The sequence below is a fragment of the Lytechinus variegatus genome, chromosome 4 (assembly GCF_018143015.1).
Source record: "Lytechinus variegatus isolate NC3 chromosome 4, Lvar_3.0, whole genome shotgun sequence".
Taxonomy (NCBI): Eukaryota; Metazoa; Echinodermata; class Echinoidea; order Temnopleuroida; family Toxopneustidae; genus Lytechinus; species Lytechinus variegatus.
This window is the reverse complement of record NC_054743.1, coordinates 54,743,210-55,031,567: the sequence shown is the minus strand read 5'-3', so window position 1 is coordinate 55,031,567 and position 288,358 is coordinate 54,743,210. Positions and strand designations below refer to the sequence as shown.

The 288,358-nt window shown below is 35.4% G+C and overlaps 4 protein-coding genes and 2 long non-coding RNA genes across 11 annotated transcripts in view; 1 reads left to right on the top strand and 5 right to left on the bottom strand.

Moving 5' to 3' along the window:
• Positions 1-33,258: 33,258 nt before the first annotated feature.
• On the bottom strand, positions 33,259-34,137 carry LOC121413071. The gene has a single exon (XM_041605832.1). It carries the CDS (start codon positions 34,135-34,137, stop codon positions 33,259-33,261), a length of 879 nt encoding a protein of 292 aa, XP_041461766.1.
• A 30,219-nt stretch (positions 34,138-64,356) lies between these two features.
• LOC121414349 lies at positions 64,357-93,913 on the bottom strand. Of its 5 annotated transcripts, XM_041607499.1 has the most exons (9): positions 81,014-81,275; positions 80,077-80,265; positions 77,285-77,467; positions 73,934-74,098; positions 73,022-73,186; positions 72,189-72,353; positions 69,398-69,774; positions 68,550-68,651; positions 64,357-64,751 (listed from the first exon to the last, which is right to left on the bottom strand). In XM_041607499.1, exons 1-9 carry the CDS (start codon positions 81,218-81,220, stop codon positions 64,733-64,735), a joined length of 1,572 nt encoding a protein of 523 aa, XP_041463433.1. In that variant the 5' UTR covers positions 81,221-81,275; the 3' UTR covers positions 64,357-64,732. The 5 variants fall into 5 exon arrangements, with proteins under 5 accessions (XP_041463433.1, XP_041463437.1, XP_041463436.1 ...); XM_041607503.1 differs by lacking the exons at positions 77,285-77,467; positions 80,077-80,265; positions 81,014-81,275 and adding exons at positions 92,592-92,756; positions 93,716-93,913; XM_041607502.1 differs by lacking the exon at positions 80,077-80,265 and having other exon boundaries at positions 81,014-81,287.
• A 17,802-nt stretch (positions 93,914-111,715) lies between these two features.
• Positions 111,716-166,182, bottom strand: LOC121414347. Of its 2 annotated transcripts, XM_041607498.1 has the most exons (8): positions 165,884-166,182; positions 144,037-144,756; positions 143,959-144,006; positions 143,283-143,446; positions 142,558-142,823; positions 140,200-141,752; positions 121,095-121,271; positions 111,716-112,047 (listed from the first exon to the last, which is right to left on the bottom strand). In XM_041607498.1, exons 2-8 carry the CDS (start codon positions 144,739-144,741, stop codon positions 111,847-111,849), a joined length of 3,114 nt encoding a protein of 1,037 aa, XP_041463432.1. In that variant the 5' UTR covers positions 144,742-144,756; positions 165,884-166,182; the 3' UTR covers positions 111,716-111,846. The 2 variants fall into 2 exon arrangements, with proteins under 2 accessions (XP_041463432.1, XP_041463430.1); XM_041607496.1 differs by having other exon boundaries at positions 111,717-112,047; positions 143,959-144,756.
• Positions 130,241-134,633, bottom strand: LOC121414348. Its single transcript, XR_005969840.1, has 5 exons — positions 134,602-134,633; positions 133,258-133,356; positions 132,359-132,520; positions 131,031-131,304; positions 130,241-130,645 (listed from the first exon to the last, which is right to left on the bottom strand). It is a non-coding gene; the product is annotated as an uncharacterized LOC121414348 (long non-coding RNA).
• A 17,856-nt stretch (positions 166,183-184,038) lies between the features above and the next one.
• Positions 184,039-253,007, bottom strand: LOC121414346. The gene is made up of 14 exons (XM_041607495.1): positions 252,939-253,007; positions 252,191-252,456; positions 246,993-248,575; positions 242,421-242,597; positions 230,833-231,015; positions 227,416-227,598; positions 208,883-209,047; positions 206,031-206,195; positions 193,089-193,253; positions 192,293-192,457; positions 191,459-191,623; positions 188,918-189,291; positions 188,052-188,153; positions 184,039-184,236 (listed from the first exon to the last, which is right to left on the bottom strand). Exons 1-12 carry the CDS (start codon positions 252,998-253,000, stop codon positions 189,175-189,177), a joined length of 3,396 nt encoding a protein of 1,131 aa, XP_041463429.1. The 5' UTR covers positions 253,001-253,007; the 3' UTR covers positions 184,039-184,236; positions 188,052-188,153; positions 188,918-189,174.
• A 31,194-nt stretch (positions 253,008-284,201) lies between these two features.
• LOC121412753 overlaps positions 284,202-288,358 on the top strand; it is a 4,198-nt gene continuing 41 nt past the window's right edge. The window contains exons 1-3 of the long non-coding RNA XR_005969663.1: positions 284,202-284,326; positions 287,095-287,245; positions 288,086-288,358. The exon at positions 288,086-288,358 is cut by the window's right edge and continues 41 nt beyond it. This is a non-coding gene — a long non-coding RNA (uncharacterized LOC121412753). The remainder of the gene's footprint in view (positions 284,327-287,094; positions 287,246-288,085) is intronic.

The following is a 288,358-nucleotide window of genomic DNA, read 5'->3' as shown; positions in this document are numbered from 1 at the left end:
GATTGCTAGTTTAGGGTATGTAACAGAACCTTAGTTGGTGTATATCTAGCGACATTCAAAATCCTTCTAGCGTGCTATTTTGAACTCGTTGTAGTTTGGTAATGTTATACGTCATTGAGGTTCCCAAAATAATACTGCAATAATCAAAGTGTGGTACAAACAGAATAATATCAGTTACTGTTTTCTGTGTTAGATAAATCTTTATTCGACGTAAACATGCAGCGAAACGAGAGAGTTTGCTTATAAGTGCATCAATATGTACGATGACACGTTGTTAAATAGGATTGGAGCCAGTTATATTCAGTGCATTGTATACCATACAATAACAATTTTTTTTTAGTTTATCACGCAGAATCACATCGAAAGCTTTCCGAAGGTCTACAAATACATCGCCCGTTAGGAAGCCAGAGCTCATATTTTGTAAAATATATTCAGTGATGTCAAGGAGGCAAGAATTTGTGGAATGAAATGGTCGAAATCCCGATCGATTATCAGTAAGCAATGAATGGTCGTTTAAATATTTATACAACTGTTTATGAATTCCCTTCTCTAGAATTTACCAAAAAAAAATACAGACAGAATAGATATAGCTCTGTAGTTCATTGGTTGTGACGTATCACAACTTTTATGTATTGGTATTATTTTGGCTGATTTAAAATCAATTGGAACACAAGCAGTTCTAAGTAAAAAAAAAAAAATATGTAGGTTAGAGGTCCTGCAATAAAATCTGCAGCATCTTTGATTAATCGATGCTGTAGGTCATCAAGACCATAAACTTTAGTCGTATCAATAATTTTAAGCTCTTTCAATACATGGAGCATGATTATTTTTTTTTTCTCATACTAATATAAAGCGCGTGTTTGTCACCCAGTTCAATGAACTTATTATTAAAAGTTAACCACATATTAACGTTTTCTTTGTCTTAAAGGATACACACAAAGAAAATTCACGAAAGTGATGATTATAGACAAATTATATATGAATGGAAAGGTCTTGTCTTTTTATACACAAATATGTCACTAAAAAGTCTTACAGATGTTGTGGAAATGCAAGAAATGAAATTAATAGAGACCCTTCTCAGCCCCCCAGCCGCCCCCAGGCAGACATTCACGCGATCGAAAACAGTCGAGAATAATGACGTCACATGATCGACTACACACTATCTCTCTGTGCATAATACACTGATACACCTTCCTGGGGCCCGTTTCTCAACACATGGACAAGTTAGTCATATCTTTATCCACAAACCACGGAGTTAGTTCCAATCTTACTAAACATGTTTCACGAAAGGCTTCCTAACTAAAATACCTTGATATCGATACTATCGGTAAAAAGAGCAGACGAGACGTAGCCTTAGTCACAAAATAGCATAATTTTCAAAAAGAAAGATTATGACGAAATTGCAAATATTGTGATGAATTGGGAATTACATCTTTTCAAAATAATAGCACAGGTAAATTATGCATCATACATACTTATACCATGAAGACTGGGGCATTCAATTGCTGAAAAATGGAATTATGAATAATTTATTTCATGACTAAAAAATCACATGTTTACGTTGAGATGGGTACCCCCGGGATATCCAATTTTGATAGTTTACGAAAGTAAACCAAAACGGTTTTATTCGTAAAATTATGATAATTATACAATGTTTTACGATTCCAAACATCATCGAAATATAGTTTAACATTCTTTTTTTTTATAAATCCTTGATACCGATCTTACGATTTGACAAATTCTATGCATAAATTAGAGATTAGAATTTATCCAAATGTCAATGGGTCTGAAAACGACAAATACAAGTCCAGTTATGGATGGCCTGACGTGGTAGAATTTTTATCGATTAGATTATTTTACTATTTCAAATGAATGGTTTTGTGGCGTTTTACCAACAGTTTTCATAGTTACTTTGTATTACAATGATCATTGAATGCATTATCCCACTTATTTTGGGATGTAATTTCAGCCTCTATGATTGATTACGTAAGATTATAATTTTCAAATTTCTCGGCACTTTTGCATGTCATAGTCTACCCACGTGATGCCACTGCGTCATTAAGAAAGAAGTTATGACAGGTTCGGAGGTGTCATAAATATTTAGTGAGGTTGTTGTACCCGATCTTGGTAAAGAGGGCTTCGTGAAACGGTTAGCGGACAAGTAGCTCACTATCTCCGATTTAGTCAAGAAGTTAGACTTATGACGGTGTTGAGAAACGGGCCCCTGGTCTCTATTTTTCTTCGAATTGACCGTTTTCTTCATATGTGTTGTGATATCCGATTTCGACATCTTCAGACTATAAGAGAACCAGAACTGTGTTACTTTATCCATTTTTATTGAATTATGAACTGGAAAGACTGATTTTGTCCACTCGACAGTCTTCGTTGTGTTGCTCTGATTCCACCAAGCTGTACGGTCCCATTCACTTGCTGCCGATGCAGGTTACGCTGCACTGTTTGATCCAGTCAAAAGTCAAGGTAAGCATGTTTGGAAACTGTAGTCTGTACTTGTTCTGACGATGCATTCAGGTCAGATGACAGATACAGATCTGATATAATTTTAGAATCATGCATTTTGGCATGACTACTATTAAAATTAAAAAGTCTTTATTTTAGAAATAATGTTTTTGCACAATTCCAGCAGATTTTTCTTCACAAAGACTTCAGTCAGATTTCTAAATAAACTAGTCAGGACTCAGGCGATTAAATTATTTAGGAGCATGAGCACTGGCATGGACCATGGCTGAATATATGCTGTTTCAGAGGAATGTTTGGCATTATCGTAGTTTTTGTCACCAGTCCATTCACTGCCGTTTATTTCGTCAACGGCGGTGATCCACTCCCATTGACTTTGTACACAACGAGCGCACAAACACCAAATTTCACGATAAGGCCGAATGTTTTCACGATAAGGCCAAATGTTTAAGTTTTTATTATACGCAGGTCTAGTACCCAATGCGTTTATGCTCAGGAGGGCCCTGTATCGTATACATCCAGATACACAGAATTATATCGCCATAATGCCGATGTCATGAAGCAAGACAAATTTTCAGCAGTGGTTACCCTGATCATGCTGATTCCTGGCCAAAACTAGAGTCTGGTGTATCTTTCTGATTAGAGTGCTTCTACATATGAATGCGTAGTGCCTTCAACATAAAACAATGAAGATAAATGCACTCTTTGTAATGACACAGAGTACCGTACCTCAAGTGATTCACTACCGCTAAGCGGTAAGTAGAGTGGGGCCTACACAAACATCACTTGAGCGTTGAGGTAGAGCACCAGTGTTCTGAATGGAATTTTTCAGGTGTCTAAACCTATTATTTGTTGTTGACCGGGAATTACATGCCACCGCACGTCGTCAATCATCAAGATAATGAAATTCATACTTTGATTTGATTATTTAAATTATTTCTTTATTTTTTCTCTCTTCTACACACAGATCTGCACACTTGCTGACTCTGGTGACTTCTGGTCTCTGCTCGCTACTTCAATCTGGGAGATTCCATCATGTCCTCTTACTGATTTGGATATCGCCATTTTTTCTTTACTCTTTCCAGGAGCTACGGTGCAAGTTTTGGACTGATAATGATGCAACAGAAAATTTATCTTTATCGATCTTGGAAACGATTTTGAGCACAGTTTTGGAGAGAACTAAAAAAATTGACTTGGACAGGAATACAGCTTGTCGAAAATAAGAACACACAACTTAAAACGAAAAAAACAATTTTAATGTTATTAGGGCATTTTGCAAGAAATTTTCTAATCAATCACACGTCCCAAATCAAGGGTAAGTCCTTTGATTAAAGACAAACATGTACATGTAGTTGAACTGCTATTGCAACTCGACCTTATTACGCTTGAATTTGAATTTAAAACTTACGCTTGATTTGCAATGGAACATAAGTTTCTTGCAGTGCCCCATATTTGTGTTTTGTTATCAGATATCTAACGTGCTGATTTTTCTCGAAAGGTATAATATATTTGTCCTTTTAAACGGTATTTGAATATGGGTACGCCTTTTATTTGTTTTCCACAATATTTATTGCATGTACATGTATGAACAGAAGTGAAATATTTATTGTGAAGCACTGAATGTTGTGTGCTGTTGTGTGATGGTTCATCATTTTTTTTGTTCTAAGACTGTAAGCCTGGTGGGTGTGAGGAAGTGGCCTGGATGAAAGAAAAGTGAACATGTGCCCAATTACAGATTTGCATATCTTAAGACAATTTTGTTTCTGGATCAATATTGCTATGCATTCCCTACATTAAGAGTAAAGGAGAAGTCCACACAATCAAAAATTCATTTGAATTTAAAGAAAAATAAGATATTGCAGGAAATTTCATAAAAACTTTGATTCAAATTTATATAATTACTACTCTAACATTGACAAATTTTGCCTAATTTATAAAACGATGATATGTTCATCTGTGTCGATGTGCAAATTACACTAACCGTTATGTCACACGCACTAAGTTCTTTTGTATTTTGTTGTTTGATATATTTACATGACATGTAGATTTGATATTTAATTTTCTATTTATTTTCTGAAAAATTTTCAGAGGGATTTTAATTCCTCCAAATAACATTTAGAGTTACAGTTCCGTAAATGTAACCTATTGTGTTCGGATGAAGAATGCCTATACTCAAATCTGCAAAGAATTAAAAAACAAAATGCCACAAAAAATTAGAAACGAATGTGATGTGAGTGACAACACTAATTTGCATATCATTGTTTTGTGACTGTTTTGAGTAAAAACAGCAAGGGAAATTACTCTATTCAAATAATTTTTAGTTGATGTGGACTTGACTTTTAACTCATCCTGTACCCCTCCCATCCCAAATAAGAGTAGAATCTAATCAAGAACTTGAAAATCAAAAGCAGCAATTAAATAAGATTTGATAAATACAGGTCTGAATGGGATTTCACAAGAAAAAAAAGCTGGGTAGGGACGAGAAGGAATAAAAAAAAATACCCAATTTAATCCGAGTTTTGAACCAGGGTCCTCGCACACGACAAAACGATGGCCAACACGTTTGGCCACAGACCATTCCCTACATTAAAGTGGACTTTTAAGATATATGAAACAAAGTCCGCTCGCCGCTGTGGGCTAATCATGTTTCGGCAATTCAACTGCAATTTCAATCATTTCGCGATGGATATTGCCATGTTATTTTGTGGTTCCTGACTTTGTTACGTAATGAAATTTCATAATTTTTTTTAGTCGTGACGAAGAATGTCTATGCTTTATATTGATTATAATATCAATTTGTCGCAAGTGTGATTTCTAAGTGAAAATATGCTTTGTTTATTCAAATATATTTCTTGAAAAAAAATCATTTTTTCTAAGCTAAATATCGGTTACCAAAATACGTTAAATGTGCACTTTATTTCACTGTTCAGTAAATTCAAACTTTTATCTATATAACAAGACAAATCTTGTGAGGAATAAACAATTCTAAGAGCAAAAAACGCTGATTGGAAAGATCGTCTTCAATGGGCTGCTGTCAGCTAAGCTGCTCACGCTCATTGTTTGACGTCACTCAGCTGGAGCTCGCAAGAGGACCGATGGAAGGCAGAAATATGGCATGAAAATAAATCATTTTTGAGAGCTGATTTCTGCAAACTCTAATGACTATTTTGAAAAGTGAAGTTATATATCTGATTAGTAATACTTCCCCTTTACAATGATGACCACAAAAAGGCATTATAAAATACTTTGGATTCTTCGAGTGTCTCCTTTAAAATAGTTCATCCCAGTTTAATAAAGTAAGGTCACCTTTCAAGTTTTCTGTATCATAGTTACGAAAATATCTCATAATGGTTATCTTTGGATAGGATTCCAATTTCTTTTCTTTGAGATTTATATGAATTTATATCAAGGAATGATTGCTTATACCGAACGATTGAACACCAAACGGCAATGTACCCAGGCTATCAGATATAAGAAAAAGATCAAGAGTGTTTCACTGTATGGAGTAATGCAAGTTGGCTTTGTGATCACTTGTCTAAACTGAAGAGAGTAACACAAGTATGTGATTTTTCCGAAACAAGAGGTTGTTTGTTAACATATTACAATTCATGTCTCGTGTGATTAGTATTTTATTACTTATATTACAAATGTTTTCAATGTTATATTCTAATTCTTCAAACACATCTATTGTTGCCTTGGGAGAACAATACACAATACCTACATGTAGTAGATATGATTTCTGGTTGCTTATTTGGATTTCTATCCACATTAATTTCAAAGAAATATTTTCAAGTACATTTCTCATTTTGTGTGTCATATTTGATTAACATGTAATATAGCAGCCAACACCACCACCAGCTCCACAAATTCTATCGTTTTCTTTCTAAGTTATATCCATTTATGTGTAAGCTTCCAGGGGGAAAATCATTGTCCAACCAGGTTTCAGACATTGAAAAATATCATATGGATTAAATTCTAAAAACAACTCTATTTCATCCTTTTTATTCCTTAAACTGTGAGCATTAAGGTGGGATATTTTTATTCTTCTTTCTGTTCGAAATTTATGTTTTTGAAATTTTGAGTTCACGATAGAACTATCTTGGGAATCTCTTGTTAGAGGTACATTCGTATCTTTTTGAGGTGAGTTTTCAACGTAAAAGGAAGTTCATTCATTAAACACTTACTACAAAAATGAAAATATTATCTGAAACATTTCAAATGAGATCAATTCGAACATTTAACACAAAGGATAGATTTCTGATTGCTTTTTTAACGGACTTATTACAAAAAAAAATGCATGGGACAGCTAGGTTCATAATCTGAGCGTTGCGTTCATATTTGCCCTAGTGTAGTTTTCATGAGTCTACAGTTTTTCTATTCATTGGTTTTCAGAAGTGATAGTTACCCATCTTTGCGTTGACTTCACAAGGGCTTTGACTCTACCATCAGTTGTGTATACCTTCGATATCAGATCGTATTTGTTAGCAGCGTTGACTAGGGACTGACGATGTCTTGTAAGGTCTTCATGGATGAAAATCCTAGTTCCTTTCAACTTTGCTCTGTTACTGTAGATCATTTTCCTGACGTTGTAACGAGCGAACTTCATGATGATGACACGAGGCTTGGCACCTTTTGACATTCCTGATCGCGACGTGAGACGATGACTCCGATCGATATCGGTTGATGTTAGATTGATGCCCAGCTTCTCGTTGACCACTTGTCGTCTGACTTCGTCCGTGTTTTCGTCGTCCTTCTCTGGAATGCCGTGGAACCGGATACAGCTTCGACGACTATTGTTCCTGGATTTCACTTAAAGATTTGAGACTCGTGATTTCTTCCTAAGTGCATTGACCTTTTTGCTCAGAGATGTTATTTCACCCTATTGATTTTCAAGATCGAATTTAACAGCGTCGTAGACTAATTGCGTAACATTGTCTACGATCACGTCAACAATAGCATCCACGAGCCTTTTATGAGTCTCCTCGGCACAACCAGCTTCAACAATAGATTTCTGAAGAAGATTTCAACTAGTCTGAATCCCTTTCTCCGATGCTCCTGACTCAGTTGAGTGCCCAGCATCTCTATCACTCGGTATGTTGGATTCTGCAGCGTCCGACTCCGACCCACAAGGGTTTTGGGCAGATCCCGTTTAACCTGGGTTACTCCTCGTAACCGGACGAACCATTTTCTTTTCAGCTTGAAAATATCAATTTAGACGATATCAGTGTGAATCGTGTTGCTGATACAAGTGACTGTAATAATCCAGACCAGATTTAGTTAACTGGTAGCCTCATTAAAACTTTCACAACTTCAAAAATGTCTAGCGTAAAATAAAATGTGAAATGTGAAATGAAATTACTTTGTGAAGTAAAACATAATACACAGTGGCGGACCGTGACCCCGAGGAGACAAAGCATTGGGGGGGGGGCACGGCATTGTTCACAAACAATGCAGTGCCCCCCATGCTTTGTCTTCTCTGGGTCACGGTCCGCTACTGATAATACATTTTAGGTTAGAAAATCATTTTTTTTGGGGGGGGGGGTTGGGCTTGTTTGTTAAGGTACTCATTTTGACCTTGGTTATAAAAATGCTCAGAACGTCAAATTTTCCCGTCAGAATATCATAAATTATGGCCTCACGTTTTCCGCTTGCATTAGTTATTGTCATAAGGTACTCTCTTTGGTCTTGGTTAAAAGAATTGTTTACAATGTCCAGTTTTCAGGTTGGCGTATTAAAAATATTATATACAGTCCTTAGCAGCTCCCTTTTCTGGTCAGTATATAAAAAATGTCAGCTCGCGCTTCGCGCTCCAGTCAATTCTCTACTTTTTTAATGATAAGAAACTGCATGGAATATTTAATTTTCATGTATTTTTAAAGAGTAAAATGAATGTCCAAAAGTTCGAGCTTTCGTTTGGCGCTCGCAACATCTTGCGAGGATGTTCTATTGATAGTATAATGAGCGCCATATTAACCAAAAAACACAAACTCAGATATGATTTTTTTTCCAAACTGCTCGCACGCAGAAAAAAGAGAAGGACTAGATATATAATTTATCAGTCACAAATCGCGTCAAAAAAGCTTAGCTCAACTTAATTACTACACAGCACAAAACTAATTTACGCAGATGATACTCTGATCTTGGTGAAAAAAAAATCCGTTTGCACCAAAATGCCAATTTCGGCATAGAAGTGGTTTGGGGGGCTTCCCCCCCCCCCCCACAAAAATACATTCCGCAACCCCTGGACTAATACCCTTCCATCCATCACGATTTCGTCTAACAACCATTTGGTTCAACAGCCATTTAGTCAAATAATCACTTCGTCCAATCACTAATCTGAAAACCTGTTGGTGTACATGTAATACCCAATTTCTTTTAATTCATGTCACTCAATCAGCACCAAGTATCATCAGGCCAAATGGTAAATTGCCATCGGACCGAATGGTTATTGGGCAAAATAGTGAGTGGATGAAAAGGCAAATAGACCATGAGGATAGTGGGCCCACTAATGGTATGCCAATTGATAGTACATGAGTTGGTAATTGGATGAATTGAATTAGACAACAGGAACCCCCCCCCCCCCATCACATAACACACGTTTGTTTATAAATACAGTAGGTAGAGAAAAAATATTAGGAATATATATATATACATGTATATATATATATATATATATATAATGATATGAATATGTCGAGTCACACATACACACATAAATAGCTAACGTGTTCGAAGACAAATGTGAGTAAAGCTTTAATATAGTTTCCTAATTCACCGTTCTTGGAGACTATATATCGTCACTCGAAAATGCTAAGGGCATGCCAGTGTTCACATTGAACTCTATTTTTAGTCATATTGTAGTTTATTATCCATTGATAGATCCAGACATATTGTGAGTTCCCTTGTCTGATACAAGTCAAATAATTCAATTTAAAATGAAAACAAATCAGGCGTGTATATTCAAATATCTTTGAAAGACTGCATGAAGCTTCGTACACAACCATTGGCATGGGGCAATATTGGAATATCGTGAGAACATTCCGGTCCGAATACATCATACGACTTTATTTACCGATTCTTTATGAAAAATATGTTTCATTTGATTGCACTCGGTATTGTTGTACACTTTTTGTAATTTTCTACATAAAGGTGAAGCTTGTGACTAGGAAAATTTCAATCTTCAATGCTTGAAGAGGATTAGTATTGTCAAGGGCGATAATTCAAATATACACTCTGAAAAATAATTGCTCAATATTAAGTAAAAAAAAGATAACCCTTTTCCTTCGTAAAAAGGGAATATGTTTTTTGCCATATTTTACTTAACTACATGTAATGTGCGGAACATTTGACACAATGGAGAATGTAAGATCTTGAGTATTTACGTTGTGTAAAAGGGAACACGGTTGTTGGGTAAAACACGGAACCACACAGGTTGAGTAAACTATTTTACAGTAAATGCGCAGTATTTTACTCAACAAATGTGCAGAATATGTTTTACAGAACGAGGAATGTAACATTTTAAGTATTTATGTTGGGTAAAAGGGGAACATGGTTGTTGTTGGGTAAAAAGCGACACGGTACAGGTTGTGTAAAATGTTTTACTATTTAAAAAGTGTGCATAATATCTGGCACAATAGGGAATATGAAACTCTTCCGTATTATGTTGGTTAAAAGGGAACGTGGCTGGAGTTGTTGCTGTATTTGAAAGAATGATTATTTATTCAATTTTATTCCAATGTCGTTTTTTTAGGCATGTTAGATTTACAAGAGTTTAAGTTGTAGCTGTACGAACAGGCTGACTAAATAACACCTTTAGAAAATAAATTATTTTATTTTGTTAAAGGGTTAAATCTGTATTATGTTACTCAAATTGGCAACATCAATATTTCAATTTTAATGCTACATGCTTCTAATTGAGTGTGATGTGTTTGAAACCAACACACATATTTAGGAACTTCGATTTTTTTTTAATTCAAATTTAAATGAAAAATGGTGATCTTCAACTTTCAATGTGTTGCCATCTTAAGGAATTTAATGATTGTTCTGATTGCAAATAAAATCCTGCCCTTAAATACATTATATTATTTACCAACATTGGGAAGAATGTATGTTAACATTCATACTATTTCTACCATAGGAGTCGATTGTTCTCGCAAGTTACATTTCTCAAACAAATTACAAAAGGTAAAATCCAACTCAGGAGCTACATGGAAAGTTATAAAAGAAATTATGGGAACAAAAACGAGACTATACTTAAAGATAACCTTACTTTCAATGGTAGCAAAATCACAGATTCTAACGACTATGCCGATAGCTTTAATTCTTTCTTTACTAATATTGGTCCTCAACTTGCCACCCAAATTGCTTCTCCGAATAATGCTCATTTTACTGAATTCTTTTCATAACCGATTCAAGACTCTTTATTTTTAAGACCGACAAACCCGAATGAAATCATTAATATTGCTAAATCGTTAAATTCTTCGAAATCCAAAGGTCATGATAAAATAAATACTTCATTTTTAAAGGAAACAATCCATTTCATTGCTGATCCACTAACACACATATTTAACCAGTCTTTACAATCCGGTATTTTCCCAGACTTGTTAAAAATAGCCAATGTAACCCCAATTTTCAAAAAAGATGACCAACATGAAATCACTAATTACCGTCCTATTTCCATTCTCCCTAGTATATCAAAAATTTTAGAAAAAATTGTTTATAATAGATTATATAATTTTCTAAACTTCCATAAAATATTAAATCCAAACCAGTATGGTTTTCGAAAAAATCATTCCACGGATCGAGCTCTGGTTCAGATATATGATAAAATTACAGAAGCCATGGCCAAAAAAGAACACATTATTGGTATTTTCTTAGACCTTAGTAAAGCGTTCGACACTCTTAATCATGATATATTGTTTTCGAAATTGTATTCCTTTGGTGTTCGGGGCTCAGCGCTCGTATGGTTTAAAAGTTATTTAAGCAATCGAAAACAGTATGTGACTTTTAATGGTATTAATTCACAGCCTCTTCCAATCAAATGTGGTGTCCCCCAGGGATCTATCCTGGGTCCACTTCTGTTTTTATTATACGTCAATGACATAATCAATACATCATCACTGTTATCTTTTGTCCTATTTGCAGATGACACTAACATATTTTATTCTCATAAGAGCCTTAAGTCTCTAGAAAATATCTTGAATGCCGAATTAATAAAAATTTCGAAATGGTTAAAATGCAATAAACTTTCTCTCAATATTCAGAAAACCCATTTTATACATTTTAAACATAACAATATCCATGTGAATAATAATCCGATTAACATTGACAACAATACGATCGAAGAAAAGAAGAGTTCTATTCCTGGGTGTCATTATTGACGAGAATTTAACTTGGAATAATCACATAAATCATGTTACACTATGTATTTCTCGAGGCGTGGGAATTATTAATAAGTTAAAGTTTATGTTACCGCGAGTAACTCTGTTTTTACTATACAATACACTAATACTTCCTTACATAACATACTGTAATATTGTTTGGGCCAATTGTGGAACTACCAAACTCAACTCTATTCTCACCTTACAAAAGCGGGCTTTTCGTATCTGTACATGATCGTCTTATTTTTCTCATTCTGATCCACTATTCTGTAAGCTCAAAACATTGAAGGTTTCTGATTTGAATGTCATGCAAGTTGCAGTTTTTATGTTCAAATACAAAAACCACCAACTTCCCTCATTTCAAAATTTATTTAATCTAAACAGTACAATTCACACATACCCTACCCGTATTTCTGGACATTTTCACCTAACAAATCCAATGTTATTAATAACTCATAAATCAATTAGACACCATGGCCCCACTTATGGAACAATTTACCCGAAACTACAAAAATGTGTTCCTCACTTTATTCCTTTAAAGCCACTATGAAGGGCAACCTAATATCGTTGTATTCAAATCCGCCACATTGACTAAACTTGTACTTTTTTAATGATGAATTTTGACCCCTCTTCTTCCAATGTACTTGCACTACACTTGCACTTGCACTACACCCTCATGACCTCTTGTTAAAAATGTGTAAGTTTTACATGTCGCTTTTTTTACCTTGAGGCCATCGTCAACATCAAGCAGGTCGCTCATGACGACGGTCTCCTGCGTTCTGAAATTTAGTTAACTAATATTTTTCATATACTTTTTTGTATTCAGAAAGAGATTGTAAATGATACGTGTGTCTAAAATGTATATATATGTAAAATCTATGTAATTGATTATGTTGTATTATGGTGAACATGTGGAACGCAGAAATAAATTTCAAGCAAACAAACAAGCAAACAAATTTCTTGTGATGATTGGAGGTTGATCGGCGTGGGAGCAAAGCAGCCGAGCGGGGAATGGTGTTGGAGGGAGACCTGCGTAAATTGATATGTATGCGAAAATCACATTGTTAAGGACTAGAGCAGAACCAAATGGGATTTTTACCAAAGGACTTGTTGACTTTGGAAGGGCTGGTCACAAAAGACTTGCGACCGTCATTCCCAATAAAAAAAAATCCGTTCTGTGAGCACATAGTTTGTTTTCCTTTGAATATAGTACTGATCTTTATTTGCTATATTTAATAAAGTACTCTTTTAGGGTATGTTTTATGCAATATTTATTGGGGTTTGCAAAGTTCGATTCTTGTACAAAACAATAACCCTTTTCTGCTGTTTGTTACGTATATTTTTTTTCTCACCAAAAGTGCGACTATTGCTGCAAATTGTTTGACACGATAGCGGAAGAAAATATTTTTGACAAAAAACAAATTAGGGAAAACCAGACTCATCCGAAAGAAACAAAAAGGAAGTTACTCGCGCAAAAACACTAATTGTCCATAAGTTGGTGATACGCCGTTTGAACTTCCTCTTTCGTTTAAGTTATGAATATGAAGGGGTTTTTTTAAGATTAATGCGTTTGAAAATCAAATTTTCTATCAGATTTTTGACGAAATGTAAAATTTTGCCCATCTCCCCTCTTCATCTCTGTCCCTGTTTCCTTTTCTTTCCTTTTTTCTTGGTCTTGAAAAAATAAGTGGGGTGGTAGGCAGCCCCCCCCCCCCCTATCTGTACGCCAGTGCTAATGATCTACTAATAATAAAATGTTGTTATTGGTTAATGAATAATTGTCATAGAACGAACTGGTTCGGAAAGCTAATAGCCTTTCGGGAAAAGCTCCCCGGTTTTCCGTAAAGCGTGCGTTAATTTGACTCCCCTTCCTCAACCCACCCTTTCGAGAAAATCTCCCGGTTTTTCTCGAAATGGTGGGGTCATCCCCGGATCCCCGCTCTGCGAACGCGGATGATTGTAACAAACCCTATGAATTGTAGTAAGAGTAGCACTAGCAGTATTCGTGATAATGATGGCGGCAATCATAACCATAAAATTGATAATAATAATATAATCATTATTATTATCGTTGGCAATCTTGGCATGACAGAATGGTCATGAATCAATATATTCAATACATTTACAGATATTTGTTTTGAAACGTTTTTATTTAGTATAACCATCTCATACACATATTACAAAGAGGTTTAATAACAATATAAAATAACAGTGTGCAGTATGGATAGGTTACATTTCGATAAAAAAATATATACAAAAACAACAAAGGGAAAATATTAGAAACACAGAGAAGCAATACAGGTCTGTTCGTCTACATTACCCAAAATCTAATAGATTCCATTTTCTAAAAAATCTATACATTGTAGAGTCCCTATAAGCAATACACTTTTTTAATTTACTGGTAAAAAAGTCAAAACAAGGAAGGATATATTAATATATCTACACAGATATAAAGTTTCCTTTGCTACAATAAGGCAATGATTCAATAACACATCTTGCTTGTTTTTAATTCCGAATAAAATCTCTTCATCCTTTACTTGGATAATTTCTTTTTTAAATTTATTATGCCACCATCTTAAAGTTCATTCACAAAATCTCGAGTATGCGAGCATTCTACCAACAGGTGTTCAATTGTTTCCTGACTTGTTTACAAAAAGAACACATCTCATTATCTACAACTTTCATTTTCTTTAACTTTGCATTTACTAGTATGCATCTTGTATTTATTTTATAATGAAATATTCTTGTTCTTGTATCTGGAATAACTTTAAAAGGCAGCTCGTAAATAAAACTAAAATCATCTTCACTTATATCATACCTTGATCTCCAATATATTTCAGAAATAAGGGTTAGGTATTTATCTTCTTTTAATATCATATTTATGATCTTGGTTGACAATTTTGATATAAATATTTTTTATTTCCAAAAACTATAAAAATTTCTAACTTTTAAATGTCGCCTCTCGGAACAACAAGCTTTAACTGTTTGTGGAATAGCAGAAACAATTGAACGCCAAAGAAGAATTCTTTGTCACTTTATAAAAGGGATTAATTGACCATTGTCATCAAATAAATCTTGTATAAACCAAATACCGATATTGAACAATTTCTTCACAAAACAACTGACACCAGCCATTTTTATTTGTCTATTATTCCAAATAATACTTTCATGAGAAAATGCATCATGGTTACTCAGATCTCTTAACTCAAAATAGGCATATAAGACGTCTTTATAAAAAGAGGGTACAAATCTTAGTTTTAAGCAATCTTTTTTTTTCAAAATTACAATATAGTAAAAAGCGCCCACCATATTCTCTTATAAAATGATTAAAATACATTTTACATGAAGAAAACCGTTCATCAAAAATCTTACTATAGGGGGTATCTCACTGGGCTTGAAACTAGTTCGCGACTAGTTCGCGACTACAAATTTTGCTAGTTGCAGAGACGTCTCCGCGACATTCTCTGAGACGTCTCATGAAAATTACAGAGTCTCCGAGGAGTCGCAAGAAGATTAAACATGTTTAATATTTTTGGAGACTGTTTCTAGTCTCCGCGACGTCTCCGAGAAGTCTCCATCAGTTGCTGCGACGTCTCGGAGACTAATGATATCCGCGACTGCTGAGACGTCGCCGCGATGTCTCCGCGATGTCTCAGAGACGTCTCAGAGACATCGCGAAGACCTGCTGGAGACCAAAAAAATTATAATACATTGCGGAGACGTCTCCGCGACACTTCTTCACACTGTTTGACCCACTTCAGAAACCACGTGACTGAACGCGTGCTGATATCCCTCCTCCTGCTCCAAGTCAGGTGTATGATCTTTCAAACGTTCCATCGAGACGTCTCCTTGGTGAGAGCGCAAGCCATTTTTGTCTCCGAGACGTCTCCGCGACTGCAGCGACTGATAAGTTGGAGACTGTCGCGGCGACGTCTCCGTTGGTTGTATTTTTTGAGTATTTAATTGTAAATGATTTAATTTGATACTTTATCCAGTCCATTTTAGTTTTGAATCCATATGCATAAAGTCTATTTTCCATTCTTTAATACTTTCTGATAGTGCTTTTACATAATTGTCATCCTGCAATAGGGATGAATTTAGCTTCCGGTATCCGTTTCCTCTGGATATTTCACTCAACTTTATGTACATACTGCAGAATGATGTGTTCGTAGGGCATAAGTTATATCAACTTTCTTAATTTCCTGCCTTAGATCACAATCTATTAAAAAATAATCTAGCCTACACTGGACAAAAGGCCTTTTTTGTCTCCAAGTAAAGCAGGATTTATTTACATTTATACTTCGCCAGATATCCATCAAATTTAAATTAATCATAATATCTTTGATCCGTTCAACATCATTTTTTTACTAGATTTTGTTCCACCCATTTTATCTATGTGGGGGTTTAAGACGCAATTAAAATCTCCTCCAATTACTCTGTGTTCTTCACCATTCCATTCCTTTCTAATAACATTCGACGAATCGTTATAGAACTGTATTTGCATAGTTTCTATATTTAGTGCATATACATGTATAATAACTATAAGGAAATGTAACTTTCCACAATCTGCATGGATACATAAAATTCTTCCACAATAGTCTTTGTATATTTGTCTAATATTTATATCTAATCCATTTTTAAAAAGGAAGGCGACTCCTTTGCTATGCGTCGTTCCATGACAAAATAGTATATTGCCACCACATTCACGTGCCCAGTAGCTTTTATCCTTTTGGCAACTATGGGTCTCCTGCAACATTACAATATCTATGTGTTGGTTTTGCGCCCAATGAAAAATACTCCTCCTTTTAATTACGTTTTGCATACATCTCACATTTAACGATAACATATTAAGGACATTATCATTCGTCTCAAAAAGAGATCTGCTTTTTGACATATTTCATAACCTGAAAGTTCAAACACGACAAGTAAAAATTACAACAAGAAAAAAGAAAGAAGAAAAAAAGATCATAGAGTTCGGGCTGTGTGTCTGTTTATATCAGCCTATCCCTTGTCTTGAATAAAACTGCATGCATTCTTAAGGCCCAGTAAAGAATAAATCATCCAATTTAAGGCCAAAATGATATCCTGCTGGATCAATCAAAATTCAGCTCACTTGTATTTATCGATGTCTGTGACGAATAATTTCCTAATGAGACCTTCTTCAGTTTTGAAAAGTACGTATGCTGGTACATTGAAGGGTATAATTGCGAAGAAACCTTGCTCTCTCAGTTTTCTCTTTACTGGAAGTAGCTTCTTTCTATCATCTCTCACTGATCTTGCAACATCATTTGTAATGAATGTTAGTTTACCCTTCATTCTTTTTTTTCTTTCAGACATGACGCAGCAAATTTCAGAACTCTTTCACGATCTCGGAATCTCAAATATGAGTTGGTATAGTTGGGCCTTGTCCAAATTCTTGTCCACGTCATTAATTTGTATTTCTCATTACTATTTTTTTCTAAACATTATTTTCCCCCTCCTAAATAAACAACCATATCACCAGGAAATACATTGCAAAACTGAAATATACTCTTCAAAGTTTAAGAACTCATTGCTTAGATTTTATTTTACAGTTTGAAGTACAATCTGACGATTCTTTATCATTGCTATATATGATTTTACTTTGAAACCTAAAAGTAGTGAGATGTGCGAGATGTGCTTGATTCGTTCATCTATCATTTATATTTAATCCATGTATCACATCGAATAGATTTGTCTGGCCGATAATACATTATTTGCCCCAGACTAACATGACTAACACAACGAACTGTGCAGTAAGGTATGAAAAGTGCCTGGACATTTTCAGTAAGTCTTATAACCATAATTGTGATAGAAAATAGGTTCATAATGCTGAATAACTGGCGATTTGACAGTCCAACGAATATTGAATCCCAATCAGAATCATGTTTTGATGAAACATGGTAAAATATCAAGATTAACAAAAAATGACTAGTCTATCAGAACCATTTTTCGCACTCTGATACGAGGTCTTTATTCTGTCGCCGTGCAAGTGACCATTCCATCATGAAAACTTAATTATTTATAATGGTAGCAAAATATCGATGTACATTGATCACATACAGTGTATAGAAAATAAGAAAGAAATGTATAATGATATCGAAACGAAAGAGAGTGTAAGTCAGTTTTAATCACAAAACATTACACGAATATCCATAGGCTTATTGTAAAAAAAAACATGATTATGTTGTGGAAAAAAAAGTTTGTAGTGTTTTTCTTTTCAATAATTTCAGTTGATTTAATGAATGAAAATAAACTTTGAAAGAAAAATAGATATTTCAAAATAGCTGACTCGAATTTTTTCACGAATAGAACACGGTCAGATAGCTCTACATAAAGTGTGGAAATTTAATTTCGATTGCACACAATATTATAAATATGTTGGTGAGTTGCTTTGTTCATTATTCTATAACTCCATATTGTAAATCATTACTGCACTCTGTCTAAAAGGTATTACCAATTAGGTTAATATACTAGGACAATACCACATATTCAGGTTGTCTTGTTTAGCAAAGATAATATTCAAACGTGAGAAAAAGTGACGGGTCATTTCACCCTATGAGCTTGGTATAAATGATTAAAAAATAACCAAAGAGCAAATGCACAGTAGAGTATTTTGAAGAAACTAAATGAAAGTCTTGATTTTCACATGGATCTCTGTCCATTCGAGGTATCCTAGACTTCAATGATGAATGGTTTTATGATATAAAAGGTGAAAGAATTCTGACGCAAATGGTCGATGTAATCTCATGCTGATAAAAGATGAAGAAAACCCGTTTGTTGTGTATACATGAACATGCTCATGTGTATACGGCAAACATTATTACATAGCACACAGAAACATTATAAAGTACTGAGAACATCCAGGAAATGTGATGAAAGTTTGTACGACGAGATCCCAATAGCATATACAAAAAAGCGCAGAATATTACCTCTGTTTTCTGTCTGTGACCATTAAGTGGTCGGCGTATTGCATCACTGACAAAAATATCCTGAATCTAAGATATTTAAATGAATAAAGGAACGATTTTTAAATTCAGAATACATCTTAAAAAAAGTGTTTGTATTTGTAAAAGATGCTGACATTATTCCATATGTAGCCATGGAACATTCGACGATATATTGTACCTTATTTCTTTTAAGAGAGATAAATTTTATCTACGCAATGTTCAGATAATAAAAAATAAGCTAGGTATCGTTTTTCAATGATCTTTTCTGAATACACAGGAGGAAATGATATTGCTATAAAAAGGAAGGGATTCTCTCCATCAATGGGAATTGAATCATGCTCTAGCATTGTTTTACCTTGAACCGTTACTGAGCACTGGAATACTTTTCTCAAATGCATCGCTTAGTGCTTCAATTAGGTTACAAATTAAAAACACGCTCCTAAAACGAAATAATTTGCCCGCCCAAAAAGTTGGTGTGTGTAGTTTTGTCTGGGTCAAAATTGAATATACGTGGTCATGGACGTTTGTAATGCGCTTACCTTCAACAGGGTTTTCCAATATCAACGATGAAAAGAATTTCCTGCATGGTGCATCATATTACCATTCATGATGACTCGATTGCACTTTATCTTCCACATTCAAGCACATTCAAGATAGATGTAGGCGTAGGTGACGTCACTTGGTATCCTTCCTCTGAGAGGTAGGCCTATCATAAAAGTTAGGACAACCCTTCGAGTCCTGTCATTCGGTTCCCGGTGAATTATTGCAACTTAGTTCATGTACTGCAAAATGCCAAAACCGACTACCAACTTCATCAACGCCCGCAAGCAAAGTTTGTAAATTGTATAAAGGAGTTTTAACCACGAATATGACATTGAAATCTGTGTTCGATCACGCGGGACGAGGTTTTGTGCAGCTTGATAGTCATGATAGTGTTGGTGCGAATGTATTGTGGATGTTTAGGGAACTCTAGTTTGCACAAGGGGGAGTGGGTGTTCATATTATTTATTTCGCATTTTCTTGTTTTCATTGACATGATAGAGATACTGTAGATGGAAATAATAGATAAAATGGGGACGGAATTAGAGGGAGAGAAGAAAAGAGAGAGAAATAAATACTGTGTAATACGTAGTAATGTCTATCGTTCGTAACGAATGATATATGTTGTCTACATAAAAGAGGAATTCGTTTTCTGATCCTCAGGGTGTCGTGTCATGGGCGTTTATGGAGTGTGTATAAGTTGAGAGTGGATTCATTCATTTTATTTATTTATTATGAAAAATTCATACAGGATAAGCTCTCTGAAAGGGACCCCTGTTGTTATTGTTTTTCCGCGTATTTAATTTATTATATGACAAAGCTTAAATGCGACTTTCATTAGGGAGAATTCAGCTTGGAAAAAAATAACGCACTCGTATACCGGTGATTTTTTCGTGAGATATTACACAAGGAATGTTGTATGTCAAGTGATAATATAGGAAATACAAGAGATGAAGTCTGAAGGGTAAAAGTTGTCAAATCTTATCGTACCGTGCCTTACTGCTGTTCCTTCTCCTTAAAGAGGTTGGAGGTCATGGTTTTCTATCTGTCTCTGTCCAGCGCTAGCATACATATATATTTTAGCCTGTCATCTCCTCCCTTTTCGCCCCTCCCTCCTGTTTTCCTCAAATTTACCCTGTATTATTTGGCAAAAATTCGTGTCTTATGGTATGGCCATTGTATGAGAGTTGTTGTTCCTTGCCCAATATTAATCGTTCTTTACGTGTGAGATCCATGAGTTTCGGGACATCATCGTTCGATTTCCTTTCTTTCCATAATATTCGTTCACGAAGTTGGACCAAACGTAGCATTTGAGGCGTAATCGTGTGCTAACTGATACAGCTTGTAATGCGGTTGATGAGAAAGCGTTCTTTGCAAGGCAGATCCTTTTTTAATTTATCGTTCAAATTTGCCATCCTCTGTTCTTTGCTGACCAAAGTATATAAAACTAATGACTTTTTTTCACAAACTTTCCCTCTTTAAGACTACCTGTATTAGGAAATTCCTTTTTTTTTACATAACCGTCATTTTTTGTCTTCTAAATGTTTATTTTCTGGTGTAATTGTTCATTTCTATATTTGAAATTGGTTACAAGTGACTGTATATCTTCTCTGCATTCAGCAAAAAGGACTGTGTCATCTGCCTAGCGGAGGTAATATAAAAATTAAATCTAGTGCTTGAAATTGACAGATATTCAACATATTCAACGCTGAAAGACCGAGAGAAACAGATATAATGGTTAGTCAGAAGTAATCAATTGGTAATTTAAGATTTTAAGTCATGAAAAATGATGGCAATTCAGTGGAACAAAATTGGCGATGAAATTACATCAGAAGCTTTGCCGTTCCTTAACAGAAGAAAACTGAATAAAACTCTGATATTGATATCCGAGGACCTTACCGCTATAAACTAAAAGTATGGAATCTTGAACACAGAACGGGAATAAAAAGAATGTTTCGTTTTTTGGTAAAATCGGTTTTGAAATAAGCAAGTTATGGAAATTGGAAAGTCTTGTTGTTCTTACTATGTGGATCCTAAAATTGGCAAACGTGCTTCAAAATTGCTAATTTTGTGGACAACTCTCCATTTATTTTGTACACATATTTTCAGATTTCCCATTTATTTTACATATTTCACATTATCTCCTCCTGACCTTGACATATAAAGGTGTGGAATATATTTTCCCATGACATATGCTGTGCTCAGAAGGAGGCAAGATGCAATTTGAAAGATAATGAGGAAAATATGAAAATTTGTGTACAAAACAAACGGAGAGTTATCCACAAAATTAGCCATTTTGAAGCACGTTTGCCAATTTGAGGATGCCCATAGAAAGTACAACAAGAGTTTTCAAACTCCCGATACTTGCTTATTTCATAACAGATTTTTGTGATTTTTTTTTATTGTTCCTCTCAATTTACTCTTTCCAATAAGATTACTTCTTCTCTTGGGTTTTGGTTTCCTTTAAAAAAGCATCAGACCTACATGTATATGGCAAAGTAAGCTATATGTTGGGACGGATCTGAGTATTTTGGAGAATTTGGTGGAGAAAATGCTGTTTCTTTCTAAAAAAGCAAAGACAAATCAAACACACCAATCAATCAGACTAGGAAAAAAAGGGTAAAAAACTAAACAAGCAACAACAAGCACGGCGACTCAAACATCCCAACTTTTTAGCTATACGTGATCATTCAAGAAAAATAAGCACTTGACAAAATAATTACGGTTCGATGACTTCAATTTATAATTAAAGTGATTCGAATGCTTTCTTTGACAATTTTACAGAGTGTTTACAACTCAAAAAATGCCTGTATGGTTTATCCAATAAACTGAAGACAGTACAAGCTATGTCGAATATTCAAAGAAATGTATAGGATCTCTATCAGTTTAAAACTAGGCCAAAGCGTTGAGAAGTTGACTTGTCTACAAAAGTTGGTGTCTACTTGGCGAATTGAGTTGTGCGACCTGAACTTGGAATGATGAAATACGTAGCTATAGGCCTGCCATGTACATCGGAGAGTGGAAACGAGATGAATCGTCGATATCAAGACTCGTCAATGGTGAGGGTCTCAGTGGAACCTGACAATTATCAAAATAAAACAAACGGTGTCCTAATACACTTCGTCGTCGAATAGAGATAAACGACCTCAAAACGTGTAACAAGATATAATTTAACATCTCATAATAATGACAATGAGAATTGTCTATTTAGCAATAATTCTAAGAAAAGTACAAGTACATCATGTAAAAGTAGGCTATATGCCTTTAAGAAATTCGACAAGAATGACTTTCATAATGTCAAGGTCGAATAACAATGTTCACTAGTACATTGGAAAACTCTCCATAACATCGACAAGTGAGGATCGCTTAAGGGATGAGAGCAAAAATATCACAGCATTCCCCCTGCAGGCTATCCGTAAAGCACGCCCCAATTAAGAACCCCATGCCCCCTGCAGGCGGTCATCACTCGCTCTTAAACATAATCCGTCATGCCCACTGCGTGCTGCCGCTATTAATCTCTATAAATTAATCCACCATTCCCCCTGCAGCCTACCACCGGTCGTTCCAAAAAATAATCCGCCATGCCCCCTGCGTGCTGCCGCGCAAAATTTTTCCAAATTAATCCACCATTCCGCCTGCAGCTTGTCACCTATTGCTCTAATCCGTCATGCCTCCCGCGTCCTGCCGTATAGATCTACCTTTCCACCTGCATGCTACAAATATATCCTTGGGCCCGTTTCTCAACTAAATCGGAGATAGTGACGTAATAAATCACCATCTTCAGCGTCCACATGCGATTTTTTTGTTATTAAATTAATTATCCATAACTTCCTTTTCTCGGGAATTGAATGTTTCATGTTATAAGCATATAAGATGCATATTTTACCTTTATTAGTTTTCTTAGATGTGTTTTTCAATTCAAATCACAATAATTACAGTCTTATGTTAATTTTAGATTTGACAATTATAACGTAGCCTTAGTCACAAAATAGTATAATTATTATACTATTTTGTGACTAAGGCTACGTCTGAGTTGCTCTTTCTATCGATAGTATCGTTATTAATGGGTTAAAGTTTGAAATTCTTTTAATGCTCTCCACGGAGTGGAGAAGGTGCATACATCGTATGCGAGCATGGCAGGATCCGATGACCGGGGTAAAGATATCATTATGTTTAAAGCGCTAAGAGACGTCGTTCCGACGTGATAAGTTCCAGATAAAAGCGGATTGTTATTATTATTGGTTCATTTCTTTCTGTATAGATTTGATTTCTGTTCATTTATTTCCGACGTTGAAATTTTATGTAAAAAATGATATCATGTCCATCTCACAATTTTCCTACAAAGTGCTTGAAATATAGGGCTTAAATTTTCCATTTTCAGGTCGGAATATCCAATATCTTAAGATTATGGTTCTCGTTCGCCTCATCGATTTCATAATAAAAATGTATAAAAAATGCCCAGATTCTAGGTGTAATCTGAAACACACGCCCTCATGTCTATTGAGATACGCAGCATGTTCTGTGTTAAAAATATTGTCAAGTTTTAGATCCGAACATCAAAAATTTCGTACTTGCGTTTTGGACACGCATTATTACTGTAGGAAGGCTACCAAGCACTCATCCTCTTCATGATTTGCAAAACATAATAGATTATCCAGTTTTTAGGTCTAAATCTCGATGTTTTACCCGCTTGCTTTGCGCTCGCATCAATTACCTATCCTGTTTACGATTACAATAAGTGCTTAGCATTTCCATTCTTCGGGGAGAAACGTTAAAAAAAATCAGCTCGCGCTTTGCGCTCACATTATTTGATTGTTGAAATATGTAACGCTCTGATCTGAAAATTTTGTTCAGGATCACAAACAAATTTTGGGACAAAATAGATAAAATTTGAAAAATAGCTCGCGCTCGCAATATTTGAAATATGAGATTATATACTTATGTTGATTTATATTATAAAGCTAAGAAGTGACTAACAGGACTAACCCTTCAAATAAACAAAAAAAGTCAGTTTAGATCGGCCAATCCGATATGGCTAGAACCCCCCCCCCCCCCACTCCTGATGGAGAAGGCTGGATCCGGTGCTGGTATTGGCATGACAATTTCTTTTATCATTTTCTTTTTCTCTCCACTATTGTAAGATTGTCTTGACTTATTCATTCGTCGGACTTACGGCTTGATGTTTTATGTTAACTGTCACAAAAAAACAAACATATGTAAACAATTAATACATCGCAATATCGACAATTTCGATTGCAAAAACTGATTTTTTTAGGCAAATACAAAAACATAATAAAATACTATGAGGCATTGCATCCTCAAAGCACCATATCGGTGCAATAATAATTTGGGGTTTTTTTTTGTTCATAAAGGATTCATAATCATGATAATTTGAATAAAACGGTGTAATGCTGGTTCTTGAAAGGCCTTCGCTCACGTTGCGATCGACTGGTATACGAACGGATGGAAAAATTGCTTTTTGCTCATTTCCTGACAGTTTGCTAATTGAGGTTCAAAATTATTGTTCAATTACTCATAATGAAATTTTAAATAATTGCACGCAATTATTTCGGATTAAAGGTAAAATCGTCATCGATTGTACGATTGCTACGGCGTTATAACGATTATATTCTGGATTTAATTTCATTATTAATGGATTTAAAAAACTGTATGGTTTAGATAATAGTGCCTTACTACGTTTTACTTGAAAAATCTGGTCACATAAAACAGCCGTAAAGTGCATGGGCGGTGGCCTTTACAAACATTTGATCATCCTTGTTCTCCGTTCAGTTTGTTCCCTTTTTCTGCCCATCGCCCCCCCCCCCTCCCCACTTCAGTTCTTCGATCAACTCCGTTCTCAGTGCCTGTCCGTTCTCTATTCAGTTTTGATCCTTCCTATCTTCCCATCGCCCCTCCCCCTCTTGCCTTCAGTGTCTCTTTCTTATAATAGAAAATAATCTGAAGCAATTAGGCCTGACAAACAAAAGTGCTGCCATTAAAGTCGAAATAGAATTAACCTTTGATTGACCGAAGTGAAAGGTGCATGTATTAACAGTGAAAAGACAGTCCATTGTTTTCGAGATAACGCGCCCAGGGTCAGAAGGGTGTCTCATTCTATTCAACAGAGACTTAAGTAATCATTCTTTTGAATACACGGTGGTCATTGATGCCAGCAATGTATTCAAACGTTAAACGGCGTGTTGAGAACATAATCAAAGCATTATCGATTTTTTTTGGCTTTCTCATAAATAACTCTGTGTAATGTGAACTTCGTCGCACTCAGGGTTCATTCACGCGTGTACATTCTCCCCCTTATATATACCCCCTCCCCTCTCTCTCTCTACCAACATTTTATTTAGGTGATTTCGTAGAGGTTTTAAAAATGCAAACCAACTACATATAAAAGAAAATGGACGGTCTTAAACAGGTTGAAGCTAGGAAATGATATCACCCGATGTCGTATTAAAGAGATCGAATGCTATATCATTGGTACATTAAAAAATGCCTTGGTATTTACTGAATTGATTTATGTTATAACGACTTCCTTAATTTTCTCAAGTATTCAGTTTGTAACTTTTTTTCAGTTTTAAGTAAAATCACTTATTTTCTTTGCAGCGATTTTCTTTAAGTAAATTTATGCAAAACAATTACAGCAATCGATATGATCTTTGTAGGTACGTCATCGGTGTATTTTCCTACAAATAAAAGGTTCCCAGAACCTAAACAACATTTGAATTCAGATATGAGTGACTACTTAATATTTCTCTTTCAACAAAATATTTATATATTTTGCAAGCTTTAATCCAAAGGAAAATAGATTTGGTGACTGTACATGCCACTCCCGTCCTCTTCGTGGGGACTACCCCTGGGATTTACCCCCTTGTGCATATCAACGATTAAGAAACACCACCCCAACATATACGGCATTTCATCGGGGGTGTGTGTTAAAATGGCATGTAGGCAAATATATATTTTAATTATTTTGTCCCCGTGTTGGTAATTTTAGTTGAGAAAAATGTTTTTAAAGAGGATTTCTAAAATCATATAGGCTATAATAAGCTAGCAGGAAGAAAATATTTGTAAAACTGGTCTATTCAAATAATATTATTTTTTAAGAGGGTATACTTGGCCCAATAAGACAAACATATTTTATGTATATTTATACATCAACTCAAAATGCCTAAATAAATAATGCAATCGTCTTCGTCCAACCCCTTCCCCTCGATGTTAATATTTCCTACAGGAAACTCTGAGAGCAATAATATAGACCTATCTATTGACAGGAGGTGGGGCGGCGAATAACCGAAACATAAGCGATAACCCTTGCTTAAACGACGCGGAGTGTGATTTATTCAACAGTGAAAAGACACTGTTGTGTTATAAACCAGTGGTCAATTTAGGATAAGAAGTCGCTCGCATTCTATTCAATAAAAGCGGCAACTTGAAGACACGACCAACCCAACAAAACGTTGATTTGAATAAAAAAAGCAAAATCCAACAAGCCTAACATTGAAATGTTCATCGAAATTGGATGCGAAATAAGAAATTTTGACAAATTCACTTAATTTCTCTAAACAGTGATCCCGGTTGGTGTATACAAATGCAGAGACTGATGACGTAATACACTATTTCTTGTTTTATCGGCCTGTATATGAAATAAAAAATATTATATTTTCTATTCTATATTCTATTCATTTTTTTTTCATTAAAAGTATGTTGTTTCTCAAAGTGGTAAGGGGGGGGGGGCACGGGCCGGCCGGATTATGAAAGTGAAATGAATATAATCGAAATTAGCTGTAACAGCTATTGAATACTGGAGAGAGAAATTTGTGATTTCCACTTTTAATACATACTTAATTCGTTTAGCACGTTTTGGGCGCTACCCACCGATCAATGAGTAGATAAGAACAATTTTGTTTAGAAGTAAGAAAAAATGAATGGAAGTGTATTTAAGAGCGTTGCTTTCTTTTTCTTTGCGAATGAAAGGGGTCGTAAGACATGCTAAGTATCCGAAATTAAGTTCAAATTGGAACCCATTTGTTTCTTATTTGGAACCCTCAAGAAATAGCTCAGAAATCTAGTTTTTTTCATGACTCGAGAACCTTAAAGGGTTTTCAATTGGCTGCTTAGGGCAATTTAGAACCCCTATAGGGAGCCTTTAAACATTTCAAATACTGACAAGCATACCCCTCCCCCCCCCCCCTCCTCCTTAAGAGAGTTATTGTACGACTTCCCTCCATAAAAAACAGCAATAAAACATCATAAGATTTAGAGTCTGATTCGGCCTCCAAAATAGCTATGTCCACGAATATAGACGGAGATAATTGCTTGGCAACTGCTGGCGAAGCGTAAGGGGGGAGGGGGACTTAAGGGTAATTGCATAGACTGCAGTGTACTTTACTCCCCGCCCCCCCCCCCCTCCGACAACGTTCATATGACCCACTGAAACTTTTGGAACATGTTGCTTGTATTAAAAAGCGATGAGGTCATCATCACGGTATCTAAGTCCTCTTACAAACGAGCATTGGTGTTTTGCGTTTTTAAGTTTTTGTAAAGGACTCGGAGTGTCCATTATTGGCAGTACTGCCGCTTTGAAGTATTGATTTTTTTAGAAGTTCCAGGATTTTCGACAGGACACAACCATGATAACAGCGTCTCAAACAACCCCCAAAACAATGAAAATGTTTACTAAAGTCTTACGAATTGCATAAGAGGGTGCCGTGAGCTGCACTAAAGACCATCTTTCGACTACAAAAACTATTGTTAGATGGTAACGTTGGACGAAAAAAAAATCAGGGCAAAAATCCCGAGAATTCTTGGGCCTTTCCATATCTGAAAATCATTTTGTTTCTCTCGAACGTCTTTAGTTTTTATGAACCTTTGTGACCATGGCATTTAATCAGTGGTTACTTTTGCACCATCTGATTTCAAATTGGAAGTAATTGAGTTCTAAACGTACGCCATTATGACAAAAATGGGGAAAACCGAGTCTATCTTTCTCTCTTTCTACTTAAAGAAGACTCGAAATATCATGCGTCTCTTTGTGGAAGTAACCGGGGAACAAATGTCCTCTAGAGCGACATATTTACTCAAGGTTGCATTCACTCATTTTCATTAGCTAAAGGATGTATTTTGATATGCGTTTCCACATGTCTGAATGTATTCATTCCATCCATGATTTATTTAGTTTATAGAGCGAACAAGAACCCCCAGACCTATCCACTTTTCGATTTAGGCTTATGAAGGCGACATAACATAATATTCATTTTTAGTTATTTCGAAGCATGCGGCGCAAGCCGTGGTCAGCTGGCAGTGCAGTGGCCAGGGAACGGGCGTGCATGGAGCTGAAGGGCGTGTCACGGGCGTGAAATGAACCTGCACTACTAGTACTGTTAATATGGCGGGAGAGCTGCGTAAAAGCTAGCATTGAATGTATTTTTACTTTGACACCATGCCGACTGCGTGCTGAACGGGTAATTACCTAGTAGTTAGCTGGCTGCGTCCGGCATAGGGGATTAATTTGAAAATGCACCGCGATCTTACCCCATGCCGCCTGCGTGCTGAATGAGGTTGTCGTAAGGCCCATGCAGGCTGCATCCGGCATGGGGGATTAAACTGAATTTCGCCTTGCTTTGACCCCATGCCGCCTGCGCGCTGAATGGGGCAATTACTTGGTAACGACCAATCATGCTGGCTGCATCCGGCATGGGGGATTAATTTGGATTACCCCATGCCTCTAGCGTTCCCCCCATGCCCCCTGCAGGCTTCACGCTATAATATTTTTGCTCTCTTCCCTAAATACTAAGCTGTCTACAATGACCTATGAATCAACCTAAATAATTTCAAAGATCTGTTTTTTGTGCTAATATTCGACATTTCATGTGGATGACACTTTATTGATACAAAAAATAAAGTCGTCTACAAACGTACTCGGTATAATTTCTTCAGTACAAATACTTTGTCAAGAAATTAGTTATATCAAATATCTCTTCTCTTTTTACTACAAACGTTATTATAAATATCAGAGTACATACCCGATAAATATCAGGAAAAAGACGTAGGTAAAAAGTCAGCTATAACAGGAGTCCATTTCTCCTCTACAAAAAGAGCAGCCCAGACAGCATCGGTGAGGTACGCTGTTGGGAGCTAAGCCGACGATCTCGGGGAAATATTGGTTCAAATCCCCATAGAGAAAGATGTAACCAAAATTACACACAGACGACTCTGCTGAAGTATCAGCAACCGGGCTTTTTTTAAGAGTCCCGTATCGTCAATTAAGAACGCACGAAACGCCCTTACAGGGCGAGATCTAATTGGTCATTTTGCGTAACCAAGAAAAACATTATTTACATATTATTACTAAGTTCGTGTCTCCTAGGGTTCAACACGTATTGGGAATGCTTTCTTTTGAAAATTCACCTGCTGTTCGGGAAATACTGTCTTTAAAATTAACAGGTGGATATTTCTTTGCGTCCAACTAAAAAAACTAAATTGCTTTTGATTCTTTTTTTACACAGTATCACATAAACGAGATAAACGTATTTTTTACACAGTATCCCAAGAACGTATTTCAGGCTTCATTGATATCCTAAAATAAACTCAGAAATTGTCACTACATAAAATCCCCTCCTAGTAAGGAAGTCATGAATATGTCTTGCTTACGACATTCTATTTACAATAAACAGAACCACAAAGTATGATGAGTCATACATAATTATGATAATTAACAAACTGCAATATAACGTTCTGGAAATCGAACATGTCGTCCAGATCGAGTTTTTCGGATAGGTGTCGTGGATGTACTCGTGCGCGAACTCTGCACTGCACTCTTTTCCACAGAGCTTGGAATTCTGCCTTTAACGATAATTTTAGATTTTGATAGGCTTTCTTCCAGACTTTCTTGATTTTCAACATGTGCAACTTTCAAACGATCTATGCAAATCTGATCGCGTTTGCCATCAATGTCAAGCGTGAAAAAGCGGTCTTTGCGCTTTAGCACCTTATACGGTCCTTTGTATGGCTGTTGTAGCGGTTTGCGAACGGAATCTACCCTAACAAACACATGCGAGCACGAGAAAAGATCTCTAGGAACATGCGTCGATCCTTGCTTCGCTCTAGTGGGGGTAAGTGTACATGACGCCATGTGTCTACGCAACCGGGAAATGTAGTCACTCGGATCTACATCAGTTCGCTCAGCCGTAACGAACTGTCCGGGTAATCTCAGAGTTGTCCCGAAAACTAGCTCTGCTGATGAGCATGACAAATCTGCTTTAATGGTAGAACGGATACCTAGGAGTGTCAAAGGTAATTGTTCACTCCATCGAGAAGGATCCTCGTAAGCCTTCAAAGCAGCCTTAAGTTGACGGTGAAATCTTTCAACCATCCCATTTGCCGCAGGGTGATAGGCGGTTGTTCGGATGCGGGTTGTACCTAACAACTTAGTAAGTTCCGCGAATAGGCGTGATTCGAACTGCCTGCCACGATCGGTGGTGACAGAGCTGGGTGCACCAAACATGGCAACCCACCTTTCTACGAAGGTTTTGGCAACCGTTTCCGCGGTGATATCGGTTATCGGGATGGCTTCCGGCCATCTGGTAAAACGGTCTATACACGTAAGTAGGTATGTATAACCATTCGAATGGGGCAATGGACCAACGAGATCCAGATGAACGTGTGCGAAACGCGCGTCTGGGGTACTAAAAGTCCCTTGTGGGGCTTTGACATGTCTATTAGTCTTTGACCTCTGACACGGTAGGCATTCTCGGGCCCACTTACGTACGTCCTTATTAATCCCGGGCCATACGTAACGAGCGGTAATCGCATGCTGTGTTGCTCGGACTCCTGGATGAGAGAGTCCATGGATAGCATTGAAAACTGCCCTCCTATGAGACTTCGGGACGAAAGGACGGGTGAGTCCGTGAGAAGTATCGCATACGATCGAGCCACCAGTGGTGAGCCTTGGTACTTTTTGAGCACCATGCTAGAATTGATCTCGGAATTGAGATACGCTTGCAATTCTGAATCGGTTTCTTGCGCTTCCGCAATATCCGTGAAATCAACCCGAGATTCGGTATGCAAGGCGCTGATATCGGGTCGAGATAGGGTGTCAGCCACCACATTGTCTTGACCTTTGACATATCTGATGTCTGTGGTGAATTGCGATATGAAATCCAACTGCCGAATTTCGCGGGGGCTATGGCGATCTGGCTTGGCATTTAATGCGTATGTTAAAGGTTTATGGTCGGTATAAACGCAGAAAGGACGACCTTCTAGCATGTATCGAAAATGCTTAATTGCCAAGTAAATGGCCAGCAACTCTCGCCCAAAGGCGCTATACCTTGTTTCAGCAGGTAGCAATTTCCGCGAGAAGAATGCAATTGGCTCGTATGCATTATCGTGAAGTTGCTGAATAACTCCACCAATAGCACGGTCTGATGCGTCGACCATCAAGTTCAGAGGATAATCTGAATTTGGATAGGCCAATAACGTACTCTGCGCTAGTTTCTCTTTGACTTCAACGAAAGCAGCCGTACACGCAGGCGACCAATCTAGCGGTTTCTTAGATCGCTTCTTACGATTGCGCAGGAGGTCTGTGAGAGGCATGAGGATATGTGCGCAGTTAGGTATAAATCTACGGTAAAAGTTCACTAACCCGAGAAATCCTCGCAACTGCTTCACCGTCGTGGGGACATCGCAGTTCCGAATCGCATCCACTTTGTCCGGGAGTGGACTGACTCCATCGCGGTTGATACGGTGACCTAGAAATTCTAGCTCCGATCGGCCAAAAACGCACTTGTTTGGGTTGACGACAACACCAAACTCCCTAAGTCTTTCAAAGAGCAGACGTAGGTGGCGTTCATGCTCTTCCTCGCTATCGCTAGCTACGAGTAAGTCATCTATATAAGCATATACGAACGGTAGTCCACGAATGACCTGATCTATGAACCTCTGAAAAGATTGCGCAGCATTACGCAAACCGAACGGCATTCGTTCGAATTCATAAAGGCCAAAAGGTGTACATATAGCCGTCTTGCAAATATCGTCTGACGCGACGGGTATCTGGTGATACGCACGAATTAAATCTATCTTGGAAAATATGCGCTTTCCATTCAAGTTCGCGGTGAAGTCCTGAATATGGGGCACGGGGTAGCGGTCGGGTACGGTAGCCTTGTTAAGTGCCCTGTAATCACCGCAAGGTCTCCAATCACCGGCAGTCTTTTTCGGCACCATATGCAACGGTGATGCCCATTGGCTACTAGACGGCCTAATTATGCCTAAATCAAGCATATGCTGGAATTCATTACGAGCTATGTCTAACTTGTCTCCGGTAAGTCTACGCGGCCTAGCCGTAACGGGCTGTCCTCGCGTTTCAATGTGGTGTACCACATTGTGCTTAACGTCCTGCGAACGGTATACGGGTATCGTGATATCAGCGTATTCATCACGCAACATCTTCGTGTACGCATCAATAGCTTCAGGCGTGTCAAATACGGGGCTAAGTGACACGGTTTCCGTATGTCTACCTGATACTTGCATGTTCGTTAGGGGATCAATAAGCCTCGGCTTTGCCATATCAACGAGAAATTGAAAATGGTGCAGAAAGTCCGCACCTAAAATAGGCATGGTTACGTCAGCTATGATGAATATCCAACGGCAGCTGCGACGTAGACCTAAATCTAGCGTTAGCGACTGTTGTCCGTAAGTTGTGATGCGCGAGCCATTAGCTGCGCGTAGTTTCAAGGTAGAAGGTTTAACCGTCTGTTGCTTTGTCGGGAGGATTACCGACACTGCCGCGCCTGTGTCAACCAGAAATTTCTTTCGCGAATTGATATCATTAATGTAAAATAGGCGACTATCCGGTTGACCAGTGGGGTTTGTCGCCCCAACCCTCTGGTCTATGCGTTTCCCTGACTATTCCAATTGCAAGGTGCCTTGCAGCGATGCGCGTTCTCAGCATATTGAGAATGATACCAACAATATCCTCTATCTTCGGGCGATTCACTGACGGGCGTAGAATCACGTTTGTCACGCGTCTTGCTTTTACTACGATTTCGACTACGACTACGGTCGTGTTTCAATTGCCCTACGGTTGTGGCTAACTCACGAACGAGCTTTGTCAAATCCGCAATTTGCCTTACAAGGTTTGAATTCGCACCCTGTGTATCTCCGGATTGGGCTGGCTTAACCGTGATAGCGTGTGACCCTGCATCAGTCACCGGCGCCACGGTGTTCACGACAGGCACGTGCGCTTCGAGAATTCGGTCTGCCAACGCGGCCAGATCCGCTATGGCTAGCGACTCACTCGTGGAGGCTAAGATCAGTCTAACATTATGCGGCAAGCGTTGTAAGAATAACTGCCTAAGTATACCACTTTCTAATTTTTGATCTCCGACGAGTTGTTCCATGCGGCGCAATAATTGCGAAGGTTTTCGGTCTCCGAGTTCTTCTTCTGTGAGTAACATTTGTACTCTTCTCTGTTCCGATTCCGTCGTTCGCGCTATGATCTTTTTCTTTAGCGTCGTGTATGGCTCACTAACAGGGGGGTTTATCAGGACGTCGCGAATGTCCTGTGCTACCTCGGGTGGTAGTGTCGCGATCACGTAAGAGTATTTTGTACTCTCAACTACGATATTGCGCGTGGCAAATTGGGCTTCCGCTTGCGCGAACCATACCTCCGGATCGTTTCGCCAGAATGGCGGCAGCTTTAAGGCAACTGCTCCAAGTATGCTCTCAGAGTCAGCAGTAGATTTCGCTGCGGCATCTTCTTGTGACATTGTGAAATAGCGCGAGCGCGGTACAACCACTGCACTTACCCTGTTCCTATGTTATTAAGAATATGACAGTCTTATTTTAATTCCTTCAATGCTCATGTGCGTTATCTATCCTGAAAGATCACGTCTTTAAATGTACTATGTATATTATACAAAATCTGTTTCGCCGCTATAAGGGTTAAGTGTTACTATTTGTAGCTCCCTTTCAGATCACGTCGGGATCACCATTTTGTTGGGACGGATCTGAGTATTTTGGAGAATTGTGGAGAAAATGCTGTTTCTTTCTAAAAGCAAAGACAAATCAAACACACCAATCAATCAGACTAGGAAAAAAAAGGGGAAAAAACTAAACAAGCAACAACAAGCACGGCGACTCAAACATCCCAACTTTTTAGCTATAGGTGATCATTCAAGAAAAATAAGCACTTGACAAAATAATTACGGTTCGATGACTTCAATTTATAATTAAAGTGATTCGAATGCTTTCTTTGACAATTTTACAGAGTGTTTACAACTCAAGAAATGCCTGTATGGTTTATCCAATAAACTGAAGACAGTACAAGTTATGTCGAATATTCAAAGAAATGTATAGGATCTCTATCAGTTTAAAACTAGGCCAAAGCGTTGAGAAGTTGACTTGTCTACAAAAGTTGGTGTCTACTTGGCGAATTGAGTTGTGCGACCTGAACTTGGAATGATGAAATACGTAGCTATAGGCCTGCCATGTACATCGGAGAGTGGAAACGAGATGAATCGTCGATATCAAGACTCGTCAATGGTGAGGGTCTCAGTGGAACCTGACAATTATCAAAATAAAACAAACGGTGTCCTAATACACTTCGTCGTCGAATAGAGATAAACGACCTCAAAACGTGTAACAAGATATAATTTAACATCTCATAATAATGACAATGAGAATTGTCTATTTAGCAATAATTCTAAGAAAAGTACAAGTACATCATGTAAAAGTAGGCTATATGCCTTTAAGAAATTCGACAAGAATGACTTTCATAATGTCAAGGTCGAATAACAATGTTCACTAGTACAATGGAAAACTCTCCATAACATCGACAAGTGAGGATCGCTTAAATACTAAGCTGTCTACAATGACCTATAAATCAACCTAAATAATTTCAAAGATCTGTTTTTTGTGCTAATATTCGACATTTCATGTGGATGACACTTTATTGATACAAAAAATAAAGTCGTCTACAAACGTACTCGGTATAATTTCTTCAGTACAAATACTTTGTCAAGAAATTAGTTATATCAAATATCTCTTCTCGTTTTACTACAAACGTTATTATAAATATCAGAGTACATACCCGATAAATATCAGGAAAAAGATGTAGGTAAAAAGTCAGCTATAACAGGAGTCCATTTCTCCTCTACAAAAAGAGCAGCCCAGACAGCATCGGTGAGGTACGCTGTTGGGAGCTAAGCCGACGATCTCGGGGAAATATTGGTTCAAATCCCCATAGAGAAAGATGTAACCAAAATTACACACAGACGACTCTGCTGAAGTATCAGCAACCGGGCTTTTTTTAAGAGTCCCGTATCGTCAATTAAGAACGCACGAAACGCCCTTACAGGGCGAGATCTAATTGGTCATTTTGCGTAACCAAGAAAAACATTATTTACATATTATTACTAAGTTCGTGTCTCCTAGGGTTCAACACGTATTGGGAATGCTTTCTTTTGAAAATTCACCTGCTGTTCGGGAAATACTGTCTTTAAAATTAACAGGTGGATATTTCTTTGCGTCCAACTAAAAAAACTAAATTGCTTTTGATTCTTTTTTTTACACAGTATCACATAAACGAGATAAACGTATTTTTTTACACAGTATCCCAAGAACGTATTTCAGGCTTCATTGATATCCTAAAATAAACTCAGAAATTGTCACTACATAAAATCCCCTCCTAGTAAGGAAGTCATGAATATGTCTTGCTTACGACATTCTATTTACAATAAACAGAACCACAAAGTATGATGAGTCATACATAATTATGATAATTAACAAACTGCAATATAACGTTCTGGAAATCGAACATGTCGTCCAGATCGAGTTTTTCGGATAGGTGTCGTGGATGTACTCGTGCGCGAACTCTGCACTGCACTCTTTTCCACAGAGCTTGGAATTCTGCCTTTAACGATAATTTTAGATTTTGATAGGCTTTCTTCCAGACTTTCTTGATTTTCAACATGTGCAACTTTCAAACGATCTATGCAAACCTGATCGCGTTTGCCATCAATGTCAAGCGTGAAAAAGTGGTCTTTGCGCTTTAGCACCTTATACGGTCCTTTGTATGGCTGTTGTAGCGGTTTGCGAACGGAATCTACCCTAACAAACACATGCGAGCACGAGAAAAGATCTCTAGGAACATGCGTCGATCCTTGCTTCGCTCTAGTGGGGGTAAGTGTACATGACGCCATGTGTCTACGCAACCGGGAAATGTAGTCACTCGGATCTACATCAGTTCGCTCAGCCGTAACGAACTGTCCGGGTAATCTCAGAGTTGTCCCGAAAACTAGCTCTGCTGATGAGCATGACAAATCTGCTTTAATGGTAGAACGGATACCTAGGAGTGTCAAAGGTAATTGTTCACTCCATCGAGAAGGATCCTCGTAAGCCTTCAAAGCAGCCTTAAGTTGACGGTGAAATCTTTCAACCATCCCATTTGCCGCAGGGTGATAGGCGGTTGTTCGGATGCAGGTTGTACCTAACAACTTAGTAAGTTCCGCGAATAGGCGTGATTCGAACTGCCTGCCACGATCGGTGGTGACAGAGCTGGGTGCACCAAACATGGCAACCCACCTTTCTACGAAGGTTTTGTCAACCGTTTCCGCGGTGATATAGGTTATCGGGATGGCTTCCGTCCATCTGGTAAAACGGTCTATACACGTAAGTAGGTATGTATAACCATTCGAATGGGGCAATGGACCAACGAGATCCAGATGAACGTGTGCGAAACGCGCGTCTGGGGTACTAAAAGTCCCTTGTGGGGCTTTGACATGTCTATTAGTCTTTGACCTCTGACACGGTAGGCATTCTCGGGCCCACTTACGTACGTCCTTATTAATCCCGGGCCATACGTAACGAGCGGTAATCGCATGCTGTGTTGCTCGGACTCCTGGATGAGAGAGTCAATGGATAGCATTGAAAACTGCCCTCCTATGAGACTTCGGGACGAAAGGACGGGTGAGTCCGTGAGAAGTATCGCATACGATCGAGCCACCAGTGGTGAGCCTTGGTACTTTTTGAGCACCATGCTAGAATTGATCTCGGAATTGAGATACGCTTGCAATTCTGAATCGGTTTCTTGCGCTTCCGCAATAACCGTGAAATCAACCCGAGATTCGGTATGCAAGGCGCTGATATCGGGTCGAGATAGGGTGTCAGCCACCACATTGTCTTGACCTTTGACATATCTGATGTCTGTGGTGAATTGCGATATGAAATCCAACTGCCGAATTTCGCGGGGGCTATGGCGATCTGGCTTGGCATTTAATGCGTATGTTAAAGGTTTATGGTCGGTATAAACGCAGAAAGGACGACCTTCTAGCATGTATCGAAAATGCTTAATTGCCAAGTAAATGGCCAGCAACTCTCGCCCAAAGGCGCTATACCTTGTTTCAGCAGGTAGCAATTTCCGCGAGAAGAATGCAATTGGCTCGTATGCATTATCGTGAAGTTGCTGAATAACTCCACCAATAGCACGGTCTGATGCGTCGACCATCAAGTTCAGAGGATAATCTGAATTTGGATAGGCCAATAACGTACTCTGCGCTAGTTTCTCTTTGACTTCAACGAAAGCAGCCGTACACGCAGGCGACCAATCTAGCGGTTTCTTAGATCGCTTCTTACGATTGCGCAGGAGGTCTGTGAGAGGCATGAGGATATGTGCGCAGTTAGGTATAAATCTACGGTAAAAGTTCACTAACCCGAGAAATCCTCGCAACTGCTTCACTGTCGTGGGGACATCGCAGTTCCGAATCGCATCCACTTTGTCCGGGAGTGGACTGACTCCATCGCGGTTGATACGGTGACCTAGAAATTCTAGCTCCGATCGGCCAAAAACGCACTTGTTTGGGTTGACGACAACACCAAACTCCCTAAGTCTTTCAAAGAGCAGACGTAGGTGGCGTTCATGCTCTTCCTCGCTATCGCTAGCTACGAGTAAGTCATCTATATAAGCATATACGAACGGTAGTCCACGAATGACCTGATCTATGAACCTCTGAAAAGATTGCGCAGCATTACGCAAACCGAACGGCATTCGTTCGAATTCATAAAGGCCAAAAGGTGTACATATAGCCGTCTTGCAAATATCGTCTGACGCGACGGGTATCTGGTGATACGCACGAATTAAATCTATCTTGGAAAATATGCGCTTTCCATTCAAGTTCGCGGTGAAGTCCTGAATATGGGGCACGGGGTAGCGGTCGGGTACGGTAGCCTTGTTAAGTGCCCTGTAATCACCGCAAGGTCTCCAATCACCGGCAGTCTTTTTCGGCACCATATGCAACGGTGATGCCCATTGGCTACTAGACGGCCTAATTATGCCTAAATCAAGCATATGCTGGAATTCATTACGAGCTATGTCTAACTTGTCTCCGGTAAGTCTACGCGGCCTAGCCGTAACGGGCTGTCCTCGCGTTTCAATGTGGTGTACCACATTGTGCTTAACGTCCTGCGAACGGTATACCGGTATCGTGATATCAGCGTCTGTTGACCATTAGAGAATTTGATATCTTGTAAAGATCTAATTTAACGAATTATCATCGATGAAAGCTTTGGAAAAAAGAATGGTCGTTAAGTAAAACTCACAAAAGATTGCTACCGGTGTGCAGTGAACATGAGTGTGTACTGAGTAACAAGTAATCGTTTAAGTTTGCGGATTCATTAAACATTGGTGTGTTTTTTTCCGCATATTCTGATTATAGAAACATAGAAAGTTTTTTTTTTTTTTTTATATTACAGATCTTCAAGGTAATTTCATATCAAAACAATGTGGTCGGTTATCCTTGAAAAAAAACAGAACGGCTAAGTTTTAGAATCCCATATTTATTGCATGCACGGGATTGTATGTAAATCGATTCATGAACACGCTGGAAATGAATATTGACAAACTCTGAATGTTGGGGAGGGTTGACATGCCCTATTTTTTTTTCTCTTTGATATGCAAAGTACATATGAATGAGAGGTGGAGTCAAACTTTTTTTTCTCTCTTTAACCAAGTTAAAAGAAACAATTTATTCTTTGACATGATGGGGTTTTGTTACGCTTGCTATGCATATAGTTCAACTTCGCCATCATTCATTATTTAACGAGCCATGGAAATGTCTTAAACGTTCACTGAATTAATTTGAATTTTCAATTAGCATGTAAAGGAGGCATTGGTGAGAATCAACCTTGCAAGGGTAACGTTGACTTAATTTGCATGTCTCCAGTAATGAAAGCTGCGTTGAAATTTTAACGTTTAATAACTGGGCGTGGCAACATTTCTCAGAATAGATTTAGACATATGCTCTACGTCTATTAAGGATAATTACCACTCTTTTTCCCTCTCTAAGAACCTTTTTTTTTCTGTGTGTATGTCTATTGTTAAATCCATACAAGAATATGTGGATGCTCGGTTATAATTCAAATACTGAGATGCAAAAATCCAATAAGAAATCGATGGTTCTAAAGTAAGAAGCTGAAACTATTTAAAATCTACGTCATTATATTTCACTGCTCAACCAGTTATAGAAATGTTTTAAACGTTCACTGACTCCTACTTTAATTGATGTGATGGTATGCAAGGTAGTTGTTGTAACTTGCCTCAGTAAACTTGCAATTTGACATACCAAGTTATTTGTTTCAATCAAATGTTTTTGGAATGTATTGTAATGGTTCACTGGACAAGCTTTTGTACATGGAATCAATCAATGCTCTATATTTGTAAGAATCAACATTACTATTGTAATCTCGATGTTATTTCGCACGTCACATGCTGGCTTTCAAGTGGTTTGCATAATGCTAAACAAACGAGCGGGGTTGTTTTTTTTTCTTCCCTTTAACTTAACAAGAAGGTATAATTAGATAATGTAGCACATTCATTTCTTTGAAAAAAAAAGTTATTGTGTGTGCTTGCATCTATTGCAAAATACTGAACGGAATATTTCGTTTGTGTACAACCAAAGTTATACGTCAATACTAAGATACAAATATTCAAATCCTTTGTGAAATAGTTGAATCTATTTTAGACAAGAATCCATTTCATTCAGTTTCGTTTAAATCATTATGTTTCACTGCTCAACCAGTAATAGAAAGGTTTTAAACGTTCACTGACTCCCACTTTAATTGATCTGATGGAATGCAAAGTAGTTGTTGTAACTTGCCTCAGTAAACTTGCTACTTGACATACCAAGTTATTTGTTTCAATCAAATCTTTTTGGTATGAATTGTAATGGTTTTTAGTACAATTCACCGTACAAGCTTTTGTACATGGAATCAATAAGAGGTGGAAACCCCTTAAATTGTTGTACAATAACTCCAAATGCTAACTTGGGAAAAGAAAGAGGAATAGATAGAGAGACGGAATTTGACATATTGTCGTGCAGCTTGGAACTTTTTTTTTAATTTTATTTTATTTGTTTTTTCCCTTTTTTTTCTAAAAAAAAAGAAAAGGAATTTTGCGCATTCAAGATTACGTAAAACAACAAAATATTGCGCCTTGATGGTCTGTGCAGGAGCCTTATTGATAGTTAATCTCTCTTTTCCTCTGTTGATTTCAACAGCTCAAGTTAGTTTAGGTGCTATTTTTCGTCTTCCTCTTGTTGATTTGTAGATCTTTTTTTTTTTTCTTTCCTTTCATATCAGATTATGCCTTTTTTGTTAGGCTGATAAGAATGAATCTGGTGTATTGTTTAAGTATTTACGATAAATAACCAAGAGCATCGGGTGTTAAGGTATAGGGAGGGGAGGGCGTTACACAACTTAGAGTGTCCTATGTTTGAGTTAGGTACGTCTTTTCGTGGTCAGTTTTCGTTTGTGTCGTTTGTCTTTTTTGTTGCTTGTTTCTTTTCTTTCTCTTTCTTCTTAAGGTCAGTTTGCAGTGACACTTTGATCATGATCGACTTCGGGTGGGGTAGGCCGTGGAGGGAGCCATCCATTTCTCATCCTGTGTAGTATCTTTTCAACATATCCTTAAATGAATAAGTTTGTTTGTAATTTCATTTCTTTAAATGTGAGGGGGATTCGGGAGAAAAATAAGCGACAAAGTATTTTCAAATGGTGTAAGGACAAAAATGGGCATATAATCTTTTTACAGGAAACTTTTAGTACTCAAGAAATAGTTAGGAACTGGAGCTCATCGTGGGATGGGAATTGCATTTATAGCCATGGTACAAATCATGGTAAAGGAGTCATGATACTTATTGCTAGAGGGGTCAACATAAAGATAAAACATACAATTATTGACCCAAATGGCAGATATATTTTCATAATCGGTCTATTACAGAATCAGCAGGTTGTACTGGGAAATGTTTATTTTCCTGTAGGAAGTAAAGAACAGGAGCAACTAGATTTTTTGCAAAATATTTCCCAGATTTTGAAGGAGAAAGAATTTAAAAATAAACCTTTTATTATAGGAGGGGATTTTAATATGATGAGGAATGTACTTTTAGATTACAAAGGAAGTAGCATTAATAAAAGACAATCTAGGCTTAGTATTGATTTTGAAAGTTTTTTGGATAATCATAAGGCAATAGATATATGGCGATTTAGAAATATCGATAAGATGCAGTATACTTATCATCAACAAAATCCTTACATGCAGAGCAGATTAGATTATTGGGTGATATCAGACATTTTTGTTGAAAAAGTATCAAAATGTGAAATAATACCGGCTCTGTCGCCTGATCATTCTGCAATAGAATTAAATGTTAATTTTGCCGTTACTCATCCTGTTATAAAGACAGGATACTGGAAATTCAACAATAGCCTATGTTACGATGAAGAATATGTTAAAGGAATGAAAGAGGAAATAACTCGTCTAAAACTTCGGTTGTCTGAAGAAATTATGGATAATAGAATACTGTGGGATTATGTTAAGATGGAAATTCGAAATTTTACAAGAAAATATTCTAAGAAAAAAGCTAAAGAAAGAAAAGAGAAGGTTGAGAAGTTAGAAAAGGATATTATGAAACTGGAAGAGGAGGTTCAATTACAGCAAACACCATCGAACACAAATGATATTTTGATTGATCTTTTGGCAAGAAAAAGAAGTGAGCTAAAAACAATTTATGCGTACTTAAATGACGGTATAAAAATCAGATCTCGAGCCCCATGGTTTGAAAGTGGAGAACGAGAAACTGCGTATTTTAAACAACTGGTAGATTATAATGGTCGGAAGGGTTTTATTAAAGAACTTAAAGTTAATGGAAATGTAATTAAGGACGAAACTAGTATTTTAAAAGAAATCAAAGAATTTTATTCTTCTTTATATTCTAAAGGAGAGGTAGAACCTGGTGATTATTTTTTTCCTAGTAACTTACCAAAATTAAGCGAAAACCAAAAGAATCATTGCGAAGTGAAAATAAACCAGGGGGATTGTATTGAAATTTTAAAAGAAATGCAACTAAATAAATCACCAGGAAATGACGGTTTAAATGTCGAGTTTTATATTACATTTTGGCAGGTAATAGGTGACCTAGTCTTAAATGCTTTTAATGATGCTATGAAATATAAAGAATTGTCACCGTCACAAAAACAAGCAATAATTACAATTATACATAAGGAAGGTAAAGATCCGATGTTTATTAGCAATTATAGACCAATTTCCTTGCTGAATGTTGATTATAAAATCCTAACCAAAATACTTTCGAAAAGAATTAAGACCATTTTGGATAATATTGTGTCTGGCGACCAAGTAGGTTATTTAAATAATAGGAATATTGGCGATGCTGTAAGAATAATAAACGATATGATTTTTCATACATCAAATTTTAATAAACCAGGATACTTAGTTGCAATCGATTTTGAAAAGGCGTTCGACTCAATTTCACATTCCTTCCTCCAAAGGGTGCTTAAATCGTTTGGTTTTGGGCCAATTTTTAGTAACTGGGTTAACGTTCTTTACACCAACTCGCTGAGTTGTGTCTTTAATGGGGGGAAATCGACCGGTTATTTTGCAATCGAGAGGGGGCTAAGACAAGGGGATCCCCTCTCCCCTTACCTTTTTATACTTTGTATAGAATGTTTAACGCACTGTATTCGTAATGATAATCAAGTAAAGGGTATTCGATTTGGTGAAACGGAAATTAAACAAATACTCTATGCTGATGATATGACTATATTCGTAGAAGACTTGGATTCAGTATATAGATTAGAATTAATTCTTGAAAAATTTAGGAAGACATCTGGACTTAGGATGAACAAAAATAAAACGTTTATTTTGCCTCTAGGACCCTCTGTTAGCCTTACTCACCCTTTCCCTTTTGGGAGACAAGTTGATATGGTTAAAATTCTAGGTATTGTCTTTTCATTAAATCCTGACGTTGCTGAAGAAATGAATTATAAAGAAATATTAAGCAAAATTAAAAAGTTATTAAATTGGTGGAAACAAAGAGATCTAACTTTGTTTGGAAAGATTCATCTGCTTAAAACTTATGCTTTTTCTAAATTGATTTATGTAAGTTCTTTAACGCCTATGCCGGAATGGGCTTTTAAAGAAATTGAAGAAATTTGTTTCGACTTTTTATGGCGAGGAAAAGATAAAATTAAAAGAAACACATTGTATCTGGGATATAAACAAGGGGGAATGAAAATGCTTAATTTCAAACTCTTTGTAATGGTACAGAGAGTGATGTGGGTCAAAAGATTGGTAAACGGTGATCAGAAAGTGAAATGGAAAAAATATTTCAAATTTCTGCTAAGACCATTAGGTGGTAATTTAATATTTTACTGTAATTTTACACCTGACATGATTAATATAAAAATTCCAAAGTACTACCGGGAAATGTTAAGTATTTGGTTTGATATAACTGTTTTCATCAAAAAGGACATAAGTAATAAAAGAAATGAAATTTTTTTCAATAACAGGTATATTAAAAATGCAGGAAAAGCGTATTTTCATGAAAATATTTTCTTAAAAAACACATACAAATTACACCATATTGTAAATGAACATGGTGATCTTAAATCAAATACTTACTTTAGATCTATGGGTTTAAATGACGACGAAATAGTATCAATTAATGAAATATTTGCACATGTTCCTGTGGAATGGAAAGACGAATTAAAAAATAATACATTAGTTGATGGTTTGAAGATTGAATTTATTTTCTCTAAAAATGTTTTCCAGTTTGAGTCAGTTTGTTCAAAACAGCTGTATAGATCCTGTATAAGCAAAATTGCCGACACTCCTGTCAGTTTTTACAATCTCGAATCATCATATAACATGTCTGAAAAAGAAATCGAGAAAGTATTTTATCGTCCAAGATTTTGCACATTAGATAATAAGCTAAGAGAGTTTCAATATAAATTATTATACAATATTGTCTTTGTTAACCACCATTTATATAGGTTTCGATTTACATCGAGTAATGAATGTTCTTTTTGCGGTAAAGATGAAGAAACTTATAGACATATTTTTTATGAATGTGAAATGGTTAAAGTATTATGGAGATTGTGTAGCAATATATTAAAATTTCCGATTCTTAAAAGCTTACAGTGGAAGGATATCCATGTTGGATTAGACGAGACATCAGAAAATAGACAATTATTAAATCATATCATTTTACTTATCAAATTTTTAATATATCACGGTAGGGGGAATCATAAACTACCAACTGCCGAAGAGATTCAAGTAAAGCTTTTTAAAAGTAAAGAAGAAGAAAAGAAAATTGCTATAGAGAGAAAAACATTAACACAGCATTATAAAAAGTGGGAACACTTAAAAAACAATTAAGAAGGATGAGAGAGGGATGGTTTTTGCCCGGTTTCCACACGTGCGGGGTGGGCTGGTCTGTCTGTCACTGTAGACTGTCCTTTTTTTATTACTTTGCTTGTTACTTCTTTCCTTTCTTTCTTTTTTTCTCATTTTTTTCTCTCTTTATTTTCCTTCCTTCTGCTTTTCTTAATTTGTTTTTGTATTTTTTGTTATTGTACTGTCTAATTGTTTAATGTCTCTTCTGTGTGTGTCTGTGGGGGGGGGGGGGGGTTCACTCAAACCCTTTTTCCATTTTTTTATTTTTTTTTATTGTAAATTTCATTCAGTTTAATCAATGTTGAGTAATAAATTTTCTACATAACTATTGTATGATTTTGTGAATTTATATTGGTTATAAAATAATGGTTAATTTTTGTTATTGAATTTATCCATTGTATATGATTATGTTAATACCATGAGTATTTGTACGATCATTTGTATTGAACTGAATGATTAATAAATACTATTACAAAACAAAAAAGTATTCATCACGCAACATCTTCGTGTACGCATCAATAGCTTCAGGCGTGTCAAATACGGGGCTAAGTGACACGGTTTCCGTATGTCTACCTGATACTTGCATGTTCGTTAGGGGATCAATAAGCCTCGGCTTTGCCATATCAACGAGAAATTGAAAATGGTGCAGAAAGTCCGCACCTAAAATAGGCATGGTTACGTCTGTTAAGGCCCTAAACCGCAAATTGCACCTAAACCGCAAATCGCCGCCTAAGCTTGTAGAAAAAAAGTATTTTTGAAACGAAGGACCTTGGATGAGTGGTTTCACTCCCCTGGTAACATTTAGTATTAAAGTTTGAAAATTTTTGAAAATAAGCTACTATTACTACTACTACTACCACTACTACTACTCCTATACTACTACTACTACTACTACTACTACTACTACTACTACTACTACTCCTACTACTCCTACTCCTACTACTACTAAAACTACTACTACTACTACTCTTACTGCTACTACTACTACTCTTACTGCTACTACTACTTCTACTACTGCTACTACTACTACTCCTACTCCTACTCCTACTACTACTACTACTCCTACTACTACTACTACTACTACTACTACTACTACTACTACTACTACTACTACTAAAACTACTACTACTACTCTTACTGCTACTACTACTTCTACTACTGCTACTCCTACTCTACTACTACTACTACTACTACTACTCCTACTCCTACTACTACTCCTACTACTACTACTACTACTACTACTACTACTACTAAAACTACTACTACTACTACTCTTACTGCTACTGCTACTACTACTACTACTCTTACTGCTGCTACTACTACTACTACTCTTACTGCTACTACTACTACTACTACTACTACTACTACTACTACTACTAAAACTACTACTACTACTTCTACTACTGCTACTCCTACTACTACTACTACTACTACTACTACTACTACTACTACTACTACTACTACTACTACTACTACTCCTACTACTCCTACTACTACTCCTACTACTACTACTACTACTACTACTACTAAAACTACTCTTACTGCTACTACTACTTCTACTACTGCTACTCCTACTACTACTACTACTATTTCGTACTGATTATGACTATAATAATATGAGTACATGGCTTCATTACCCTCGTAGCATTTTGTATTAAAGTTTTAAAAAGATTATAATAAATATTTAAAAAATTATTTATAGCGATTCTTTCTTTATTTTCCGCCTTTCATTTCTTCCCTTTTCCTTTTCCATTGCTTAAACCTACAGGCGTTAGATTATACTAGGGGAGAATTAGGGATACACAAAAAAAAACACCCCAAAGGGCGGCAAACATAAATCGCAGAAGGATAGAGGTTGAAGAGCGAGGAATTAGAACTAGGGCGCTGATCTCATTTTTATGAGAAATGTTGTTGTTGATCCCTTTGTTGATACACGTATTTATTTATTTGTTTATTTATTTAAATATTTTACCAGGGTGCTCATTCAACATAAAGTTGGTCTCCCATGGGGCCCTAAAAGGCTATCATTATTGTTCTTCTTGTTTGTTGGTTTTGGACTCTTGGTTATGGTGGGAGTTGGGCAACTTGGGCTGTACATAGTGCCGTTTTTTTGTGTGTTTTTTTTTGTGTATCCCTAATTCTCCCCTAGTATAATCTAACGCCTGTAGGTTTAAGCAAAGGAAAAGGAAAAGGGAAGAAATGAAAGGCGGAAAATAAAGAAAGAATCGCTATAAATAATTTTTTAAATATTTATTATAATCTTTTTAAAACTTTAATACAAAATGTTACGAGGGTAATGAAGCCATGTACTCATATTATTATAGTCATAATCAGTATACAAATAGCGAATAGGCATGAGTGCGATGGTGCGAGATTTCGCATGAGGTGAAAGAAAGTTGCTCTATTCAACGACGCGTTAGCCGAGTTGAATAGAGCGTTTCTTTCTTTCACCGAATGCGAAATCTCGCACCATTGCACGAATAAGAATATTCGCTATTTGTGTTGTACAACGCCTCGGAATCTACCGAAAATATGAAAAAAGAAGAGTTTTTCCCTCCAGTTATCTATGAAAAAGGAGCAAAAATATTGAAAGCGAAAAGCAAAATCCCACAAGCTGGGCCCACAAGCGCACATGATCTTGGACAGCATTGCGCATTTAGCCAGCGGGTTTTACGCGCATTGTCATCTTATTCAATGAAATCGCATTGTGACGTCACCTCCTAAAGCCGTACGTGCAATGGTACATTTTGGATGGTACGTCTTGTGTGCAACGGTACGAATGTGTGACATTCAGCCTCCCATTTGATCGCGTACAACAAGCTAAGTAGGCGTTGTACAATACGAAATAGTAGTAGTAGTAGTAGGAGTAGCAGTAGTAGAAGTAGTAGTAGCAGTAAGAGTAGTAGTAGTAGTAGTTTTAGTAGTAATAGTAGTAGTAGTAGTAGTAGCAGGAGTAGTAGTAGGAGTAGGAGTAGTAGTAGTAGTAGTAGTAGTAGTAGTAGTAGTAGTAGTAGTAGTAGTAGTAGTAGTAGTAGGAGTAGCAGTATAGTAGAAGTAGTAGTAGCAGTAAGAGTAGTAGTAGTAGTAGTAGTAGTTTTAGTAGTAGTAGTAGTAGTAGTAGTAGTAGTAGCAGTAAGAGTAGTAGTAGTAGTAGTTTTAGTAGTAGTAGTAGTAGTAGGAGTAGGAGTAGTAGTAGGAGTAGTAGTAGTAGTAGTAGGAGTAGTAGAAGTAGTAGTAGCAGTAAGAGTAGTAGTAGTAGTAGTTTTAGTAGTAGTAGTAGTAGTAGTAGTAGTAGTAGGAGTAGTAGTAGGAGTAGTAGTAGGAGTAGTAGTAGTAGTAGTAGTAGTAGTAGGAGTAGCAGTAGTAGAAGTAGTAGTAGCAGTAAGAGTAGTAGTAGTAGTAGTTTTAGTAGTAATAGTAGTAGTAGTAGTAGTAGTAGGAGTAGTAGTAGGAGTAGGAGTAGGAGTAGTAGTAGTATAGTAGCAGTAGTAGAAGTAGTAGTAGCAGTAATAGTAGTAGTAGTAGTAGTAGTTTTAGTAGTAGTAGTAGTAGTAGTAGTAGTAGTAGGAGGAGGAGTAGTAGTAGGAGTAGTAGTAGGAGTAGTAGTAGTAGTAGTAGTAGTAGTAGTAGTAGTAGTAGTAGTAGGAGTAGCAGTAGTAGAAGTAGTAGTAGCAGTAAGAGTAGTAGTAGTAGCAGTAAGAGTAGTAGTAGTAGTAGTAGTTTTAGTAGTAGTAGTAGTAGGAGTAGTAGGAGTAGGAGTAGTAGGAGTAGTAGTAGTAGTAGTAGTAGTAGTAGTAGTAGTAGTAGTAGTAGTAGTAGTAGTAGTATAGGAGTAGTAGTAGTGGTAGTAGTAGTAGTAGTAATAGTAGCTTATTTTCAAAAATTTTCAAACTTTAATACTAAATGTTACCAGGGGAGTGAAACCACTCATCCAAGGTCCTTCGTTTCAAAAATACTTTTTTTCTACAAGCTTAGGCGGCGATTTGCGGTTTAGGTGCAATTTGCGGTTTAGGGCCTTAACATACGTCAGCTATGATGAATATCCAACGGCAGCTGCGACGTAGACCTAAATCTAGCGTTAGCGACTGTTGTCCGTAAGTTGTGATGCGCGAGCCATTAGCTGCGCGTAGTTTCAAGGTAGAAGGTTTAACCCTCTGTTGCTTTGTCGGGAGGATTACCGACACTGCCGCGCCTGTGTCAACCAGAAATTTCTTTCGCGAATTAATATCATTAATGTAAAATAGGCGACTATCCGGTTGACCAGTGGGGTTTGTCGCCCCAACCCTCTGGTCTATGCGTTTCCCTGACTATTCCAATTGCAAGGTGCCTTGCAGCGATGCGCGTTCTCAGCATATTGAGAATGATACCAACAATATCCTCTATCTTCGGGCGATTCACTGACGGGCGTAGAATCACGTTTGTCACGCGTCTTGCTTTTACTACGATTTCGACTACGACTACGGTCGTGTTTCAATTGCCCTACGGTTGTGGCTAACTCACGAACGAGCTTTGTCAAATCCGCAATTTGCTTTACAAGGTTTGAATTCGCACCCTGTGTATCTCCGGATTGGGCTGGCTTAACCGTGATAGCGTGTGACCCTGCATCAGTAACCGGCGCCACGGTGTTCACGACAGGCACGTGCGCTTCGAGAATTCGGTCTGCCAACGCGGCCAGATCCGCTATGGCTAGCGACTCACTCGTGGAGGCTAAGATCAGTCTAACATTATGCGGCAAGCGTTGTAAGAATAACTGCCTAAGTATACCGCTTTCTAATTTTTGATCTCCGACTAGTTGTTCCATGCGCCGCAATAATTGCGAAGGTTTTCGGTCTCCGAGTTCTTCTTCTGTGAGTAACGTTTGTACTCTTCTCTGTTCCGATTCCGTCGTTCGCGCTATGATCTTTTTCTTTAGCGTCGTGTATGGCTCACTAACAGGGGGGTTTATCAGGACGTCGCGAATGTCCTGTGCTACCTCGGGTGGTAGTGTCGCGATCACGTAAGAGTATTTTGTACTCTCAACTACGATATTGCGCGTGGCAAATTGGGCTTCCGCTTGCGCGAACCATACCTCCGGATTGTTTCGCCAGAATGGCGGCAGCTTTAAGGCAACTGCTCCAAGTATGCTCTCAGAGTCAGCAGTAGATTTCGCTGCGGCATCTTCTTGTGGCATTGTGAAATAGCGCGAGCGCGGTACAACCACTGCACTTACCCTGTTCCTATGTTATTAAGAATATGACAGTCTTATTTTAATTCCTTCAATGCTCATGTGCGTTATCTATCCTGAAAGATCACGTCTTTAAATGTACTATGTATATTATACAAAATCTGTTTCGCCGCTATAAGGGTTAAGGGTTACTATTTGTAGCTCCCTTTCAGATCACGTCGGGATCACCATTTTGTTGGGACGGATCTGAGTATTTTGGAGAATTGTGGAGAAAATGCTGTTTCTTTCTAAAAGCAAAGACAAATCAAACACACCAATCAATCAGACTAGGAAAAAAAAGGGGAAAAAACTAAACAAGCAACAACAAGCACGGCGACTCAAACATCCCAACTTTTTAGCTATACGTGATCATTCAAGAAAAATAAGCACTTGACAAAATAATTACGGTTCGATGACTTCAATTTATAATTAAAGTGATTCGAATGCTTTCTTTGACAATTTTACAGAGTGTTTACAACTCAAAAAATGCCTGTATGGTTTATCCAATAAACTGAAGACAGTACAAGTTATGTCGAATATTCAAAGAAATGTATAGGATCTCTATCAGTTTAAAACTAGGCCAAAGCGTTGAGAAGTTGACTTGTCTACAAAAGTTGGTGTCTATTTGGCGAATTGAGTTGTGCGACCTGAACTTGGAATGATGAAATACGTAGCTATTAGTATCCCATAATTAGTAACCAACTGGAATAAAATTATTGGAAATGGTTTTTTGACTGATTTGAGTAGGTATGGGTGTCAACATTTACCAAAAAAAAGTTAGGAAGAATACGGGTTGGGGAAAGTGTTTTTTTTCAAGGTCAAAGGTCAATGACCTTTTTAAATATACTGTATCATGGTATCTCCCATATAAAATACTACAAGTATGTGATCATGGTGTCAAAATGCACAGATTCTTACAAGAAGATCAAATAAAATAAAATCAAGTACCTACAATGCTCATTCACCGATGAAATTCAAGGTCAAAGCCTTTCAAAGGTCAATGACCTTTTTTACACTATATACCATATACGGTATAGTGGTATCTCTGAGATGAAAAGGCACAGGTTGGTGATCTTGGTGTCAAAATGCACAGATTTTTACACGAAGATCAAATCAAGTACCCACAATGCTTATTCACCAATGAAATTCAAGGCCAAAGCCTTTCAAAGGTCAATGACCCTTTTACATTATATACCATATACGGTACAATGGTATCTCTGAGATGAAAAGGCGCAGGTTGGTGATCTTGGTGTCAAAAATTCACAGATTCTTACAAGAAGATCAAATAAAATCAAATAAGGTACCTACAATGCTCATTTACCAATGAAATTCAAGGTCAAAGCCTTTCAAAGGTCAATGACCTTTTTACATTATATATGGTATAATGGTATCTCTGAGGTGAAAAGTCGCAGGTTGGTGATTTGGTGTCAAAAAGCAATTTTTGCAAGAAGATGAAAAGGCACAAAATAATCATAAAGAATTAACCTTCACCTTTGATATCCAGAGTCAAAGGTCAAAAGTTAATAAATATTTATACATCCATGCATGATTTCCCCCCCCCACCCAAAAAAAAATAGTAATTCATAATTATTATATTCACATTTTATTTGTGAATTATAGAAAGAAAGATACCTATTCGTAATGAAAACTTGGATGTTTAATAATTTCACTCTGAAATAAGGATAAATAATGGCGGCCATGGAAAATATATTTAAGGGTTAGAAGTCAATCAACTATATCAATAACGTCAGGGAATTTAAGTAAATAGGTCGATAACTTGATAACTTCATTGTATATAGTGATTCTGATGGGAAAAAGACTGACCTGCATGGAAAATGAACACAAATTTAATAGTTGATTCCTTGACCAATGATGACGTCAAAATACAAGTTCGAGGTGAAATCGATATCAAATAGCACTTTTTAATATATATTGTAGTAATGCATTGCCAAAAGTGTAAAAAAAAATCATGTATGATGTAATCTAAAATGGTGAAGTTGTCTAAAGTAGGCATTTACATATGCATTTTATAAATCTAAATCAAGGTACTAATTTTTCTGTAGCAATAGGTCACTAACCTCAATTGCTACAATCAATACTATAAACTATAACTTAATCTGTAAATGGAAAGGATAGGCCTAACCCTAATGGCATGCATCATCTAAGAACATTTTCATATAGCCAGGGGCAATGATGAAGAATTGAAATAAGGCAATCATTAGAGCTGCAGCTTTTGTCATAGTAAATGAAGTTGTGTCTCAACTTCAGCAAAGAGTAATTAAACTTTTGAAAACCTTCTGACATTTTCAGGACTTTGATCTGGCCCATTCAATGAAAGCCTAATAACGTTCTGTCAAGGGATATCAGACCAGGGTCTATATTATTGCTGATATGTTGCATAGCTTGATTCTCAAGAACTGGACGTGGTGCTGTAGGAGTTTTGTTAGGTCAATGGATGTGTACTTTTAAGCTATTATCTCCTTTTGAATTTCATTATCATATCATATGCCTAATTTGTGCATGATAACACTCAGTTATTCTGGACCAAATAATGATCCTTGTACAAACTGACACCTTGTAGAAATAGCATCATGGGTGACGTACGGCAGAGAGCAGATATGAAGTTTTGTCCTGCAACATTAGCATCTCAAGAGATTCTGGCAGCTCGCAATGAGAGGTAATTAATAATAATACGGGAATTCATCTTTGTTGAAGTTGATATACATGCAGCTCTAATGATGGCCTTCACTTCATCATCATCCCTCTGCTGTTTGGAAATGCTCTCAGATGATGCTAGCTGTGACATGAGAGTTAGACCTATCCTACCCATTTTCAGAAGATTCTTGTACAAATCTTTGCATTTTGGCACCAAGATCACTAACCTGCGGTGTTTTATCTCAGAGATACCATTATTATTATCTAATGTCAAAAAGGACATTGACCTTTGTCTTTGAATTTTAAGGGTGAATGTGCATTGTCGATACTTAATTTCATTTTATTTGATCTTCCTGTAAGAATCTGTGTATTCTGACACCAAGAACACCAACCTTCGCCGTTTTATCTTCCAGATACCAGTATATAATATGGTATATAATGTATTAAAGGTCATTGACCTTTGGCCTTAAATTTTATGGGTGAATATGCATTCTATGTCCTTAATTTTATTTTATTTGATCTTCTGATCAGAATCTGTGCAGTTTGACACCATGATCACCAACCTGTGCCTTTTCATCTCAGAGATACCATTATACAGTATGATATATATAATGTAAAAAGGTCATTGACCTTTTGAAAGCTTTGACCTTGAATTTTATTGGTGAATGTCCATTCTAGGTACTCACATTCATTCTATTTTACCTTCTTGTAAGAATCTGTACATTTTGACACCATGATCACTAGCCTGTACCTTATCATCTCAGAGATACCATTATACAGTATGGTATATAATGAAAAAAAAGGTCATTGGCCTTTGAAAGGCTTTGACCTTGAATTTCATCGGTGAATGTGCATGCTAGGTACTTAATTTTATTTTACTTGATATTCTGGTAAAAATTTGTACATTTTGACACCATTATCACCAACCTGCGCCTTTCCATCTCAGAGATATCATTATACGGTATATATGAAAAGGTCATTGACCTTTGACCTTGAAAAAACCCACTTTCCCCAACCCATATTCCTCCTAACTTTTTTTTGGTAAATGTTGACACCCATACCTACTCAAATCAGTTGAAAAACCATTTCCAATAATTTTATTCCAGATTGGCTATTTTGAGGTCTAATTTAGGGATACTATATAGGCCTGCCATGTACATCGGAGAGTGGAAACGAGATGAATCGTCGATATCAAGACTCGTCAATGGTGAGGGTCTCAGTGGAACCTGACAATTATCAAAATAAAACAAACGGTGTCCTAATACACTTCGTCGTCGAATAGAGATAAACGACCTCAAAACGTGTAACAAGATATAATTTAACATCTCATAATAATGACAATGAGAATTGTCTATTTAGCAATAATTCTAAGAAAAGTACAAGTACATCATGTAAAAGTAGGCTATATGCCTTTAAGAAATTCGACAAGAATGACTTTCATAATGTCAAGGTCGAATAACAATGTTCACTAGTACATTGGAAAACTCTCCATAACATCGACAAGTGAGGATCGCTTAAATACTAAGCTGTCTACAATGACCTATAAATCAACCTAAATAATTTCAAAGATCTATTTTTTGTGCTAATATTCGACATTTCATGTGGATGACACTTTATTGATACAAAAAATAAAGTCGTCTACAAACGAACTCGGTATAATTTCTTCAGTACAAATACTTTGTCAAGAAATTAGTTATATCAAATATCTCTTTTCTCTTTTTACTACAAACGTTATTATAAATATCAGAGTACATACCCGATAAATATCAGGAAAAAGACGTAGGTAAAAAGTCAGCTATAACAGGAGTCCATTTCTCCTCTACAAAAAGAGCAGCCCAGACAGCATCGGTGAGGTACGCTGTTGGGAGCTAAGCCGACGATCTCGGGGAAATATTGGTTCAAATCCCCATAGAGAAAGATGTAACCAAAATTACACACAGACGACTCTGCTGAAGTATCAGCAACCGGGCTTTTTTTAAGAGTCCCGTATCGTCAATTAAGAACGCACGAAACGCCCTTACAGGGCGAGATCTAATTGGTCATTTTGCGTAACCAAGAAAAACATTATTTACATATTATTACTAAGTTCGTGTCTCCTAGGGTTCAACACGTATTGGGAATGCTTTCTTTTGAAAATTCACCTGCTGTTCGGGAAATACTGTCTTTAAAATTAACAGGTGGATATTTCTTTGCGTCCAACTAAAAAAACTAAATTGCTTTTGATTCTTTTTTTTACACAGTATCACATAAACGAGATAAACGTATTTTTTTACACAGTATCCCAAGAACGTATTTCAGGCTTCATTGATATCCTAAAATAAACTCAGAAATTGTCACTACATATATATTACTTATACATGTATTATGTTTTCTTCCTGCATTTTCCATCATTGCAAGTCAAGGCTCTGGGAACGATTTTTTTCACTGGGGATGCTGACGTAAATTTGGAAGAAATTGTTTGTATTCTTAACATCAAATATTCAAAACCTGTCTTTTCTTGTAAATTGGTAAAGTACTTCATTCCTATAAAAACTGATTTATTAAGGGAAGTCAACGTTCCAATGATATCGATGGGTGATTTGATTAATGATATTATGAATTATTATTTAGATGTAGGGTCTTACAACTATGCAAGCAGCAATGTGAATAATAAATGACCATTTATAAAGGCACATGAGTCGTTTTTCAGATTGGGTAAAGTCGAGCGAATGTTGTTGGTGAATTTTCGAGTGCTAATGTCGTTTTACTATCCATCATAGTATGTTCATGGTTGAGTGACCACAATTTTTGGTGACGTATCATTCTAGGGGTTCATGTTAATATCCTCTATCACTAAAAATGTTAAAAATGAGAAATGTTAATTATGTACTCCTCTCACAAATCCTCTGCCCCTATCTATAATTAAATTCTGGATCCATCACTGAATACTCCATAACTTTTGATCCTGAGAAATTGTTCTAAAACATAATGCATTTATGCAATATAAATAATATTCATTTCTAAGTTTTCAAGTGTGCTCGCTCAACCATGAAAGTGTATAAAGATCGGAGAGTGTGTGATGATAAAAAAGATGGATGATAAAAACAACAGCAATTAAGTCATATATAAAACTGAAAAAATCTATCTATGACATTCAACAATGCCATTTTCCCCTGTGATGTGTGTTTACTCATCCATAAATACATATATCGATTTCATTTTTGCACAGAATTCTGCCAATAGGTTAATCAACATTACCGCCAAATAACATTGCTAAAGAAAAAAGCTTCACCATATTGAATAATAGGTTACTTATTATCAAGATTATGCACTCATTGTTTATAAAATTCTATGGGAAAATTAATCAAACTTTTTTAACAAAAGTCTTCTCCTTGTTATCCTTGAATGTACTTCCATTAACACAGCGGCAAAATGCACATTCTTAGAAAAATCACTTTGAAGTTACAGCTTTTGTCTTTCTTCAAAAGAATATTTCCAAGTGTTGAATTTAGTTAGATTTATAAGAATGTCATTGAATTTATCTTTCTTAATAGTTTTTATAACATTTAACTTTTGTTTTTCATCAAAATAACTGTTTTTATGTAGATACACCATATAAGCAACATTATTCAACTGTCCACATTAGTCCTACGTTTATGGCAAAATGATATATCTGTAGATACATCATACAATTCATACAGCAATATCATGGCAAAAAGGTGTATCTGCACATACATACATCGATTAGTTTCTATGCTTGAATCATGGCAAAATGATGTACATGTATCTGACAACGGGAGAATCAACGCTAAATTTTCGGCAAGAATTCGATAATTTGATAGTTATTTTTCTAGATTTTTCTTTCAAATAAAGCAGAAATATTGTAAATTATCATGATTACTTTCATAAATTGAACTTAAAATGAATTAACTTACGTCTTACGTGTCGCATTTTGAACTTTTGTTGGTTTCTTCCCTTTTTCGAACGTCTTTCCGCAGTCATATCGCGTATTGTACTAATGCGTAAGATATGGACATCCCTGCAGTTTGGACTCACAACCATATCAATTTTATTTTGATTTTCATACAAAATCGAAAATGGAATTATTTAAAAACATATATATCTTTATTCATTATAATTCATATTATTTCAGGGGCACGGACATGTAGTAGGCTAGTAATATACGCCTTTAGATATTAGTCTAAGGCTTTGAACATGAATATACACTTTAAGTATTATTGAGGATATAGGTAGTATCTGAAATTTTACTCAGGCAAAATTTTACAGACATCTTCATTTAAGCACACGATAGGAGAAACAGTAAAAAATGTAAGAAACATACCACTCATTCAATCATGGAGAAGTGGTCTAAATGAATTGTCATGAAAATTAAGTAATTATTCCCTATTGAAATAAATATCCATTCACTCTTTTATACAAATTAACATTGTTGTACTTAATAGTCATATCCAAATGCACTTTCTGATTTTCATCTCATTTGCCATGTTTGCTCTCACGTGTAAACCATGGCACTGGGAAGCAGGGAGGTGAAGCATTGAAACACCCTCACAAATTTCCAGGGGCTGGTCTATGTGTTATTCCCCATAGGCAGCACCACATGGAATTCTGGTAGGTGTTGCAAAATGGAGAAATAAAAGCAAAGTGACCTTCATTTTGTCTTGAGACCTCTCTCTCTTAGTTTCTTTAATTCTGTTCTTGTATAATTTCTCGGGTCCAAAATGGACTTCATGTTTTTATTGACCCCTGCCCCTTTCTTTTCGTTTTTTACGGCTCTAAACTACATAAGCTCCCCCTTTAAAAAATGTTTCCAATGGCTCAGGTGTCAAACCATAAATGTCGCAACAGGTAGGCGGCGGCACTATCGAATTGCATCGAAACAAGCAGTTAGAAACTTAACAAGCCAAAGCGAGATAAGGTGGCGCTATGACGTAAATAACACAACCTTTATTTTATGGCGCTGTAGGTTTTCTTCGTTTATGATATATGTGTATTCGAGGCGAGATCTCATTACATAGAATATCTTTACAAACTCAATTAAAAAAATGTTGAACATTTATTTGTGTCTTTTATTCTTTATTCGGTAAATGAAGAATATACAATGAATATGTAACACATCGGTAATCATTTAATTTATGATATGTAGTAGAAAGACAGATTTTGATTGACGGGCACAAATTGATAATTAAGGCAATAAACCGTTTGTAGCACTGTGATATAACGCATAGAACGATCATGATCAATAAATGTATTTAGATATTAACTATTATAATATGCCTCCACAGAATGAATCATTTATGATTCTGACCTTGAATAGATCTAAAAAAAATCCACAATCTCTAATATAAATCGATCTTACCAAAGCATCATGTCTAGAAGTAGGCCTTCATGTTTAAATGAACATGAATTACAAATTCAGAGAATCACACAACATTAAACAATATGGAGTATTCAAGATTTCAGCGAGGCAAAATAAACCTGGACGATAACAGATACTAGTAGTGGTTCTGATTCTTCCTATTTAATCATCGGTCGTAGGATCGAATCTTACCTCATGCGTTATTTTCACTAAGCAATATAAACATGACTTACAAATTAAAAAGAATCAAAGGCATAAAGCAACATAGAGTATACAAAATTGAAATATTTCAGCGAGTCGACATAACCCTGGATGATAACAGAGACTAGTAGTGGTTTTGATTCTTACTTTTCAATCATCGGGTCGTAGGATCGAATCCTACCTCAGTCGTTATTTTCACTCAGCAATATAAACATCAATTACAAATAAAGGGAATCACAAGATATTAAGCAATATAGAGTATACAAAATTGAAAGGTTTCAACGAGTTAACATACATTTCATAAACCTGGATGATAACAGACTAGTATTCATGGCAGTGGTTCTGATTCTTCCTTGTCAATTATCAGGTCATAGGATCGAATCTAATTCCAGGGCTAAATCCAGGCGTTATTTACACTCATCAATTATTTATCAACAACACCCATGATGTTTGTTAGGGACAATAAGCACTTAGTAACCAGTATGTAACACACTTCATAAACACACTAATCTTGCAGCAACATTCTTCCCCTTTTTGCCCTTTAAAAAAATACATGACATTTTATATTTGTTAGAAAATACATGTACAGTATGTAAACAATGCGATCATGTCCAACTTTATAGTTGTTATTGGGCTTTTTCTTTCAAAGCATACTTGAATACAAATCTATTGATTAGATTTCTATGCAGTATGTTACATGTTGCCTCAACAGCAAAAATCTTTGTTTCTGTTGGCTAGAACTCGAGTATTCAACTAAACTAAACATAGGAACTGGGCCTCGGAATAGTAAAACATTTTTATATAAAAAAGTACATTAACTTTAGTGGTAGATTAATGTAACTTTTTGATGATCAATATATGATAATACCTGGAGCTGACAGAATCTTAAAAACACTTGTTAACAAACTATATACAAATTTAATAAACTTATACGCTGTAAGGTTATAACCATTGAAATATATATACGACATTTGTGTCATCTGCCTTTATTGACTTCAAACATAAGAACTAGAACTATCACTCTAGGTGATCAATGTCTCACCTGTATGTCGTTACCATGGCAACAGTTTCCAATACATGAACAAATATGTCTTGACTATTCTTATCCCAAGACTAATGTGTGAGATACATATCATGATAATTGTTTATAAACTGATGAAGTAGTACAATTTGTTGGCATGATTTTTGAGATATGTAGTTTTGCACGGCAACACGATTTGTTACGCATGGAAACATTATTTCCTGCACATTTTTACATCGAGACCGATGTGTGAGCCACATTTCATTTCATTTCAAACTTCGTTTGGCGGGGCATACTAAAAAACTACAGTAATGCAAAACAATGCACAAAAAGAACAATGACCAAATAATACAGCGACGTTATGTACTCTAGTAATTACACAATATACAGACATCACTTTTAAACTATTTACATCAGATATTATGTGATTTGATCCAAATACAGTAACAATCAATATTGAGAGTTTGTAGGGATTGTTGAACATAATCCGTTTTTTGATTCAACCTTATCGAACCATTTATGACTGATTACCCATCTTTTCCTGACACCAGTTTAATGTTTACCATGCATTTTTGTCACGTACTTCGCATTCATTTTACTGCCCTGTATTGACAAAAATGGTTATCCTGATCTGTTTTGTATCATTTTTTCTTTAATTTTGTGCAATTTGTAGGCAATAAAGTTTTTCCTTTTTCTGATTTTTTATTCATAATATTCACAACAATATTTTAAAAGAAAGATGCACTCTACAATAATAATAATAATAATAGGCATTTATATAGCGCCATCTATATAGATATATTCTATTCCGAAGCGCGATGTTATTATTATTACCCCGGCTTTAGCTCGAGCTGCCTTTAAGCGCTCATACATTTGATTTATCTACAAACTTTTTTGATAGCATCCTCCATTCATAACCAGTTTGTATGATTTTACTTATATACTTTTTATGTTGTATTTGCTTATTATTTCAAGATGAACAAACAAAACATTATAACATTAAAACATTATATATCGCGGGAAATTGGAAAGAGTGATATGAAAAATTGAATGAAATTATGAGATGATAGAAACTCATCGGATTTTGTTTTTGTTTGGTCATCCCATCAATCTATACAGTATATAAAATGCTACAAAACAAGAAAGACATCGAACCAATGATGCAATGACGATATAAAATTAGATTTCTTTTTTAATAAACATATTAGGAAGTTAGCATTTCTCTGCTTAGATTACGTTTGGTACAAATAATGTAGTTACCCTATTTACAGACGATTCAACTTCATATCACACATTAGAATGATTGCTTGTTTCTAAACAAGATTATAACAATGCAAAAGTTCAATAAAAAGTAATTCTGTTTACAAAAGAATTTAGAGTAATAACTATCGTATCAGGCATTATAAATTAATTGCGTACGAACGTTCATTGTTTTTTTAAAGGTTGTAACTGCTCAGTAGGAATGGAATATCTAATAGAACTGACAATATTCGATCAAATACAACCTTCCATGGTAGAGGACGGTCTTACAGCTGCAGTGGTTATGTTTGGGTATCTTTTTATCTTCGAGTCTTTGAATCGGTTGGTCACAAAATAATTTAAGGACCCGTCCACCACCAAGAAGATAAATTTGAATGAAATAGGGGACGCAAAACAAGTGTAACAAGCGAAATTTCTTCAAAATCGGATGTAAAATATGGACCGACGTTTTCAGTACCGAATTGTGACGTCACGGTGTCATGGCAATGAACTGGTTGGTTCTAAACAGAGTCGCTGCTGACAATCGTTTATACACATTCGAATTTTGAAAAATGATGATGTGTTTGTCCCTGGTTGTTACCATTATTGTGAGGTTGCAAGCGATGAAATTCCGATAGCAACCTTCTTTTCCTGAGAAACACGTGCTTTGTGATATGAGCAGTTTGCAATACTTCCGGGTTCACTTGTTTAGAACCAGGCCGCCATGGCAGCATGGCAACCGACGTCATCGCTTCAGTAAGCTAAATGAGTTTAATAAGTTATACACTTTTTAAAGAGTCTCGCTTATTTCCACGATACAGTTATAAATCCTTTTAATTCTTTTATCCAATGTATGGATTTTTTTACATAAGGAAATCAATTGTCACTGAATCACCATAGATTGCAAAAATGGCAAATAAAATATATAAATGCTTGCTAATGAAACACAACAGGAATAATGAGTCGGTTATTGTATTAATTCTTCATTTGCATAACGACCAGAATACCAGAATGCGCATACCCCTGTTCCACCCACAAATGTAATAACTCCCACAAATGTAATAACGCCCACAAATGTAATAACACTTTACCCACAAATGTAATAACGCCCACAAATGTAATAACACTTTACCCACAAATGTAATAATTTTTGATCGCCCACAAATGTAATAATGACTTTACCCACAAATGTAATAAATTTGAAGGGATTTTTGGCGAATCCGTTCTAAACTAAAATCCTATAGTAATGCGTTCATATAGCACAAAAGTGAAAAGTCTTTTTTTTCAGACCGGGTTAATAAAACATCAATATACAAGTCCAAAGTCTTTCTTCCGGACCCGGTTGTTTAAAAAATTATAATATCAATCCAAAGTCTTTTTTTCCAGACCCGGTTGTTTAAAAAATTGTGATATAAGTCCAAAGTTTTTTTTCCAGACACGGTTGTTTCAAAAATTATAATATAAGTTGGAAGTCTTTTTTCCAGACCCGGTTATTTCAAAAATTATAATATAAGTCCAAACTAAGATACGATAATGATATTCCTGTGGAAAAAATGGGAATCGAGCTTAGTCTTTTCTCCGGACCCAGTTAATTAAAACTGGTGGAATTAATGTATTTGTTGTTGTTTCAACTTATACGGTGTATATTGTGAATATATGCACTAAGAGTAAATTGAGAATCAAGCGTAGTCTTTTCTCCAGACCTGGTTACCTGTTATTTAAAAATTATGAATAACAGTTTAAAAACAGTATAAAGACCCCATAATCTTATTAATGCTGGATACAGCGTAGTCTTTCAGCCCTACCATTTCTTTCTTCAAAAAAACCGCTAATTGTAAGAATAAAAAAAAATCAAAGTCTAAGACCAAGCAAACCTTCAACCTAAGAACCTGTTTTAAAAGAGGTTTAGAGTGTTGTCTTTATTCCTGACCTAAAACAATTACGAAAAGTAATCTAACATAAGACCTCATATTCTTATTCTCGTGGAATAACACGAGTTTTAAAACGTACTCTTTCCTCCAGACCCGGCTATTAAAAAAAAGGAATTGAAAAACTTCGAATCTAAGACCAAATTTCCAAAGTTTTACCCAGTAAAAAAATAATACTACTACCCCTACAAAACATTGTAATAACGCGTGGATAAAGCAGACATCCTTTCTCCAGACTTGGTTACTATTTGAAAAATAAAATAGTTTTTACAAATATTCTAAAACGAATACCCAATAATCTTATTACTGTGGAACAACATGAAGACCGATTGTCGAAGATCGACTTTCCTCCAGACACAATTATTTCAGGAATAAAAAATCACTAAAACTCAACCCCCAACAACGAATCTAAGAACCAACAATCCTCCAAAATTAAGACCATGCATGTAGAAAAGCACATGTTTATAGCGTTGTCTTTATTCCAGACCCGGTGATTTAAAAATGATTTAAACAATCCTAAAAACAAAAGACTCATATTCTTATTCTTGTGGAATAACACGAGTATTATGCTTAGTCTTTCGTCTGGACCCGGTTATTTAAAAGATAAAGAAATATTGAAAAAAATGACAGCTGAGACCAATCTTCAAAATTAAACCCACTTAAAATGCTTGGGCTTAGAGAATTGTCTTTACCCCTCACCGACGTATATTATAACTTTTGAAACGACCGGGTCTGAAAAAAGACTTTGGACGTATATTATAATTTTGAAAAACCGGGTCTGGAAAAAGACTTGGACTTGTACTGTAATATTTCATTAACCGGGTCTGGAAAAAAGACTTTGAACTTTTGTGCTATATGAACGCATTACTATAGGATATTAGTTTAGAACGAATTCGCCAAAAATCACTTCAAATTTATTATATTTGTAGGTAAAGTCATTATTACATTTGTGGGTATAGTGCATTATTACATTTGTGGGTAAAGTGTTATTACATTTGTGGGCGTTATTACATTTGTGGGTAAAGTGTTATTACATTTGTGGGCGATCAAAAATTATTACATTTGTGGGTAAAGTGTTATTACATTTGTGGGCGTTATTACATTTGTGGGTGATTATTACATTTGTGGGTGTAACACCCCCCCCTCCCATGAGTATTATGCAGGGTCTGCGTAAGCGGGGGCAGTGAGGGAGGGGCGTTGCTTCAACCCCCTAAAAATCAGTCCGTGGCCAATGTTGCTGAATTTCATTCGGTTTATATGTTTTCTACTTTCATCCTACCATGTTCCGCCGTCAATTCGGCCTTGAGGTGAAAGAAGCAGTTCGTGATTAGACATTGATATTACACAAACTGCATGCGCAGAAGATGAAAAAATCACTTATATCCTAGAAAATAAATGTACAGTTCTGGTTTACCCTATGCATATTTCAAGATAGATGCAATATTGTGATTGATTGCCTTATATTTATAATCCCTTTTTTATTTTTTATTTTTTATCCTAATATTAAAGATATGCATGTCTCATATTATGTAGAGAGCGTTTATCTCTTAATTTGATTGAGGTCATTATGTGCCTACGGAAGTCAGCGGATAAAATGATAATTTATTCACAAAATCGGCTGCTTCCTAATTTTGCTGCTTCAAATCTAAAGCATGTTGACTGAAAAGCATTCTCTAACACAGGGCATCAGCCAACATAACTAAAACCAGTAAAGTTGTGCTTTGAAAATAATGAGATACGCCTTGGTATTCGCTATTGTCAAAATACCTGTATGTTCTCATTAAGATGCACATTATCATTGGGCGGCGGATCTCGTTCGATCAAAGAAATGATAGCGTTGATTGTCTAATAGGTCCATGATTTAACCGACTCATTAACAAGTGGTTGAGGTGTGGGATCTTCATTGTCAGTAAATATGTTCCAATTATGGTACTCCGAAATGAAATAACTAATGGCTTCTTGTTGGCTGCCATCCTTAAATATTAAGCTCGTCTGATTCATGACCTTGATGCCGCAACTTCAACTCCAAAAGTTCTCACTGTATAGTGGTGTGTGAGAGAAGAGAGAGAAATATGCACATATTAAAAAGTTTGTTGTGTATTGGGAATAAAAAAGACTGATAATAAAGTAAGAAAATGGAGAAAGAGAAGTAAACGAGTATACAAAGAGAGATTCGCATTTAAAAGAGTCTGGGGAGAAATTGAGGGGAGAGGGAAAGGAATAAATAGAAAGGGAGAGGGCGCGTTTGTTCAGGGTAGGGGGGGGGGGTTATTACACAGTGATAGGGTTGCAAAGGGCAGAAAACTTTCTGGAGATCTTGGAAAATTTCCATGGAAAGTTTTGCGAATTTTCAGCTGCCGGGAATTTTCATTTTTTTCACAAAAAGTGACAAATTATGTCTTTAAAAACAAAATTATAAATTGATATCCTCAAATATTATATTTTCCATTTGTATTTAAAATTTTCTTCATTCTTTAAATTGCCCAGGCTATATATTACTTATCAAACTGTAGATAAAAACATTATAGTCCATGTATCCATTACACGATGGAGCATTAATGCTTTTCAATTCAACATGGAAAAAAAATAAAACTTTGCATTACACTATTTTCTATTTATTTTTCACTTTTCTTTGAATGTCAATACTTTTTTATGCCATTTTATAACACATTAAAACAATATTGCCCCCCTACACTTAGTCTGCACGCACAGACCCTTATTAAAACTTTGATCCACAAGTGGGTCTTCACACAACCCTAGCACAAATACAACTTTCTGTTGAACAAAATGATCTTTTGGAGTCATTGGCCGAAACTTTAGGCTGCATATTCAGACCACTTTCCTCGAGGAAGGGTTTGCACTTGTCTACTGTGCAAAGCCTTCACTCGAGTTAAGGATCTGAATGTGCAGTCTAATCACGACTTGTGTACTGAAGGCCCTCACGCTCAAGCAAGTTTTGTATGTGTTAGTCTTTGTGTGGAGACCCACTTGTTGATCAAAGTTCCATCCATGGTCTGTGCCTGCAGACTAGGTATGCACAGCATACTAATCCCACGAGTGGCAATGGCACTGGCTTGCGTCTTCAAATGGGAAAACTCAGGTCCAGGAACAAAAATGTTACATTGCTAATTTATTTCTAAAATGCTCCCCTCCACCCACGAAAAAAAATTGGGGGGGGGGGCTAGAAATATTACAATAATGGTTGACTTTGAAAGCAATCAAGATGAATAGTTTTTCACAAATGGAGACAAATAGATGCACTAAGTTTGTTGACCTCAAATGAACTTTGACCTTCATTGATTGAGATTGAGAAACTTGTTATTAATTACATATCTTTTATGCTATTAAATGACAATCTCATATCAGTTTCATTATATTTGATCTACACTACTTGAACCAGCAATCTGTATTCATACTCATCAAATTAACGCCACAAACAGCAGAAAGTTCTCACTTCTGCGATGCAGAAATAAATAATGAATAACAATAATGTTATAATTATCATTAATAATGATTATCCTCATCTGCAAAAGGATTAGAATATCCAATAGGCATCATTGCATGAACAGTTTAAATATATCCCTTGTGTAAAGCATTTGCAGTGTACATGTACTGCCATCGCACGTAGCATTCAGCCACTCAAACAGTAATCAACTGTTACTTTATATTCATTGAAATTCTGCATTGTCTGACTATCTTAGCATAATATTTGACTTTAAACTTGCTGACAAAGCACAATCAAGCTTCGTCTGCCACCGTAACCCTTTCCATTCCTGTATATAAATATCAGAAAATGTATATTTTTTGAAAATTCCCAACATTCTTTAAAATTCCAGTAAATTGCCAAGAATTCCCCAAAGTCCCAATAATTTCCCATTATTCCCATGGAAAGTTTCCACTGCGAAAATTCCCGGGAATTTTGCAACCCGACACAGTGACCTTTATATTAAATTCGATTCAATAGGGCATAGGAATATGAAACAAGTCCTCAAAACGTCATTTCGAGAAAAACAAGGGAAAAATCCTGGATATTTTATTTTGGGCAATTCATGTAGGCCTATATTTGACGAAATTACAACACATCATAAAACAAATTTAAGTATCATAAGACAAATTAAGTGTATATTTTTGGGGGAACATTAATGTTCACGATATTTGTGGGTGGGTTCTTTTGTCTGGTGAATTTGGGTTGCTTTACGAATCATATGGACTTGGGACATTCCTACATTCATATACGTCATGTACGTGGTAGAATTCTGTAGTAAGTAGTAAAGGAATCAGAGAGTTCGCTATGACATGAATGTAAGAAAAGTCCATGTCCTGGACTTGGGCTTTTCTTATACTCATACCAGATTTTCCTACTTTAATAAGACATTTCTGAGATGATTTTAGATTTATCATTTATACACAAAATGAGTCATTGTAATAATTTCCCATATATAACTCAATTTCACCAAAAATCAGACTTGTGCTGTTTTTATATCCAGATACTATATTAAATTCCTTATTCTATTTCCATTCGAAAAATAATGCTAAGTAATATGAATCAGAAACAATGTTACAGATGAACATTCTTACTTTGCTAAAAAAAATGCAATTTAGCATATAAATGGAAATAAGAGGGGGGTGGTAGGTCCACTGAAAACAAAGCTTGTAAAGCGTGAATCCTCCTTGGAAATGGAAAAAAATATCGACTTATTTATGTATGCGTACACATTATAAAGGAAAAAAAGAGAAGGAACAGAAATATGGTAATCAGATTTATGTAAACATATTTTAAATCACTGACCAAATGCAAAGCTAGTCACACAAAGAGGTCTCCGCTGAGAAGGATATCTTGCGCAATTAGAGAGGAGAAAAAGAAGAGAGAGTGAATTACAAGACATAGAAGACAAGACATAACAAGATGCAGGACAAGACAGGATAAGAACATAATAAGTAAATAAGAAAAAAGGGAGGAACCCCGGTTGAGTGGGGATTATTTATTAGGACAGGTAATTTTCGATTTAGCGTGTGTATAGTGAGTTCAGTAAATCAGCGTGTACCATGCTGGGAATGTACTCATTAATAGGTTCACAACGTGATCAGATAAATATATTTCATCACTGACTTAAAAAAAAATCATGTTCGATTTCTAGGTACCGCATTGTAGGCTAACAATGTATTCTTTGCATCATCAGATGGTCTCGTTATCATTATGGTCAAGTAATCAAGTTCTTTGTTGAATAGTCATTTAGGTTCATGAAGATTTCAACTATGTCTAAATAACCATGATAATGTAAGAAAGTAGCAGTAGCCATGCCAGGGGTGAAAGAATTTGGTTACTTTAGCTCATTTCAGGTATTTGTTTTGCCATTGATTTTCAGTTCGTATTTTTATTCCTGTGTAAAAAAAAGTATGGGAGATCATCTGACTTTCAACTCTTTTAAACACTCTAAACTTTAGTCAGCTCGTGTTATTTCTGACTACCCCCCCCCCCTGAATGCAGATTTACAGTTTCATTTCTCTGCTTAAGACTAAGCGACCCAAACACATATATTGCTTCATTATAAATATTCGAGGGCATACTTTCTATCAAAATATTTAATATATATTATGAGACTAGATGGAAGAGCACAATGCAAGGATAAAATTCATTTTGCATACTATTTGGTAGTATATCTGAAAAAAAGACAATGATGCTCGCCATATATCATGGCCAATTGTAAATGAAGACAGAAAATTCGTACATGAGAAACAAACACGAAAAAAAGACACCTAGCTAATTCCTCTGTATAAGAAACTTGAATATGTTGAAAAAGTGAAATGTTTGATAAAACGAGGTCTTATGACTTACCCAACTGGTTTGCCATGTTCTATCTCCACCTTTACCTTATGTTCATCATCGGAATCAATACTAGAACAATCTAATCTCTCATCAGTCCCACATCGTATGAATCTAATAGTATTAACGTGGAGAGAAGAAGTATTTTGTGTATCTTATATCAGTTGGGGGAAGGCTGGTGTTTGGTGCGTCTGCTCTGGGGAACGCAAAGTAAAAACACCAGCAAAGGCGGAGACAAAACTGATTAGTTTAATCATTTGTTGCAGTGTTAAGGTATAAGAGATTAGATTGTAACTACAATGAAACTAGATTTACAACAAATGAAATCAAATCAAAATGAAATAAAATGTTAGAGCAAGGTATTGTCGTCCTTAACCAGAAGCGCGCTTCCCCATGCATGCCCATTGCCCATGAACATAAAGTGAAATGTAAGACAACAAATCATTACGGTAATTCAAGTATGGAAACATTTGGTAGGATCTAAACTATGTTACATTATAATAATCATGTCAATACGTGGGGTTGCACATTTTAGACAGACATGCCAAGGAGGGATTTAATTTTAAAGTATCATAGTTTTTATCTCTATATGGTAAAGAGCAGCATGGCATACCTATAACGCATTTCGTTTTTTTCTCTATGATGAACATTTATTTTACGTTATACATGCACGGTATATGCATAATGTATTATATTCAAAAGTACATGTTTAACATTGTCACGGAGTTCCAAAAAGAGGTTCTAATTTCAGCAAAACACCTATTCTCCACAATAAAGAACCACACCTTGAACAAAAAAATGGTGGACTTACCAACCTATAAATGCTCGTCATGAAACAAGAAAATATTAAAATGTATTACCTTAGGATCCTCAGATGTTTGAGATCGGGTGTTGATCTGAAAGCTTCAATGATGCGTTCGGTCTTGTCGTTACCTATGTTGAGATCTGTTAATGTGACCTTTACAAGCTGAGATGAGACCTTGTGGAGTGCATTGGGGAATAAAGTGGGATCATCGTGGAGAGAAGCCGGGTAATGCACACGCTCATGTGTTTGAATGGTGAGCTCTGTCGCTGCTGGTAGATGGATGCTCTGGATGACGTCACACCTGATCATGTACCGCACCTGTATGGCGATCGTCTTCACATTGGCAAACATCGAACCACAATCCTGCCAACCTTCCAGTGCATAATCAGGAACGGTCAGATCAGTCACAGTTGAGCTTGTGTTGCAGTCATCCTACATTAGATGAAAAAATATCAAATAAACCTAAGAGATGACAAGACATCATACTAGTGGAAACATTATATTTATCACCATCCACATCGGCTGACAATATATAAGCATACGTATATGAAAGTATAATTATTCATACATTGTCAGTAAATGGAAATTGTGTACATGTCGTGCAAATACATAATTAAAACAACAGATTAAATATTTATACACAAAGTAATGTAACATGAACAATATAATTTACACAATGGAGATAATGAAGAGAGAGAGAAATTATCTAAAACGCTAAAGAAGAAAAAGCATCCAAAACAAATCATCAATGAAGTGTTCTCTTTACTACGATTGTATTATTGACATTTTAATCATAATTTTTTTAAATGCATTAAGTTTGTTTCCTAGTAACTTTTCCTGCACCCCATATTCAGAACATGCTTTCGAATTTGAAGGCTAAACTCACTTATGAACTAACATGTTCTTGCAAATTATTTCATGAATAAGAACAGCGAACCTATAATAGCACAGAAAATAAAGCGAGACAAATAAAAGAAATAGCATAGCACTGATGATTTCATCAAAATTTGATTTAAAATGAGAAGCTTATGGCATAGATTTTTTGTTTTCACAAAACACACTATGCGTAGCATACCGATATGCAAACGAGATAGTCGATACTTGTAATTTACTATCCATTTTGTATTTTCTCGTTTTAATTCAACAATATTTTTATTTTTACAGTACAGAGACTCTACATCAAAACACAATGACGTTACAATAGTGACAATTTACACTGTAAAAACTGCGGTGTTAAAACTGACACCAATTGGTGTTAATAGAGGACCACACCCTGAGGTGTTAAAATTACACCCTAGAGATTAAGCATAACACCAAAGAGTGTAAATTTAACAAAAGGTGTTATAAAAACACCTATATGTGTAAAACTAACACCACCATTTTGACACCGGTGTAAAATAACTGGTGTGGTCCTCTAAGTACACCGGTTAACACCGCAGTTTTTGCCGTGTACTTGATTAGAGACAAATCAAATTTGTTTTACATGATGAGAAATATATCAAAATACAATTGTAAGTGGGTGACTTCTTCGGTTTCCTCATCTGCTTGATAATTAAAATGTGTACATAACTATTTTATGAATTTGAGCAAAATCTCATTTGACATCCGGTTTTTGAAACAAACTAGAAAGCTCGTTTGATTTTTATTTTCATTCAATGTAACCCTTCGAAGCGCAGCAAAATGGTATGCGGGCTCGGTATGGCTAGAAAACATAACGCATTTCTCTTCCACACCCTAGTACATTCATCAGTGCAATCACAATCTGTGGCTGAAAGAACTAAATATTTTGAGGGGGCCGAGCGTGGAAAGAGAGGCAAAAAAAAAAACAGCGATAGATTGAAAGCAGCGAATAAATTTGTTTGCCTTTGTAATAAAGGAACAATCATGTTGTGATTTTCATCTGTAATCCGATGTTCATTTATTGCTATGCCGACGAATACATCTACATCTCTTTTTGAGCCTGATATCCCCCTAGTGTATCAATATTGTAGTTTAATCATAACAGCTGAAATCAAAATTAGAATAAGAAAATAAACAAATCTAATTCACAGACCCCAATATAGAGGTAAGAAAACGAGAAACTGATTTATATAGAGAAGGGCAAGAACGAAAATGTCAGGCGCCACATTTTGGGAAAAATTATCCTGCTAAGATATCCCGCATAACACACCTTTATTTAATCTGCTAAGTGTTAAACCTTAAGATGCATTACGAAGTGTAAGTGTTATATATCTGAAAGTAAATTTAGATAACAACTTTGCGTAATTGGGTAAAACTTACAGGCCTATTCGTAATGTGATACATATTTATCATGACTATACTAGTAATGCAGACGAGGTTAATGGGTCAATCAGTTTTAATACTCGATATGTTTTCAAAAGAAATTTAGCTTTGATAAAATGCTGTCCAAACCTCCGAAATTGTAAGTTTTCCGTTGCATTAAAACGCCCTCATCAAAACACAATACAATTCGAAAATTAATAGGAAAAAACACATATATCTGATTGCATTATGCTTAAATCATCAGTTCATTATGGATCATTTGGTAGAGCTCAAGAATCAAATAAGGGGGCACTAATCCCTTACTCATTTGTTCTAGATTCTTTAACGAAAATGTAAACAATGGCCGAAAGACTTATACAATTGGTTCATGGCTACTGTTAACTATTAATTGACAATTCATATATTAACAATTCAGTATAGATATGAACAATATTGATTTGTACAGTTAATCATAGCCTCATTAGACATGATGTCAATAGAATGAGGATTATTAAAAAAGATTAAAACTTGTATGGCTTGTTTGTACTACTTTTTTTCATGTAAAACCTCCTAACAGATATTACCTTTATAGTTGATGCCATCGACGATGCTGTTGAGTAGAAGTCATCATGATACTGACCGCAGAGTTTGAGGTTCTTCAGGTGATTCATCTTACAGATGAACTGAGCGAGATCACGTGATGCAGACGGACGTTCACTGAGATCCTCATTGTGATGAAGAATCTCAATCTGATATAATAGTAACATAAAAAAGGGAAATCAAGGTTACTGTACATTAATCTGTAGACAGAAATGTGGATATAAAAATCAAATCTAGCATGAATATCATTCACGAAACCACACAACAATCTAGTATGGCTGCTATCATGTTAATAAACATTGTCATCATAATCATGATAATAAAAAAATCGTAATGGAAATCGCGTTTTGCATATCTGCTTACATTCCATCCTCCGTATTTTTGAAAGTATCGGCCTGATTATTAAATGAAAATACACCATAAAAACTTAAGGTGAAATATATAGTCGTTTTAGTTAGATTTTAGGTTTTGATAAATGGAATTATTCATTTAATATCAAGAATTGCAAGTGCTATATGAAACACAATAGCACCAATCAAACCAAGTTGCTGAATAAAATGTTCATAACACTCTATAATTAATTGAACTAAGAAAGGTGCTACTTTAATACCTGAAACATACTTGAAAGAATAAAATAAGATTTACAAGAATAACAATTCAGTAAAGATATGTACAATTCCACCTTATATGAGGCATCATAGCCCCATTAGACAAATTAATGGAAGCCGAATGAGGAGCATGAACAAAAATCAAAACTTGTATGGTTTGCTTGTAAGTGCTACTTTTTTACATGTAAAAACCTCCTAACAAATATTACCTTTGTAGTTGATGTCATCGACAATACTGTTGAGTAGAAGTCATCATGATACTGACCCAAGAGTTTGAGGTTTTTCAGATGATTCATCTTACAGATGAATTGAGCGAGATCACGTGATGCAGACGGACGTTGAATGAGAGTCTCTCCGAGAACAAGAATCTCAATCTGATATAATAGTAACATAAAGATGAAATCAAGGTTACAGTACATTAAGCGGTAGACAGAAATGTGAATATAAAAATCAAATTTATCATGAATATCATCAAGGAAACAATACACCAATCTAGTATGGCTGTAATCATGGTAATACAAAAAGATATCATAATATAAAATCTTAATCGAAATCGCGTTTTGCATATCTGCTAACATACCACACTCCGTATTTATGAAAGTATCGGCCCGATTATTAACTGAAAATACACAATAAATACTTAAGGTGAAATATATAGTCCTTTTAGTCAGATGAAACAAATGTTTGGTTATAGCACAATAACTTAGTGGGTTTATGAGTTAATAACATTCAAAATGATTTACAAATGATTTTAGGTTTTGATAAATAGATTTATTCATTTAATTTCAAGAATTGCAAGTAGTTTATTGACCACAAAAGCACCAATGAAACCAAAACATGATTTGATATCTAACTGTTGAATAAAATTTTCATGATACTCTATAATGAATTGGAATAAGTGTGCTACTTAGAAACCCTAAACATATTTGAAAGAATCAAATAAGATTTACAAGAATAACAGTTCAATATAGATATGTACAATTTCGCTTTATATGAGGCATCATAGCCCCATTAGAAAAATTAATGGCAACATAATGAGGAGCATGAATAAAAATCATAACCTGTATGGTTTACTTGTAAGTGCTACTTTTTTACACGTAAAAGAAACCTCCTAATATTACCTTTGCAGATGATGCCATCGATGATGATGTTGAGTAGAAGTCATCATGATACTGACCGTAGAGTGTGAGGTTCTTCAGATGATTCATCTTACAGATGAACTGAGCGAAATCACGTGATGCAGACGGACGTTCACTGAGATTCTCATTGTGATGAAGAATCTCAATCTGATATAATAGTAACATAAAGATGAAATCAAGATTACTGTACATTAATCCGTACACAGAAATGGGAATATAACAATCAAATTTAACATGAATACAATGCAATAAACAACACACCAATCTAGTATTGCTGTAATCATGGTAATACAAAAAGATATCATAATATAAAATCTTCATCGAAATCGCGTTTTGCATATCTGCTAACATACCACACTCCGTGTTTTTGATAGTATCGGCCCGATTATTAACTGAAAGAAAATAAACAATTAAAAAGGGTAAAATATATAGTCCTTTTAGTCAGATGAAACACATGTTTAGTTATAGCACAATAACTTGGAGGGTTCATGAATTACTAACATTTAAAATGCTTTTAAAAGGATTTTAGGTTTTGATAAATAGATTTATTAATTTAATTTCAAGAACTGCAGTGGTTTATTGAACACAATAGCACAAATGGAACCAAAACATGATTTGATATCTTAACTGATGAATAAAACTATCATAATAACTATATTGAATTCGAATAACGTAAGAAACAATGAATAATAAGGTTGGATTTTAAGTACTAATAATTGATATGTAGAGCATTGTTGCCCAGTGTATTAGTCTTGAAACAGAGGATCGTGAGTTCGATTTCCAGCCATGGCGTAATTTCCTTCAGCAAGCAATTTGTCGAAGCTGTGCTGCACCCAACCCAAGTGAGGAACATTTAATGGATACACGGCAGAATTAATTTTCTCAAACGCACTGAGCGCTGAAAGGCAGCTATAGCTGATAGCTAAAGTCGAGTAATAATAATAATTAGCAGTGCGCCTCGGATTAGATTACGTCTTGATAGATGGCGCTATATAAATACCTATCAATTTATTCATCATTATGTAGACGGGTTCTGTGCTCAAGATGTTTGTTTCATTTAAAGCATAAATCTAACAATCTTCATTTTGTACGCAATGAAAAATACCACATCAAAATCATACTGAAATTAATGATTTTCATACTACAGACTATCGTTAATGTTGGATGAGCCTATTAACTTAAGCAACTTCAGTTCTGGATGTGTTTATCACATTATGTTTTATTTCACAGAAATAAAGCACAGTGGCAAATTGATATAAACTCTAAGAAATAAAAGTTTTGACTGAACAGTAGACGCAAGTTTCAATTCTTGGGCCATTGTCTGAGGTACATTCATTACAAATCCTTATCCAAAAGATAATTAGACAACATCATAATTTCATGAGATACGAATGCATATACATGTAAAGTTTCATTGAAACAAATGGAAAGAAACGAACCAGAGAGAGAAAAAAAAATTGTGTTCATCTTCCGTGCTCATGAACAATTCAAATAAAATGAGCTTTTAACCCTATACAAATTTTGGTTCATATTGGTAATGTATAGAATGTGCCAAAAGAAATATTTTTTTCCGATCGTTTTTAATTATTATTGTTTTCTTACATCGATAGCACTAATCAAATATTTGCTGTTTTTTACATAATAAAAGACTGGACTAATTTTTGTCATTTCGAATATTGGATGCATCTTGATGGCTGTATATTAACTTTGAAATGACAAATTGCCTTTTTCGTAAACCTTGCAAAATGTAACTAGATTTATTTTTTTTTCAAAACACACACAAAAAAGAAAGCTTTATATCAAGATTATCATGATTAAAACGAAACCAAGGCGATCATGATTATATGTTTATCCCTAGACGCTTCAATAATTAGAAGGTAAAAATAGGTTTAAAGAGGCAAAAATATACCTTTCAGATAATGCTAAAGATTATTTGAACATAATATTATAGACATCACGTACATTACCAGACTGACGCGTCTGTCGTTATTTGTTCTTTCGTCGTTTGTTTCTATTATATACGTACTTGTCAACAGGGGAAAAGATTAACAAGTAATGGTTCATTTCAATAAAAAATCAAATAAACCCGTACCTCCTGACTTTTGACAAACCTAAAATAAAAATGTTAATGGTCTAATATCATTCAAAAAGGAAAATGTAAAGTACATTGCGTCACCGAAAATAGGGACACCGGAATAAATGTATTTTTTGCCATTAGAATCGTAACTTCTCCTCATAAAATTAATGGAAAAATAATTATGCTTAAATTCCTTTATTAAATACCTCAACATTTATAAAATGCATGCATGACTGAATTAAAACAATGGAAAATGGTGCTACGAATCTAATTTGCACGAGAAAAATTTGCAATTTTTAGTCAGTTTTTCTGGCTTTTACTATTTTAGAAAAAACAAATAATACATCGATCAGCCATCTTTTCCTCTTCCATATGAGACCAAAAGCGTAAAATATGATTGACGCAAGGTTAAGAAAAGGTTGGATAAAAACATGCTTGATTTTTACCTACTCAACGGATGGTTGGAAACATGGGCGGAAATCCAGGGGGACGTGTCCCCTCTACTCAAAATAGTAGGGGGACACAATATCAAATGTCCCCCTACTATTTTTGGTCTTTGGTGAGGCTAAGAGATATATCACTCAAAATGGGAATAAAACGTGCGTTTTGAGACGAGATGTCCTTTTTTTGCTTGCTTGTCAAATACATTTTCGTCGAAATGACCTTAAATTTTAGGTAATAGCCTTTTCTTTTTTTTTGCTTGTCAAATTTTCCAGACCCTTGTCCCCCCTACCTTTTGGGAGAGATTTCCGCCCCTGGTTGGAAACAAGCATCCCTCCCCTCCACAAACACACACACAACCGCAGACAATAGGCTAACGTTGAATGCTTCTCGGGCTGGGGAAGGAAAGGCCTTTTTTGTTGCATGCTGGGTTATGTCACTATAAGATGGTGAAATTAAGATTATCATGATTGATCGATAGATTGACTGAATTTATTCTACTTCTCTTTCAATTCAAACGCAAACTACAATACAAAGTTAAGTAAAATATAAAAGAAAAGGGAATCCACTTTGAGGTAATTATGTCTGCTCATTTCGGTTCCCTGGAATAGCGGATTATAATGAACTTAAAGAATGTTTAACAGAATAATATAATAATACAAACTGGGCCAAGCGCGTTATGTCTATACACAATGTTCGAACTACATATCGTTCCTCTGGTATATAACATTTGACAAATTTGAGTTGAAGAAATTGAATATCCTTATCACTTCATACTGCAATAATTGGAAGAAAATAAGAAACTGAAAATATACCTTTGCAGACGATGCTAAGGATGATAACGTTGAATAGAACTCGTCATGAAATGAGGGACTGTAGTATTCATCACCTAGACAAAGTTCCCTGAGATGGGGCATCTTACAAATGAACTGAGCCAGATCACGCGATGCAGACCGACGTTGACTGAGATCAGTGTAATTGATGTCAAGACACTCAATCTGGAATAATAGTGACATAATGTTAAAAAAATACGTCATCAAACAAGGGTCTAATTGAACCATTGAACTCTATTCTACATTCGGTTAAATGAACAAACCTGGATCATCGACTTATTGTGAATTACTCTTCGTCGATCACATAATGTTATGAAAATCACAGTAATTAGCTCTAACAACGATGAATGGAAACATAATTATTCTTAATCATGATAATGTTTATCTAATCAAAGGCTGTTTATTTGCCATATTTCCTTTAATGAAAAAACCTGTTGGTGTTACGTGAAGATTCATCATTCATTAAATAGGCATGGTTATCCGGGTATTATGTATTCGTTATGCAACATTTGAAATTTCTAAAAAGACATTGAAAAAGACATCAAAGTCATTTCATCTCGTAAAGAAATAATGGATATGTCGGCCTATATACTGCCTTCTTACAAATCGCTGATGTTTTTCAATATATTTATATTCATATTTCTATATCAGCTGGAAACTATTAAGATACCATCCTTTCCACCTTTGTCTCATCTTCTCTATGACTTTGCCAGTGTAAATATATATCCTTGCAGTTTAAATGGTACCCCGGGGTGAAATAATTATATCTAAGTAATGTTAAATTCAACGACCAAAAACTGTAAATTCCGGCAATATCTGATGTATAATTTAATCATTGAATTTCAATAATTATTATTTTGCGAAAACAGTCAATTACGCTGTCAGGAAGACTGCAAATGTTGTGCTGATGATTTCAGTTCCCGGCTTTCTTTTGTTTCGATATCAATACAGAATTAAACATTTTGATATGGTATGTCTCACTTGCAACGAAACCAGTCGGAAAAATACAACAGTGTTGTAATAAAAATCTTATTTTTGTTCATTCACTGTTGACAATGCTTGAATTAATGTAATTTCATACAATATAAAAATGATATTGAAATGTCATCATAAGCGTCTTCATCATGGTCATTGCATATTCATGAATACATGTATTAAACTGCTTTAGCAAATGTAAAGCAATCTTCCTTATTCCATGTAGATTAGATCAAATTATCAACATGTGATTTCTCTGAGTTTGCTTTATCAATTCAAATTATATTGCGTTCAGCATGAAACAAGGCCTTAATAAAGGAATAGAACATACAGGTTACCTTTATTGTGAGCCACTTAGGTTATATGTCATATTCATTTAAATTTCGATTAAATTCGAAGGTACAAGGATATTCAAATTGCTTCTTTTGAATTAGAAGAAACAGCCTCCGAATATATTTGATGAAACAATTAACATTCGAATGGCACCTACAGGTTCATAGTTTATCATTTGAACGTAATATTTTAGACATTATGTACATTACTAGACGGACGCGTCTGTCGTTATTTGTTCTATTATTATTTACGTACTTGTGAACAAGGGAAAAGACTAACAAATAATGGTTCATTTCAATAAAAAAATCAAATGAACCTCTCCTGACCTACATGTATGACAAATCTGAAATAAAAATTATAACGGTCTTTAATCATTCAGGAGAGAAAATGTTAAGTACAGAACGTCCCATGAAAGAGGGATTAAGTATAATTAGCGGACTGGAGTGTGTGACTATAAGGACTATAAGAAGGAGAAATCAAGAATATCATTATGGATTGATTGAATTCATTTTGCTGCTATTTCAATTCAAACACAAATTGAAATACAAACTTAAGTAAAATATAAAGAACAAACAAGTGGAATGCCTCTGGCCGTCTCACCTGCATCACGCGATTTAATATAGCAGCAGTGCTGATTTTTGATAACTACTATAACTCACACAAGATGTTCAGTGATAATTGGTTACTCTTATTTCCACGTTTTATAAAGTTGACCAATACACTTATAGAGATATGATGGCAATTCAACAGATACCTCTAACGTGGCCAAAGTTCATCGACCTTAAATGACCTTTGACCTTAATCATGTGACCTGAAACTCGCACGGGATGTTCAGTGATACTTGATTATTATTATTTCTAAGTTTCATGAATCAGATCCATAAATTTTCAGTTATGGTAATTCAACAGATAGCCCAAATTCGGCCAAAGTTCATTGACCCTAAATGACCTGTGGCCTTGATCATGTGGCGTGAAACCCATGCAAGATGTTCAGTGATACTTGATTAACCTTATGTATAAGTTTCATGAACTAAATCTATATATTTTCTAAGTTATGCTGTCATTTAAAAAAACTTAACCTCAGGTTAAGACTTGGTATTGACGCCGCCGCCATCGAAAAAAGCAGGTGAGACAAAAAGAAAAGGAAATCAACTTTGAAGCAAAGTCTGCTTATCTCGGTTTCCTGGAATAATTACCGGATTGAAATTAAAATTTCAAACTGTTAAAATGAAATCATGGTAATAGAAAAGAATGTTCAACAGAATAACAAAAATAATACAAATTGGGCAAAACGCTTTATGCCTTTACACAATGATGAAACTATAATAATATATCATTCCTCTGGTATAAAACATTAGACAAATTTCAGTTTGAGAATGTGAATATCCTCATCACTTCATAATGCACTAATTGGAAGAAAATGCTATAAAACATGAAGAGAACGAAACTAAGAAACTGAAAATATACCTTGGCAGACGATGCTAAGGATGATAACGTTGAATAGAACTCTTCATGAAGTGAGGGACTGGTGTTTCCATATCTATCCCCGAGATGAAGTTCCCTGATATGAGGCATCTTACAAATGAACTGAGCCAGATCACGTGATGTAGACTGACGTTGACTGAGATCAATGTACTTGATATTAAGACGCTCAATCTGCAATAATCGTGGCATAATGTTGAAATGAAAATACGTCATCAAACAAGGGTCTGACTAAACCATTGAACTCTATTGTACATTTGATTAAAGAACAATTAATTCTAACCACTATAAATAGGTACATTGTAAATAAATGAAAAGCATTAGAAAAGAAGACATGGGAAATGATAAAGACGGCAATGGGAGGTAGACAGAGAAAGGTGAGTAAAGGGAAAAGGGTCATCAAAAGGGGATATAGATAAAAAAAATACAGAGAGAAGATTGGGCCAGAGAGATGAAGAAATTTTAGCAAATATCAAAAACAAAAACAAATAAAAGCACGCGGAGACTGTATAAGTCTTTCTTGTAACAAAATAAGTTGCAAGTATACAGTGCGTATCAAAAAAGTTTACACTTGGAAACAAATCCTGTAAAATCACACATTTGTAATATTCTGAAGATTTTTCCACATCTTTACATTGGTAAAGATACATTTAAGCAAATAACGATATAACTGTCGAAAAAAATTCAGTGTCTTCTATGGGACAAACACGCTGGGAAAATACAAAATAATAAAATAATACAAATTTGGTCAAACGCTTTATGCCCATACACAATGTTCAAATCATAATGATACATCTTTCCTCTAGTATATAACATTAGAAAATTTTCAGTTTGAGAAAGTGAATGTCTTTATCACTTCATACTGCACTAAAAAAATGCTATAAAACACGAAGAGAACGAAACTAAGAAACTGAAAATATACCTTGGCAGACGATGCTAAGGATGATAACGTTGAATAGAACTCTTCATGAAGTGAGGGACTGGTGGTTCCATATCTATCCCCGAGATGAAGTTCCCTGAGATGAGGCATCTTACAAATGAACTGAGTCAGATCACGTGATGCAGACTGACGTTGACTGAGATCAATGTACTCGATATCAAGATGCTCAATCTGGAATAATAGTGACATAATGTTGAAATAAAAATACGTTATCAAACAAGGGTCTGACTAATTTTATTGAACTCTATTCTACATTCGATTAAAGAACAAACATGGATCATCGAATCATTGAAAATTACTCTTGGTCGTTCACATAATGTTATGAAAATCACATTAATTTTCTCTAAAGCCTCCAACAACTATATGATAAATGAAAGGGATTTTTTAATCATGCTATATTTGCTGGTGTGATCGAAGGCTGTTAATTTGCTCTTTATTCTTATTGATAAAAAGAAATATGGTTGAATTTCATAAGTAAAGCAGCCAAGCAGGCTGCCATAAATGCAGTATGCAATAGTTGTGGTGATGACTTCAGTTCCCAGCTTTCCTTTGACATAACATGATATCTAATCAATTCCAAATTGAAACATGTGGATTCAATTCAAACAATGGTTTATTAAACTTGCCCCGCATCCAAAGGCTGAATAAAAAACATGTGTCCAATTTACAATGACAGAATAATACTTACAGTACAAACATGAAGTGATATAACTTGAATGCAATTACTAGCATTTTTATCATAACACAAGGAAATAAATTGTTCAAAAAAAATCATACATTGTATTAAATATTTTAATGTTAAGAACGCACATTTAATTATAACCACTAGAAAGAGGCACATTGGACATAAATGGAAATTATTAGAAAAGAAAAAGATGGGAAATAATAAAGACGGCAAAGGGAGGCAGACAGAGAAAAGGTGAGTAAAGTGAAAGGGTAATTAAAAGGATATATAGATAGAACATAAAGAGAGAAGATTGGGCCAGAAAGACGAAGAAAATTGTGGCAAAGATTAAAAACAAAGCAAACAAAATCACGTGGATGCTGTATATGTCTTTCTTGTAACAAAATTAGTTGGAAATGTACAGTGCGTATAAAAAAATACTCTTAGAAAAAAATCCTGTAAAATTAGACATTTGTAATATCCTGAAGATTTTTGCCACATCTTAACATTGGTACAGATACATTTAAGCAAATTACGATATAACTGTCAGAAAATATTTCGGCTTGAGTAAGCACCACTTACCTTTAAAAAAGTTAGTGAAAAATTATTTGCACAAGACTTTAAAATAGTTAGGTGAATAAGTGTAGACCTTAATAATGAAGAATAAAAAAAATGATTTGAAGATATCTTTTACTATTTTTAACTTAACTTGTTTTATTGCCCAAAACACTTCAAAGGGCTTATACTATCACTCGGGTCGCGTGCGAAATCGCTTGGGTTTTGGATTTCTGGCGGTTTTTTTTTTTATTTCGACGCGATTTTTTTCCCATCGGTGTCTTCAATGGGACAAACACTCTGGGAAAAGAAAATGAAATTGAAATTCGAGTTTCGTTTTAAACCGGCAAGTGCCTTAAATGATATATTACATGATTTCTTTTTTTCTGTTTAACATATAGACGGGTCAATATACGACACAACCCGCCCTTACCCGGAACAAATTGCAACAAATGATTTTTCAACGGTGTTCTGTACTATTCGACCTCAGGAATAATATACTAAAAATCTACCAAAATCCGCATCCGGAAAAGTGGTTAGTTTTACAAGATGGCGTCCAGGATGGCCGCCATTCACTGAAAATGGATACAACTGACACATTATCCAACCTAGAATCCTATTTCGGTTCATATTCCATGGTCTGCGGGGGGGGGGGGGGTTAAATTGATTTAGGGTAGAATGAATAATAGATTTAGATTTTAGATTTATTCATTTTCCGTTCACAAAGCACAACAAAATCAAACAATACATAGTGAAATTTAAAGTACAACATCAATCGAAATAAGGTATAAACAATGAGAACTAATGCAAACTAAAGTAACTTTGAAAATAATAACTATATAAAACAGAACGGAGGGGCTTGCCAAGAAAAGCCAAGTTTGTATGGGAGGCAAGCCCCCGTAACCTAGTTTCAATACGTATATTACAAAAATATAGTATAAAGGAGAGACGGAAGACAGTTTAAAAGGAGGCTGTACAAAATATCGAAGGTAACAACGAAAGAGTGAACCAAATTAGAATAAATGATAATAGTAATAACAATAAAAATAATAAAAAATAACATGGTTACAATAATTGTGATTATGAGGGAAGAACAGAGAGGCAAATGTAGGGAGAGAGGGGGTGCAGGTACAATGGAGGTGCAAAGAGGAGCATGGCAGGTGCGGAAACAGGTCGGCAGGCAAGTTGTATGCTGGGAGGGGGAAAAATAATAATAAATAAATAAATGAAAAAATTGTATATGGTTTTCGTTATGTGGTAGATTGACTTGTTTGTGTAAAGTATTGGCAAATAAGCATCTTTTTAAGGTTATGTTTAAAAATTGTGATGCTTGGGGATTCCTTAAAGGCGTTGGGCAAGGAATTCCAATATACGGGACCAGAAAAAACAAAATAATTTTTTTGCAAGTAAAGTTCGGGTTGGAGGTAGGGGATAAGAGTTTCGTTGTCTTGTAGGATAATCGTGTACAGAGGAGTTTTTGCAGAACATAATTGAAAAAATTGCGGGGAGATCATCTTTATTTAGTTTATACATAAATTGGCCGAGTTGGAACAGATATACATCATTAACTTTAAGGATTTTGTTTTCAAAATCATTTATCTGTGTGACATCTGAAATGTGTATGAAATATTATCCTAAGTGCTTTTTTCTGTAACAAAAGTATCCTATGTAATTGTGTTTGAATTGCACAACCCCATGCCAAAATACCGTAATTAATGTACGGTAATATTAAGGTGTAATATAGTGTAAGTAGTGTACGAGATGGAAGAAAATATTTGAGTTTGTTGGTAATTCCACTATTTCTTGACATTGTTTTGCATATATTATCGATGTGTGGTTTCCATGACAATCTATTATCAATAAGTACACCCAAGAATTTTGTTTGAGAAACATTTTCAAGGACGGTGTTTTCAAAAATGAGATTGTCAGGCAAACTATTTACTCTATTACTAAATAACATGTAATTGGTCTTTTGTAAGTTAAGTGAGAGTTTATTTGCCTTGATCCATTCAGTAGGCCCTCCTGTGTACCAGGCAAATCCACGATGGCACCCGAAATGCTGCCGTAGGCTGAAAATCCACAATTCATCTAAATTATTTTATTTTATTCAGGGGTTTTAAGGGTTTTATGTACATTGAAACAAGTTACAAGGAAAGCTAGTGGTCTGGTGTGTCCAAAAATCCAAAATGGCTTCGAAAAATGGAGTTTAAAATGGTTGTTGATAATTAAAATGGACATAGTTCATTTGATATCCGCCTGGTAATGATTTCGGTGTCTAGACTCTAGACCATGATTTCAATGGTCAAAAAAGACATTGAGACAAGTTACAAGGACAGTCAGTGGTCCAGTATGTTAAAAAATCCAAGATGGCTTCCAAAAAGGGAGTCGAAAATGGCTGTTGCTACTTAAAAAAACCCTACATACTTTGCTAAAGGTCCAGAAATATGATTGTTTGTGTCTATACAATGGATAAATGGGTCAAATCATAAATTGGGACAAGTTACAAGCAAAGTCAGTGGTCTGGTATGTGCAAAAATCCCCGATCGACTCCCGGGGGGGGGGGGGCACTCGAACAAAAAAGGGGTAGGGGTGTGCCGCGGGCGAGACAAAAAACGGGGGCCTTGGAGCGGGCTTATTGTAAAAAGGAGGGTCCTCGGAACGGGCTTCGGAACTACAATTTTGTGAAAACGGGGGTCCTTGGAACGGGTCGCCAGCGTGCGAGTACGTGCGTATGCACCCCTATGGAACGGGTATGCGTGCATGAAGCAGCTAACGCGGCCTCCGCCGGGTGCGCTCGCCCAGAGACGATGGTCGGACAGCGATCGGCGGCCGCTTTTCACAAAAATTGCAGCAGATCAATGCGACCGGAGAGGCGTAACGAAAAATATGCGAAGCTTTGGAGCGGATTTCTTCCTTCTTTTTTTCTCGATAAAAACAAAATGCTATGCCTTGGAGCGGCTTTCTTTGTTTTATTTTCTCAATAAGACAAAAATGCTATGCCTTGGAACGGAAATTTGGGTGTAAAAATGGGGGTCCCCTCCGCGGCACATACCCACTATGCATTATATACTGAGTGCCCCCCCTCCCCCCGGATCGACTCCAAAAATTGATTCTGAAATGGCTACTAATACTTAAGCGGACATAGCTCATTTCATTTTGGCATGGGATATGTGATTTTGATGTCTAAACCACTGGTTTCAAGGGTCAAATAATATACAAGGATAAGTTTCATGAACAGTCAATGGTCTGGTATGTCCAAAAATGGAAGATGGAGTCCAAAATTGATCTGATCTTAAAAATAGGCTACTGATACTTAAAGCAGACGTAGTTTATTTCATATCGGCCTGGGAGATGTGATTTTGGTGTCTACACCACTAGTATCAAGGATCAATTAATACATTAGTGCAAGTTACGAGGACAGTCGGTGGCCTGGTCGGTAAATAAAATCTAAGTTGGCTTCCAAAAATTGATTCTAAATTGACTGCTGCTACTTAAAGCGGACATAGCTTATTTCATATTGGCCTGGGAGATGCGTTTTTGGTGTCTAAACCACTGGTTTAAGGGACAAAATAATACATTAGGACATGTTTTAAGGCCAGTCATTTATCTGGTATGACCAAAAATCCAATATGGCTTCCAAAACTTTTGCGTGCTGGAGTCTGTGACTTTAAGAAGGTGAATTAAGAATATCATGACAGATTGACTGAATTCGTTCTGCTTATCTTTCAATTCAAACATAAAATACAATACAAACTTAAGTAAAATATAACGGAAATAAAAGAAAATGCTTATCTCGGTTTCCTGGAATAACTAACGGATTAAAATATAACTTTAAAAGTAAATCAAGGTAATGGTTAAAAATGTTCCACAGAATAATAAAATAATATAAATTGGGCCAAACACTTTATGCCTATACACAATGTTCAAGCCATAATGATATATCATTCCTCTGGTATATAACATTAGACAAAATTCAGTTTTAAAAAGTGAAAATTCTCATCACCTTATACTGCATCAACTGGAGAAAAATGCTATGAAAGTTGAAGAGAACGAAAATAAAAAAAAAACTAAAAAGATACCTTAGCACACGATGCTAATGATGACATTGGCAATAACTCTTGTACGTTCACGTAATGAAATGAAAATCACAGTAATTTGCTCTAAAGCATCTAACAACTATAAATGAAAGGAAAATTATTGGCTGTATTTCCTTGTGTGATCGAAGGCTGTGAATTTGCCCTTTATATCTTATTAATATAAAGAAATATGGTTGAAATTCATAATTAAGCTTTATTTTGTGAAAACGGTCAAAAGCACGCTGCCATGAATGCAGTATGCAATAGTTGTGCTGATGACTTCAGTTCCCAGCTTTCCTTCGACATAACATGATATCCAATCAATTCCAAATTGAAACATGTGGATTTAATTCAATTAAAAACAAAATGGTTGATTAAAACATGCCTCGTAGCCAAAGGCGGAATTAGAAATAAACCTGTGTCCAATCTTCAATGAGAGAATAATACTTACAGTACAAACATGAAATGATATAATTTGAATACAATTACTAGTACTTCATATCAAAATACAAGGAAATGAATTGTTGGGGAAAAAATCATCTTTGGATTCAACATTTACATGTTAAGTACGCAAAAATGTTGTATAACCAATACAAAGAGGCACATTGTACATAAATGGAAAGTAAAAGAAAAGAAGAGATGGGAAACGATAGAGACGGCAAAGAGAGGCAGACAGAGAAAAGGTGAGTAAAGGGAAGGCTAATTAAAAGAAGATACAAAGAAAGGATTGGGCCAGAAAGATGAAAAAAGGTAGTGGAAAAGATTAAAAACAAAAACAAACAAAAGCACGTTGATGTTGTATATGTCTCCCTTGTAACGTAATCAGTTGCAATAATATTCATCTCACGATTACTGAAGTGCTGTTAAAAAAACAATTGTCCTTTCGCGGTTGACATTATTTTCACAAAACGTAATTTCAAACAACAAAAAATGATAAGTGAGGATTTGACATGAGCATACGCGTCATGTTTATTGCATATTCATTGAAGACATGCCTCAAACTGTTTCATCAAATATAATGCAGGCTTCGTCATTCCCAGTCTGGTTTTATATACTCAAATTGTGCTCTTTGTCTGAGTTTGCTTTATCTATATATTGCATTCAGCGCTAATAGACTGTGGGATGGTCGCTAAAATTGTGACTTTCCGTGGGGCGGCAAATACAACCACGGTTCTTGGACATGATAATTTGTAAAATATTATGAGTGAATACCTGCACAATGTTGCCATCGGTAAATTTTGCTCCTGACCTCAAAATTAAAATAATAATATGCAAAATCGTACCATTGATTCGACTGGAAATTCCGCCATTCGCCCCGTGTGTTAAGGACTTCCGTGAACGGGCGGCGCGTTTCCGTTTTACACCCTGGCGAAGGCATTTTCCGGAAAAGAAGCCAAAAAGCGACTAGTGAAGAGTCTACACACGTCGCTGGGTTGCATGCAGCGTGCGACACAGGCGAGTCCACCACCGCATGCAATTTGCACAGTTACTGATCAGAGCACAGAGTTCCTCGGCACTTCATGTACAGAGAGAGCGGCAGTCAGGAGTGAAATCCGAACATGCTTTTGCAGTCGCGTTGTTTATGATAGTTTTTTTTTCTAAAAATAAATTATTAACTAAATGAATAGAATGACAGACAAAATCAAAATAAACAGATACTTATAATGGAAAGACAAATTTAAGTTTGATGGATTGATACACTTAGAAGCTGCCGAAAGATAGATATAGAAGACTGATAAATAGATAGAGACAAGATAGACAGATAGATAGATAGAAATAGAGAGAGAGAGAGAGGTGGATAGATAGAAAGAGAGAGAAAGAGGGAGAGATGGATGGATAGATAGAGAGAGGGGGAGAGACAGAGAGGTCGATATATAGAGGGAGAGGGGGAGAGACAGAAAGAGAGAGAGAAGGATATAGAGAGAAGGAGAGATGTTGTAGATAGAAATATGGACGGACAAAGAGAAAGAGAGAAAAAAGACAGACAGATGCTAGAGGAGAGAGATAGAGAATTTGAGAGACAGATAGATAGATGTTAATAGATAGAAAGATAAAGAATGAGAGAGACAGATAATATAGACAAATTAACAGATAGATAGATACATAGATAGATATATAGATAGAGAAAAATAGAGAAAGACAGACAGATGGATAGATAGAGATAGATAGATGTTAGATAGATAAAGAGGGAGAGAGACAAAGAATATTAACAGATAGATAAGTTAAAAAATAGATAGATAGAGAGAATAAGAGAAAGACAGACAGATGGATAGAGAGATAGATAGAGAATTTGAGAGATAGATATATGTCAGATTGAAGAATGAGAGAGTAGAGCGACAAATTAACAGATATAGATACTGTAGTTACATAGGTAGGTAGAGAGAGAGAAATAGAGAAAGACAGACAGATGGATGGATAGATAGAGAGAGATATAGAATTTGAGATAGATAGATGTTAGATAAAGAATGAGATAGACAGAGAAGATTATTAGATAGATAGATAGATAGATACTGCAGTATTGAACCTGGAAAGTATAAGCTCAGCTGCGGATAACTTTGGTGCGGACTTTGGATCGCGCGCCCAGCTGATAATGTAAACAAACGTAGACGTAGACTCTTCACTAGTCGCTTTTTGGCTACTTTTCCGGAAAATGCCTTCGCCAGGGTGTAAAACGGAAACGCGCGAACGGGCGCAAGCGTGCACAATGCATGTAACCTCGTTCGCGTTTTATTTTTTTTTTATTCGCTGTACATGATATACGTTATAATACAGAATGTACGATGGCGGATAAGATGTCGTCGTCTTCGTCGTGTTTTGACAGCGAAAATGACGATTTATCACTAGCAAATATATGCTACATGCACGTCTTTCCCAAGGAAAGAGGGCCAGTAAATTCCTTTCAAGTAAAGAGCTAGAACAAATTTAAGCCTTTGCTGCATTCGTTGATGTAGACTACCTGGGACTTCAGAATAAAAATAGCTATTCGTGCAGCAGAGAAGTTTGCGATTGACTTGCATGCAGCCCGGCCCCGGGAGACCAGCCCGACGTCCGACCAGCTTTCAGCAAGATCCGAATGGATCAAAATAAATATAGATGTTCGATGTAGGCCTACCGCGTTTACATCTTGCCCAGAGCCAGGTCAAACATCTTTCGTATCACCAGCATTGAGCAATCAATCGATCGAAGGTATAATTTGTTTTCACTTTGTGCTCTTGCATTTCACTCTCTGCAAAAGTGAAGCGGTGCAAACTTTGATGATTTTTTTTGTATAGGTCTACATCTAGATTTCTTAATTGAGTCGATGAATAATGTGACTCATGACTTACTTCGTCTTCTATTCATAGGCTTGTAAATGTGGCGGTTAAGTAAGTCATGACATGAGTCACATTATGTATCGATTCAATTAAGAAATCTAGACCTATACAAAAATCATCAAAGCTTGTACTGCTTCACTTTTGCACAGAATGAAATGCAAAAGCACAAAGTGAAACAATTTTGGCATGGACAAAGATCGCTATAACAAGGATCACCATCTCAAAATCATCCTCTGTATCTTTTTCACCTTCGATAGTTTGATTGCTGGAATGCTGGTGATACGAACGATGTTTGACCTGGCTCCCGGCTCTGAGCAAGATGTAACGCGTTACATCTATAACGTTAGTTTGATCCATTCGGATCTTGCTGCAATGCTGGTCGGGCTGGGCAGGAGCGTAACGGGTCGGTGGCCATGCAGGACGGGCAAGAGCAAAAAAATCTCCGGTCTTATCAGGGGCAGATCCATGATTTTCCAAAGTTTTTCAACCAATTGACAAGCAAAAAAAATGAAAAAGGTTTTCACCCACAATGAAGTATATTTCGTACACGGAAAAAAAGGGTCTTCAATTTCAAAAGAGGGGGCACACCTTTGTTTTAATGGCATATTTACATTACAAATTTTAGTATTTTGCTTCTCAAAGGGGGAGGGGCAGGCAATGGCGTCATGAGGCAACATTTTGAGGGGCGATATGGTGTATCGGGAAAAAAAAATGCGAGTGAGCAAAAAATTATACATTTTTATTATATACAAAAATCCAATTTCAGATTTTGACATAATGTTAAAGAAGATAACATATTTTTCACCCTTCTCTCTTTCCTTTTCCTTTTTTTTCTTGGTCTGTACGCCACGGTAAACAAGATTTTGTTTATGATTTTGCATGCATGCTTATTTTTAAAAAAATAAAATCACCTTTTCATGACAATCTATCTGTTCTTCTTTCTTTCCTTTTCCAGTTCCTCTTTTTCCCCTTTCCCTTTCATTCTCCCCCTTTTCTTTTTTCCCCTTTCATTCTCCCCCTTTTCTTTTTCCCCTTTAAGTTCCCGGTGAACTCCCCCAGGGGGATAGCTTGCCCCCCCCCTTCACTGTTAAGCCACTGCTCCCTGGGATGGACCGGGTTGCATGCAAGTCATTCTCTGCTGCACGAATAGCTATTTTTATTCTGAAGTCCCAGGTAGTCTACATCAATTAACAAATGCAGCAAAGGCTTAAATTTGTTCTAGCTCTTTACTTGAAAGGAATTTACTGGCCCTCTTTCCTTGGGTAAGACGTGCATGTAGCATATATTTGCTAGTGATAAATCGTCATTTTCGCTGTCAAAACACGACGAAGACGACGAAATCTTATCCGCCATCGTATATTCTGTATCTAACGTATATCATGTACAGCGAATAAAAAAAATAAAACGCGAACGAGGTTACATGCATTGTGCACGCTTGCGCGCGTTCACGGAAGTCCTTAACACACGGGGTGAATGGCGGAATTTCCAGTCGAGTCAATGGTACGATTTTGCATATTATTATTTTAATTTTTAGGTCAGGAGCAGAATTTACCGATGGCAACATTATGCATGTATTCACTCATAATATTTTACATATTATCATGTCCAAGAACCGTGGTTGTATTTGCCGCCCCACGGAAATGAAAAACTAGAGACATTTTCCTTGTCCATCCCACAGTCTATAAGTACGACGACAATGAATGATCAGATTAAACAGGTTACCTAATCGGTCAGATTGTTTTCATGTCAATAAATGTCGATTTCATTTGAAGGTACAAACATGTTCAAATTGCTTTTTAAACCCCAAAAGAGACAGACTCCAAGTAGATTTGATGAAACAAATTCGAATGGTACTTCCATGTTCATAGTTTACTATTTCAATGAAGTATTAAAGCATTATGCACATTACTAGAGGGACACGTTTGTCATTGTTTGAATTGTCCTTGTTTGATAAAACAATATAAGAGGGGCACATATATGCACACTTTTCAACACAGGAAAAAGGACAGGGGCGGATCCAGCTTTCGCCAATAGGAGGGGGGGGGGGCGAAAAACATTTTGATCAACATTTTTCTCGATTGGCCGCTACAATCTGGCTTTTTTGTTGGTTTTTCAGGGGGTAGTCCTAACTAAAGACTGAAGTTTTAAGTATATGTTAGTTTGTATTGCTATAAACAATATATGGTAAATCTCACGTGATCTTAATATATAAAGCGAGCGTGAAGCGCGAGCTAAAAATCTTTGATATTTTATGTCCTTCGAACTGAAGATTCAGAGCACTTTTTATAATCATGAACAAAGATAAGTATCCAACTAATGAATGCGAGCCGAAATTCTATCACAATAAAGTAAAAAGTGACTCAATTAGGACTGTTTTAGTGATTAATGAAGAAGGTACAAGTATCACCAAATAAATAATGAGAGTGCGAAGCGCGAGCTCAAAATTTCTTCCGACCTGAAAGGACAGTCTAAGCGCGTTTTTATTTAAATAAACAAGCTGTGTGTCTCAAACAATTAAATGCGAGCGCGAAGCATGAGCTTAAGTTTTTGATATACGACATGATAAAGGAGCATTTTGAAAAAAAAAAATGGTAAGAATTTCCAAAAAGGATAGGTATCTCACACTTGAAACAATGCAAGCACGCAGCGCGAGCTGAACATTTTGATATACATAAACAATTTATGTAAATCCAACAAAATAATGAAAGCTTGATGTGCGAGCTGGAAACACTGTGCAAATTTATATCGGAACTGGATATATTTTATATATATTGGATAAATATTAGTGTCATTTAACCATCTTGAATAGGATTAATTACACAGGCAATGCGAGCGCGAAGCGCGAGCGAATTTTTTTATATAAAGTCTATTTTCCAATTCATACCCTCACCTTTTTTTGTTTCCTTTCGGAATCGGGCCGGCCGACGCTGTAAATTAAAATTGTCAATTACCTTTGAAGTTGATGCCATCGACGATGCTGTTGAGTAGAAGTCTTCACGATACTGACCGCAGAGTGTGAGGTTCTTCAGATGATTCATCTTGCAGATGAACTGAGCGAGATCACGTGATGCAGATGGACGTTCAATGAGATTCTCACTGAGATAAAGAATCTCAATCTGATATAATAGTAACATAAAGATGGAATCAAGGTTACTGTACATTAATACGTACACAGAAATAGGGATATATAGATCAAATCTAGCATGAATATTATTCACGAAACAATACACCAATCTAGTATGGCTGCAATCATGGTAATAAACATTGTTATCATAATCATGATAATAAAAAATCTTAATGGAAATCGCGTTTTGGATATCGGCTTACATTCCAAACTCCGTATTTTTGAAAGTATCGGCCCAATAATGAATTGAAAATACACGATAAAAACTTAAGGTGAAATATATAGTCGTTTTAGTCAGATTTTAGGTTTTGATAAATAGAATTAGTAATAATAATAATGATAGACATTTATATAGCGCCATCTATCTAGAAATATACTATTCCGAGGCGCGTTGTTATTATTATTATTATTACCCCAGCTTTAGCTCGAGCTGCCTCTCAGCGCTCATGCATTCAAGGAATTAATCCTGCCGGGTACCCATTCACCTCACCTGGGTCGAGTGCAGAACAATGTGGATAAGTTTCTTGCTGAAGGAAATTACGCCATGGCTGGGATTCGAACCCACGACCCTCTGTTTCAAAGTCAGAAGACTTATCCACTGGGCCACAACAAGCCACAATTCATTTAATATCAAGAATTGCAAGTGCTATATGAAACACAATAGCACCAATCAAACCAAGTTGTTGAATAAAATGTTCATAATACTCTATAATTAATTGAACTAAGAAAGGTGCTACTTTAATACCTGAAACATACTTGAAAAAATGAAATAAGATTTACAAGAATAACAATTCAGTAAAGATATGTACAATTTCACCTTATGAGGCATCATAGCCCCATTAGACAAATTAATGGCAGCCGAATGAGGAGCACGAACAAAAATCAGAACTTGTATGGTTTGCTTGTAAGTGCTACTCTTTTTACATGTAAAAACCTCTTGACATATATTACCTTTGAAGTTGATGCCATCGACGATGCTGTTGAGTAGAAGACATCACGATACTGACCGTAGAGTGTGAGGTTCTTCAGATGATTCATCTTACAGATGAACTGAGCGAGATCACGTGATGCAGATGGACGTTCACTGAGATTCTCTCTGAGATAAAGAATCTCAATCTGATAGAATGGTAACATGAAGATGGAATCAAGGTTACTGTAAATTAATACGTACACAGAAATGGGGATATAAAAATCAAATCTAGCATGAATATTATTCACGAAACAACACACCAATCTAGTATGGCTGCAATCATGGTAATAAACATTGTTATCATAATTATGATAATAAGAAATCTCAATAGAAATCGCGTTTTGCATATCTGCTTACATTCCACACTCCGTATTTTTTTAAAGTATCGGCCCGAATATTAATTGAAAATACACAATAAAAACTTAATGTGAAATGTATCATCCTTTTAGTCAGATAAAACAAAGGTTTGGTTATAGTACAGCTATTTAATGGGTTTTATGGGTTACTAATCTTCAAATGCATTGCAAGGTCTTAGGTCTTGATAGATTTATTTAATTTCAAAGTATTCAAAGAACTGCAAGTAGTTTATTGTACACAATAGCTCCAATGAAACCAAATTGTTTGATATCTTAACTGATGAATAAAACTATCATAACTATATTGAATTCGAATAACGTAAGAAACAATGAATAATAATGTTGAATTTTAAGTACTAATATTTTACATGTAGAACATTGTTGCCCAGTGTATTAGTCTTGAAACAGAGGATCGAGAGTTCGATTCCCAGCCATGGCGTAATTTCCTTCAGCAAGCAATTTATCCACGTTTTGCTGCACCCAACCAAAGTGAGGAACATTAATGGATACACGGCAGAATTAATTTTCTCAAAAGCACTGAGCACTGAAAGGCAGCTTTAGCTAAAGTCGAATGATAATAATAATTAACAGTGCGCCTCGGGTTAGTTTATGTCTTTATAGATGGCGCTATATAAATGCCTATCAATTTTTTTATAATTATGTTGACGGGTTCTGTGCTCAAGATGCTTGTTCCATTTAAAGTATAAATCTAAGAATCTTCATTTCGTACGGCCTGAAAAATACTACATCAAAAACATACTGAAATTAATGATTGCTAAACTAAAGATTATTGTTAATGTTGGACGAGTCTATCAACTAAAGCAACTTCAGTTCTGGATGTGTTTATCACATTTTGTTTTATTACACAGAAATAAACCATACTGGCAAATTAATATAACCTTTAAAAAATAAAAGTTTTGACTGAACAGTAAACGCAAATTTTACTTATTGGCCATTGTCTGAGGTACATTCATTTATAATACAAATCCTTATGCAAAAGATTATTAGACAACATCATAATTTCATGAGATACGAATGCATATACATGTAAAGTTTCAATGAAACAAATGCAAAGAAACGAACCAGAGAGAAAAAACGAATTTTGTTTTGATTTTCCATGCTCATGAACAATACAAATGAAACGAGCTTTTTACCATAAACAAGTGTTGGTTCACTATGGGTAATGTAGAGAATGCGCTAAAACAAATAATTTTTCTCATCGTTTTTTATTATTATTGTTTTTTTTTTACATTGATAGCACTAATCAATCATTTCCTGTTTTTACATAATAAATGACTGGACTAATGTTTGTCATTTCGAATATTGTAAGCATCTTGATGGCTATATAATAATTTTCAAATGACAATTGCCTTTGTCATGAACCTTGCAATATGCAACTAGATTTTTTTTTCAAAACACACACAAAAAAGAAAGCTTTAAATCAAGATTATCATGATTAAATCGAAACCAAGGCTATCTTGAATATATGCTTATCCCTAGCCGCTTCAATATTCAAAAGGTAAAAATAGATTTGAAAGGGTAAAAATATATACCTGTGCAGATGATGCTAAAGATTATTTGAACGTAATATTTTAGACATTATGTACATTACTAGATGGATGCGTCTGATGTTGTTTGTTCTATAATCGTTTGTTTCTATTTTATACGTAATTGTCAACAGGGGAAAAGAGTAACAAGTAATTGTCTTCAATTATTCAAGAAGGAAAATGTAAAGTACAGTGCGTCACCGAAAAGAGGGACACCGGAATCAAATGTAATTTTTGCCATTAGAATCATAAATTTTCCTCCTAAAATGAATGGAAAGATAATTATGCTTCGATTCTTGTATTTGATATTCACCTCAACATTTCTATAACGCATGCATGACTGAGTAAAAACAATGGAAAATGGTGCTACTAATCTAATTTGCACGAGAAAATTTGCAATTTTGAGTGAGTTTTTCTGGCTTTTACTGCTATCTGTTTGGATAAAAAGTCATACATCAATCAGCCATCTCTTTTTCTTCCATATGAGACACAAAGCGTAAAATATGATTGACGCAAGGTTAAGAAATGGTTGGATGAAAACATGCTTGATTTCTACCCATTCGACGGATGGTTGGAAACAACAAGCACCCCCCGCACGCACACACACAAAACCGCAGACAATAGACCAGTTCGTAGTTACTTCATGGACAATTTTGGTCAAATGACCTTTCATTTCTTTCATCATGATAGGCAAATTTCAAGGCAAGGTATTGCGTAAGCTTGCCTTACATAGCAGGATGAAGAAATTAAATAGACCAGGTGACTAGAATAGCACTCAAATGAACACATAATGAAGGCATTTGTTGCATCCCTTCTTTGAATGCATATCTTAGCATGTTGCACAATGTACTTTGCAAACTGTGAAATACCAGTCGTTCGTGGAAGCATTGTTGTTTTTTGTGGATGTAAATGAAAATGACAATTTAAAGGAATATATGAATAATCAAGACATCAAAGTTCGTGCTTATCTCGTTAGATTTTAAAGCACGTCACTTTCGTACAAATGACCTTCCTCTGATCATGCGTAGAATCTTTTGATCATGCGCAGAAAGGAACTACGAACTGGCTTATATGCTAACGTTGAATGCTTCTCGGGCTAGGGGAAGGAAAGCCCTTTATTGTTGCGGGCTGGGGTATGTCACTCTAAGATGGTGAAATTAAGATTATCATGATTGATTAAGGGGTTGACTGAATTTATTCTGCTTCTCTTTGAATTCAAACACAAACTCAAGTGAAATATAAAGGACATAAAAGAAAAGGGAATCCACTTTGAAGCAATGTCTGCTCATTTCGGTTTACCGGAATAAATAACGGATTATAATGAAATTATGATAACAATTAAGAATGTTTAACAGAATAATAAAATAATACAAACTGGGCCAAGCGCGTTATGGCTATACAAAATCTTCGAATTATAATGATATCGTTCCTCTGGTATACAACATTAGACAAATTTGAGTTGAAGAAAGTGAATATCCGAATCACTTCATACTGCACTAATTAGAAGAAAATAAGAAACTGAAAGTCTTTGCAGACGATGCCAAGGATGGTAATGTTGAATAGAACTCGTCATGAAATTTCAGACTGTTGTGATAAGAACCAAGATTAAGTTCCCTGAGATGAGGCATCTTACAAATGAACTGAGCCAGATCAAGTGATGCAGACTGACATTTACTGAGATTAATGTAATTGATAATAAGACGCTCAATCTGGAATAATAGTAACGTGATGAAGCAACAAAAATACATCATCAAACAAGGGCCTGACTAAACCATTGAACTCTATTCTACATTCGATTAAAGAACAAACATGGATCATCGAATCATTGGAAATAACTCTTGGTCGTTCACATAATGTTATGAAAATCACAGTAATTTGCTCTAAAGCCTCTACCAACTTTAAATGAAAGGAACATTATTGTTTTATTCATGCTATATTTGCTTATGCAATCGAATGCTGTTAATCTGCCTTTCATATTTTATTAATAAGAAGAAATATGACTGAATTTCATATTCAAGCTTTATTTTGTGAAAACGGAAAAGCACACTGCCATGAATGCAGTATGCAATAATTGTGCTGATGACTTCAGTTCCCAGCTTTCCTTGGACATAACATGATATCCAATCAATTCAAAATTGAAACATGTGGATTCAATTCAATTCAAACAATGGTTTATTAAACATGCCTCGCATCCAAAGACTGAATAAAAACATGTGTCCAATTTACAATGACAGAATAATACTTACAGTACAATTATGAAATGATATAAATCGAATGCAATTACTAGCATTTTTATCATAACACAAGGAAATAAATTGTTGAAAAAAAACATATATTGTATTAAATATTTTAATGTTCAGTACGCACATTTAATTATAACCACTAACAAAGAGGCACATTGCACATAAATGGAAATTATTAGAAAAGAAAAAGATGGGAAATAATAAAGACAGCAAAGGGAGGCAGACAGAGAAAAGGTGAGTAAAGTGAAAAGGGTAATTAAAAGGATATATAGATAGAACATAAAGAGAGAAGACTGGGCCAGAAAGACGAAGAAAATTGTGGCAAAGACTTAAAACAAAGCAAACAAAATCACGTGGATGCTGTATATGTCTTTCTTGTAACAAAATTAGTTGCAAATATACAGTGCGTATTAAAAAAATACTCTTAGAAAAAATCCTGTAAAATTAGACATTTGCAATATCCTGAAGATCTTTTGCCACATCTTAACATTGGTACAGATACATTTAATTAAATTACGATATAACTTTCAACAAATATTTCGGCTTGAGTAAGCACCACTTACCTTTGAAAAGTTAGTGAAAAATTATTTGCACAAGACTTTAACCCTATCTAGGCCGGGGTATTTTGGGAGTTCATGTGGCCGGGGGGGGGGGCCTCCCAGGCCCCCCCCTAAGATCTCGTCCGTTGACCGCGCGATCGGGCCGAAAATTGGCATGCTGGTTGCCTGGGATATAATCTCCAAGATTGTATAGTAATTTTTTTGTGCGAATCGCTATTAAGTGATTATGCTAATTTATGCGTAATTAGTATGCAAATCATACTTTTTCCTCTAACCCTCTAAATAAAGCTCCAAATGTACAAATTTTTGGCATTGAAACTCTTTGTGGTGTTCTTAGCAAGTGTACATGAAAAAAATTGCGATATCAAATCATTTTCTTATGTATTTTATTGTTTTTTGCATTTTCTTATGTATTTCTTTGTTTTTTGACCTTTTGTTTTTCATTGTTTTTTCAATGAAATTTGTTGAGGACTCTTCTGTGATCATAAAAAGCATAAAATAAATACATTTAGAGCAGCAAATCTAAAAATAATCATACATTTATGAATTTTGGTTGAAAATAAAATTTGCATTGACTTTGTACACGAAATCACGTTTTTGAGCAATTGTCGGTCTGACATGCACTTACATAATGTTGCGTAATTTCGGAACCACATACCCTGAGGACGCAAAGTTGGTCTCAAAAGTTGCGCAAGACTTGAAAGTAAAAAGTCAGCGAGTGGCGCGGTCAAAAAATTTTGCGCGGCCAAAATATTGCGCGATTTGTTGAGGGGGCGGGCCTCCGAGCCCCCCCCCCCCCCGGCCTAGATAGGGTTAAAATAGTTAGGCGAATAAGTGTAGACCGTAATAATGAAGAAGAAAAAAATTGATTTGAAGATATATTTTACTATTTTTAACTTAACTTGTTTTATTACCCAAAACACTTCAAGGGGCTTATACTAATCACTCGGGTCGCGTGCGAAATAGCTTGGGTTTTGGATTTCTGGCGGGTTTTTTTTATTTCGACGCGATTTTTTTTCCATCGGTGTCTTCAATGGGACAAACACTCTGGGAAAAGAAAATGAAATTCGAGTTTCGTTTTAAACCGGCAAGTGCCTTAAATGATATTACATGATTTCTGTTTTTTTCTGTTTAACATATAGACGGGTCAATATACGACCCAACGCGGCCTTACCCGGAACAAATTGCAACAAATGATTTTTCAACGGTGTTCTGTACTATTCGACCTCAGGAATAATATACTAAAAATCTACCAAAATCCGCATCCGGAAAAGTGGTTAGTTTTACAAGATGGCGTCCAGGATGGCCGCCATTCACTGAAAATGGATACAACTGACACATTATCCAACCTAGAATCCTATTTCGGTTCATATTCCATGGTCGGGGGGGGGGGGTTAAAATTGATTTAGGGTAGAATGAATAATAGATTTAGATTTTACATGTAGATTAGATTCATTTTCCGTTCACAAAGCACAACAAAATCAAACAATACACAGTGAAATTTAAAGTACAACATCAATCGAAATAAGGTATAAACAATGAGAACTAATGCAAACTAAAGGAACTTTGAAAATAATAACTATATAAAACAGAACGGAGGGGCTTGCCAAGAAAAGCCAAGTTTGTATGGGAGGCAAGCCCCCGTAACCTAGTTTCAATACGTATATTACAAAAATATAGTATAAAGGAGAGACGGAAGACAGTTTAAAAGGAGGCTGTACAAAATATCGAAGGTAACAACGAGAGAGTGAACCAAATTAGAATATATGATAATAGTAATAAAAATAATAAAAAATAACAACATGGCTACAATAATTTTGATTATGAGGGAAGAACAGAGAGGCAAATGTAGGGAGAGAGGGGGTGCAGGTACAATGGAGGTGCTAAGAGGAGCATGGCAGGTGCGGAAACAGGTCGGCAGGCAAGTTGTATGCTGGGAGGAAAAAAAAAATAAATAAATGAAGAAATTGTATATGGTTTTCGTTATGTGGTAGATTGACTTGTTTCTGTAAAGTATTGGCAAATAAGCATCTTTTTAAGGTTATGTTTAAAAATTGTGATGCTTGGGGATTCCTTAAAGGCGCTGGGCAAGGAATTCCAATATACGGGACCAGAAAAAACAAAAGAATTTTTTGCAAGTAAAGTTCGGGTTGGAGGTAGGTGATAGGAGTTTCGTTGTCTTGTAGGATAATCGTGTATATACAGATGAGTTTTTGCAGAACATAATTGAAAAAATTGCGGGGAGATCATCTTTATTTAGTTTATACATAAATTGGCCAAGTTGGAACAGATATACATCATTAACTTTAAGGATTTTGTTTTCAAAAAATAATTTATTTGTGTGACATCTGAAATGTGTATGAAATATTATCCTAAGTGCTTTTTTCTGTAACAAAAGTATCCTATGTAATTGTGTTTGAATTGCATAACCCCATGCTAAAATACCGTAATTAATGTATGATAATATTAAGGTGTAATATAGTGTAAGTAGTGTACGAGATGGAAGAAAAAATTGGAGTTTGTTGATAATTCCAATATTTCTTGACATTCTTTTGCATATATATTATCGTTGTGTGGTTTCCATTACAATTTATTATCAATAAGTACACCCAAGAATTTTGTTTGAGAAACATTTTCAAGGACGGTGTTTTCAAAAATGAGATTGTCAGGCAAACTATTTACTCTATTACTAAATAACATTTAATTGGTCTTTTGTAAGTTAAGTGAGAGTTTAATAATACTAAATATGTTCATTATTGCGGATTGAAATACTCATTAGAGGGTATTCATTTGTCTCGCAATCTACTATGGTCAACAAGGAAATTCGTGATCACTCTCGCAAAAAGTGTTCACTGGCTTTCTAGGAAATTCGTGATCACTCTCGCAAAAAGTGTTCACTAGCTTACAAGTTCACGAGCTTGACCAATCACACAACGGATCAGTGCCCACCTATTGTTCTCGCGTTTGTGCGTACGGTCTTGGAGGTTAGTATAAATAGAGTACGATATCGGACAATCCGTGTCACTTGATAAAGATTTGCAGCGGCACTCGAAAGCTCGTGAACTTGTAAGCTAGTGAACACTTTTTGCGAGAGGGATCACGAATTTCCTTGTTGACCATAGTAGATTGCGAGACAAATGAATACCCTCTAGCGATTAAGTGAGAGTTTATTTGCCTTGATCCATTCAGTAGGCCCTCCTGTGTACCAGGCAAATCCACGATGGCACCCGGAATGCTGCCGTAGGCTGAAAATCCACAATTCATCTAGATTATTTTCTTTTATTCAGGGTTTTAAGGGTTATATGTACATTGAAGCAAGTTACAAGGAAACTAGTGGTCTGGTGTGTCCAAAAATCCAAATATGGCTTCGAAAAATGGAGTTTAAAATGGCTGTTGATAATTAAAATGGACATAGTTCATTTGATATCCGCCTGGGATATAATGATTTTGGCGTCTAGACCATGATTTCAATGGTCAAAAAAGACATTGAGACAAGTTACAAGGACAGTCAGTGGTCCAGTATGTTAAAAAATCCAACATGGCTTCCAAAAAGGAAGTCGAAAATGGCTGTTGTTACTTAAAAAAAAACCTACATACTTTGCTAAAGGTCCAGAAATATGATTGTTTGTGTCTATACCATGGATAAATGGGTCAAATAATACATTGGGACAAGTTACAAGCAAAGTCAGTGGTCTGGTATGTGCAAAAATGGAAGATGGAGTCAAAAATTGATCTGATCTTAAAAATAGGCTACTGAAAGCAGACGTAGTTTATTTCATATCGGCCTGGGAGTGATTTTGGAGTCTAAACCACTAGTATCAAGGATCAATTAATACATTAGTGCAAGTTACGAGGACAGTCGATGGCCTGGTCGGTAAAAAAAAAATCTAAGTTGGCTTCCAAAAATTGATTCTAAATTGACTGCTGGTACTTAAAGCGGACATAGCTTATTTCATATTGGCCTGGGACAGTCAAGGAAACTCCCGCTTTTGCGAGAGCGACAGAATCTCGAATAACAGGGATTTGTGGTCGCATGACGTAATCGTTTAGGATCTCACCGAATAGCTCTCCTGTACAAAGTGAATGGGGTTTTCTGACATACCCTCACTAAAAAATTCATATAAAAAAAGCACCACGGTGGCGGATTTTTATTTTCAAATATGTTAAAGAAAACTAAATTTCTCATCTAAATTCGAAAAAAAGAGAATGCGCCACCGTGGTGCTTAGATGCTATTGAAGAAGGAAGACACATTTATGATGGGAAAATGCAAGCAAAAGTTCTCGTAAGAGGACGTTAGTCTCTGCGTTCAGCCTTTGTGCCGCGATACTCCGCTGCATGTTGTAGCCGAACGTGTGGTGTGTGTGTGAGTGTGCTGCGTGTACAAAGTGTGCATAGAGCTATGGTACTACCATGCATGGACCGTCCATGATCATGTTGAAAGTTATTTTGGGTACGGCATTACATAATATCTGATAAGAAAGACGTGGAAAATATATTCGTTCCCATGGTATAAACCTCTAACCAGCTCTCCGGCGGTTAGTGCTATCATGGGCTAAATGGAAAATGGACATGCAGTTATCGATAATGTTCATAATCTAAACCATTGATCTCACACCTGTTCACTGCTAGCATGGATCATGTCGAATGGAGAATGGTCATGATCATAATGACATGACATGACATCATGATATTGCTTTTAACTCATCTGGGCTGGACGTTTGGGGGAAGTTTGGAAATGGATCGAGCTGACAGGCAGACTTTTAAAATGCACTTTATTTGGTGACCGTTAGCCCCAATACTTTGCAGTGTGTTTGTTTTGAAGGTGAATACAGTATACTTTTTTCCAATTCGTTGGCTTCGTCAACCAGCCAATGATTTTTTTACGACGTACAGACCTGTAGGCATATTTGGCATGTTTTGAAATTGCATATCGACTTAATAATTTCCATGACTTCCGCCGGCACTAGTGGAAATAATATTATAATGTATTGATCATTGATTGTGCAGCAGATCATAAGCTTAAGATGAATGCTCAGGAGTTAACATGAAAGTTGGATATTACGGATATGCATGACGGTGGATCCAAAAATATGGTCTAATTACGGCACATTTAACGTCCGGATTAAGGGTAAGTGATGAACGAAGATCAAATTAAATGCTTGACAATAAATGAGAGAGAGGGAAAGGGAGAAGGGAAAAGAGAGCACCGAACAATGCACGGTTGTTAGCTCCATGGTTGTATGCACGCGTACACATTTTCAACGCTCTTACCGAGTGTGTCGCACACATACATAAGGGTCTGAAAACAGCCGAGAAAGACTACACATGGCGAAGGTTTTCAGTGGTGATTCACGCTTCGGTGAACGCAACTATCTCGAAAAAGGGACTTTTCAAACGATCTCGGAAACCGGGAGTTTCCCTGACTGTGGGAGATGCGTTTTTTTGTGGTTTAAGGGTCAAAATAATACATTAGGACATGTTTTAAGGCCAGTCATTTATCTGGTATGACCAAAAATCCAATATGGCTTCCAAAACTTTTGCGTGATGGAGTCTGTGACTTTAAGAAGGTGAATTAAATGCAAAATGGTTGATTAAAACATGTCTCGTAGCCAAAGGCGGAATTAAAAATAAACCTGTGTCCAATCTATAATGACAGAATAATACTAATTTGAATACAATTACTAGTACTTCATATCAAAATACAAGGAAATAAATTGTTGGGGAAAAATAATCTTTGGATTCAACATTTGTATGTTAAGTACGCAAAAATGTTGCATGACCAATACAAAGAGGCACATTGTACATAAATGGAAAGTAAAAGAAAAGAAGAGATGGGAAAGGATAGAGACGACAAAGAGAAAAGCTGAGTAAAAGGAAAGGCTAATTAAATGAAGATATAGAAAATACGAAGAGAGAATTGGGCCAGAAAGATGAAAAAAAAGGTAGTGGAAAAGATTAAAAACAAAAACAAACAAAAGCACGTGAATGTTGTATATGTCCCCCTTGTAACAAAATCAGTTGCAATAATATTCATCTCACGATTACTGAAGTGCTGTTAAAAAAACGATTGTCCTTTCGCGGTTGACATTATTTTCAAAAACGTAATTTCAAACAACAAAAAAGTGATAAGTGAGGATTTGACATGAACATACGCGTCATGTTTATTGCATATTTATTGAAGACATGCCTCAAACTGTTTCATCAAATATAATGCAGGCTTCGTCATTCCCGGTCTGGTTATATACTCAAATTGTGTTCTTTGTCTGAGTTTGCTTTATCTTTATATTCATTTAGCGCTAAGTACGACGACAATGAATGATCAGATTAAACATACCCTAATCGGTCAGTTTGTTTTCATGTCAATAAATGTCGATTTCATTTGAAGGTACAAACATGTTGAAATTGCTTTTTAAACCCCAAAAGAGACAGACTCCAAATAGATTTGATGAAACAATTCGAATGGTACTTCCATGTTCAAAGTTTACTATTTCAATGAAGTATTAAAGCATTATGCACATTACTAGAGTGACACGTTTGTCAATGTTTGAATTGTCCTTGTTTGATAAAACAATATCGGAGGGGCACATATATGCACAATTTTTAAAAACAGGAAAAAGGACAGGGGCGGATCCAGCTTTCGCTAATGGGGGGGGGGGGTCGAAAAATATTTGATCAACATTTTTCTTGATTGGCCGCTACAATTTGGCTTTTTTTGTTGGTTTTTCAGGAGGTAGTCCTTGCTAAAGACTGAAGCTTTAAGTATATGTTAGTTTGTATTGCTATAAACAATATAAGGTAAATCTCACGTGATCTTAATATATAAAGCGAGCGCGAAGCGCGAGTTAAAAATCTTTGATATTTTATGTCCTTAGAACTGAAGATTCAGAGCAGTTTTTATAATCATGAACAAAGATAAGTATCCAACTAAAGAATGCGAGCGCGAAGCGCGAGCCGAAATTTTGTCGCAATAACGTGAAAAGTGACTCAATTAGGACTGTTTTAGTGATTAATGAAGAAGATACAAGTATCACCAAATAAATAATGAGAGTGCGAAGCGCGAGCTCAAAATTTCTGATGTTCCGACCTGAAAAATGGACAGTCTAAGCGCGTTTTTATTTAAATAAACAAGCTGTGTGTCTCAAACAATTTAATGCCAGCGCGAAGCATGAGCGTACGTTTTTGATATACTGACATGATACCATTTTGACAATTGGTAAGAATTTCCAAAGAGGATAGGTATCTCACACGTCAAACAATGCAAGTGCGCAGCGCGAGCTGAACATTTTGATATACATAGACAATTTATGTAAATCAAACAAAATAATGAAAGCTTGATGTGCGAGCTGGAAACACTGTGTGCAAATTTATATCAGAACTGGATATATTTTATATAATATTGGATATACAGTGCGTCCCAGAAAAAACGAAACCGAGATTTAGCGACCATTTATCATTATTTAATCATAAATAAAATAGACAAATGACCTACCAATTTAAAGCTTAGAATCTCTTCTTTCATCTGATATTACTTAGATTATTTTTCATTCACGCATGAGTGAGCAAATACAATTTGAAGAAAGGATATCAAAAACTCATTTGGCGGGGGGTATTTGGGTTTCAAAAAGAAAACCACATTTTTGAAAAGTTCAATATCTCCTCTTTAATTTGATACCTAAATTACAGAAAATGGTCAAGAAATAACAAAGTTCTGGTCATTTGAAATAAGGCTTGAATTTCAATAATTTCATAAAATGAAGAGGTTCTCCAGGCTGGTTTTCAAACTCACTCGACACTCCGTTTTGTTGACGATCAGCCATGCATTAAATCTTTTGTTCACCATGCGAAAGCTTCTGTGGGAAACCGGTGAAAACACGTTTATCTCATGAAATTATGGAAATACAAGCCTTATTTCAAATGACCAGAACTTTTTTATTTCTTGACCATTTTCTGTAATTGAGGTACCAAATTAAAGAGCAGATATTGAACTTTTCAGAAATGTGGTTTTCTCTTTGAAACCCAGATACCCCCGCCAAATGAGTTTTTGGTATCCTTTCTTCAAATTGTTTTTGCTCACTCATGCGTGAATAAGAAATAACCTAAGTAATATCAGATGAAAGAGGAGATTCTAAGCTTTAAATTGGTAGGTCATTTGTCTATTCTATTTATGATTAAGTTATGATAAATGATCGCTAAATCTCGGTTTCGTTTATTCTGGGACGCACTGTATATTAGTGTCATTTAACCCTCTTGAATGGGATTCATTACACAGGCAATGCGAGTGCGAAGCGCGAGCAAATTTTTTTTAATATAAAGTCTATTTTCCAATTCTTCCCCTCACCTTTTTTTTGTTTCCTTTCGGGGTCGGGCCGGCCGAGGCTGTAAATTACACATCATGGTTATGATACATCTTTCTTACTTTTATTTCTGTTTTTCGTAGTTTCTATCACGGTAAAGAGTACACTTTTTTGCGCAGGTTGTCAAAAAATAGGGGGGGGGCGGGGCCGGCTCGGACCCCTCCTGAAACCGGGCCTGAAGGAAACAACGGTTCCTACATTTTGGGTTCGTTTCAATAAACAAATAAAGTAAAATAAAAACGGTATTCAGGGACGGAATGATCCAGATACGAAATGTAACATGTTTTATCGAAAAATGTGGTGCATGGGCGAAGTTTTATTACTGATTTTTATTTTCTACATTATTTTTTCGACGGATACATTCTGGATTTCAACATCTTAAATTTTTGTTTGTTTTTCCTCATCAAAGAAGTGTGCCAGTTGATTCTTTACCCTAAAGATATGGGAAGAAAATATATAGATATGCCAGAAACCTTTTTTCCTCATTTATATCTAAGGGGATATTAAACAGTTGATTGCGTACGAAGTAGCGCGTTTAAAGTTAATATGAATACGCACATTTAATTATAACCACTAGAAAGAGGCACATTGGACATAAATGGAAATTATTAGAAAAGAAAAAGATGGGAAATAATAAAGACGGCAAAAGGAGACAGACAGAGAAAAGGTGAGTAAAGTGAAAGGGTAATTAAAAGGATATATAGATAGAACATAAAGAGAGAAGATTGGGCCAGAAAGACGAAGAAAATTGTGGCAAAGGTTAAAAACAAAGCAAACAAAATCACGTGGATGCTGTATATGTCTTTCTTGTAACAACATTAGTTGCAAATATGCAGTGCGTATAAAAATACTTTTAGAAAATAATCCAGTAAAATTAGACATTTGCAATATCCTGAAGATTTTTTGCCACATCTTAACATTGGTACAGATAAATTTAAGCAAATTACGATATAACTGTCAAAAAATATTTCGGCTTGAGTAAGCACCACTTACCTTTGAAAAGTTAGTGAAAAATTATTTGCACAAGACTTTAAAATAGTTAGGCGAATAAGTGTACACCGTAATAATGAAGAAGAAAAAAATTGATTTGAAGATATCTTTTACTATTTTTAACTTAACTTGTTTTATTGCCCAAAACACTTCAAGGGGCTTATACTAATCACTCGGGTCGCGTGCGAAATCGCTTGGGGTTTTGGATTTCTGGCGGGTTTTTTTTTATTTCGACGCGATTTTTCTCCCATCGGTGTCTTCAATGGGACAAACACTCTGGGAAAAAAAATGAAATTGAAATTCGAGTTTCGTTTTAAACCGGCAAGTGCCTTAAATGATATTACATGATTTCTGTTTTTTTTCTGTTTAACATATAGACGGGTCAATATACGACCAAACGCAGCCTTACCCGGAACAAATTGCAACAAATGATTTTTCAACGATGTTCTGTACTATTCGACCTCAGGAATAATATACTAAAAATCTACTAAAATCCGCATCCGGGAAAGTGGTTAGTTTTACAAGATGGCGTCCAGGATGGCCGCCATTCACTGAAAATGGATACAACTGACACATTATCCAACCTAGAATCCTATTTCGGTTCATATTCCATGGTCTGGGGGGAGGGGTGTTAAACATTGATTTAGGGTAGAATGAATAATAGATTTAGATTTTAGATTTATTCATTTTCCGTTCACAAAGCACAACAAAATCAAACAATACATAGTGAAATTTAAAGTACAACATCAATCGAAATAAGGTATAAACAATGAGAACTAATGCAAACTAAAGTAACTTTGACTATAATAACTATATAAAACAGAACGGAGGGGCTTGCCAAGAAAAGCGAAGCTTGTATGGGAGGCAAGCTCCCGTAACTTAGTTTCAATACGTATATTACAAAAATATAGTATAAAGGAGAGGCGGAAGACAGTTTAAAAGGAGGCTATACAAAATTTTGAAGGTAACAACGAAAGAGTGAACCAAATTAGAATAAATAGTAATAGCAATAATAGAAATAATAAAAAAATAACAACATGGCTACAATAATTTTGATTATGAGGGAGGAACAGCGAGGCAAATGTAGGGAGAGAGGGGGTGCAGGTACAATGGAGGTGCAAAGAGGAGCATGGCAGGTGCGGAAACAGGTCGGCAGGCAAGTTGTATGCTGGGAGGAAAAAAAATAATAATAAATAAATAAATGAAAAAATTGTATATGGTTTTCGTTATGTGGTAGATTGACTTGTTTGTGTAAAGTATTGGCAAATAAGCATCTTTTTAAGGTTATGTTTAAAAATTGTGATGCTTGGGGATTCCTTAAAGGCGTTGGGCAAGGAATTCCAATATACGGGACCAGAAAAAACAAAAGAATTTTTTGCAAGTAAAGTTCGGGTTGGAGGTAGGTGATAAGAGTTTCGTTGTCTTGTAGGATAATCGTGTACAGAGGAGTTTTTGCAGAACATAATTGAAAAAATTGCGGGGAGATCATCTTTATTTAGTTTATACATAAATTGGCCGAGTTGGAACAGATATACATCATTAACTTTAAGGATTTTGTTTTCAAAAAATAATTTATCTGTGTGACATCTGAAATGTGTATGAAATATTATCCTAAGTGTTTTTTTCTGTAACAAAAGTATCCTATGTAATTGTGTTTGAATTGCACAACCCCATGCCAAAATACCGTAATTAATGTATGGTAATATTAAGGTGTAATATAGTGTAAGTAGTGTACAAGATGGAAGAAAAAAATTGAGTTTGTTGATAATTCCAATATTTCTTGACATTGTTTTGCATATATTATCGATGTGTGGTTTCCATGACAATTTATTATCAATAAGTACACCCAAGAATTTTGTTTGAGAAACATTTTCAAGGACGGTGTTTTCAAAAATGAGATTGTCAGGCAAACTATTTACTCTATTACTAAATAACATGTAATTGGTCTTTTGTAAGTTAAGTGAGAGTTTATTTGCCTTGATCCATTCAGTAGGCCCTCCTGTGTACCAGGCAAATCCACGATGGCACCCGAAATGCTGCCGTAGGCTGAAAATCCACAATTCATCTAAATTATTTTATTTTATTCAGGGGTTACATGTACATTGAAGCAAGTTACAAGGAAAGCTAGTGGTCTGGTGTGTCCAAAAATCCAAAATGGCTTCGAAAAATGGAGTTTAAAATGGCTGTTGATAATTAAAATGGACAAAGTTCATTTGATATCCGCCTGGGATATATTAATTTTGGTGTCTAGACCATGATTTCAATGGTCAAAAAAGACATTGAGACTAGTTACAAGGACAGTCAGTGGTCCAGTATGTTCAACAATCCAAGATGGCTTCCAAAAAGGGAGTCGAAAATGGCTGTTGCTGCTGAAAAAAAACCTACATACTTTGCTAAAGGTCCAGAAATATGATTGTTTGTGTCTATACCATGGATAAATGGGTCAAATAATACATTGGGCAAGTTACAAGCAAAGCAAGTGGTCTAGAATGTGCAAAAATCCCCGATGGACTCCAAAAATTGATTCTGAAATGGCCGTTGATAATTAAAATGGACATAGTTCATTTGATATCCGCCTGGGATATGATTATTTTGATGTGTAGACCATGATTTCAATTGTCAAATAATCTTCAAGGATAAGTTTCATGGACCGTCAATGGTCATGTATGTCCAAAAATCGAAGATGGATTCCAAAATTGATCCGATCTTAAAACAGGCTACTGATACTTAATGCAGACGTAGCTTATTTCATATCGGCCTGGGAGATGTGATTTTGGTGTCTAAACCTCTAGTTTCAAGGATCAATTAATACATTAGTGCAAGTTACGAGGACAGTCGGTCGCCTGGTCGGTAAAAAATAAATCTAAGTTGGCTTCCAAAAATTGATTCTAAATTGACTACTACTATTTAAAGCGGACATAGCTTATTTCATATTGGCCTGGGAGATGCGATTTTGGTGTCTAAACCACTGGGTTAAGGGCCAAAATAATACATTAGCACCCTTTTTATACACAGGCTAAAATTTCCTTCACCCCGTACTATAGGTGGGGCTAAATGGCAATTTAGCCCCACCTGTAGTACGGGGTTAAGCATAGCCCACTTTCTTTTTACACAGCATTTTTGCAAAGTGGGCTAACCCCACCTATAGTACGGGATTATTTGGCCCTGCAAAAAAGCAGGGTTATCCCACCAATTGCGGTGCTAAGAGCAATAGTACGGGGTTATGATCATGCACATGTGTAAAACAAAAGTGGGCTAAGCTTAACCCCGTACTATAGGTGGGGCTAAATGGCAATTTGGCCCCACCTATAGTACGGGGTTAAGGAAATTGTAGCGTGTGTAAAAAGTGTACGAGTGAAGTACTTGTACTACGAATCATCGACAAAAAACACTAGTCTGGGGTTAGCGAGTTTCGTGTGTGAAAAGCAAGCATTTCTTATCCGGGGTTAGCAATAACAATTTAGCATGCGTGAAAAGGAAAAAAATAGTACGAGGTTAAGGATAGTACGGGGTTAGCGATAGTCCGGGGCTAAGAAAATCCTGTGTAAAAAGGGCATTTCCTTTTAAGGCCAGTCATTTGTCTGGTATGACCAAAAATCCAATATGGCTTCCAAAACTTTTGCGTGCTGGAGTCTGTGACTATAAGAAGGTGAATTAAGAATATCATGATAGATTGACTGAATTCGTTCTGCTTCTCTTTCATTTCAAACCTAAAATACAATACAAACTTAGGTAAAATATAAAGGACATAAAAGAAAATGAAAGTCAATTTGAAGCAGAGTTTGCTTATCTCGGTTTCCTGGAATAACTAACGGATTAAAATATAACTTTAAAAGTAAATCAAGGTAAAGGTTAAAAATGTTCCATAGAATAATAAAATAATATAAATTGGGCAAAACACTTTATGCCTATACACAATGTTCAAGCCATAATGATATATCATTCCTCTGGTATATAACATTAGACAAAATTCAGTTTTAAAAAGTGAAAATTCTCATCACGTTATACTGCATCAACTGGAGAAAAATGCTATGAAACTTGAAGAGAACGAAAATAAAAAACTAAAAAGATACCTTTGCAGACGATGCTAATGATGACAACGTTGAATAGAACTCGTCATGAAGCGAGGGACCGGTGTTTCTGTATGCATCACCGAGATGAAGTTCCCTGAGATGAGGCATCTTACAAATGAACTGAGCAAGATCACGGGATGCAGACTGACGTTGACTGAGCTTAATGTCATTGATATCAAGACTCTCAATCTGGAATAATAGTGACATAATTTTGAAATAAAAAATACGTCATCAAACAAGGGTCTGACTAAACCATTGAACTCTATTCTACATTCGATTAAAGAACAAACATGGATCATCGAATCGTTGGCAATAACTCTTGGACGTTCACGTAATGTAATGAAGATCACAGTAATTTGCTCTAAAGCCTCTAACAACTATAAATGAAAGGAAATAATTGTTTTATTCATGCTATATTTGCTTATGTGATCGAAGGCTGTGAATTTGCCCTTTATATCTTATTAATAAAAAGAAATATGGAAAGTTGAAATTCATAATTAAGCTTTATTTTGTGAAAACGGTCAAAAGCACGCTGCCATGAATGCAGTATGCAATATTTGTGCTAATGACTTCAGTTCCCAGCTTTCCTTGGACATAACATGATATCCAATCAATTCCAAAATGAAACATGTGGATTTAATTCAATTAAATGCTTGATTAAAACATGCCTCGCAGCCAAAGGCGGAATTAAAAATAAACCTGTGTCCAATCTACAATGACAGAATAATACTTACAGTACAAACATGAAATGATATAATTTGAATACAATTACTAGTACTTCATATGAAAATACAAGGAAATAAACTGTTGGGGAAAAATATCATCTTTGGATTCAACATTTGCATGTTAAGTACGCAAAAATGTTGTATAACCAATACAAAGAGGCACATTGTACATAAATGGAAAGTAAAAGAAAAGAAGAGATGGGAAAGGATAGAGACGGCAAAGAGAAAAGGTGAGTAAAGGGAAAGGCTAATTAAAAGAAGATATAGAAAATACAAAGAGAGGATTGGGCCGGAAAGATGAAAAAGGGTAGTGGAAAAGATACAAACAAAAACAAACAAAAGCACGTGGATGTTGTATATGTCTCCCTTGTAACAAAATCAGTTGCAATAATATTCATCTCACGATCACTGAAGTGCTGTTAAAAAATAATTGTCCTTTCGCGGTTGACATTATTTTCGAAAACGTAATTTCAAACAACAAAAAATGATAAGTTAGGATTTGACATGAACATACGCGTCATGTTTATTGCATGTTCATTGAAGACATGCCTCAAACTGTTTCATCAAATATATTGCAGGCTTCGTCATTCCCGGTCTGGTTATATACTCAAATTGTGCTCTTTGTCTGAGTTTGCTTTATCTATATATTGCATTCAGCGCTAAGTACGACGACAATGAATGATCAGATTAAACAGGTTACACTAATCGGTCAGTTTGTTTTCATGTCAATAAATGTCGATTTCATTTTAAGGTACAAATATGTTCAAATTGCTTTTTAAACCCCAAAAGAGACCGACTCCTAATAGATTTGATGAAACAAATTCGAATGGCACTTCCATGTTCATAGTTTACTATTTCAATGAACTATTAAAGCATTATGCACATTACTAGAGGGACACGTTTGTCATTGTTTGAATTGTCCTTGTTTGATAAAACAATATCAGAGGGGCACATATATGCACACTTTTCAACACAGGAAAAAGGGCAGGGGCGGATCCAGCTTTCGCCAATAGGGGGGGAGAGCCGAAAAATATTTTGATCAACATTTTTCTCGATTGGCCGCTACAATCTGGCTTTTTTGTTGGTTTTTCAGGGGGTAGTCCTAACTAAAGACTGAAGTTTTAAGTATATGTTAGTTTGTATTGCTATAAACAATATAAGGTAAATCTCACGTGATCTTAATATAAAAAGCGAGCGCGAAGCACGAGCTAAAAATCTTTGATATTTTATGTCCTTAGAACTGAAGATTTAGAGCAGTTTTTATAATCATGAACAAAGATAAGTATCCAACTAAAGAATGCGAGCGCGAAGCGCTAGCCGAAATTCTATCACAATAAAGTAAAAAGTGACTCAATTAGGACTGTTTTAATAATTTAATGAAGAAGATACAAGTATCACCAAATAAATAATGAGAGTGCGAAGCGCGATCTCAAAATTTCTGATCTTCCGACCTGAAAAATGGACAGTCTAAGCGCGTTTTTATTTAAATAAACAAGCTGTGTGTCTCAAACAATTAAATGCGAGCGCGAAGGCTGTAAATTACACATCATGGGCATGATACCTCCTCCTTACTTTTATTTCTGTTTTTCGTAGTTTCTATGAAGGTAAAGAGTACACTTTTTTCTGCAGGTTGTCAAAAAATAGGGGGAGGGGCCGGCTCGGCCCCCTCTTGGATCCGCGCCTGAAGGAAACAACGGTTCCTACATTTTGGGTTCGTTTCACTAAACAATTAAAGTAAAATAGAAATGGTATTCAGGGACGGAATGATCCAGAGACGAAATGTAACATGTTTTATCGAAAAATGTGCTGCATGGGCGAAGTTTTATTACTGATTTTTATTTTCTACATTATTTTTTCTACGGATACATTCTGGATTTCAACATCTCAAAGATTTGTTTGTTTTTCCTCATCAAAGAAGTATGCCACTTGATTCTTTACCCTAAATATATGGGAAGAAAATATACAGATATGCCAGAAACCTTTTTCCTCATTTATATATAAGGGGATATTAAACAGTTGATTGTGTACGAAGTAGCGCGTTTAAAGTTAATATGAATACAGACCTTTCGAAACTAAACTTACCATTTAAAATATTCGGAAAATACACCGAACATTCATTTAATGCGTTTGATTATTTTGATTTCATTTAAAGTCGTAGAAAAAACATTAAACATGTTAAAGTTTTGGGTTGAATTTGTACAAGGCTTTTCTATCATGACTTGTACAAGGCTTTTCTATCATTCAATTTTCAATTCAATTTTATTTATTTCACTTCCATCAAACAAAAACAAGTTGTATACCATAAATAAACATAAGTATTTGTATCCGTTGCAGAGAAACAAAAATAATAATACACATGTTGTGAAAACACACAATTTGGGCAACACATTGGAGGTTTTAACTAAGCATACTATTTTTCAATAGAAATTAAATTAAGATGGAAATGGATGGACCCACTAAAAAGCAATGCTTGTACAATGTGGGCCCCTCAAAAAAGATAACACAACCAATAACAAAATACAAATACAGATATATGTAATCAAATGAGAAAAAAATAAATAAATGATAAATAATACTCACAAAATAAATACGAAGCTATCAAAAAAATATAGTTTGTATAGGACAAAACAACCCGTCCTAAAATATCCCCACCGTCCCCCTCGAAGAAAAAAAAGAAAAAGGGGATAATGCCCTGATAGGATGGATGGGTGCTGCTGAACGTAGATAAAGCACATGCAATCGTGGACTCAAGCAAACTGGATTCAATGATGTGTATAACAGGAGAAAAAATATATGAAATGACCTGGAAAGAATATAATGCGCAAAAAATGTGATTGATGCCGTAAGTAAATAAGTGGTATAAGAAGGCGGATAAGGACAGGAGAGAAAGAGAAAACAGAGGAGAGGATAGACACAATAATGTACGAGGTTCGACTCCGAGCACAACTGAGAACTTGTATCAGATTTGTTTTTCTATTTAAAAAAAGATGATAAATTTGTTTTAATTATAGTCTTTATAGTAATATTGATGACTTGACAGAGATGATGAATTAGATCTAATTTTAGGGTACATTACAAGATTTTAATAGAGATAGTTTGAATTTAGTCTTAAAAGAGTTCAAAGATTTAGCAGTTCTTAAATCATTATGAAATGAGTTCCATAACTTTGGTCCATCATATATAAATACATTCTGAGCCAGCAAAGTTCTTAAAAGTGGTAAATGAAATTCACCCAATCGCCTTGTTGGATAGTTATGAATGGATTGATTTTTTGGAAACATTGAATAGAATACATTTGGGAGGTTGTTGTTGTTGTTATAATTATACATAAACTGACCGAGATTAAACAAATATAAGTCTTTAATTTTCAATATTTTATGTTAAAAAATAATGGGTCCGTATGAGACAAATATGCTGTGTGGCATATGATACGAAGATACTTCTTTTGTAATAGGAGTAATTTGTCTAAGAGTGTTTGATGTGTGTTGCCCCACGCTAAAATTCCATAATTTAAATAAGGCAATATAAGGGATGAATATAATGTAAGCAGGGACGATAATGGTAAATAAAATTTAAGCTTGTTAATTATACCAATGTTGCGTGAAATAGTTTTACATCTGTTATCTATGTGGAATTTCCATGAGAGCTTATTATCGACTGTTATTCCAAGAAACTTAATATGGGATACATGTTCCAAGGGAGTTCCATCCAAAATAATCTCGACAGGAAGTGTATTAATAGAGTTGCTAAACAACATATATTTTGTTTTTTGAAGATTTATTGACAATTTATTTGCTCTTATCCATTGGGTGACATTTTTTAACTCTTCATGCGTCGCGTTCGCATTATTGCACATCCGTAGGCGTGTTTCGTTCGCATTTTTGCACAACCACACATTTCCCATAGACGTCCCCTGTCCCATTGTTTTTCGAACAATTGCATGCCCCAGAGCGTGGCTAGCTCCAATGTATAGCCTGGCATTTTTGTATACCGTACATGTGTACCAATCGATTGATCGCGCGTGCGACATTAGTTTAGCGTTCGAAGGATTATCGCACTTTACAAATTACAGAATCTTTGAGTTTTCCCAAAAAATCAATACATCCTGATCACAGCCGGAAGATCATTGAAAAAGGAGAGGATAAAATCAATAAAACCCTCCTCACAAACAATACCATGGCCAGGTTTATTGTTAGGAGTCTGTGACTCATGGCACGAATGTGAATGAGACCCTAAATTAATGCAACACAAAGGGGGTATACAGGTGAACGCATGAAGAGTTAATTCAGAGTTTATTATATTAGCAAGGTGAAGAGGATTTTTATGTGAAAAAAATAAGTTAGAGTCGTCCGCAAAGAGAATGAGAGAAAGAACATCTGATGATGTACAAAAATCATTAATATAAACTATAAACAAATCGGGCCTAAAAGACTACCCTGTGGAACTCCACAATTATTTTTTTCATTTGAGAATTGCATCCGTTTAAAAAGACATATTGCTTCCTATTCAAGAGGTAGCTCCAGAACCACTCCAAGGCCTTCCCACGCACTCCATAATGATGTATTTTTTTTCGTAAAATATCATGATTAATGGTGTCGAAGGCCTTGGAGAAGTCCAGGAACAAACCAATTAAATCATGACTCCAGCAATTGTTTTTTTTTACAATGTGAAAAGTGTTAAGAATATTTGCTTCATTCTGTTATATCTGATCCCTTAAGCTCTTTCATCGAAATTAAACAGATTGATTCTTCCAATAATTGTTGCATACAGTTTGTAAGCCTGGACATAAATTAGAGACAGTTTCGGGTATTTGACGCCCTCTACAGTGCGTATCAATGAAACATTTACAATTTGAAAAAGTCCTGGGAATTGAAAACTATACAACTTGGGGATATTTTATTTTTTGCACATACTTCTTGAGTTTGGGTCTCATCTATCAAATGAAAGTAAACATTTTGACAGAATGTTACACCTCAGTAAGCACTGTCCAATTTTTAAAGCTCGCAGAAACCGGTTTGCGCAGAAATGCCCGCTGACAATGAAATGAGGCGAAGACAAACTCCTCTGTGTTTGGAATTGTTAGCCAATTGAAATAAAACATAAGCATTTAATGATTTTGTAACGGCTTATGCCACCCAATTTTAATCCTAAGTAAGCACAACCTTTTCCTTTTTTGTGCCAGTCAGATCTGAGGACATAACTCAAAAGTTCATCTCAGACACCCCAGCATTTCTTCCCAAGCTTTTGTTTTCTAAAAAAGGGGGGGGTAAAATTTCTTTACACTTTCCCCAAGCTTGACAATAATTAACGTATAAATCAAGCCTAAGTCATTCCATGTGCATCACAGCTGTGTGTAAAGCAGATCATCATGATGGCCTTGGAATGTGGGGCTTGGTGCGCAATAAGCCAGTTCTTAGTTCCTTTCTGCGCATGATCAAAAGATTCTACGCATTATCAGAAGAAGGTCATTTGTACTAAAGTGACATGGTGCTTTAAAATCTAATGAGATAAGCACCAACTTTGATGTCTCGATTATTCATATATTCTTTTGAATTGTCGTTTTCATTTACATCCACAAAGAACAACAATGCTTCCACGAACGACTGGTATTTCACAGTTTGTCAAGTACATTGTGCAACATGCTAAGATATGTATTCAAAGTAGGAATGAAACAAATACCTTCATTAAGTGTTCATTGGTGTGCTATTCTAGTCACCTGGTCTATTCAATTTCTTCATCCTGCTGTGTAAGGCAAGCTTACGTAATATCTTGCTTTGAAATCTGCCTATCATTATGAAAGAAATGAAAGGTCATTTGACCTAAATTGCCCATGAAGTAACTACGAACTGGTCTATTGCGCTCTATCATGTCTATGAAGCGTTCTGGGTAAGGAAACACATTAAAACTAAAAATATATCTTCAATCTACCTAGCTAAACACCATGTGTTCTTCATGATTATCGTCTACTCGTATTCATATAATCATTTCAAAGTTATGTGCAAACCATTTTTACGAACCTTTCAAAAGTAAGCAGGCGGAAAACTTTTTGACAGTTATATCGTCATTTGCTTAAAGGAAACCAAAACCCAAGAAGAGAAGCAATCTTATTGGAAAGAGTAAAATGAGAGGAACAATTTATGGACGATTAAAAAGTCTTGTACTTACTATGTGGACCCTCAAATTAGCAAACGTGCTTCAAAATGGCTGATTTTGTGGACAACTCTCCATTTGTTTTGTACACATATTTTCAGATTTTCCCCTTTATTTTACATATTTCATATTATCTCCTCCTGACCTTAACATAAATGGTGTGGATTATATTTTCCCATGACATATGTTGTACTGAGAAGGCGGCAAGATGCAATTTGAAAGATAAATGAACAAATGGAATTTTGAAAAAGGGAAAATAATATATATTTCATTTCAAATCTACGACCGTCGACCAAGATTTTAAACAAGCGTTTTAAATGGTAAAGTGAAATGGCATAAAAATGTGATTATTTTTTGAACTATCAGGTTTATATGTTACAGTCATACTGTTTTTATATAGCTTTATGGCCAATTTCAGGCAACGGCAGTTTTTTATATCAATGAATTAATTGGTTGATCAATAATTTATTTCATTTGATATTTCAACAGAGAATGGTATCAAATGAAACCTACTGGAAGGCAAACCTTGTTGTTGAAAGCTCCCTTCAATGAATGAGTGATACATTAATACAGAAATGAATATGTATAACAAATCATCACATTTGATTTATATTCTGTCAAATATTAATGACTTTTAATTGTATGGATAATGTTTATTTTTTATATTCTCTCTGATATCAGGAAAATGAGAGTGGATATCAACATTATTTGACTTCTACACGAGAAAAGGGCCAACATTGAACAAAACGTTACACAAACAAAACAACAGAACGGTACAAGGACAAGATATATAAAGAAAACTATAAAATAAATAAAAGAATGACAGCATGGGGCAAGAGCGGGACATTTAACAAATCATACAACAGCGGACAAAACACAACAAGTACAATTAAGCACACAAATTAAGAACTGCACGAGATTAAAAGAAAATACCGAGAATAGAGCCAGGAAGGGACAGAGACAAGAAAAGCGAAATTAATCATATCATGTGAATAGAGGGAAAGGGAGGGAGAAGGGAGAGAGCAAGGGGGATGAATGCGGAATAACGAAAAATCACCGAAATATCTTAAGTAGCCTGAGCAAAAGGATAGTAATACTTTTGATAGTAAATAGCAATTAACATTCATCAGTAATGTTCTCCTCTTATTTCATACAGATAGACGCAGTAGTGATTGCCACCATTCCTGGTCATGATATATAATTATATATTACCAAAATGTTACAGTCAGTCGGCAAGCCCTGAAAAGTGATATTCATGACTATAGGGTTTTTGCATTATTAATGAGCTTGGTGCGAACCAAAACACCTCTTTTTATTCTGCCATTGCTGCTCTAAATATGAACCAAATTTCATGTTCTTGGTATCTTTGTAAAGAAAAAGAATCATTCTTTCAGGTCATGTGTTTGGAATTTTTAAAAAATGTTGTAATATAGGAAAAACTTTTGATATAAAACATGAAACAAAATGATTTTTTCATGCAACAAATGTTGTTGTTTTCACACTTGATTTCTGTTTGAGCACAAATGATTTTGAAATCATAATAAAGCTGAAGATCTACGCTTTAATATGATATAATTTGTATAAGAAGATGTATCTTAGATGGGTCAGCAGCCAGCTTTTCTTAGGCCAAGTACATTTAGCAGCTCAAAACAAGAATACTGCACTCTGATTAGTCACAGAGACCACACACCCACGCAAATTCCAATGTTCCCCACACTGGGCTTCTGCAAGGTCACACTCACCATGTGGTAATCTCTTCAAATGACCCGCGCCTTTGGTTGTGAAAACATTATTCAGCCAATCAGAACTCTGGATTTTATGTTACTCAGAAATTTTAGAAATCTCGTCTTGCATCTTGATGGAAAAAGCTGGCTGCTGACCCATGTAAAAGATGCCACATATCAAGAGTGACATTGTAAGAAAGTATAGAGTTTGAGCTTTCTGATGATATAAATAATGTTGGTACCTAAAACACAAAATGTTGCACAATTTGCAAGTGAAAACAGAGGAGGAAAATTCTGTTTGATGCATCTTTTCTTGTAAAAAAATCACTTATTTATCAAAATATTTTATTCAAAAGAAATAACCAATATGAAAGAGAAACATTTACTCTTCCCAGTGGTACAAAAATAATCAATTTTACACCAGAAGAAAGTGGTTAAATTCTTTGAGAAAAAAGTCTCACAATTCACGAGATTTTGCAGGGACATGAATTCAGCCACGAGAGGACTTGGATAAATCTTGCCTATTTGCTCATTAATACAGGGCCTTGCCGACTGACTGCTTACTAACAAAAATGACTTTAATTGACATTATATTACACAATTTGTTATATGGAAAAAAAATCATCGTTAAACGAACCTTTGTATCAGTGGCGTTCCGAGCAAGCACCGAGTAGAACACATCATGCATATGTGCATTCCCTTGGCGTCCAAGTATACGGATCGTCAAAGAACTCAGGGTGTTTGAGGAGCACATGAATTCAGCCAGGTCCTCTGAAGCAGTCCGTCCACATGGCTTTTCAATTACCAGTTCTTCCTATTATGTACAATATTTTTGAGAAAAAGATCAATTCATATTGAGACAACCAAACATCAGTTTCATCTGATAGTTTAATATCATTTATCGCCCAATCTATCTAATTTGTTTTTTGTCATTCATAAATATACTGTATACCAAACCAATGTGAATGAATATACACCAAAATGAAAGTGGCCAGAAACGCTAAATAATAATAATGATAACAATTATAGTAATATACTTCAAAGGTTTGCTTCGTCATTTTATGTCAACGAATGAGCTTGATAATTATCATTTCATGGCTGAGTTTACCAACAAACTGGAAGTAAGATCAGAATCATTTCTATTTTATCATAGATAAAAGTATTGCAACACATTGTAGTTTTGTTTAATTTATATTCAACATTTGTTACGAAATTTCATTGATTTGTCTGTATTATCGATTATATTGAATATGTATACTATTTGTGTTGGTCAGTGTTTTCAATATTCGATCGTTTGAATTGACGAATGAACAATTTATTTCCAGACATGCTTGAGAGAAAACGAGTATTCTTCATATTTTCAATATTACGACACAGTCACTTAACTTTACTATTTAAGAATCCTTAGACATATTAACTTCGAGATGATTGCAACTTTCCTTAACCGATATCGTAAATCCAATTCATGACATGTAGTAAATAAAAAATCTTTTCTGTTTTATTTCACAGTTCTTCTGATTAACTCGTGCAATGAGATACGTAGAAACGCAAATATTGACAACCTAGCAACGAACCTGTATTATTGATTACTAGTATTTTATTATTCTCATTATCCCTAGGTTTGGGGCCATTTTGCATTAGAATGGAGATGTGCCCTAATTGCAAGAAACGTTTTGATTACTTCATACACTCATCCGTTATTAGCCTCCTCTTTTTTTAAGATAGTACAAATATAGCAATAACTAAATACTAAATCCATTCACAGTCAGTAACTACTCTCCACTACTTACTTGACACACATATCAACACCTACATGATTCAAATTAGAGCATCCGTAACTCTTTGTCTCGACGGGATGGTGTGTTTTATTTTAGACAATTTTTAAGTTCCCAGTCTAGCAAGAATATTTACTCACAATCTGATAATGTTGATCATCCAAAGGGGCCATTATTTATATCACTCTCAATTGTAATCACTTTTGGTGATAGGCCCTACAATTTATTCTCCTCATGAATATTTGAGTTATTTGAGATTTGTTCACAAAGTAATTTATTGTTTGGAACCCCCCCCCCCCTCCAAAAATGTCCTTTTTACTTGAGAGAAACGCTGTGAACATAAAAAAAGTAAAAAGGACCTCGAGGTAGCATATCAAGTTGTTATTTTATTTTTTTATAAGTTGTTATTTTTTTATATGCTAAACAACTGCAAGAATATTTATTAGGAGGCTGCACTCTACAAGCTTCGCTTTTTAGCAGCCTCCTCCATTTCCAACCTGATTTGTAATAATCTTGAATATAATTTCTTGTACAGGAATATTTGAAATATGTTTTGTTATTTATATATGTCAACATGTACAGAAGAAACTGTAATTGTTGAAAATGGAAATAAACGAATGAATGAATATCCATGTTTAATTTACGGCCTCGTAACAGCAGGCCCGATCCCCACAGTTGTAAGCAAACTACGCTACCGCAACTACACGTGCATCAAGACATTCTCCTGCACATGGGTCTCCTGCATTCCATCAACAGCCGATTTGCTTGAGGATTACCATATGCGCACTAGTAGGCCGTATAGAAGAATATTTCAAAAATGCCTAAAATTTCGGTTTTCAGGCCTTATTATATCAACAGATTTCTAGCTCTCATTAATATTAGATTGATAAATAAAGCAACAGTTTCATTGATTCCTAATAATAAAATTGTCCTTTTTTCAGAATGGAATATCAATATCGACAAGATTCATTTTGCGCATAGGAAGAACAGGAAAATAGTAATTTTCATATGTTGAAAAAATAAATATACTTGCAATTTCCCCGTGTGCCTGGTCTAAAAAAATGTTTTAAATCAAATTGGCTCGCTCTTCGCGCTTGCATCATTTGTGAAGTGCGATATATATCCACTTCACGATTTTCCTACGATGCTTGAAATAGTGTTTAGATTGACCCTTTTCAAATCGCCATTATGGGTTTTTTTCCGCTCGCGCTCGCACATTATTGCTTTTCATAATAAACATGATAAAGGAATTTCGAATTCTAAAAAAGGTCTAAATCTCAAAAGCATGCGCACACAATTGATACGCAGTTTGTTCTTTATTCAAAATGTGCTTGAATTATCCAGTTTCACATCAGAATATCAAAACATTTCTTCTCGCTCTGCGCTTGCATTATTAATGAAGGAAGATTAGTCATCCTTTTTGTGATTAAAAAATCTGAATAGCGTGCCACATGTTTAGGTCTAATTCTAAATGTTTATTTGTACACCTATCCTGTTTGTGATGACAAAAGTGCTTAGATAGTCAAATTTTTAGGTCGAAATGTCATAAATTTTCAGCTCGCTCTTCGCGCTCGCATTATTTGATTGTTGAAATATGTATCGCTTTAAATGGTAACTGCAAACAGCAGTAGGTCTGTTTTCCCATCAAGCCAGAGCGGATATCAGAAATTTCTGCTCGTGATTCGTGCTCGCAGTAATTATTTAGGTACATTCACATCTTGTTCATGATCACAATTGTTGCTCAAAATATTGAATTGTCAGGACAAAATACATAAAATTTCCTTTCAAGATTTGCTCGCGCTTCCCGTTCGTACAATTCAATTAGGATAATAAAACCCCTCAAAAAAATTTGGAAATCTGAGTTTGGCCATTTTTTCTCCCGAATTCCAATTTTACACAATGCATATTTGACATTATTCAAAAGATCACTCAATTGATACCATGCTTGTTATGATCAAGCCAACCACAAAAAAGAGCAGGACTCAAAGGTATTGGATGAGGTCTGAACTGAAAAGCTACAAAACAAGCAGAAATGGTCATAAAAGGTCAATACAAACACGGTTCTTTTGTCTGTGTCAATAGAGATAAAAATCCACTCAAATCAAGCCCCTGCTCTTCATTTGCTATATTTTATTGTGGATTATGTAGTGATGGTTCTGTGAAATAAAATGGTTTGAGTGGTGGTTTGAAATACCCATGCATGTTGTTTGTTATATGTTTGCTTGTGCAGAGGTGTGTTTGACTCCATGTTAATGTTGATGTTTAGGTGCATGAAAACAATTAAAAGAAACTGCTGAGAAACTCACTCATCACCACGAAAAAAGAACAGCCACTGCACCTCCATGTGAACCATAATCATATTATATAGGGTATCGTTTTAAAGAGAGTTAAATGATCTATTCATTGATATTAATTACAAATTGATATTTATTAAAACAGGGGAGGGATTCTCGATCAAACTCAAAACAAACAGCAGAGTAACTCATTCATCACCATTGAAAAAAGCACAGTGACTTTCAATATTGTGTCATTTTGCAACTTTTGAATTTATACCTTGCCCCACATTTCAAGGCACTGCACCTCCAAGTGACCATAATCATATCATGTAGGGTATCATTTTAAAGAGAATGAATTATGTATTTTTTATGCTAATTCGATATCGATATTTACTAAAAAAAGAGGAGGGACTATCGATGAAAGTCAGATATCCAAACTTTTTTTAAGGAGTTTATATGAGATTATTATTTATTCATGTTTTTTGAGAATAAAGCGAGCAAGTGACTGTTAGGACTACCCCTTCAAAGAAGCAAATAAAAATCAACTTTGAGCTGCCGATCGGGGAAAACATGGGTAAATTTCTCCTTCATTGGCAAAAGCTGGATCCGCTCCTTAATATATTTGAGTCATATCTGCATACCCGAGGCTTAACTCTTGTACGTTTACGAATAACAATACAAAATACATAAGGAGAATCTAGTTTTGAGAAAAAGTCATGTCCCATAGAGATTACACGCAAAATGAGGAAAAATGACATGCCTCTTTTCATCGCTGTCTTACGCAATGATGCATTTCTCAAAACGAAAATTTATGTAACGTTGGAGAAAGAGTATATTCTAAACTAAATCATATCGAAATCTGGGCGAAAAATGATCTATATTCGAGAAGTTACAACCAAATTTGCATAAATTTGATGACGTCATTTTTGAAAAAATAATTTTTTTAGTTTAGGCGCCATTTTGATGACGTCATGATATAATTTACGGACAATGGTGACATGAAATCAAATCTACAACTCATACTCTATCGATATATGAAAAAAAAATTGGGGGTCAACGGACTATTTAAAGAGCTACAGTGAATTTTCAATTGGCATGTTTTTGCCCATATATGGCCTATAGTGAGAGCTCGCGCGCACACGTGCTGCAAACTTTGACGGGTGTAAATTTCGTTATTAATGGTCGTAGAAGGTTGATCAAGGTATTGAATTGTTTAGAATTTTATTACCAATGCAATGATGTAAAAAAAAACGGTGTTTCTGCGTTGCGTTAAGGTGTTACGCGCGGAAACGCGCACGCATGCGTGCGCGCAAATTTTTGAAATGCTTAGAATGACCTAAAACGTACTCTTGTTTGGTCAAAAAGTGATTTTGAGCATTTTTAAATTTTGACGCGCGCGTACGCGCGCGTCGTGACCTCCAGATGACCTTTGATGACATGACATGATGACCCTTGACCTGAAGTTGATGTGATGTAAATTTGATTGATTTTTGATAATTGATAATGGAGATGTGATTGATAATGTGATTTTACAAAATGGCGCCTAGATGACGTCCTCATGACCTGTTGACCTTGAAAAGCTTATTCTGACGTGTCCATGACAGATCCTATAAATGACATGAAATTCAATGAAATTGATCAAGTCGATTTTGAGATAACTTGGCGACAAAAAAAATCGTTAAAAATAAATAACTAGAATTTAATTCGTCATGCGGACGAATTAGGTGGTCTGTATTATTGCCATCATGATCACTATTACCATGTTCATGCAGATCAATGTGATCTTCATGATGACAACTGAATGTTGATTATGGATAGAATGCTTGTGAACGACGGGAGATGATAAAGCACTGTAAAAGGGTCTCTTTGAAGTATGACACCCGGGGGTGCCACTTCCATTCACGAGTGGATACCATGCGCGACCATGGGGTCTCGAAAAGCACCCTTAACACGTAATTTCCATATTCTGAAAATGCACCCCTTAACAAGTATTGGCGTGTGAAACCCTACCCTTAACAAGTATTGGAAACAAAACGATACTCTTGGCAAATATTTCCTGAAATAAACCCCTAAACAAGTAAAGGAATGTTTTATTGTTACGGATCCTTTGGTTGTCGGCTTTACCTTATTTGGTTTAGTACGACCCCACCTTCTACACCTCGCGCAAATAGGACTCTAAACACATAGGCCCGAATTCACAAAGGTGGACTAAATTTATACCGGGGTTAAATTTAGTCGGGGGTTAGCTAATACCGGGGTATAAAGTTAGTCCACCGCGCTATTCACAAACGGTGGACTTACTAATCCATGGACTAACTTTATACCCGGGTGCTAAAGTTAGTCCACGGCTGAGTTATACCCCGGGTATAACTTTAGTCCATGGATTAAATCATGAACTGAAGCTAGCATACTATTATAGCACTGCACTGAGCATGCTCAGTGTAATAAAGCAGTACTGAGCATGCTCAGAGCCGTATTTGAGAGTTTAGTCTGCTAGGGCCGTATGAAACGTCGCCATCACATGAATTAGGAGGCAGAACTCAACCAAAAAATCATGTATCAGCAGCATGCACTTGAATTTCTTAGCAATGCGGTGTTGAGAACGAACATTGTCATTACTTATTTGTTAACATTGGCCAACTTAGGTTCGGACTAGCGCTGCCTGCGTGCGAGCTAGCTAGGCTGCGCCTGCAGCATCGTACCGTATCTCTAGTATCGAGAAGTTCAAGCTCACCACAATGTATACGGTACACCGTACGGTAACGTGAACAAGTTATAACTTTTTTTAGACAGCTGCAGCAACCGGCTGTTTCGAGGGGGTGTAAACATTTTTTTTTCAATTTCTTATTTCTCAATTGGTGAGTGGAGGCAACGGAGTCCAGCGGAACAATCACAGAGACCAAAGTTGTTTTTAGTTTTGCCTTTTTGGTCTTATGTATGAAGTCCATATCGATCGGCATCGTAACACAGAAGTACGACGTGGATCTAGGCCTACCTAATCTATCTAATACTGTACTGCGTTTTTTTAGGCTTGAGGAAGTTAGATCTACGGAAGTTAAATCTAACGTTACACATCAATTAAATCTAAATGTTAGATTGAGTGCACATTATGATTTGTTTGAAATAAATCACAACCAATCTGATACTATTGTATAATCCTACCTACCTTATCGAAGTCCGGTGGAACTTTGCCCGGAGCTAGCTTTGATTGAAAATGGAAATATGGAATTGAATCTTTGTTTGGGTTTTGTCCCGGGTTAAGGTTGTGTACGTTAATTGGTACATGATGGGGCCAGCGTCGCGTGGGGCCAAGCGACATGACCTTGATCTGATCCCGCGTCCACAAGCGTGCCCCTTTTCCTTTCCCTCAGAATTGACTTTCCCATTTGAAGTATTTTTTCAATTCATTTATTTATTCTTGTCTTTTTATATGTATCTCGATAAATGGATTAAAAAAAATAATTTTAAGCGAGCAATTTTTTTTTACAAATCAACAAATATCCAAGTTTTTGTTAGATTTTCACATGATATATATAAAAGAATAATTCTATTTCACCCTAATTTCTTTTATCTTTCTTTTCTTGGTCATGAATTTATTATTATTTTTTTTTTTTTGGGGGAAGAGCCCCAATCCCCCCCCCCCACTCTGTAAGTCAGTTCTACCAACATCTCTAAAAGGAGCTGAGAAACTCATTGGTAGCTCCTCCACACTCAGTTCACTCTTGCAATCGCATTATTCCCAACCTTTACCTATTCTCCAGTTTGTGCTTGCAGTATTTTTTTTTTTGGGGGGGGGTTAAGCTATTCACCATGCTTGCAGTATTTTTTTTCTTTAAAACACAATTTCCTTATCAGAAAAATAAAGACTTATCAACCCTGGATAAGTGTAAAGGGTATTCCACCCAATCAATGATATATTTGAAATTGGGGAAATAACAGTGGTGTACGTATTAAGCCCAAAATTTTGAGGGGGCTAAATATGGCATATCAGGTAAAATAAAAATTGCAAGGAAAAATATTCAAAATTTTAATTGCAAATATCCAATTTTGTGATAGATTTGACATAATATTCAAAAAATATGTTTTACCCTTCTTTCTTTTTTTTCTTGGTAATAAAGATTTTTTTGGGGGAGGGGCTTTTTTCCATGGTCAGTGGTCCCCCTCTATACTTTCAAACTGAAGGGACTAAATTTCCCTAAAAGAAAATAACTTAACAAAGATTTATGCTATAACACCACTGGCCATTCTCTCAGTGACACATGTAGCAACCTTTACTCCTTTCATTTCTCATTTGCTTCCATCACATGTACATTATTGTGCATCTTAACGTGCCAAATACTTTTCTCTCAAAAGTTTTACTATAAATAATTTTGCAGTATACCCTACAAGTTTCTTGAAGTATATCCTCCTGCACAAGCAAGCAATCACTTGACTTTCTTCATACACAACCTTAACCAACATACCATTACCACCGCCCCTGCCTTACACATAACATTAATCTCTCCTTTGCAGTCTTTCTTATATAAATTTATTTTTTGCTTCCTGCAAGAACGATGAACCATGCAGCATATGGACAGAATTGATAAAAGAATTACATTTTTGTTTTCTCCTGACACAATTACTTGAAAACGATATCAAAATAAAAGGACAAGTCCACCCCCACAAAGTTGATTTGAATAAAAAGAGAAAAATCAAACAAGTGTAACACTGAAAATTTCATCAAAATCTGATGTAAAGATATTAAATTATGACATTTTTAAAGTTTCGCTTGACCACACATAACAGTTTATATGTACATCCAGGTCGGTATGCAAACTATTTCTTTTTATTCTACTAGATGAAATATTCGAATTTCTCTTCATTTTCAAGTGAACCCAAGATTAGTCACTCCCTGAGCATGTGGAATTTGCATTATTTTAATAATATAATTTGGTTTAGTCAAGTTGGCCCTCAATGTCAAATCTGTAAAAAAATGAAATGTTGTACAATTCATACAACAAAAACAAAAGAAATAGTGAAGGACATCATTGACTGTCTCATTTGCATGCCACTGATCTCCACATATAACTGTGTTGTGAAAAATAACCCAAACTTATAAATGTCATAACATTCCTATTTTACATCCATTTTTGATGAAATTTTCGGCATTATGCTAGGTTGATTTTTTTCTATTAATTCAAATCGAATTCTTTCTGGGGAGGACTTGACCTTTAAAATCAAAACTTATATGTACATGTGTAGTAGACAGAGCAGTTTATTTCGTACATAATATTTTTTTAAAGTAGATTGAAATTCTTTACATAATGATACGAAGATTGAATAGACTGTTTACATTTTCTTAACAATGCATCAGAAACTCTGAATAAAAATAGATAAACAATGGATAAAAAAAGTTTAGTCAAGATTTTAAACTCTACAGCTAAAGCATGAATATCACAGGTAATTAGGCAATTATATTTCTGAAAGAAATTAAAGGATGATTCTATCATAAAATAGTAATATCAAACAAATGATAATAGCTTGCAATGTATATATAGTGCTTTACAGAAATGTATCTTAGTGCCTATGAAAATAGGTGGGGAAAAAAAAGGATATTCAGCAAAAATGATATTATATAATTTAAATTTGATAAATTAGGAAGCTGCATATGCTTAGAAATATGACCATTTAATTAACAAAGAGGTTTTGATATTGAAATCATGAGGCTTCAAACATTGATTGTTGTTTAAAAAAAATGGTATAAAAATAGACTTGAATCATAAGAATGACCAAGACCATCTCATGCCAAACTTAGTTAAGCATGAGCAAAATGTTGCTTATACCTCTCACATCCCTGCTTATACATTAGCCCATCGTGTGTTTCATTTATTTCCTGGAATTCACATCCCAAACCTTTTGTCAAACAAGAAAAATGTTGTGAACTTGGGTTTTTAAAAGCAAGATGGTCATTTGATCACTAATGATAAATCGGAATGCATGAATACATCCTATCAACTAAGCTACCATTTTGTGATCACAAGTGTCCACTTTCATACACAGATAATCCAATGGAATGCTTAATACCCGAAGCACATGGTCCTTTTCTATTGACAACAGAATGCAGGCAGGAATTCATCAAAGAGAGGAGCAACGGATACCTGCAATAAGGATCAAAACAAAATGAATATTAAAAAATTTGCTCTTCGTTATTCTTTCTGGAAATATATCTTCATTGATCAAGCAATTAATACCCCCTTTACCTGAAGAGCAAAATGCATTTTTTTTTTTACTATTTTTCATTTCTCCTGCAATAGGAAAGTTAGCAGATTATCTATATATTTTTTTCTTCTGTGAAATCTTTAAAATTGTCTTATTTCACATATAAAGAGTATAAAATTACAAGAAAATTTGACCAACAAGATTGAAATTTGATTAAATACAGTATGTAGTAGGGGCCAATATATGTTTTCTTCATTATCACATACATCTAGTAGGTGTTGAATACAGAGAATATCAAATTGAAACCTGAGTGTGTATACCAACCTATACATTTACAAAAGACCTGTTCTTCCTGCTAAGTACAGGGCTTGTTCCCCATCAGGACTCCTGATGTAGACATGGCCCCAATCGATAGCACCTACGACTCTTGGAAACCTGTAGCAATCATCAAATTGTCGCTGGGTGGTTTGAATTTCTCGTCATCGGACACTTCATCAACTGTTACTCCTTGCCATTGCCTCAGAAAAATCTTTGATGATTCTGCACACGGATGACTATGATATAGTTGCTTTGTCTGCTTGCATCTTCTAAAAGGTACCTTTAGTTAATGAATGATAAGTGATGTTGTGTAATTGCTTTATTGATATGAAAGCCAATTGATACTTTACCATTTACATTTGCAAACATTGTGCTTCTGTTATGAGCTGATATTTATGATGCACTGGAACTGATTAAAGAGATTTTTCTTAGATTCACTAAAAAAAATCTACTGCAATAACAATCCATGCAAAATGGACAATATCTCTTAAGCTGGAATGACATACCAATATTTCTTTTTGGGTGATTATAAACCATCCTTCATGATAATTTCCCACTTGAATGACATATTTGTATTAAAAAATGTTGCTACATTGTAAAAAAATGAGAGAAAAATAAAATCCCCACCCATTTGCAACCCAAAGGGTTACATGTTTCATTTCCACAAAAACTTTTCTCTGAAATACCCCCAACACTCCCCCTCCCCTGTACTCCTGACTGAAAGCAGAAACAAAAATCATACAATTTGGATAATGAATTATATTAGGTTTTGCATTAATTATTTCTGTAAACCATGTGCATGTTATCATTAATATACAAGAAATGGCCTGATGATGTCACATCCACACATTTTCCATACATGAATGTACAAGGGTTCCACGATATTTGCTCTGGCGACAATTACTTAATGGAAAATCTGCATGCTATGCAAAACATAAAACTTAATTTTCATGACTAGATACTTCCAACCCTTGATCCTTACATTATTCTGAACTCGCAATAACTATCTTAAATATATAATCAGCAGTCAACGACATTTTTACATTCCTGGAGGAAAAAAATGAACGATTATAATTTCAAATCACTAGAGAACAAGTGGGGATGTGAATATTGCATATTCATGAGGATACACAGAACTGTTTCCCCCAAGTAATGTAAAACTTTAAAATTGAATCAATTCATAATTCTCCATCCAATATTGATGGTTTTTGCGAGCCGAATTTTTCTTTATAAAAATCTCATTATTTTTGGCCTGGAGAATCGCTTTCATAGAACATAATTTGACCCCCCCCCCCAATTACCTTCTGCTTTATAGTTCGCATATGCAAACTCACCAATGGCATAAAAACAAAGTCCTGTCAAAACATGTAACATGTCAGGCAATGTGTCGTTTCTCTCTGTTGGTAGCCCACTCTGAAAGGTTCATCCTTGTAGCATTCAAATGGATTCTTCCTGTCTCTTAATCCATGCTGTGGTCTTCCTATGTGTTGCTGAATCTGCATGGAAGTTGAAAGATTGTGTTGAAGAGTCATCATGAATGGGCAATTTACTCTTTGAATTTCATTTAATTCAAAAGTGTTTAAAGTGAGGAACAGAATGTCAAAGATTATACAGAAATCCATAAAAAAAGATAAAAATGTCTAGTCATGAGTAGCTTTTCTATTTACCTACATGTACTTGTAAATGTGAAGAAAGAAAACTGCCAATTGTTGCTGATCATCATCATTGATCAAACCATGCGCGTCTAAGAGATGCTGAATCACTTTCAATTGGCTTGAATAGTGAAGGCAAGGCACTAATTTTATAGAACATTGTTTACACAAAAAGAGGGTATTGCTTGCGAGTGACTTTCGAATAACATATTTTCATGAATCTTCATCAAAGTCTCATTAAACTTTTTTTTTCTACATCCACCCCCCCCCCTGGCATTCATAAGACTGACTATGCTTTTTTCTCTCTTTTAAATAAATATTCAACAAAATGTCAGGATTAATTGGAGATCAACAAGCCTTTAAAAAAAAGCTAGTGACCAGTACACATACGCTTATAACATACAAGCAAGGTCCCCCCCCCCTCTCTTCCTTTTTGTCAATTACTATGACAAGAATGAAAAAGTAACATACATGATACATTAACAATTACAAGATGAATTCAAATCACAGAAATAACATTTAATGCAAAATGCCATTTTAATGATATCTAATTTTTTTCAATATGAATTGATAAGACATACCTCACTCTGTTGCAAGAAGGCACAGCAGTTCAAAAATGTGAGCCATGTTTGTCGTCTTGATTGATCACAATCTCACAGTCTGCCGAGTATGGTCTGTTTCTGATATGGAAGAAAAAAAGAATGAAAAAATATTTATTCATCAATCATACTGCAATGTACTAGGCCCTATATCAAAGAAAAAAATAATAAGCAGGTACAATTGTAGAATGATAAAATCCGCTGTTTCAAAGGAGTCTTTCAACATTTTCTGATTTTTTTGTGAGAGGGGATGCTGCGGAGCCACATGAAGTCTCAGGGGAGCATATCTCTGACAGAAATAAACCTATTTATCGGTCTACTACAAATGTTTAGAACTAAAGATCAAATGCACTTGTAGTTATGTGCGGTCTCGTGTGGATTTAACATTGGAAGGACACCTTGTGAAAAAAAAATACTTGAAACAAAGAGAGTGGGGTAGAGAAAATAACCCCCAAAAGATAGAATTTTCAAAGTTAGACCTCAGTTAGAATTACTCAAATTATTCAATTAGGCCTAGGATTTCCATTATTTTTTGTTTTGACGACACCGTAAATCTAGAAGTGATCGCAAATGCGATGCCGAAGGTAAGTAAAACTTAGTTTTAGTAAAATCAAAGTCATATTAAAATTAAGTTCATATACAGCTGTTGGAGTAAACAGTGGTGAGTGGAACCCAATCTTTTTAAAACATTTTTTTCCAAAAATATTTAAATCAGGGCTTAGCCTTGCTTAGACTCGAGTTGACCCTTATTAATTTTTTTTTTACTCCAACGATGTTGTAGGACTAACTCTAACATGGCTACCAGGTAAGCCTGGCCATCTATCCAAGCCAAGGCAAAGCCAGCCCAGGGTAGAATGTCTAACGTTAGACCGGCTCTTGTATTTGTAACGTTAGAATTTTTTTTTTTTTTTATCGCTGCTCTCCTTGGTCTTGATTCACTTTTCAGACAAAATTCGATGCACAGTATTGTGTTGGAAGGGGTATCGTAGACAACAAAAATTCCATGAAAATCACACAAAATCGAAAATCACCCAAAATCACTGCCTGGCATAACTAGTATCGGCCTTTCAATCACGCCTACCTCGCCTGTGAGTGTGACTGCTAATTGCGTCTCGCACTGCACTGCTCATCTGATAACCAAGAACGCACACAAAAATACATGGCTGGGACTGAGCAGCTTAGAGACGCGACGATAACAATGATTAAGATACCATTTCAAGTTTTCGAGTACACTTTTTGGAAAGTTAAAGCTATCAATGATAGTTACAGATGGAACTGAAGGCTCCGTCATGATTTAAGCTCCAATTAATTATGTAATTTACTTACAATCTCGGTCGAAGTCGTGAAATTTTAAGCTTTTTTTAAGTTTAGATAAGCCGATCACACCGAATCTTGTCTCCGTCCAAAAAACTTTTTTTTTGCAGCAAACTTTTCTGCAACCGCAATGCTGCTCTCTGATTGGTTAAAACCGTGGAGTAACTTTAATCCACCGATTTAGTCCACCCCGGCCCAAAGAGCTGACTAAATCGTGACGTCAAATGACGCGTTTTATACCCCGGTATAACTTTAGTCCACCTTTGTGAATCGCAAAAGTTAGTACCTAGGTACTAACTTTAGTCCATGGATTAAAATGACGTCAAATGACGCGTTTTATACCCCGGGTATAACTTTAGTCCACCTTTGTGAATTCGGGCCATAATGTTGGGGCAAAAAGGACATCCTTTATGAAACATTTTAATGTTGTTTTATCATCCCCGCAAATTCGACCCTAAACACGTAATTTTACTAGCGAAATGGATACCCTTTTTTCATTATTTTTGTGTTTTTGACACCCTTTTCACGTTACGTACGTAACGTGCCCTATCGTGAAAAGGACATCCTTTTTACGTGTTTTTTTGGTCGCGCATGGTATCCACTCGTCAATGTAAGTGGCCCCCCCCCCCCCCCCGGGGTATGACAATACATGTGATATGAAAAAAAGTAATTATAATCTGTTTTATCTTGCTAAATTTTAACTTTCCTACCTTTAAATTATCATAAAGGATCTTGTACGAGATGGTAAATAGAAAAAAATGGAAAAAATCATCTTGTTTACCCCAGGATTCGAACCTGCGCCCCCGAGAAAGCAAGTCAAATGCGTTATCAATTGAGCCAGGATATTCCACTTAGAGATTACACGTAAGCAAATTTGAGAATTACAATTCCAATTTTGCAAGCGAAATACGGGCATGATCTCGGCATCTGATCAAAAAATGGAGGCCTATTTTCGAAAGCTTAGAATCTCGGCTACAACATACTAACAGCTCAGGGAAAACTGACAAGAAACAATGGAGATATAACTCACGAAATAGACCAATGTCGAATCTAGTTTTGAGAAAAGGTCATGTCCCATAGAGATTACACGCAAAATACATGTGATATGAAAAAAGTAATTATAATCTGTTTTATCTTGCTAAATTTAAACTTTTATACCTTTAAATTATCATAAAGGATCATGTAAGAAGCGGCAAAACGAAAAAAAAGTGAAAAAAATCATCTTGTTCACCCCAGGACTCGAACCCGCGCCCTTTATAGAAAGCAGTCAAAGCCACGATATTCCCCATAGAGAATACACGTAAGCAATTTTGAGAATTACAAGTCCAATTTTGCAAGCGAAATACAGGCATGATCCCGGCATCTGATCAAAAAATGGTGGGCTCAATGGCGAAAGCTTAGAATCTCAGCTACAACATACTCAAAGCTCATGGAAAACTGACAAGAAAAAATGGAGATATGGCTCACGAAATAGAGGAATGTCGAATCTAGTTTTGAGAAAAGGTCATGTCCCATAGAGATTACACGCAAAATACATGTGATATGAAAAAAAGTAATTATAATCTGTTTTATCTTGCTAAATTTAAACTTTTATACCTTTAAATTATCATAAAGGATCTTGTACGAGATGGTGAAAAAGAAAAAAATTGAAAAAAATCATCTTGTTTACCCCAGGATTCGAACCTGCGCCCCCGAGAAAGCAAGTCAAATGCGTTATCCATTGAGCCAGGATATTCCACATAGAGATTACACGTAAGCAAATTTGAGAATTACAATTCCAATTTTGCAAGCGAAATACGGGCATGATCCCGGCATCTGATCAAAAAATGGAGTGCATATTTTCGAAAGCTTAGAATCTCGGCTACAACATACTAAGAGCTCAGGGAAAACTGACAAGAAACAATGGAGATATAGCTCACGAAATAGACCAATGTCGAATCTAGTTTTGAGAAAAGGTCATGTCCCATAGAGATTACACGCAAAATACATGTGATATGAAAAAAGTAATTATAATCTGTTTTATCTTGCTAAATTTAAACTTTTATACCTTTAAATTATCATAAAGGATCATGTAAGAAGCGGCAAAAAGAAAAAAAGTGAAAAAAAAATCATCTTGTTCACCCCAGGACTCGAACCCGCGCCCTTTATAGAAAGCAGTCAAAGCCACGATATTCCCCATAGAGAATACACGTAAGCAATTTTGAGAATTACAAGTCCAATTTTGCAAGCGAAATACAGGCATGATGCCGGCATCTGATCAAAAAATGGTGGGCTCAATGGCAAAAGCTTAGAATCTCAGCTACAACATACTCAAAGCTCATGGAAAACTGACAAGAAAAATGGAGATATGGCTCAGAAATAGAGGAATGTCGAATCTACATGTAGTTTTGAGAAAAGGTCGTGTCCCATAGAGATTACACGCAAAATACATTTGATATGAAAAAAAGTAATTATAATCTGTTTTATCTTGCTAAATTTAAACTTTTATACCTTTAAATTATCATAAAGGATCATGTAAGAAGTGGCAAAAAGAAAAAAAATTCATCTTGTTCACCCCAGGACTCGAACCCGCGCCCTTTAAGAAGCAGTCAAAGCCACGATATTCCCCATAGAGAATACACGTAAGCAATTTTGAGAATTACAAGTCCAATTTTGCAAGTGAAATACGTTCATGATCCCGGCATCTGATCAAAAAATGAAGGGCACACTGCCGAGAGCTTAGAATCTCAGCTACATTATATTAAAAGCTTAAAGAAAACTGACAAGAAAAAATGGAGATATGGCTCACGAAATAGAGGAATGTCGAATCTAGTTTTGAGAAAAAGTCATGTCCCATAGAGATTACACGCAAAATGAGGAAAAATGACATGCCTCTTTTCATCGCTGTTTTACGCAATGATGCGTTTCTCAAAACGAAAATTCATGTTAACTGAGGAGAAAGAGTACATTCTAAACTACAACAAATCGAAATCTGAGCGAAAACCGATCTATATTTGAGAAGTTACAACCAAATTTGCATAAATTTGATGACGTCATTTTTGAAAAAAATGAAATTTTTAGTTTAAACGCCATTTTGATGACGTCACGAGATAATTTAGGGACGATGGTGACATGAAATCAAATTTACAACTCATACTCTATCGATATATGAAAAAAATTGGGGGTCAACGGACTATTTAAAGAGCTACAGTGAATTTTCAATAGGCATGTTTTTGCCCATATATGGCCTATAGTGAGAGCTCGCGCGCACACGTGCTGCAAAGTTTAACGGGTGTTAATTTCGTTATTAATGGTTGTAGAAGGTTGATCAAGGTATCAAATTGTTCAAAATTTTATTATCAATGCAATGATGTAAAAAAAATGGTGTTTCTGTGTTGCGTTAGGGCGTTACGCGCGGAAACGCGCGCGCGTATGTGCGCGCGCGCAAATTTTTGAAATGCCTAAAATGACCTGAAACGTACCCAAAAAAATTTATAGGCCATTTGGAAAATTTTTATACCTTTGACGCGCGCGTACGCGCGCATCATGACCTTTACATGACCTTTGATGACATTGACAGTTGACCTTTGACCTGAAGTTAATGTCATGTAAATATTGTTAATTTTTGATAATTGATAATGAAGATATGATCAAATGAAGAATGTTACAAAATGGCGCGTAGATGACGTCATCATAACCATATGACCTTCAAAAGCTTAATATGATGTCTCTATGATAGATTCTATATATGACGAAAAAATCAGCGAAATTGATTCAGCCAATTTTGAGAAAAGTTGGCGACAAACATAGGTGACAAGAATAAAGAAAGAAATAAAGAAAATTCTGACGAAATCAATAGGTGATCTGTCATAGACAGACCACCTAAAAAGAAAATTCTGACGAAATTAAGAGGTGATCTGTCATAGACAGACCACCTAATAAGAAAATTCTGACGAAATTAAGAGGTGATCTGCCAAAGACAGACCACCTAATTAAGAGTTGATCTGTCAAAGACAGACCACCTAAAACGAAAATTTTGACGAAATTAAGAGGTGATCTGTCAACGACAGACCACCTAATAATAAAATTCTTACGAAATTAAGAGGTGATCTGTCATAGAAAGACCACCTAAAAAGATCATGTCCACCCGCGGACTCGAACCCCTGCCTGCATGATTGAATGAGATACAAGTCTGACGCCTAACCGATTGAGCTAGCATATTTCCCGTAGACTTTACACGTAAGCAAATTTGAAAATTACAAGTCCAATTTTGCAAGCGAAATATGGGCATGATCCCGGCATCTGATCAAAAAATGGAGGGCACATTTCCGAAAGCTTAGAATCTCAGCTACAACATACCAAAAGCTCAGGGGAACCCGACTAGAAAAAATGGAGGTATAGCTCACGAAATAGACGAATGTCGAATCTAGTTTTGAGAAAAAGTCATTTCCCATAGAGATTACACGCAAAATGAGGAAAAATGACATGCCTCTTTTCATCGCTGTTTTACGCAATGATGCAATTCTCAAAACGAAAAATCATTTTTACTGACCAGAAAGAATACATTCTAAACTACAACATGTCAATATCTGGGCGAAAAACAATCCATATTCGAGAAGTTATAACCAAATTTGCATAAATTTGATGACGTCATTTTTGAAAAAATGAAATTTTTAGTTTAGGCGCCATTTTGATGACGTCATGATATAATTTAGGGACATTGATTACATGAAATCAAATCTACAACTCATACTCTATCGATATATGAAAAAAAATTGAGGGTCAATGGACTATTTAAAGAGCTACAGTGAATTTTCAATTGGCATGTTTTTGCCCATATATGGCCTATACTGAGAGCTCGCGCGCACACGTGCTGCAAACTTCAACGGGTGTTAATTTCGTCATTAATGGTCGTAGAAGGTTGATCAAGGTATCAAATTGTTCAGAATTTTATCATCAATGCAAAGATGTAAAAAAAACGGTGTTTCTGCGTTGCGTTAAGGCGTTACGCGCGGAAGCGCGCGCGCATCTGTGCGCGCGCGCAAAATTTTTAAATGCTTAAAATGACCTGAAACGTACTCTTCTTTGGTCAAAAAGTGATTTTGAGCATTTTGAAATTTTGACGCGCGCGTCGTGACCTTCAGGTGACTTTTGATGACATGACCTGAAGTTCATCTGATGATAATTTGATTGATTTTTGATAATTGATAATGGAGATATGATTGATAATGTGATTTTACAAAATGGCGCCTAGATGACGTCATCATGACTTGATGACCTTGAAAAGCTTCTCTGCACGTGTTCATGACAGATCCTATAGATGACATGAAATTCAATGAAATTGACCAAGTCCATTTTGAGATAACTTGGCGACAAGAAAATCCGTAAAAATAAATAAATAAGAAAATTCTGACGAAATTAAGAGGTGATCTGTCAACGACAGACCACCTAATAACAGTGAAATTGGGCCGAGTGATGTTCGGTGGATGTTTCATGTTTTTAAGGAGCAGTACGCTTTGGTCTCGTTTGTTTTGAATATTGCGGGGAAAATGAAAATTAACAAACATTTAGACTTTTTCAAATAAGATATTCGAATACACAGCGTGTATACATTTTGTGTAAATTGTTTACCACTTTCCGATGATACATGATGAAGATATGTCCTGATACCGTGTGGGCTTGCATCCACTCCTTGATCTCAAGTGTGTTGCTGGATGAAGTCGATAGATGATCTGCCACAGCTTTGGCCACTGTTTGGTCTTGACTCTCATATGCTACGTCAACAATGAAGTCTTTATCGCTTGATACTATGAGATGAGACACGATATCTAATCCGACCTCCTTCTGCTGGGCCGAGGCGAAGTACAGAAGCTCTTTGAATTCCCAGATGTTGTTCATAATATTTTTCACCAACTTGTAGTATTCGCTTCTGTTTGAGTTGTGAAGAGATGCCAGATACATCCCTGATAGATACTCCTGAAACAGCTTATGGGGGAACTGCACGGATGAGTCTGCGGGATGTTTATTGTATCTTTGTTGTCTCCTCTGAAGGATCGGTGCTTGTTTAGTGAGTACTCCAACTTGACAACCTGTGTTAATACACCCTGGCCAGCTCTTGAACTCTTGTTCACTGAACACTAATCGCCTTTCCCTGAGCCCCTGGAAGGCAAGACAACCGATGTTGGATAGATGGAGAAGCACTTCTGCACGCTGTACATGCCATTCCTCGTCTCTTGACGTCAGACCGAGCTTTGAAAGACAATGATCGACCAAGAATTGAACCATCTCATCAATCAGCTGAGAAAATGTTTGTAACTTCGACATTGCTATGCGACGTTCGCCATCGAAATCTTTCCACATGATACACAGCATAGCTGTGTATATGGGGTATGGAGCCATGTTATCTCTGATTACATCGTTATTTGATATAAATCGATTCAAATCTTCAGCCGAAGTTGTGTCTGGATGGAAGAACTTGGTGACGTAGGAAGATAGATTTTCATCAGAGAAACCTTCCACGGCAATGAAGGCATAAAGCTTTCTAAGCTCTTGAATCTTCCGTATCTCATCTGATCTCCATCGTCTTGATGTGATTAGTACTTTCCCTGACTTGAATAGCCGATTCAGGATGATAAGGGCGATTTGGTAACAGCTATCAAGATCGCCAGCAAACTCGTCAAAACCGTCCAGAACGAGAAGGACGTCTATCTGATGGGAAAATACATACTTGTTTAGCTGCATGGCTGTAACCATATTGTCGTCTGGGAGGTAGGACTTTATAATATCTCCAATAGTCTTATCCTTTACTTCACGAAGGAGGACGAGAAGTACAAGTTGGAAATCTTGGTAGCCTGCTCCATGAATCCAGTCCCAAAGGATCTTTGCACAGAGAGTTGTCTTCCCCACACCACCTTCACCTTCAACCAACAAGCGTTGAGGAAAGACTCCGTTTACCTTGGTCTTGAGGAGGTCTTCGTAGAGTAGCGGCGTCTTATGCTCAGTTCCCTTATCTTCCTCCATCAACGTCAGATTTGTGAAAATCCGCTTAAATTCAAGTATAAGTCGGCTGTTCAGTGGATCGGCTTGAATTTGACAGTGGTGAATGGCCGAATATTTCTTGACCTCTTTGATGACCCGTTGGAATTCATCTTCCGTCATTGATGGTATGTGATCTCCGGCCTTACCTGTAATGAAATAGAAAATAAAATATATCAATTACAAATGAATGCATTCCTTTATGAGTGTCACTCAAAGTCTTGATATCTTGTTTGTGCCATATTTATATTTTCGTCTCATTTTTATGAAATATCTTTTTTTGATTTTGGGTATGTTTTTTAGTTTCGTTTTTATATTTGCACCTTATGACTCAGATTGAAGAACAACTTCGGTGTCTTGCAATCATTAGTAAGATTTTTTCTATTTTTCATATGAATGAACTGATTAATAAGATTAGTTTTTTTTCTAATTGTAAATATTGTCAATGCTATTGTTTTGGGGGTCATTCTCTACAAGCAGATTTTTATGGTCCTAACCATATTTTGCACCATTTGTTGCATAATTATGTACACTGTGTGATTTGTATATACATATTTTTAAGGTTGAATAAAATTGAATTGAGGTTTGGTGGTTCGAATCCTAGCCATGGTGTGTTTTCATTCTGCAAGAAATTTATCCACACTGTGCTGCACTCGACCCAGGTGATATGAATGTGTACCCAGCATGATTAATTCATTGAATGCACCAAACGTCGGTGATGGTAGCTCGAGCGAAAGCCGAGGTAATAATAGCAAGTAATTTTCATCCTCAGGCAAAAAGCGCTATATAAATCAAGTTATTTTTATACTAAAATTATACTTATATTACTTACATCGTTTTCAAAATTGCCTATCGTTATTGTAATCATCAGCATAACAATCATTATAATCTTTATCATAAATCAGCGTCAGTATCCTTTCTCTGCATAGCAGTAATGAAAGTGGTGGTAATAACCTTTCTGTACACTGTCGGCAAGCTGTACCAGATCTATGTCTTTTAACTTGTTGGACAGTGTCTCCCTCGCCTCACTATCTCGTACTGTCTTTAGCCATTCACAAAGCATCTTATAGATAGCTTGCATTATGTTCCCAATGTTATCTCTTTCAAGCCGACTTAGTTGAGCCTCAGTGAATCCTAAAGCTAGTCCAACCTTCCTGAAGTCTGATGGATCCATACCGTCAGCAAGGAGATGGAGTTCGAACTCAGTTAGATTCCCAGGCCTAAACCATATACAAAGACACGTGAGAGGCTAAGGGATATTTTTGTTTTCAATTAATTTTCAAGGAAACAAATTGTATTAAAACATATAAGTATTTCACATAAATCCTGTTAGGTTTGGCATTTCTCAGAGATGAAATATGAAAGAAAATATACTATAGCTGGCAACGCAGATTGGAAAATGATCATGTTCAATGAGATATGTGTACACATAGCCACTTGATAAACGGTACTCTGTCGATATACTTTTGGTTTCAAACCGTCATGAAAATATTGCGAACCGGCGATTGGTCTAACACTCCGTCGTAAGGCAAAGGAGACTATTTTGATCGTCCTTTAATGTACTCATAATGGCATAATATATTAGACCGTATTAATGTATAATACAATAGTATAGTGTTGGTGATAATAATAATGATAATAATAATGATGATGATGATGAATTATTTCAATTTTCTTACTGGGTATTTGGACCAGGATTTTTCTCCACGTCACCGGACCTCAGGAGGAGCAAGTTGGTCATACCAGATAAGAATGAATTCCTTTGTGTTTCATCTGATCCACTGCTAGGTAAACGTGATCTACTGACTGAAGATATTGGTGCTCCACAAAGCTCTGCAATCTCCTAAAACGAATAGAAGTACATGTGACAGAAAGACCTTTCAAATAATAAACAGATTACCTTACATAATGTTATATAGTTTTTTTATGAAATGCATATCCTTCCGACTCATTTTGTTTCAAACGGTGTTAACATACCTAAAGTGTAAAAATATTATCAAACTTGGTAACTTTAACTTTATTTCATTCATTTTCTCCGAATAGTGCTTCTGCCTAATTAAACATTAATTTTATTCGAAAACTTAATACAGTGTTCAGATATCAACATGGTTCAGTATTTTTTAATGTAAACTACATATATAAGAAAAAATAGCAATGAAATTCGTCACACACGTTATATGCTGAATAATTTCTAGGTAAACTTGTTACGTAAAGATAAAAATTATTACAATTTTTTTAAGGCAAACGCTAAGACACATTTTTTTCCAGTTAGCTGGTAATGATGTATCCCTAAATATTCTTAACGATAAAAAGATGGTTCAAGTTAGAGACACCTTCTTTTAATACTAGACATACCCTCGGGCACAATGTGTGTTCAGCGTTGTTAGATTTATCCAGTTGAGAAACAGGTAAAGATTGGTTATCTATCTCAGAGGTAAAAGGGTTCGATATCTCCTTGTCCTGCTTGCCGCCATCTTGATGGCCAGCGAAGTGTGTAGCTACTTGTGAATATACCTCCGATGTGCCACCACCTTTGTCTTGTTCACGTATTTGAGTTGAATTATGGAGGTTAGCATGTGATGCGCGATGAATAGTTATGTATCTCAGGTCCAACTCGTCTAGGTCACATGGCTTGGTAGGTTTGGTGTCAGAAGGATCAGGGACAGAAGTGGATCTCTTCATGGTTGGACTTGTTGAGTGTGTTGCAAGTGTACGACCATCAGCACACTGAGACCCATCCTGAGCGATGTGATCTGGGCTTTTGGTATGACCCGAAGAGCCATTGTTCCCGACGTAACCAGGCTGAGAACATGTTTCGACTTCGTTACTATTGACTGCACTGTCACTTGAAGATTCAGTTTGAGTGAGATTCAGGTTTACATCGTTAGAAGGCGGAGGTTGGCAAGATTTTGCGTTACAAGTTTTGCCAATTTCACCAGTTGAAAAGACATTGAAAGACGATTTGTGGCGATTGCCTTTGTCGTTTTCTTTTGAGTGTTCAGCTGCTTTCTTCGCCTTTTCAATTAATTTAAGACCATAAACATACCTCCTCAGGTAGTAGAAGTAGTCATACACTTTCTGCTTACGGCGCATGTACGTGCCGATCCTGGCACGCCAGACACTAAGAGAGACAGGCATAGTGGCATCAGGAGACTGCGTGACAAATGATAAAAAAACGCATTCGTAATGATGAATTCACTGTGTCAAGTATTAGTATAAGCTTATAAAGCAACAAATGTATTTTTTTTTTCAATTCCGAGAAGGAAAAACCAGTAAGACTAGTATTTTTTTTACTGGCTTCCAGTATAATTTTGCTAGTTTCCAGTATATTTTACTGGGCCAGTTGATTTTGAACTGGACCAGTAAAAATCAACTGGAGACCAGTTCCAACAATTGCATTCCAGTTGAAGCAATTAGTAATACCAGTTAAATAGTTTTTCATTAAACTGGTGTTACTGGTCCAATAAATGGTTTCAAGTAGATTTTTACTGGTTTCCAGTATATGTTTACTGGACCAGTAAAAATGAAATGGAGACCAGCTCAAACAATTGCATTCTGGTTACTGGTCCAATAAATAATTACTTTCAAGTCAGATCATTTAACAAATTATGAGAAATGAATTTTGCAATTCAGAGAAAGTTATTATCGTTATCATTGTTATCATCATTGCTCTTATGATTATCACAATTATTATTATTATGATTATTATGATCATTGTTGTAATCATTCTTATTACTGTTATTATTGTTATTGATATTGCAATTATCATTAAAATCATTTCCTCTAATTATGATTAAGATCAAAGCAAGATGTATTCCTCTGATATATAGTCAACTGGTCTAAGTTAATTCCATGTTTGAAATCAAACTGGTCAAGACCAGTAATACCAGTAATTCTGATGATGCTGATCACCAAGTTTACCTCATTCGCATATTTCCTGTTTTTTAAGAAAAAATCAGGATTTATAATAGAGTATCCTTGCAATAGCACTCATTGTTTTTTGAAAACCTTCTAAATAAGTGTGTGGACTAATTCACAATGAGAATGCGTAATTTCATACATCACATCAAAAATAACAGCAGAAAGATTAATTTACTAACTATCTTTTCCATCACATTTCATTGACCATGGTATATAACAAACCAAATGCATGTAATAAACTGATGACCAGTTAGACCAGTATGAAGACCAGTGACCCAGTGAGACCAGTAACAACCACCAGAAACAAGACCAGTATAAAACTCAAGTACTTCAAGACCAGTTTAATCTTACTGGACCAGTAAAATTTTAACTGGACCAATTAGACCATTAAACCGCTGTTCCAATTTCCAGAGTTACCAGTTAAAATTATACTGGTCTTACTGGTCCAGTGGAACTGGTTTTTCCTTCCGGGTTGTTTTAACACTGAGCATATTGACTGATAGGAGTTTGTTAATTTTGAGTCACTTTTCACCTACTTAATACCTGAATGAAAAATATATAAAGTGGAACAACCATAATATGGTTGTTCCACTTTATATGTTTGTCATTTTGCCTCCGACCAAGATTCTGCTAGAATCGAAAGCTTAGGCCCCTTTGACTCTCTGAATATATATACACTGTTAAAAACATACTAAAATGCAGAAATATATCTAAAAATAAGAAATTTTAGAAATAAAGAAATAAAAAATCTAGAAATTCACAGAGTCAAACATTAATGCAAAAATAAGGACAAACTCAAAAACAAGACAATCGCAAAAAATAATAAATGATAACCATATAATTGAACACAATCACAGAAATATATACAGAAAGAGAGGAAGTTTGAGAAATGTAATGACTTCCACAGAATTAAATACCACTTCAGAAATATAGACAACCGCAAAAATATAGACACCCAGTGACATGTTGACAACCTCATAAATATAGATACAGACGTGTGTAACCAAAATAGAACAGAGTTACGAAGGCTAATCACAATCATGAATTCAAAATCTTGTCTGGATGTGAACTCTAGTTAAGTTTGACTCAAATTATTGTACGAATTTTTCGTATGAAAGGCTTGACCTCAAAAACATCTTTTGGAGGCGGAACCTACGTGACCTATCAAGCCCTTCCGTAGATAAGACAATTGCCATTCACTCATCGTAGTTTGTACTTTTGATGCAGTGATTTGATTGGCAAGTCACCAAGGACCCAAACCGCCTTTGCTCAAGAATTCGAATTCAAATTATAGTTCTGGGGTGAGCGTGTGAAAGGTCCGACGAAGACGAATCTAAGATGAAAGATGAATCTAATTGAAACTCAAAAGCCAATGAAGCAAAATCTTTTATAAAATGAGACATTTATTCATTCTTTTACAGGATAAAGGAAAGCTTTTTTAAAGTGTAAATTTGCAGGAACACAATGGATGTTCCTATGTATTTATTTATTGAAATAAATTTGACTTTAAAAAGAATGAATGATGATTCAATAAATATTTTTATTTGTCAATGAGTAAAAATACCGTCATTTTCTATTTAGAATGACAAAGAGCAATATATCAAATCAAAATCATCAAAAAATTGAGCAATATGGCTCTTAGGCCCTCCAAATCGTTGATATTTTGATGAAAACACTGTTTCTGCTGCAATATTTCACGCAGCTCAAATAGCTGCATCAAATATTGCCGCAGAAATTGTCATTGTAATTCTTTCTTTTTTCTTGCTTGTGATTTTTTTTTTTTTTTTGGGGGGGATAATCCCCCATCTGTACTCATCTACCCACTCACCTGACTCATGAAAGTTATTAATGCACGTATGATTATTTTTTCCCTCAGAATATTGCTTTATTTATTGTTTAAAAGGGGCACTCGTTATACACCATGACAAAACTTGTCCTTCCCAGGTGAAAGAGGCACAGCATGTTGATAAGAGGAAGGTCACCTATATCAGAAAGCAAAGGGGTCCCTTTAACGGAATAAAAACGGGCCCTTAATTCTCGGGTGTGAAATGGGCTGCATGTACAGAACACGTTTGTGATGGCATTTGGGGGTAGAAATTGGCATACGAAATTGCTTACACACACAAAAGAGAAGATCAAACTGGGAAAGAACGATAAACCGAAATATGAAGAGGATAAAACAAAGATAAGAACAAGAAGAAAAAGGGCGTGGAGGAAAGACGATGGATAGATAGATAAATGGTTTTATTAATACAAAATCACATATAAAATACATACAGGCATAGTAGTTTTTAAAACTAAATTGCGCCATGAATTTACAATAAAAATGTACATTGCATATTACTTAAAGGAATATTGATTATCAAAAAGAATTATTTAAAAGAAAAAAAAATATTCAAAAGGACACACTCATTAAACAGTCATATACCCAGGCATGCACTCACACTCACCCCGCATCCAGACACATACACACACACTATACAAACAAAAGTGGATACTAAAATTTACGCATAATGGATAAAACAAAATCATCAGTACGGATATTAAACAGATGGGGGCACGGCATTGCTGGAATAAAATATCAAATTTAAAGCGTATGATGACAGAAGTATAATTAACAAATTTATGAAGGAAGGGTAGGGAGACATAAAATGAAAGTCTTCCGATTTGAAGTGTATGTGGCCTGTGTCTTTGAATAATTATCAGATATAATAGAAATGATATAAACAGTTGAAAGAAAAACAAAAGATAAGGGCATCTTTGTGAGATGTTGCGAGCGAATCACGTGCTCAAACTTTTGGAAATTTCATGTGGGCCTATATAGATATTATTTACCCAGGGAAGCTACTTCAGTTCTGAAAACTATTCTCCCAGCTATTATTATTTTTTTTTACAAGAATGCTTAGAATTTCCAGTTTTCAGGTTGGAAAATCAGAAAAATTTGGCTCACATTTCTCGCTCGCATCAAGTATTGAGGAACTCATTCTATTCCTGGTTACAAAAAAAGAAGTATGAAATGTCAAGTTTTCATGTTGGAATAACACAAATTTTAAGCTTGCGGTTCGCGCTCTCATTATTTAGTTCGTGAGATATATATTCTATTCATGAGTCACTAAATGCAGTCCTTAAAAGATTACTTTCTGAAGCCTGTTGCATAAAACTTTTTACCTGAGAAAACTCTGGTAAAAAATTAAAACTAAGGTTAGTCTGATTTCCGCCACTGACTTTAGCACAGGGCAAAAACTCCTGTAAAAACAACCTGAGTTTTCTCAGGTAAAAAGTTTCATGCAACGGGCCCCAGGTCAGTATACAGTGCGTCCCAGAAAAAACGAAACCGAGATTTAGCGATCATTTATCATAACTTAATCATAAATAGAATAGACAAATGACCTACCAATTTAAAGCTTAGGATCTCCTCTTTCATCTGATATTACTTAGGTTATTTTTTATTCACGCATGAGTGAGCAAAAACAATTTGAAGAAAGGATACCAAAAACTCATTTGGCGGGGGGTATCTGGGTTTCAAAAAGAAAACCACATTTCTGAAAAGTTCAATATCTGCTTTTTAATTTGGTACCTAAATTACAGAAAATGGTCAAGAAATAAAAAAGTTCTGGTCATTTGAAATAAGGCTTGAATTTTAATAATTTCATAAAATGAAGAGGTTCTCCAGGCTGGCTTTCAAACTCACTCGACACTCTGTTGTGTTGACGATCAGCCATGCATTAAATCTTTTGTTCACCATGCGAAAGCTTCTGTGGGAAACCGGTGAAAACACGTTTATCTCATGAAATTATGGAAATACAAGCCTTATTTCAAATGACCAGAACTTTTTTATTTCTTGACCATTTTCTGTAATTTAGGTACCAAATTAAAAAGCAGATATTGAACTTTTCAGAAATGTGGTTTTCTTTTTGAAACCCAGATACCCCCCGCCAAATGAGTTTTTGGTATCCTTTCTTCAAATTGTTTTTGCTCACTCATGCGTGAATAAAAAATAACCTAAGTAATATCAGATGAAAGAGGAGATCCTAAGCTTTAAATTGGTAGGTCATTTGTCTATTCTATTTATTATTAAGTTATGATAAATGATCGCTAAATCTCGGTTTCGTTTTTTCTGGGACGCACTGTATAAACAATTTACAGCTCGCCCTCGCATTAATTCTTTAGAAAGATACACATCTTTCTCACGATTACAAAAAAATGCTCCGAATGCTCACTTCACGTATTGTTACATGAAATTCTACTAGTTTGAGATTGCGATTCGCTTTCAACATCTCACAAGGATCATTATTAGTATTATTTTTATTTTTATCACCAGCAGAAGCTGTTATTAAAAATGACATCCCCTCCAATACAAATCCTATTATCTAGAGGTTGCTCGCACGCTTCCAACACACTTGATCCCCTGCATCTTTAATTAAACAATTTGCTTATAGGCAGCAATTGCTCAGATAAAATCAAAATTAGCATATGCTTGATCAGGGCGCCTATATTCTTAATGAAATACATGCTTTGGCCCCAACACACGCATGTATCATCGATCGTTATTACTATCATTGCACATCGTTTTTGTTACCAAAATGAATTATTTTCATTTTCGGAAATACGAACCTTATTTAATTTTCGGATTAACGAACCTTATTTCGTTTTCGGATTAACGAACCTTATTTCGTTTTTGGATTAACGAACCTTCGGAATTACGAACCTTCGGAAATACGAACCTTCGGAATAACCGAACCTTCGGAATTACGAAGCTTCGGAATTACGAATGTATGCGTGGAATAATGCCCATTCATCCATCACGATTTCGTCTAACAACCGATTGGTTCAACATCCATTTACTCAAATAATCACTTCGTCGATAACCATTTCGTCTGAAAACCAGTTAGTGTAATACCCAATTTCTTTTAATTCATGTCACACAATCAGCACCAAGTTCGATAAGGTCATATCGTAAATTGCCATCGGACTAAATGGCTATTGGACAAAATGGTGAGTGGATGAAATGGTAATTAGACCATGTGGATGGTGGGCCCACTAATGGTACGCCAATTGATAGTAAACGAGTTAGTAATTGGATGAATTGGCATTAGACAACAGTAAATAACTCCCCCCCCCCCCATCACATAACACACGTTTGTTTATAAATACAGTATGTAGATAAACAAATATAAGGCATATATATAATAATATGAATATGTCGAGTCACGCATAAATATCTAACGTGTTCGAAGACAAATGTGAGTAAAGCTTTAATTTAGTTTCCTAATTCACCGTTATTGGATACTATATATCGTCACTCGAAAATGCTAAGGGCATGCCAGTGTTCACATTGAACTCTATTTTTAGTCATATTGTAGTTTATTATCTATTGATAGATCCAGACATATTGTGAGTTCCCTTGTCTGATACAAGTCAAATAATTCCATTTAAAATGAAAGCAGATCAGGCGTGTATATTCAAATATCTTTGAAAGACTGCATGAAGCTTCGTACACAACCATTGGAATGGGGCAATATTGGAATATCGTACGAATATTCCGGTCTGAATACATGATACGACTTTATTTACCGATTCTTTATGAAAAATATGTTTCCTTTGATTGCACTTGGTATTCTCTATTGTTGTATACTTTTTTGTAATTTTCTACATAAAGGTGAAGCTTGTAGCTAAGAAGATTTGTACGAATTCAATGCTTGAAGAGGATTAGTATTGTCAAGGGCGATAATTCAAATTTACACTCTGAAAAATAATTGCTCAATATTTAGTAAAAAAAAAAAATTTACATATGTCAAAAGGGAATATGTTTTTTGCAGTAATTTACTTTATTATTTAACTTTGTGAGCAGCCATATTAAAAAATTCTCAAACCTAGATGAAACATGTGTACAAGTGCACAAGTGCATTTATTAAAACTAATAAACCCTGAAAACAACCATTATTGAGAATGAAAAGCTAAAACTACAAGGCAAACCCCGATTTTGTAAATAGGCGTCTTATAGACACCTAAATAGTACACATAAGTGTATGGGATGAAATTAAGATGGTGTTTCCGGTCACTTTATATTTCAATTTTTGAAGCACTAAATAATCATTTTCGAAAGCAATTTTTTCTGTGCTACATTTTTGGAACATATCACGGACACAGGTGACAAGTGTGACCTTCCGGGTTAGATTTTTTTAAAGTCAAACCAATGTTACCCAATCACTTTAACTAATGTGCAAAACATTTGGCACGATGGAGAATGTAAGATCTGTAGTATTTATGTTGGGTAAAAAGGGAACACGGTTGTTGGGGAAAACACGGCACGACACAGGTTGAGTAAACTATTTCACAATAAATGCGTAGTATTTTACTCAACAAATGTGCGGAATACATTTTACACAACGAGGAATGTAGCATTTTAAGTAATTATGTTGGGTAAAAGGGAACATGGTTGTTGTTGTTGGGTAAAAAGCGACACAGTACAGGTTGTGTAAAATGTTTTACTTTTTAAAAAGTGTGCATAATATCTGGCACAATAGGGAATATGAAACTCTTTAGTTCTATGTTGGTTAAAAGGGAACGTGGCTGAAGTTGTTGCTGTTGTTGAAGGAATGATTATTTATTCAATTTTATTCAAATGTCGTTTTTTAGGCATGTTAGATTTACAAGACTTTAAGTTGTAACTGTACGAACAGGCTGTCTAAATAATACCTTTAGAAAATATTTTTTTTTATTTTGTTTAAGGGTTAAATCTATATTATGTTACTCAAATTGGCAACATCAATATTTCAATTTTAATGCTACATGCTTCTAATTGAGTGTGAGGTGTTTGAAACCAACACACATACCTAGGAACTTCGATTTTTTTTACTTCAAATTTACATTAAAAAGGGTGATCTTCAACTTTCAATGTGTTGCCATGTCAAGGGATTTAATGATTATTCTGATTGCAAATAAAATCCTGCCCTCATTCATTTACCAACATTGGGAAGAATATATGTTAACATTCATACTATTTCTACCAAAGGAGTCGATTTCTTGTGATGATTGGGGGTGATCGGCGTGGAAACAAAGCAGCCGAGCGGGGAAGGGTTTGGGAGGAGGACCTGCGTAAATTAATATGTATGCGAAAATCGCGTTGTTAAGGACTAGAACAGAACCAAATGGGATTTTTACCTTTGAACTTGTTGACTTTGGAAGGGCTGGTCTCAAATGATTTTCGACCGTCATTCCTAATACAAAATTCCGTTCTGTGAGCACATAGTGGTTTTTCCATTGAATATAATAGTAATCTTTATTTGCTATCTTTAATACAGTATTCTTTTAGCATATGTTTTATGCAACATTTTTTTTTAAGGTTTGCAATGTTCCATTATTGTACAAGAAAATAACCCTTTTCTGCTATTTGTTATGTATGTGCTTTTCTTGCTGCAAATTGCTTGACACTAGAGCGAGAACAAACTCATTTTTTTGCAGAAATCTAAAAAATTTGGGAAAACCAGACTTATTCGAATCAAGCAAAGAGAAAGGTACTCGTGCAAAAACCCGAATAACTAAAAGAAGTTGGTGATACACCGTTTGAACTTCCCCTTTCATTTAAGTTATGAATGTCAAGGTTTAGAAGGTAAATGCGTGTGAAAATCAAATTTTCTATCAGATTTTTCACGAAATGCCAAATTTTACCCCCTCTCCATCTCTCTCTCTCTCTCTCTCTGTTTCTTTTTTCTTTCCCTTTTTTCTTGGTCGTGAAAAATTAAATGGGATGGTAGGCACCCCCTTCTACCTGTACGTCATTGCTAATAATCTTTCAATAATCAATCGCTATTATTTGTTAATGAATAAGTGTAATAAAACGCGCATACATTCGTAATTCCGAAGCTTCGTAATTCCGAAGGTTCGGTTATTCCGAAGGTTCGTATTTCCGAAGGTTCGTAATTCCGAAGGTTCGTCAATCCGAAAACGAAATAAGGTTCGTAATTCCGAAGGTTCGTTAATCCGAAAACGAAATAAGGTTCGTAATTCCGAAGGTTCGTTAATCCGAAAAAGAAATGAGGTTCGTAATTCCGAAGGTTCGTCAATCCGAAAACGAAATAAGGTTCGTAATTCCGAAGGTTCGTTAATCCGAAAACGAAATAAGGTTCGTTAATCCGAAAACGAAATAAGGTTCGTTAATCCGAAAACGAAATAAGGTTCGTTAATCCGAAAATTAAATAAGGTTCGTATTTCCGAAAATGAGAATAATTCATTTTGGTAACAAAAACGATGTTGTTGTTACAAGATTACACGATATTATGCAATGATAGTAATAACGATCGATGATACATGCGTGTGTTGTGGCCAAAAGCATGTATATCATTAAAAATATAGGCGCCCTGATCAAGCATAGGCCGATTTCGATTTTATCTGAGCAATTGCTGCCTAAGCAAATGGTTTAAAGATGCAGGGATCAAGTGTGTTGGTCGCGTGTGAGTAACCTCTAGATAATAGGATTTGTATTGGAGGGGATGTCATTTTTAATAACAGCTTCTGCTGGTAATAAAAATGATACTAGTAATGATCCTTGTGAGATGTTGAAAGCGCGAATCGCAAGCTCAAACTAGTAGACATTTCAAGCGTGAATTGAGCATTCGGAGCATTTTTTGTAATCGTGAGAAAGATGTGTATCTTTCTAAAGAATTAATGCGAGGGCGAGCTGTATACTGACCTGGGGCCCGTTGCATAAATTGTTTTTACATGAGTTTTTGCCCTGTGCTAAAGTCAATGGCGGAAATCAGACTAACCTTAGTTTTCAGTTTTTACCAGTTTTCTAAGGTAAAAAGTTTTATGCAACAGGCTTCAGAAAGTAATCTTTTAAGGACTGCATTTAGTGACTCATGAATAGAGTATATATCTCACGAACTAAATAATGAGAGCGCGAACCGCAAGCTTAAAATTTGTGATATTCCAACCTGAAAACTGGACATTTTATACTTTTTTTTATTTGTAACCAGGAATAGAATGAGTTCCTCAATAAACAATACTTGATGCGAGCGAGAAACGTGAGCCAAACTTTTCCGATTTTCCAAACCTGAAAACTGGACATTCTAAGCATTCTTGTAAAAAAATAATAATAATAGCTGGGAGAACAGTTTTCAGAACTGAAGTGGCTTCACTGGGTAAATAATATCTATATCAATTATCATTCTAGACCTGCATGAAATTTCCAAAAGTTTGAGCACGTGATTCGCTCGCAACATCTCACAAGGATGCCCTTTTAACAGTACTTGACCAAAAAGGCGAATTTTACATATTCAGATTGGATTTTTTTCCCCAAACCGCTTGCTCGCTACGCTCGCAGAAATGAAACGTAAATATATAACTTTTTTTTTTAAGTGATCACTTAAAAAATTGTGCTCAATTTAATTACTACAAAACACACAACCTCTTTACACAGATGATAATCTCATGGTGAAAATATCCGCTTGCACCAAATTGCCCCTATTGGCCCTTTTTTGCTTTGCGTCCCCCCCCCCCCCGAAAAAAAGAAAATACGTTCCGCTGCCATTGGTTGAAAAACGCATCGTCTTCATGGCAAACTGCAAAAAGTTCTTAAAATGTCCCCTTTAGATCAGGTCAGAGCTTATATATTTAAAATTTCTGTTCGCGCTTCTTGCTCGCAGTTATTATCTAAATTTAGTTACATAGGCATCTCGTTTTGAAGATCACAAACATATTGCCCATCAAAAATAATATATAGCTCGCGCTCGCATTATTTAAAAAGGGTTTATCATGTTATTACATATTTACTTTATTTTATAAGTATAAAGCTAATTGACTGTTAGGACTACCCTTTCAAAGAAAAAAAACAAAAAAACTTTAAGCTGCCGATCGAGGAAAATAGGACTGAAAAAAATATTGCCCCCCCCCCTTTTTGACGAAAGTTGGATCCGCCGGGAGGGAGGCAGGGGGCACTTGCACCCCCAAAATCAAATAAAAAACAGGGAAATTAATATTTTCCAAAATGGGAAAGTTCCTTTTTCAAAAATAAATATGCCGTTTTTTATGTTTTTTCGAAATGAAATACCCTTTTTAAAGTATACAAGTGAAGTTAAGTTTTCAGGCTGGAATATTGCAAATTTTCAGCTTGCGCTTCGCACTCTCATTTGATTGGTGAAATATGCATCCTAAAGAGGTCACTAAATGCTTTCTTTAACAGGTTCCTTTTCTGGTCAGTGTGTTTAAGCTCGCGTTTTGCGCTCGTGTTAATTAAAAAGATGCACATCTTTTTAATGACAGCAGAAATCTGCTCGAATTTTAAAAAACTTATTTTCATTTTTTACTTCAATACCCTAAAGTTTTAGCTTGTGATTCACGCTCGCAACACCTCGCAATAATGCCATTTTAAGAATAATTGACCACAAAAAACGTTTTACAACTTCACCTTTGAATTTGTTTTACCAAGCCGCTCGCTCATTATACTCTCTCCCGAAAAATAAAGCCTAATTATACATTTTTCCATAATAAGAAGTCACTTCAAAAAGGTTTTTCTCTACTTAATCACTATCAAACACAATGACTTCAAGCAGATGATAATCTTAAGTTGAAAATATCACCAAAGTGCCCATTTTGACGTATGAGTTTCATTTTTGGCTTTACCCCCCAACGAAAATTCGTTCAGCCGCCCTTGCCTTCCCATCCTCATAATAATTGAACGGCAACAGTGCCCCCGCCCCCCTCCCCTTGCCTCTGCTTTCACGGTTTTCATTTTTCGGATTAACGAACCTTATTTTGTTTTCGGATTAACGAACCTTATTTCGTTTTCGGATTAACGAACCTTATTTTGTTTTCGGATTAACGAACCTTCGGAAAAACGAACCTTATTTCGTTTTCGGATCAACGAACCTTCGGAACAACGAACCTTATTTCGTTTTCGGATCAACGAACCTTCGGAACAACGAACCTTATTTCGTTTTCGGATTAACGAACCTTCGGAACAACGAACCTTATTTCGTTTTCGGATTAACGAACCTTCGGAACAACGAACCTTATTTTGTTTTCGGATTATCGAACCTTCGGAATAACGAACCGTCGGAATTACGCCACAAATGTTCGGATTAACGAACCCTTTTTCGTTTTCGGATTAACGAACATCGAGGTATAGGCAATTTACGTGTTTCGGAATTACGAACCTTCGGAATAAAGAACCTTCGGAATTACGAAGCTTCGGAATTACGAAGTGTAACCATAAAACGAACTGGTTCGGAGAGCTAATAGCCTTTCGTGAAAAGCTCCCCGGTTGTCCATAAAGCGTGCGCTAATTTGACTCCCCTCCCTCAACCCACCTTTTCGAGAAAATCTCCCCTGGTTTTTCTCGAAATGGTGCGGTCACACCGCCTTATCCCCGCTCTGCGAACGCGGATGATTGTCACAAACCCTATAAATCGTAGTAAGAGTAGCACTAGCAGTATTCGTGATAATGATGGCGGCAATTAAAACCATAAAATTGATAATAATAATATCATCATTATTGTGAGAAGAAATACGACACGATATACCAGATATTGCCATTTTCTCAACTTTTAATTTCCGTTCGGGAATTGCTACCCAAATATTGTGTATCACAGTAATATCAACTATTAATTATTACACCAATGCTTCACAAACATGTGTATCGCAGTAATATCAATAGATTCAATGCCTGCAGAGGAGGGAGAGAGTAAGGCTAAGAATTCACGACATAGGGGGAACCGGGTCACGAGTCACGTGACCAGCTGGGAGGATGGTGGCTCCACCCAGTGTCCCAGTTTCCTGGGACGGGGATCCCCCTACCAAATATCTGATAATCTTGGCCTTACCCCACCATTGGCTCACAGAGCTCTTGGTCATTCCTTCCCCTGCATGCTTCGAGAAATGATAATGAAATTGCCAAGTACTAAAAAACACCCAAGATGCATGTCGTTTACAGGTTGCAACGTCCTGTTAATAACAACCCCAACCATCCAACCAAACAGGTTACAACATCCTGTATATAACAACCCCAACCATCCAGCCAAACAGGTTACAACATCCTGTTAATAACAACCCCAACCAACCATCCATTTTTTTTTTACAAACCATAAAATCAGCCTATGAAGATACATAAATGAATCTTACTAAGCAACAAGACATGCACACTCATTTAGCCCCCCATGGACAAACTAAAAGTCCAACTTTGCTCTAGAGTATGACCATGAGGTAACAGCTTTGTACCAACCATCTGTTGGCCAATAGTCCTGAAATAAGCCATCTAGCCAATATTTAACAACCCCAACCAGCCAACCAAAAATGTGTACAACCCCAACCAGCCATCCATTTCTACAAAACCAAAATCAGCCTATGAAGATACATAAATGAATCTTACTAAGCAACAAGACATGCACACTCATTTAACCACCCCATCGCCAACTAAAAGTCCAACTTTCCTCTAGAGTATAACCATGAGGTAACAACTTAGTACAACTCATCTGTTGGCCAATAGTCCTGTTAATAACAGCCCCAACCATCCAAGCCAATATTTAACAACCCCAACCAGCCAACCGAAAATGTGTGCAACCCCAACCAGTCAACAATTATTTACAAAACCATAAAATCAGCCTATGCAGATACATAAATGAATCTACCAAGCAACAGGACATGCCACTCATAAATTAGCCACCCAATGGACAACTGAAAGTCCAACTTTCCTCTGTTGCATGACCAGAGGGTAATAGCTTTGTACCAACCATACAAATAGTACCAGTTTTAAACCGATTATATGGTTATGTATTATAGTAAGCAATTTTAACATTCCTAGGACATTAAATGCCGATTGTTTCCTTCATGCTACTCGTTTGTGCCTGTCTCGCACGTGATACCGATATGTATATATATTTCTCTCCCTCTATATATATATAATATTTTGTTTCCAACCTACAAGCTAAAAGGAAAATCCACTGATTACAAGGATATCCACGGAAATTCACCTCAAGGAATATTAATACAGAGGAATGAGGGGTGGGAGGTGGGAAAATGTCTTTCCCGGACGGAAATTAAAAAGTGAATGGCTCGATTTCATCCCCGCTGATCGCGCATTCCTCGCATTAGCGCGTTTCGGATGTATTAAATTACCGCGCACGCTTAAATGTGATACAATCCTTCCGGGTGCGCGTTTTGACCGCCTTCCCCCAACAGAAGTACAAGTGAACTTGACCTCCTTCTGAAGGGCAGTGAACTGGTTGACAGTCAGTATTTGTTTACATTCTAACCTTGTATTCTCTCCCAATAGAATTTATTCGATAATCGAATAAACATATTATTATCGTTGGCAATTATACTATCTTTGCCAAATTCTTGTCCACGTCATTAATTTCAATCAAACTCTGAAATGGGCAATCCTTTCGATTATTTCATTATCTTTTCATTCATTTGCAATTCATTTTGTTTATTTCTATTAATGCCATTTACGCTATGTATTGATGTTATGTATATTTACGTATTGTTTTTTAATAATCGAAAAATAAACAAACAAACAAACACACAATTTGTATTTCTTGATATCGGGGTTTTTCATGATTATTTTTTTTGTTAACATTATCCCCCCCCCCCTAAACAAACAACTATATCGTCATAAAATACATTGCAAAATTGGAATGTACTCTTAAAAGTTTTAGAACTGATATATTTTATTTTACAGTTTGAAGTAAAATCTGACGATTATTTATCATTGCTATATTGGATTTTACTTTGAAACTTAAAAGTAGTGAGATGTGTGAGATGTGCTTGATTCGTTCATCTATCATTTATATTTAATCCATGTATCACATCGATAAATTTGTCTGGCCGACAATCTATTATTTGCCCCAGACTAACATGACTAACACAACTAACTAGTGTGCAGTAAGGTACGAAAAGTGCCTCGACATTTTCAATAAGTTTTATAACCATAATTGTAGAAAAACATATTTAGGTTCATAATGCTGAATAAATGGCGATTGGACAGTCTAACGAATATTGATCCTTATCAGAATCATTTTTGGATGAAACATCGTAAAATATATCCAGATTAGCAAACGTACAAAGTATAGAACATATACAGGAAATATACAGTGCGTATAAAAAAAAGTTTACACTTTGAAAAAGCCCTGGGAATTAAAAAATATACAACATGTGGGTAATTTTTTCACATATAATTATGGGTTTGGGTCTCATCTATCCAATGAAGGTAAAAGTTTTGACAGAATGTTACACTTGAGTGAGCACTGTCCATTTTTGTAAAGCTCGCAGAAATCTGTTTGCGCAGAAATGCTTGTTTTCACGCTGTGTCAAGGGGAAAGGGCGAAATCAAACTTACCCTGTGAAGCATTTCTCATAAATTTCCCTAGCACTTTTAGCCAATTGAAATAAAACGGATACATTCAAGCATTTTGTAACAATTTTGCCGCCCAAATTTGAAATTTCAACACTTAGTAAGCACAACCTTTACCCTTTTTGTGCCAGCTGGATCTGAGGACATAACTGAATCTGAACAAAAGTTTATATCAGACATCTCCAGCATTTTTCACTAAGTTTTTATCATTTAAAGTTGGTTTACATTTCATTTTCATTTAATACTTGTTTCTCCACACTTTTCCCAAGCTTGGCAATGATTAACAAAATGAAAATCAAGCCTAAGCCATTTCATGTAAATCACAGCTCAGTGTAAAGCAAATATCGTCACGATGGACTCGGTGTGTGGGGGAGTGGGATGGGGCGCAATGCACTCTTCGAAGTGTTTGGGCAAGGAAACAAGTTTAAAAAGGTAAAAGATATCTTCATATCAATTTTACTTGCTAATTTCCACGTGTTCTTCATGATTAAGGTCTACTTTTATTCGCATAATTATTTCAAAGTTCTGCGCAAATCATTTTTCACCAACTTTTCAAAACTAAGTGGTGCTCACTCAAGCGGAAATATTTTTCGACAGTTATATCGTCATTTGCTTAAATGGATCTGTACCAATGCTAAAATGTGGAAAAATCGTCAGGATATTACAAATATATAATTTTACAGGATTTTTTCTGAGTGTAAACTTTTTTTGATACGCACTGTATAATGATATTGAAACGAAACAGGGTGTGAGTCAGTTTTAATCATAGATCATTACACGAATATCCATAGGCTTATTGTAAAGAAAACATGATGATTGTGTTTTGGAGAAAAGTTTGTAGTGTTTTTTGTTCAATAATTTCAGTTGGTTTAATGAATGAAAATACAACATTGAAAGAAAAATAGATCTTTCAAAATAGTTGACTCGGATTTTTTTACGAATAGAACACGGTCAAATAGCTCTACATAAAGTATGGAAATTTAATTTCGATTGCACACAATATAGTGAATGAGTTGCTTTGTTCATTATTCTATACATCCATATTGTAAATTATTACTGCACTCTATCTACGAGTTCTTATCAATTTGATAAATATACTAGGACAATACCACAGTCTCTCTTATATTCAGGTTGTCTTGTTTTAGCAATAATAACATACAAACATGAGAAAAAAAATGACGGGTCATTTCACCCAGTGAACTGAGTATAAACGATTTAAAAAAAAAAGCAAATATACTGTGCACAGTAGAGTATTTTGGAGAAACTAAATGAAATTCTTGATTTTCACATGGGCCTCTGTGCGTTCGAGGTATCCTAGATTTCAATGAAGAATGGTTATTATAAGATAGAAGGTGAAAGATTTCTGACGCAAATGGTCAATGTAATCTCATGCTGGTAAAAGAAAACCAGTTTGTTGTGTATACATGAACATGCTATACGGCAAACATAATTGCATAGCAAAAAATATCTGATCTTGTACACAGAAACATTAGAAAGTACTGAGAACATCCAGGAAATTAGATGAAAGTTTGTACGACGAGATCCCAATAGCATAGAACATCCGCAGAATATTACCTCTGTTTTCTGTATATGACCATGAAGTGGTCGACGTTTTACATCACAAAAATATCCTGAATCTAAGATATTTAAATGAAGGAACGATTTTAAAATTCAGAATACCTCTTAAATGAGTGTTTGTATTTTTATAAGATGCTGACATTATTCCATATGTAGCCATTGAACATTCGACGATTTATTGTACCTTATTTCTTTTAAGAGAGATTAATTTTATCTACGCAATGATCAGATAATAAAAAAATAAGCTAGGTATCGTTTTTTAATTAACTTTTCTGAATACACAGGATATCATATTACTATAAAAAGGAAGGGTTTCTCTCCGTCAATGGGAATTGAATCATGCTCTAGCAATGTTTTACCTTGAACCGTTACTGAACGCTGGAATAATTTGTTTCTATAATTATTTTCTTTGATTACAATAAAGCTTTTCAGCGCACTCTTTGTGTCAGATTTTGTTGTGAACATTTCTGTTGAAAGCGTTGAATGTTAATATGCCCTTATATGTAACCACTGACTCCTCTCTTTGGTGCTGTAAGCGAACCCATTTTAACTGTAATAATAATAATGATAATAATAATGATATTAATAAAGTAATAATAATAATTGGCATTTATGTAGCGCTTTATCAATCCACGACTGTTCAAAGCTGTTCACAATTATTATTACCCGGTTACTGGATTCCTGGATTCATATCATTTCAAGACGCTTGTTAGGTGCACACTTGCTAAACCAACCGCAATGACCGTTGTTTCCTACCGGTACCCAATGAGCACTTGGGTGAGAGTGGCAAAGTGTGGATTTAAGTCTTGCCAAAGGACGCTAGTCCATAGTGGGATTCGAACACAGTCATGACCCTCTTCTTACAAGGCGAGAGTCAGAACCGCTACACCACGGCGCACAGTGGGCCAGAATGAACCCAAAGTGCGCCAAAACCCATTATTCACTTATTTGTAGGATAAAATTTTGTGGGTAAGGGTAATTTCACCCGTATAATTCAATAAAAGTATTTTGAAATATTGATGACGTCGTTAAAATACTGTTTTCTGATTGTCTGTTAACACTTGAGAAGAAATTACATGTTTCTAATTTTACAATAATTTTTTTTTTCAGAAACTTGTTTTAGAGAAATTGCAGCAATAATTAAGCATATTAGCAAACAGCAAACACACAAACAGGCAAACAAATATGAAGAGTCTGTGCTCGGGATACAAACAATTCAATTGGTGACTTTAGTATCGCTAAAAGAGGGCGCCCTACCTTGAATCCGGATTTGTAAAATTCAAAGTGAAAGTTAAAAAGTGCAAAGGAGTATTTTCATTCCCTGGTTACAATGATTAACCACACCTACATGGATGAAATGTATTGATACCAGAAGTGTACAGGGAAATCTTTAAAATAATGATTCCAGTGCTAAATAATAGAGGCCGGGTCCTTTGCAGGTTAATCAGTACAAGCCCCTACAAGGCCTATCTATTTCACCCAGAACGGCGTATACAAAATTCCGAATCAGAGTCTCAGCTATCTCACCAACTATCATGTCTTTGGTGAGAGAATCTTTTAGCATACTTTGAACATCAGGGGGAGAGGTTGTGATTGCTGTACTCTTAAAAACTTGCTACTAATCACCCGTTACCATTAGTCTGTGGAATACATAATAAAGTCAATGAGAGTCATAAACCAAACAATCCGTGAAATGATAATACACTTCCTTTTGATCGATACTTACAATAACTTAAAGCAAATTTAGAAGGAGCCAAGAGATAAACGAATTCATACGTGTATATGAAGTTACAAACCCTTTTGGGGATAAATACTAATAATGATATACATGCATAGACATGATAGAGCCCACGTATATCCTGTCCTGTACACATTTTCATATTTTGTCAGAAAACTGCTTGAGACCGTTCACATCCCTAGTCATGTGTGTTATAGCGATATACAGTAGCTCCTACTTGGTTTGATGAACAACAAAAACAAATTAATAATTTTACCCGGGAATCTTAACTTAAGAATTAATCTTCTCAGGATGACAGCATATCAGATATGGAACACGGTGTTGAATAGTTTGGCATCAAAATGAAGTTGTGTAACATGTATACGTGGAAGTGGAAATGAAAGCTTGTCTTTACGTTTGTTTAACGAAAATATTTTAGGCAGATACCAGTCACAAGAGAGAGACACATGAGCCACACCCCTCCCCCCCCCTCTCTCTCTCTCTCTCCCTCTCCCCCAGCACGCGACGGAGTCACCCGCAACGTTCCGCTCGCGCAGAATGGGACACTAACTTGGAACGATTTTTGTGATAAATACGGCGAACATTTGGTTGGAAAATTGGTCATATCTTCAGAAAATGCACATATATGCAGCTAAATTTGATATCAGTGTAAAGCATGAACTATAAAAAAGACCGTCATGGTATTTACAGTGCAGCAATCGGCAGCAATTTGTAAAAGAAATGCTTATTAAAAATGCTAAAACCCCCATTGAAATGGTTTCGTCCTCTGAAGGCACTATTATCTCATTTGTTTTTTTTTGTATTGAGTAGTTTTTATTGACAACTTCAATTCATATACAAAATAAAATATATATAACAAATAGAACTTTGAAACATAATATTTTCATGAATGTTACAATAAAACACATTGTCAGATATCTTCCAATACATAATTATAAATAACATTGATGATAATTATATGCATCAAGAGGAAACTTCTACAGAAAATTACAACATATTGATTTTTTTTCCAGTGTCAAATAAAAAACATAAGAGAAATTTTCAAAATACAAAAATAAATAAATCATTAATAAAACCTAAACAAATTGAAGCCATCAGCATATATATCTTTGACCCATCACCTCGGCCTCTTCACCCAAATAAATTCAAACACAAACGCAGCACATGTCATTACCCACCCTCCCTTGGATACCCCATCATCATCCGGTGGAGAACTGGCTCTGGGCTCCAATACATGGTCTAATATTCAAGTTTTCCCATTTAGAGAAATGGATTGTAAGAGTCCCCCTCTTTGTTGCTAATTTCTTTTCTTCTGTTTGATCCCCCCTAATATTATTTTTTATTTCAATCATTGAAGGAGGTTTTTTTAATTCTCGGTTTTTTTGTAAATAAGATATTTAACTAAAATCAAGACATTATTAATTAATTGATACTTACCTTTACTTTTCTCCTGCTTCCCGAAAAGAATTTCCTGCCAGCTAAATTTATTTATTTCAAAATTTAAACTTCTTGCACATAGATCCTAAAGTGATTTTGAAAATTCACAAGTATAAAATAGATGTTCATACGTTTCTTCTTCCTTTTCACTAAATGAGCATAAATTGGTCGAAATAAGACCAAAACGGAAAAGGTGGTGGTTAGTGTATAAAATATTATGCAAGAGTTTATACTGGAACTCCCTTAATCGACTATTTAGTGTGCAATATCTTAGTCTTAAAAATATACTTTCTATTTCCTTATTGGTAAGATCATAATTCGTTCTAATTCTGTCAAAAATAGAAGGTTTAATTTTATTTTTATATAAAAGCTGTTCGTATATTTTTCATCTTGAAAATCTTCGATCACTTAAAACAATTATTCATCAAAAAGCACAGTAAATTAGAAATAAATTAAGCCATCCGTTTTCTTAAAACAGTGAAATATCTAAAACATGTCATTTACACACTTTCCCGGTAATGTTGAATAAAATGGGCATCTAATCATCAATTTCATGGAGAAATATTGTATGGAGGCTTTGTACAGGTTCTAATCTTTGCTTAGAACGTGAACAAAAAAAATGTTTATGACCACAAACCAGTTTTGGCGCACTTTTGCTCTCTCCTGGCCCACTGTGCGGCGCTTCCTGTACTGCTAAGAGAAACTAGTCTACAAATGTAGACCCACATCTGCAGTGTGTGTACCACAGCTGATTCAAGAAGTCGGCATAAGAAAAGAACAAGTCAAGAAGAATGAAAGGGAAAAAGTGAAAAAAATAGGAAAGAAATGAAGAGAAAGTCTGCAAAGATTAGGTCTAATGGCTCGCTTCGCTCGTGCTTTCAGGCTGGTTTGCATCACAAACCAGCCGCAGCGCGCTTCGCGCGCTGAGATCCCATATCACGGGCCATTCAGAGTCTGCAAAGCAAACTAAAGAGAATCTGATGGCTTGTGAAGGGGAAAAAATTAGAGCAGAGAAAGAGAGAGAAAGAGTTTCCACGAATGAAAAAAAGAGAAGAACCAAATAAAGACAAGGTTTTAAAATAAGGGGAAGGGTGAGAAAAGAAGTTCAAATGCATCCCTTAGTGCTTCAGTTAGGTTGCAAATTTAAAACACGCTCCTAAAACGAAATAATTTGCCCGCCCCAAAAGTTGGCATGTGTCGTTTTGTCTGGGTCAAAATTGAATATACATGGTCATGAACGTTTGAAATGCGCTTACCTTTAACAGGGTTTTCCAATATCAAGGATGAAACAATTTCCTGCATGGTGCATCATATTACCATCCATGGATTGCATTTTATCTTCCTCATTCAAGATAGATATAGGCGTAGGTGACGTCACTTGGTATCCTTCCTCTGAGAGGTAGGCCTATCATAAAATTTAGGACAACCCCAGAGTCCTGTCATTCGGTTCCTGGTGAATTTTTTGCAATTTAGTTCATGTACTGCAAAATGCCAAACCCGACTGCGAACTTCATCAACGCCAGCAAGCAAAGTGTGTAAATTGTAAAAATGGGTGTGAACCACAAATATGACATTGAAATCTGTGTTCAATCACACGGGACGAGGTTTTGTGCAGCTTGAAAGTGTTGGTGCGATTGTATTGTTGATTTTTTTAGTGAACTATAATTTGCACAACGGGGAGTGGGTGTTTCTATTATTCATTTTGCTTTTTTTTTCATTGACACGATAGAGATACTGTAGATGGAAATAATAGAAAAAAATGGGACGGAATTCGAGGGAGGGAAGAAAAGAGAGAGAAATAAAATACTGTATAATACGTAGTAATGTCTATCGTTCGTGTCCAATGATATATGTTGACTTGATACATGGAAGAGGGATTCGTTTTCTGATCCTTAGGGTTTCGTGTTGTGGGCGTTTATGGGTGTGTATTAGTTGAGAGTGGATTCATTTATTTCATTTATTTATTATGAAATATTTATACAGGATAAGCTCTCTGAAATTTCAAGTGATATTAGAGGAAATACAAGAGTTGCAGTATGAACGGTAAAAGTTGTCGAATCTGGCAGTAAAAAGTATATCTAAAAATCTTACCGTTGCCTACTGTTGTTCCTTCTCCCTAAAGAGGTTGGTTGTCATGGTTTTTCATCTGTCTCTGTCCAGCACTATCTCACAGTATACGTATATCTTTCTGCCTGTCATCTCCTCAATATTCCCAAGCCAGATTTTCCTTTTTCGCCCCTCCTTCTTGTTCCTTCAAAATAACCATCTATTCTTTTATTTGGCAAAGATTCGTGTCTTCTGGTATGGCCATTGTATGATAGTTTGTGTTCCTTGATTAATAGTAATCTTTCTTTCCCTGTGAGATCCATGAGTTTCGGGACATCATCGTTTGACTTCCCTTCTTTCCATAATATTGGTACATGAAGATGGACCAAACGTAGCATTTATTGAGTCGTAATCGTGTGTTAACTGATACAGCTGACAATCCGGTTGATGAGAAAGCGTTGTCTGCAAGGCAGATCCTTCTTTTAATTTCTCGTTCAAATTTGTCATCTTCTGTTATTTTCTGACCAAAGTATATAAAACTATTGATTTTTTTCACCACCTTTCCCTTTATAACACTATCTGTATAAGGACATTCCGTTTTTGTGTTTTAAATGTTTATTTTCTTGTCTAATTGTTCATTTCTATATTTGATATTGGTTACAAGTCAGTGACTGTATATCTTCCCTGCATTCAGCCAAAACGACTGTGTCATCTGCATAGCGGAGGTTATATAAAAATGAAATCTAGTGCTTGAAATTGACAGAGATTAAAAATATTCAACGCTGAAAGACCTAGAGAAACAGATATATGATTAGTCAGAAGAAATCAATTGGTAATTTAAGATTTTTAAGTCATCAAAAATGATGGCAATTCAGAGGAACAAAATTCGAGACGAAATTGCATCAGAAACTTTGCCGTTCCTTAACAGAAGAAAACAGAATAAAACTGGGATCTTAATTTTTGAGGACCTCACCGCTACAAACTAAAAGTATGGAACACAGAAAAAAAAGTTTTGAACACAGAATAGACTAGAGCCATTCTGGAAAAAAGAGGCCTGTATAAACTTTAAGAAGCATTTTGGGGTAAAAGTTGGGAACCGGTCTATTTCACACAATTCAAATATGCTGAATCTGAAAGGATTGGTTCCCAAACTAATTTTTCATGTTTTGACCACCTAATTTGCATGAACAAAATGGCTGCAAAATTGATAATTCAGAATATTATTTTGGCAATGTTCTTTACTTATGTTCGCTTTCACAGACATAAATACTGCAAAATCCTGTATACATACGTATACCTTTCGGGAAAAAAATGTTATTTTTGTTTCAGGCTAATTAATTATGCAGATTTGTGCATATTTTGGATCATTATGCTTTAATTTGAAAATTTTAGCTCAAATGTTTATATGTTTGGTACAAATAGTATTTGCATTATTATGAATAATTATACCGCCCGTAGAATATAATACCACAGTGAATATTAATGTATTTTATTGTTTTTGAATTTCTTATGTATTTCTTTGTATTTTGTACCTTTTGTTTCGTGCAAGTTTTGTCATTGTTATGGCATCTGTCAAAGTATTGATTATCAATGGGAGAAAATAATAAGTTTCAATGATTTTCACATGTTTGTATTCGCATATATCCATGGGCATTAACAGATGCACCGACTCCCACACTAACATCTGCATACAAAGGTAAATTCCTGCAGGGAGGGCCTTCGCATTTTAAAAGCACACTGGTGGTGATCCAACGAATTTCATGAACTTATCTGTATTCAATTGAATGTCACTATTAATTGCTTAAATTTTTGATATAAAATATTGTTTGAATTATGATATCAATCAATTCATTTTTAATTACAGTTTTAAATGATGGATTATTAAATTTGAATCATGACAGTCCTGTAAATCTCAACTCCTGATAGTCAATCAGTCGCATTTAATATCCTTTGGAGTAGTTATGTTCCCCGGCCAACAGAATCTCATTACACATACATGTATATATATATATATATATATATATATGTACATATATATATATATATATATATATATATATATATATATATATATATATATATATATATATATATATATATATATATGAGATTCTGTTGGTCGGGGAACATAACTACTCCAAAGGATATTAAATGCGACGGATTGACTATCAGGAGTTGAGATTTACAGGACTGTCATGATTCAAATTTAATAATCCATCATCTAAAACTGTAAATAAAAATGAATTGATTGATATCATAATTCAAACAATATTTTATATCAAAAGTTTAAGCAATTAATAGTGACATTCAATTGAATATTAAATGCGACTGAGTGACTATCAGGAGTTGAGATGTATATATAATTAGTTTGCTTGTCTTTAGCAAAATGTAGTGAAAACAGTCTGCTGAAAATGAAATGTCTTGTGTTTTCTCCATTATGCTTGTCAAATTGTTCCAATTTTGAAAAGAAATTCTCAGAACTGAACCCACATATTTATAAACCATCTAATGTCTCATTTTGCCTATCAATAAGACCGTTTTAAGTGATTTAAAAGCCAGACTATGGTGTTCTAAAGTTCCACAACGAACAAGTCACTGCATGTCCTTTTGATAACAAATTTTGATAGTTGGACTTCATTAACTGATTACATGTACATCTCCATAATAAATATTTTTCCAATGCAGTACTGCACCTGTCCTATCAAGGATTGCCGCTCCATTCAACTTTCAACATTTACAATTTGCAGGAGGATTGCCATCATAAGCAGATTGCTTGAAAAAATGACAACCCCAGGTTAGAACTCATTGATTAATATAATACATTAATACAGCAGAATCGATAAATAGTTCATTTCATGAAAAACAGCAGTAATGTAATTTGAGCAATGAAGATGGAGATGATAAGGATGAAGATGATGGGGAAATGGTGAAGATGAAGGCGATGGAGAGGATGATGGTGATGATGCTTTAATGATGACACATCGACACAGAAATTTTACTTCAAATATTCTGATATCAACATAGATTTAACGTTTGCCTTAAATGAGTAAAGAGACGTGGATCTTTTTATAGATTCAGGTAGAGAGTTCCACAAATCAGGACCATGGCGTCTTATGGATCTCTGCGCAATAAGCAATTTGGGGTTGATTAAATGGAAATTAGAAGAGTTCCGCGTAGGGTATGAATGGATAGATGTGTTCATGGTATAAAAATTGTGAAATGAAGGTGGGAGCATGTTATTTACGTATTTGAACATAAGCAGTAAGCTTTGAAATGAGTTTATGTCAAAAATAGTTAGAGTCTTTAGTTTATGGAATAATGGATTTGTGTGTGATAAATATTGCGAATTAGTACAAATTCGAATTGCTTTTTTCTGTAATAAGTATATTATATTAATTTTAGTTTTTGCACACGTTGCCCAAACTATATTGCAGTACGAAATATACGGCAATATTAATGAATTGTATAGTAGAACGAGTGTTGTATGAGGAATTATGTTTTTCATTTTGTAAAGTACACCTACGTTTCTGGAGATGTTAGTAGTTATACAACTTATATGTTCATTCCAATTCCAATGTTCATCTATTGTGACACCTAAAAACTTTGTTTCTTTTTTCCTTTTGAGTGGAATATTATCTATGCTTATGTCGTATGGAAACTCAGTAATACATGTATGTGAACTTGTATGCGTAAAATACATAAAGTTTGTTTTGTCTATATTAAGTGAGAGCCTATTACATTTAAACCATAAAGATAGTTTAGGTAATTCACGATTAAATGTATCTACTAAAGTTTCTAAGCTAGTGTTTGAACAAAAAATGTTTGTGTAATCGGCAAATAATACAAATGATAATAAAGGCGTTACAGTAGTTAAATCATTAATATATATAAGGAAAAGTTAGGGGCCAAGGATCGATCCTTGTGGAACTCCGCATTTTATTGACTGAAAGTAAGAAGAAATATTGTTGTGAGTGACATATTGTTTTCTATCAGACAAATAACTCTCAAACCATGATAGTGCGATTCCCCGAATTCAATCATTTTCAAGTTTTTTAAGTAAAATCTGGTGGTCAAGAGTGTCGAATGCTTTGCTTAGGTCCATGAATACTCCTATTATGTGTTCTTTATTTGTCATTGCATTTGTAATTTTATCGTATATTTGTATTAAAGCCTGATCAGTTGAATGCCCTTTCCTGAATCCATATTGGTTTGAATTTAGAAACTGAAAAGTATCTAGGAACTTATAAAGTCTTTTGTAAATAATCTTCTCTAATATTTTGGATATGCTGGGGAGAGTAGAAATAGGCCTATAATTTGTTATTTCGTGTGGATTGTCTTTTTTTAAAACAGGATTTACCTTTGCAATATTTAGGGAATCTGGACATTTACCGGTGCTGATCGACAGATTAAAAATATGACACAATGGAGAGACAATATAATGTATGATCTGCTTAAGAAGGAAAGTAATAATTCTATCATATCCCTGTGATTTGCTGGATTTGAGATTTTTTGTTATTTTAATTATTTCCTGAACAATTGTGGGGTTGAAGAATAGGGAAGAATTGATGGGTGTGGGAAGAAATTTTGCAAAACTTTGGTTTGGTCTGGCAAGGTTGTTAGCCAAAGAGGTTCCTATGTTAACGAAAAAGGAGTTAAAGGTATCAGCTACATCGTCTGAATTTATTGCAGCAGCATGAACTGTGAAATTGTCTTTAGGTAATACTTTGGGTTTCTTGCCAATCAAATCATTGATTATCTCCCATGTTGCTTTCATGTTTGATTTAACTTTGTTAAGTTTCTGGGAATAAAATAATTTGCGAGAAGCCCGAATTATATTGGTTAGTCTATTTCTATAAGTTTTATATTTATTTTTGTTTTGAATAGAAGGGTTCTTTAAAAATGTCTTGTATAGTTTATTTCGGGTGTGTATGGATCGTAGAATAGCTTTAGTGATCCATGGCATTTTTGCTTTTCTTTTTTTGATAGGTGATAGAGGAAAAATTTTATCGTAATATTTTTGCAATTTTTGGTTAAAATTTGTGTAAGCAATATCTGAATTTGACTCATTAAATACATCTAACCATTCCTCAATCGCAAGATCACTTTTAAACGATTCAATATTGATTGGTGTTTCTTTACTATACATTGTAGATTTAGGTGAGTTTTCTTTTGAAATATCATTATCACATAATAAAAAAACCGGTAAATGATCAGCTATATCAGATATTATTAATCCGCTGGAAGTATCTCTGTTTAGTATGTTTGAAAATATGTTGTCGATAAGTGTTGATGAATGGCTATCAATTCTGGTCGGTTGATCTATGTGGGGATAATAACCAAATGAATGCATAGTGTGTAGGAATAAATCGTTTTCCTTATTTTGGGATAACAGGTCAATGTTAAAATCACCCATTAAATATATTTGTTTATCTTCTTTTGTTATGGTATGAAGGCATGTTTCAAGCTCTTCGCAAAATAAATTTGCATTGCCATGAGGGGGTCTGTAAACTAACCCAATAATTATATTTTTGCCTTTCGGCTTCATGATTTCTAAGAATAAAGTTTCACTTTGTTTTAATGATATTTCTTTTCTTATTTTAAACTGCAAATGTTCATTGATGTAAAATGCTACACCACCTCCTCTTTGATCTTCACGATCTCGCCTAATAAGATTATAGTTTTGCAAGTTGAATATGTTAGGTGAATTATTATGAAGCCATGTTTCCGTGACACCAATAATGGAGAATTTGAAATTATTTAGAGTAAAGAGTAATGATTCCAATGATTCAAAGTTTTTGTTCAAACTTCGGGCATTAACGTGAAGCAAACTGAATTTGTGTTCTGTGTCTCTAAATTTAGAAGTAAAATCTTCAGTTGAGTAATATTTATTACATGATGCATTGTTTGTATTGAAAATATAAAAAAATGTCTATAAAGAATGATATTACCAAGATTTTAAGATCGAAGATATGATAACTGGTTTGTATGTAAATTTTCTGTGCCGTAACAGTATGATGACGGTGATAATGGTGATGATGATGGTGGTGGTGATGATGATGATGATGATGGTGGTGGTGATGATGATGATGATGGTGGTCATGGTGGTGGTGGTGATGATGATGACAATGATAGCAAATCATACGGGAGGTCAATGAAGTCATAACCTGCGAGCATCTGGCCACCTTTACGTTAACAGAAAGTAGAACCAGAATTGTTGTAATCACAAAAGTGAATAAAGAAATGAAACCTGTCTAAATAATTCTATAAAAAATTCTCGATAAACCTTGGTCAAAGAACCAAATATAAATTAAAAAGAATAGTAAAAATCGGAATACATGCAGTGTAAAATTGCGGGTAACAGATCGATTAAATTCAGTACAGGTATTAAAGAGCATTTCTTGTTGGATTACAATTAACGAAATTAAGCAAACATGTGGTGAGAATCAAGGCTAGTACAATGCCTTTGAGAAAAATGGATACAGAGACAGTTATATACTAAAATGATTTAAAATAAATACCACTGAGCATGTACTTGCAAGATATTGACAGCAAAATGTATTTAAAGGCTCCTTCGTATATTGAAAATAAATTAGACAAACTGTTTATTCCTACATTACAATACCTGTAATCGGTTCGATTGACTTTACCTGTCTTGTAATGTTAAATTTTGTTATGTATTAATTTAATAGATTGCAATATCACCAAAGGTAAAAATAAAGCAGGCATCAAGCCGTCCAGAATGCAAAGAGTGTTAGTAATGGTGAACTTGGCAGCAATCGATTGCTGGTAATCAAATAGTAAGCCATTAATCTTGAAAGTTATTTTCTCAAGTGTGAATTCCAGCAATCGATTGTAAGTATTTTTTTAGCCATTACATATTTTGAATCATTATGTACTTTAAATTTCATCAAAATCGGATGTAAAATAAGAAAGTTATGGCATTTTAAAGCTTTGCTTATTTTCAACAAAATAGTTATGAACGAGCCAGTTACATCCAAATGAGAGAGTTGATGACATCACTCACTATTTATTTTGTATTTTATTATTTTATAAAATATGTAATATTTTCATTTTCTCATCTTTGTCATGTGAAGTGAAGTTTCATTCCTACCTAAACACGTGGAATTCCATTATTTTAACATTTTGTGCTTCAGGCAAGGAGGTCCTAATCGTCAAATTCGTAAAAATTGAAATATTGTATAATTCAAACAATAAAAAACAAAAGAAATAGTGAGTGAGTGACATCATCTCTCATTTGGATGTAACTGGCTCGTTCATATAATTATTTTGTTGAAAATAAGCGAAACTTTAAAATGCCATAACTTTCTTATTTTACATCCGATTTTAATGAAATTTCCAGCAATGTGTTTGTCTGATTTTTTTCTACTGATTCAAATCAACATTTTTTCTGAGGTGGACTTGACATTTAAGGATAAATTCGTTTTGGGTAGGGATAATCTTTGCGGCATATGCCAAACTTTAAAGTCTATTATGTACGAAACGTTTTAAATGGATACCTATTATGTGCTCATCTTTCTCAGGAAAGATACAATGATCCATTTTAACATTTTGTAAACTGGACTTGTCCACGTTGTGTACTTAAATATTTACCCTTTTCAGCTGAGTAAGACCCTTTGCAACCAAGACGGAAAGCAAAACAGTCACATAATTTTACCAATAATTCTTATTCTTAAGCACACTATTCAAATCTCGTAATTTCAGTGAATTGTAGGGTAGGGATTTAAACTTATTCAATTGAATGGGGTCAGCTTATTGAAGAACTTCGATGAAATTAGTGATATATTACGTGTATGCAAAAATTATATATTTCTGGTTGCCAAAACGTCTAGGCTTGATGATTTACTGATATAATATATTCAAGTACGGCCATGCGTTTTGGTTAGAGTCAGTAAATATGTGGAGTAGAGTAGAAACATCTACGAGACAATTTTCAGCAATGAAATCCTCGTTACATGGAAGCCCTCAACATAATTATTTAACATCATTGTCATTGTCATTCATCAAGAAATATGTAAGTATAACTGAAGGAATGACAATGTGAAGTATTGGAAGTACAAAAAACATGGAAGAGGCAATATAATTGTACTAAACCCAAACTTGGGGAATATATCTTACTTAGATACATGTAGATAGCTTCTGCATTCTTGAAAAAAGGGTCATGGAGACCTAATGTGTACAACTGCCTTGTAACTTTTATCTAAATCCGTCTATTCACTTTGGATAGCATGGGGATCAAACCTTTACTAACCATAGATGAGTAAAATGTTACGCCATACTAAATATTAAGCAAACAAACAATAATTTATTCTTATTTTGTTTGATTACATACAGCAGGGTCCTGACAATCATTTTGATAGCGACTAGCTAGATTCAGATGGGTCCCGTTAAATACTACACAGTAGTAAACAACAGTGTTTATTATGTGAATCGCACAGAAGTTGTATAAACATTTTAAACAAGTGTTTAAATGAAAAAAAACGAAACTTGCATGTCGCAAAAACACGTCGCACAAAACTGGCAAAACTCAAAACGCATGGCCGAAGATATAGAAGCAGAAACGGAGGAGGTGTTAGCATACATGTATATGAAAGTATCATATTTGACAAGTGTGTATACCCAGTTGTGTTGAACACTAAGAAATTGTTTGTATTCATAACATCAAATATTCAAAACCTGTCTTTTCTTGTAAATTGGTAAAGTACTTCATTCTTATAAAAATTGATTTATTAAGGGAAGTAAACGTTCCAATGATATCGATGGGTGATTTGATTACTGATATTATGAATTATTATTTAGATGTAGGGTCTTACAACTATGCAAGCAGCATTGTGAATAAAAATTACCGTTTATAAAGTCACAAGAGTCGTTTTTCAGATTGGGTGAACAAGATATGCCGGGCGAATGTTGTTGGTGAATTTTAGAGTGTTAATGTCGTTTTACTATCCATCATAGTATGTTCATGGTTGAGTGACCACAATTTTTGGTGACGTATCATCTTAGGGGTTCATGTTAATATCCTCTATCACTAAAAATGTTAAAATTGGGAAATGTTAATTATGTACTCCTCTCACAAATCCTCGGCCCCTATCTATAATTAAATTCTGGATCCATCACTGAATACTCCATAACTTTTGATCCTGAGAAATTGTTCTAAAACATAATGCATTTATGCAATATAAATAATATTCATTTCTAAGTTTTCAAGTGTGCTCGCTCAACCATGAAAGTGTTAAAAGATCGGAGAGTGTGTGGTGATAAAAAAGATGGATGATAAAAACAACAGCAATTAAGTCATATATAAAACTGAAAAAAAAATCTATCTATGACATTAAACAATGCCATTTTCCCCTGTGATGTGTGTTTACTCATCCATAAATACATATATCGATTTCATTTTCGCACAGAATTCTGCCGATAGGTTAATCAACATTACTGCCAAATAACATTGCTAAAGACAGTTTTGAAAAAAGTTTCACCATATTGAATAAGGGGTTACTTATTATCAAGATTATGCACTCATTGTTTATAAAATTCTTTGGGAAAAGTAATCAAACTTTTTTAATAAAAGTCTTCTCCTTGTTATCCTTGAATGTACTTCCATTAACACAGCGGCAAAATGCACATTCTTAGAAAAATCACTTTGAAGTTACAGCATTTGTCTTTCTTCAAAAGAATATTTCCAAGTGTTGAATTTGGTTAGATTTATAAGAATGTCATTGAATTTATCTTTCTTAATAGTTTTTATAACATTTAACTTTTGTTTTTCATCAAAATAACTGTTTTTATGTAGATACACCATATAAGCAACATTATTCATTAGTCCTACGTTTATGGCAAAATGATATATCTGTAGATACATCATACAATTCATACAGCAATATCATGGCAAAAAGGTGTATCTGTACATACATACATCGATTAGTTTCTATGCTTGAATCATGGCAAAATGATGTACATGTATCTGACAACGGGAGAATCAACGCTAAATTTTCGGCAAGAATTCGATAATTTGATAGTTATTTTTCTAGATTTTTCTTTCAAATAAAGCAGAAATATTGTAAATTATCATGATTTACTTTCATAAATTGAACTTAAAATGAATTAACTTACGTCTTACGTGTCGCATTTTGAACTTTTGTTGGTTGCTTCCGTTTTTTGAACGTCTTTCCGCAGTCATTATATCGCGTATTGTACTAATGCGTAAGATATGGACATCCGTGCAGTTTGGACTCACAACCATATCAATTTTATTTTGATTTTCATACAAAATCGAAAATTGAATTATTGTAAAAACATATATATCTTTATTCATTATAATTCATATTATTTCAGGGGCACGGACATGTAGTAGGCTAGTAATATACGCCTTTAGATATTAGTCTAAGGCTTTGAACATGAATATACACTTTAAGCATTATTGATGATATCGGTAGTATGTGATAATTTTCTCAGGCAGAATTGTACAGACATCGTCATTTATGCACACATTGGGAGAAACAGTAAGATAAAAATGTAAGAAACATGCCATTCATTCAATCATGGAGAAGTGGTCTAAATGAATTGTCATGCAAATTAAGCAATTATTCCCTATTGAAATTGATATCCATTCACTCTTTTATACAAATTAACATTGTTGTACTTAATAGTCATATCCAAATGCACTTTCTGATTTTGATCTCATTTGCTCTCACGTGTAAACCATGGCCCTGGGAAGCAGGGAGGTGAAGCATTGAAACACCCTCACAAATTTACATGGGCTGGTCTATGTGTTATTCCCCATTGGCAGCACCACATGGAATTCTGGTAGGTGTTGCAAAATGGAGAAATAAAAGCAAAGTGACCTTCATTTTGTCGTGAGACCTCTCTTTCTTAGTTTCTTTAATTTTGTGCTTGCATAATTTCTCGGGTGCAAAAAAAACTTTATGTTTTTATTGACCCCTGAGCCTTTCTTTTCGTTTTTTTTACAGCCTTTAAACTACATAAGCTCCACCTTAAAAAATGTTTCCAATGGCTCAGGTGTCAAACCATAAATGTCGCAACAGGTAGGCGGCGGCATTACCGAATTGCATCGAAAACAAGTAGTTAGAAACTTTAACAAGCCAAAGCGAGATAAGGTTGCGCTATGATGCAAATAACACAACCTTTATTTTATGGCGCTGTATGTTTTCTCGTCTATGATATATGTGTATTCGAGCCGAGATCTCATTACATAGAATATCTTTACAAACTCAATTGATAAAAATGTTGAACATTTATCTGTGTCTTTTATTCTTTATTCGGTAAATGAAGAATATACAATAAATATGTAACACATCGGTAATCATTTAATTTATGATATGTAGTAGAAAGACAGATTTTGATTGACGGGCACAAATTGATAATTAAGGCAATAAACCGTTTTTAGCACTGTGATATAACGCATAGAACGATCATGATTAATAAATGTATTTAGATATTAACTATTATAATATGCCTCCACAGAATGAATCATTTATGATTCTGACCTTGAATAGATATAAAAAAATATATCCACAATCTCTAATATAAATCGATCTTACCAAAGCATCATGTCTAGAAGTAGGCCTACATGGTTAAATGAACATGAATTACAAATTCAGAGAATCACAAAACATTAAACAATATGGAGTATTCAAGATCTCAGCGAGGCAAAATAAATCTGGACGATAACAGATACTAGTAGTGGTTCTGATTCCTCCTATTCAATCATCAGGTCATAGGATCGAATCTTACCTCATGCGTTTTTTTTCATTCAGCAATATACACATGATTTACAAATTAAAAAGAATTAGATGCATAAAGCAACATAGAGTATACAAAATTGAAATATTTCAGCGAGTAGACATAACCGTGGATGATAACAGAGACTAGTAGTGGTTTTGATTCTTACTTTTCAATCATCGGGTCGTAGGATCGAATCTTACCTCATGCGTTTTTTTCACTCAGCAATATACACATGTTTTACAAATTAAAAGAATCAAATGCATAAAGCAACATAGAGTATACAAAATTGAAATATTTCAGCGAGTCGACATAACCCCGGATGATAACAGAGACTAGTAGTGGTTTTGATTCTTACTTTTCAATCATCGGGTCGTAGGATCGAATCCTACCTCAGTCGTTATTTTCACTCAGCAATATAAACATCAATTACAAATAAAGGGAATCACAAGATATTAAGCAATATAGAGTATACAAAATTGAAAGGTTTCAACGAGTTCACATAAACCTGGATGATAACAGAGACTAGTATTCATGGCAGTGGTTCTGATTCTTCCTTGTCAATTATCAGGTCATAGGATCGAATCTAATTCCAGGGCTAAATCCAGGCGTTATTTACACTCATCAATTATTTATCAACAACACCCATGATGTTTGTTAGGGACAATAAGCACTTAGTAACCAGTATGTAACACACTTCATAAACACACTAATCTTGCAGCAACATTCTTCCCCTTTTTGCCCTTTAAAAATACATGACATTTTATATTTGTTAGAAAATACATGTACAGTATGTATACAATGCGAACATGTACAACTTTATAGTTGTTATTGGGCTTTTTCTTTCAAAGCATACTTGAATACAAATCTATTGATTAGATTTCTATGCAGTATGTTACATGTTGCCTCAACAGCAAAAATCTTTGTTTCTGTTGGCTAGAACTCGAGTATTCAACTAAACTAAACATAGGAACTGGGCCTCGGAATAGTAAAACATTTTTATATAAAAAAGTACATTAACTTTAGTGGAAGATTAATGTAACTTTTTGATGATCAATATATGATAATACCTGGAGCTGACAGAATCTTAAAAAAACTTTTTAACAAACTATAAACACATTTAATAAACTTATACGCTGTAAGGTTATAACCATTGAAATATATATACGACATTTGTGTCATGTGCCTTTATTGACTTCAAACATAAGAACTAGAACTATCACTCTAGGTGATCAATGTCTCACCTGTATGTCGTTACCATGACAACAGTTTCCAATACATGAACAAATATGTCTTGACTATTCTTACCCCAAGACTAATGTGTGAGATGCATATCATGATAATTGTTTATAAACTGATGAAGTAGTACAATTTGTTGGCATGATTTTTGAGATATGTAGTTTTGCACGGCAACACGATTTGTTACGCATGGAAACATTATTTCCTGCACATTTTTACATCGAGACCGATGTGTGAGCCACATTTCATTTCATTTCAAACCTCGTTTGGCAGGGCATACTAAAAAACTACAGTAATGCAAAACAATGCACAAAAAGAACAATGAACAAATAATACAGCGACGTTATGTACTCTAGTAATTACACAATATACAGACATCACTTTTAAACTATTTACATCAGATATTATGTGATTTGATCCAAATACAATAACAAGCAATATTGAGAGTTTGTAGAGATTGTTGAACATAATCCGTTTTTTAATTCAACCTTATCGAAACATTTATGACTGATTATCCATCTTTTCCTGACGCCAGTTTAATGTTTATCATGCATTTTTGTCACGTACTTCGCATTCATTTTACTGCCCTGTATTGACAAAAATGGTTAACCTGATCTTTTTTGTATCATGTTTTCTTTAATTTTGTGCAATTTGTAGGCAATAAAGTTTTTCCTTTTTCTGATTTTTTTATTCATAATATTCACAACAATATTTGAAAAGAAAGATGCACTCTACAATAATAATAATAATAATAATAGGCATTTATATAGCGCCATCTATATAGATATATTCTATTCCGAAGCGCGATGTCATTATTATTACCCCGGCTTTAGCTCGAGCTGCTTTTAAGCGCTCATACATTTGATTTCTCTACAAACTTTTTTGATAGCATCCTCCATTCATAACCAGTTCGTATGATTCTACTTAAATATATTTTTATGTTGTATTTGCTTATTGTGTCAAGATGAACAAACAAATCATTATATGCCATCGCGGGAAATTGGAAAGAGTGATATGAAAAATTAAATGAAATTATTAGATGATAGAAACTCATCAGATTTTGTTTTTGTTTGTTCATCCCCTCAATATCTACAGTATACAACATGCTACAAAACAAGACATCGAACCAATGATGTAATGAGAAATATAAAATTATAATTTGTTTTTTAATAAACATATTAGGCATGTTAGGAATTTTGCATTTCTCTTCTTAGATTACGTTTGGTACAAATCATGTAGTTATCCTATTTACAGACGATTCAACTTCATATACCACATTATAATGATTGCTTGTTTCGAAACAAGATAATAACAATGTACAAGTTCAATGAAAAGTAACTCTTTAAACAAAAAAATAGAGTAATAAGTATCGTATCAGGCATTAGAAATTAATTATGTACGAAAGTTCAAGGTTATAACTGCTCGGTAAGAATGAAATATCTAATAGAACTATGACAATATTCGATCAAACACAAGCTTCCATGGTAGAGGACGGTCTTACAGCTGCAGTGGTTATGTTTGTGTATCGTTTTATCTTCGACTCTTTTGAATCGGTTGGTTACAAAATAATTTTAGGAGCCATCCACCACCAAGAAGATAAATTTGAATGAAATAGGGGCCGCAAAACAAGTGCAACAAGCGAAATTTCTTCAAAATCGGATGTAAAATATGGACCAGTCAGACTGCAGGTCCGAAGAAAGTGGCTTCTTTCATCCAAGTGATATTCATGACTTGAGTTGTTTTGCATATTTAATGAGATTGATGCGAACCAAAACACCTCTTTTCATTCGGTCATTGCTGCTCTAATTGTGCATCGAATTTCATGAATTTGGTACCATTGTAAAGTAGAAGAATCATTCTTTTAGGTTATGTGTTTGGATTTATTCAAAGATTTTGTAATATAGGTTAAAGTGTTGATCTAAAATATGCTACAAAATAAATATTTTCACCTGAAAAAGCTGCTATTTTCACAGTTTATTCATGTTTGAGCCCAAATGTTTTTTATATCATGATAAAGCTGAATATGTATGCTTTGAAATGATATAGGTTTCAAAATTAGAATTGGTTTAATCGGATTAAGATCAAACTTTTCATTTGCCAAGTACATAAAGCAGTTTGAAAACAAGAATACTGCACTCTGATTTGTCAAAGAGACCACCCAGTGGCAGATTTCTATGGTTCCAGTGCCTGGGTTCGTGGGAAGGTTACACTTCCCATGTGGTAATCTCCTCAAATACCCCGCGCCTGTTGTTTTGTGAGCCTTATCCAGCCAATCAGGATTCTGGATTTCATGCAAGTACACAATTTCCCTTGGTGGGAAAAGTGTGATCTTGACCCGATTAAAAGGTGCCGCATATCAAGAGTGGCATTGTGAGAAAGTACAGAAGTTCAGCTTTATGATGATATAGATATCTTTGAGGCTCAAAATAAAAAGTTTTGCACAATTTTGCAAAAGAAAACAGAGGAAGAAAATTTGAGTTTTGAGGCACACTTTCAGGCCATAAATTTACTTATTTAACAAAATAATGTATATAAAATAAATGACTCTATCTGATGGTGCAATAATATTTCATTTAACTTGAGGTTAAAACAGGTAAATTCTTAGAGAAAGAAAATCTCACGAATCACGAGATTTTGCAAGGAGGAGGATTTAGCCACGAGATGATTTGGATGAATTTGGCCTTTTTGCTCATTAGCATAGGGACCTGCGGTCTGACTCGGACCGACGTTTTCAGTACCGAATTGTGACGTCACGGTGTCATGGCAATGAACCGGTTGGTTCTAAACAGAGTCGCTGCTGAAAATCATTTATTCACATTTGAATTTTGAAAAATGATGATGTGTTTGTCTCTGATTGTTACCATTACTGTTAGGTTGCAAGCGATGAAATTCCGATAGCAACCTTTTTTCTCCTAAGAAAGACGCGCTTTGTGATATGAGCAGTTCGCAATACTATCGGGCTCACTTGTTTAGAACCAGGCAACCATGGCACCATGGCAACCGACTTCATCGCTGCGGTAATCTCTAAAAGTTCAATAAGTTATACACTTTTTAAAGATTCTCACTTATTTCCACAATACAGTTATAAATCCTTTTAATTCTATTATCCAATGTATGTTTTTTTTTTACATCAAGAAATCAATTGTCACTGAATCACCATAGATTGCAACAATGGCAAATAACATATAAGAATACTTGATAATGAAACACAACAGGAATTAGTCGGTTACTGTATTAATTCTTCATTTGCATAACGACCAGAATGCGCATACTGTCCCCCCCCCCATGAGTATTATGCAGGGTCCGCAAAAGCGGGGGCGGGGCTTCAACCCCCTAACAGAATCATTCCGTGGCCAATGTTGCTGAATTTCATTCGGTTTATATGTTTTTTTACTTTCATCCTACCATGTTCCGCTATCAATTCGGCCATGAGGTGAAAGAAGCAGTTCGTGATTAGACATTGATATTGCACAAACTGCATGCGCAGAAGATGAAAAATCACTTAAATCCTAAGAAATAAATGTACAGTTCTGGTTTACCCTATGCATATTTCAAGATAGATGCAATATTGTGATTGATTGCCTTATATTTATAATCCCTTTTTTATTTTTTTATCCTAATATTCAAGAAATGCATGGCTCATATTATGTAGAGATCGTTTATCTCTTAATTTGATTGAGGTAAATATGTGCGTACGAAAGTCAGCGGATAAAATGATAATATAATTTATTCAGAAAAATCGGCTGCTTCCTAATTTTGCTGCTTCAAATCTAAAGCATGTTGACTGAAAAGCATTCTCTAACACAGGGCATCAGCCAACATAACTAAAACCAGTAAAGTTGTGCTTTGACAATAATGAGATATACGCCATGGTAGTCGCCATTGTCAAAATACCTGTATGTTCTCGTTAAGATGCACATTATCATTGGGCGGCGGATCTCGTTCGATCAGAGAAATGATAGCGTTGAATGTCTATTAGGTAAATGATTTAACCGACACATTAGCTGTTAAAGAGAAATGCCAGTAGTTGCAGTAAACACTGATTTCATGAGAAATTCTGTAAACCAGGCTTAATTGGCAGTATATCGTCGAGGATCTAGATCTGGTACAGTTACATAAACTGAACTTCCTGAAATCTTGAAATCTACGCTGAAAAATGTTCACACTGAAGATCACCAACGCAGATAGGCACACATGGGACAGTGTATTATTATTGCTGGAATAAAGACCCGACGGAAGTGACCAAATCAGCGATTATTTTGCTTATTTCTCAGCAATTACACAATTTCTTCCAGAATCCTTTGGCACATAGTTTTTATTCATACAAACAGACACTTGGGTGGTCATTATATTAGATTCTGTAAAAAGTCATTTTGAGATCGTTACCAATACTGGAATTTATCTTTAAGGTGTTGGATCTTCATTACCAGTAAATCTGTTCCAATTATGGTACTCCAAAATAAAATAACTCATGGCTTCTTGTTGGCTGCCATCATGCATGAATATTAAGCTCGTCTGATTCGTCATGACCTTGATGCCGCAACTTCATCTGAAAAAGTATTTACTGTATAGTGGTGTGTGAGAGAAAAAAGAGAAATATACACATTTTAATAAGGTTGTTCTGTATTGGAAATAAAAAAGACTGATAATAAAGTAAGAAAATGGAGAAAGAGAAGTAAACGAGTAATGCAAAGAGAGATTTGCATTTAAAAGAGTCTGGGGAGAAATTGAGAGGAGAGGGAAAGGAATAAATAGAAAGGGAGAGGGCGCGTTTGTTCAGGGTAGGGGGGGGGGGTATTACACAGTGATAGGGTTGCGAAGGGCAGAAAAATTTCTTGAGATCTTGGAAAATTTCCATGGAAAGTTTTGGGAATTTTCAGCTGCCGGGAATTTTCTTTTTTTTTTCACAAAAAGTGACAAATTCTGTTTTTAAAAACAAAATTATAAATTGATATCCTCGAATATTATATTTTGCATTTGTATTTAAGATTTTCTTCATTCTTTAAATTGCCCAGGCTATATATTACTTATCAAACTGTAGATAAAAACATTATAGTCCATGTATCCATTACACGATAGAGCATTAATGCTTTTAAATTCAACATGGAAAAAAATAAAACTTTGCATTACACTATTTTTTATATATTTTTCATTTTTCCTTGAATGTCAATATTTTTTTATGCCATTTTATAATAACACATTAAGACAATATTGCCCCCCCCCCTCTACAAATATTCTGCACGCACAGACCCTTATTAAAACTTTGATCCACAAGTGGGTCTTCTCACAAGACTAGCTTAAATACAACTTTCTGTTGAACAAAAGGATATTTTGGAGTCATTGGCCGAAACTTTAGGCTGCATATTCAAACCACTTTCCTCGAAGAAGGGTTTGCACTTGTCTACTGTGCAAAGCCTTCACTCGAGTTAAGGATATGAATGTGCAGCCTACTCACGACTTGTGTACTGAAGGCCCTCTCGCTCAGGCAAGTTTTGTATGTGTTAGTCTTTGTGTGGAGACCCACTTGTTGATCAAAGTTCCATCCATGGTATGTGCCTGCAGACTAGGTATGCACAGCATACTTATCCCACCAGCGGCAATGGCACTGGCTTGCGTCTCGAAATGGGAAAAATCAGGTCCAGGAACAAAAATGTTACATTGCTAATTTATTTCTAAATCCCCTCCACCCACGAACAAAAATTGGGGGGGGGGGAAAGAAATATTAAAATAATGGTTGACTTTGAAAGCAATTAAGATGAATAGTTTTTCACGAATGGAGACAAATGCACTAAGTTTGTTGACCTCAAATGAACTTTGACGTTCATTGATTGAGATTGAGAAACTTAGTATTAATTACCTATCTTCTGTGCTATTAAATGACAATCTCATATCAGTTTCATTATATTTGATCTACACTACTAAAACCAGCAATCTAAATTCATACTCATCCAATTAACGCCACAAAAAGCAGAAAGTTATCACTTCTGCGATGCAGAAATAAATGATAAATAACAATAATATTATAATAATCATTAATAATGATTATCCTCATCTGCAAAATGATTAGAATATCCAATAGGCATCATCGCATGAACAGTGTATATCCTATATATCCCTTGTGTAAAGCATTCGCAGTGTACATGTACTGCCATCGCACGTAGCATTCAGCCACTCAAACAGTAATCAACTGTTACTTTCAATTCATTGATATTCTGCATTGTCTTACTATCTTAGCGTAATATTTGGCTTTAAACTTGCTGACAAAGCACAATCAAGCTTCGTCTGCCACGGTAACCCTTTCCTTTCCTGTATATAAATATCAGAAAATGTCTATTTTTTGAAAATTCCCAACATTCTTTAAAATTCCAGTAAATTGCCAAGAATTCCCCAAATTCCCAATAATTTCCCATTATTCCCATGGAAAGTTTCCACTGCGAAAATTCCCGGGAATTTTGCAACCCGACACAGTGACCTTTATATTAAATTCGATTCAATAGGGCATATGAATATGAAACAAGTCCTCAAAACGTCATTTCGAGAAAAATAAGGGAAAAATCCTGGATATTTTATTTTGGGCAATTCATGTAGGCCTATATTTGACGAAATTACAACACATCATAAAACAAATTTAAGTATCATAAGACAAATTAAGTGTATATTTTTGGGGGAACATTAATGTTCACGATATTTGTGGGTGGGTTCTTTTGTCTGGTGAATTTGGGTTGCTTTACGAATCATATGGACTTGGGACATTCCTACATTCATATACGTCATGTACGTGGTAGAATTCTGAAGTAAGTAGTAAAGGAATCAGAGAGGTCGCTATGACATGAATGTAAGAAAAGTCCATGTCCTGGACTTGGGCTTTTCTTATACTCATACCAGATTTTCCTACTTTAATAAGACATTTCTGAGATGATTTTAGATTTATCATTTATACACAAAATGAGTCATTGTAATAATTTCCCATATATAACTCAATTTCACCAAAAATCAGACTTGTGCTGTTTTTATATCCAGATACTATATTAAATTCCTTATTCTATTTCCATTCGAAAAATAATGCTAAGTAATATGAATCAGAAACAATGTTACAGATGAACATTCTTACTTTGCTAAAAAAAAATGCAATTTAGCATATAAATGTAAATAAGAGGGGGGGGGTGGTAGGTCCACTGAAAACAAAGCTTGTAAAGCGTGAATCCTCCTTGGAAATGGAAAAAAATATTATCGACTTATTTATGTATGCGTACACATTATAAAGGAAAAAAAGAGAAGGAACAGAAATATGGTAATCAGATTTATGTAAACATATTTTAAATCACTGACCAAATGCAAAGCTAGTCACACAAAGAGGTCTCCGCTGAGAAGGATATCTTGCGCAATTAGAGAGGAGAAAAAGAAGAGAGAGTGAATTACAAGACATAGAAGACAAGACATAACAAGATGCAGGACAAGACAGGATAAGAACATAATAAGTAAATAAGAAAAAAGGGAGGAACCCCGGTTGAGTGGGGATTATTTATTAGGACAGGTAATTTTCGATTTAGCGTGTGTATAGTGAGTTCAGTAAATCAGCGTGTACCATGCTGGGAATGTACTCATTAATAGGTTCACAACGTGATCAGATAAATATATTTCATCACTGACTTAAAAAAAAATCATGTTCGATTTCCAGGTACCGCATTGTAGGCTAACAATGTATTCTTTGCATCATCAGATGGTCTCGTTATCATTATGGTCAAGTGATCAAGTTCTTTGTTGAATAGTCATTTAGGTTCATGAAGATTTCGACTATGTCTAAATAAACATGATAATGTAAGAAAGTAGCAGTAACCATGCCAGGGGTGAAAGAATTTGGTTACTTTAGCTCATTTCAGGTATTTGTTTTGCCATTGATTTTCAGTTCGTATTTTTATTCCTGTGTAAAAAAAAGTATGGGAGATCATCTGACTTTCAACTCTTTTAAACACTCTAAACTTTAGTCAGTTCGTGTTATTTCTGACTAACCCCCCCCCCTCCCTGAATGCAGATTTACAGTTTCATTTCTCTGCTTAAGACTAAGCGACCCAAACACATATATTGCTTCATTATAAATATTCGAGGGCATACTTTCTATCAAAATATTTAATACATATTATGAGACTAGATGGAAGAGCACAATGCAAGGATAAAATTCATTTTGCATACTATTTGGTAGTATATCTGAAAAAAGACAATGATGCTTGCCATATATCATGGCCAATTGTAAATGAAGACAGAAAATTCGTACATGAGAAACAAACACGAAAAAAAGACACCTAGCTAATTCCTCTGTATAAGAAACTTGAATATGTTGAAAAAGTGAAATGTTTGATAAAACGAGGTCTTATGACTTACCCAACTGGTTTGCCATGTTCTATCTCCACCTTTACCTTATGTTCATCATCTGAATCAATACTAAAACGATCTAATCTCTCATCAGTCCCACATCTTATGAACCTAATAGTATTAACGTGTAGAGAAGAAATATTTTGTGTATCTTATATTGGGGAAGGCTGGTGTTTGGTGGGTCTGCTCTGGGGAACGCAAAGTAAAAACACCGGCAAAGGCGGAGACAAAACTGATAAGTTTAATTATTTGTTGCAGGGATTAGATTGTAACTACAAGGAAACTAGATTTACAACAAATGAAATCAAATCAAAATGAAATAAAATGTTAGAGCAAGGTATTGTCGTCCTTTACCAGAAGCGCGCTTCCCCATGCATGCCCAATGCCCATGAACATAAAGTGAAATGTAAGACAACAAATCATTACGCTAAGTATAGAAACATTTGGTAGGATCTAAGCTATGTTACATTATAATAATGTCAATACGTGGGGTTCCACATTGTAGACAGAAATGCCAAAGAGGGATTTAATTTTAAAGTATCATAGCTTTTATCTCTATGTGGTAAAGAGCAGCATGGCGTATAATGCGTATAATGGCGTATAATAAAATAATGCATTTTCGGGTTTTTTGCTCTATGATGAGCATTTATTTTACGTTATACATGCACTGTATATGCATGATGTATTATATTCAAAAGTACATGTTTAACATTGTCACGGAGTTCCAAAAGGGGTTCTTATTATAATTCCAGGAAATACCTACTCTCCACAATAAAGAATCAAACCTTGAAAAATTGAAAATGGTGACCTATATATCAACCGATAAACGCTCGTCATGACCAAACGGAGTATTAAATAAACTGAATATATCATACCTTACGATCTTCAGAAGTTTCTCGTCCGATGATCTGAAAGCTTGAATGATGCCTCTTATCTTATCGTTACCAATGTCGAGATCTGTGAATGTGACCTTGACAAGCTGAGATGAGACCTTGTGGAGAGCATTGGGTAGTGAGGTGTGATCATCGTGGAGAGAAGCCGGGCGATGCACACGCTCATGTGTTTGAATGGTGAGCTCTGTCACTGCTGGTAGATGGATCCTCTGGATGACGTCACATGTAATCGTGTCCCATTACTGTATGGTGAATCTCTTCACATTGTCAAACATCGATCCACAATCCTGCCATTCTTCTAGTGTATAATCAGTAACGGTCAGATCAGTCACATTTGAGCTCGTGTTGCAGTCATCCTTTAATTGATGAAAAAAATAATAAAGTGAATGAAAGGGATGACAAGACATCATACTAGTGTAAACATTATATTTATAACTATCCATATTGACTGACAATATATAAGCATACGTATATGAAAGTATAATTATTCACACATTGTCAATAAATGAAAATTGTGTACATGCCGTGCAAATAAATAATTAAGACAGATTAATTATTTATAGACAAGGTCATGTAAAATGAACATTATAATTTACACAATGGAGGAGAGAATGAAGAGAGAGAGAGAGAGAGAAATTATTAAAAACGCTAAAGATGACAAATTATCAATAACAAATCACCAATGAAGTGTTTTCTTTACTACGTTTGTATTATTGTCAGTTTAATCATAATTAAAAAACAAATGCATTAAGATTGATTTTTAGTAACTTTTCCTGCACCCTATTTCGAATTTGAAGGCTAAACTCACTTATAAACTAACATGCCTTGCAAATTATTTCATGAATACGAACAGCGAACCAATAATTGCACATAAAATAAAACGAGACAAATGAAATAAATAGCATAGCACTGATGATTTCATAAAAAATTGATTTAAAATTAGAAGCTTATGGCATAGATTTTTTTACAAAACACACTATGCGTAGCATACCGATATGCAAACGAGATATTCGATGCTCCTAATTCACTATCCATTTCGTAATTTCTCGTTATAATTAAACAATATTTTTTACAGTACAGAGACTCTACATCAAAGCACAATGACGTTACAAAAATGACAATTTACCTTCATTAGAGACAAATTTTGTTTTACATGAGAAGTATATCAAAATACAATTGTAAGTGGGTGACTTCTTTGGTTTCCTCATCTGCTTGATAATTAAAATGTGTACATAACTATTTTATGAATTTGAGCAAAATCTCATTTGACATCCAGTTTTTGAAACAAACTAGAGAGCTCGTTTGATTTTTATTTTCATTCAATGTAACCCTTCGAAGTGCAGCAAAATGGTATGCGGGCTCGGTATGGCTAGAAAACATAACGCATTTCTCTTCCACACCCTAGTACATTCATCAGTGCAATCACAATCTGTGGCTGAAAGAACTAAATATTTTGAGGGGGGCGAGCGTGGAAAGAGAGGCAAAAAAAAACAACGATAGATTGAAAGCAGCGAATAAATTTGTTTGCCTTTGTAATAAAGGAACAATCATGTTGTGATTTTCATCTGTAATCCGATGTTCTTTTATTGCTATGCCGACGAATACATCTACATCTCTTTTTGAGCCTGATATGCCCCTAGTGTACAATGTATCAAGATTGTAGTTTAATCATAACAGCTGAAATCAAAATTAGAATAAAAAAATAAACAAATCTAATTCACAGATCCCAATACAGAGGTAAGAAAACGAGAAATTGATTTATATAGAGAAGGACCAGAACGAAAATGTCACGCACCACATTTTGGGAAAATTTATCCTGCTAAAATATCCCGCATAACACACCTTTTTTTAAATCTGTTAAGTGTTAAACCTTAATGTGCATTACGAAGTGTGTTATATATCCAAAAGTCAATTTAGATAACAACTTTGCGTAATTGGGTAAAACTTACAGGCCTATTCGTCATGTGATACATATTTATCATGAATATACTAGTAATGTAGACGAGGTTAATGGGTCAATCAATTTTAATACTCAAAAAGTTTTCAAAAGAAATTTAGCTTTGATAAAATGCTGTCCAAACCTCCGAAATTGTAAGTTTTCCATTGCATAAAAAGCCCTCATCAAAACACAATAAGATTCGAAAATTAATAGGAAAAAACACATATATCTGATTGCATTATGCTTAAATCATCAGTTCATTATGTATCATTTGGTAGAGCTCAAGAATCAAATAAGGGGGCACTAATCCCTTACTTGTTTGTTCTAGATTCTTGAACGAAAATGTAAACAATGGCCGAAAGACCTATACAATTGGTTCATGGCTACTGTTAACTATTAATTGACAATTGATATATTAACAATTCAGTAAAGATATGTACAATTTCACCTTACATGAGGCATCATTGCCCCATTAGACAAATTAATGGCAGCCGAATGACCAGCATGAACAAAAATCAGAGCTTGTATGGTTTGCTTGTAAATGTAACTTTTTTTACATGTAAAAACCTCCTGACATATATTACCTTTGCAGATGATGCCATCGATGATGATGTTGAGTAGAAGTCATCATGATACTGACCGCAGAGTTTGAGGTTCTTCAGGTGATTCATCTTACAGATGAACTGAGCGAGATCACGTGATGCAGACGGACGTTCACTGATATTCTCATTGTGATGAAGAATCTCAATCTGATATAATAGTAACATAAAGATGGAATCAAGGTTACTGTACATTAATACGTACACAGAAATGGGGATATAAAAATCAAATCTAGCATGAATACTATTCACGAAACAACACGCCAATCTCATGAATCTAGTATGGCTGCAATCATGGTAATAAACATTATTATCATAATCATGATAATAAAAAATCTTAATGGAAATTGCGTTTTGCATATCTGCTTACATTCCACACTCCGTATTTTTGAAAGTATCGGCCCGATTATTAATTGAAAATACACAATAAAAACTTAAGGTGAAAAATATAGTCGTTTTAGTCAGATTTTAGGTTTTGATAAATAGAATTATTCATTTAATATCAAGAATTGCAAGTGCTTTATGAAACACAATAGCACCAATCAAACCAAGTTGTTGAATAAAATGTTCATAATACTCTATAATTAATTGAACTAAGAAAGGTGCTACTTTAATACCTGAAACATACTTGAAAGAATGAAATAAGATTTACAAGAATAACAATTCAGTAAAGATATGTACAATTTCACCTTAAATGAGGCATCATAGCCCCATTAGATAAATTAATGGCAGCCAAATGAGGAGCATGAACAAAAATCAGAACCTGTATGGTTTGCTTGTTCGGCTTTTTACATGCAAAAACCTACTAACATATACTACCTTTGTAGTTGATGCCATCGACGATGATGTTGAGTAGAAGTCATCATGATACTGACCGTAGAGTGTGAGGTTCTTCAGATGATTCATCTTACAGATGAACTGAGCGAAATCACGTGATGCAGACGGACGTTCACTGAGATTCTCATTGTGACGAAGAATCTCAATCTGATAAAATAGTAACATAAAGATAAATTGGGGATATAAAAATCAAACCTACCATGAATATCATGCACGAAACAACACACCAATTTAGTATGGCTGCAATCATGGTAATACACATTGTTATTATAATCATGATAATAAAAAAATCTTAATGGAAATCGCGTTTTGCATATCTGCTTACTTTCCACATTCCGTATTTCTGAAAATATCGGCCCGATTATTAACTGAAAATAGACGATAAAGACTTAAGGTGAAATATATAGTCGTTTTAGTCAGATTTTAGGTTTTGATAAATAGAATTATTCATTTAATATCAAGAATTACAAGTGCTATATGAAACACAATGGCACCAATCAAACCAAATTGTTGAATAAAATGTTCATAACACTCTATAATTAATTGAACTGAGAAAGGTGCTACTTTAATACCTGAAACATACTTGAAAGAATGAAATAAGATTTACAAGAATAACAATTCAGTAAAGATATGTACAATTTCACCTTATATGAGGCATCATAGCCCCATTAGACAAATTAATGGCAGCCGAATGAGGAGCATGAACAAAAATCAGAACTTGTATGGTTTGCTTGTAAGTGCTACTTTTTTACATGTAAAAACCTCCTAACATATATACCTTTGTAGTTGATGCCATCGACGATGCTGTTGAGTAGAAGTCATCATGATACTGACCGTCAAGTGTGAGGTTCTTAAGATGATTTACCTTACAGATGAACTGAGCGAAATCACGTGATGCAGACGGACGTTCACTGAGATTCTCATTGTGATAAAGAATCTCAATCTGATAAAATAGTAACATAAAGATGGAATCAAGGTTACTGTACATTAATACGTACACAGAAATGGGGATATAAAAATCAAATCTAGCATGAATATTATTCACGAAACAACACACCAATCTAGTATGGCTGCAATCATGGTAATAAACATTGTTATCATAATCATGATAATAAAAAATCTCAATAGAAATCGCGTTTTGCATATCTGCTTACATTCCACACTCCGTATTTTTGAAAGTATCGGCCCGATTATTAATTGAAAATACACGATAAAAACTTAAGGTGAAATATATAGTCGTTTTAGTCAGATTTTAGGTTTTGATAAATAGAATTATTCATTTAATATCAAGAATTGCAAGTGCTATATGAAACACAATAGCACCAATCAAACCAAATTGTTGAATAAAATGTTCATAATACTCTATAATTATTTGAACTAAGAAAAGTGCTACTTTAATACCTAAAACATAGTATAGTATTTATTTCAAACCATATCAAACACAAACAATAGTACAGAATACAACATCATAGAACTCAGAATGATAGGTTTGGGACCCCAGTGAAGCACAGCTTGTTAACGGGGCCCCTTTACATAGTAAGTAACATATTTAGGTAGCTTGTCAAAAGTCCACGCACCGTTCTTCATCGTTCTTCCCGCATCCGGGTTTTCGCTTCGGCTTTCCCGCCCAACGTTCCCTCGTCTTCAAAGGAACGGCCGCCATCAAAGGCCCTTTTATAATGCCACCGTTCTTTTGTTCGTCTTTCCTGCAAGTCTTAATTTCTGTCGAAAGGCCGAAGAATCTATTCTAAATAGCTCCCTCTACGACCAAAACAAATGTGTGCCTTCATCATGTTCATATTGACTGTCGGATCGAGAGTTCGGGTCACTGTTCTGAACTGTGGTTCGCATCTATCGGGTGCATTCATAAAGCCACGGTAGCTTAAAAAAAATCACGCATGTGTCGAAAATCGTTACTGATCTTTCGAATTTGCTGCAATAACCATGAAAACCTCTTTTTTGCAATTGGAAGACAGTCTATTCATGTTTTAGGTGGGAAAATAAGATTCCACATATTTTCGTTTCGTAGGCCCAAGCCATTCGTAGAATTCACGTCGATTTGGAATATTAATTATTCCTCGCATCTCAAACAGGTGTCGAGAACGCCCCCCCCCCCACAAAAAAAAAACAGAAGGAAATAGAATGATAAGATAAATATGACCGGAACAGCTTAGCTCTATTAGGCATAGAAAGATAAAAGATTTGCAAAGATTTATTAGAAACTGTTTTAAATAGTTCTTTCATATTTTTGACGGGCAACCATTTCCCCAGGATAACATATTGTCTCTTAATTTTCTTTATCTCCATGTTTTAAAGAAACGGGACCAAAAGGGATTGTGAAAAGAGGAAAAAGAAACTAAGAGGTCAAAGGGAGAGAAAAGGAAGGGGAAACAGAGAGAAATAAGAAAATAATATTGGGATGGAATAAGAGGGTGAAAAAAATGAAGGAAATACAGTTGAAAGAGTGGAAAAGGCTGGATCCACCCCTGATTTAGATTTACATTTTATTCACCCTATATCGATCCCTCTCGGGGTATGAGAGTACAACATAAAAACAACATATATACAGACTAAAGTATAACTTCATTTAATTGGTTTAACGTATTAAACGTAATGTTCGGAATTGAAGATAAATACCAACTGTGGTAACAATCTGAAAATTTGTTCGATCAGAATCCAATGAAATTTACCAACGAAGTGTTTGTATAAATGAAAAATATTTGCCAAATAGCCCTGTGAAAGAAAGTCGTAAAAGTGCTGAGAAATGAGCGATATAAGCACAGAATTCCATCAAATGTCAGGTATTTTTCGAGGCAATGTTATAATACACTGTCCCACGTATGCTTTTCTGTTTTAGTGATCATCAGAATTATCGATATTGAGCGGCGATTTCATTATTCTACAAAGATAAGTGTATATTAATGTACTAGGTCTAGATTTATGATGAATATACGGAGAGGAAAAGGAAGATAGAGAAAAAAAGGAGACGCAAGAAGAAAAAGAAGGACGAAGGAAAAGCAGTAGGAGACGTATAAGAAGGGCAGGTACGTGGGCAGAAGAACAACAAGAAGAGAGGGAGGAAGGAAAAGAAAGAAGCAGCAGGAAAGGATGAGGTGGAGAAAAAAGAATAATGAAAGACGACAAAGGATATGAAGAAGAAGAAAAAAAGATTTAAAAAAGGAGAAGGAGTAAGAAGAGTAGATGAAGAAGGGAGTGAAGGATGAGAACAAGAAGAATGATAAGATGGAAAAGAAGAATAACGACGGAGAAACAGAAGAAGTAGAAGAGGGGGTGAGTTTGTTCTAAAGTAAAATCAATGTGAGTAGAATTAAATTAATGTTTTTATTTATATTGCACTTGCAGTGATTACATCATTACAATACTAGGATGCCATTATGTTCAATAATTTAAGCTTCAAAATTCGGTAATTCACGGGTGAAGATAAATTATGGGGCCGTAAGCTGCAGGGAGATATGTAGAGTGATATTAGCATTAGGTCATTGCTCTAAAATAGATGGAATGTGATTATTTATTATTAATATTAGTGAGTACACTCCTGGCCAAAAAGCAAAAGCAAATAGGGCCATGATATAAGCTTCTCCATTTAGAGAATTGAACATTATTGACCTTTCAGGATTGCTTGGCATTGATACTCATCGAACTGTTCTTAGTCATTGCCCTGGCCTATGATCATGAAAAAGCAAGATCAGTCACCCGTATAGTAGAGAATCATTGATAATAGCATGCTCAGCGGGTTCGCCACAGAAAACAATGGGAGAGCTAGAAGCTCACAGTCTTGAATTCCCCATATCCGCTGCCGTGATTATTGTCGTAATTTCAATAGATAAACCTACTTCAAAAGACCGTTGGCCCGCCCGATGGGGAATCTTTTGTAATAATGTAGTGTATTAAAGTATGTGTATGCAGTAACTACCGCCCCGACTTCTGTTGTGCTATTTAAAAGATTTCTTTCACCATCATCGAGTAGCGATTAGCGTGTAAAATCGCATAAATTATCTCACAAAACGGATCTAATGTTCATGATTACCAACATCACCATAATCATTACCATTATCTTTCATTTTTTTAATAATAATAATAATAATAGCGGCATATTTACCCAGGGTAGCCACTTCAGTTCCAAAAACTGTTCTGCCAGAGGGCCCTGCTATTATTACCCCGGCTTTAGCACGGCTACCTTGATCTGGCGCTCGAGCATTCCAGGAATTTCTTCCTACCGGGTACCCATTCACCTCACCTGGGATTATATAAAGTATAAAATTGATACTGGAGAACGATTGGAAATAGATAATGAATGAATGGTGATGATAACAGTGATGATGATGGTGGTAATTAGAACTTTGAAGTGATATTAATGGACATGATAATACGAATAATAACATCAGTGATAATGTTGATGATTAAACATTAACAAACGAAGATGATTGGTATATTTCCGGCAATGAACCATGTATAACTTGAGACGCGTTTTTCATTTATCATGTTTGTTATAAAAGGGTTTTCATATCATGATCCTGAAAGACATAGATTATATTTAGTTATCAGAATATCCCTATTCATGTCAGATTGTAAAACATATTAGCTAGCGCTGCACGCTCGCATATTGATTGGTGAGTTATGAAAATTTCAATATTAATTATATTACAAACTAATTAAAATCTCCATTTTATGACAGTTTATCAACAATGATTGTTAAAAATATATCAACTCAGGCATCTTATTCATAATTACAAAAGTGCTTTAAATATATAATATTGACAGATTTCGCGCTCTGATTAGGCTTATTAGATTAATGAATTAATTTATTGATAAATTGTCCCTTTTTCAGAATGGAATATCAAAAAGTTTCATCTCGCGATTTGATAAGAGAAATAGGAAGACAGTCATAATTTTCACATGATGGAATATTGTTCTTCGAATATCCCGGCCCTATGTCAAAACTCAAAGTAATAATAATGAATCATATATGTTCCTTTTTAACTGTGATCCATATCCACTCACAATTAATACAAATCTCAAATTTTCCTCGCGCTCGCTTCGCTTGCTTAGTTATGTATTTACCTTTTTCATGATTACAAAGATTGCTTAGAACTTCTATTCTTCAGGTAGAAAAGTAAATATTTTCAGCTCACGCTTCGCGCTCGCATTATTTGATTGTTGAAATATGTAACGTTTTCATTTACAGATAATTAAAAGTAGCCGTTAACAGATTCTTTTTTATCAGAACGATCAATGCGTACTAAATTCATTCATCTCGTTTAGGATCACAAGCATTGCCAGAATGCTATTTTAGGACAAAATACATGAAATAAAAAAATAAAAATTAGCGCGCGCGCTTCGTGCTCGCACTATTTAGATTAGGCTTGCGAGATTATTTTACATATATTTTTACATTTGATTTAAACGAATAAAGCTTAAAAGTGACACTATTTGGTTTACATATTATGAAGCGCCTTCTCATATTCCAATTTTACCTTAAACGTAAGTATTTTATTTTCAAACGAAATCTATAAAAAGGGTGCAGTTAGGCTCTCATTTTGATTCCAAATAGTCTCATAATTGGGATTAGTTGCAAACACGGTTTTCGAATAGAAGGCACATCGGGGAACATCAAAGTATCAAGACAGTCACCCGCGCTGACAAAGTGATAATCTCCCCTTGACATACCCCTACCAATCAAGAGGTCATCTTTCTATTGAAATCCGCAACCCGTCAGACCACCTCTTTGTTCAAGAATATACGTTAATCTCCCCAATCAAGAATGGGGTAATTTAAATCTACCTTGTCAATGGGGTAAGCCGTTAAATACAGCTTGCAATGCGCTGGCCCATGTCATTTTCAACGTCCGGCTTTCGGGGAATTAAAATGAGCATCAAATGGGTAGTTTTCTTGTTCTCGTTTTGACCTCATACTAGAACCTTGATTTTGTTTCTTTTCGTAATGTGCATTTTGATATGGTTTCCATTATATTTCTTAACATTTCGACATTTAATGTAGTTTAATGCTTGCCTTTATAAAGAGCAATATTACATAAAACCTATTTGGCGAAGCAGATTATAACATAACGTTCGACTGATATTTTATCAACACATTTTTAGATTAACCAAGTAACTTCCCTCTTTATAGGTCTACTCTTAATGTGAACATTTGAGTTATATTTATTGCCTACCAACTCTGTTTACCAGGCTAAAGTGAAGGTCCTCATTTGTGTATGAACGACATGTTCTCATTAAAATACATGTTGTGAGTTTCAAATAAAGGGGGCACACTTGTGTAAAAATGGCATATTTACATTAACAAATTTGATAAAGGCTCTCAAAGGGGGGGGGGCACACGGACCGGATGATCCCCCCCCCCCCCCCGGATTCACTACATAACTGTACTCTTTGATGTGCAGAATATAGATCCCCGTATAGACCCACTGACTTCTAGAGGTCACAAAATAGAACACAATACTTTTGAGAGCCCAACTATTGTTCAAAATAAATACGGCGCTGATTGTATTGTGTTACTCCGGCAGGATCCGCACCAGCATGCACTCCATTCTTGTTGATCTAGTATGCTAAATACCTCGGTCACATTTGTTCTAAGGCGAGTCGAAAACAGTCATTTTAACAGTTTTTGGACCTGCTAAATATAGGTTTTAATAAAATGAATAAAACGGCTGTTTTCGACTCGCTGTATGGCCGCCGTAGAGCAAATGTGACCGAGGTATTACCATTTTCTGTACGTTAATTTATTGTTTGGTGCATATTTAAATATGCAAGCTATACAGAATGCAGCTATACGATTAACAGGTGAAGTACAAAGTTGGAAGGGAAACTAGGCCAAAGAGGCTTTCGTATTACTAACTTTACGTCGGTAAATTATGTTTACCTTAGACACTGGGAATCTAATTCGCAATAATTTGACATACACACATTGCAGATTAATTTAAATATTTGATAGAAGAAACCAACGGCAATATACACGTATTGTTCAAGCCAAACGTGAAGGTTAAAAACGAATAGGTATAGAAAAGATTTAGAAAAATTCAAAGGAAGAAATAAAGTTGGATGAAAAAGGAACCATCAGAATTAAGTTGACAAAATTGAATATTATAAGTAGAACAGGAAAATTGAAAGAAATAATTAAGTCCCCTCCCCCCCCCCAGCGGACTGGTTTGAAGGGGTGGGGTCACCATGCATAAAATCATGGTACTTGTTGAGGCCTCAGCCCCAGACCCCCCTTCGGTTATGTGGCTCCAGGATGGTAATCAAGAACACTAGGTCACAGAGCACTCTAGATCACAGGGGAAATTTATATAAGAGAATAAAGACGGATCCCAGGTATAAAGATTTTATAGATTTTCCTGTCCAATATCATGTCGGAGTCACTTAAATGTGTTAATTTGCATTTTCATTCACGCGATATTTTTCATCGGTCATTAAAGTGTAGAATGTGATTAATAGAAGACGCTATAATTCCTTTATGAACACTCAACTTTATTCATGGTCAAGACTACCTCAACTTTGATAATTTCAATATTCATTTTTAAGTGCTTTTGATTTCGTTCGAAGATGTTTGTAATGGTTTTAAAAAGTAACGAAAGTACCTTTTGTTCTGAATTTCGGGCAATGAAATTCAAGGATTGTGCATTTAAGCTACAATGACCGATATGACAGCTTGAGCATCCATTTTATTTTTAAAGTTCAAATAAATTATATTTTATTCGTTTGTTTTGCACGGCATCTGTATTATGTGTGAATATATAAGTTTCTAGAATTCAAATGTTTAAACAAATGCAGTGGCGTACCTAGGATTTTCCACAAGGGGGGGGGGCAAAATCGCCCAAAAAGAGTCCTCAAAAAAGGACATTTCACAGCAAAAACGAATTGACAAGAGGGCTAAATAAAACATAGACCTATGTTAAGCTCAGATTTGATTTTCAACGCTGCCCTTAGTTTTCAGCCTTTTTTTTCCACCAAAAAACGTTTGCATTTTATGTTTTTAGTGTTGTTTTTTCACAGTAGCGTTTCAGTGTATTGCTTTAAACGCCATCATTTTTGGACCCAGGTATGATTTATATTGCATCTTTTGCGTGGGGTTCTGCATTTTGTTTACAAAGATGTTAAGGTCAATTCCATATCTTTCCTTTTCACCCGACAATGCTGACTGTGCGGGCTCAGTGTGATGAAAATAATCTTACCCTCGCCTGAACACTTACTTTCAGAAATTCAATTTCTTAACGGTATGTTCTTCAAAATTAAACCACATGCTCGTGCTAAAGGGCTAAAGCTTAATTGTTCTATTAAAGAAATGAAATCTAAATCTTATTGAATTTTGTCATATACTGAAACCCGAAACGAAAAATTATCAAAAAAATGTGAAAGCATAACTTTTGAAAATGTATACTCCACTGAACTACGCACACCGATACAAGGACACAACGATATCCAGAACAGTGACTAGAGATCGCTCGTTTAATAGTTTGCCTAAGACGTCGATATCGTGGACATAGAGGGCGCTCATGCAGAAACATCTTTTCGGAGAGTCAACCGGGGTGTCAAAAGAAAAGATAAAAGCGCACGCTTCCGTTTTCGCTGCAAAAGGGAACGCTGTCGTCTTAAATGGCAAGAGCACTGACCCGTAGGAAAGAAAAATGGACAATGGCACGCTGAGCGGGTTCGCCGCAGAATATGAAGGTAAAAACGCACGCACACCTTTGACAAGCCGCCTTACAATGGGTGTAACTTATATGTAACTTAAGAATAAATGATTCGACAGTATAACAAAAGGGGTAGCTTATAAAAATAGAGATGTTTCAGCTTGCCTAGGGTAACCCTATTAACAGCCTAAATGAAGCAGGGCCAGGACATTCCCCAAAGCATCCTACAACCTCATTCATTAAAATCGGTCAAAATTTGTGAGTGCATAAAAAATGCTTAGGAAACGACACCTCACCAAATGAACAGGAGCCCCAAGAAAACCGAAACACCACCCTTTTTGACCCCTGTATAGACAACCTCTAATAATAAACACAGACATGACCCCCCCCCCATACACACCCGATTAAAAATGCACGCACACACCTCTCACACACATACACCCTCACACACACACATGGAGACCTCACTCATTGCAATCTGCTTCATGATTTATACATTCATATCCGACCGCAATCTGTCGAAGAGATGCTTTTTACACAATGTTTTAAATCGGGACAGAGCCAGGCTATTTCTAATGTCATGAGATAACTTATTCCATTCTTTAACACAAACTATTCTAAATGAATTTAAAGCAGTTTGGGTTCTTGCTAATGGCTGATGGAGAAGGTTTCTTTGACGAGTATGATAATGATGGATGGAAGAATTTTCAACAAACACATAAGACAAAAATGCATTCTGGCGTGATTGACACTTAAACATAAATGTGACACAGTTAAGAGATACCAATTCATCAAAAGGTAAAATTTGCAGTTGTAAAAACAAAGGAGTGCTTGGCGATCTATAATCCGAATATGTTATGTATCTAACAAGTTTTCTTTGAAGAACTTGCAATTTATGTATATGAGTCTTATATGTGTGCCCCCAAGCAACATTACAGTACGTCAAATGAGGCATGACAATAGCATTATATAAAGTAACAAGTGTCTGCTGGGGGAGGAAATAACGAAGTTTGGATATCACTCCAACACAACGAGAAACTTTAGTACATACATTATCAAGGTGGTTTTTCCAAGATACATATTCATCAACCGTAACACCTAGAAATTGCACATGTTGACTGCAATTGATCTGTTCATTGCCAATAACTAAGTGATGATTATCATCAGGGATTACCCTCCCTCTAGACCTAAATAATACACATTGTGTTTTACCTGTATTCAATAACAGTTTGTTACTACAAAACCATGCATAGAGTTTACAAATTTCAGAATTAACTGACTGCATAAGAGTGTGAATGTTCTTGTGAGAATATAATAAACAGGTATCGTCAGCAAAAAGAGAATAGGTAAATATTTGAGACGAATTGATGATATCATTAATGTAAATCAAAAACAACAATGGACCAAGGACAGATCCCTGTGGTACACCATAGTTTACATTACTTAATTGTGATTTGGCGCCATTAATATACACAAATTGTAGTCTGTTTTCTAGGTAACTTCTAAACCAACTTAAGGCTATACCTCGAACGCCGTAATATTCAAGTTTTCTTAGAAGTATATCGTGGTCAATTGTGTCAAATGCTTTTGACAAGTCTAAAAATATTCCAAGGCAATACTTCCCATCATCAATTGAAGTAACTATTGCATTTACCAAATTTAGAACACCCATGCTAGTTGAACAATTTTTACGGAATCCAAATTGCTGGGGTATCAAAATTTCATAGGTGTTCAAAAAGTCATTCAATCTTTTGTAAACTATTTTCTCTAGAATCTTTGAGAATATTGGCAACAATGCAATGGGTCTATAATTCTCAATGCATTTTCGATCATTCTTTTTGTATACTGGAACCACTTTTGCTATTTTCATTTTGTTGGGAACCACCCCTTGAATCAATGATTTATTGAATATGTCACAAAGTGGATCTGCAATAACATGAATACAATCTTTTACAATTCTAGGGGAAATATCATCTGAGCCAGGTGACTTGGATGAGTTTAAAGTACAGACAAAGTTAACAATCTCATGCACAGATGTTGGTCTAAAGAATAAAGATTGGTTATCCTGGTGCAACAGATATTTTTCAAAGGAAGTTTGCATAGGGGGAATTTCTCTACTAATGCTTGCAGGCAAATTAATAAAATACTTATTGAAATATTCTGCTTTATCTGAGTTTGATTTTAAGTGTATATTTCCATGGTACATTTCATTTGGTATGGGATCACGTTTTCCCCTACCAAGTAAATCATTAATATGATTCCAAGTCTTCCTAATGTCCCTCTGAGTATTTCTAAAGGCATCATCATAATAGTTTTTTTTTTATTATTGCGGATTAAATTTGTCAAAGTGTTTTTATAGCCTACGTATGTTCTTCTATTCTCCTCATTCTTATGTTTAATATATTTGAAGTAAAGTTTGTTTTTATGATTTATAGACTTTAGGAGACCTTGGGTGATCCAAGGTTTCTTGCATTTCCTTTTCTTACTCAATTTAACTAGAGGAAAATGAAATTCATACAGGTTACTGAATGTGCTTAAAAAATGATTGTAACTATCATCTGCACTATCGAGATTATAAAGAGAAGACCAATCAGTCACAAGAAGATCTTGCTTAAATTTTTGAACTCTTCCACTTGTAATCACACGTGTATATGATATATCATTTACATTTTCCTTTGAAAAAGACTTGCCTTTATTAATGGTGAAAATGGGCATATGATCAGAAAAATCTGAGCAAAAGATTCCACTATCAAAAACATCTTGAATACAATTGGTGAAAATATTATCTATTAGTGTTGAAGTCAAAGGAGTAATTCGAGTCGGTTTTGTTATCAAAGCGAATAATCCAAAAGATGATAAGAAATCTACAAAGTCCTTTACTTTGCCATCAGAATCAAAATTTATCAAATTTATATTAAAATCACCCATAAGATAGACATCTTTCTTTTCTCTTCCAATGATTTGCATATGATGATCAAATGATTGAATAAATGAAGGAATTTTGTTATCAGGAGCTCTATATACGCAACCAACAAGGGATTTCACGTTATCAATTATTATTTCTGCGAAAACACTTTCAAAACCAGCAAATTCTCCTGATAAGTCATTACGCAACTGGTAATCAATGCCATCTCTGATGTATAATAATACCCCACCACCTCGTTTATTGGATCTACAAATTTGTAAAAGAGAATAACCAGGAATGCCAAACATACATGTATTTGTTGTTTGCTTGAACCAGGTTTCTGAAATACCAACAACTGAAAATTTGTGATTCATACTTGATAAGAAAACCACAATATGTTCATAATTCTTAAAAAGACTTCTCGAATTAACATGCAAGATAGAAACTTTATTAATATCTTTACATCGAAAATCACTACAGTTTATATACTTGCAATCACTGACTACACTATCAATGTGATCTTGGAAGTTATTATTCATGAGAAAAACTAAAGTTTGGATAGTAAACCATTAAGTTTAACAAAAGATAAAGATCCAAATCATTGAGAAGATGTAAGCCACAAAACAAACAAACAAACAATTGGAATCGTTGAGGAACCTCCACATACATGTAGACACACACACAAACCAGCCTCACCAGCACACACACAACATGAGATATAAAAAATAAGAATAGTATATATATACAGAAAACATGATAAAATGCAGCGTAATCGTACATGATCACACAATAATGAAGGAAAAAAGAGAATAAGAGCAAAAGAATTAATTTAAACCTCTGGGAGTGATAGAAAAAAAAATTATAAGGTTGAAACTTCTCGAAGGGAAGAAAAGGCTCTCTTCATAGAAATCCCCTCCTCATTCGTCTTCAAGGCAGCCATGATTCTACCATCGACTGACCAGGCTGCCTCAACCTTCGGATGGTTAGAAAGTTTCAAGAGGATCTGATGATTTGCTTTCGTCAAGTCCTCCTGGATGGATATGCCTGATCCTTTGAGTCTACGTCTATCCTTCATCAGGGCTGCCTTTTTTCTGTAGTTGGTTAACTTGACCAGGATTGGGCGGGGCTTCTTCGAATCCGCTCTTGGCCTCCCTGATCGATGAGAACGGTCAATGTCGACAGAGGAGATTGGGCATGGAAGATGGTCCGACACTGCCTTGATGACGAGTTGGTCAGTATCTTCTCCTTTCTTCTCTGGGATTCCGAATATACGCACAGAATTTCTCCGGCTGTATTGCTCGAGATCATTCACACGTAAATTGTAATGCTCCACCTCCTCCGTTAGCTTCGTCAGGGATGTAGAAAGAGACTGAACTTCTGCCTCCTTGCGATCCAGCTGATTCCGTAAATCCATCAACTCAGCTTCCTGCCTCTCTATCCTATCTTCACTTGCCTTGATCCGCTTGGTAAGAATCTTTTCCACACACTTCTCTAGGGCCTTGACAAATTCATCCTCACAGAAGAGCCTCTTGAGGATGGAAGACATGTTATTAGGGTCTTGATCAAGACTAACTTCAGCGCATAGACCTTGAGCTGCCATGGTACAGCAATATATCAAAATAAGTGAGGATGGAGGAGAGCGAGATAGGCAGTGAAATAGGCAGACAAGATGAAGGGAAAATGTGCAGGAAATTACATATCACTTACACAGAAAGACATTAGTGGGCATGTAGAGTACAACAGATGGTTTGGGATGAAAATATATCCTCAAAAACGCTAAGAAAAATCCACATTCTGCCCAGTTCAAACTTTATGAGAGTTGTTCCAGCATGTCCCAGAGGCTTAAAAGTTTGGTTGTCCAGATTTACATAATCAATTACTAAAGGAAACAGACCGCTTTTCAAGTTGTTGGCAGAGGTTAATCAAAAGCTGCTCTCCTGCTCTCCATATTATGAAAGAATGAAATAAGATTTACAAGAATAACAATTCAGTAAAGATATGTACAATTTCACCTTACATGAGGCATCATTGCCCCATTAGACAAATTAATGGCAGCCGAATGAGCAGCATGAACAAAAATCAGAGCTTGTATGGTTTGCTTGTAAATGCAACTTTTTTACATGTAAAAACCTCCTAACATATATTACCTTTGCAGATGATGCCATCGATGATGATGTTGAGTAGAAGTCATCATGATACAGACCGTAGAGTGTGAGGTTCTTCAGATGATTCATCTTACAGATGAACTGAGCGAGATCACGTGATGCAGACGGACGTTCACTAAGATTCTCACTGAGATGAAGAATCTCAATCTGATATAATAGTAACATAAAGATGGAATCAAGGTTACTGTACATTAATACGTACACAGAAAAGGGGATATAAAAATCAAATCTAGCATGAATATTATTCACGAAACAACGCACCAATCTAGTATGGCTGCAATCATGGTAATAAACATTAATATCATAATCATGATGATAGAAAATCTTAATGGAAATCGCGTTTTGCATATCTGCTTACATTCCACACTCCTTATTTTTGAGAGTATCGGCGCGATTATTGGACCCGAGCTTGCAAACAAAATTAATAGTCCCAACGCACATTTTACAGATTACCTCACAGATCCAAATCAAGAATCTCTTTTTTTAACCCCAACAAACCCCTCCGAAATAATCACTATTGTTCGTTCCCTTCATAATTCTAGATATTCTGGTTGCGATGGCATTAACATGTCTCTTCTTAAGCAAATAATCCACCCTCTTGCTAGCCCTCTTACTCACATATTTAATAACTCCCTATCCCAAGGTGTTTTTCCAGACTTATTCAAAATTGCAAAAGTTAATCCAATCTTTAAAAAAGACAACCCTCACGAAATAAGTAATTACCGTCCCATTTCCTTACTTCCAACAATATCTAAAATTCTCGAAAAAATAGTTTACACAAGACTTTATAAATTCATAAACAAATACAACATTCTAAATTGTAATCAATATGGTTTTAGAAAAAATTATTCATCAGAGTTAGCATTACTTCAAATTTATGACAAAATAACAAATGCCATAGCGAACAAAGAACACGTAATTGGCATTTTTTTGCGATCTTAGTAAAGCGTTTGACACCCTCAACCATGAAATTTTACTTTCCAAACTCAACCATTATGGAATACGAGGTCAATGTCTCTCTTTTTTTAAAGACTACTTAAATAATCGAAGGCAATATGTCAATTTTAACAGTTGCGACTCTGATTCTCTTTTAGTTCGATGTGGTGTCCCTCAAGGTTCCATTTTAGGCCTACTTTTATTTTTACTCGACATTAACGACATTATTAGAACCTCCTCTATTTTATCCTTCGTATTATTTGCCGACGACACCAATATATTTTATTCTCATAGAGACCTTAATTCATTAAACAATATCGTTAATCGTGAAATAGACAAAGTGTCAAACTGGTTCAAAGCCAACAAACTCTCCCTTAATACAAAAAAAGACACATTTTATGTATTTCAGACACCATTCCCATAACATTAACACACCGATTCACATTAACATTGACGGCACCCCCCTTGAAATGAAAAACCAATCTAAATTTTTGGGTATAATTATGGATGAATTTTTTACTTGGAATCAACACATTCACCATGTTACGATGTCCGTTTCCAAAAGTATTGGAATAATTTCTAAGTTAAAATTCACTCTTCCTGACAAAACTTTATTCTTATACAATTCATTAGTCCTCCCTTATATAACATATTGTAATATCGTTTTGGCAAATTGTGGATCTTTTAAACTAAACCCCATCTTTAAACTACAAAAAAGAGCAATCCGTATGTGCACAGGGTCACATTACTTGGCTCATTCTGACCCATTGTTTCATAAACTTAAAACCTTATAAATCTTTGATATCAATACGATTTAAGCATCTTTATGTTCAAATACTTTAATAATCAACTTCCTCTGTCCTTTAATAATATGTTTAGGTTTAACAGGTATGTTCATTCCTACCAAACCCGCACATCAGGAAACCTTTATCTCACCAACCCTAAGTTATTAATAACTCATAAATCAATTCGACATTATGGTCCCGATATTTAGAACAACTTTCCAAACAACGTTAAGTCATGTTCAACAATATACTCATTTAAAGCCACTATTAAAAGAAAAACCATTGAATCATATGCATCCCCCTCTTCAAGTTAATTATTCAACTGCCCTTTACTGCACCCGCACCTGCACCTGCATTGCACCCACTTGATCAATGAAAGAAATTTATGTACCATTTTACGAGGCCGCCATCATTTTCAAGCTTAACCGCTCACGATGGCGGTCTCCTGCATTCGTTTAAACTGTTATTTTATTTTCATTGAATATTGCTACTTTTTATATGAATTTTTCATTGCTTTGTTATGACTATTTCTTAACTTGTTTTGTAAAACTTAATTGTATCACCTAGATGATATGTTGAATATTTATGCTGAGTGCAGAAATAAATTCAAAGCAAATAAAAAAACAGTTGCTCCCAGCTGACCCTATTAACCAGTCATTTTTGACTGTTTTGTTTTTAGAGTGTTAACTGAAAATACACAATAAATACTTAAGGTGAAATATATAGTCCTTTTAGTCAGATGAAACACATGTTTGGTTATAGCACAATAACTTGGTGGGTTTATGAGTTAATAACATTCAAAATGTTTTACAAATGATTTTAGGTTTTGATAAATAGATTTATTCATTTAATTTCAAGAATTGCAAGTAGTTTATTGATCACAAAAGCACCAATGAAACCAAAACGTGATTTGATATCTGATTTGATATGATACTTACAAGAATAAAAATTCAGTAAAGATATGTACAATTTCACCTTATATGAGGCATCATAGGCCCATTAGACAAATTAATGGCGGCCGAATGAGGAGCATGAACAAAAATCAGAACTTGTATGGTTTGCTTGTAAGTGCTACTTTTTTTTAACATGTAAAAACCTCCTAACATATATTACCTTTGAAGTTGATGCCATCGACGATGCTGTTGAGTAGAAGTCATCATGATACTGACCGTAGAGTGAAGGGTTCTTCAGATGATTCATCTTACAGATGAACTGAGCAAGATCACGTGATGCAGACGGACGTTCCCTGAGATCCTCATTGTGATGAAGAATCTCAATCTGATATAATAGTAACATAGAGATGGAATCAAGGTTACTGTACATTAATACGTACACAGAAATGGGGATATAAAAATCAAATCTAGCATGAATATTATTCACGAAACAACACACCAATCTAGTATGGCTGCAATCATGGTAATAAACATTGATATCATAATCATGATTGAAAATCTTAATGGAAATCGCGTTTTGCATATCTGCTTACATTCCACACTCCGTATTTTTGAAAGTATCGGCCCGATTATTAATTGAAAATACACGATAAAAACTTAAGGTGAAATATATAGTCGTTTTTGATAAATAGAATTATTTAATATCAAGAATTGCAAGTGCTATATGAAACACAATAGCACCAATCAAACCAAGTTGTTGAATAAAATGTTCATAACACTCTATAATTAATTGAACTAAGAAAGGTGCTACTTTAATACCTGAAACATACTTGAAAGAATGAAATAAGACTTACAAGAATAACAATTCAGTAAAGATATGTACAATTTCACCTTATATGAGGCATCATAGCCCCATTAGACAAATTAATGGCAGCAGAATGAGGAGCATGAACAAAAATCAGAACTTGTATGGTTTGCTTGTAAGTGCTACTTTTTTACATGTAAAAACCTCCTAACATATATTACCTTGGTAGTTGATGCCATCGACGATGATGTTGAGTAGAAGTCATCATGATACCGACCGTAGAGTGTGAGGTTCTTCAGATGATTCATCTTACAGATGAACTGAGCGAAATCACGTGAGGCAGAGGGGCGTTCACTGAGATTCTCTCCGAGATCAAGAATCTCAATCTGATATAATAGTAACATAAAGATGGAATCAAGGTTACTGTACATTAATACGTACACAGAAATGGGGATATAAAAATCAAATCTAGCATGAATATTATTCACGAAACAACACACCAATCTAGTATGGCTGCAATCATGGTAATAAACATTGTTATCATAATCATGATAATAAAACAATCTTAATGGAAATCGCGTTTTGCATATCTGTTTTTTTTTTTACATTTTACATTCCACACTCCGTATTTTTGAAAGTATCGGACCGATTATCAATTAAAAATACACGATAAAAACTTAAGGTGAAATATATAGTCGTTTTAGTCAGATTTTAGGTTTTGATGAATAGAATTATTCATTTAATATCAAGAATTGCAAGTGCTATATGAAACACAATAGCACCAATTAAACCAAGTTGTTGAATAAAATGTTCATAACACTCTATAATTAATTGAACTAAGAAAGGTGCTACTTTAATACCTGAAACATACTTGAAAGAATGAAATAAGACTTACAAGAATAACAATTCAGTAAAGATATGTACAATTTCACCTTATATGAGGCATCATAGCCCCATTAGACAAAATAATGGCAGCCGAATGAGGAGCATGAACAAAAATGAGAACTTGTATGGTTTGCTTGTAAGTGCTACTTTTTTGCATGTAAAAACCTCCTACCATATATTACCTTAGTAGTTGATGCCATTGACGATGCTGTTGAGTAGAAGTCATTATGATACTGACCGTCAAGTGTGAGGTTCTTCAGATGATTCATCTTACAGATGAACTGAGCGAAATCACGTGAGGCAGAGGGGCGTTCACTGAGATTCTCTCTGAGATCAAGAATCTCAATCTGATATAATAGTAACATAAAGATGGAATCAAGGTTACTGTACATTAATACGTACACAGAAATGGGGATATAAAAATCAAATCTAGCATGAATATTATTCACGAAACAACACACCAATCTAGTATGGCTGTAATCATGGTAATACAAAAAGATATCATAATATAAAATCTTCATCGAAATTGCGTTTTGCATATCTGCTAACATACCACACTCCGTATTTATGAAAGTATCGGCCCGATTATTAAATGAAAATACACAATAAATACTTAAGGTGAAATATATAGTCCTTTTAGTCTGATGAAACAAATGTTTGGTTATAGCACAATAACTGGGTGGGTTTATGAGTAAATAACATTCAAAATGTTTTACAAATGATTTAAGGTTTTGATAAATAGATTTACTCATTTAATTTCAAGAATTGCAAGTAGTTTATTGATCACAAAGGCACCAATGAAACCAAAACATGATTTGATATCTGATTTGATATGATATTTACAAGAATAACAATTCAGTAAAGATGTGTACAATTTCACCTTATATGAGGCATCATAGGCCCATTAGACAAATTAATGGCAGCCGAATGAGGAGCATGAACAAAAATCAGAACTTGTATGGTTTGCTTGTAAGTGCTACTTTTTTACATGTAAAAACCTCCTAACATATATTACCTTGGTAGTTGATGCCATCGACGATGATGTTGAGAAGAAGTCATCATGATACCAACCGTAGAGTGTGAGGTTCTTCAGATGATTCATCTTACAGATGAACTGAGCGAGATCACGTGATGCAGACTGACATGCACTGAGATTCTCATTGTGATGAAGAATCTCAATCTGATAGAATAGTAACATAAAGATGGAATCAAGGTTACTGTACATTAATACGTACACAGAAATGGGGATATAAAAATCAAATCTAGCATGAATATTATTCACGAAACAACACACCAATCTAGTACGGCTGCAATCATGATAATAAACATTGTTATCATAATCATGATAATAAAAAAATCTTAATGGAAATCGCGTTTTGCATATCCGCTTACTTTCCACATTCCGTATTTTTGAAAGTATCGGCCCGATTATAATTGAAAATACACGATAAAAACTTAAGGTGAAATATATAGTCGTTTTAGTCAGATTTTAGGTTTTGATAAATAGAATATGCTTTTGCAGATGATGCTAAAGATCATTTGAACGTAATATTTTAGACATTATGTACATTACTAGATGGATGCGTCTGATGTTGTTTGTTGTATAATCGTTTGTTCCTATTTTATACGTAATTGTCAACAGGGGAAAAGAGTAACAAGTAATTGTCTTCAATTATTCAAGAAGGAAAATGTAAAGTACAGTGCGTCACCGAAAAGAGGGACACCGGAATCAAATGTAATTTTTGCCATTAGAATCATAAATTTTCCTCCTAAAATGAATGGAAAGCTAATTATGCTTCGATTCTTGTATTTGATATTCACCTCATCATTTCTATAACGCATGCATGACTGAGTAAAAACAATGGAAAATGGTGCTACCAATCTAATTTGCACGAGAAAATTTGCAATTTTGTGTGAGTTTTTCTGGCTTTTACTGCTATCTGTTTGGATAAAAAATCATACATCGATCAGCCATCTTTTCTTCTTCCATATGAGACCAAAAGCGTAAAATATGATTGACGCAAGGTTAAGAAATGGTTGGATGAAAACATGCTTGATTTCTACCTATTCGACGGATGGTTGGAAACAGCAAGCACCCTGTTACACCCACAAATGTAATAATCGCCCACAAATGTAATAACACTTTACCCACAAATGTAATAACGCCCACAAATGTAATAACACTTTACCCACAAATGTAATAATTTCACCCACAAATGTAATAATGCACTTTACCCACAAATGTAATAATTTTTGATCGCCCACAAATGTAATAATGACTTTACCCACAAATGTAATAAATTTGAAGGGATTTTTGGCAAATCCGTTCTAAGCTAAAATCGTATAGTAATGCGTTCATTTGGCACAAACGTGCAAAGTCTCATTTCCTGACCCGGTTAATTAACAAATTATAATAAAAATCCAAAGTCTTTATTCCAGACCCGGTTGTTTAAAAAATAATTATATGAGCCCAAAGTCTTTATTCCAGACCCGGTTGTTTCAAAAATTATAATATAAATCCAAAGTCTTTATTCCAGACCCGGTTGTTTCAAAAATAATAATATGAGCCCAAAGTCTTTTTTATTCCAGACCCGGTTGTTTCAAAAATAATAATATGAGCCCAAAGTCTTTATTCCAGACCCGGTTGTTTAAAAATTATAATATAAATCCAAAGTCTTTTTCCAGACCCTTTTGTTTCAAAAATTATAATATAAATCAAAAGTCTTTATTCCAGACCCGTTTGTTTAGAAAATAATAATAAAAGTCCAAAGTCTTTATTCCAGACCCGGTTGCTTAAAAAATAATAATAGAAGTCCAAAGTCTTTATTCCAGACCCGGTTGTTTAAAAAAAATATAACATAAGTCCAAAGTCTTTATTCCAGAACCAGTTGTTTAGAAAATAATAATATAAGTCCAAAGTCTTTATTCCAGACCCGGTTGTTTAAAAAATACTAATATAAGTCCAAAGTCTTTATTCCAGACCCGGTTGTTTAAAAAATAATAATATAAGTCCAAAGTCTTTATTCCAGACCCGGTTGTTTAAAAAAAAATCATATGAGCCAAAAGTCTTTTTCCAGACCCGATTGTTTAAAAAATGATTACATAAGTCCAAAGTCTTTATTCCAGACCCGGATGTTTAAAAAATAATAATGCAAGTCCAAAGTCTTTTTCCAGACCCGGTTGTTTAAAAAATTGTAATATAAATCCAAAGTCTTTTTCCAGACCCTGTTGATTCAAAAATTATAATATAAATCAAAAGTCTTTATTCCAGACCCGGTTGTTTCAAAAATAATAATATAAGTCCAAAGTCTTTATTCCAGACCCGGTTGTTTCAAAAATAATAATATGAGCCCAAAGTCTTTTTTATTCCAGACCCGGTTGCTTAGAAAATAATAATATAAGTCCAAAGTCTTTATTCCAGACCCGGTTGTTTCGAAAATAATAATATGAGCCCAAAGTCTTTTTTATTCCAGACCCGGTTGTTTCAAAAATAATAATATGAGCCCAAAGTCTTTATTCCAGACCCGGTTGTTTAAAAAATTATAATATAAATCCAAAGTCTTTTTCCAGACCCTTTTGTTTCAAAAATTATAATATAAATCAAAAGTCTTTATTCCAGACCCGGTTGTTTAAAAAATTATAATATAAATCCAAAGTCTTTATTCCAGACCCGGTTGTTTAAAAAATTATAATATAAATCCAAAGTCTTTTTCCAGACCCTTTTGTTTAAAAAATTATAATATAAATCAAAAGTCTTTATTCCAGACCCGTTTGTTTAGAAAATAATAATATAAGTCCAAAGTCTTTATTCCAGACCCGGTTGCGTAAAAAATAATAATAGAAGTCCAAAGTCTTTATTCCAGACCCGGTTGTTTAAAAAAAATTATAGCATAAGTCCAAAGTCTTTATTCCAGAACCGGTTGTTTAGAAAATAATAATATAAGTCCAAAGTCTTTATTCCAGACCCGGTTGTTTAAAAAATACTAATATAAGTCCAAAGTCTTTATTCCAGACCCGGTTGTTTAAAAAATACTAATATAAGTCCAAAGTCTTTATTCCAGACCCGGTTGTTTAAAAAATAATAATGCAAGTCCAAAGTCTTTTTCCAGACCCGGTTGTTTAAAAAATTATAATATAAATCCAAAGTCTTTTTCCAGACCCTGTTGATTCAAAAATTATAATATAAATCAAAAGTCTTTATTCCAGACCCGGTTGCTTAGAAAATAATAATATAAGTCCTAAGTCTTTATTCCAGACCCGGTTGCTTAGAAAATAATAATATAAGTCCAAAGTCTTTATTCCACACCCGGTTGTTTAGAAGATAATAATAATATAAATCCAAAGTCTTTATTCCAGACCCGGTTGTTTAAAAAATACTAATATAAGTCCAAAGTCTTTATTCCAGACCCGGTTGTTTAAAAAATAATAATATAAGTCCAAAGTCTTTATTCCAGACCCGGTTGTTTAAAAAATTATAATATAAATCCAAAGTCTTTTTCCAGACCCTTTTGTTTAAAAAATTATAATATAAATCAAAAGTCTTTATTCCAGACCCGGTTGTTTAAAAAATTATAATATAAATCCAAAGTCTTTATTCCAGACCCGGTTGTTTCAAAAATTATAATATAAATCCAAAGTCTTTTTCCAGACCCTTTTGTTTAAAAAATTATAATATAAATCAAAAGTCTTTATTCCAGACCCGTTTGTTTAGAAAATAATAATATAAGTCCAAAGTCTTTATTCCAGACCCGGTTGCGTAAAAAATAATAATAGAAGTCCAAAGTCTTTATTCCAGACCCGGTTGTTTAAAAAAAATTATAGCATAAGTCCAAAGTCTTTATTCCAGAACCGGTTGTTTAGAAAATAATAATATAAGTCCAAAGTCTTTATTCCAGACCCGGTTGTTTAAAAAATACTAATATAAGTCCAAAGTCTTTATTCCAGACCCGGTTGTTTAAAAAATAATAATATAAGTCCAAAGTCTTTATTCCAGACCCGGTTGTTTAAAAAATAATAATGCAAGTCCAAAGTCTTTTTCCAGACCCGGTTGTTTAAAAAATTGTAATATAAATCCAAAGTCTTTTTCCAGACCCTGTTGATTCAAAAATTATAATATAAATCAAAAGTCTTTATTCCAGACCCGGTTGCTTAGAAAATAATAATATAAGTCCTAAGTCTTTATTCCAGACCCGGTTGTTTAGAAAATAATAATATAAGTCCAAAGTCTTTATTCCACACCCGGTTGTTTAGAAGATAATAATAATATAAATCCAAAGTCTTTATTCCAGACCCGGTTGTTTAAAAAATACTAATATAAGTCCAAAGTCTTTATTCCAGACCCGGTTGTTTAAAAAATAATAATATAAGTCCAAAGTCTTTATTCCAGACCAGGTTGTTTAAAAAAATAATCATATGAGCCAAAAGTCTTCATTCGAGACCCGATTGTTTCAAAAAGATTATATAAATCCAAAGTCTTTTTCCAGACCCTGTTGTTTCAAAAATCATGATATAAATCAAAAGTCTTTATTCCAGACCCGGTTGCTTAGAAAATAATAATATAAGTCCAAAGTCTTTATTCCACACCCGGTTGTTTAGAAAATAATGATATAAGTCCAAAGTCTTTGTTCCAGACCCATTTATTTCAAAACTTATAATAATTATAAAAAACAAAGACCCACGATCCTATTTATGTTGAATAACATGGAAATGTAGCGTAGTCTTTCTGTCAGACCCAGTTATAAAAGTCATTAAAAACATAACAACAACAACAAAACAAAGACCCTCCAACCATTAAAGATAAAGTCCACCTCAGAAAAATGTTGATTTGAATCAATAGAGGAAAATCAGACAAGCACAATGCTGAAAATTTCATCAAAATCGGATGTAAAATAAGAAAGTTATGACATTTCAAAGTTTTGTTTATTTTTAACAAAATAGTTATATGAACGAGCCAGCTACATTCAAATGAGAGAGTCGATGATGTCACTCACTCACTCTTTCTTTTGGTTTTCATTGTTTGAATTATACATTATTTCAATTTTTACGAATTTGACGATTAGGACCTCCTTGCCTAAAGCACAAAATGTTAAAATAATAAATTTCCACGTGTTGCAGGGAGGAATGAAACTTCATTTCACATGACAATGACGAGAAAATAAAAATATTTCATATTTCATTTAAGAAAATACAAAAGAAATAGTGAGTGAGTGATGTCATCAGTTCCTCATTTGCATACCGACCGAGATGTGCATATAACTGTTTTGCGAAATGAAGCGAAACATTAAAATGCCATAATTTTGCCATGAATTTTTCTCTTTATATTCATATCAAGTTTTTGTTGGGGTAGACTTGTCCTTTAAAAAAAAATTATTGTATATTCCTTCCTTTTTTCTTTGAAAAAACCTAAATAACAAACCATTAAAATACATATGAAAAAAACTGAGAAATAAGATATCAGTAAACAATAGGAGATTACTTCCCGAAAACGATAAAGTTGTTGATTGACGATCTATGATATATCATATAAAAGAAAAACATTCTAACAAGAGGGGATAACCATTCCATTCCATGTTTTTATTTGGCAATAAGTCATGATTGACTATTTTTGCCACCCACTGTATGAGAAGTAGGGTAACAATTTTATTTAGTATTATTTTTATTACTTCTTTTTGTCTCACCTGCATAGCAGAGTGAGACTATAGGCGCTGCTTTTCCGATGGCGGCGGCGACGTCAACATCAAATCTTAACCTAAGGTTAAGTTTTTGAAATGACATCATTACTTAGAAATATATAGACCTAGTTCATGAAACTTGGACATAATAGTAATCAAGTGTCACTGAACATCCTGGGCAAGTTTCAGGTCACATGGTCAAGGTCAAAGGTCATTTAGGGTCAATGAACTTTGGCCGAATTGTTTTTTTTTTAATTACCATCATAACTTTGAAAGTATGTTGGTCTAGTTCATAAAACTTGGACATAAGAGTAATCAAGTATCACTGAACATCCTGTGTGCATTTTAGGTCACATGACCAAGGTCAAAGGTCAATGAACTTTGGCCATAATGGGGGTATCTGTTGAATTACCATCATAACTTTCCAAGTTTATTGATCTGACTTTTAAAACTTGGACATAAGAGTAATAAAGTATCGCTGAATATCCTGTGCGAGTTTCAGGTCACATGATCAAGGTCATAGGTCATGTGAGGTCAATGAATTTTGGCCACATTGGGGGTATTTGTTGAATTACCATCCTATCTCTGTAAGTGTATTGGTCTAGTTCATAAAACGTGGAAATAAGAGTAACCAAGTATCACTTAACATCTTGTGCGAGTTATAGTAGTTTTTTTAAGTCAGCACTGCTGCTATGTTGAATCGCGTGATGCAGGTGAGACAGTCAGAGGCATTCCACTTGTTTATTATTATTATTTCTTGTATATTCATTCCTTTTTTTTTAAAAAAAACCCCAAAACCTTTAAATACATATAAAACAAAAAACTGAGGAATAAGATATCAGCACACAATATGGGGATTACTTCCCGTAAACGATAAGGTTGTTGATCGACGATCTTTGAGATATTATCTAAAAGAAAATCATCCTAGCAAGAGGGGATAAAGTTTTAATAAGTTCTTCGGTACTTTAAATTTTCAGTGTACCAAGCACCATTTGTAATATATTCAGCATTTTTTTTATTAGTTACAATTCCAATAATCTCAGTGGCCTAAGATATATTTTCTGGGGTAATATTGACCCGTTAAGTAAGGAGAGAGAGAGAGAGAGGATTTATGTGATCAAGAAGTGATAAGATAGGAAAAAAACTGAATTGAAATGACTGAAAGAGAGACAGGCATAGAAAGAAGAGCCCCCTCCCACACCCGTACCAGAGTTACGGAGTTAGGCTGTCCCGTCGGTGGATTCAGGTCCATCAACATCTTGAGGTTTAATCTTTCCAGGTGGCAAACGTGTGTGGGTGTGTGTGTGTGTGTTTGAGTTTTGTCAGACGTGTCTCAATCAGATATGATTATTTACGTCTGGGACCGACCTTTAACGTCACCATCCGAAAGACGTGACAAGGGCTCGAACCTCTGCATCAATTTGTAACTTCCCCACATAGCTTTGATTACAGGCGCACGCCACAACGCCCAGTCTTTAAATATGGTGTAGTCTTTGCTCTAGACCCATGCAGTTATTTCAAAATAGGAAATTATTAGAAACGATAAAAACAGACAAACAATATTAACAAAGACGCCACAATATCATTGATGTAGAATAGCGATGTTGTTGTTGTTATTTTGGGTTTTTAAGGCGCGTACCATTCAGATCTGAATATTTACACCTTTTATTAATTTGACGTTTTTGTGGTATTCAATTCAATTCAATTTTATTATTTCACTTCCATCAAACAAAACAAGTTGTATACCAACTTACGGTATGCCTTATCAAAGGGTTTTATAGTTTGGGAGATGATGGTGTCTAAGTTTTTAAATTATTCTTTTGGTTAATTTGTATTTTAAGAGAACTGGATGTGGGGTAAAGACAACTCTCTAAACCCAAGCATTTTAACTGGGTTTAATTTTAAAGATTGGTCTTTAAAAGCTTTGATTTTTTTCAATATTTGTTTATCTTATAAATAGCTGGGTCTAGACGAAGGTCTAAGCATAATAATAATGTTATTCAACAGGAATAAGAATATGACAAAGTCTTATGTTTTTAAGATTGTTTGAATTAATTTGTAAATGACTGGGTCTGGAATAGAGACAACGCTCTAAACATGTGCTTTTGTACTTGGTCTTAATTTGGAGTATTGTTGGTTCTTAGATTCGTTGTTGTGGGTTGAGTTTTATTGTTTTTTATTCTTGAAATAATTGTGTCTGGAGGAAAGTCTACAATCGATCACCATGTTATTCCACAGTAGTTAGATTATTGGGTATTTGTTTCAGACAATTTAATTTTTAAATAATAACCAAGTCTGGAAAATGGACGTTTTCTTTGCAAATGCATAACTACAATGTTTTGTAGGGGTCTTAGTATTATTATACAAAAGAATCTGGGTGTGGGGTACAGACATATTTTTTACTGGGTATAAATTTTAAAAATTGGTTTTAGATTTGATTTTCTTTTTTAATTCATTTCTTAGATAACCTGGTCTGGAGGAAAGAGTACGTTTTACAACTCATGTTATTCCAGGAGAATATGATAGGGTCTTATGTTAGAAGATTTTTTTTTCGTAATTTTTGTAATGATTAGGTCTGGAATAAAGACAACATTCTAAACCTCTTTCTAAAAACATGTTCTTAGGTTCAAGGATTGCTTGGTATTAGATTTGAAGTTATTTATATTTTTACTCTTAGCCTTATTTTGAAAAACAAATGACTGGGTCTGGCTGAAAGACTACGCTATATGTCCATGTTATCCAGCATTAATAAGATTATGGGGTCTTTATACGGTTGTTGTTGTTGTATTGTTATTTACAATTTTTGAATAACAAGGTTTGGAGAAGAGGCTAAGCTCGATTTTCTTTTTTTCCACTGGAATATCATTATGGTATCTTAGTTTGGACTTATATTATAATTTTTGAAATAACTGGGTCTGGAAAAAAGACTTTGGACTTACATTATAATTTTTGAAACTACTGCGTCTGGAAAAAGACTGGACTTTTGTGCTATATGAAGGCATTACTATAGGGTTTTAGTTTTTAGTTTTAAATAACCAGGTCTGGAGAAAAGACTATGCTTGATTCTCAATTTACTCATAGCGCGTATATTCACAATACGTTCAGTATAATTTAAAACAACAACAAAGACTTTGATTCCACCAGTTTTAATTAACTGGGTCTGGAGAGAAGACTAGGCTCGATTCTCATTTTTATTCCACCGGAACATCATAATCGTATCTTAGTTTGGAGTTATATCATAATATTTGAAACAATCGGGTCTGGAATAAAGACTTTGAACTTATATTATTATTTTTTAAACAACCAGGTCTGGAATAAAGACTTTTGATTTATATTATAATTTTTGAAACAACAGGGTCTGGAAAAAGACTTTGGATTTATATTATAATTTGTGAAACAACCGGGTCTGGTGAAAAGACTTTGGACTTATATTATCATTTTTGAAACAATCGGGTTTGGAATAAAGACTTTGGGCTCATATTATTATTTTTGAAACAACCGGGTCTAAAATAAAGACTTTGGACTTATGTTAATTTTTTTAAACAACCGGGTCTGGAATAAAGACTTTTGATTTATATTATAATTTTTGAAACAACAGGGTCTGGAAAAAGACTTTGGATTTATATTATAATTTGTGAAACAACCGGGTCTGGTGAAAAGACTTTGGACTTATATTATCATTTTTGAAACAATCGGGTTTGGAATAAAGACTTTGGGCTCATATTATTATTTTTGAAACAACCGGGTCTAAAATAAAGACTTTGGACTTATGTTAATATTTTTTAAACAACCGGGTCTGGAATAAAGACTTTTGATTTATATTATAATTTTTGAAACAACAGGGTCTGGAATAAAGAATTTGAATTGATATTATCATTTTTGAAACAACAGGGTCTGGAAAAAGACTTTGGATTTATATTAGAATTTTTTAAACAACCGGGTCTGGAGAAAAGACTTTGGACTTATATTATCATTTTTGAAACAATCGGGTCTGGAATAAAGACTTTGGACTTATATTATAATTTTTGAAACAACCGGGTCTGGAATAAAGACTTTGGATTTATATTATAATTTTTGAAACAACCGGGTCTGGAATAAAGACTTTGGATTTATATTATAATTTTTGAAACAACAGGGTCTGGAAAAAGACTTTGGATTTATATTATCATTTTTAAATAACCGGGTCTGGAGAAAAGACTTTGGACTTATATTATCATTTTTGAAGCAATCGGGTCTGGAATAAAGACTTTAGGCTCATATGATTATTTTTTAAACAACCGGGTCTGGAATAAAGACTTTGTACTTATATTATCATTTTTGAAACAATCAGGTCTGGAATAAAGACTTCAGGCTCATATGATTATTTTTGAAACAACCGGGTCTGGAATAAAGACTTTGTATTTATATTGTAATTTTTGAAACAACCGGGTCTGGAATAAAGACTTTGGGCTCATATTATTATTTTTGAAACAACCGGGTCTGGAATAAAGACTTTGGACTTATATTATCATTTTTTAAACAATCGGGTCTGGAATAAAGACTTTAGGCTCATATGATTATTTTTTAAACAACCGGGTCTGGAATAAAGACTTTGGATTTATATCATAATTTTTGAAACAACCGGGTCTGGAATAAAGACTAAAGACTTTGGATTTATATTATAATTTGTTAATTAACCGGGTCAGGAAAAGAGACTTTGCACTTTAGTGCTATATGAACGCATTACTATACGATTTTAGTTCAGAACGGATTTGCCAAAAATCCCTTCAAATTTATTACATTTGTGGGTAAAGTCATTATTACATTTGTGGGCGATCAAAAATTATTACATTTGTGGGTAAAGTGCATTATTACATTTGTGGGTGAAATTATTACATTTGTGGGTAAAGTGTTATTACATTTGTGGGCGTTATTACATTTGTGGGTAAAGTGTTATTACATTTGTGGGCGTTATTACATTTGTGGGCGTTATTACATTTGTGGGTGCAACACCCCCCCCCCCCCCCCGCACGCACACACACAAAACCGCAGACAATAGGCTAACGTTGAATGCTTCTCGGGTTAGGAAAGGAAAGCCCTTTATTGTTGCGGGCTGGGGTATGTCACTCTAAGATGGTGAAATTAATATTATCATGATTGATTAAGGGATTGACTGAATTTTTTCTGCTTCTCTTTCAATTCAAACACAAACTCAAGTGATATTGCAATTAAAATCACCTCCTCAAACAGTTCAATGCAATGAATATAGTGGAATGCCTAAGCAAATAATCATCGCTTTACAATTCAAACAGTTCAATGTCTTGCAGAGAACTGATTTTTTTTTCTTTCATTGCGAGTAAAATCACCTTCCCAAACAGTTCAATGCACTGAATATATATAGTGGAATGCCTATGCAAATGGTCATCGCTTATTCGATTCAAACAATTTAAAGTCTTGCACTGAACTGATTTTGTATACAATGTCATTATTTATTTGGTTTTGTCTGTATTCTGTCTTCCGTACACTCTTGTCTAACTTGCAAGTAATTTAAATTACATGTAAATGAGTGTGAATAGAACAGGTTGCATTGCAAGCAAATATCTACATTATTCCAAGTGTACTATTGTATTTTAACAACACCTTGCCCCTTTTCGGATTTAATTGTGGCATCTCAATTAGTCTTTTTGCCTTGTTTGATTGTTTGAAACAAAAAATTCCAGGATAAATGAGGATCCCATATAATCACGTTTCCGACACATTACATATTAATTGTCTACTGTGTATACATGTACCATGCACTATAAATGCATTCTTTTGTATCTATCATCATTCCAGAGCAAACATTTAGAGTGTTTCAATTGTGGTCTGACATAAATACCTTTTTGTAGTTATATTGCATTCATTGATCAATTAGAATTGAATAGAATTGAATCGGTTATACAGTATACGTATATAGGTGTGTCGGAATCCCATGTAAATGAGGATCTTTTTGCTCTTTCAACGACTAAAAAAAAAAAATCGCTATTTGTATAACAATTGAGACGTTGCTATGTATATATTTGATCTCGTACTTTTTTTTAATCACAGCAATACCTGTATTGCCCTAATATACATTCTCAATCATTCATGGCTTGCTGACACAGAAGTAAATGCTTTTCTATCTATCTATGTGCATTCCAATGCCATTCACAGTGTGATGGCAATTTCCTATATTTTTTCTATCTCTGAGAGGCAAGAAACTTTCTATTCAAATTGAAAACGCCTCTTTATTCATTAACAATCACATTTTGCTCTTGATTATTGTATTTGTTGGAGCTAATGACTCTATAGATGGACTATTCCCCATTCACTGTATATACATATAGATATGCCTATGCAGAAGATAGACCTGCTGTAAGTGAAGAATAATGTAAAGCACATTAATCATTTAAGGCACTATGATGTAATGAAATCGTCTGGAAAGGAAAAATCTTTATTACCAGCTGTTGATTGTATTAAACGTTTTAAAAAGTCATTTCAATTTCATATTATCTTTAAAACTTATTTTTACCAAATATTGGACAATTATATAAAGATATATCAATATCTTCAAAGATCCACCTTATAACTTGTTTTAATGACAATGATGTAAGCACCAGCCCGAGTCTGTCAGATCGTCACACATAAGTGAACATGTATAACACTTTCTTCAATGCTTCTGGCATACACCCTTATTTGCACTCACATGCACCACGCACCTCGGATACTTCTTCAACGATTGCAAACAGAATCTTATCTATTCTCTTTCAATAGAGCAGACGTACTAAACGGGGAAACCTTTTCACCCCAGTGCAAATATTATACAGCCAGTGAATTTAATAAGGCTTTTCATAAATTAGCTCAAAGTGATATTCCCGACTACTTTAGTTTAATGCATTTAAATATAAGAAGCTTACAAAAAAATTTTGATACTTTCTGCGAATTTTTATCCACATTAAACACATTTCCATTTTCTATTATTGGTCTCACGGAGACATGGTTGCATCCAATGTCTCCTCCAATTTACAACATTGATAATTACAATTTCCTCCATATAGATAGAAAAGTTGGTAAGGGAGGAGGTGTCGCTCTCTATGTACATAAAGATCTTAATTACAAAGTAAGACATGATATTGAACTTCAAAATGTGGAATCCTTATTCATTGAAATTTCTAACGCTAAAAATAAGAATAAAATAATCGGTGTAATCTATAGACCCCCAACCAATAATGCTGACATATTTTTAAATGAATTGGAATCTAGTCTTGAATCAGTTTCTCGAGAAAACAAAAAAATCTATATCATGGGCGACTTTAACATTGATTTGTCATTTCCCTATACTACAATAGGTCAACATTTTACTAATTTATTATCATCATTTGGATTACAACATCTCGTTAATAAACCAACTAGAATTTCTAACATATCAAATACAATACTTGATAATATTTTTTCTAATGCACTTGATAAAAGTGATAATGGAATAATATACTATGATATTTCAGACCATCTGCCTATTTTTGCAATGTATCCAAATGACAAACGCCCTCACCAACCTAGGGACAAAGAAAACATAACAAGACGGAATGAAACCCAACGTAATATAGAATCCCTTAAGGTAGATTTGGCTGAAGAAGATTGGCATGATATTTACCTAGAACAAAATGCAAATGACTCTTATGTAATATTCTTAAACAAACTTCTTTATTATTATGATAAAAACGTGCCATTACTAAGAGTTAAATCGAGTAAAAAGAAGAACAAACAACCGTGGGTCACACAAGGTATAATTAAATCCATATTCACTCGGAATAGACTTTATAAAATATCCATTAAATCGCCTACAATTCAAAACATAAATAAATACAAAAAATTCCGCAACAAATTAACTTCAGTCATTCGCCGAGCTCGCAAATCTTACTTTTCTGATGAAATTGAAAATAACAAAGATAATAAAAATTCATTATGGAATTCTGTAAATGAGATTTTAGGTAAGAAATAAGAAAACTATGATAACATCAATTTCGTAGAAAATGGTCAACACTTGCGAAACCCAAATGATGTTGCTAATGCCTTTAATAACTTCTTCAATAATATCGGTCCAAATTTAGCTTCAAAAATAGTATCTAATGATAATGATTTTTCTGAATACTTAAACGACTTTCCGGAACATTCTTTATTTTTTAATCCGACTAACACTCATGAGATCTTAGAAATTGTTAGGTCTTTGAAACCAACTAAATCTTTAGGGCATGATGGAATAAGTGTCTGTTTATTAAAACAAATAATTCACTTTATAGCTTCACCGCTCATGCATATTTTTAACCTCTTTCTGTATCATGGCATTGTTCCCGATTCACTTAAGATTGCAAAAATAATACCAATATATAAGAAAGATGACCCATGTCTCACTTCCAACTACCGACCAATATCTTTATTACCGAGTATCTCTAAAATTCTTGAAAAAGTAGTTTACAAACGATTGTATTCCTTTTTGAACAATAACAATATATTATTTCCAAATCAATATGGTTTCAGAGAGAATCACTCAACCAATTATGCAATTTTACAATTATTCGACAAAATATCTGATTCTCTCTCTAAAAAAGAACACAATGTTGGGGTTTTTATGGACTTATCAAAAGCATTTGATACTATGGATCACCGCATTTTACTTTCTAAATTAAAGAGATATGGAATCAGGGGGGTTGTTTTCACTTGGTTCAAAGATTACTTAAGTAATCGACGCCATTATGTTTCTTTCAAATCAAACACATCCAATATTTGTACTATGAAATGTGGAGTACCACAAGGATCGATTTTAGGTCCCTTGCTATTTTTGATTTATATGAATGATATTGTAAATGCATCTCGAGAATTAACATATGTTTTATTTGCAGACGATACAAATGTCTTCTATTCCCACAAAGACTTAAGTATACTCGTCCCGACACTTAATTTAGAATTAAAGAAATTATCAAAATGGTTTAAAGCTAATAAACTCTCCCTAAATATAAGCAAAACAAATTTTATGTATTTTAAACACATTCAAACTAAACATATGTTCCTTAATATATACATAGATGACATCCCTATCATTGAAAAACAAGAAACCAAATTTTTAGGTGTATGGATTGACTCAAATTTAACGTGGAACAGTCACATTCACAATATTTGCATGATGGCATCCAGAGGAATAGGAATTCTGTTTAGATTAAAATATTATCTCTCCCAAAAATCATTATTTATGCTTTATAATTCGTTCGTTTTATCTCACTTATCTTACTGCAACTTAGTATGGGGGTATGGTAGTAAGGTAAAAATAGAAAGGATTTTCCGTCTCCAAAAGAAAGCACTCCGCATATGTACTCATTCACATTTCATTGCACATACTGACCCAATATTTCACAACTTAAAAACATTGAAAATTGAAGATATTAACATTTATCAAACGGCCATATTTATGTTTAAATTTTCATCCAATACAATCCCGATTCCATTTCGCAATTTTTTTGTTTACAACAAAGACATTCACAATTATCCAACACGGCATTCAACAGATCTCCACTTAACCAACCCAAGAATATTACTCGCTCATAAGACGATACGCCACCGTGGCCCAGACATTTGGAATGCATTGCCACATGATATAAAACAATGTACATCTCTCTATTCGTTTAAAGCTTCGTTGAAAAAATTTCTTATTTCTAAGTATACCTAATTTAATTCACCTGCACTCACCCACATGCACACACTTGCACTTCTTTTTACCAATTTTTTTTTATATACCAATATGTATATATATATATATATAAATCTTATATTTCGTGACGATCAGTTTATCAAATATAATTTATTATGGTTTTCATGTAGCCCCCTCTCCTGGCTGCTATTGCTTCAAGCACCTCTGTGCTTATAATAGCTGGCCCCTGTATTTTACCGAACTATATCACATGCTTAGGTATGATTTAATTACCAGTCTTGTTTGTATTATTTACATTGTATCTTTTAAATTGTCACATTTAATTTGTATTCATTCAATTATGTGAACATGTTAATCTATCATTGATTTCTGAATAAAATGCAGAAACTCCTGCAAAAAAAAGGACATAAAAGAAAAGGGAATCCACTTTGAAGCAATGTCTGCTCATTTCGGTTTACTGGAATAAATAACGGATTATAATGAAATTATGATAATAATTAAGAATGTTTCACAGAATAATAAAATAATACAAACTGGGCCAAGCGCGTTATGCCTATACACAATCTTCGAACTATAATTATATATCGTTCCTCTGGTATATAACATTAGACAAATTTGAGTTGAAGAAAGTGAATATCCGCATCACTTCATACTGCAATTATTGGAAAAAAATTAAGAAACTGAAAATATACCTTTGCAGACGATGCCAAGGATGATAATGTTGAATAGAACTCGTCATGATATTTCGAACTGTTGCGAAAAGAACGAAGATTAAGTTCCCTGAGATGAAGCATCTTACAAATGAACTGAGCCAGATCACGTGATGCAGACTTACATTGACTGAGATCAAGGTACTTGATATTAAGACGCTCAATCTGGAATAATAGTGACATAATGTTGAAATAAAAATACGATATCAAACAAGGGTCTGACTAAACCATTGAACTCTATTCTACATTCGATTAAAGAACAAACATGGATCATCGAATCATTGGAAATAACTCTTGGTCGTTCACATAATGTTATGAAAATCACAGTAATTTTCTCTAAAGCCTCTACCAACTTTAAATGAAAGGAAACTTATTGTTTTATTCAGGCTATATTTGCTTATGTAATCGAATGCTGTTAATAGGCCTTTAATTTTTTATTAATAATAAGAAATATGATTGAATTTCATATTTAAGCTTTATTTTGTGAAAACGGCCAAGCACGCTGCCATGAATGCAGTATGCAATAGTTGTGCTGATGACTTCAGTTCTCAACTTCCCTTTGACATAGCATGATATCCAATCAATTCAAAATTGAAAAATGTGGATTCAATTCAATTCAACAACAAAAATGGTTTATTAAACATGAATCGCAACCAAAGGCTGAATAAAAAACATGTGACCAATTTACAATAACAGAATAATACTAACAATCCAAACATGAAATGCTATAAAGTGAATACAATAATTAGTACTTCTTATCATAACACAAGGAAATAAATTGTTGAAAAAATCAAACATTGTATTAAACAGTATAATGTTAAGTACGCACATTTAATTAAAACCACTAGAAAGAGGTACATTGTATATAAATGGAAATTATTAGAAAATAATAAATGGGAAATGATAAATACGGCAAAGGGAGGCAGACAGAGAAAGGGTGAGTAAAGGGAAAGGGTAATTAAAAGGAGATATTGATAGAAAATACAGAGAGAAGATTGGGCCAGAAAGACGAAGTTGTAGAAAAAAATTAAAAACAAAGCAAACAAAATCACGTGGATGCTGTATATGTCTTTCTTGTAACAAAATTAGTTGCAAATATACAGTGCGTATAAAAAAATACTCTTAGAAAAAAATCCTGTAAAATTAGACATTTGTAATATCCTGAAGATTTTTGCCACATCTTAACATTGGTACAGATACATTTAAGCAAATTACGATATAACTGTCGAAAAATATTTCGGCTTTAGTGAGCACCACTTACCTATGAAAAGTTAGTGGAAAATTATTTGCACAAGACTTTAAAATAGTTAGGCGAATAAGTGTAGACCTTAATATTGAAGAAGAAAAAAATTGATTTGAAGATATCGTTTACTATTTCTAACTTAACTTGTTTTATTGCCCAAAACACTTCAAAGGGCTTATACTAATCACTCGGGTTGCGTGCGAAATCGCTTGGGTTTGGATTTCTGGCTGTTTTTTTTTTTCGACGCGATTTTTTTCCCATCGGTGTCTTCAATGGGACAAACACTCTGGGAAAAGAAAATGAAATTGAAATTCGAGTTTCGTTTTAAACCGACAAGTGCCTTAAATAATATTACACGATTTTTTTTTTTCTATTTAACATATAGACGGGTCAATATACGACACAACCCGCCCTTACCCGGAACAAATTGCAACAAATGATTTTTCAACGGTGTTCTGTACTAATCGACCTCAGGAATAATATACTAAAAATCTACCAAAATCTGTATCCGGGAAAGTGGTTAGTTTTACAAGATGGCGTCCAGGATGGCCGCCATTCACTGAAAATGGATACAACTGACACATTATCCTATTTCGGTTCATATTCCGTGGTCTGGGAGGGTTAAACATTGATTTAGGGTAGAATGAATAATAGGCCCTCCAATGTACCAGGCTAATCCAAGATGGCACCCGAAATGCTGTCGTAGGCCGAAAATCCACAATTCTTCTGAATTATTTTATTTTATTCAGGGGTTTTAAGGGTTATATGTACATTGAAGCAAGTTGCAAGGAAAGTTAGTGGTCTGGTGTGTCCAAAAATCCAAAATGGCTTCGAAAAATGGAGTTTAAAATGGCTGTTGAATTCAATATCCGCCAGGGATTAATGATTTTGGTGTCTAGACCATGATTTCAATGGTCAAAAAAGACATTGAGACAAGTTACAAGGACAGTCAGTGGTCCAGTATGTTCAACAATCCAAGATGACTTCCAAAAAGGGAGTCGAAAATGGCTGTTGTTACTGAAAAAAACCCTACATACTTTGCTAAAGGTCCAGAAATATGATTGTTAGTGACTATACCATGGCTAAATGGGTCAAATAATACATTGGGACAAGTTACAAGCAAAGTCGGTAATCTGGTTTGTGCAAAAATCCCCGATGGACTCAGAAAATTGATTCTGAAATGGCTACTAATACTTAAGCGGACATAGCTCATTTCATTTTGGCATGGGATATGTGATTTTTATGTCTAAACCACTGGTTTCAAGGGTCAAATAATATACAAGGATAAGTTTCATGGACAGTCAATGGTCTGGTATGTCCAAACATCGAAGATGGAGTCCAAAATTGATCTGATCTTAAAAATAGGCTACTGATACTTAAAGCAGACGTAGCTTATTTCATATCGGCCTGGGAGATGTGATTTTGGTGTCTAAACCACTAGTTTCAATGATCAATTAATACATTAGTGCAAGATACGAGGACAGACGGTCGCCTGGTCGGTAAAAAAATCTAAGTTGGCTTCCAAAAATTGATTCTAAATTGACTGCTGCTACTTAAAGCGGACATAGCTTATTTCATATTGGCCTGGGAGATGCGATTTTGGTGTCTAAACCACTGGTTTAAGGGCCAAAATAATACATTCAGACATGTTTTAAGGCCAGTCATTTGTCTGGTTTGACCAAAAATCCAATATGGCTTCCAAAACTTTTGCGTGCTGGAGTCTGTGACTATAAGAAGGTGAATTAAGAATATCATGATAGATTGAATGAATTCGTTCTGCTTCTCTTTCAATTCAAACATAAAATACAATACAAACTTAAGTAAAATATAAAGGACATAAAAGAAAATGAAATTCAATTTGAAGCAGAGTCTGCTTATCTCGGTTTCCTGGAATAACTAACGGATTAAAATATAACTTTAAAAGTAAAATCAAGGTAATGGTTAAAAATGTTCCACAGAATAATAAAAAAAATACAAATTGGGCCAAACACTTTATGCCTATACACAATGTTCAAACCATAATGATATATCATTCCTCTGGTATATAACATTAGACAAAATTCAGTTTTAAAAAGTGAAAATTCTCATCACTGCATCGACTGGAGAAAAATGCTATGAAACTTGAAGAGAACGAAAATAAAAAACTAAAAAGATACCTTTGCAGACGATGCTAATGATGACAACGTTGAATAGAACTCGTCATGAAGAGAGGGACTGATGTTTCTGTCACCGAGATGAAGTTCCCTGAGATGAGGCATCTTACAAATGAACTGAGCGAGTTCACGCGATGCAGACTGACGTTGACTGAGTTTAATGTCATTGATATTAAGACGCTCAATCTGGAATAATAGTAACATGATGAAGCAACAAAAATACATCATCAAACAAGGGCCTGACTAAACCATTGAACTCTATTCTACATTCGATTAAAGAACAAACATGGATCATCGAATCATTGGAAATAACTCTTGGTCGTTCACATGTTATGTAATCACAGTAATTTGCTCTAAAGCCTCTAACAACTATAAATGAAAGGAAAATCATTGTTTTATTCATGCTGTATTTCCTTGTGTGATCGAAGGCTGTGAATTTGCCCTTTATATCTTATTAATATAAAGAAATATGGTTGAAATTCATAATTAAGCTTTATTTTGTGAAAACGGTCAAAAGCACGCTGCCATGAATGCAGTATGCAATATTTGTGCTAATGACTTCAGTTCCCAGCTTTCCTTGGACATAACATGATATCCAATCAATTCCAAAATGAAACATGTGGATTTAATTCAATTACAGTAAATGCAAAATGGTTGATTAAAACATGCCTCGCAGCCAAAGGCGGAATTAAAAATAAACCTGTGTCCAATCTACAATGACAGAATAATACTTACAGTACAAACATGAAATGATATAATTTGAATACAATTACTAGTACTTCATATCAAAATACAAGGAAATAAACTGTTGGGGAAAAATATCATCTTTGGATTCAACATTTGCATGTTAAGTACGCAAAAATGTTGTATAACCAATACAAAGAGGCACATTGTACATAAATGGAAAGTAAAAGAAAAGAAGAGATGGGAAAGGATAGAGACGGCAAAGAGAAAAGGTGAGTAAAGGGAAAGGCTAATTAAAAGAAGATATAGAAAATACAAAGAGAGGATTGGGCCAGAAAGATGAAAAAGGGTAGTGGAAAAGATAAAAACAAAAACAAACAAAAGCACGTGGATGTTGTATATGTCTCCCTCGTAACAAAATCAGTTGCAATAATATTCATCTCACGATTACTGAAGTGCTGTTAAAAAAACAATTGTCCTTTCGCGGTTGACATTATTTTCAAAAACGTAATTTCAGACAACAAACAATGGTAAGTTAGGATTTGACATGAACATACGCGTTATGTTTATTGCATATTCATTGAAGACATGCCTCAAACTGTTTCATCAAATATAATGCAGGCTTCGTCATTCCCGGTCTGGTTATATACTCAAATTGTGCTCTTTGTCTGAGTTTGCTTTATCTATATATTGCATTCAGCGCTAAGTACGACGACAATGAATGATCAGATTAAACAGGTTACCCTAATCGGTCAGTTTGTTTTCATGTCAATAAATGTCGATTTCATTTGAAGGTACAAATATGTTCAAATTGCTTTTTAAACCCCAAAAGAGACAGACTCCAAATAGATTTGATGAAACAAATTCGAATGGTACTTCCATGTTCATAGTTTACTATTTCAATGAACTATTAAAGCATTATGCACATTACTAGAGGGACACGTTTGTCATTGTTTGAATTGTCCTTGTTTGATAAAACAATATCAGAGGGGCACATATATGCACACTTTTCAACACAGGAAAAAGGGCAGGGGCGGATCCAGCTTTCGCCAATAGGGGGGGGGGGAGCCGAAAAATATTTTGATCAACATTTTCTCGATTGGCCGCTACAATCTGGCTTTTTTTGTTGGTTTTTCAGGGGGTAGTCCTAACTAAAGACTGAAGTTTTAAGTATATGTTAGTTTGTATTGCTATAAACAATATAAGGTAAATCTCACGTGATCTTAATATATAAAGCGAGCGCGAAGCGCGAGCGAAAAATCTTTGACATTTTATGTCCTTAGAACGGAAGATTCAGAGCAATTTAAGAATGTGAGCGCGAAGCGCGAGCCGAAATTCTATCACAATAAAGTAAAAAGTGACTCAATTAGGACTGTTTTAGTGATTAATGAAGAAGATACAAGTATCACCAAATAAATAATGAGAGTGCGAAGCGCGAGCTCAAAATTTCTGATCTTCCGACCTGAAAAATGGACAGTCTAAGCGCGTTTTTATTTAAATAAACAAGCTGTGTGTCTCAAACAATTAAATGCGAGCGCGAAGGCTGTAAATTATACATCATGGATATGATACCTCCTCCTTACTTTTATTTATGTTTTTCGTAGTTTCTATCAAGGTAAAGAGTACACTTTTATCTGCAGGTTGTCAAAAAATAGGGGGCGGGGCCGGCTCGGCCCCCTCTTGGATCCGCGCCTGAAGGAAACAACGGTTCCTACATTTTGGGTTCGTTTCAATAAACAATTAAAGTAAAATACTACTAGAGGGACACGTTTGTCATTGTTTTAATTGTCCTTGTTTGATAAAACAATATCAGAGGGGCACATATATGCACACTTTTCAACACAGGAAAAAGGGCAGGGGCGGATCCGGCTTTCGCCAATAGGGGGGGGGGAGCCGAAAAATATTTTGATCAACATTTTCTCGATTGGCCGCTACAATCTGGCTTTTTTTGTTGATTTTTCAGGGGGTAGTCCTAACTAAAGACTGAAGTTTTAAGTATATGTTAGTTTGTATTGCTATAAACAATATAAGGTAAATCTCACGTGATCTTAATATATAAAGCGAGCGCGAAGCGCGAGCGAAAATTCTTTGACATTTTATGTCCTTAGAACTGAAGATTCAGAGCAATTTAAGAATGCGAGCGCGAAGCGCGAGCCGAAATTCTATCACAATAAAGTAAAAAGTGACTCAATTAGGACTGTTTTAGTGATTAATGAAGAAGATACAAGTATCACCAAATAAATAATGAGAGTGCGAAGCGCGAGCTCAAAATTTCTGATCTTCCGACCTGAAAAATGGACAGTCTAAGCGCGTTTTTATTTAAATAAACAAGCTGTGTGTCTCAAACAATTAAATGCGAGCGCGAAGGCTGTAAATTATACATCATGGGTATGATACCTCCTCCTTACTTTTATTTATGTTTTTCGTAGTTTCTATCAAGGTAAAGAGTACACTTTTATCTGCAGGTTGTCAAAAAATAGGGGGCGGGGCCGGCTCGGCCCCCTCTTGGATCCGCGCCTGAAGGAAACAACGGTTCCTACATTTTGGGTTCGTTTCAATAAACAATTAAAGTAAAATACTACTAGAGGGACACGTTTGTCATTGTTTTAATTGTCCTTGTTTGATAAAACAATATCAGAGGGGCACATATATGCACACTTTTCAACACAGGAAAAAGGGCAGGGGCGGATCCGGCTTTCGCCAATAGGGGGGGGGGGGAGCCGAAAAATATTTTGATCAACATTTTCTCGATTGGCCGCTACAATCTGGCTTTTTTTGTTGATTTTTCAGGGGGTAGTCCTAACTAAAGACTGAAGTTTTAAGTATATGTTAGTTTGTATTGCTATAAACAATATAAGGTAAATCTCACGTGATCTTAATATATAAAGCGAGCGCGAAGCGCGAGCGAAAAATCTTTGACATTTTATGTCCTTAGAACTGAAGATTCAGAGCAATTTAAGAATGCGAGCGCGAAGCGCGAGCCGAAATTCTATCACAATAAAGTAAAAAGTGACTCAATTAGGACTGTTTTAATAATTAATGAAGAAGATACAAGTATCACCAAATAAATAATGAGAGTGCGAAGCGCGAGCTCAAAATTTCTGATCTTCCGACCTGAAAAATGGACAGTCTAAGCGCGTTTTTATTTAAATAAACAAGCTGTGTGTCTCAAACAATTAAATGCGAGCGCGAAGGCTGTAAATTATACATCATGGGTATGATACCTCCTCCTTACTTTTATTTATGTTTTTCGTAGTTTCTATCAAGGTAAAGAGTACACTTTTATCTGCAGGTTGTCAAAAAATAGGGGGCGGGGCCGGCTCGGCCCCCTCTTGGATCCGCGCCTGAAGGAAACAACGGTTCCTAAATTTTGGGTTCGTTTCAATAAACAATTAAAGTAAAATACTACTAGAGGGACACGTTTGTCATTGTTTTAATTGTCCTTGTTTGATAAAACAATATCAGAGGGGCACATATATGCACACTTTTCAACACAGGAAAAAGGGCAGGGGCGGATCCGGCTTTCGCCAATAGGGGGGGGAGCCGAAAAATATTTTGATCAACATTTTTCTCGATTGGCCGCTACAATCTGGCTTTTTTGTTGGTTTTTCAGGGGGTAGTCCTAACTAAAGACTGAAGTTTTAAGTATATGTTAGTTTGTATTGCTATAAACAATATAAGGTAAATCTCACGTGATCTTAATATATAAAGCGAGCGCGAAGCGCGACCGAAAAATCTTTGACATTTTATGTCCTTAGAACTGAAGATTCAGAGCAATTTAAGAATGCGAGCGCGAAGCGCGAGCCGAAATTCTATCACAATAAAGTAAAAAGTGACTCAATTAGGACTGTTTTAGTGATTAATGAAGAAGATACAAGTATCACCAAATAAATAATGAGAGTGCGAAGCGCGAGCTCAAAATTTCTGATCTTCCGACCTGAAAAATGGACAGTCTAAGCGCGTTTTTATTTAAATAAACAAGCTGTGTGTCTCAAACAATTAAATGCGAGCGCGAAGGCTGTAAATTACACATCATGGGCATGATACCTCCTCCTTACTTTTATTTCTGTTTTTCGTAGTTTCTATCAAGGTAAAGAGTACACTTTTATCTGCAGGTTGTCAAAAAATAGGGGGCGGGGCCGGCTCGGCCCCCTCTTGGATCCGCGCCTGAAGGAAACAACGGTTCCTACATTTTGGGTTCGTTTCACTAAACAATTAAAGTAAAATAGAAATGGTATTCAGGGACGGAATGATCCAGAGACGAAATGTAACATGTTTTATCGAAAAATGTGCTGCATGGGCGAAGTTTTATTACTGATTTTTATTTTCTACATTATTTTTTCTACGGATACATTCTGGATTTCAACATCTCAAAGATTTGATTGTTTTTCCTCATCAAAGAAGTATGCCACTTGATTCTTTACCCTAAAGATATGGGAAGAAAATATATAGATATGCCAGAAACCTTTTTTCCTCATTTATATATAAGGGGATATTAAACAGTTGATTGTGTACGAAGTAGCGCGTTTAAAGTTAATATGAATACAGACCTTTCGAAACTAAACTTACCATTTAAAATATTCGGAAAATACACCGAACATTCATTCAATGTGTTTGATTATTATGATTTCATTTAAAGTCGTAGAAAAAACATTAAACATGTTAAAGTTTTGGGTTGAATTTGTACAAGGCTTTTCTATCATTCAATTTTCAATTCAATTTTATTTTTTTCACTTCCATCAAACAAAAACAAGTTGTATACCATATATAAACATAAGTATTTGTATCCGTTGCAGAGAAACAAAAATAATAATACACATGTTGTGAAAACACATAAGAGGTTTTAACTAAGTATACTATTTTTCAATAGAAATTAAATTAAGATGGAAATGGATGGACCCACTAAAAAGCAATGCTTGTACAATGTGGGCCCCTCAAAAAAGATAACACAACCAATAACAAAGTACAAATACAGATATATGCAATCAAATGAGAAAAAAATAAATAAATGATAAATAATACTCACAAAATAAATACGAAGTTATCAAAAAATATAGTTTGTATAGGACAAAACAACCCATCCTAAAATATCCCCACCCTCCCCCCTCGAAGAAAAAAAAAGAAAAAGGGGAGAATGCCCTGATAGGATGGATGGGTGCTGCTGAACGTAGATAAAGCACATGCAATCGTGGACTCAAGCAAACTCGATTCAATGATGTGTATAAAAGGAGAAAAAATATATGAAATGACCTGGAAAGAATATAATGCGCAAAAAATGTGATTGATGCCGTAAGTAAATAAGTGGTATAAGAAGGCGGATAAGGACAGGAGAGAAAGAGAAAACAGAGGAGAGGATAGACACAATAATGTACGAGGTTCGACACCGAGCACAACTGAGAAGGACTTGTATCAGATTTGTTTTTCTATTAAAAAAAAGATGATTAATTTGTTTTAATTATAGTCTTTATAGTAATATTGATGACTTGACAGAGATGATGAATTAGATCTAATTTTAGGGTACATTACAAGATTTTAATAGAGATAGTTTGAATTTAGTCTTAAAAGAGTTCAAAGATTTAGCAGTTCTTAAATCATTATGAAATGAGTTCCATAACTTTGGTCCATCATATATAAATGCGTTCTGAGCCAGCAAAGTTCTTAAAAGTGGTAAATGAAATTCACCCAATCGCCTTGTTGGATAGTTATGAATGGATTGATTTTTTGGAAACATTGAATTGAATACATTTGGGAGGTTGTTGCTGTTGTTATAATTATACATAAACTGACTGAGATTGAACAAATATAAGTCTTTAATTTTCAATATTTTTATGTTAAAAAAATAATGGGTCCGTATGAGACAAATATGCTGTGTGGCATATGATACGAAGATACTTCTTTTGTAATAGGAGTAATTTGTCTCAGAGTGTTTGATGTGTGTTGCCCCACGCTAAAATTCCATAATTTAAATAAGGCAATATGAGGGATGAATATAATGTAAGCAGGGACGATAATGGTAAATAAAATTTAAGCTTGTTAATTATACCAATGTTGCGTGAAATAGTTTTACATATGTTATCTATGTGGAATTTCCATGAGAGCTTATTATCGACTCATATTCCAAGAAACTTACTATGGGATACATTTTCCAAGGGAGTTCCATCCAAAATAATATCGACAGGAAGTGTCTTAATAGAGTTGCTAAACAACATATATTTTGTTTTTTGAAGATTTATTGACAATTCATTTGCTCTTATCCATTGGGTGACATTTTTTAATTAAGAGTTTAATATATTAGCAAGGTGAAGAGGATTTTTATGTGAGAAAATAACTTAGAGTCGTCCGCAAAGAGAATGAAAGAAAGAACATCTGATGATGTACAAAAATCATTAATATAAACTATAAACAAAATTGGGCCTAAAAGACTACCCTGTGGAACTCCACAATTATTTTTTTCATTTGAGAATTGCATCCGTTTAAAAAGACATATTGCTTCCTATTCAAGAGGTAGCTCCTGAACCACTCCAAGGCCTTCCCACGCACTCCATAATGATGTAATTTTTTTAGTATAATACCATGATTAATGGCGTCGAAGGCCTTGGAGAAGTCCAGGAACAAACCAATTAAATCATGACTCCAGCAATTGTTTTTTTTTACAATGTGAAAAGTGTTGAGAATATTTGCTTCATTCTTTTATATCTGATCCATTAAGCTCTTTCATCGAAATTAAACAGATTGATTCTTCCAATAATTGTTGCATACAGTTTGTAAGCCTGGATATAAATTAGAGATAGTTTCGGGTATTTGACGCCCTCTACAGTGCGTATCAATGAAACATTTACAATTTGAAAAAGTCCTGGGAATTGAAAACTATACAACTTGGGGATATTTTATTTTTTGCACATACTTCTTGAGTTTGGGTCTCATCTATCAAATGAAAGTAAACATTTTGACAGAATGTTACACCTCAGTAAGCACTGTCCATTTTTTAAAGCTCGCAGAAACCGGTTTGCGCAGAAATGCACGCTGTCAATGAAATGAGGCGAAGACAAACTCCTCTGTGTTTGGAATTGTTAGCCAATTGAAATAAAACATAAGCATTTAATGATTTTGTAACGGCTTATGCCACCCAATTTTAATCCTAAGTAAGCACAACCTTTTCCTTTTTTTGTGCCAGTCAGCATTTTTTCCCCAGCTTTTTTTTCAAAAAAATGGGGTTACAATTTCTTTACACTTTCCCCAAGCTTGACAATGATTAACGTATAAATCAAGCCTAAGTCATTCCATGTGCATCACAGCTCTGTGTAAAGCAGATTATCATGATGGCCTTGGAATGTGGGGCTTGGTGCACAATTGCGCTCTATGAAGTATTTTGGGTAAGGAAACACGTTAAAACTAAAGATATATCTTCAAACAATCTACCTAGCTAAACACCATATGTTCTTCATGATTATCGTCTACTCGTATTCATATAATCATTTCAAAGTTCTGTGCAAGCCATTTTTACGAATTTTTCAAAAGCAAGCAGGCGGAAAACTTTTTGACAGTTATATCGTCATCTGCTTAAAGAGATTTTTACCGATCATTAAATGTGGAAGAAGATTCAGGGTATTATATGTTATTTCACACAACTATTTTTAAGTGCAAACTTGTTTTTATACGTACTGTAGTCAGTGCTGTATTGTTTGATGTATAAGTACGAAAGTTGGAGTTCATTTATTTTTTTAACTATGTAAGAAATTATATAAACGAAGTAAGCAATTCAAGGCGAAAATTCCAAGACCGAAAATAAAACCATAACAACCATTACCACATTGTTTGGGGACACCCCCCCCCTCCCATCAATTTATAATGAATAATCAAATTAAAAATAAACCAATGAATAAACAATTTAAGCGATAATATTGATAAAGAAATAATAAATGAACAAATTGAATTTTGAAAAGAAGGAAAAATATTTTTTTTTTCTTAAACTTTTAATCAACGACCAACATTTTAAACAAGCGTATGAAATGATGAAGTGAAATGGCGTAAAACTGTAATTATTTTCTGAACTATTAGGTTTATATGTTACAGTCATGCTGTTTTTATAGCTTTATGGCCAAAGCCAAGCAATCACAGTTTTTATATCAATGAATTAATTGGTTGATCAAAAATTTATTTCATTTGATAATTCAACAGAGAATGGTATCAAATTGAAACCTACTGGAAAGCAAACCTTGTTGTTGAAAGTTCCCTTCAATAAATGAGTGATACATTAATATAGAAATGAATATCATCACATTTTTATTTATATTCTCTCAAATATGAATGAATTCTAATTGTTTAGATAATGTTTATTTTTGATATTCTCTCTGTTATCAGGAAAATGAGGGTGGATATCAACATGATTTGACTTCTACACGTAAAAAGGGCCAACACGCGAGCTGAACAAGGACAAAGATATATAAAAAAAATCTATAAAATAAATAAAAGAATGACAGCATGGGGTAAGAGCGAGACATTTAACAAATCATACAACAGCGGACAAAACACCATGGGTGTCGATCACGGGGGGATGGGGGGATATATCCCCCCAATATTTCAAGTGGGGGGGATGGCCTGTATTATCATCCCCCCCAATAATTTAGGATAGAAAAATTATAATAATGATGATGAAAAAATGAAGTTTGATCATGATTATAGTGATGATTATAGTATGCCATCAATCAGTTTGTTTCCCTCGCAATTTGTGTATATTGTTATTACATAAAAACATTCTTTTTCAGGACTATTAAACAGATGGGTGGAGGTTCAAGATGAAAAAGAATGAAATGTTTATGTATATGATATTTTTAAAACATGCCATAAAAGGACCCCAATGAAAAACAACTTTTGTTGATAGGGTGTTCCATCCCTCCATTGGTGAATAAATTAAATTTAATAAATCAATTAATTCAAAAGGGTGGAAAAATAAACGGGAGTGAAAGGGTGGCAAGATAAATAGTCTAAAGAATGACCATATAGCTATTACTGTGATAGCTTTATGGAATGACGGTAAGCCCGATGGCGCAAGAGAAGCCACACAGTTTGTAATTTGTGCTAGTCTTAATTGGTCCGAATCTGCATGTTATCATCATGCATTAAGAAAAAAATATAACCAGTCGGGTTAGATTTAAGAGAGAAGTTGTATACACAGAGGCGTTGATCCGGGGGGGGGGGGGCAGGGGGCGATCGCCCCACCAATGAAAATATTTGGGGGGAACATATCGTTTGGCCCCCCCTCCCAATAATTAGGCATGTGCAACTAAAAAATAAAGTAAGATTGTAATGCTACACTGAAACCAGCAAGCGAGATTGAGATACCAACTCGATTTTGATTTAAAATCGTGCTCTAAATGTCTGCTTTTCAGATTGGAATATAAAAATTTTCAGCTCGCGCTTCGCTCTCGCATCATTTCTCGACCAAAACCCCATACTTTTTATGATTAAATAGGTGAATAGAATGTCCCGTTTTCAGTTCTATACCTCAAAAGAACTCCCGCTTAGATTTTCAATAATCTTTTGTTGGATACATATCTTGTTCTTTATTAAAAGCGTCCATTAAACTGTCTTTTTTCCAGATCGAAATATCAAAATTTTCAGCTCGCGCTTTGCGCTCGCATCTATTGTCTTCTAGATACCCATCTTGGTACCAAAAATGCTTAGAATATCAAGCTTTTACGTCAGAATATAAACAAATTTCAGCTCGCTCTCTAGTGAGATACATGTACATGTATCTATCCTCCTCATGAGTTACTACAAACAAAACTAAACACGTACATTTTTCCTGTTTTCATGTCATACAAAAAATTTCAGCTCGCGCTTCGCGCTCGCATTGTTGGTGAGAGTGAGATATGTGTCTCTTTTTCATGAGTCATATATATATAATATAGTCCTATGTGTGTGGGGGGTGTAGGGGTGTGTGGGTGAGTTTGTTCGTTTTGTGTGATCGAGCGCCTTTGGAACGTTGATTCATGATTTTGCCCCCAATCTGAAAAATGGATCGACGCCCCTGTGTATACATCATATGCTCAATAAACAGATCACTTGTACATGGTAAAGACAATTTTTGTCATTTTTTTCTTTCGTATGAGTTTAGAATAGGCTTACTTGTAACACAAATTGAATTAAAAAAAACTATATAAGTACAGTACAACACCATGCATATCAATCACTCGCAAATGTCCTAACCTGTGATTTTAATGGGGGTAATGTTGAAAGATCCCCATCCACAAGAACTTTTGTGTCGATCATCCCCCCCAACCAAGAATACCGGTCGACACCCATGCAAAACACAACAAGTAAAATTAAGCACACAAATTAAGAACTGCACGAGATAAAAAAAAAATACCGAGAATAGAGCCAGGGAGGGACAGAGACGAGAAAGCGAAATTAATCATATCATGTGAATAGAGGGAAAGGGAGGGAGAAGGGAGAGAGCAAGGGGGATGAATGCGGAATAACGGAAAATCACCGAAATATCTTAAGTAGCCTGAGCAAGAGGATTGTAATACTTTTGATAGTAAATAGCAATTAACATTCATCAGTAGTGTTCTCCATTTATGTCATGGAGATAGACGCAGTTATGATTACCACCATTCCTGGTGGGTGTTTCATAAAGCTGTTCGTAAGTTAAGAGCGACTTTAAGAACGACTGGTGATCCCTTCTTGTGGTAAATGGTATATTCATTAGCGATGGTTTAGCGCGTAAGAAATGATCACCAGTCGTTCTTAAAGCCGCTCTTAACTTACGAACAGCTTTATGAAACGGCCCCCTGGTAATGATGTACAATTATATATTACCAAAAAATATTAATTACAAAAATGACTTTAATTGACATTATATTATACGAATTTGTTATATGGAAAAAAATCATTGTTAAACGTACCTTTGTATCAGTGGCGTTCCGAGCAAGCACAGAATAGAACACATCATGCATGTGTGCATCCGCTTTGACTTTAGGCATACGGATCGTCACAGAGCTCAGGGTGTTTGAGGAGCACATGAATTCAGCCAGGTCCTCTGAAGCAGTCCGTCCACATGGCTTTACAATTTTCAGATTTGTCTAGTATGCACAGTATTTATGAGAAAAAATATCAAAAATAGTATGTAGAGACAACCAAACATCAGTTTCATCTGATAGTTTAATATCATATATCGTCCAATCTATATAATTCGGTATTTTTTGTCATTCATAAATATATACCAAACCAATGTGAATGAAATATACACCAAAATGAAAGTGGCCAGAAAGGCCGAATAATAAAAACAATAATGGTGATAATAATAATAGACTTGAAAGGTTTGCTTCGTCATATTATATCAACGGATACGCTTCACAATTACTATTTCATTACTGAGTTTACCAACACTCTAGAATTAAGATCAAAATCTAAGAACTCCACGATGTTCTGAAATTATTTGGGATGGTCAGTGTTTTTCCCAACACTGGTTCTTCTGATACATTAACGAATAGACAATTACTTCCAGGCATGCTTGAGAAACAAAAACAAATATTCTTCATATGTTCAATATAACGACGCAGTCATTTAACTTTACCATTAAAAAAAACCTTAAACATAATAACCTCGAGATGATTAAAACTTTCCTTAACTAATATCCTAAATCAAATGTATGACATGTAGTCAAACAAGGAATTTTTTCGTGTATTTCCCAGCTCTTATGATTAAGTCACTCAATAGGAAACGTTAAACGCAAATTTTGACAACCTAGCAAAGAACCTGGATTGTTGACTACTAGTATTTTATTATTCTCATTATCCCTAGATTTGGGGCCTATTTGCATAAAAAGGAACACGGGCCCTAATTGCAAGAAAATGTTGATTTATTTATTCACTCATCTGTTATTAACCTCGTCTTTTTTATGAAAGTACAAAAATAGCAATCCCTAAATACTAAATCCATTCACAGTCAGTAACTACTCTCCACTACTTGCTTGACACACATAGCAACACCTAAATGATTCAAATTAGAGCATCCGTAACTCTTTGTCTCGACGGGATAGTGTGTTTTATTTTCGACAATTTTTAAGTTCCCAGTCTAGCAAGAATATTTACTAACACTCTGATAATGTTGATCATCCAAAGGGGCCATTATTTATATCATGTTCACTGTTGATTAAGTTGTATTGATCATATTGAGAGTAAAAATATTTTTATGTTTTTCAAATTATCTGTCAATATTACAACGCAAAAGGTCTACCAAATATTTCAGAAAAAAAATCAGATTACACCAAGTTTTCTCAATTGTAATCACTTTTGGTGATAATCCTAGAATTTATTCTCCTCATGAATATTTGAGTTATTTGTGATTTGTTCACAAAGTAATGTATTGTTTGGAACCCCCCCCCCCTCCAAAAATATCCTTTTTACTTGAGAGAAACGCTGTGAACAGAAAAAAAGTAAAAAGGAGGTAGCATATCAAGTTGTTATTTTATTTTTTATAAGTTGTTATTTTATTTTTATATGCTAAACAACTGCAAGAATATTTATTAGGAGCCTGCACTCTACAAGCTCCGCTTCTTAGCAGCCTCCCCCATTTCCAACCTGATTTGTAATAATCTTGAATATAATTTTTTGTACAGGAATATTTGAAATATGTTTTGTTATTTATATATGTCAACATGTACAGAAGAAACTGTAATTGTTGAAAATGGAAATAAACGAATGAATGAATATCCATGTTTAATTTACGGCCTCGTAACAGCAGGCCCGATCCCCACAGTTGTAAGCAAACTACGCTACCGCAACTACATTACTACACGTGCATCAAGACATTCTCCTGCACATGGATCTCCTGCATTCAATCAACAGCCGATTTGCTTGAGGATTACCATATGCGCACTAGTAGGCCGTAAAACAATATTTCAAAAATGCCTAAAATTTCCGGTTTTAAGGCCTTAATATCAACAGATTTCTAGCTCTCATTAATATTAGATTGATAAATAAGGCAACAGTTTTATTAATTCCTAATAATAAAATTGTCTTTTTCAGAATTGAACATCAATATCGACAAGTTTCATCTTGCGCTCAGGAAGAGGAATAGGAAAATGGTGATTCTCATATGATGAAAAAAAATAATATACTTGCAATTTCCCCATGTGCTTGGTCTAAGAAATAGTTTGAATAAAATTGGCTCGCGATTCGTGCCTGCATCATTTGTGAAGTATGATACATATTCACTTCACTTCAATTTCCTACGATGCTTGAAATAGTGTTTAGATTGACCCTTTTCAGATCGCCATAATGGGTTTTTTCAGCTCGTGCTCGCGCATTATTGCTTTTCATAATAAAGGAATTTCGAATTCCCAGATTCTAGGTCTAAATCTCAAAAGCATTGTTCATTAATCAAAATGTGCTTGAATTATCCAGTTTCACATCAGAATATCAAAAATTTTCTTCTCGCGCTGCGCTTGCATTATTAATGAAGGAAGATTAGTCATCCTTTTGTGATTTACGAAACCTGAATAGTGTGTCACATGTTTAGGTCTAATTCTAAATGTGTATTTGTACACCTATCCTGTTTGTGATGACAAAAGTGCTGAGAATGTCAAATTTTTAGGTCGAAAAGTCATAAATTTTCAGCTCGCGCTCGCATTATTTGATTGTTGAAATATGTTTCGCTTTAAATGGTAACTGCAAACAGTAGTAGGTATGTTTTCCCATTAGGCCAGAGCGCAGGTGCGGATCCAGCTTTTTATAAAGGGGGGGGGTTGGGTGGTATGCGAGGGAGCGTAGCGACCGAGTCCAAGCGAGCGAGGGGGAGGGTGTGGGAGAGAGGGTGTCCCCCCTCCCAGAATAGGGCAAATTTTTGAAAATCTGTGTGTGAAAATGGCGTTTTCCTGCATCTAAAACACCACTATTTTTGGTATAGAGGTCGTTGCCAAATTAACCCCCATGAAAATTTGTCAAATTCAGTTGCATTTTCCTGCAATGTAAGGCCAGTTAACAACACAGATACAAAGAATTGGGGACCGTGGAATAAACACTGTTAGCCTTATACTTTTGTTATGAACAGATTGTCACTGATACTCACTGGCAAATCTCAGTACAATATGATGAACTGGCAGAAGAGACGAATTGGATGTTTTTGTACAAATCTGCACAATTTTTTTTTTAATGTGGGGATTTTGGGGATGAGAACAGGCAATGCTGGCCTAGCTTTTCACTTCGGCGGTGGCCCGTGTCCTCAAAAAAGCTGATGGGGGGGGGGCAAGGGACTCTGTGACATTTGCCCACCCAACCCCCCTCCCCCCAAAAGAAATAATAATAATAAATAACTGCTTTACAATTCGTTGTAAAGCAGTTTTATAACTGAACCGAACTACCCTCCACCTCATTTTATCATTTGTTATAAATAAAACATGAATAAATAATAAATAAATACATAGAAACAGAATAAAATAAAATTGCAAGTTTACAAAATAGATAAGATTTTAAAAAATGTTCCCCGGATTCTTTTTTTTTTGGGGGGGGCTGCAACCCCCCTCCCCTCCTCTAGATCCGCTTCTGGAGCGGATATCAGAAATTTCCACTCGCGATTCGTGCTCGCAGTGATTATTTAGGTACATACACATCTTGTTCACGATCACAATCGTTGCTCAAAATATTGAATTGTCAGGACAAAATACATAAAATTTCCTTTAAAAATTTGCTCGCGCTTCGCGCTCGTACTATTCAGTTAGGTTTAAATTTACACCTTGCCCCACATTTCGGCACTGCACCTCCATGTGAACCATAATCATATCATGTAGGGTATCATTTTAATGATAATAATAATGTATTTTTAGATATCGATATTTACTAAAAACGAGGAGGGACTATCGATGAAAGTCAGATTTCCAAACTTTTTTGAGGAGTTTATGTGAGATTATTCTTTATTTATGTTTTGTGAGAATAAAGCCAACAAGTTACTGTAAGGACCACCCCTTCAAAGAAACAAATAAAAATCGGGGAAAATATGGGTAAATCCTCCCCCCCCCCCTCCCATTGGCGAAAGCTGGATCCGCCCCTGATTACATTTGAGTCATATCTGCATACCCAAGGCTTTACTCTTGTACGTTTAAGAACAACAACAAAACAAAATACATGTACATACACTTTTTGTATTACCTTTACCCCTCCTACGTTTAGTTTGTATTTAAATAGTTATCTTATAAATGCTATCAAATATTTGAAATTACATTATTCTTTTTGCGTCATTTGATTTCGTTGACAAGGGGTGTATTTTGTGACAGATATAAAAATAAATAACAGGGAAATTGGGCCGAGTGATGTACCGTGAATGTTTCATATTTTTGAGGGGCAGGACTCTTTGGTCTCGTTTGTTTTGAATATTGCGCGTAGAAAATAGAAATAAAATAATACAAACATAATATCTAAGCTTTTACAAATTATATCTTCGAATTAAGAGGGTGTGTACTTTTTGTTGAAATTATTTACCACTTTACGATAATTCATGATGAAGATATGTCCTGATACCGTGTGTCCCTGCATCTCCTTCCCGATCGTAAGCGTTTTGCTGGATGAAGTCGATAAATGATTTGCCACAGTTTTGGACACTGTTTGGTCTTGACTCTCATATGCTACATCAACGATGAAGTCATCATCGTTATCTCCATATCTCATTGATCGTGTTGACGTTGATGCTTTGAGACGAGTTATGATATCCAATCCAACCTCCTTCTGTTGAGCCGAGGTGAAGTACAGAAGCTCACGGAATTCACTTGCTTTTTCGATTATATCCTTCATCGACCTATGGTATTTGCTTTTGTTTGAGCTGTGAAGAGATGCAAGATACATTCCTGATAGATACTCCTGAAACAGCTTATGGGGAAACTGCACAGATGAGTCTGCGGAATGTGCGTGACACATTCTGCTTCTCCTCTGAAGGATCGGTGCTTGTTTAGTGAGTACTCCAACTTGACAACCTATTGTGACACACCCGGGCCAGCTCTTGAACTCTTGTTCAGTGAACACCAATCGCCTTTCCTTGAGCCCCTGGAATGCAAGACCACCGATGTGGGATAGATGGAGAAGTATTTCTGCACGCTGTACATGCCATTCCTCGTCTCTTGCGGACAGACCGAGCTTTGAGAGATAATGATCGACCAAGAATTGGACCATCTCGTTAATGAGCTGAGAAAATGTTTGTAATTTCGACATTGCTATGCGACGAGCTCCATCGAATTCTTTCCACATGATACACATCATAGCTGTGTATATGGGGTATGGAGCCATGTTCTCTCTGATCACATCGTTATTTGATATAAATCGATTCAAATCTTCAGCCGAAATTGTGTCAGGATGGAAGAACTTGGTGACGTAGGAAGAGAGATTCTCATCAGAGAAACCTTCCACGGCAATGAAAGCATACAGCTTTCTAAGCTCTGTAATTTTCCGTATCTCATCTGATCTCCATCGTCTTGATGTAATTAGTACTTTCCCTGACTTGAAAAGCCGATTCAGGATGATTAGGGCGATTTGGTAATAGCTATCCAGATCGCCAGCAAACTCATCAAAACCGTCCAGAGCGAGAAGGATGTCTTTCTGATGGGAAAAGACATACATGTTTAGCTGCATGGCTGTAACCTTATTGTCATCTGGGAGGTAGGACTTTATAATCTCTCCAATTGTCTTATCCTTAACTTCACGAAGGAGGACGAGAAGTACAAGTTTGAAATCTTGGTAACTTGCTCCATGAATCCAGTCCCAAACGATTTTTGCACAGAGAGTTGTCTTCCCTACACCACCTTCACCTTCAACCAGCAGCCGTTGAGGAAAGACCCCGTTTACCTTGGTCTTGAGTAGGTCTTTGTAGAGTAACGGTGTCTTATGCTTTGTTCCCTTATCTTCTTCCATCAAAGTCAGATTTGTGAAAATCCGATTAAATTTAAGTAGAAGGTCGCTGTTCAGTGGATCGGCTTGAATTTGACAGTGGTGAATGGCAGAATATTTCTTGACCTCTATGATGACCCGTTGGAATTCATCTTCCGTCATTGATGGTATGTGATCTCCGGCCTTACCTGTAATGAAATTTAAATGAAATATCTCAATTACAAAGGAATGCCTTCCTGTATGAGTTATACTCAAGGACATGAAGTTCTTGTTTTATGCCATTTTTATATTTTCATCTAATTTTTATGTAATATCTTTTGAAATTTTATGTACTTTTTTTAGTTTCGTTTTTTATATTCGCACCTTATGAGTCAGATTGAAAAACAATTTCGGTGTCTTGTAATCATTAGTGAGATTTTGATATGAATGAACTGATTAATAAGATTATTCGTATCATCATTATCATGCTCATCAATCTCATCGTATTTGTTTTCCTTCAGCAAGATATGCAAGATATGCATCCATACTGTGCTGCACTCGACTCAGGTGATGTGAATGGGTACCCGGCAGGATTAATTCATTGAATGCCCTGAGCGCCGCATAGTGGGCCAGAATGAGTTGGAAGTGCGCCAAAGGTATATTCCCTGTTAGATTTTCACTTTAACATGTTGATTGTGGGTAATTTTGGGCGTAGAATCAACTGAACATAATTTAAAGCCGATTTGACGTTACCTTGATACCAAATTTTGATTGGCTACTTTAAACCTATCTGTGAAAAGACAAATTACGGTATACAATGTGTAGCATATAAACTTTGTGTTATATGCTACTTTAAGATTAACCAGAGTGAATGTTGGTTTATGCTTCTCATATGCATAAAAGTGTGTATGAGATGCAGAAAATAATTTCATGGCATCAAAATGATCATTAATTCGATTTTTTTTAATCTGAAAAATATTAACCGTGCTTTATCAGGCTGTGTTGACTTGTGTAAAACGCAGAGTATATAACACCACAAATGTATCAACATGAGGAGGGTTTTTGACTGAAATTATTCTACAAGTAAGTTTTATCTCTGAATTAATTGTTGGTTTAGCCCTTATTTGCGTTAGCAACTTTTATTTTGTTTACATTATGCCCGGAATTCATGTAATTTTAATGGAATGGAAGGGAATCATCCTCGCCGTGCAAAAACGAACGGTAATATATACCCATACGGTGCGCTACGATGACTGCTCGGTATAAAAATGACCGTTTTTGAACAGGTTTTGGGGGTGTTGTCTCAAGTTAAATCGGCTCTAGCATGAAAACGGGCAGCTAAATTTGGTATCGACTTAAAGCTTGGACATCGGAAAAAATGATGCTTATAGAATTTAGATGGAAATTTGCGGAAATCTAAACGTTTCTAATGTAAATGCAAAAAAAACATGGATTTTCAGCCTATTTTGAGGAATAATCATCCTATAAACCCCCTGAACAGTCAAGGAAACTACCGCTTTTGCGAGAGCGACAGAATCTCGAATAACAGGGATTTGTGGTCGCATGACGTAATCGTTTAGGATCTCACCGAATAGCTCTCCTGTACAAAGTGAATGGGGTTTTCTGACATACCCTCACTAAAAAATTCATATAAAAAAAGCACCACGGTGGCGGATTTTTATTTTCAAATATGTTTAAAAAAACTAAATTTCTCATCTATATTCGAAAAAAGAGAATTCGCCACCGTGGTGCTTAGATGCTATTGAAGAAGGAAGACACATTTATGATGGGAAAATGCAAGCAAAAGTTCTCGTAAGAGGACGTTAGTCTCTGCGTTCAGCATTTGTGCCGCGATACTCCGCTGCATATTGTAGCCGAACGTGTGGTGTGTGTGTGTGTACAAAGTGTACATAGAGCTATGGTACTACCATGGACCTTTTATGATCATGCTGAAAGTTATTTTGGGTACGGCATTACATAATATCTTATAAGAAAGACTTGGAAAATATATTCGTTCCCATGGTATAAGCCTCTAACCAGCTCTCCGGCGGTTAGTGCTATCATGGGCTAAATGGAAAATGGACATGCAGTTATCGATAATGTTCATAATCTAAACCATTGATCTCACACCTGTTCACTGCTAGCATGGATTATGTCGAATGGAGAATGGTCATGATCATAATGACATGACATCATGATATTGCTTTTAACTCATCTGGGCTGGACGTTTGGGGGAAGTTTGGACATGGATCGAGCTGACAGGCAGACTTTTATAATGCACTTTATTTGGTGACCGTTAGCCCCGGCCCAATACTTTGCAGTATATTTGTTTTGAAGGTGAATACAGTATACTTTTTCGAATTCGTTGGCTTCGTCAACCAGCCAATGATTGTTTGACGACGTACAGACATGTAGGCCTATTTGGCATGTTTTGAAATTGCATATCGACTTAATAATTTTCATGACTTCCGCCGGCACTAGTGGAAATAATATTATAATGTATTGATCATGGATTGTGCAGATCATAAGCTTAAGATGAATGCTCAGGAATTAACATGAAAGTTGGATATTACGGATATACATGACGGTGGATCCAAAAATATGGTCTAATTACGGCACATTTAACGTCCGGATTAAGGGTAAGTGATGAACGAAGATCAAATTAAATGCTTGACAATAAATGAGAGAGAGGGAAAGGGAGATGGGGAAAGAGAGCACCGAACAATGCACGGTTGTTAGCTCCATGGTTGTATACACGCGTACACATTTTCACCGCTCTTACCGAGTGTGTCGCACACATACATAAGGGTCTGAAAACAGCCGAGAAAGACTACACAGGGCGAAGGTTTTCAGTACTGATTCACGCTTCGATGAACGCAACTATCTCGAAAAAGGGACTTTTCAAACGATCTCGGAAAACCGGGAGTTTCCCTGACTGCTAAAAGGTGTATATTTTATCTACTTTGAACCCTTTCACACGAAAAGGGAATATATCAGGATTATGTGGGAGCCATTTCAGATTCCTAAAATGAAAAACCTCTAATGAAATAGCCTATTTTTCAACTAGGTTGTCATATACACGACATTTCGCAAAATGTCAAAATTTACGATTTGAGGTACATGTCAGAAATTAACAACCTTTCTGCAAATTCCGGAACGAAATATTTTGTTGAAGCATTCTTCAAAGTGTAATCTTTCAGCTGGGCATGACAAAATTAAAAATCTGAAATTGCCCAAAGTTACTTTTGGCGCACTTTTGTATCGCCCCGGCCCACTGTGCGCCGGTGATAGTAATAATAACTATACTTGCTTACATAGCGCTTAACACTTACTCTGTCAGAAGTCTCTCAAGCGCTCTACAGTATATGCATCATAATTACCCTGGCTTTAGCAGTGCAGCTGTTACGCGCGCTGCGTTTCAAGGAATAAATTCCTGCCAGGTACCCATTTACGTCACCTGGGTTGAGTGCAGCACAATGTGGATATATTTCGTGCTGAAGGAAATTACGCCATGGCGGGGATTCGAACCCACGACCCTCTGTTTCAGAGTCCGGAGACTAATCCACTGGGCCACAACGGTCCACTAGTAGCTCGAGCTAATGCCGAGGTAATAATAGCAAGTGATCATCCGCAGGCAAAACGCGCTTTATAAATCCAGCTATTGTTATTTTTATATTAAACTTATACTAACATTACTTACATCGTTTTCATAATTGCCTATCGTTATTGTAATTGTCAGCTTAGCAGTCATTATAATCTTTTTAATCAAAATTGACGTCACTATCCGTTCTTTGCATAGCAGTAATGAAGGTGGTTGTATTAACCTTTCTGTACACTGTCGGCCAACTGTACAAGATTGATGTTTTTTAACTTGTTGGACAGTATCTCCCTCGCTTCAACTTGTGGGACTGTCTTCAGCCATTCACACAGCATCTTATAGGTAGCTTGCATTATGTTGCCAATGCTATCTCTCTCAAACCGACTTAGTTGAGCCTCAGTGAATTCTAGAGCTAGTCCAACCTTCCTGAAGTCTGATGGATCCATACCGTCAGCAAGGAGATGGAGTTCGAACTCAGTTAGATTGCCAGGGCTATACCATAAACAAAGACACTAGAGAGGCTCAAAGAGATATTTTTTCAATTACTTTTCATGGAAAATTATATAATGTGTTAAATCATAGAAATATTTTACTTAAAAACTGTTAGATTTGGCATTTCTCAGATATGACATTGTAAAGAAAATGCACTATAGCTCGCCATGCAAACTGGATAAATTATCATGTTCATTGAGACATGTCTACACATAGCCAACAGGTATACTATACTCTGTCGATATAGTTTTGGATCAAAACCGTCATGAAAATATTGCGAACCTGCGATTGTGCTTACACCCCGTCGTAAGGCAAAATTTACTTTATAGTATTTTGATCGTCCCTTACTGTACTCATAACGGTATAATGTAGTAGGCCGTATTAATGTAGAATATAATAATATAGTAATGATAATGAATAATAATACTAATTATGATGGTGATGATGATGATGAAAATGATGAATTATTTCAATTTTCTTACTCGGTATTTGGACCAGGATTTTGCTCCACGTCACCGGACCTCAGGAGGAGCACGTTAGTCATACTAGAACAGAAAAAATTCCTTTGTACTTTATCTGCGTCTCTACTTGATGAACCTGACCTACTCACGGGAGAGATTGGTGTTCTATGAAACTCTGCGATCTCCTAAAACGAAGAGGACACGTGACAGAAAGACCTTCAAATAATAAACAGATAACCTTGCATACTGTTATATAACTTTACCGGATTCATGTCCTTCCGGCTTAATTTATATATTATATTAATATTCAGGTCCTTTGGAAGCGCATAGGAACATTATATGACATGATATGATATGGGGTGTCTGGAAAACGAAGACCGAAGACCGGGGACACGTATCACACTCGTGTGAAAGCGTTTGTAGTTCACGCACGAAGCGTGTACAAAGCAGTGCAAAGTGTGTACAAAACACGTGCGCGGGTTAGAATGGACTTTGGACCTTGCCCCCTACACATGTTCTCCCATTGACATAACGCATGTCCCCGGTCTTCGATCTTCGTTTTCCAGACCTGTTGTTGGGTGTCTGGAAAACGAAGACAGAAGACCGGGGCCATCGCATCCGTCTAGCTAAAATAAACCATTATTATATTCAGATCAAATTCAGGAATATTCTGATATTGGATATGTAATGAATTATGATTGGTTGATAAGTTAATGATTAATTGTATGGATATCGTAATGTGAATTATAATTGATTGAGCAATATATCGCGCTCAGCTCAGTTGGCATTAAAATTTTATACCATTGACATAACGCATGTCCCCGGTCTTCGATCTTCGTTTTCCAGACCTGTTGTTGGGTGTCTGGAAAACGAAGACAGAAGACCGGGGCCATCGCATCCGTCTAGCTAAAATAAACCATTATTATATTCAGATCAAATTCAGGAATATTCTGATATTGGATATGTAATGAATTATGATTGGTTGATAAGTTAATGATTAATTGTATGGATATCGTAATGTGAATGATAATTGATTGAGCAATATATCGCGCTCAGCTCAGCTGGCATTAAAATTTTATACCATTGACATAACGCATGTCCCCGGTCTTCGATTTCCAGACCTGTTGTTGGGTGTCTGGAAAACGAAGACAGAAGACCGGGGCCATCGCATCCGTCTAGCTAAAATAAACCATTATTATATAATCAGATCAAATTCAGGAATATTCTGATATTGGATATGTAATGAATTATGATTGGTTAATGATTAATTGTATGGATATCGTAATGTGAATGATAATTGATTGAGCAATATATCGCGCTCAGCTCAGCTGGCATTAAAATTTTATACCATTGACATAACGCATGTCCCCGGTCTTCGATCTTCGTTTTCCAGACCTGTTGTTGGGTGTCTGGAAAACGAAGACAGAAGACCGGGGCCATCGCATCCGTCTAGCTAAAATAAACCTTTATTATATTCAGATCAAATTCAGAAATATTCTGATATTGGATATGTGATGAATTATGATTGGTTGATAAGTTAATGATTAATTGTATGGATATCGTAATGTGAGTGATAATTGATTGAGCAATATATTGCGCTCAGCTCAGCTGGCATTAAAATTTTATACCATTGACATAACGCATGTCCCCGGTCTTCGATCTTCGTTTTCCAGACCTGTTGTTGGGTGTCTGGAAAACGAACCCAGAAGACCGGGGCCATCGCACCCGTCTAGCTAAAATAAACCTTTATTATATTCAGATCAAATTCAGGAATATTCTGATATTGGATATGTGATGAATTATGATTGGTTGATAAGTTAATGATTAATTGTATGGATATCGTAATGTGAGTGATAATTGATTGAGCAATATATCGCGCTCAGCTCAGCTGGCATTAAAATTTTATACCATTGACATAACGCATGTCCCCGGTCTTCGATCTACGTTTTCCAGACCTGTTGTTGGGTGTCTGGAAAACGAAGACAGAAGACCGGGGCCATCGCACCCGTCTAGCTAAAATAAACCATTATTATATTCAGATCAAATTCAGGAATATTCTGATATTGGATATGTGATGAATTATGATTGGTTGATAAGTTATGGATATCGTAATGTGAATGATAATTGATTGAGCAATATGTCGCGCTCAGCTCAGCTGGCATTAAAATTTTATACCATTGACATAACGCATGTCCCCGGTCTTCGATCTTCGTTTTCCAGACCTGTTGTTGGGTGTCTGGAAAACGAAGACAGAAGACCGGGGCCATCGCATCCGTCTAGCTAAAATAAACCTTTATTATATTCAGATCAAAGTCAGGAATATTCTGATATTGGATATGTGATGAATTATGATTGGTTGATAAGTTAATGATTAATTGTATGGATATCGTAATGTGAGTGATAATTGATTGAGCAATATATCGCGCTCAGCTCAGCTGGCATTAAAATTTTATACCATTGACATAACGCATGTCCCCGGTCTTCGATCTTCGTTTTCCAGACCTGTTGTTGGGTGTCTGGAAAACGAAGACAGAAGACCGGGGATCGCATCCGTCTAGCTAAAATAAACCATTATTATATTCAGATCAAATTCAGGAATATTCTGATATTGGATATGTGATGAATTATGATTGGTTGATAAGTTATGGATATCGTAATGTGAATGATAATTGATTGAGCAATATGTCGTGCTCAGCTCAGCTGGCATTAAAATTTTATACCATTGACATAACGCGTGTCCCCGGTCTTCGATCTTCGTTTTCCAGACCTGTTGTTGGGTGTCTGGAAAACGAAGACAGAAGACCGGGGCCATCGCATCCGTCTAGCTAAAATAAACCTTTATTATATTCAGATCAAATTCAGAAATATTCTGATATTGGATATGTGATGAATTATGATTGGTTGATAAGTTAATGATTAATTGTATGGATATCGTAATGTGAGTGATAATTGATTGAGCAATATATTGCGCTCAGCTCAGCTGGCATTAAAATTTTATACCATTGACATAACGCATGTCCCCGGTCTTCGATCTTCGTTTTCCAGACCTGTTGTTGGGTGTCTGGAAAACGAACCCAGAAGACCGGGGCCATCGCACCCGTCTAGCTAAAATAAACCTTTATTATATTCAGATCAAATTCAGGAATATTCTGATATTGGATATGTGATGAATTATGATTGGTTGATAAGTTAATGATTAATTGTATGGATATCGTAATGTGAGTGATAATTGATTGAGCAATATATCGCGCTCAGCTCAGCTGGCATTAAAATTTTATACCATTGACATAACGCATGTCCCCGGTCTTCGATCTACGTTTTCCAGACCTGTTGTTGGGTGTCTGGAAAACGAAGACAGAAGACCGGGGCCATCGCACCCGTCTAGCTAAAATAAACCATTATTATATTCAGATCAAATTCAGGAATATTCTGATATTGGATATGTGATGAATTATGATTGGTTGATAAGTTATGGATATCGTAATGTGAATGATAATTGATTGAGCAATATGTCGCGCTCAGCTCAGCTGGCATTAAAATTTTATACCATTGACATAACGCAAGTCCCCGGTCTTCGATCTTCGTTTTCCAGACCTGTTGTTGGGTGTCTGGAAAACGAAGACAGAAGACCGGGGCCATCGCATCCGTCTAGCTAAAATAAACCTTTATTATATTCAGATCAAAGTCAGGAATATTCTGATATTGGATATGTGATGAATTATGATTGGTTGATAAGTTAATGATTAATTGTATGGATATCGTAATGTGAGTGATAATTGATTGAGCAATATATCGCGCTCAGCTCAGCTGGCATTAAAATTTTATACCATTGACATAACGCATGTCCCCGGTCTTCGATCTTCGTTTTCCAGACCTGTTGTTGGGTGTCTGGAAAACGAAGACAGAAGACCGGGGATCGCATCCGTCTAGCTAAAATAAACCATTATTATATTCAGATCAAATTCAGGAATATTCTGATATTGGATATGTAATCAGTTAATTGGCTGATAAGTTAATGATTAATATTGTATGGATCGTGATGCATGATAATTGATTAAGCAATTATATCGCGCTCAGCTCAGCTGGCCTTAAAATTTTACTACCATTGACATAACGCATGTCCCCGGTCTTCGATCTTCGTTTTCCAGACCTGTTGTTGGGTGTCTGGAAAACGAAGACAGAAGACCGGGGATCGCATCGATCCGTCTTGCTAAACCATTATTTTATTCAGATCAAATTCAGGAATATTCTGATATTGGATATGTAATCAGTTAATTGGCTGATAAGTTAATGATTAATTGTATGGATATCGTGATGTGAATGATAATTGATTGAGCAATATATCGCGCTCAGCTCAGCTGGCATTAAAAATTTTACTACCATTGACATAACGCATGTCCCCGGTCTTCGATCTTCTTTTTCCAGACGTGTTGTTGGGTGTCTGGAAAACGAAGACCGGGGATTTTGTCTAGGTAATTACCACTTATAGCGTGCTACGGACACGTTTTCGTGCAATTGTACTTCGTTTTCTTCTTTCTTCAAGTCGACTTATAAAAAGTTATATGTCGCCATGACGAGATATGATATCTTATAAAAGGTCATATATATAGCCTATGTGGACATGGCATGATTAAGTTTCTCGCCAAGTCAATGGCACTTAAACGTGTAAAAGGGATGGTCCGGGCTGAAAATATTTATATTTTAATACATACAATAGAATTCACTGAGCAATGTGCCGAAAATTTTATCAAAATCGGATAGCAAGTAATATTAAGTCATTGAAATTTAAAGTTTAGCAATATATTGTGAAAACAGTCGTCTTGAATATTCATTAGGCGGGCTGATATTGTCACATCTCCACTTTCCGTTTTCCTATGTTATTAAATATGATCGTAATTTTTATATTATTTCATACTTGTGCAAATAATATGTCTCCCTTATAATGAAATACGTTGCGGCAATGAATATTTGATGCACTAAATCAGTTGCCAATCCAATTTTTCTAGTTCTTGGATGAAAAAATTGAATAAACCTAATTTCACATACTAAAATACAAAAGAACAAGTGGAGATGTGACATCATCAGCCAACCTAATGAATATTAATGACGACTGTTTCCACAAAATATTGCTAAATTTTAAAATTCAATAACTTTGTTTATATCCGATTTTGATGAAATTTTCCGCATACATTCGTAATTCCGAAGCTTCATAATTCCGAAGGTTCGTAATTCCGAAGGTTCGTATTTCCGAAGGTTCGTATTTCCGAAGGTTCGTCAATCCGAAAACGAAATAAGGTTCGTAATTCCGAAGGTTCGTCAATCCGAAAACGAAATAAGGTTCGTAATTCCGAAGGTTCGTCAATCCGAAAACGAAATAAGGTTCGTAATTCCGAAGGTTCGTTAATCCGAAAACGAAATAAGGTTCGTAATTCCGAAGGTTCGTCAATCCGAAAACGAAATAGGGTTCGTAATTCCGAAGGTTCGTCAATCCGAAAACGAAATAAGGTTCGTTAATCCGAAAATTAAAATTATTCATTTTGGTAACAAAAACTGTGTTGTCATTACAAGATTACACGATATTATGCAATGATAGTAATAACGATCGATGATACATGCGTGTGTTGTGGCCAAAAGCATGTATTTCATTAAAAATAGGCGCCCTGATCAAGCATAATTATATAGGCTAATTTCGATTTTATCTGAGCAATTGCTGCCTAAGCAAATGGTTTAAAGATGCAGGGGATCAAGTGTGTTGGTCTCGTGCGAGTTACCTCTAGATAATAGGATTTGTATTGGATGGGATGTCATTTTTAATAACAGCTTCTGCTGGTAATAAAAATAAAATTCATACTAATAATGATCCTTGTGAGATGTTGAAAGCGCGAATCGCAAGCCCAAACTATAGGAGACATTTCATGTAACAAGACGTGAACTTAAACATTTTGAGCATTTTTTGAAATCGCGAGAAAGATGTGTATCTTTTTAAAGAATTAACTCGAGGGCGAGCTGTAATTTGTTTACATACTAACCTGGGGCCCGTTGCATAAAACTTTTTACCTGAGAAAACTCCGGTTGTTTTTACCGGAGTTTTTGGCCTGTGCTAAAGTCAATGGCGGAAATCAGACTAACCTTAGTTTTCAGTTTTTACCAGAGTTTTCTCTGGTAAAAAGTTATATTCAACAGGCTTCTAAGTAATCTTTTAAGGACTGCATGTAGTGACTCATGAATAGAATATATATCTCACGAACTAAATAATGAGAGCGCGACCCGCAAGCTTAAAATTTGTGATATTCCATCTGAAAACTGGACATTTTATACTTTTTTGTAACCAGGAATAGAATGAGTTCCCCAATAAACAATATTTGATGCGAGCGAGAAACTTGAGCCAAAATTTTCCGATTTTGCAACCTGAAAACTGGACATTCTAAGAATTCTTGTAAAAAAAAAATAATAATAACTGGGAGAACAGTTTTCAGAACTGAAGTGGCTTCCCTGGGTAAATAATATCTATATCATTATTATCATTCTAGGCCTACATGACATTTCCAAAAGTGTGAGCACGTGATTCGCTAGCAACATCTCACAAGGATGCCCTTTTAACAGTAATTGACCAAAAAGGCGAATTTTACATCTTCAGATTTGATTCCCCCCCCCCAAAAAAAAACGGCTTGCTCGCTACGCTCGCAGAAATGAAACGTAAATATATAATTTATCAATCAGTGATCACTTAAATTTTTTTGCTCAATTCAATTACTACAAAACACACAACCTCTTTACATAGATGATAATCTCATGGTGAAAATATACGTTTGCACCAAATTGCCCCTATTGGCCCCTTTTTTGGCTTTGCCCCCCCCCCCGGAACATATATGTTCCGCCGCCACTGGCTGAAACACGCATCATGGCTAACTGCAAAAAGTTCTTAAAATGTCCCCTTTAGATCAGGTCAGAGCTTATATATTTAAAATTTATGTTTGCGCTCCTTGCTCGCAGTTATCTAAATTTAGTTACATAGGCATCTCGTTTTGAAGATCACAAACATATTGCCCATCATATAAAAAAGAAAATATAGCTCGCGCTCGCATTATTTAAAAAGGGTTTATCATGTTATTACATATTTACTTTATTTTATAAGTATAAAGCTAATTATTGACTGTTAGGACTACCCTTTCAAAGAAACAAACAAAAATCAACTTTAAGCTGCCGATCGAGGAAATATGGCTGAAAAAAATTGCCCCCCCCCCCTCGTATTTGACGAAAGTTGGATCTTTTTAAAGTATACAAGTTACGTTAAGTTTCAGGCTGGAATATTGCAAATTTTCAGCTTACGCTTCGCACTCTCATTCGATTGGTGAAATATGCATCCTAAAGAGGAAATGCTTTCTTTAACAGGTTCCTTTTCTGGTCAGTATGTTTAAGCTCGCGTTTTGCGCTCGTGTTAATTCTTTAGTTAGATGCACATCATTTTAATGACAGCAGAAATTTTGCCCGGATTTTAAAAAACTTATTTTTATTTTTTATTGAAATACCCTAAAGTTTCAGCTTGTGATTCACGCTCGCAACACCTCGCAATAATGCCATTTTAAGAATAATTGACCCCCCCAAAAAAAACGTTTTACAACTTCACCTTTGAATTTGTTTTACCAAACCGCTCGCTCATTGTACTCTCCCGAAAAATAAAGCCTAAATATACGTTTTGCCATAATAAGAAATCACTTCAAAGAAGGTTTTTCTCTACTTAATCACTATCAAACACACAATGACTTCAAGCAGATGATAATCTTAAGGCGAAAATATCACCAAAGTGTCCATTTTGACGTGTGAGTTTCATTTTTTGGCTTTACCCCCCCCCCCCCCCCCCAAACGAAAATTCGTTCGGCCATCCTTGCCTTCCCATCATAACAATTCAACGGCAACATTGTCCCCCGCCCCCCCCCCCTTGCCTCTGCTTTCCCGGTTTTCATTTTTCGGATTAACGAACCTTATTTCGTTTTCGGATTAACGAACCTTCGGAAAAACGAACCTTATTTCGTTTTCGGATTAACGAACCTTATTTCGTTTTCGGATTAACGAACCTTCGGAAAAACGAACCTTATTTCGTTTTCGGATAAACGAACATTCGGAACAACGAACCTTATTTCGTTTTCGGATTATCGAACCTTCGGAAAAACGAACCTTATTTCGTTTTCGGATAAACGAACCTTCGGAACAACGAACCTTATTTCGTTTTCGGATTATCGAACCTTCGGAACAACGAACCTTATTTCGTTTTCGGATTATCGAACCTTCGGAATAACGAACCGTCGGAATAACGCCACAAATGTTCGGATAAACGAACCTTTTTTCGTTTTCGGATTAACGAACATCGAGGTATAGGGAATTTACGTGTTTCGGAATTACGAAGCTTCGGAATTACGAAGTGTAACCAAATTTTCGGTATTGTACTCAGTGAATTCTACTCTATTCATTAAGCTAAACAAACTTTCAGCCCGGACCATCCCATTAAAAACTCCGTATAAAATAAACCTAATTGTAATAGAAAGCAATGTCATCGACCTAAGACAGGTGGCAAGCGCGCCCTTGGAGAATGTTTTCCATACGGTCGGCGAACATGAAACACTAGTGTGTCGCTTGCTTACTACTTTGCGGTTAAACCCGAGACGTTCCCACGCGTACATTTCGAGACAGCAACATTCAGTACGCGTTTGGAAGAAAATTACCCTGTTTACACGCGCATCGGCTTTTGGTTCAGAACCAAAAGCCGATGCAGAATTGGCTTTTGGTCTATCTTGCACCGCAGAATCGGCTTACCCTCTCTGGGAATCGACGGGCAGACGACATTTGGATCTCTTAGTCTCGCCTTCACCTCTTGTGGGCGAGACAAACAATGAGAGAGAAAGAGAATAAAGAAACAAGAGGAGAAAGGAAAAGGACGTAGAGTGAAGAAATCTAATCATCCTGAAATAGGGCCTACTATTAAACAAGTGAGAAAGGGGTTAGAAATAAAGAGATGGCAAAGTGAAATGGAAATTTTAGGCGGAAAAGGGATGGAAAAGAGGTCAAAATAAACGGGATGTGAAAATGCTAACATGAAATCTGAATAGAAAACAGAAAAACAAGGGGAAAAGAAAGAAATAAAGAACACAACAGCTAGTGGCTGTGTCAGGGCGGGGGGCTCTCCCCCCCCCCCCCCTGAGATTTGCTGTGAAAAAAAAATTGGCAGAGCAAAAAAAAGAGAAAAGAAGAAAAGATAAAAGGAAAAGAAGAAGAAAAGATAAGTGCAAAATAAGAGGAGGAAGACGAGTGAATGAAATAATGTGAGGGGAAGACTTGCCAAAAAAAATCTTCCATGTTACTATAAAAAAAATCTTTGCTTTTGCTTCGCGCCAGAATTGCCTTTTCGATGAGATTCGTATCTTGCTCAATACATGTAGGCCGATATGGAGCAAGTTTTGAATTTATTATACAAAACATAATTAGCTCGGACATCGAGCTTTCAATATTTTTTTCATTCACAGATTTAAGTGCTCTGTAAAATGCCCGTTTTATTGTCTACATATCAGCATTTTTTCTAAAGCTCACGCTGCGTGGTCACATTGTTTGATTTGCCAAGTTCCTATTGTCTATAATGTTTCATTAAAGAATGTATTCAGAAAGCCCAGATTCTAGGTCTAAATCTAAAACATGCGCGATAGCCTGCATGTTCTTTATTTAAAATCTATTTGAATTATCCTTTTTCACATCATAATAACAATAATTGTCTGCTCGCGCCTCACGATCGCATTAGTAATGATACCCAATTAACTATATCTTATTTATGATTTACAAAATATGAATAGTGTCCCGCTTTTAGGTCTGAAATCTCTTTTTTCCTCTCGCGCTTCGCGCTCGCATCCATTGTTTCGTTACATACCTATCCCTTTTATTGATACAAAAAGTAATTACCATTCTTTTAGGTCGGAATGTTAAAAAAATGCTTTATTGAAATATATACCGTCTTCGTGGGTACCTATAAACAGTCCTTAACAGGTCCCTTTCCGATAATGCTAGGACAGTTAATAACAATTTCTGCTCGCGCTTCGCGCTTGCAGTAATTATCTAGTTACATACGCATCTTGTTCAGGTTCACAAACATTGCCCAGAATAGTCAATTTTCAGGTTAAAATATATACATGCAATTCTAAAAATTTTCAGCTCGCGCTTCGCGCTCACATATATGGAGCTTAAAATATCAAGATTTGAAGTTAATATACAAAACATATTTTATCTCGGATATCGAGCTTTCATTATTTTTTCAATTTACAAATTGATTTTTTCTTGAAAGTGCTATGTAAAATGTCCTTTTTAGGTCTAAATATTAATATTTTCAGCTCACGCTGCTCAGTCGCATTATTTGATTTGCATAGGTCTACTTCTTTATAAATTCTTACGTACCGTCCTTAAAATGCATCTTAAACGAATTGTTTACTATCATGATTGCCAATTTGTTTAGAAAAAACACTGTTTTTGATTATGTCATATTCTTTACAATTGTTTACAATTTAGTAATTTTGGTACTTAATTTCCTTCTTTAATGTTGCTTTCATCCAAGAGTAAAACACAAAATAACACCTTGTAATTTTACCATTTAGGGCCTAAATGGTAAAATTACAAGGTGTTCTTGTTTGTATTATCTTTGCATAAAGTTTTTGAGCTTGCTGGAATGTGCACCAATCGTTTCATAATTTTTAGCTTCTTATTAGTTGAATTGTTTTAAAATAACAGGATTATAAGTCCTACTTGACAGTGTTAGTGTTGATAGATGCGTTATCGACTTTCAATATATTTTTACCTATAAAGGTGTCTTTTTACATTTTATCTATTTGCCTGATTTCTTTCCTGAAATTGAACCCAAAATAAATATTTAAAAAATCAGATCAGTTGGAATCGGAGATATTCAGCATTTGTGATTATTATGACTAATCGTGTTCAATTGATCTATGAAAACTTAGTATGAGGGCCAGTTTACACATTTTCTGATGAATATATGCATAGAAAAACGGGAGATTTCGGGTGCAAGACCCCCCCCCCCCATTTTTCATGATGCAGAAGGCGCCGCTAAACAAAAAAAAAACGGAAAAAAGAAGAAAGTGAGAGAAAAGGAAAAAGAGCAATACCAAAGAGAAATAAAAATTATCAAGGTAAGATAATGTAGAAAATATTTCGAAAAACCTGTGCCACCGACCAAAACTTAAAAAGGTCCCGCTTCTAACATTGATGCTGGAGAGAAGGGATGACTTTATGGGGGGGAAATTGTCCGGGTGATAATTGTCCTCGATGGTTTTTGTCCGGGGGCTAATTGTCCTCGAGGATAATTGTCAGGGGGTAAGTGTCCTCGGGGGGCTTATTGTCCGGGGGTAGTTGTTCGGGGGGTAGTTGTCCGGGGGGAATTGTCCGAGGGTGATTGTCCAGGGGGTAATTGTCCGGGGGTAATTGTCCTCGGGGGTAATTGTCCGCGGGGTAGTTGTCCGGGGGTAATTTTCCTAGAACCATTCACACAAATAACCATAACTTATCCGCAGCCAATCATAGCAGATGACGTATCCAAGATCAAAATATTCTTGAACTGGTGCTGAATATTATAGGCCTGTCTTAGCTAGACAAAATTATACGCGATCCCCGGTCTTCTGTCTTCGTTTTTCAGACACCCAACAACAGGTCTGGAAAACGAAGATCGAAGACCGGGGACATGTGTTATGTCAATGGTAGTAAAATTGCAAATGCCAGCTGAGCGCTATATATTGCTCAATCAATTATCATTCACATCACCATGATCACGATATCCATACAATTAATCATTAACTTATCAGCCAATTATAACTGATTACATACCCAATATCAGAATATTCCTGAATTTGATCTGAATATAATAATGGTTTATTTTAGCTAGACGGATGCGATGGCCCCGGTCTTCTGTCTTCGTTTTCCAGACACCCAACAACAGGTTTGGAAATCGAAGATCGAAGACCGGGGACACGCGTTATGTCAATGGTATAAAATTTTAATGCCAGCTGAGCTGAGCGCGATATATTGCTCAATCAATTATCACTCACATTACGATATCCATACAATTAATCATTAACTTATCAACCAATCATAATTCATCACATATCCAATATCAGAATATTCCTGAATTTGATCTGAATATAATAATGGTTTATTTTAGCTAGACGGATGCGATGGCCCCGGTCTTCTGTCTTCGTTTTCCAGACACCCAACAACAGGTCTGGAAAACGAAGATCGAAGACCGGGGACACGCGTTATGTCAATGGTATAAAATTTTAATGCCAGCTGAGCTGAGCGCGATATATTGCTCAATCAATTATCATTCACATTACGATATCCATACAATTAATCATTAACCAATCATAATTCATTACATAACCAATATCAGAATATTCCCGAATTTGATCTGAATATAATAATGGTTTATTTTAGCTAGACGGATGCGATGGCCCCGGTCTTCTGTCTTCGTTTTCCAGACACCCAACAACAGGTCTGGAAAACAAAGATCGAAGACCGGGGACATGCGTTATGTCAATGGGAGAACATGTGTAGGGGGCAAGGTCCAAAGTCCATTCTAACCCGCGCACGTGTTTTGTACACACTTCGCACTGCTTTGTACACACTTCGTGCGTGAACTACAAACGCTTTCACACGAGCGTGATATGTGTCCCCGGTCTTCGTTTTCCAGACACCCATATGATATGCGCAATACGGTACAAGAACTGCATTGTTATTATTTTGTTCAAGCGGTGATAACGTACCTAACATTTGCCTAAAATTATCAACATATAGAAACATTAACTTTATTTTATCAATTCATTTTTTACCCTTTTTGCCGGAAAAGGGTTTCTGGCTAATTACAAATTAATTTTATTGCAAAACTCAATATTGTCCAGATATCAACCTGTTTTGCATAGATTTCTAGGTATTTTAGGTTGCGCTAATCTAAAAGTGGATACACATTTCGTTTGCAAGGCAAACGTTTATATACATTTTATTTTCTTATTATCTTGCTAACGATGTATTCCTAATCTTTCTTACTTAGAAAAAGATGTTTCCAATGAATAATATATATATATATATATATATATACACAACAAAAAAAGTAAGTCCCCCCTTAAACAAACATCAATAATTTCCAAACCAATGCGAGTTTTTGATATATTTTTACATGAGCGTGTAGGTAATTTTATAAGCTACCCTATGAGTAAATGTTATGGACGTATTTTACGTCATGCTTCAGTGAGCACCATCAGAAGGCAAAAATGTCACTTTTCAAAAGTCACAAGCCAAATATCATGACTTTGATTCCATTTCATTGGAACTTATTCCACATTCTCATCACAAAAAATAGTCAGAAGGCTTATAAAAGGTACTTTCTAAAGGACGACACAACTTTTTTGGCTAAATTTCACGGTTGAATAAACACAAGTCAAAATTTGCTATAATTGGTAATTTTACACGCTTCTATCAATAAAAATGATCGAATATGATGACAGTTATTTTTGGGAAGAGTTTCTGCAACAGTATTCATCGTTTCACGGTTCAATGAACATTTATTAAAAACAAAAAATACGATTTTCAAATATCATAGGCAAGTATTGTTTCATTTTGGTACCTGAAAATGATCTTTTCTCAACTTTTTCGTTGTGTTTATGACCAATTAACATGCTTCAATGATTCAAAGGCATTTAATTAAACATTCACGCTTGAATGAACATGTGGAATGTGATAAGCTCTTTTTTACGTTATTGGAAAAAATGCAATTTGTAACTACGAATATCTGTCTCCAATCTCTTGCATAGTTCATTTGATTTGATTTTTGTGAAAATCCCGATGTTTAATGCATCAGTGAACACACAATACTCGAAAATTATGCAAATGAGAAGAAAGTTCAAGGCTTTGGCCCCACTCTGTGCCCTATCGAATTGTTATTTTGGTGTGCGCACCTTTTGGATAGTGTTACTCTGAAGCCATGTGCGAAGTTTCATGAAATAACTGTTGGCAGAAGTAACAAAAACCTTCCATGAAACAAACCCTCATTTCAAAATTTTGACTTCTTCTCTCTTAGACTTGTGTACATTATGGGTGCATATGTTTACGAATAAGTAACCCCTTATTGAATATGGTGGAACTTTTTTTCAAGGCTGTCTTTAGCAATGTCGTTTGGTAGTAATGTTTATCAACCTATGGGCAAAATTCTGTGCAAAAATGAAATCGATTTGTTTATTTAGGGATGAGTGAGCACGCATCAAAGTGGGAAAATTGGTATTTTCAATGTCACAGACACATTTTAAAGGATAATAAAGTGATTATTTGGAGCAAATTCGGTTTCAAATGAGACTTTAATTGCTGTTGTTTTATCATCCGTCATTTCTATCACCACACACTTTCCGAATTTTAAACATTTTTATGGTTGAGCGAGCACAATCGAAAACTTAGGAATGAATACTCTTTATACTGCATAAATGTATTCTTTTCCTCACAATTTCTCAGGATCAGTTGAATGTATGGACAAATCAGTGGTGGATCCAGAATTTTAAAATGGGGAGGGGCCTATAATTGGGGGAGCCACTAAAATTTTCAAATTTTAACATGATCTAACAAGTTGTAGAATTCACGCAGGGTGACCAGATTTCACAAAATGAAATACGGGACAATCGACAAAAAAAGATCAACAAAGAAGGCTACACAGTGTTACACCCAATGGCGTACCGTGAGTCACGGCATGGGGGGGGGCACCATCAAAAATTTTGATTCACCTAGTGAGCGCGCTCAGTTGCTAGGTATACTGACCTATAGAGACATTTTAAGGACAGTGTCATTAAACAAATATGTATGTTACTGATCACATAATGCGAGCGCGAAGCGCGAGCTGAAATTTTTGTATATATTGACCTCAAACGGACACTTTAAGGACTATATTGTAGGAATCTATTAAGAGTATACATATCTCACCATAGTAATCTAATGCGAGTACCAAGCGCTTGCTGATTTTATTTAGAATTATATGCATCCAAACACATAAAGCACCTGTAGTCATTGTAATCATGATTAACATGCACTTCTTACTAATCAAATATTGCGAGCGCGAAGCGCGAGTTAAAAATTAGGAAATTCACACCTCAAGAGGGGCATTCTAAGGCTCGTTTGTAGGAATTCACTTAGTCCATGCGTATTTCACTAACCAAATGATGGGAGCGCAAGCTGAATTTTTTTATATTCAGATCAGAAAAAGGGACATTTTAGGGACTGGTTTTAGGAATTCATGAAAAGCAGACATATCTCACCAATCCACTAATGCGAACGTAAGCGCGGACGTGAAATGTTTGATATTAAGACCTAATGATATGTCACTGCATAAAACAATAATAATTCGAAGTGCGAGGAAATATATTTGGTGTATATTGACTTGAAAACGGGAGGTTTTAGTACAACAGGATTATATATCTCGTTAAACAGACAATGCGAGCATCAGGAACAATGAAGACATAGGCCCTGAGCAAATTATGTTTCAAAAAGTTATGATATCTTTTTATTTTTATGTAATATAACATAATTATAATATAATATAAAATTATTAACAATAATTTTTCCTTCCCACTACGTTTCTCTCACTTTCTCCCTCTTTTTCTCTTTTCCCCCCGTTTTTTGGAAGGGCCAGCCGATTGGGGGGGGGGGCACGTGCCCCCGATGCCCCCCGTAGTTACACCTGTGAAAAATTATAAAGAATTGGAAGGGTGCATGGGTGAACGAAAGAATGAAGGAGAGAAAGAAAAGAGATGAATTGAGAAGAAAGAAAGAAAAAATTAAGGGGAAAATGAAGGAAAAATGAAAAAAGAATAAAAGAAAGTTAGAATAAAAGAAAGAATAAAAGAGCGAAAAATGTTACCGTCATTCTTTGAATTGAATACAGAAAGAAAGAAAAAAAAGGAATGGAAGAAGAATACAATGTGTGAAAGACAACATAAAGGAGAGAAAGAAAAAAAGTAAGAAAAATGAGGAGGAAAGAAAGAATGAAGGAAAGAAAATTTTTTCCTTCATTCTTTGAAAGAAAGAAGCAAACAGAGAAAGAAGGGAGGAGGGAAGGAAGGAATTAAGAGAGGGAGGGAGATAAAGAATAAGGGAAAGAATGAGAAGGAAAAAGTAAAATGAAGAATGAAAGAAAGGAGGAAAGAGAGGGAGAAAGAATTTAAGTGAGGAGGGAATGAAAACATAATGGAAGAGAAAGAATTTAAAGAAAAAGGAGAGGAAGGGAGGGGGGGGGAGAAAAAAAGTTTTAAGAAAGAAAGAATATAAAAAGGGAAATTTGATAAAGAAGACGGGTAAGAAAAAGGGGAAAGAAAGAAAAAAGAACAGAGAAAGGATCAGGAAAGACAAATAGGAAATAAAGATAGATGGAACAAAAACGGGCAAGCAGGAAGGATAGAAGGATGAAGAAAGAAGGATAGAAAAGAAAGAAAGAGGAAAAAAGTTCAAACTTCAAGCAAAAAAAAATCCAATCATCTAACAAAAATCATAATGATATTTGGTGTTTTTCAAATATAATTTTAGAATTAAAAATAATGTTTTAGAAATGAATAAAATTTCAAAGTGATTTTTTTTACTTAAAAATTAGATGAAACATCGCGGCATCATACACAACAAGACTCAAAACGAAAGCTGAAACAACTAGATCTAGTTATGAAAACTCAATTGTTCCTCCGAGATTACATCTCCAAATCAGTAATCTGAGAACCCATACTATAGTCATACAAATTTCCCGCCGATTTTGTGATTATTTTGGCATGTTTGGTGGAGAGAATCTGCTCAGATCCTACATGCCTAGCTAGTAGCCTGTCACACAATGGCAGGAGGCCAGTTAGTTTACGATGTATTGGGTTAGCAAGAAAATCACCGTAGAACTTGCAAATCGATTTTATTGTTGTCTCTGCTTCGTCATCTGTTGGTTATTTTGATGAAAATTCGTCACTTTTAAATATATTTTGTTCAATATCCTGAAATACGGGACAAATAGGCGTCCCGGGAAGGGTTTGTCGGGACGCCGGGACAAAGAAGCAAAATACGGGACAATCCCGGGAAATACGGGACGTCTGGTCACCCTGTTGTAGAGGATACTACCGTAAACCCCTATGATGATACGTCACAATTCAGGGGCCGCGGAACGGTTTTCAAAGTGGGAGGGGGGGAGACTGAGCCAAAAGTCAGGGGGGGGGGGCTGATCATGCAAAAGAAATGAAAACCGCATGGTCATTTTTACATTTTTGTACATGCTTTTGGAAAAAAGTTGGGGCTGAAGCCCACCCCCCCCCCCCCTTCCTCAGCCCCTGCAATACATTGTGCTCACTAAACCATGAACATACGATATCAAAATCTGGTCTGAAGTTGTTGAATGATGGACAGTAAAACAGCATAACACCAAAAAATTCACCTGAAAAACAACTTTTTCCCAACTTTGTATTTGAACAAACTGAAAAACGACTCTTGTGACTTTTAAAAATGGGCATTTTTATTTCAATCTTTAATCACTTATGCATGACTCCACCGATCGATCTCATTTTTCCCCAGGAGTTGCTTAATGAGTTCAGAAAACCACATATGAAATATCATATCTCAAACTAATTCGGTTCAAAAGTTACAGCAATTTGATTTAGGGGGGACTTACTTTTTATGTTGTGTATATATGAAGAATTGTAAGAGCAATTACATTTATTTATTTAGTTATTTCCTCTCTAAAGATATGTATAGCATAGAATGATCAAGAAAGTTCCAGTACAGCTTTGTTGGACACAAATCTTTGAATAATATTTGTTATCTCTGGAATGACCCAAGAGAGACAATACAGACTGCTTTAAAATAGACTTGCATTGGCAGTGGAAATAAACAATAGGCTAAGCTATTTTTGTTAACATTGTTGATATCACCGAGGTCATTCAAGAATGTTTTAGAATTTAGACTGCTCTAGAAATGGGCAGAATGTGCATTTTTAAAGGTCAAGTCTACCTCACAAAAAATTGATTTGACTAAATTGAGAAAAATCAGACAAGCACAATGCTGAAAATTTCATCAAGATCGGATGTAAAATAAGAAAGTTATGGCATTTTAAAGTTTTGCTTACTTTCACCAAAATAGTTATATGAACGAGCCAGTTACATCCAAATTAGAGAGTCGATGATGTCACTCACTCAATATTTCTTTTGTGTTTTATTGTTTGAATTATACAATATTTAAATTTTTACGAATTTTACGATTAGGACCTACTTGCCTAAAACACAAAATGTTAAAATAATGGAATTCCACGTGTTCAGGGAGGAATGAAACTTCATTTCACATGACAATGACAAGAAAATTAAAATATTTCCATATTTCATATAATAAATTACAAAAGAAATAGTGAGTGGGTGATGTCATTAGTTCCTTATTTGCATACTGACCGAGTTGTGCATATAACAGTTTTTTTTAAATGAAGTGAAACTTTATTAATGCCATAACTTTCTTATTTTACATCCGATTTTGATGAAATTTTCATTGCTATGCTTGTTGGATGTTCTCTTTTTTATTCAAATCAAGTCTTTGTTGGGGTGGACTTGTCCTTTAAAAACAACACCAGAAGCTTCTAGAAGAGTGAATACGAAAAGCCTCTAGAAAAGTTGAAATTTGGATATATAAGCTGCAGTTTCTTCAAGGACTTCATCATATCATACCAGATCACTTCATCATACCAGTTCAGAACTAAGAGTTTTACGCCAGACTTTATGTCAGAGCAGACTTTATTTCCACCTGGAATATTTATCTTCTGTGGAATTATTTGCACACCATCAATGAACTGTTTGCAGATATTTTGACAGAGAGGAATTCTCAGTTCTCATCGAGATCATCAACCTGTTTTAATGAACTCAACCAATTGCTAAAATTCACTGTTAACCATCATTCCCGACCTTTCGTATGAGGACGCGGACGCTACTTTACAACGGTAGTTGATTTTGGAAGAGACTTTTTGGGCCCGTCGTAAAACTCTAGCCGGCAATGCAAATTGTGTGACATGAGATTTTTTTTTTCGTTTCGCATCTGCGACGGAAACGTTCAATATGCGTTTCGTGTGCAAAATTCTGGTTGCTACTATGGTAACAGCGATATATCCGATCGAGGACGACTTTCCAAAGCCACATTTGACTCCTCCTAGAGCTCGAGAGGCCGCCCGGGGGGCCCACTTCCATTGATTAGTGGATACCAAGAGCAACCACGCGTAAAAGGGGACAGAGTGGGCAAGTACATTACGTATAGACCTATGTAGCGTTATAAGGGTGTCAAAACGATGTTTAAAATGCTGAAAAAGGGATACTGACATATCCAATACTTGTAGGGTGTCACAATCCAAATACTAATTAAGAGATGCATTTTCATAATATGAAAAAGACTTACTTCCATTGTTTAGGGTGCTTTTCGAAACTCCATTGTCGCGCCTGGTATCCACTTATCAATGGAAGTGGTCCCCCCGGAATTTGAATCTAATCCCCATTTCTGGGGAAAGTAAAACATAATGCCCATTACATCGTGTGCTAGAGGCGTATCGTTTGTGTAGAAGGCCGCAGGCGTACACAATAGAACAAAGAAACCCGTTAGCTCAAACCATGGACCCTATAGGGTCCGTGCTTAAACGTATTGTACATGTATATGCTGTGTACAGAAATGGTTTTGGCTAGTGAGAGAGGTTGATCTGACCCATGAAATCAATTGCCAGTGATCCACCAATAATCCACATTAAATGCAATATCGATTCGATGGACTGTAATGATCTATATCTAAGCGTTCATTCAGTAAGTTTTTCCTCATTCAATATGTACTCGATCTGTTTGAAAAACCACTTTCTTATCCATGTCATAATCTATTTTAGGTCCTGCATTTCGAATATCTCCAGCCATCAGTCATAATATACATGTATGTATATAGTACGGGTGTCGCGGGAAAGGATTTTGCACACGAAAAGCAGATCTGTAGGGCCTGTAACCCCCCTGTAACACAAAGTTTAGCATTGATCGTACAGCAGTTTTCTACGTTTGATTCTATTGACTATAATGTACAATCAATCATAAAAATCAAGTGTATGATTAAGCGTTAACTTTTGTGTAAGGGGACCCCAATATTAGCGTCGGTGAAGATTGCGAAAAGTCCCAATTAACATCGTCTTCATGGACATTTCAACTCTTACAGTGACTCTTATTATTCATCGTACTTCAACATCGGTTTCATCATCGCCATCATTGTGTACTTTAACCTAAGGAATTATAGCCAGCCAACTTGGACTTTTATGTTGATACTATTTTTGGAATAACTGCCAGAACTGGTTTCAAGAGACGTAAGACCATTATCATTTATGATTTGTTTATATTTGGTAATTATTTCCTTTAATAAAACAAAGGAAATCGATTTCAAGTTATTTTATTGTTATTTGTTGTAGTATCGTATACATATAAATAATCAAACTAAATGAAGAATAAAGGCAAAAAGAAGCTGCTGAAAACTGCTTATCTACAAAAAGAGCCAATGGAGTTTATTAGAGAGTCAAAAGGGGCCAAGCTTTTGATCCTAGCAGAATCTTCGTCGGAGGCAAAACGACTAACATATGAAGTGGAACAACCATAATATAGACCACAGACATTCAACAGCAACACTAGCAAGAAGGAGACAAAAGGGGCATTAGTGAGAATAGATGACCAATCAGGTTAATGAAGGGATGAAAGAAAAAGAGTAGGCAGAGACAACGGGAAGTTAGTGTAAGTTAGGTCAAAGAAATACCTCAAGCAAATAGAGATTAATATATGAGGCAGGCAACTTCAAACAAGATCTGGAACAAAACAGTGATAGAGGGTATGAGGAAGAGATGAATAACAAGAGAATTAGTGAGAGGTGGGTCAGACAGGTAACAAAGAAAGGCATAATAAACTGGTGCATAAGAGTGGGGGGAAGGGAAAAAATGGGGAACAACTGACAATGTGCAGAGAGCATTAAACAAACTAAGAGAAGAAAGTAAGTTTAAAAATAAATCTGTGAGTATAATCTATATAAATATATCCAAAAGCAATGTATATAAAAATATATAGGTGCATATGGTGTAACTAATATTGCAATCTGCTGGGTGTGAGAAAAACAGAAGACTACATAGTAGAAGTAGAAGGAAAAAAAAACATGTATATATGGAAGGGAAGCAAATTGCCTAAGAGGGTAAAAGCAAATAAACAAGCTGATGCTGTATGAGAGGGATGTAATTAAGAAATAAACCTTAGTAAACATGAAAATAAGTGGTAAATCTAAGAGGTGGGTGGAGAGAAAAAAAATATGTATAATAATTATTATATAGCCTGAATAAGGGAGGAAAATTGAAGCTGAGCTTGTATGAGATATGGGAGGAAACTAGAGGCAGAAACTACAATGTTACTAATCTAAAAGAGCTGAGGGGAAAAATTATATGTGTACACAAATGGAAAGTGGATTAGAAGGATTAATCAGTCGTTCCCCTCTTGGATGTTCAGACCATGAGGTTGGATAGTGCGAAGTCGTCTCATCCAGAACTTCTCTCTGCTAGTACGGACTGAGTCAGGACGGGTACCTAAAGATTCGATGCCCAGTAGCATCATGTCAGTGATGGAGTGGTTGGGGAGGTAAAAATGGCAGCCAAAATGAATGTCCAGCTTTGATGTGTTGACGGTGGATCTGTGCCTGTAGAATCCTTTCTAGAGTATGGTCTTGGTTTCCCCTACGTATTGTAACCTACAAACTCTGCAAGTGATGAGACATACAACATTAGTGGTAGTGCATTTGATGTTGCCCTTGGTTTGGTGAGAAAGGCTGGTAGAGTTGCTGGTGAGAGTGTCGCCCTCGTGAATGTGTATTACACATATAATACACATGTTGGTGGTGCAATTGAAGGTGCCATGATGTATGGGAGAAGAATTGTTAGTGAGCGAGGGCAATTCAGCACGAACGATGAGGTTGCTGAGATTCGGTAGGCGTCGGTAGAAGGGGAGTATCAGGAACGGCCTGTTGGAGATGATCAGAAGTGTGTAAAGTGTGGTGATTATCACAAAGGATTTTGCGGAGAGGGGGTGATTGGGATGGAAGGTGGTCACAAGCGGTATTCTGTCGGTAGTCTTCTTGTCACTTTTAGGTTTGAGAATTTCAGATCTGGGGAGAGAACTAACTTTGTTGATTGCCAGTTGGACTGTCCTGGCCCCGTGGTCCCTGGGAGAGTGATGTTTCTGCAAATTCCTGGTATGGAAGGAAAAATCAGGGTCCTCGGAGCAGATACGGCGAAGTCTGAGGGCTTGACTGTAAGCGATGCAGATTTTGCAGTGACGGGGGTGGCAGCTGGATGAGTGGAGGTACTGGTGGTATATGTGGGTTTCGTGTACAGGGTAGTGGTGATACCGTTAGGCTTTTTCTGGACTGTGACATCAAGGAAGTGGGTTTCTCGTTGGGAGAAATCAGAAGTGAATTTGATGGTCCTGTGAAAGAATTGATGTGGTCAATGAATGTATGGAGGTCCAGATGAAGAAAATGTCGTCTATGTAACGCCACCAAATCCATGGGCGACAGGGCGCTGAATGTAACGTTTGCTGTTCCAGCTTGGTCATGAAGAGACAGGCGAATGAAGGAGCCATCCGGGTGCCCATTGCTGTGCCGAATTTATGTAGGTAGTGCTGGTCCATGAAGGTGAAGTTTTTTTTTCTTGTTAGTACATGAGACATCAGAGATTTCATATCGGATATGGGGGACTGACATGGCCACTGGCGGCCAAGGCTTCACATGATGCTTGGATACCTTCATCGTGGGGGAATATTGGTGTACAGTGAAGAAACGTCCAAAGTGCTGATGATCGCACTCTCGGGTATCTGGTCCTTGATGTCATTGAGTTTTCTGAGAAAGTCCGGAGTGTCGTGGATGTAAGAGGGTGCACTTGAGACAAGGGGGTTAATGTGGTAATCAACAAAAAGAGATGTTCCCTGTTGGGGAACCATTTCCTGAGAGGATGGGTCGATCAGGGTTGCCAGGTTTGTGGATCTTTGGCATGTTGGGGAGGAGATAGAAGCGGGCATGTTTAGCATTAGTAGGGAAGAGAATTTGTGGGCCTTCTCGGTGAGATGCTTGTGTTCTTTCATGTCATTCAGTGTCGATTGGATATGAAGGGAGAAATTACAAGAGGGTTCAGAATCAAGGAGTGCATAGTGAGATCGATTATTGAGATGTTTCATGGCTTCATCGACGTACTGTTGGCGGTCCATGACGACGATGGGTGATGCTTTGTCTGCAGGCTCGAATATGTCGGACCTGTTTGAGAGATGAGAGAGCCTGGTGTTCTTCTCGAGGAGGGTTGTCATGTACTCTGGTGTCGAGGGTATCTGTGGAGCAAACTTTGGATGAGACAGCTTGAATGTACATTTTCAGGGAAGGAACTCTATTCTTGAGTGGAGTCCATGTGCGTTTCGATAGAAGGGCTCTGGATCAGAAGGGGGTTCATCTAAAAAGAACTCTTTGAGACGTATACTGTGATAGAATGTAGAGAGGTCTTGGCTGAGAGCAACATGTATCTGTTCAATTTCTGTTGGCGATGGGAAAAACTTGAGCCCTATAGAGAGAAGAGAGGTTTCTGCTTGGGAGAGAAGGGAGGATGAGAGATTAACAACCAAATGGGGGGATGCATCATTGTTGTTGGTATTTCGTCTAAATCTGTTTGACCATTGTCGCTTCTTTGTGAGGTTACCTATTTTCTTGTTCCTGTGTTCAATGAGGAGAGACCTGTGTTTAGAGAGATCAAATTCAATTTCATCATTATACTGAAGCCACTGGGTGTGGGTACAAAAAGAACGTAGTTTGTCTTCCAAGCTACTGATGTCAGCTGAAAATGAATCAAGAGAAACAATACACTGTTCGGAGAGGATGTTAATTAGTCGAACTGAAGCTCCATGTAAGGTCTGGTTCCAGCGAGTGCAATGAACTTGGATGCCTGTAGGTATAATGCGATTGAGGGAATAAAATCTGTAATTGTCCTGGTGAAAAGAAGTCTTGAGGGCCTTCAACATGTTCAACTTGATCTTCCTGAGCTGGTGAAATAATGATAGATGGTTAGTCATGGTAGAAAAGAGACCTAGAATAAAAAAAGTGTAAAACAAAGAAAATGGATATTCATAAAAAATCTAAATATAAAGAAAAAGAAAGGTAAAGCAAATTTGAACTGGACCAAAAGAAAAAAAAATACACAAAATTAATTAATTCAAGCTGAAAAGTAAAATCGACACAGAACATATTAGGACCCTGGGATAGAAAGGAAGTATTATAAAATATGGGAGAGAAGGTGAAATTAGAACAGACAAAGATACCAGATAACTGTGGAAAGAAATTAAAAAGAAAACACTAAAATATGAATACATAAAAATCAAACATATATGGATAAAACAAGACAAATAAGATAAGGAGGATCACATGGGAGTGATACAACAGCAGAAAAAGAGATTAATAGCAAAAAGAAGCTGCTGAAAACTGCTTATCTAAAAAAAAGAGCCAATGGAGTAAATTAGAGAATCAAAAGGGTCCTAAGCTTTCGATCCTAGCAGAATCTTCGTCGGAGGCAAAATGACAAACATATAAAGTGGAACAACCATAAAAATATAGACCACAAGGAGACAAAAGGGGCATAAGTGAGAAGAGATGACCAATCAGGTTAATGAAGGGGATGAAAGAAAAGGAGTAGGCAAACACAAATGGAAGTTAGTGTAAGTAACGCCAAAGAAAGACCTCAAGCCAATATAGATTAAGATGATTATGAGGCAGGCAAAATCAAACAGGATCTGGAAAAAAAACACTGATAAAGGGTACGCTGGCGTACAGAGGATTTGCCACAGGGGAGGCAAACCGTCCGCCAAAAAAATTGACAATAAAAAAGGTCTTCAATCACAAATAAAAGATTTCGTACCGGAAAAAAAGTTGACAAGCAATAACGGCAATAGCGGTCTTTAAGTTCGTCAGGGGGGCAATAAAGGTATTTAAGCTCGTCAGGGGGGCAGGGACACGTCCTTTACATGGGTTGTGGCTCGTCAAGAGGGGGCAGACCCCCCCCCCCGTAGGTACGCTAGTGAGAGTTTATGAGGATGAGATGAATAACAAAATAATTAGTGAGAGTTGGGTCAGACAGGTAACATAGAATGGCATAATAAACTGGTGCATAAGAGTGGGGGGGGGGGGGATGGGGAACAACTGATAATGTGCAAAGGACATAAGTATGTATGATAGAGCATTAAACAAGCTAAGAGAAGAAAGTAAGTGTAAAAATGAATCTGTAAGTATAAAAGTATATAAATATATCCAAAAGCAATGTATATGACAAAATATGTATAAATATACATATGGTGTAACTGCTATTGTAATCTGCTGGGTGTGAGGGGGAAAAACAGAAGACTATAAAAGTAGAAGAAGAAAAACCTGTCCATATGGGAGGGAAGCAAATTGCCTAAAAGGGTAAAAGCAAATAAAGAAGCTGATGCTGTATGAGACAGAGGGTAAATTAAAGGTCAAGTCCACCTCAGAAAAATGTTTATTCGAATCAATAGAGAGAAATCAGACAAGCACAATGCTGTAAATTTCATCAAAATCGGAAATAAAATAAGAAAGTTATGACATTTCAAAGTTTCGCTTATTTTCAACAAAATAGTTATATGAACGAGCCAGTTACATCCAAATGAGAGAGTCGATGATGTCACTCACTTACTATTTGTTTTGTTTTTTATTGTTTGAATTATACAATATTTCTATTTTTACGAATTTGACGATTAGGACCTCCTTGCCTGAAGCACAAAATGTTAGAATAATGGAATTCCATGTGTTCAGGGAGAAATGAAACTTTATTTCACATGAAAATGGCGAGAAAATAAAATGTTTTATATTTCATATAATAAATTACAAAAGAAATAGTGAGTGGGTGATGTCATTAACTCTCTTATTTGGATGTAAATGGCTCGTTCATATAACTATTTTGTTGAAAATAAGCGAAAATTTAAAATGCCACAACTTTCTTATTTCACATCCGATTTCGATGAAGTGTTTAGTGTTATGCTTGTTGAATTTTTCTCTTCTCATTCAATTCAAGTTTTTGTTGGGGTGGACTTGTCCTTTAAGAAAAAACATAGTAAACATGAAAATAAGGAAAATAATTACGTGGTAATTCTAAGAGGTGAGTGGAGAGAAAAAAATAAATATATAATAATTATTATATCGCCTGAACAAGGGAGGAAAATTGGAGCTGAGCTTGTATGAGATATGGAAGGAAAGTAGAGGCAGAAATTATAATGTAACTAATCTAAAAGAGCTGAGGGGAAAAATTATATGTGTACACAAATGGAAAGTGGACTAGAAGGATTAATCAGTCGCTCCCCTCTTGGATCTTCAGGCCATGAGGTTCTTTCTTTCATCCCCTTCATTACCCTGATTGGTCATCTCTTCTCACCCCTTTTGTCCCCTTGTTTCTAGTGTTGTTGTTGAATGTCTGTGGTCTATATTATGGTTGTTCCACTTTATATGTTTGTCATTTTGCCTCAGATGAAGATTCTGGTAGGATCGAAAGCTTAGGCCCCTTTTGACTCTCTAAATGAAGAAAAGTCAAAGAATATATTTGAGCATTCTGTGACTATTCTTCATTTAGTTTGATTATTTTTTTTTCCTTCCGTGACTGGGAACATACATATTTGATTTAAGCTACGCCTACCATTGTTCTCTTCATCCATTTTTTTCACACAATATATAAATAAAAGAGTTGCCAAAGCTATAGTACATGTTAACTTCACACATTTGTATACTTTCTCCCATACGTATACTGTATCAAACCAATAGCTTAGATCCAGCTGAGGCAGGCGGCTTGTCATTGTTCGAATCCCACCTTCGCCCGACAAAGCAAATTATAATTGGCATGACGAAAATCTCGCGTTTGAGAGCTGTATACCCCATTTTTCCTTATCATCAAATCTCTTCTCCCAGTAATACAAATCCTATTGCCCTCAAGCATGAAATTTAAGTATAGAAACACCTGTTTCTTGACCTCGGTCCGAAGATAATTCACCCCAGCTTCTACGTACGGTCACAGCAGGGGGCCACACACGATGGATTGCAATGTGTTCCGGCGAGAGCATGGAGTTCCATGTATACACGCGTTGATAGAAAGTTTTTCTTCCTTTCTTTCTTTCCTTCCTTCCTTCTTTCTTTCTTTCTCTCTCTCTCTCTTCCTTCCTTCCTTTCTTTCTTTCTTTCTTTCTCTCTCTGTCTTCCTTCCTTTCTTTCTTTCTTTCTTTCTCTAGCTCTCTCTCTCTTCCTTCCTTCCTTCCTTCCTTCCTTTCTTTCTTTCTTTCTTTCTCTCTCTCTCTTCCTTCCTTTCTTTCTTTCTTTCTTTCTTCCTTCCTTTCTTTCTTTCTTTCTTTCCTTCTTTCTCTCTGTCTGGCTGTCTATTTTCTTTCTAGACTTATTTTTCTTCATCCATCCCCTTTCTACACCTCTAAAGAACGTGCATTTGCCAATCATATCTGTAGTGAGGCCTATAAATGTCCTTTTCTCAAAGTTGAGGTGTAGGCCTATACATAGATAATACGTTTGCGATTAAAAAAATAGTTACAGGCATAGTTTGTATATAAATTATGAATAAGACTTTGGGGTAAAAAAATAATGATTTCATATTTTTGTGCATATCAGCAGCATGATTATTATACTTTGTATGTTGGTATGCCATTACTTCTATTTTTCGAACGTTAAGACTGTATCATTGCGCTAGTGAACCCATTTTCTTGCTGGACGGACAGAAACTATGCATGCATCGCGGTCCTTGCATGCTAAGCATACCGTAATTTTTATTCGCTTACTTTCCTTATTTCAAGGTCGATTTTCTTCGTTCGAAATTGAAAATGGACTAGTATTGGATGTCTGAATGTAATATGCCTTTGAAAACGTGATTAATATCGAATACAATAATTTCATTCCGAAGATCGTTCTACAGGCAGACAAGTCTTACGTAATAGCACAGCTGTTGTTTATCATTTCGTCCTTGGCTCAACGCTCATTTAGCTGGCCCGTGGTGGTGAAATCGAGACAAGGGGATTACCTGGCCAAGATGGGTTTATCGGGGTTGGAAAAGTTGTTTGAGATATTCCAAACACAAATCGGGGTATGAAACCGCAGTTTACAGTCCGAAGTGAGGTCGAGAATCAAACGGGAAATTTTCGTAATGGGGTATGGTGTCGAAATTCTGTCTATCTGACTGTCAATGGTATCGGGGTCGCCCTCGCCACTAACCCATCTCTGTGGTTTAGTGGTTAAGGCACCGGCGTTCAAAGCTGGGGGCCCGGGTTCGATAGTCGGCAGAGACATTTTTTCGACATCACCATTTTTCCAAAGGGTAGATAGCTCTGGGGAACCTTGATTTAAGCTACGCCTACCATTGTTCTCTTCATTAATTTCTTTCACACAATACATAAATAAAGGGGTTGCCAAAGCGCTGTAGTACATGTATAACTTCTCACATATATATGTATACATATATATACATATGAAGAGCTCACTTGCAAAAAGGGTTAGGTCCAAATTTCATCAAATTTGATTTTTTTAGTAGCTCTATAAGATGACACCAAGAAACGTTGGAATTCTTATCAAAATGTGATCTAAAGTGGCAAAGAATTTTTTTTTCAAAAGGGGTTAGGTCCATTTCAGCTAATTGCAAAGAGGGTTAGGTCCACACAGATTTTTTTGGGGAAAAGAAAATTTTAAGACAGATAGATTTCTTTAATACCCAATTTTATGTTCTCATGGTAGAGTTTCATGAAAATTTAGTTTCGCATAAGAATATTGCAATATGGGAGAATAAAAAAAAAAGATTTTCTTGGAGTGGACCTAACTCTTTTTTGCAAACAAACTCTTTGGAAGACCTCATTTGTTTAAAGGGGTTAGGTCCATTGTTCATAAATTTTATTGTTTTCTGTCTCAAAGCCTTTACATTTTTTCGCTGATGAAATCAACGAAACTTTTAAATTAACGTGAATAAAAGTGACAAAGAAAAATCATTTTTTAAATAAAAATAGATTGGATTCATTTCAGCTCGCTTGCAAAAGAGGTTAGGTACACAATGATATTTGTTTTTAAAAGAATATATAGAAAAAAATTGGAGACAGGTAGATTTCTTTGATACCCAATTTTATGTTCACATGATAGGGTAGTAACTCGTGACATTTTAGTTTCTCATAAGGATATTGCAATTAGTGAGAATAAAAAACATGCAATCGTCCAAAGTGGACCTAACCCCTTTTGAAACGAAAGTCTTGATATATCATATCAGCCTTACCCCCGTACACGATATGTGCTGAGCGTTGCTAGATGTATCCAGATCAGTACAACGCGACGATAGACCATGTATCCCCGACCGTAAAGGTATTGACGTAATATCTTTCTCGCCATGTTTGCCCTCGTCCTGAGAACTAGCTACCTGTGAGTATGACTCCGATGTGCCATCATGTTGGTCTGGTTCACGTATTTGAAACAAGTCGCATAGGCTAGGAGATGATACGCCGTTAATGGTTATATATCTCATGTCCAACTCGTCTAGGTCACAAGGCTCTGGAGCCTTGATGTCAGTAGGATCAGAGGCAGGAATGGATTCCTTCCATGTCGGCTCTGTTGAACAAGTTGAAAACGTATGGTCATCAGCACACTTCAAAGATCCTTGCTGAGCTTGTTGAGTGATATTACGGAGGCTTATTATATCACATGGAGATCCATTGGCGGTGTCACAACCAGGAATGGCTGAAGTCGACAGAGTCTCAGAACACACGTCAACCGTGTTACTGTTGATGTTACATGGGAATTCATTTTTGACGGTTTTCATTTCTACATTATCCGAAGACGGATGTTGTTGACAGGACGCACTGGCATTTTTGCTATTTTCACCTCTTGAGGAAACATTGGAAGATTGATTCTGTCTATTGTCATTTCCTTTTGATTGTTCAGTTTCTTTCTGTGGATCATGACGATACCTCCTGAGATACGTGCCGATCCTAACACGCCAGACACTGAGAGATACAGGCATGGTGACATCAGGACACTGCGTGGTAAAAACAGAGAACGTAACCATGATACATAGTACAGTTGACGCATCGATATATTAATGCACTAAAACAATCGGGATAAACTTTAAAAGTATATTCTTCAAATACGAATATAGCGGTCAGAATTCTGAACAAAAACCATGGTCTAAAGTTAGGGTTCCACTATGGGGAGACAGATGTGACGCACTTATCCATAACTATATGATCCATTTATCATTGCATTTTGGCACTCAAACATATATAATAGCTTCACATAGTTTTACCCCAGACTTAGACCAGGCTTTAAGCTAAACTGCAGTAATATGAGCCTGTTGATCTGTTGATTTCTTTTTCGAGATTTTATACATCATTAATTCGCATTCCAATTAAAACAAGGCGGTTCGCAAACCACGAGTCTTGTCTGATTTCGCAATCAATAAAATATGTTATGTAATATTTTGACCCTATCATCCCTGTGAACACACATCTGTGTAAGGATGTTTTATACCAAGTGTAACACAAGTGATGCAGAAAAAAGGTAGGATACCAAGTTGAACAAATACCTGACCTTTGAACCCTAGATGACCTTCGGCCCATCAACCTCAACACCACAAGTGGTACATTTAAAATGTTCATGATTTGACTGTGCACTGTATTATCATTTTCATCATGTGGTCTTTTTGTTCCACTGCATATTCCCAACGCATGTATTAACATAGCTTGTTACTGTAACGGTGGCACTGCACAAACATTCATGATGACATGACGTCACGACACGTTTTTTCCGGCATGATAGAATCCGGATCATATCATGTTAGGTATGATGGTTGATCTGACAGACTGATCGGAGAAGGTGGTTTGCTGGGTGCCGGGTAATACTGGCAAAGGTAAAATGGCAAAGGTGGGGTAAAAGTTTCAGAGGTAAAAATGACATTGGTAAAAATGGCAGACGTAAAAATGGCAGACGTAAAAATAGTCCTGGGCCCTGTTGCATAAAAATTTATGTCATAATGACATAAATTTCGATCATGACATAAAATCATGCATAGCTTATGTCGTTGACATAAATTTCGTTGCATAAAAATATTTATGTATTGTTTTAGCTTATGTAAAGTTATCACACGATATACATAAACTGAATAGTCATGAACGAGCCTGTTGACATAAACTTGGCATAAGTTGTCATTTTTCAGCCGCAGGAAGCTCTTGCGAAAAAGGGGTATTCGGCTTCCTATTTGGACGGGAAAGAGGCATATTTTGGTATGTATCAAATTTTAATTGTCGTATATCGTAGATCATAGATATATCTCACGTTCTGACCAAAATTCAAAGATTCTAAGTATGAAGAGATGTTTTAAATAAATCATTATCGCCGTCAATTTTATGTAACGATTGCTCGGATACTCTCTGGCTGCTCTTAGCCGTACACCGCTGGCAGTGCTAGCCGGAGGATCCGGCGTCTGACAAAGACAAATAATGCATGGAATCAACACCAACAGAACAGTGTTAAATTATCTTCACGACATTGAACATTGATTTTAAGGTTCCGGCGTCGGATAAACACAAATAATTCATGGGATGAACACTGACAGAAAACAGTTTTAATTAATCTTCACTACATTTTATTGGACATTTTCATTGATTTGAAATTAAAGTTTTTTTAAGAGCATCCCTGCTCTCCCTGGAATTGGAAAGATCTAGGCCTAGATCTACGTTAACGGTACTTGTTAGGCCTAGCCCAACGTTAGAGCCGGACTGTCTAACTACGATTAGACTAGAAGTCTAGACTAGACACTAGAGTCTATACAAAACAGCTCTGTCACTCACCGTGAGGGCCTAGCCCAGGCCTAAATAATTAGTTGTGCTGAGCCTTGCCCCGGGGACCCCGACACGTCTTCAGACAGTGTCACGTGTTCGGGCTGCCGCAGTAATGCTGAGCCTATGTTCGGAGATTTAAAAAAAAAAACTGAAATTTAGGCATGTGACTGTCAGTGTCAATGCATTGCTAGGGCCCTAGCAAGTAATAGCTTGGCCCCGTTATTAAGTTCTTGTGTCGATCTAGATCTCTCGTTATCTAGTTATCTATTTAGGACTAGATTAAGTCTAGGGTCTAATTTAGACTTAGTCTAGCTCTAAAAATTTCTAAGTTAAACTTATCTTACCTAGGTGAGCTGAGCTGGCCCTACAATTGACTAGGCCTACCCTTGTTTGGGCCTTGGTCCTGGCCAGTGAATGAGGTGGTGAAGCCCTACCCCTGGACCGAGTCTGGCTGGGGCTCCTTCCATTCATGCTTTTATTAAAAGATCAAAATCGAGACCTAATCTAGTAACTGTTTAGCAATACGAGAAATCCAGAATAGATCTAGCTCCGGGGGCCCAAAATTGACACTGTGTTTACATCATTTATAGTAAGCTAATCATTTGTTGGGCCTATATATCATCTATATGAAACAAGTAATATAGATCTACTAGAACTACAAAAGTTACTTTAGATCTATTCTACGTCTAATCTTAAGCCTGACTTTTTAACTCTGACATCAAAATTCAAATACAATTAAACTTAGACCTTTGGGAGACGGGTCCTCCGCTGCCGACGCTAAGGTGATGGAGCCCCCTAGGTTTATGGTAGAGCTACATGTATGGAATAGGGTGTCTAGCTCTAATATAATATTGTTTTCTAGTGCCAGGAGTAGAGGCCTAGATGATTCATTAGTTGGTAGATGTGCACTACAATAACATGTGTAGAGTATAAGACCCTAGCAGCGAGTGGGGGGGGGGGGGGTCCCTCTCCGTTCAGAAAAAAACAACAAAGTGATTGGTGTGTAATAAAGAAGATAAAATAATTTAGAAAATCCTGGGTCACCCTCTGTGTTAACGAAGACTGGAGACTACTGAACAGGAAGTGAAAGAAGGGGGGAGAAGAAAAAAAAAGAATTACACACTGAATTAACTAAGTTAAACATTGAACTGAAAAGACATGTAACTTCACGAAAACTGATGACTACGTTGTATGTTAATATCTAATAAAGATATTAAAGTACATCTATGATAGATACACATTTTAGTTCCTTGATTTGTTAAATAGGTTAAAAAAAATATCAAATGCCTTTTCTATTAATTTACAAAACAGTGCACAAATGTGCTTGGAGAAAAGGCATTTCAATTACTGGTAACTACAGGATTTTGGTTTCTGATCTGTGGATAAAAATAACCACGATAAATGAAGTTCTCTTGATGACTGTTATTAAGAATTCCTCATAGTACATTCTATTCCTTTTACCTATTTACTGTAAAGAGAATTTTTTTTAGATCAATTATTAGAGGAGTGCTTTTTTTTAGAAAACAAACCCTGGCAATTTGAAGTTAAAGAAAATTCCTAATTGTATAAATAATATAATTATAGGGCCTACAATCTTCTTACCTATCAAAACCTATCTTCATTAGAAGTATTTATCTATGGAGTGTGTGAATCATTTTTCTAACATTTAAAAAAAATAAAGCCTAAATGAATCACTTGTACTATCATTTTAATATTGCACCCTAAGTGATAAAGGTGCAAAAAAGTTGCCTTGCTATTGTTTGCACCCAAAAAGTTTGTTTACACAATAAAAGGGAAAACATTTAACCTTTTATAAAGGTGCATAATACTTAAGATTAAAAATGTTCAAATTTTTAACCTCTTACATGGTTCAAATCTGCGCCCTATATGGTGATTAATATAACTTATGCTTCACCCATAAACAATTAGCACCCCTTATTGTACCAACCCCTAAGGTTAAAATTTGAATCCTGATTTTAAGTGTATTAATCAAACCATTTCAAGGTTGAAAGACTAGACCTCATTTGCCTTAAAATAAAATATTGTGTATAGCTGTACCAACACCCCTGTCAAATATATTTGACAAAATCTGTAATGATAAAAATATATTTTTTTAAAGAAGGGACTTCAGTTGTTTTTTATACAAAATGTAAATATGAATTCATTCTCATCTGTTACTATAAAAAATTTGGTATTCACTTTTCTAACAGGTGACCCACACAAACGGTGAGAAGAGGTACATGTATAGAGAGAAAGGGGCACAGCAGCTGAAAGGAGAGGGAAGTCCAGACACTCTACCACGGTCTGCCATTGAATAAGAAGTCTCTCTTTGGATCAGGGGGTCAAGCTCCTAGTATGAAGGTGAGTCTTTATGTAAAGTTGAGTTTATTGAACATTCTACTTGTAAATACAAGTCTACTACTGTACGGTAATATTTATTCTTGTTTTATTTTATTGTTCTTAAGAGCAGTTGTAAATGTGATGTCCTGTTATAGTAATTTTCAAAGATGAATCTCTTAAAATTCATCCACATCTTGTAATAAATTCATCTTAAATTTACTCACAAAAATGGATGATATCAATCTCATGAATTTTTATAGAAATTCAAGTTTTAATAGACAACTGATCCCTCTTAATATTTCAATTAATGATAATATTATTGTGGAATGCATTTTCAAAAATATGTAAGAGCAACAACAATGTAACTCGTCAAAGTGAAAACAAAATCTAGGAAGGCTATTGGATCCATACTATTGTAACAATTATTTTCCACTTAACTTTTGCAAGAGATTCAGATTTGGTTGATTTATATTTTATTAGAATCTCAACAAAGAGACTAACAATGAGAGCTTACAAGCATAAACGCAATTTAAGTGCATTTAAGAATAAAATAATAGTAGTAGTAGAAGGGTATATTTTCATTTTCAAGTAACACCACATATGAAAATTTTCTCAAATGACTTGATTGAAATTAAATATATTCTGACTTTAATTATAAGGATATAAAAAAATAATATTCGGAAGCTATTTACCCAATTTTTATTTAACATTCTATATTTTTTAATTATGCTTGTGACTGCCATCTCAAAAGGCTCTTTCGTAATCTTTTAGAGATACATCATACATGTAAATGTATGTGAACACTCTGTTATTATCAAGTTGAGTTGCTAAAGTTGTTTTCACTGATTCTTCTTATTTCAGATTGTTCAAGAGTCAAGACTGTTGAAGAAGTGACGTCATGGACCTGGTAGCACCTGGCAAGGGAACTATATTACTGTTCATAAATCTATTACTCAAGTATCCTAAAAACGCTTTAAAAATTTGAACATTAACAAAAGTACTAATTTTCATTTTTCAAAGATAATAATCATTATATTGACATTGTGAATATATTTTATGATTATCATAAAATTATTATAGTGTAAATGATGATAGGTCATACTAATACAAATAAACAATAAGTAGAAAAGAAGA

Bases quoted from the DNA above. Each gene is read 5' to 3' on its own strand.
- LOC121414346 (XM_041607495.1), bottom strand. From the start codon at position 253,000: ATGACTAACGTGCTCCTCCTGAGGTCCGGTGACGTGGAGCAAAATCCT. The intron at 252,457-252,938 runs GTAAGAAAATTG...TTTATGGTATAG, and splicing joins AATCCTGGTCCAAATACCGA to CCCTGGCAATCTAACTGAGT. The intron at 189,292-191,458 runs GTAATATATGTC...CATCAATTAAAG, and splicing joins CGATGGCATCATCTGCAAAG to GATGACTGCAACACGAGCTC.
- LOC121414349 (XM_041607499.1), bottom strand. From the start codon at position 81,220: ATGTCACTATTATTCCAGATTGAGCATCTTGATATCGAGTACATTGAT. The intron at 80,266-81,013 runs GTATATTTTCAG...CGATTATTGCAG, and splicing joins CCTTAGCATCGTCTGCCAAG to ATTGAGCGTCTTAATATCAA. The intron at 68,652-69,397 runs GTAATACATTTT...TAATACTATTAG, and splicing joins AAACATCTGAGGATCCTAAG to ATTCATACGATGTGGGACTG.
- LOC121414347 (XM_041607496.1), bottom strand. From the start codon at position 144,741: ATGCCTGTCTCTCTTAGTGTCTGGCGTGCCAGGATCGGCACGTACATG. The intron at 143,447-143,958 runs GTATGTCTAGTA...TATTCGTTTTAG, and splicing joins AACACACATTGTGCCCGAGG to GAGATTGCAGAGCTTTGTGG. The intron at 112,048-121,094 runs GTTCGTTTAACG...CTATTATTCCAG, and splicing joins GGAACGCCACTGATACAAAG to ATTGAGAGTCTTGATATCAA.
- LOC121413071 (XM_041605832.1), bottom strand. From the start codon at position 34,137: ATGTCACAAGAAGATGCCGCAGCGAAATCTACTGCTGACTCTGAGAGC.